At 45.5% G+C, this 243,793-nt stretch overlaps 1 protein-coding gene and 2 long non-coding RNA genes across 5 annotated transcripts; all 3 read right to left on the bottom strand.

The window, feature by feature from the left end:
* Positions 1-9,967: 9,967 nt before the first annotated feature.
* Positions 9,968-12,425, bottom strand: LOC144328670 (uncharacterized). The gene is made up of 2 exons (XR_013393857.1): positions 11,404-12,425; positions 9,968-11,102 (listed from the first exon to the last, which is right to left on the bottom strand). It is a non-coding gene; the product is annotated as an uncharacterized LOC144328670 (long non-coding RNA).
* Positions 12,426-12,451: 26 nt separating this feature from the next.
* On the bottom strand, positions 12,452-17,448 carry LOC144328671 (uncharacterized). The gene is made up of 3 exons (XR_013393858.1): positions 16,540-17,448; positions 15,523-15,663; positions 12,452-12,941 (listed from the first exon to the last, which is right to left on the bottom strand). It is a non-coding gene; the product is annotated as an uncharacterized LOC144328671 (long non-coding RNA).
* Positions 17,449-17,709: 261 nt separating this feature from the next.
* SAMD12 (sterile alpha motif domain containing 12) lies at positions 17,710-227,343 on the bottom strand. 3 transcript variants are annotated; one of them, XM_028736244.2, is made up of 6 exons: positions 227,206-227,343; positions 209,905-210,083; positions 175,636-175,765; positions 145,314-145,454; positions 63,944-64,006; positions 21,939-22,820 (listed from the first exon to the last, which is right to left on the bottom strand). In XM_028736244.2, exons 1-5 carry the CDS (start codon positions 227,216-227,218, stop codon positions 63,987-63,989), a joined length of 483 nt encoding a protein of 160 aa, XP_028592077.1. In that variant the 5' UTR covers positions 227,219-227,343; the 3' UTR covers positions 21,939-22,820; positions 63,944-63,986. The 3 variants fall into 3 exon arrangements, with proteins under 3 accessions (XP_028592076.1, XP_028592077.1, XP_028592078.1); XM_028736243.2 differs by lacking the exon at positions 63,944-64,006 and having other exon boundaries at positions 17,710-22,820; XM_028736245.2 differs by lacking the exon at positions 63,944-64,006 and having other exon boundaries at positions 175,666-175,765.
* Between the last annotated feature and the right edge of the window lie 16,450 nt (positions 227,344-243,793).

Raw genomic sequence — 243,793 nt, 5'->3', positions numbered from 1 at the left:
GACTTTTAGAAGACATCTGAAGGCAGCCCTCTTTAGGGAAGCTTTTATTGTTTAACAGACCACTGTATTTTAATACTTTTGGAAGCCACCCAGAGTGGCTGGGGAAACCCAGCCAGATGGGCGGGGTATAAATAAATTATTATTATTATTATCTTATAGGAACTCAGACTTATGCAGAGTTGGACCATTGGTCCATCTAGTTCAGTACTGTCCACACTGAGTGGCAGCAGTTCTCCTGGGTTTTAGGCAGGAGTCCTTCCCAGCCTCTAACTTTAGCAGGTTTTTCCTTGATGGAATAGGGTGTCTAATTTTCAGCTGATGACAGCACACCAAACTTCATTTAAAGGCAAAAGAACAGGCCAAGCTGTCATGTCGTCCCGTCCCCTGCCCCGTATCACATGGCAACCTTACTCCCTCTAATTATCAGACTCTCAAGCTTTAAGCAGGACTGCACATCCCCATTCATAAGCCTGATTTCCCGTTTCACAGAGCAAGCCGGTCCACGGCGAAGGCTGTTAAGAGGTGTCAGCAGCTTGCGGGATGGTACTCCATTCGTCAGCTGAGCCAGAGGGCTTGGGTAGTGCTGTTGAGAGATGTTAAATAATTTTCTGAAGTCCTTTAGAGAGGGGGAAGAAAGAAAGGGAGAGAGGATCACAGCGCTCTCTGTAGAAGCTAGTGAATCGGAAGTGAAGGACTCATGTAAATTCCACTTCTGTGTTCTGGCATTCCTTGGGGAAGTACTCAGAGCTCCTCGTTGGGGCTCTTCTCTTGGTTTAATTTGAATATCCTTGCACATTAAAGATTGGTGTGTTTAGCCTCCGTATTGCCAACAAAGGTCCGTATAGTTAAAGCCATGGTTTTCCCAGTAGTGATGTATGGAAGTGAGAGCTGGACCATAAAGAAGGCTGATCACCGAAGAATTGATGCTTTTGAATTATGGTGCTGGAGAAGACTCTTGAGAGTCCCATGGACTGCAAGAAGATCAAACGCATCCATTCTTAAGGAAATCAGCCCTGAGTGCTCACTGGAAGGACAGATCGTGAAGCTGAGGCTCCAGTACTTTGGCCACCTCATGAGAAGAGAAGACTCCCTGGAGAAGACACTGATGCTGGGAAAGATGGAGGGCACAAGGAGAAGGGGGCGACAGAGGACGAGATGGTTGGATAGTGTTTTTGAGGTTACCAGCATGAGTTTGACCAAACTGCGGGAGGTAGTGGAGGACAGAGGTGCCTGGCGTGCTCTGGTCCATGGGGTCACGAAGAGTCGGACATGACTAAACGACTAAACAACAACAAAGAGTAGGCACTCAGTTTGCACAGGAGATGAAATGAATCTTTGGGTACGGATGGCCGGGGGCGGCGGCGGCGGCGAGGGAGCGGAGGGTGACACCAATTCAACCAGTCATATTTAAGGTCTTTGGGGTTTCTCGGATCTATAATCAAGGCTGGCTCCACTTTTAGGAATGCAAGAAGCTGCCTTAGACTGCAACAGGCCATTGATCTATGTAGCTCAGTAATCCAGGGTGAGCCTAGTTAAGGCTGTGCAAGTGTGTCAGAGATGATTTCCAAATGACTTGCAAGGCTCAGCATAGGATAGGAAAGAAATTTGACGGCTGGTTTCTTTTGGAACAAGTTGAAACGGTTTATTTTTCTTTATGAAGCATGCTCTTTGAAATGGACATTATCCTCATCTAAGATGTGGTGAAAGCGCTGTAAATGTCGCCGCTTCCTCTGTCAGCATGCGACAGGGGCCACACTCCAGGAATGGCAAATGAAACTAGGCTAGGTGAGTGTAGCTGATGGGTCTCAAACCCTCGGTGAGTTAAGGATTTCTTCTCTGTGTGAAGACATGCTCTGGTGTATTGAGAAGACAAGTACAATAGTGGGACTGACAGCCAATAATTGGTTTCTGCACGTGCTGTAGAGAAGAAGAAGAGTTTGGGTTTGATATCCCGCTTTATCACTACCCGAAGGAGTCTCAAAGCGGCTAACATTCTCCTTTCCCTTCCTCCCCCACAACAAACACTCTGTGAGGTGAGTGAGGCTGAGAGACTTCAGAGAAGTGTGACTAGCCCAAGGTCACCCAGCAGCTGCATGTGGAGGAGCGGGGAAGCGAACCCAGTTCACCAGATTACGAGTCCACCACTCTTAACCACTACACCACACTGGCTCTTCCCACACTAGAGGGAAGCGAAGGGCAGATGGGGCTCGTCCACCTGGGAAGTTAGTCCATTTAGGAGAAGGAAGACATTGACCCTAAACCTCTGGTGCCTTGAAGGTGACCTTGGGGAGAAGAGAAGACTCAGGAATAAACTCTACACAAATCTGGAATGGAGTCCCTAAGGCAGTTGGATGGCAGCTTGCATGCCTTCTTCTAGCAACTCCTGCATCCGAGCTGGTACCAAACATCTTGCTCTGCTTTCCTTTGGACCACATCAACGAGGCTGAGATGCGGGTCTTGTCATCTGGACCGCCCAGGACCTCCATGTACACTGCCCAGACTTGCGCCCTGGGAAGGTCACTTCAGTGCAGTTTGATTTCATCCCTGGAGACGCACTCCAGTGTCTCTGGAGACAGATGGATGCCAACCTATTATTCTCTCTCCTGTTTAGTTTTGAGCTGTTAAACTAGATTGGTTCAGTTGAATTGTTTGGTATTGTTATTTATTGATGGCCAATATATTTTCTAATAATTTCTAATATATCCTATTTGGATTGTTATCCTTAACTGTATCCCTCTGAAGACCAGTTGCAGGTGGGGACTGCATTGCTGAGTCCGTATAATGTTTGCAAGCTCCCCATCATAATCTGGTTTGGCCACTGAGAAGAGGATACTGGACTCGATGGGCCTTTGGCCAGACTCTTCTTAGCTCCTTAACAAAAACCAGCCAGAAAAGCAGTGTCTTCTGGTCCTTGCCAGCTGATGATACAGTCCAGGTTCCAGCCTCTTTCATCCATAGGGAAAGGGCAGAGAGCCTTGCAGATGGAAGCTGGGGCTTCCAGATGGCAAATGACACTGTCCCACAGAAGCAGCTGTTTCCAGCAACTCTGCCTTGAATCGAGCATGGAGCAAAACTGCAGCTTCCTGTCTGCAGTGATGATGTTCCTGCAAGTGAGCAAGCCAGCCAGCAGTGGGACCCCAGCACTTCCATGGAGGAGACCTTCATCTCAGTTGGTAGCTCTATTGGATTAGAATTGATTGTATGTATGTACTGTTGCTTTAAGCACGGGAGAAAGGGAGCAAGAGAATTTTTCAAACTACATAGGAAGCTGCAAATAGCTAAGGGCAGAAATGTAATTGTTGGGCATTGCCTTTATCGCCTCTCAGAGAGCAAAGGACAGGCCTTTTTGAACATCAGATATCTTGGCCCGACCGTTGACCCCTCACTGTGTCAATACTCACACCAGGCTGACAGTATCAAAGTCTTTTGCAATATTAGAAATGGTTCAAATAGAAACCCTGACCTTTGCCTCTGCCAGGACAAAATCACCAAGCAATTAGAGAAGGGCTATTCAGATACACCCTTCCCTGAAACCTTGGAGATTGCTGGAGGGGGGGGAATGCCTTCCGAAAAAGCAATGAAATAAAATAAGATTCCTTCATACGGCACAATAGCCACCTCTGCTATGTGCTTTTGCCACATTATTGCATTCATGCAGCACCGTGCAGAATTAACGAGTGTGCTATAATCATCTCTTTTTCTAACTGCGGCCCTCAGACACATTAGCCAGAATATAGGGGCCTCAGTGGGTCTTGCATAAAGCTGGCTGCAGTCGCTGCCTCCAGCAATCAAGACTTTCCTTACGTTAAATAAGCCAAATTAATACTAAAATCCATCATGGTTTGGGTTAAAACTTCTAACATAAAAATACTTTGCAACCTGAATTGGATCAGTTTTATATTCCAGTTTCACTGTGTGGCTACTCCCAGCTCCCACCTGCCATAACTCATCACCGTATGTCTGCAACATGCATTTAATTATATGTGCTCTCTCTAGCAAGTGTGCACACATGTGCATGCCTATCTGGCAGTATACAGTTTTTCACAAAGTGCACAGGAGGTTGCCAGGGTGGCTGGGTGTCCTGCTCTACAGAGAACAGTCCTCTGTTTGGCATTCCGAGTCTGGTTGAAATATGAAGAAGAAGAAGAAGAAGAAGAAGAAGAAGAAGAAGAAGAAGAAGAAGAAGAAGAGTAGTAGTAGTAGTAGTAGTAGTAGTTTGGATTTGATATCCCACTTTATCACTACAGTGGTGCCTTGCAAGACGAAATTAATCCGTTCCGCGAGTCTCTTCATCTTGCGGTTTTTTCGTCTTGCGAAGCACGGCTATTAGCGGCTTAGCGGCTATTAGCGGCTTAGCGGCTATTAACGGCTTAGCGGCTTTAAGAAAAAGGAAACAAACTCGCAAGAACTCGCAAGACATTTCGTCTTGCGAAGCAAGCCCATAGGGAAATTCGTCTTGCGGAACGACTCAAAAAACGGAAAACCCTTTCGGCTAGCGAGTTTTTCGTCTTGCGAGGCATTCGTCTTGCGGGGCACCACTGTACCCTAAGGAGTCTCAAAGCAGCTAACAATCTCCTTTCCTTTCCTCCCCCACAACAAACACTCTGTGAGGTGAGTGGGGCTGAGAGACTTCAGAGAAGTGTGACTAGCCCAAGGTCACCCAGCAGCTGCATGTGGAGGAGCGGAGACACGAACCCAGTTCACCAGATTACAAGTCCACCGCTCTTAACCACTACACCACACTGGCTCTTAAGAACCGCAAGAAGGGAGAGCAAATGGGGCCTTGAAGTTGCCCATCCATAGTTAGAAGTTCCCGGATAGCACACGGATGGTCACCAACTTGGATGGCTTTAAATGATGAATGGACACATTCATGTTGGCTTTCAATGGCGACCAACCATGTTGTCTGGAGACGGTAATGCTTCTGAAAACTTGGGATTAGTTGGCTCTGCCTATTGGTAGCTCCTCTGCCCTGCCAGTCCCCATGGGCAGCAGCTGTCCCCATGGGCAGCAGCCACCAAGACAGTCCCATGCTGGATGGAAGCTATGTTTCACAGGAGAGAGGATCTACCAGGGCCACAGCAACATAGCAAGAGGGGAATGGCCTGTACCTATATAGTGGTACCAAACTTAATGCGTTCCAGAAGTCCGTTCCAAAACCAAAGCGTTCCAAAACCAAAGCACGCTTTCCCATAGAAAGTAATGCAAAACAGATTAATTTGTTCCAGACTTTTAAAAACAACCCCTAAAACAGCAATTCAACATGGATTTTACTATCTATCAAGACCATTGATCCACAAAATGAAAGCAAATGAAAGCAGCCACACAATGAATCAATCGGTAGCTGAACTGGGTTCCACACAGTCACAAAAACAAAACAAAAAAGCTGCAAAAACAAAAACGCGAAATAAACAGCAAAAACAGACAGACCTCAGCGTAACACTCAAAACGGAAGTGTGGCACTCAAAACAGAAGCGCAACACTCAAAACGGAGCATGTTTGCCTTCCGTAAAAAGTTCGCAAACCAGATTACTTCTGGGTTTGCAGTGTTTGGGTTCCAAGTTGTTTGAGTACCAGGGAGTTGAGAACCAAGGTATACGGGCTTGGTGTTAAGGGATGCAGTTAATGGGCTACTTCTCCATGAGTCAGCAGAGATGACTCATCCCCCACCCCCCAATGTACCTACAAGCATCTTGTGACTCTCTTTATCTGTGTTCCTGGGCAGATTTGGCATGTAACTTGCATATCAAAGGGGCTCAGGTTGTGGTAGGAGGTAGCCTTCAACAATTCCTGCCATCTTTTGGAGCTGTGGATTCAACTGAAGGGTTTTTGAAGAAGAGATCCTTTGAGTTGGGGAAGTTCCAGACTTCAGAACTCAGAACTGCACCCGTTGTTGCAGGACTTTGCAAACAACTGGATTTGGCTTGGAACCTTAACACAGCAAGGACTTTGCAGCAGAGAACCCTTTCTGGGTTCTCAGAGAGAGAAGACTACTTGTAACATCTGTAAATACTGTGTGTGATGTATGTGTTGGCCCAGTAAAGCCAACTCTGCTCAACGGCTGTCTTCTGTGGTGAGCTTAACTGCTTGACTGAGCTTCCGCAGTGCACACCCCCAACAACCTCAGCACTTGGCAGCTGCTGAGGAAGCATGTCGAGAAGCGAGTGTACTTAATTCCGTTCAATCCCAACGCAGCCCCCAGCAGTGCTGAGTCACATTCAATCGTTGCAAGTAACTAGACCACAATAAAATGTATTCCAGTTGCTAAGCAATGCCTTTCAGTCTATCATTGCGTTGTTGCAGGAATTTATGTATGGGGGGGGGGTGCCCCTCCAGTAGATATCATGTGTGATAGGGATTTTATGGTCTTAGATATTGCACATGCAACCCATTACCAAAATCAGCACAACCACTTTTGTGACTTGCCCCCACAAAACACTTCATCACATTTTCTTCCTATCTATTCAAAGGGCCTCTGCTGCACAATACCAAATGTAACAAGTCACTGATAAATTTATCTATGTACTGGCTCACTGGGAAAACTTCAGAAATTCATATAGACACGTGAGCTCAGCTACTCAGCAGCCCCTCTGCCTGAGGGATCATTCCTGGCATCCTGATACCTGAGTGCCAGACAGGTAGCCATTCCAGAAATAACAAACCCAGATGAAGGCAAAAGGGTGTGATTAACTTGGCTGGGAAACAGGGAAATGTAAATATCCCTTCTGTTACATTTGATGGGTGTTTGGTGGAGGGCAAGGGGAACAATGGGGCAGGTTCTAGGATGCTCAGATTACTGCCACCAGACCTCCCCTTTCATGGTGTAACCATGATGTATTAGTGATGTAGTTGGGGGGGGTGTAACATGGGGATTAGCAGCTAATAAAAGTTTGGGTTCCCTTTTGTTCGGGGCTTCCATCTTGTTTCACCTTGTGGCAGGTGGGAATCCTGTCACGACAGTCTTCAATAAAGACCAAGCCTACTGGCTGCTGTTTTGCTCTGGTATTCCTGGCTGGTGTCCTTGTTTTTTGTCCAAGGGAGCCCTCAGTGTGCAATGAATACTCAGTGAATTTATGAGGAGGGGCTATTCGGGGAAGAACGTGAATCTTTAAAAAATCCTCTTTCCTTTTTTCACAAGCAACAAGTCTAGTGGAAGTGGAAATTCCAGCTCGTGACCAAAACAACAACAACAAAACAACCCCCCAAAAGGAAAGTCACCGAAAGAATGACATATCAAAGGGCATATCAAAAGAGAATAGGGAAACTATAACTTTATTCCCCTTCACTGGAGGAACATGTTACGATCCACCATAAAATCTCTGCCTGTGAGACCCAGCGTAGTCAGTGGACAGCATATATTTATATTCCTGCTCAGCTGCATGCTCTCCATTTCCCCACTGCCTCACTTTCCCATCTGTAAAATGGAGCAGTAGTGACGATACCCTGCTTCACAGGGTTGTTGGGGAAACGAAGGAGATCAATGGCCCAAGACAGCAATTTAACATCTAATCAACAAGCGTATACTCTTTCACATAAAAACACTTGCACGTGTGTACAGAAAGCTCGTCCCTGTGTTCAGTGCAACTTGTGAACAAACCTAGTATCACGCCACAACTGGGTTATGGCACTACAGACCCCAGAGTATGGGTTTCTCAGTGGGCAGTTAAGAGTTTTATTCCATCTTTTGAGTTGGATTAAGTGTGTGTGTTCTCTCCCCAGCCCCAAGCTTATGCAATCTTATAAAAAATATTTGATAGACATTTTTCCTGCTGTGTGGCGCTCATTATTCTATTTTATTATGTTTTTTTTCACTTGTTTGATCTTGCCAGTTGCTTTGAAGACTCATAGGTGGAAACGTGGCCTAGATATATTAATATAAAGACAAACAAACATTTAAGTAAAGCTTCCCCGTTGCATATTCATCACGGAAAGTAAAGGCGCAGTCTTTGGGTTAATCCTGGGTGACTTTCTCCCCTCGTACTGGGATGGGTGAGGCTAGGAATGGAAGGACAACATAATGAAACTGGGAATAAATGGGGGGCAGATCCACACGGTACATTTTAAGCATATTCAATGCCCATTTAGAGCCCGTGACAATCCCCAATGAATCTTGGGAACTGTAGTTTCCCCCTTATAGAGCAACAATTTCCAGCACCCATAACGAACTACAGTCCCCAGGACCCTTCGGGAAAGTCATGTGATTTAAATGTGCCATGGATATGTTTTGACATGTGGATCTGTCCACTTGAGTCCTTGTAGCCGGCATGCAAACTAACCCAAGCTGGTTTTGGTGCAGCAAGTGCGAAGCAGAAGCTCTGTAGCTAAATGAACATGTTTAAGATGGCTTAATTTTTTTCCTGGTGGTGCATGGAAGAGAAGGAGGAGGAGGGTAGGCGGAATACAACTCTTTGAGCGAACACAGAATATATATGTATTCATTCCACCGAGGCAGGTTTTTTTTTACAAAAAAAAAAAGAATGAGCAGCTGCTATCGCCAGGTGGAATTATAAATTTGGAGTCACAATTGCTTGAGTTTCTGACAAAAGCTTGAGTTGCCCCCGAATTGCCAGAACAACAGACAAGCTATACAAGACTCATTTTACATGAGGAGGACAAGGAGCAGCGCCCGAACCGAGAAGGCAGAAATAACCCTTTGTTCTCCTCACGGCATCGGAATGCAGGCCTGTCGGCGCTTGCCAAAGCATATGCAGAAAAGGGTATTTTCGCTCCGAAACCACCGATTGCTGTACTATGCGCACTGGAACATGCTCCATTTGAGAAGGGAAAACGAAACCACAGAGATAAATGCAAGCTGCACATTCCCTCTTATGGTGTTATAACTCACTAATTTCCAGCTAATGTAGCTGCATCCTTTGGAAAACAGAAGGTGTAAAACCTATGGATCAGGGATGGGCAAGCTTTTTTGTTCCTTACGGACAACTGTCCAGAGGGCGCTGCACTCCAGCTGTGGGCGGAGCCAGAGGAGGGGAGTGGGCGGAGCAACAGAAGTAGAGCAATGGGGTAGGGAAAAGAGGCAGTTATGGATCCGACATGGTTTGGACCCTGCTGGTCCTTCTCCAGGGAAATTTAATTTAATCGGTCTGGAAGGGTTTGCTTGGAAGGCAGGCAAAGAGATATGTAATGTGCATAGAAACGTCTGAGTTTTGTATGGCTGGAATGTAACCTATTGTACTGACCCTCCAAAATTTCTCCAATGAAAATAGGGCACAGAGCCTATGGCTTGCCGATCAGAAGGTCGGCGGTTCGAATCCCTGCGACGGGGTGAGCTCCCGTTGCTGGGTCCCTGCTCCTGCCAACCTAGCAGTTCGAAAGCACATCAAAGTGCAAGAAGATAAATAGGTACCGCTCCGGCGGGAAGGTAAAGGGCGTTTCCGTGCGCTGCTCTGGTTCGCCAGAAGCGGCTTAGTCATGCTGGCCACATGACCCGGAAGCTGTACGGCGGCTCCCTTGGCCAATAAAGCAAGATGAGTGCCGCAACCCCAGAGTCGGTCACGACTGGACCTAATGGTCAGGGGTCCCTTTACTTTTACCTTTAAGGAAAAACAGGACATTCCAGAAACCTTCTGCAAAGCAAAAGTGATGAGCAGGTATTTACAGAATCCTGTGGGTCTTCCTGCAATTTAAGCCAAACCTGGATTCAAGTCGACTTATCTCAGCACTACTTTTCATTCATATGTATGGCACACCATTAACCTTGCTACTTCCCCCCACCTTTGAAGCTATTAAATCTACTCCCATGCCTGGGTTTGTTTGTTTTTCAAAGCATCAACAAAGGCAAAACTTATAAGTTTTCTTTTTTTAAAAAATAGATAAATAAATTCCATATTTCAAGAACATTGCCATGCAGAAATGAGGTCAAACAATGCAGAGTGCAAAACTGCCTAAGATACAAAACAAGAAAGCGGATTTCCAAATCTCCCAAAAATCACGCTGAAAGGGACTCGTGTGATAATAAAATTGTTTTCATTAAAAGATGCTTCCTCTCCCTCTCCTCCCTGGCTTCCTGTAATTATGAGAACCTTTGAAAACAGAAGAAATTAACAAACATAATTAACAAATGTACACAGAATTAACACTGATATCCGTATAATGCACTGAACATCACAGTATCCTGTCTGCAGGGGAGAAAAATACCGCTCTACAAATTAACCTCCATAATGCTGGAAAAGGGGTATAGAATTAGACACTGGGGTGGTGCTTTTTAAGATCCCAGTAGGAATAGCCTGAGGGCTTATCCAAACGTTACGTTATTTGAGACATTTCCCATTGCAGTTGCCATCTTTTCATGAATTATGCTTTAATTATCCTGCCGCTAGCAACCCAGTAGATTCTTACTTTTCTCCAGTGCTGAGATGGAGAAGAGAAGAATCAGGATTCAGATCTGGATCTCTAGATCTAGATCCCTGAATTGCAACTCAGTGAATCTTGGTTTAAAGCTGTAAGTCCTACAGCAGCGGTTCTCAACCTGTGGGTCCCCAGATATTGTTGGACTACAACTCCCATCACCCCTGACCACTGCTCAAGCTGGCTAGGATTGATGGGAGTTGCAGTCCAACAACATATGGGGACCCACAGGTTGAGAAACACTGCCCTACAGCAAGGATGGGGAACCTGTGGTCCTGCAGATGTGACTGGACTCCAGCTCCCATCATCCCTGACCAAAGGCTAAGTTGACTAGGGCTGATGGGAGTTGGAGTCCATCTGGAAGGTACCACATGGCATATCCTTGCCCTATAGGGTGATGTTTCCCATTCCAATGCTCTGAAGAGACTGGGAAGTGTATATTGTCTCATCTATGTCCACACCATACATTTAAAGAACACAACTGCCCCTGAAGAATCCAGAGAACTGTAATTCAAGGTTGTTGGGAATTCTAGCTCTGTGAGGCGTAAAGCTACAGTTCCTAGGATTCTTTGGAGGAAGCCTTGTGCTTCAAATGTTTGGTGTGTATGCAACTTCTTTTAGTTCCTCTTACTTGCTGGTCATATGCTGGGTCCAATCCACTCCTGGCCCTTCTCTGGTTGACTACCAGGACATTTGCAAACCAAAATGTTTGTTTACAAAGCTATTGTACTATCAACCTAGAATCATAGAATCATAGAGTTGGAAGACACCACAAGGGCCATCGAGTCCAACCCCCTGCCAAGCAGGAAACACCATCAGAGCACTCCTGACATATGGTTGTCAAGCCTCTGCTTAAAGACCTCCAAAGAAGGAGACTCCACCACACTCCTTGGCAGTAAATTCCACTGTCGAACAGCTCTTACTGTCAGGAAGTTCTTCCTAATGTTTAGGTGGAATCTTCTTTCTTGTAGTTTGAATCCATTGCTCCATGTCCGCTTCTCTGGAGCAGCAGAAAACAACCTTTCTCCCTCCTCTAACCTTACTATATGCTTGCGAAACATGGACAACTTATAAACGCCATCTCCAACTCTTTGAAAGATTCCATCAACAGTGTCTCTGAAAAAATTTATACATCACCTGGGAAGACTGGTGAACTAATGCCAGTGTATTGGAAGAAGCAAAGATCACCAGTATTGAGCAATGATTCTTCAACATCAAGTTTGTTGGAATGGTCATGTTGTGCGGATGCCTGATCGTCATCTTCCAAAGCCACTACTCTATTCCAAACTTTAAAACGGTAATCTCCCATTGCTCCGTCCCTGCTCCTGCCAACCTGGCAGTTCGAAAGCACATCAAAGTGCAAGTAGATAAATAGGTACCACTCTGGGGGGAAGGTAAACGGCATTTCCGTGTGCTGCTCTGGTTCGCCAGAAGTGGCTTAGTCATGCTAGCCACATGACCCAGAAGCTGTCTGCGGACAAACGCCGGCTCCCTCGGCCAGTAAAGCGAGATGAGCTCCACAACCCCAAAGTCGTCCATGATTGGTCTTAACGGTCGGGGTCCCTTTACCTTTACCTAATGCTGGTGGTCAACAAGAGAGGTTCAAAGACTCTCTTCAAGGTAAATCTAAAAAAAATGTAGTACAGTGGTACCTTGGATTAAGAACTTAATTCATTCTGGAGGTCCATTCTTAACCTGAAACTGTTCTTAACCTGAAGCACCACTTTAGCTAATGGGGCCTACCGCTGCCGTGCAATTTCTGTTCTTATCCTGAAGCAAAGTTCTTAACCCGAGGTACTATTTCTAGGTTACCGGAGTCTGTAACCTGAAGCGTCTATAACCTGAAGCATCTGCAACCCGAGGTACCACTGTATAAACACCGACAACTGGGAAACACTGGCCTGTGAGCGCTCCAATTGGAGAACAGCTTTTACCAAAGGTGTCATGGACTTTGAAGACACTCAAACTCAGGATGAAAGGGAGAAACATGCTAAGAGGAAGGCATGCTTGGCCAACCCCCACCATGATCATAGGTCCGTAAACCTATGTCCCCACTGTGGAAGGGCCTCCACAGTCACTTACAGACTCACTTTTAAAACCATGTTTATGGAAGACTCAGTTATGAGTGATCGTCAAAAAACTCCTCCTGGGTAAAAGTGAAGCTATTGGCGACCACACAAAAACTTCTTCTGCCAACTCTGAACCCCTTGCTGGACCCCAACGCTGCCTCAGTTCCTGTTGGTCTGGAGTTAAAGGGTCTGGGGGTGAAGGTGAGGGTACAGGTATGGTATGTGCCTTTATTCATTGAGGCACAGAGAAGGCTGCAGAAGTCATAGCGATGGGCCCGACTGGAAGACATTCGCTGCCTTTCTAACCATCCGACAGTCCTTGGTCTGCCTCACATATTTTACGCTTATATTGGTTTAATTCCAGGAGCCACTCAAGTTACGCTGGTCTTCATCAGCTGATTTTACATCGTTTCTGGAAAGGTCTTCGCTTACCATTTCCCAGACAGCCCTCAAGTCATGCAAAAAGTGAAAGATGCAATTATTTCGGAAATGTACCTTGGAGTCACCCTGGAGATGCAGAGTAAATCGTTATTTCTATCTGGGTTTGGACTTTTGTAATATCCCAACCTTATTTCAGATACTTTGCACATTTCATTCATGTCAGCTCCTCAGAATATCACACAGCTTAACCTAGGGATGGAGAATTCGGCCCATTTCCCTTTCCCTGTTTCTCACCCCCCCCCCCCCCAATTTCAAGTTAAGTTGCCCCATTTCTGTATCAGCTTGCAATATTTTTTTTTTAAAAAGTCTGCGGAAATAAATTGTATGCCATCTTTGCATGCATATTTCCTAATATAGATATTTTTTTTGCAAACAAATTATCCTAATATGAATATTTTTACAAGCAACCTCCCCTGGATTTTTGGGGGGACATAATTTCCTCCAATATACACACTTTTCTGTACAGTTTCCTGGTATATGCATCTCTCCTTTTTTGGTTGGAGAATTGCATCACAAAATCCACAGAAGTGCAGATTTTGAAGGATACTTGTGTCTTACTTTGCATATTGGAAAGGGTGAATTTGGTAGGCTGGCATTAAAATGTGAACGGAACTATCTTCTCCCTCATCCTAGGCTTAAACTAATATGCTTTCTACTCTGGCCAAGGAACCCTGGGGATTTTAACTCAGGGAAAAGGACTGAGGGATTTCCTGACAGAAAAAACACTGAATGGCATTAACAGAAATGTGGGGCTGCTTCTGCGGAACTCCCTCCCAAGTGAGACCAGACAGGCACCCTCCCTGTTGGAAGTTTTGATTCCTTGCCCCTTAAATTGGGAGGCTTGGGGTGCCCCTAAAACAGATTTGGAGGTGCAAAGGGAGAGAAGAAGGGAGAGTGTCCTGTTGTGCCAGCAGACCTTGTTCTGCTCATGCATACCCGGCTGAATGAAACACTGAATTCCAGCCTGTGTGTTTACTTGTGGTTGGCTTGTTTTAAACACCGTATTATTTGATTGATGATCACCCTTAATTGATTGTTCTGTAAACGGCTTTGTTACCATCTGTGCTGCAAAAACAGGCAAACAAGCAAACAACAAATAAACAGAATGCAGCTAGCTTCTACTCCCTAATTTATGGGACTGTCTGTTAACACAGATATCCTCCAACAAGGAGTCATTGTAACAACCTGAGTTCAACCTGTCTGATTGCCTGGGAAGATAAGGGTCAGTTGTAATGTTTATCCGAAAATAAAACACATCCATATTTAGCACAAGGAAACATAGGATTATGAAATGAATATGACAAGAGAAACCTGGGAACTCAACAAATCCTTACTCTTTCCACAGTAAATAGAATCCCAACATTAGAAACTGGTTATGGTTATCTCCGCATGGCATGCTAGCTTGGGCTTTTACAGTGGTACCTCTGGTTACATACTTAATTCGTTACAGAGGTCCGTTCTTAACCTGAAACTGTTCTTAACCTGAAGCACTACTTTAGCTAATGGGGCCTCCTGCTGCCGCCACACCGCCACCACGTGATTTTTGTTTTCATCCTGAAGCAAAGTTCTTAACCCGAGGTACTATTTCTGGGTTAGCGGAGTCTGCAACCTGAAGCGTATGTAACTTGAAGCGTATGTAACCCGAGGTACCACTGTATTGAGCAGAAGACACGTGGCATCCTTCTTTTCCAAATTCTCTATCGGACCCGTGGCACTGAAGTTCACAAACATAAATCGCAGACCAGCAAATTAGATGTGAACAATGAAAGCTGGAGTCTAACAGGCAATAAGAACACTAAGCTCATGTGAAGGAGCTCTGCAGGAATGGTGGATTCCTCAGGATTGCTGGGGGCACCAGGGTTTGCTGGGGCAGTTCCTCAGGATTATGGTTTGGCCACAATTGAATCGTGATGATACTGGCACATGGGCCAACCAGGGGCCCAACTAATGACTGAACACTTTTGCGCCACATTTACAGTGACTCCTCCTTTCATGGATAGTTAGATGTGGCTACATGACATTCTAGCTATACAGTACCTCCAGGATCAGAGAAGCTTGCCTCCAAATGCCCGTTGCTAGGGAACAACAGTTGGATGCAAGGATGTCAAATGCATCTGGTTGGCTACTATAGGACAGAGGATGCTGGACCAAACAGGTCACCGGGGGGGGGGGGGATTCCTCTTAGGTTCCCCAAATCACCAACCCTCCCCTTTTGATGCTGATTAATATTTTCTGATTTATAGTGTCCAGCTACATTATGGAGAAAACCCTCTACACAATTGAACAGCATCAACACAGCTTCTTACTTTTTCCCAGTGTCCCTGCCTCCCAAAATTTGCAACCATCTTACTTTCAGGAGCTCCTGACAAACACAATGTCTCTCTCTCTCTTTTTAAGGGTATGATAGTGCCGGCTAGAGAGCGCTCATAATAACCTCTCTCGAAATGTATTTCCACTATCTCATAAAGCTCAAAACACTTTCTGACTTCACAGGCTATCATGGGATACCCTCTTATCTGGGTCAGTGGAGCTCAAAGACCTGCTGGGCAGATTAGGGTAGGAGGGGGATGTGATAAATGTCCTCCTCTTGCAGATGGATTTTTTTTCTTTTTTTAAAAAAGCATTGGTTGGAAGCTCATCTACTTACGGAACAGGATTGATCTGGAACAGAGGCAACTCATAACTCAAGAGCCATCTCATTCCAAAGGGAAGAAACAGAAAATTGTGGCTTTTGGGAAAAATGAGGGCTTGAGAATCAGCGGTGCAAATAGTCCAGACATCTGTTTTGCTAAAGCAAACAAACAAAGGATCAGACGGAGGACTAGCAAAGGGGAAGCAAGTTACACAAAAAAGCGCCGACTCCAAACAAACAAGGCAGAATGGCACACATAAGCCCCTTCAGCATTTCACTGGGTAGGATCAATAGGATTCGCTCCACCCTGCTCATCTTTTTACTGCTCACACGCAGGTTTTTTTGGTGACAGTATTGATCTCTTTCATGTCTATAAATAAACATTTTTCTTTTTAAAAAAGGGGGCAGTCATTAATTTGGGGACTGATGATGCCAAACAGCTGACTTCGCTTCAAGGTGCTTAAAACGATTGAAAAGGAAGCTTTCGTAGCAATGAGACGGTTTTGTCATAATAGGTACTTAGAGAGATGTTTGGAACATACTCTTAACCACGAAAGGAACAGAAAAGAGATTTCCCTCTTCAAGTTCATCCCGGATGACGCCTAATAATATTTCAGTTTGGTATTGCTGAAGGAATTGAGCATTGCAAAGCTGGCAACAGCATCAGCCTCCTTCTTTGTCCAGAATGGGGTCTGAAAAGGAGAGTCAAGACTCCACCCAACACCAAAAGCAACAGGGGAATACCATAATTAATTCCTGAACTAGCAGGAATATAAACTGATTGCCTCCCCCACTTTCTCTCTCCCTCTCTGCTGCCTTCTCAGCTAGCTTCTCTGCAGAGATTAAATCTAGTCCCAACTCATTTCCTAAGGATTTAAAGTTGGATTTCAATAGCAGCTGAGAAAAAGACACTCCTCAGGTGTTTTGTTTTGGGTTTTTTTCGCCTATGATTTCCTGTACTAATCAGTCCAGCTCTTTGTGGGAATCTACTTGTGTTGCCTTTTCCTCTGAGTAAAATTTACCGTCTCTTACATATTGCTGGCATCCGTCTGTCTCTGGAGACGATTGAGGAATGCGCCTTTGGGGGGTGAAGTCAAACTGTTGGGAAGTTGCAGCACCTACTGTGGCTGTAGAGACCGACGCAGGAGAGACATGTTTTGTTGCAGCTGGTTTGCGAGTCGAAGCAGGTTGTGAGTCTGGTGGAACGTGGATGATCTATGAGGCGAGACCTCTTGTTCTGAAATTTTCTGTGCAAAAACAAAAGTAACCTCCCCATAATGTCATATCATAAGTAATACTGCTCTTACCCACACCCTTCCTTTAGCAAAATATTTGTTTTTCATTCTCTTATGAATAATAAAAAAAATTCTAATGGTTAACCTTGGTCTGTTTCCCATGGAATTCCATGGGGCAACAGACAAAGGGCTCAGTCAGTAGAGCACGAGGCGCTTAATCTCAGTGCCATGGGTTCAAGGCCCCACGTTGGGCAAAAGATTCCTGCATTGCATGGGGTTGGACTAGATGGCCCTCGTGGTCCCTTCCAACTCCACAACTCTGTGATTCTGTGAACGACGCCAAAGTGAAATTTTCTGGCAGAACCATGACAACAACACAGAGTTGGTTCCACAGCTATCTTCAGATACCTTGCTGTCAGGGCTAGGGCAATGTTGGAGACCGCCTCCCCATCCTGACCCTTCCATGGAGGAGGAAGAGGAAGGCAGTATAGATTTACAACAGGGGTTTTGAGGAAGGTCACAGCTCAGAGGCAGATGAGGGGGAGAGTTGGGAAATAATGGGAGAGGAGGAGGAGGAGGGGGCAGAAGCAGAGGGGCAGGTGGGTGACATGGTGTTATGAGAAACTATCCCAGATCCTCCATCTCCCAGAACTCAGCAAGCCTTAAAAGTAGGAGAGCAAAGAGCTCAGAGACAGAGGGCAGGTAGCAGAAGTGATGAATGAGGAAGTGGGAGAGATGGGTGTGTGTGGAGATTCACTCGGGATAACACCATTCGCCAAGAGGCTGGGTTCTATAGCCTCCCTCTGTAAATACTGAAATAAAAGAGGACAATAAGAAACCTTTGTCTTTATACTTTCCTGGGCAAGCAGCCGGGAGCTGATGAAAGCACCCTGAAACTTCCTTACCTCCCCACCCCCAAGTAAAAGCACCACAAAATAATGACAATTATGCCAGGGATAAGCATGTATACATTGTAGTTGATCAGACCTTTATTTGGATCTCATGGTCATTTTGCAAACGAGGGCTTTTCTGCCCAGACCAAATCTCAGAATGAATTCCACCTTGCCCAAGACCTCGGAGGAAACATGAGCAACAGAAACATACTTTCCAATTGTCATTTTAGAGGACTGGAATGAGAACAGTTGATTGAAACCCGAAGGGCCCAGCTGAGGAGAAGAGTTTGAAGGTCCTTTTGGCTGGTCTGTGCCCCAAGGTGTCACTACGGACCGTCAGGCCAACAATGGTGACTGTGGAATGGAAGCAAGTATGGCAAAGACTTGTGGGTATACCCCTCAAACACAAACAAAATGGCAGCCGTTATATTGGTTACCCAGTGCTTACCCTCATCTTTGGGTAATGGTAATACCTGAGAACACATTTAGTTTCTAGGCCTATATAACAATACATAACAGCTCACGTATTTTTTTCGTTACTGGAAATCATCCTGGAATATATATATTTTTAAAAATCACCACAAAACAGAAGAGGAAGGTTATGAGAAAGATGTAACTTCAAACTGTGCTTTAAAATTCCCCTGGTGTTCCTCAGGAGGTTAATGAGTTGGGTCAACAATGGCAGGCACAATTTCCTGAAAAACAGCTTAGCTGACACCGCCACTCAGTTATTGGGTGTGCTTCCTCAAATCACAAGGGCCCATGATGAGACCCAACAGGCCCAGCCCCACATGGACTGAGAACATGCACTATCGTTGCAACACACAAGAATTTAATGGTAGGTGTCTTCAGCATGCAAGTCAACACGTAAAGAGTTCCTCAAGATAGGAAAATCGCTGCAGGGTGATGACAGCTAGAGAACTATGGGTGGTATTCGATTAAATTTGGTCCATTAATTTAAATAGGACTACTCTGTGCAAAACTTAGCTAAATATCACCCGAAGTTCAGCGAGGGGCATGGCAGATGTTGACCTGTTGGAAAGGGTCCAGAGAGGAGCTTCACTAAGGGGAAATCTTGCAAAGGATGTTCTCTGCACGTTGAGCCTGCAAATGCCTTTTCTCTCCTGTTTGTATTTAACATAATTCTTTCATTCAGAAACCAACCCATCTAACCCTGAGGGAAAAGGACGACAGATCAGGGTGGTCGATTAATTAAATTCCTGATGCTGGAGACAAACAATGAAGGAGGCCTTCACACCCTGAGCTTCTAGAGGTGACTGGCTGGTCAGAGTTAGAAACCAAATGCTGGACCAAAGATGGGTCTTTGGGTCTGATCTATCAGGACTACTCTTCTTTTTTTTTACAGTAACACTTCATTGAGGGTCTTCACATGGATTACTAAGGGAGTCCGATAATGCTAGAAGGCTGTACACGCAACGGACAGCTGCTGGTGGAAGAGGAAAGTGCTGAGAGAGTGCGCAAGGAAACCAGTTAGTTCCCCTCGGCACACACAGAAGTAGGTTCATCACTAGTCAATAATAATCTGAGGCACTGGTTGTAGACATGGTCCCATAGAGGAGTTAGTATCAGAGACTGTATTGTGTAACACAAAGGGCAATTGATTATTTTTATGGAAGAGTCAAGTTCAACCACATTGTCCCAGGGTGGTAGTCAACTGCCTTTTACTCAGACTAGACTCACTGAACTTAATGGACCCAACGTTCATTCGTTTCAGTGGGTTGACCCTGAGTAAAACTTAGTTGAAGACCACCTGTGGCCTTCAACTACTTCCGCAAAACGCACCTGTCCCCTTCCTAGGGAACGTTCATGTCATGTTTTTACACCTCTAAACCAGCAGCTGCTGTCAAGCTCAGCAGACACGAACAATGCCACAGCACCAGAAAAGCCATCGGAATTGGCTTGCAATGCTAGCATGTGAACTTTTTGCATGGACATCACAAAGCATTGCAAACCACTCGCCCTCCACAACAATGCAGATGCTTGGGACATGATTTTTATTCAGAAAGACTCTTTCCTCCAGGTAGCAGAACACACTAAATCATCTGTGTGGGAAATCACAAACGAAGAAGCCTAATAACAGAAATATGGTCAAGCTTCAAGGGCCAGATTGAGAAAATGTTGGCAATTTGATACAAGTGCTTGACCAGGACAAAGTGAGGTGCTTACTAAATCCATATGGGTTTTGATTTCTTCCTCAAAGCAGGTCAGCCATAGCAACTGCTGTAAGGCTATGCTGAGATGGGCCAGTCTTGATTTAGCAAATGCGTAGACGCTGAGTTTCTTGGGTTCTTCTGTGAAGGCTGCCCAGTCCACAAGTCACTGCTGCATCTGGGCTGCCAATGGCAAGTGATTACAAGTGTAAATCGCAAGTGATCACAAGAAGGAAAAGAGGTGAGGGGTTCAAGATCCATGTGTGCTCATAGAACAGCTGGTTTCTTAAGGTGCAACTTGTAGGACTGACAAAGTTCAATGCATGAATTACATGGAAGTTCATATATATTCAAAGTCACTCAGCAAGTGTAACAGTCTATCTGGTGGGAGAAAGAGAGATCAATTGCAGAGTTCCTATCTCTTGATTTAGGGTCTAGCAGGAACTAGACCTTTGGGTTTCCTATGGATGCTACCATTATCTTTCACTACTGAAAGTTTTGTTTCCAATAGGAAACTGGATGGAAAGCACTTTTATGGATGGAAATTAAGCCGCTCTGCTTTGGCAACCTAGAAAACGAATGGTGCTGAGCTAAGTTCAGTGCAGGGACGCGGGTGGCGCTGTGGGTTAAAGCCTCAGCGCCTAGGACTTGCCGATCGCATGGTCGGCGGTTCGAATCCCCGCGGCGGGGTGCGCTCCTGTCGTTCGGTCCCAGCGCCTGCCAACCTAGCAGTTCGAAAGCACCTTCTGGTGCAAGTAGATAAATAGGGACCGCTTACCAGCGGGAAGGTAAACAGCGTTCCGTGTGCTGCGCTGGCTCACCAGATGCAGCTTGTCACGCTGGCCACGTGACCCGGAAGTGTCTGCAGACAGCGCTGGCTCCCGGCCTATAGAGTGAGATGAGCGCACAACCCTAGAGTCTGGCAAGACTGGCCCGTACGGGCAGGGGTACTGTACCTTTAAGTTCAGTGCAGATGCAACAGTCTCGAGCCAGCTACAGTTATGTTGAAAGTAAACAGTTTTGCTAGTAAGACAGCATTTTATGACAGCAAGAGGCTTAAGCTGAAAAAGGGACAGCTCTGATTCAAAACAGAACATAGTTCAATAGATGGCTCCTTGACACTCTATTGAAGAATTCCAAAATATCTGTGGCCTTTGGGATTTTTGGCTTACTCTACCACCAGTGAGTTATCAGGCTAACCCAAGAGAGATCTGAGGACAATATGGCACATATGATGGAAGGAAGATGTGAAGCCCAGGGACTGAGCTGGTCAAAGGAAGAAAATGTCACTGGACTGACCTGCTCAGGAACACATTTGCGAAAGCTCTGCTTTACTGAAAGCTTCAGTCCTCCAAAGAGACATGGAAGTGATTGGTGGTTAATTTTACCGTCCTATAAATAACTGCAGTCTTCATTCCTAAACTTGCAACATCATAATCTGCAAAATTTCTCCATGTACCTAAAAACAAAAAGGGTAAGGTAGTCATCTCCCCGCCCCAAGTATTCTTATTCTTGACCATCGGCACAAATTGCTTCTAATGGTGAAGACAGACATAACGTTTAAACAGTGGTCGCAAGAACTTCCTCGCCTACAAGTCAAACCCTGGATCAAGCAATTAGTCCTGTTTATAAAGAGTGTGGGGTTTTTTTTTTTTGGGGGGGGGATATATTTTATTTAAAATAGCATATGTAAGTGTATTCATCTCTAGGTTCACCTTTTCCCATTTTTCTCCTGTTAAAAACTGGCGAGCATCCAGTTTCCAGGGAGAAAAAGCGGGTGGTCAGGTGGTGTTCATGGCGTTACATGCGCTAGCCAATCAGTACTCTGCACAGCTGTCTTTTGCTACAGATGAGTGCATGTTTTTCAGAGGTCACCCTGCAAAACAATGCATATATTTTTAAATAAAAACCCCATAAGGATAAAGAGAAAGGAAAAGATGGTTTCACCCAGTGTGATGAGGATGCTTCGGGAATCGCCTCACTGTTTTTACAATGATACAGCTGTCTTCATCATCAAAAACCAAGGGGTTCTTGCAATGAGAGAGCAATCTTTTTTATCTGAGATTATTTTCTTTCCCTCTATTATTGAACATGCATCAAAACAACAGAGTCTTACTCGTCATTTTTTGGGGTGGGGTGGTGGCGGGAGGAATTAGTGCAGCAAAGAAATGTACGTGCTCTCATTCTATTACTTCTATAAGTAAAGTGTCAAAATAGCCTAACAACATCCAGACAAGTTACCAGACCAAAACTTGCAGGAATCGGTGAAGGATGCAAATCATGAGCTAGACTTAAGGTACAATCCTAGTGAAAGGGAGGTCCATGAAACTCATTTTTAACAGATGCGTCCTCAGAAAGTTTCCCACAGCACAACCAAATCCGTGAGAACATCTGTGTGGAGATCACGTATGGAATGCCGATACCATAGGGTGGAATTTACCATTCAGCTGCATCACTAACACATACAGGATATGCCGACATTCCTATCAGGGAGCAAGGATAATCGTGAACATTTCCAGTGAGTTCGCAGAGATGGAACTTCCCGCCCAACCCATCCCATAAACATCATGCCGTCTGCATACATAATATAATCCAGTATTGTCATGCTAAAGAACCGCCCCTCCCCCCCAAAAAACCTAAAACAGAATCCCCAGAACTTTTAGTGAAGGTCAGAGAGATCCCTGATGGGAACACGGAGTTTATGCACAGTGATGAGTATCAGAAGCAGGTTTTCCAGCATAAAGCGTCCACCAATGACAAGCCGGAGAAAGTCAGCACCATTATTTCAATCCCCCGAGCAAACGAAGATTCTTCATGTTTTATCCCGTCAACGAGACGGGTTGGGCTTTGGCTACTCCTCCAGTTCTCGAGAGCGGTCTTCTTTTGGCAGTGCCATCGCTTCATGCCGTATTTCTGTTTGATTTCTCGTGGAGAAAAAAGTTCATCTCGGAATCATCTGGCAGGGCGGCAGCTTCAGAGGCTGGCAACGGTTTACGAAGAGCTCTCTGCCGAGGCTGTTGAAAACAACAACAACAGACAGGCCGTAAGTAGATGCTTAGCTCAAAGAGAGGCAATTGCAACACATCGCGGCTGAAACAAAAGGTCAAGGCTACGTTACACAAATCACACAACTGCTAAAGCAAAGCGTGCCCAGGCATATATTTGCTTTATTTTGTTTTCCCGCATTTGCATTCCACCTGCCTGGAATCCAAGGCAGTACACACGAGGCAGGCAGGAGGTCTCCCATCCACTCACTCACTGACCAGACCCAGACCTGCTGAGCATCAGCAAATTGGTGCCCTCTCATGCACCTTCAGATAATCACCTGGGACCATTTCCCCCCTGCATCCAGCCCTTCCTTCCGAGCACAATTCAAAGTGTTGGTGCTGACCTTTAAAGCCCTAATTGGCCTCGGTCCAGTATACCTGAAGGAGCATCTCCATCCCCCATCATTCTGCCCGGACACTGAGGTCCAGCGCCTAGGGCCTTTTTGCAGTTCCGTCACTGCAAGAAGCCAAGTTACAGGGAACCAGGCAGAGGGCCTTCTCGGTAGTGGCACCCGCCCTGCGGAACGCCCTCCCACCAGATTTCAAAGAGAAGAACAACTACCAGACTTTTAGAAGACATCTGAAGGCAGCCCTGTTTAGGGAAGCTTTTAATGTTTAACAGACTACTGTATTTTAATACTTTGTTGAAAGCCAGATGGGCGGGGTATAAATTTATTATTATTATTATTATTATTATTATTATTATTATTATTATTATTGCTGCACTGTACCCCAAAGTTGGTTGGTGGCCACATTTGGCTGGGGAGGAGCCACAACTCAGTCGTGGAGAATCTGCCTTGCATGCAGAAAGTCAATCGCAGGCATCCCCAGGTGAGGCATTTAGCCAGTTCAATGGAAACCATACGACTTAAAAGTCAAAAAGTGCACCCAAATTTGATCAAGTCAAAAGTCAAAGTGCACTTAAGAGTCAAAAAAGTGCACCAGGCAAAAGCAAGAACTTGAAAAACAACAACAACCATCTTTGGGAACCCTCACCTGAAGCAATTATTAAAGCCATTATCAGTTGGTGACTCATATACGGTAAGTTTTAATCTGCTAATTAGTGGATCAAATATGCACACTTAGCATTCCAGATCCTGGACTCCAACTCCCACCAGCCCCAGCCAGCCTAGCTGATGGCCAGCAATGATGGGGGTTGTAGTACAGCGACATTTTGGAGGTCCACAGTTTCCCTATTCCTGGGCCTTGCAGTGCACATGCATAACTTAACCACCTCCCTCAGGAATGTCCCACCACCCAAGCAACTGCTTTAGTCATATGCTAAGTATGCATATTTGGTCTACTAATTAGCAGATTAAAAATTACATGAGTCATCAACTGATAATTGCTTCAACAGGGTGCTAGCCCAATCTACTTTTGTTTTGTTTTAGTTTTTATGAACTCTGCAGCCGGGATGCTTCTTCTCCAAAGAAGATCTGCTCCAGGCCTGTCGCCAGCACAACCTCTGCTTTCAAAGGGATTTGCTGTCCCTGCTGGGTTGGATAAGGATCTGCCTTTCTCCAGCCAGAAGGGAAATCCAGGATTGTTTGTGTGAGAGAATGAGTGTGAGAGAGAAGGTCAGCAGTAAAAGTTCTGCTCTGCGTACAGAAGTTCCCAAGTCTCCCATCTCCACGTACAGATGGAGAAGATACCTTGCCAGAAACCCTGGAGAGCTGCTGCCAGTTAGTGTGGACAATATTGAGCTAGATGGATTGTTGCTGTAAGGCCCTATGAGAATGTGGGCATACAAAAGTGTGAAGGTGTCCAGCCACATCGACTGGAGGTGGCCCTTCAGGGGCAAAATGGTTGCCCACCCCTGACTTATGGCGTAGGAATGAAGGCTGAGGTAAGGACAAAATGTTCAAAAGGTAAAATAAACACCACAAACACATACTAATAAAACACTCCTAGTCCTAATTTAATTTAATGAGGGTGAAAGAGGAGAGCACAAAATATTGTCTGAAGCTCAACATCAAAAAAACGAAGATCATGGCCACTGGTCCCATCACCTCCTGGCAAATAGAAGGGGAAGAAATGGAGGCAGTGAGAGATTTTACTTTCTTGGGCTCCATGATCACTGCAGATGGTGACAGCAGCCACGAAATTAAAAGACGCCTGCTTCTTGGGAGAAAAGCAATGATAAAACCTAGACAGCATCTTAAAAAGTAGAGACATCACCTTGCCAACAAAGGTCCGTATAGTAAAAGCTATGGTTTTCCCAGTAGTGATGTATGGAAGTGAAAGCTGGACTATAAGGAAGGCTGATCGCCAAAGAATTGATGCTTTTGAATTATGGTGCTGGAGGAGACTCTTGAGAGTCCCATGGACTGCAAGAAGATAAAACCTATCCATTCTGAAGGAAATCAGCCCTGAGTGCTCACTGGAAGGACAGATCCTAAAGCTGAGGCTCCAATACTTTGGCCACCTCATGAGAAGAGAAGACTCCCTGGAAAAGACCCTGATGTTGGGAAAGATGGAGGGCACATGGAGAAGAGGATGACAGAGGACGAGATGGTTGGACAGTGTTCTCGAAGCTACCAGCATGAGTTTGACCAAACTGTGGGAGGCATTGGAAGACAGGAGTGCCTGGCATGCTCTAGTCCATGGGGTCATGAAGAGTCGGACATGACTAAACAACTAAACAACAACAACATCCCTAGCTCCCTTTTGAGCATTTTATTGGTAACTCTGTTTTCTCTGTGGTTCCTTTTTGTGTGAAAAACAGTCCAACTTTCTCCCCTTGTGTTTATATGGAAGCTTAAAAAGCTCAACTCAGGAGTTGTGTACACTTGGATAAGAAGTGAAACTGCGAATTCACAGGATGAATTCTTGCAGGGTTGATCTTTAATGAAGGGCTAACTCTACCACAGCAAAATCTGGTGATAAATCCCTGATCAGGACAGAATGGAGCATGGAGTATCCCAGCTCTTAATGAGACACTGCTCAGGAAAAACTGATTTGGCCAAAGAATATCCAGCACCCCCTTCAATATCCAGACTTTTCATGTCTTCTGGAAGGAGCTCTGTCTTAGAATAATCTGCAAAATGTGTGCACAATTTTCAACAACATATAAGGATCCCAACTGATGAGGAACAAGCAAGTTTAATGCTCCTCCAGAGTGTTGCTGGGATGCCAATATTCTGAGTGTTTTGCTTGTTACGTCTTGACGCTTATTCTTATTTTTACAAAGCTCAGCGAAGAGGCATGCTATCAATGAAGAGGCATGCTATGAATTGACAGGCATTTTAGATGATGGCCGAAGAGAGGGAAGCTGCCAATTCGTAGCAGCACCTTAAACGGGGACCCTCCACTTTAATTCTGCAAACGTTCCCATGTCCTGCCAAAAATAGAGAAAAGCCCCCAACGACTTGTAATTAGACACCTTGCGTATAGGTGTTCTACATGTACTCGACTCCTGATAAAAGATCGCTTATAAATAAAATATACACCCGAAGAGCTATGGCTCGCAGCCAGCAAACAGATGCTCCGCAAGAGAATTACTGTTGCAAGCTAGCATATTTTTGCCAAGAAGCTACGGATGAGACAGGGCAAAGGCAAGGATGGCTCCGGGTTCCAGTAATTTCCCGTGGGTCACATTAAGGTTAAGGCTGCATTTGATTCTGATTTTCACTGAACAGTGGAATGTCAGGGGGAGTTTACTGCTCTAAGCTTCCTGTATTGAGGTCACATTGCCGGCAAATAGAATTTCCAAGCCTGGCCCCCTGTGTACAAATCCGGACATTGCTGCATGTATTTTTTTTATTTATTGCACAACGTTCTAACAAAGCAATCCACTGATAAGTGGCATCGACGGTACACCAGTTCAAAGGTGGTTTTGAACAGCTCAGCTACTTGATGGGAAAAGCAGTATGAAAACGAAACAACAAGAGCCTCTGGTTCATTCTGTCCTCCAGGCCAGATCAAGGATGGAGGGGTTTCGGGGGCAGCCGTAATCAGGAACTGCGTAGGCAACGCTTTAAAATTCACACTCATGCACGCGTCAAAGTCTCCGCCAAACTAACTGGGAGTTCTATTTTAAAAATCCAAATTCCGCGTATAAATCATGCAAATGGATGAACTTTGCATATGCCTGCTTATTTTCTGTAATTTGATCTGCTCCCATTCGCCATAGAACTGGGCAAAGAGCAATGCCAGGCCTTGCCCCCTGACCTGCGGAGATCTTATCCAGCCTCCCTTCCGGATTCCGAAATTTCTTCAAGCCCTGGCCAAGCACTTTCAAGCATATCTCCACAATAATAAGGGGCCATAAAGCTGCTCTACGTTGCTTTAAAAAGAAAGTCGAGGTCCTTAGGAACCTGAAATCGATGGCTAATGTCGCATTTGAAGGGCTTTTCTGCACTTCCAAAGAACTGCAGCAACATTTTCACAGCCAGGCCTAAAGTCAGGAAGTTTTGTATGGGAAGTGACACGGCTCAGTGTTGGAGCATCTCCTTTGCATGCAGAAGGTCCCGGGTTCGATCCTTGCCATCTCTAGGAAGGACTGGGAATGTCCCCTGCCTGAAACCCTGTACAAAAGATCCGATCACCAGAAATTATGCCTAACCTGTGGTTTTGTCCAGATTTGAAAAGGTCGCCTATTTTCAAACCAAAGCGAGGACACTTTAAAAATAAAAACAAATTTTTATTAAATATTTTCTTGGTTTATAAAAGTACATGCCTTGTTTCTTTTTTCCAGGTTGTACAGTTTCTTACAAATCAGTTGCATTTGTAGTGAAACATTAGTGCTGAGGTACAGTGGTACCTCGGGTTAAGAACTTAAATCGTTCTGGAGGTCTGTTCTTAACCTGAAACTGTTCTTAACCTGAAGCACCACTTTAGCTAATGGGGCCTCCCACTGCTGCCGTGCCGCCCCGCCCGATTTCTGTTCTCATCCTGAAGCAAAGTTCTTAACCCCAGGTACTGGAGAAGAGGAGGTTAAGGGGTGATATGATAGCCATGTTCAAATATATAAAAGGATGTCATATAGAGGAGGGAGAAAGGTTGTTTTCTGCTGCTCCAGAGAAGCAGACACGGAGCAATGGATCCAAACTACAAGAAAGAAGATTCCACCTAAACATTAGGAAGAACTTCCTGACAGTAAGAGCTGTTCGACAGTGGAATTTTCTGCCAAGGAGTGTGGTGGAGTCTCCTTCTTTGGAAGTCTTTAAGCAGAGGCTTGACAACCATATGTCAGGAGTGCTCTGATGGTGTTTCCTGCTTGGCAGGGGGTTGGACTCGATGGCCCTTGTGGTCTATTCCAGCTCTATGATTCTATGATTCTACTATTTCTGGGTTAGCGGAGTCTGTAACCTGAAGCATCTGTAACCTGAAGCATCTGTAACCTGAAGCATCTGTAACTCGAGGTACCACTGTACAGTATAAGGTTGGGGAAGAAGTGGGGGGGGGGGAGAGGAGGGGGGTAGGGTGAGGCATGGGGACTAGCCAGGCAGCGCTGTTGGTGCTGGCAGTCCTTAGGGGCTCATCAGTTTGCCTCACCGGAAGTCCAGGACACTTTTTTTTTGAATGAGTACGATATCAAATCTTCTTCTTCTTCTTCTTCTTCTTCTTCTTCTTCTTCTTCTTCTTCTTCTTCTTCTTCTTTAAAAAAGAGATATCAATATGGATTTTTGTTTGTTTGTTTGTTTGTGAGGCCAGATGATCAAAACATACAGCATGCAATTCTGAGATGAAGCATTTTGGGGAGAATGGAAGTCCTGGCAGATGCTCTCAGCAGGTAGCCTTTGGTAAAGCCAATTAGTCAGAGGCTATTGCAGCTGCTCTATGAGACTCAACTGGATTGCAGAAAAAACAACAATAAATGTATTAATCCAAAATATATTCTAGTAAATGGCACGCACGCGTCCTCAGGTAATTAGAGCAACACCAGACTCAAAATTCTCACCATCCTTGCTTTTAAAACAACAACAACAACAACATACAAACAAACAAAGCCCACAACCTCGTTCTGAGAGGTGTGTGTGTGTGTGTGTGTGTGTGTGTGTGTGTGTGGTGTGTTTTACAGAGGGACAAACCTTTGGCAGTTTTACACAGATTAGGCAGAAAAGAGTGACAGAAGGAGAGAGAAGGAGAGCGAGCCTTAATCTGTTGTGGAGCTCTGTGTTTCTTTGTGTGTTTGATTACCGTATTTTTCGCTCTATAACACGCACCCAACCATAACACGCACGTAGTTTTTAGAGGAGGAAAATCCGTAGGCATGCCATCCGTAGGCATTTCCTCCATAATACGCACAGACATTTCCCCTTACTTTCGAGGAGGAAAAAAGTGAGTGTTATGGTGCAAAAAATATGGTATGTTTTTATATATGTTGGAATCTGCCCAGAGTGGCTGGGGCAACACAGTTAGGTGGGCAGGGTATACTACTACTACTACTACTACTACTACTACTACTACTACTACTACTGCTACTATTAGATGTCCCTGTTTTCATCGAAGAAATATTGGAGGGTATGGTATCAGGTAGTGTGAGAGCAGCGCTGCGTATTCCTGGCCCTACACAGTTCCCATTAAAAGAGAGTCTTCCCCCTTTCCTCCAGGAGGAGGAATTCTTCGCACACATCCCCACTGCAAGGAATAGGGAAGCCTAGCTTGCTGGGAGGTCTGCAGAGGCATCAAAGCAACTCTGGAGATCAAAGAACGCAACTTTCAAGTAAACTGTACATTTGAATATGCACTAACATGGTGGTTCATGAACTTTGCTGAAGTCAAGGTTTGCTGCAGAGATGACTAGGTTCCTGCCTTCAGATTCTGGGAGTGGAAAAGATCTCAGGGGTACCTGTCAAAAGGCTCAGCGGCAAACCTCTGAAGTTGCAAGGCACACAACCCCTGTGCCGAAACATTTGTCAGCATTTTTAAAAAGGTGACACGGAGTGACAGTGTCTCTTTGAGAGGCTGAACATTAAATCCAGCTCTCTCAGTTCATTTGCCTTTTGGTGCTTATGAACCACCAGCAAAGCGGGAGACAGCCTTGCCTTGGTGGTTTATTATATTGATGGAGAAGGCCGGGTCTTCTGGGCGAGGTGTTTTAATTCCTCTGCAGCCTTTGGAAAAATTGCTGACTTTTGCCTCCACGTGCATTAAAAGTCCTTTTCTGCTCAGCAAATGCATTTCAGCAAATAGCATTTTCTGGCACGGAGAACGGGTCGTGCAATCTTTAAGGCAGAACATTACTTTATTACACATGTTAAGGCTTTTACTCCGTTTTAACTTTTATGAGCACGACAAAGAACGGAGAACCGGCGTTTAAATGAAGGCTCCTTTTATCCCCAGTCAACTTCACACAATTCGCAAAATGTCACTGAGATATTTACTTCCAATGTGCCCAATCCCTTTAAGCTGTTCTGGGACTATTACATTTGGGGGGGGGGGGATTGTGGAGGGAGGACCCCTGTGGTATCCCAATACTACTGACATTTCTTAACATATTAGTGGCTTGCTTGGGGCATGAGAGCTTTCTGAAGCCAAATGAGACATGATGGAAGAAGCCCCTTTTATTTAAGGCTGGGTTTACCCATTCACACAAATCTTAGAATTGTAGAGTTGGAAGGGACCCAATCCCCTGCAATGCAGGAATCTTTCTGCCAGTGTTCTGTATGTGGCCCTTCTCTTGCAGTCAACCTGGAAGCTGCAGTTAGTGCAGAATGCTGCAGCACGATTGCTGACAGGCGTGAGGCCTTGTCACCATATAACACCTGCGTGCAGAGATTTGAATGGGCTGCTGATTTGCTACTGGGCTGGCTTCGAGGTGTTGCTATTAGTACAGTGGAACCTCTACTCACGGCCACAATCCATTCCGGAGGCCCGTTCGGAAGTCGAAATGGGTCGCTGGGAGAGGCACCGTTGTGCGCAGGTGCGGGCGGCGATCGCCCGCTTCTGCGCATGTGCGAACGGTGATTGCCCGCTTCTGCGCATGTGTGAACGGCGGCAAACCCGCCGGTTACTTCCGGGTTTGCCATGGATGTTGGGCAAAATGGACATGAGCGGAGGCGGATGTAAGAAGAGGTTTGTAAGAAGACTGTACAGTGGTACCTTGGAAGTCGAACAGAACCCGTTCCGGAAGTCTGTTCAACTTCCAAAATGTTCAGAAACCAAAGCGCGGCTTCTGATTGGTGTTCAAGATCCAAGGTACAACTGTACAGTGGTACTTCAGGTTAAGAACTTAATTCGTTCTGGAGGTCCGTTCTTAACCTGAAACTGTTCTTAACCTGAGGTACCACTTTAGCTAATGGGGCTTCCCGCTGCCACCGCCGGGCGATTTCTGTTCTCACCCTGAAGCAAAGTTCTTAACCTGAGGTACTATTTCTGGGTTAGTGGAGTCTGTAACCTGAAGCGTCTGTAACCCGAGGTACCACTGTATTGTTATGAGTTTGGGGCAGGCCAGGCTGCATGCTCGAGCCCCCTTCTAATTGTTGGAATAGCCAGGCTAGTTTCCTGGTGAGCTAATGGCCCTCTAAGTATGGTCCATTAAAGTAACAAAGGAAGTGGCTCTGTGCCAGATGAAAAATACAGACAGCAAAAAGACACCATAGCCTCCACTGTCCTTCATTCCAAAGGAAGCATGAACCCTGCATAAGCTGGCACAGCTCAGAGATTGGGGTGGCGTGCAACAGTATATAAAACCCTGAACAACGTGGGACCAGTTTACCTATGAGATTGCCATACCCCACATGTGCTCACTTGACCGCTTCAGTTGGTGGATTTGGCATTGCTACATGTGCCACATATTACAGACCCTCCGAGTGTCCCTATTTCCCAGGGACAGTCCTTGATTTAGAAAAGCCGTCTCTGATTTGATCCTGGAATGTCCCGCTTTTCCTTAGGATGTCCCTGTTTTCATTGGAGAAATGCTGGAGGGTATGGAGTTGTGCGACTTGCGAGCAAAGGAGAAAAGTAACAATACAACCTTCAGAAGACATCTGAAGGCAGCCCTGTATAAAGGTAAAGGGGCCCCTGACCATTAGGTCCAGTCGTGGCCGACTCTGGGGTTGCGGCGCTCATCTCACTTTATTGGCCGAGAGAGCCGGCGTACAGCTTCCGGGTCATGTGGCCAGCATGACTAAGCCACTTCTGGCGAACCAGAGCAGCGCATGGAAACGCCGTTTACCTTCCCGCCAGAGTGGTACCTATTTATCTACTTGCACTTTGACGTGCTTTTGAACTGCTAGGTTGGCAGGAGCAGGGACCGAGAAACGGGAGCTCACCCCGTTGCGGGGATTCGAACCGCCGACCTCCTGATCGGCAAGTCCTAGGCTCTGTGGTTTAACCCACAGTGCAACCCGCGTCCCTAGCCCTGTATAGGGAATTGTGGTTTTTTTAATAAAAAAAACAGTTTAATTATGTTTTTATATATGTTAGAAGCTGCCCAGCATGGCTGGGGCAACCCAGTAAGATGTGTGGGGTATAAATAGTAAAATTATCATTGTGGAATGGGACGTCCCTATTTTTCATCAGAGAAATGTTGGGAGGGTATGATATTACTCATTCCACCTTTGTAAGAATTTGATCATTTAGTGTGGTAGGACTTTGGGAACTCCCTGCCTATTGAGATTCAGCAAATGCCTTCCCTGCACTCTTTTGGGCGCCTGCTAAAAACGTTCTTGTATAGGCAACCCTACCAAGATGCTTAAAACATTGGGCTGTTTTTAAATCTGTTTTCTTTGATTTAACTTTTGTAAGTTTTAAAGTAGGGTTGTACATTTTCCCTTGATTTTATGGCTTTATCCTTTTGTAAACAGCTTTGAGGTTTGTTTGGTTTTTTAAAAAAGTCAGTGTGGTTTGGGATACCCCCAGAAGGCAAGGAGAGTCAAATCCTCATTTGCCCAATGTTAGAACAGCCCACACCCGTTGCTACAGCCCCACAGCCATCACCCCCTGGGTGATTTCCATCTTGCTGCGCTCGTTTCCAGTATCAGAGCTCGGCTACGATTAAATAATTTCAATAAACACACAAGACGTAACGGGCTGTACGTTTGAAAAAATAATATATACTATTCATTGTATTGAATTGTAGAATTCAACAGAAGTAGCTCATAAAGTTCAACAAAAAAAGTAGAAGACCCAGTGGATCAGTTCATTCTCTAATCAGTTTATGCATAAGGTCCATATATGTATAAGTGTCTATTCCATCTCTGTGTTCATAGAGTCCAACAATCCACATGAAAGGTTGTTACAGTTCCACGGAATCCTTTCACAGACTCTAAGACAAGGATTTCCTGAATATTAGCCTTGTCTCGCCATCCTGGGCTTCATCAGTAGTACAAACTCTAGGCATAGCTGTCAACTTTTCCCTTTTCTTGCGAGGAACCCTATTCTGGATAAGGGAATTTCCCTTAAAAAAAGGGGAAAGTTGACAGCTATGTCTCTAGGTAATACAAATGAATACAATATCGTGATCTCATGCATTTTTACAGCAAAAATAATATAAAAACCGTCAACAACCTTACATACCATATATGATATCACAGGACAGTGGATCTTATAGCGTAGTAGTAGCTGCTGTAAGCAACAACTTTGACAGAGTAGGGTTATATTGGACAAGCACAATATTGATTCGAGTGACAGGTGTTGACAATCAACAGATACAAAATTCCTTTCTTAAAGTGACCCATATGGCACAACAGAAGTAAAACTGAGATTCCTCTGTTGGGGATCCCTAGCCTCACTTTCAGAAGTGTAAGGCATTAGGTAGCTGCTGGGAGTGGGGCAAGTCTGAGAAGCCGCCCACCGTGTTAAATTTTCCACACTCCCCACAAGCAGGGCTTTTTAAAAGGAGGAACTCACAGGAACTCAGTTCTGGCACCTCTCAGGTGGCCGTCATTGCCATTCTAAGAGAACAAGGTCCATGATGAGTTCCAGCATCACTTCTTCTAGAAAAACAGAACTACCCCCAAGTGATGCTGAATTGAGGCATATGGGGAAATTGGACATTAGGGGAAATTGGGTGGCTAGCAGAAACCTGCTGCTAATTGTTGCAGGCTGTTGCCCCACTGCTGGGCCAACCAGGCTATAACCCTGCTGTCGTCCCGTCCCGTCCCCCCGTCATTCCCTGGGAAGTGGAAACAGAGAGATTGTTAAATCAGTGCCTATTACAGAAATCCCCTCAGACTCTCGCCTTTGCATCGGTTGCGACTGTAAGACTTTGGGTAGGAACTAAGAGCTTCCCAGGTGACTTAGAGAAAACTCATGCAACTGTGTAAACTCAGTTTTTACGGCCCTTCTTATCAGACCAGTAGATTCCTGGGCCAATTTGTTGACCTGGCCTTAAGCGGTTGCTTATATGCACATGATACCCACATCCGCATGCTCTGCTTTCTTAATCACAGGCTACGTGGATTTCCTTTCAAGCAAAGCATCTATATAAGCAGATGTGCTTCCTGAACTACATGCGTACCATAATAGGCGGATGATACTCTTTAACTATCAATTTGCCATACCACAGAGAGGAGTGGCCCAGAGGTGTCTGTGGCCCAGCCAGCAATGGCCTCTTGTTGGTTGTTGCCCAACTACGGCAGGCTTCTTCCCAATCATTTTGCACTGTATTCTGGGACATCTGTCTGTCTGTCACATTTTGTGCTGTGTTTCTGAGGTGCAAAAAACCGACAACAGCCTGCACAGGCTTTGGCATGCAAACTGCTGCAATGAGATTTGTTCCAACGAAATGTTATCTCGCTCTTTTCCGAGAAGCTTTTTATCTTGCAAAACTTGCTTCACTGTTAGTAGAACTTTTTCACAGGAACTTACTATTACCGTATTTTTTGCTCCATAGGGCGCACCGGACCATAGGGCGCACCTAGTTTTTAGGGGGGGGGGGTCAAGAAAAAAAAAATCTTATTCCCCCCCCCAGCCCCAAAGAGCAGCGTACAGGCTGCGAGCAACCTCTCCCTTCTGGAGGGGTTGCACGCGGCTATGGCACAAGCCAAGACTTGGCTTCCTCTTTAGCTGTGAGCAACCTCTCCAGATCCATCCCGCTCGCTGTTTTGGCTTCCTCTTTAGCCCCGCGCAACCTCTCCCTGCCAGAAGAGACTGCGCGAGGCTAAAGAAGCCATAGCCACGTGCAGCCTCTCCCTGCCGGGGGGAGGGAGGGGGCTGCGCGCGACTATCCCTGTAGCCTGGAGAGTAAGAGGGGTCGGCTGCAGGGAAAGCAACGCGAAGGAAACCAGGCTGCAGGGAAAGCAACGCGAAGCCTTTGGAGCGTGGAGGGAGCCTGCATTCGCTCCATAGGACACACACACATTTCCCCTCAATTTTTGGAGGGGGAAAAGTGCATCCTATAGAGCGAAAAATACAGTATACAAAACATGCTCCTCCAATAAATGCAGATTTCTGTTATTTAGCTGTTTCACTTTCTTTGCTTCTGCAAAAAAACCCCACAACCGAATAGCCCCCACCAATTATCAATTTTCCTCATTCATAAACCCAAAGACCCTAGCCTTGTAGCTGACCCAATGAGGTACACTAAAAATACATGTAGTACTCATACATAAAGCATCTGCCTCTGAGGTGTACAATTGTACAAAAAATGAGTCACCCAAAGGCAAACTAAAAGTAGGAAACGCAGGGGTGGATATTTTTACAGCCAGACTACCTCAAAATTCATCTCTCATGATTTTATCTCATCTTATTTATTTAAAATATTTGTAACCTATTTTTCATCACAATGCACTCCAGGGGCAGCATACAATAATATGAATGAAAAGCTACCCAGCACAACCATAAACATTAAAACCGCAAGCAGAGAGCAGCAGTAACAGGCATAATCAAAACCTGGCCAGGCAATCAACCTGCCGTAAAGGTCTGATGGGAGAGATGGATTTTCCACGGGTGCCGAAAACTAATCAGCATCAATGCCAATCATATTTCAAGGCGGAGGGCATTTGGGCATTGCTGCAGGATAAGGCCTTTCCCTGGAGGCTGGATGCAGAACAACCCAGAGGGCATCAGCTGCAGAGCTCAGCAGGTTGACAGGGTGGTATGGGAGCAGAAGTTCCATCAAAGGTACCAAGCTGGGAGAACTACCTGAAAATGATTCACAGGTGGTATTTAACTCCAAGTAGGCTTGCTAAGAAGGGACGTGGGTGGCGCTGTGGGTTAAACCACAGAGCCTAGGACTTGCCGATCAGAAGGTCGACAGTTCGAATCCTCGCGACGGGGTGAGCTCCCGTTGCTCGGTCCCTGCTCCTGCCAACCTAGCAGTTCGAAAGCACATCAATGTGCAAGTAGATAAATAGGTACCACTCCGGCGGGAAGGTAAACGGCATTTCCGTACGCTGCTCTGGTTCGCCAGAAGTGGCTTAGTCATGCTGGCAACATGACCCGGAAGCTGCATGCCGGCTCCCTTGGCCAATAAAGCGAGATGAGCGCTGCAACCCCAGAGTCGGCCACGACTGGACCTAATGGTCAGGGGTCCCTTTACCTTTACCTTTACCTTTTAGGCTTGCTAAGATGTGTAAGACTGAATCAGGTAAGTGTTGGGAGATGCAAAGAGGTGGAGGGAATGTTCTTTCATATGTGGTGGACTTGTAAAAGGGTATTGGGAAATGATCTATAACGAATTGAAAAAAATGTTTAAAAGTACTTCCCACCACCCCATTTCTGTTGGGGATAATTCAGACTGAAATTCCCTGGTGTCTAAAAAGGTTATTTATTTATTTATATTTATTTTATTAAAGATTTTGTTGATTTACAAAAGTGCGCAATGTCTCTCTCTCTCGTGTCCCCCCCCCCATGTAACATTTTTACAAATCATTTTCATTTGTCGAGACATTAGGAAGAAAAGGGGGAAAGAGGTGGAGGGGGGAGAGATGGGTGAGGGTGGGGTCGGGTGGCGATGTTTCTATTTCACTTACTATATGTAAAAAGGTTATTTATGTATGTTACAACTGCAGCCTGTGTTTTGTTAGCCCCAAATTGGAAAACAAGTGAGGTTCCAACCAAAGAAGAATGGCAACTTAAGCTGATGGAATATGCAGGACTTGCAGACTTAACACACAGAATAAGAGAACAAGAAGAACATACGTTTAAAGAAGACTGGAAAATGTTCATTGAATATATGGGGGGAAATTGTGTACAGCTGAAAACGATGGCAGCATTAAGATAAATTCAACAGCATAAACCAGTTTTGATGGATGCAATAATGGAAGAATGAATGGTATAGTTTTTGTAAAATATGCAGGGATTTATGATATGTAAAATGAACCATGGAAAGAGAAGAAGAGATGTCACTGATATCTTAAGGATGTAAACTGAGTATTTTAAATTGTAAAACAGAAAACTTAATAGAATTATATACAAAGGTCCCTAGTTGTTTAGGGCTTGGTATATGAGCTCCAGATGATGACTCTAGCTGGCCCTGTGCGTTGCTTACAGTCCTGCAACAGCTTTTTGCCAAGCGCTGCCCTCAATATGTTTTGGACCACAACTCCCATCAGCCCCGGCTATAGTGTTGTTGTTTTTTCAAAGCCACTGGCTGTTAATTTATAATTGTTACTATAATTAATTTACAAAATAAAAATACAGGCATCTGTGTTAAGTTATTGTACATTGCAGCCCGAGGGGGGGGGTGTATAGTTTTTTGGAGGGTGGGGGGCTTTACTCTTGCCTCCATTTGGTATAAGATCACTATAGGTCGATAAAATGGAGAAGCCAATATACACACACTTGGAGGGGTAGAGCCATGGGCCCACCTAGTCAACAGGGGGTCTCTTAAATTAATCCATTTCCTTAAAAAAAAAAGTTTTTAACCCTTTCCAGTCCAAGGCTACAAAGAGCATCTATCTTTGCAATGCACCTGGAGTCAGCAGAAGGCAGCTGAGTAGCTTCCCATCATCTTAGCTCTTGTATATACTTTGGCTGCCACAGGACACTCCCTCCCCCCATGTTCTGCAATCCCACCCAGTGCGATTCTCTACATACCCAGCATGGCCTTGGAATTTTTAATGGAACAGCAGCAGAATCAGGACCTTAGGTCAAGCCTATGCACACCAGAGAGTCCGTGAACAAGGAGGCCCAGCCAACGTTGTAGTTGTAGTCCAAAGCATCTTGAGGGCACCATGTTGGTGAATGCTGTTCTGCAGCAACACAGGAAAGACTAGACTCTTGTCCCTTCACTCCGTTGCTGATGTGTGATCCTGTATAGAAAGCTCATGCCTCAAGGCTCTTTTATGCAGCGTGCCAGAATCATAAGCTATTTCATCTTTTCACATTTTGATTAATGTCAATAGGGATTCTTTGCTAGTTTTCTGGGTGAGAGTGAAGTTGACAAATACTGATGCTTACCCAAGGAACTTGAATCCTGACAGGTCTATATATATTTAAAGCTAACACCAGAAATTCAATCAATAAAGAGAGGAAAGTAGATTTAGGTGTTAGATCTAGTTGCTTGTACTCTTGTAGATTTGTGGGATTATTAGTTCTCGGTTTCTCGGTCTTAAAACACGCATATGTTTAACAACATGTGTCTTTTGGCACATGCAGAGTTAATGCTGCAAACGAGCAGAACAGCAGCTTAATTTTCAGATGATCTGAACATCTGAAGGACCCCCAGGCCTTTCAGGTTCAATACCTGCAAATGAGCGACAAAACATCACATCTTCAATTGCACAGCCTTGCAATATCATGCTCCTCTCCATCTTATGGGATAGCTCAGCAGCAGAACACCTGCCTCAAATACAGAAGTTTCCAGATTCAATCCCCAGCAACAGGGCTGGGCGAGACCCCTCTGAAACCGAGCAAGATACAGCGATTCAGTATGTTCCTTGGTTATGGCAGCCCCTCTGCAGGCGAGGGGTGACATAACTGGGCTCCTGAGCCCCACAGGCGTGCCGCAGAAAGAATGTAGTCAGGTCAAGGGAGCCGTGGACTCAGAAAAGGTTGAAAACCTCTGTCCTGTGATAGGACTGTGCTGAAAATGTCTCCCTCTCATTTGGCTTAGAAGGTGAGTTTACATAGCTTCCAACTGGGAGGCGGTTCCTTCTCACAGGAGTGGGAAGCTGGTAAATTGGGGAGTGTGTTAATCTGGTTGGGGTCCATGGAAATGGGGAACCGCTTTTAATTCTGATTGCTCCTCCACAGTGGTGTGTCTGTGTGTGTGTGTGTGTGTGTGTGTGAGAGAGAGAGAGAGAGAGAGAGAGAGAGAGAGAGAGAGAGAGAGAGAAATTCCCACCATCTGATCCACATATTACCCCATTTATGGATTTCATGTACCACCAATGCCATTTACATTTACATTTACATCTGTTCTTGTGATATACAGTATAAGGTGTTTGAAAATACCCCATTTTAATCCTAAACATGGGGGGATTTAAATTTACATTTTAAATCGGAGTTCCTATTTTGGCTAATCAACTTTCTGAGCAAAATAATAATAAAAAATCATTCTTATTTATTTATTCCTTCAGATTGAAGGCCACCCACCCCGCCCCCTTTAAACCAAGAATTTAGACATATCATTTGGAAGCAACATTAATGGGCGATGATGAGTGAGGAAGCATTTCCGAAACACTACTGAATAATTCTTTTCCAGGAAAGAAAGACAGAAAAAACACAGTTGTGGGTGGCTCATACAGTAGAACCTGGCTAATTTATACTAATGACTGGAATGCTCGTTATTAATTATTGAACTCTGAATGAGTAACAGCAAACAAAGCAAGGGGAATGCATCACAAAAGACACTTTGTTCATGTATTTTGACAGCTGCAGTCTGAATTACAATGCAGGATCCACTAATAAGTGTCCTGTAGTCTCCTTTGCAGCAGCGGCAATTGAGCGAGATCAAAGCCACGCTACAATTGATATTCGCTCTTTGCTCAAAGGCAGGTAGGCGAGAATCACTGCTGTGGGAACAAGATGGTCTTATCCAATTTGGATCCTTGATCCACTGCTAAAGAGTTCCACTGGTACCACATCCTTTGAGCCTTGAAATATGGCGCCTCAGTGGGACTTCAAATAGGCTAGGAACTCACACCAGATCTACAGGGTTAGGTATCTTTCTTATATTTAATCCATTTCCCTCTGGGAAAGAAGTCAGCATATTTAAAAGAGGGGTTCAGTCACTATTGCTATAGGAAATTAGAAATTACTAAAACGGTAGGATTTGGGTTATTTGGGATGGGAAGGGGAAATATAAGCTGCAGAGGAATTCCTGGGCTAGCCTATCCAAAGGACCTGGCCAAGCTAGGGCCATTAAGAAACAATACAGGACCACTGAAGGCCATTGGTAAGGCAAGAGAACTGTCCTCGCACCTTGCCCTGACTGAGCTGTGCAGAGAGACGGGAGATTTGGAAGGTTGTCAGGGTAACTGGACTATGATGTCACAGGAAGAGTATGAGGCATGTGACAAGAGGCTTGGAATAACTGAATAAAGGGCAGAATGAAGGATTTTGGCTGGCTGGTTGAAGGCAAGCTGGGAGAGGTGTCTTGGACTCCAGAGCTGCACTGATGATGGTGGGAACAAGCCCCTCTTGAGACAAGCATGCTGTAAGATCTGGACTCACTCCATCTAAATTCAGGTGTAAATATGCGAATAAACCATATTTCTTAAAGCCACAACAGCTGCAGCTGTGTCTTCAATTCTCCAAAGGAGCACCAATCCTGGTTGAGGGACAAGACCCCTGGAATCCCATGCGTGGCTTGGCAGGGGTCAGAGCAGCCTGTAACATTATCTTCCAGTGATGGGCCGAACGAGGGGTTATGGGCAGAGTGGTGATCCTGTTGTCCTTCATTATGTTGTTGGACTCCAACTCCAGTGATCCCCAACCGATGGCCAATGGACAGAGATAATGGAAGCTGTAGTCTAACAACACCTAAAGCAGAGCTTTCCAAACCTTGCATGACATGCTTTTTAGAGAAGCATCGTTTCATCATACGGTAATTCAGTTTTACTAGCAAACCAAAGGTTAAACTAACTCCAGCCCCAGGAGGAATGCAGGGAGAGTTTGAGCGACACACCTGCAACTGACACACTATTGTGTTGCGACACACAGTTTGGAAAGCTCTGATCTAGAGGGCCACAGGCTCCCCATCCGTGAGGACTGGATTATGGTAGTCATGCAACCATCTTGACAGCGGAGGACTGACAAACTGACCCATGTCCTTGTCCACTGCAAGTTATGATACTGATGCAAGAAGAATGTAACTTGTGTTGCTATAGAGCAGGCATGTCCAACTCCCAAGAGACTGCGATCAACTCACAGTATAAAAAGACCGGCTATGATCTACCCATTGTCATTGCCAGGAATTTGTTTTTTAGAGGAGGGTTGGCCAAAGGCGATCACTAAACTTCATACTGAGATCTACCTGGGACACCCCCACCCCCCGGCCGATCTACGAGTAGCTCACGATCTACCTGTTGGACATGCCTGGTATAGACTGCATGGGTAGGCAAACTAAGGCCCGGGGGCCAGATCCTGCCCAATCGCCTTCTAAATCCAGCCCGCAGACAGTCCGGGAATCAGCGTGTTTTTATATGAGTAGAATGTGTCCCTTTATTTAAAATGTATCTCTGGGCTATTTGTGGGGCATAGGAATTCGTTCATTTCCCTCCCAAAAATATATTCCGGCCCCCTACAAGGTCTGAGGGACAGTGGACCAGCCCCCTGCTGGAAAAGTTAGCAGACCCCTAGTATAGAGAGCAGAGGAAAACATCGAGACCCAGAGACTTGCCATTAATTCTGGCCGCATCATTTCCCCACCTCCCTGCCTTGTTCTCATTTTATAGTCAACAGCAGCTGGAGTATTTGGTGGCATGTTTATTTCAGTTTGCTTGTGCCTGATGATAATTTTGTTACTAAGCTTGTGATCTTCTCTTTCAATTATTCTCTCTCCTCCCCCTCCTCCATATCCTTTCTGATGGTGAGCCCTGCAGGCGCAGCCTTGTTAATTTCATGTTCGCAGAGTGCCTAGGCATCCGAGGTGCTTTATAAAAACCCTAATGCGAAGCTGGTGCCGTGCCAGTCGGCCTGAAGGGTGCCTGAAGCTCTGCAATCAACGTAGGACAGCTGAGCTGCGTGATCAGCAGAATCGTGGGGTGAAGTTCTTGCTGGACTGGACCTTCCCTAAATCAGTGCCCCCCCTCTCCTTTCATGAAAGAAACCGCCTTCCCTGGAGCATCATGCATGCACCAGACTTTTAGCAGGCTTTAAAGGTAAAGGTAAAGGGACCCCTGACCATTAGGTCCAGTCATGGCTGACTCTGGGGTTGCGGCACTCATCTCGCTTTATTGGCCGAGGGAGCCGGCATACAGCTTCCGGGTCATGTGGCCAGCATGACTAAGCCGCTTCTGGCAAACCAGAGCAGCGCACGGAAACACCGTTTACCTTCCCGCCAGAGCGGTACCTATTTATCTACTTGCACTTTGATGTGCTTTCGAACTGCTAGGTTGGCAGGAGCAGGGACCGAGCAACAGGAGCTCACCCTGCCATAGGGATTCAAACCGCCGACCTTCTGATCAGCAAGACCTAGGCTCTGTGTTTTAGCCCACAGCGCCACCCCAAAGTTTGCAGATACGCTTTTTAATTTTTTTTTACAAAGAACACTCATGGGACGCCTGCCTCCTCCGCTGCAAAAAAAACCCCCAGTCCATTGAAGACAAAACATGCTCAGTGGTCACAGAATGCTAGCTGGCTGATGGGTGGGAGGGAGACAATCATTGGGGAGGAATGTTTTCCTGAAAGAAGGAGCACTCCACTCTGCAACGTTTTGTTGCAGTCCCATTGTTGCAGTCCCATTGAAGTCAAATCTAAAACTACTTGGCTTTGCTTAATGGTGGCTACTGAGTCTTTTATATGTTTTAAGTGTTTAATGTGTCTGGATTACCAATGTTTTATGGATTTCCCCCCTCTTATTATTTTTATTGTCTAAATTATGCCAATAAAGGCCAAATGAGTATATTACAACATTTCTTCGCATACTCTGTCCATTTTTAAAAATGCTTTTCATTTATCTGGAAAGCAATATTATTTGTCATTCTTTCTAGATTATCTGCATCAGGTAATCTTTTCACCTAATGTTAAATTCCCATATTTACAAATGCTAAAAAACTTCCTCAAACTGTTTGGGGTGTTTTTGGGATTTCTAAATATGAAATAGTTAAGATTTTTTTTTCCATTTCCCAAAAAGATAGAGACTCAAAAGCAGTAAAAACACTTCTCTCCGAAGAAGGGAAGCGAGATTTAACATAGGTGACCAGTTATCCTCTTTTAGAAACCGGTTTGGACCATGCGTTCTTTATTTAACCCCTCCACTCCCAACTCCGGGCACAAGTACTAACAGAAGTTAGGCCAGTTCATAGCTCTAATCCTCTAATTGCTCTGCCTGGGTAAACCTCAGAGACACAGAAGCCTTTCCCTTTTCTGAGAAGCTCCTCTCTTTTCCTTGGTGCCTCTGCCAAAGCTAAGAAGAAAGGCACGCCTTGCCTCCAAGCCATGTGGAACCTAACCCTTCCTTCCCATCCCAGAATCCGTCTCCGAAAAGCCAAAACGAACAAAGCTCAAAGTGCCATGAGGGGGAGAAAAAGGAAAGGGGGTGGGAAAACAAAGCAAAATTTGGATTAAGTAATTCCTGGAACAGAACCACTTTTAGAATATTAAACACACACACACACACAAATATATATATACAGGGTGTTGGCTCATTTTACAGCACATACGACCGACACCGGATTGAACATTATGTACCCGAAAGCTTAAATAGTTGGCCAATGTTAAGCATTGCAGACTTGCCAGCGCATGCGGTTGCGACCTATTACACTGTTTTGTGAAACTACAACCTGGAAAAGGAAGGAACGTTTTGGGAAATGCGCTTAGGAACATAGGAAGCTGTGTTATAGGTCAATCAGACCATTGGTCCATCTAGATCAATGTTGTCTACACTGACCAGCAGCAACTGTCCAGGATATCAGAGAAGGGGCATTCCCTGCCAGATACTGCACCTGGGACCTCCTACATGGCCCTGCCACTGAACTACGGCCCTCTCCCATCGACTAATACTCTCCCCATACTCCTTAGAAACACTAGCATTCTTCCAAAGGGGTACCGGATGTCAGCAGCGTTTGTGCAGAGCGAAAGGGTGCGATTTGTGCGATGCATGTAAATTTCGATTTCTCTGCAGCTCAGGAGAAGGCGGTGAGATCACAGCCAGCCCTGGTGGCACCCAGAATGCCTTCCCAGAAGTTCTGAAAATACAATCGCACACAGGTCTGGCCCAAGATAGCTTGTTTGTCGAGGTGGGAGCCACAAATGATGCCCTCTCACCAAATCAAGTTCATAGTTCCAAATAGGGTGAAATTATTTTGGCGCGTGAGGCAGAAAAATCCCCCAAGTGACTCCCTTTCCCCCTCCTCAGCAGTAAAAATGAGACAACAAAGAAATGAAATAACCAGAAATTTGTTGCCCTTTTAAGACACCCGACATCAGCTCACTTGTCTCATTCTCTCTAACGGTGCTGGTAAATGCAAAAAGGGGTTTTTCATGGCAGCCCAGAGATCTCTGGCATACCATTCCCTGGTGGAAACTGCAATTAATTCAGAATGCGGTAGCTAGACTGGTGACTGGGAGTGGGCACTGGGAACATATAACACTGGTCCTGAGAGATCTGCATTGGCTCCCAGCACGTTTCCGAGCACAATTCAAAGTGTTGGTGCTGACCTTGAAAGCCCTAAACAGCCTCGGTCCTGTATACCTGAAGGAGCGTCTCCACCCCCATCATTCAGGTCCAGCTCCAAGGGCCTTCTGGCGGTTCCCTCACTGTGAGAAGTGAGGTTACAGGGAACCAGGCAGAGGGCCTTCTCGGTAGTGGTGCCCACCCTGTGGAAAGCCCTCCCATCAGATGTCAAGGATATAAACAACTATCCTACTTTTAAAAGACATCTTGGCTTCTTGCAGTGATGGAATTGCCAGAAGGCCCTTGAGGTGGGACCTCAGTGTTCGGGTTGAACGATGGGGGTGGAGACGCTCCTTCAGGTATACTGGGCCGAGGCCGTTTAGGGCTTTCAAGGTGGCCGCTCCCAGTCACCAGTCTAGCTGCCGCATTCTGGATTAGTTGTAGTTTCCGGGTCATCTTCAAAGGTAGTCCCATGTAGAGCGCATTGCAGTAGTCCAAGCGGGAGATAACTAGAGCATGCATCACTCTGGCGAGACAGTCCGAGGGCAGCTAGGGTCTTAGCCTGTGTATCAGATGGAGCTGGTAGACAGCAGCCCTGGACACAGAACTGACCTGTGCCTCCATGGACAGCTGTGAGTCCAAAAGGCCTATCTTGTTCAGCATCTTGTTCTCACAGTGGCCAACCAGATACCCATGGGAAGCCCACAGCAGAGTTCTCCCCACTTGTGGCTCCCGGGATACTTCCTCTGACAGTGGAAGTAGAACTTTTTATGGGAGCTAGGAGATGAGCATGTGCAGTCCCAAAGTGCAGAGTTTGTCTGTGTTCTGGCAATTACAGAAAACAAGAACATACGAAGGTCCTGCTGCCCAGGAAAAAGGTACACACAGTCCAATATCCTAGTTCACACAGTGACTAACCAGATGCCTATTGGTTTATTAAATGCTTCATCTCCTTTAAAAATAATAATAATCCAATACAATTTCAGTAATGGATGAACTTCTGCCCCCACCTCCAATTTTATTATGCTATGGATCCTGCAAGTCCATCCTGGTTAGAGTATGGATTGCACCCTACGGGGTGCTCACAAGCAGCACACAGAGTATTCTTCGTTCTCAGCCCACTCTTTTTTCCTATCCTTGTAGGAGAACCTGGAATTGTGTGGTGCTCGGACAAGATGGCTATTAACAGTGCCAAGGAGCTGGGAAGCAAGTGACTGGCTGAATTTGGGAACAAGGATGCTCTCAGCCCCAGTCCCAATCTCACATTCCTTCAGTCAAGAGTGAATTCAATCTCCCACCTGCAGGGCAGCATAAATGGTAAACTGCTAAGCTTAGGGGAAGAAAAAGTTCCCTGTTTGAAACATGGTTTTCAAACTGTGGGTCATCTAAAATGTGTGATTTGTTCCAGGGGGAGAGAAAACGTTTGCACTGTTTCTGAGAATTAGCTTCTGTGTAGATTTCTGTGTAGATCTCTAACTGGCATAAACTTCGCCCAACTTTGTTCCTGACTGCATGCTCCAAAAAGTCGGAATATGTAAATACGTGAACTGGGATACGTAAACCCCAAGAACTCCCATACAGTCATACCTAGGGATAAATGTGCTTCAGGCTGAGCGTTTTCAGGTTACACTCCGCGGCGATTCGGAAGTAACGGAGCATGTTACTTCCGGGTTTCATCGCTCGCGCATGCGCAGACACTCAAAATGATGTCACGTGCATGTGTGGAAGCGGCGAATCGCGACCTGTGCACGCGCAGACGTGGGTTGCGTTCGCTTCAGGATGCAAACAGGGCTCCAGAACACATCCCGTTCGCATCCAGAGGTACCACTGTACTGCCATTTCACCCTCTTTCCCCAACTTCGTCCCACTAGTGGAGTCAGAAGTATTTAAACAGAAAGCCTAATTGAACCTTATGTGTTCGGCAACCCTCTGGCTGGGCAAGAGCAATGGGAACATCCTGCTAGTCATTTCCATGCTGTGTACCTTGGGGTGCTGGTGTGCCATGAAAGAACTGAGGATGTGGTGTGAAAAATGAAGGAAACCAATTTAAAGACTCTTGGATTCTCAAGCCACCCATCCACAAAGGAGGCTGCCTGTTGAATCTCTTTGGCTACAAAGGGCTGGCTCTGTTTATTTATTGATTGCCTTAATATCCCACCTTCTCCTCCAAGGCATATATCTCCTCCTGTCATGGGCTGGATGCAGCAGAGGACTGGTGCAAGGCACCTGCTGGAGAACCCCCACAGGAAGAAGGCTTAGAGCCTGAGGACTGGTGGTGGAATGACATTAAGTGGTTAGAGAGAGAAGAGGGAGCAGACTGGAAGGAGGAGGAGGTCTCGGAAGCTGAAGAGGCAACAGGGTTTAGTGAGAAGGGAGAGGCTGTGGCAGAGAGCAGTCCACACTCAAGAGGCAGGAGTGGAAGGGGGCCAGAATACAAAGATAAGGCAGGATCAATGAGAGACAGGATGACAGAGCCTTAGGCTACTGGGAAAAGAACCAGGGAGGAGCCTTAAAGAACGGAAGTAAGGTGGAGAGCTTCAATCCTCACAACTGCTTCATTGAGGAAAGACCTACTGGGAAGGCTTGCTGTGCCCCCTAAGACTGAGCTGTTTTTGCTTCTTGAATAAAGAGCTGACTTCACTGACACTGGGTGCTTCATTGTTTTATTGAAGACCTACGCTTGACCAGTTCCTGACGCCTGCTCCCCATTTTATCCTCACACCAACCGCATGAGGTAGGTTAGGCTGAGAATAAGTGATTGTCTCAAGACCACCCACTGAGCTTTGTGGCTGAGTGGGGATTTGAGCCCTCGTCTCCCAGCACTCTAACCACTACACCACGCTGTTTGCACCATGGTCTTGCCACCTGCTAACAGCAGCATCCCAAAAGAAGCTCTTCTACAGTGAGGAACATGTGGCACTCCAGCTGATTTTGGCCTACAACTCCCATCAGCACCAGTCAGCATAGCCAGTGGTCAGGAATTCTGGGAGTTGGAGTCCAACAACACCTGTACTGTCGCAAGTGTCCCACCAGCCCTGCTGTTCAGACGCGAAGTTCACTGAGCAACCCTGGGCCAATTGCTCTTTATCTTTTTCTAACCTGGTTCACCAGTTTGTGAGAATAAAAGGAGAGGGATTATTTATGCCTCCACAAGCTCCTTGCAATTAAAATGTTCTGAAGGGCTGCTGACTGCACAGCCCAGCCAGGCTAACAAGAAAAGAAAAGAAAATCTCCAGAGCAACAGGATTTTAGGCAGTGAAATAAAAGCGTAAGATGCACTGTACTCCAGCACTTTGTGTCATCAGACTTGGCATGCAGACCCAAATATGTTAGCAGGCTAGGCGATTAAGTCAGCTTTATAGACATGATGTCAAGTTGAATTTGGCTGCATTTAGAAGTATAGCCTCACACCTGGCACACTCCTTTAACCAGCCAGATTTGAAAGTGGCTGTAAATCCCCAGTATGGCTATGATTTAAGACTAATGTCTAGTTAGCCTAAATGTTGATGTGACTCTTCCCTTTCGTTCCTTATATGCTTTCAACTCAGATCATGGTGAATTCTTGCAGAGGGTGGGTGGCTGTGACAGATGGAACATTCTCCGGAAAAGCTATCCCAATTCTAAAATGTTAGGAGCGTTTCTAAAGAGATTTGCTATAACCCTGAAGTTGTGATCAACTTCCCAGCATAGGTAAGCAGTGGTGGCCCCTCTATATGTTGTTGGACTACAACACCCATCAACCCTCTGGGATGTGAAACACATAGCAATCAAGTACAACATTCCTAGAGTGGACATGCTAGGGAATGCTTTGTACCAGCCAGGAGAAAACTTCCTGTTTCCTCCTGAGCTGGGACAAACTTCCTCTGCATGTGACTAGAGGTGAGCGTGACCTAACCTGGACAGGGGAGCACACCTCCTTATTTTGTTCCTTTTCTCCATTTTGCTTTTCTACGTGTGAAAACACGTGCCTGTCCGCAGTCACTTAGGACTAACTCCCTTATCGGATAGTTCCACATGTATATATACTTTTGTAACCTAAGTCTGCCTTCAGGGATCTAACTGTGAACTGAATGAATGTGAGTAAACTACTTTTATATTGACTTTAATAAGATTGTCGTGTCTATTCTTTTTAAGAGGGACAAGAAGTGATCTTACCAGGAATCTTATATAGAGAGGTTCAGACGAGCCTGCAACAAGCAAACCACTGTGTGTTTAAGAGGGAATATTTAAACTCTGCTAAGACATAATGCAAGTTAGGAAGAATATCATTAAGCAATATATCCTCTCCTGCCTCTCTGAACATTCCCACAAACCTTTGTTGGCGTGGGCAGCGGTGGGGGATGATGGGAACTGCAGTCCAGCAACATCTGGTTCTCCATCCCTACTATATAGCAGAGGTTTCTCTGAGCTGCCCCCCTGCCCCAAAGAGAGGTTCTTCCTTACAATGCCCCACAGGGGCCTGGGAAGCACACCCTCCCCAGCCAGCCCCAGAGGCACCATTGGCCTAGGGAGCTTATAGCCAGGGCTGCTGCAACTAACAGCTGTGCAAGCCTTTGGGAGGTAGAGATGCAAGAGGGCATTAGAGGAGGGAGGGAAGAAAGAGAGACAGAGACCAGTGTTGCCCATGGCACCCCTGACCATCATTCAAGGCAACCCAGGGTGTCACAGCACACTGGATGAAAACCACTGCTATATAGTATGCATTTTGGATGGTTCCGTCTTCACCTGGGTCAGACATAGGGCTCATTTGCCCCCCAGGTGATGGCTGTCTGCTGGAACTCCCATCCTCCTCCAGGCGTTGCACGTGCATAAAAATTGGAGATTTTTCTGCTCCCTAGATAATCACGAGTTTCCCTTCTTAAAACGCTGTAAAAAAAAAGTGAAATCCTCCAATGATGCAATGCTCTAGTTAAAATTACAAAGCACTAACTCTAAAATTAACTTGCTCTGGGATATCTTAAAATAGTAGATTGCTAGTTCTGAGCTTACGGGTGTTCTCAGTTAGCTGCCGCTGATGAAATATAAAAGTGGTTTATTACACATATAATTATATATAAAATCCCTGCCCAGTACTTTTCCTTCCTAGTTCTACGGTAATAGTCTAAATGCATCCTGGCTGGCATAGACTACTATCAAAGGGCTATTGCATCATAAAACCTGCACTAAGCAGCAGTATCCCAAAGCCACACAACTCCATTTCCCTCTTCTTGACTCTCTCCTTCTAGACCTGACTCTACTTTGCCCTTTTAAAGCAGTTTGCTTCCTGCAAGTACCTGCACATTCTTTGCATGCAAAAGGTCCCCCCCCCCCCTTCAATCACTGATGTCTCCATGTAGGGCTTGGGAAGACTTTGGCCAGAAATCCAGGGCAGCTGCTGCCAGTCAGTGTTGACAATAATAATAATAATTTATTATTTATACCCAGCCCATCTGGCTGGGCTTCCCCAGCCACTCTGGGCGGCTTCCAACAAAATATTAAAATACAGTAATGCATCAAACATTAAAAGTTTCCCTATACAGGGCTGCTTTCAGATGTCTTCTAAAAGTCTGGTAGTTGTTGTTCTCTTTGACATCTGGTGGGAGGGCGTTCCACAGGGAGGGTGCCACTACCGAGAAGGCCCTCTGCCTGGTTCCCTGTAACTTCACTTCTCGCAGTGAGGGAACCGCCAGAAGGCCCTGGGCGCTGGAGCTCAAGTGTCCAGGCTGATCGATGGGGGTGGATACACTCCTTCAGATATACTGGACCGAGGCCGTTTAGGGCTTTAAAGGTCAGCACCAACACTTTGAATTGTGCAAGCAAGACTGACAAATGGTCAAATTGGATATAAGGCATGGGAACCTATGTATGTTTCCAGTCTATATGTACTTATTTAGGGGTCATCCCCATTGAACTCAACCATTTTACTTGGGCTTTTTACCTTCACTCAACAGAAGGGGAAATAACCATGCCAATCCCAGGGCTGGCATAATCTCTCCCCCCCCCCATCCTATTCCAGAGAAGTGTCTGGGGGACAAGAGGGTTTGGAACCAGCAAACCCTATCTGCCCCAGACATGCCCCCCAGAACAGTTGCTGCACTGGAAAAGCCCTCTGACTTCTCAGCCTAGATAGCTCAGTTGGTTAGAGTGTGGTGCTGATGATGCCAAGATTGCAGGATCTATCCCTGTATGGGATAGCTGCATATTTCTCCATGGGGGGGGGGGCGCTACTAGACGATCCACAGGGTCTTTTCCAACCCTATGATTGTCCCTTTCTTTGAAAGAGGAGAGGAAAACCAGCAGTGTCCAACAGACTGCCTGCCTGCCCTTCCTGGAAGCTTAGGACCACTCCCTTAACCATCCTTTTGCAAGCTTTTTTAACTGACAGAAAGCATTTTTTTATTTATTTACTGGGCAATTATTTTTTTAATAGGTTAATTGTTTTTTTAAAAAAATATAAGTACTTAGCAACAACCGCAGGAGGAATCTTAAAAGGGGCATTTCCTCCTCTTCCCTATTCTCACAACGGAGAGAATGGCTGTTCTAATTCGGCACCAGCTATGACACGCAACGCACCAGAGGGCGAGGCCTTTGAGTCATGGGGGAGGGGGGAAAGTTCAAATGTTGCAAAATCAGTAATTTTTAAAGCATTAACTTGCAATTAAAAATACTTCAACAATCAACATGCCTGCAGCATCAGCATGGGAAAGATGTTTCCAGCTACCCAACACTTTCTTTGCAAGGTTTGCAAGTTGCTGCAGGAGATATTCTATGAGCAATAGCATGGGAGGGGTGTTTCTGGGACCAAGGTGAAACTGTCAAAAGCCCTTGCTATTTTCGCTATTGCCAGGAGATGTGATGCTGTTAATGTGAATGTTGTTGTATTTATAGCACTGAAATGTTCTTTGCATGTTGTTAAAGGTAAAGGTAAAGGGACCCCTGACCATTAGGTCCAGTCGTGACCGACTCTGGGGTTGCGGCGCTCATCTCGCTTTATTGGTCGAGGGAGCCGGCGTACAGCTTCCGGGTCATGTGGCCAGCATGACTAAGCTGCTTCTGGCGAACCAGAGAAGCACACGGACACACCATTTACCTTCCCGCCAGAGTGGTACCTATTTATCTACTTGCACTTTGGCGTGCTTTCGAACTGCTAGGTTGGCAGGAGCTGGGACCGAGCAACGGGAGCTCACCCATCACGGGGATTCGAACCGCCAACCTTCTGATCGGCAAGTCCTAGGCTCTGTGGTTTAACCCACAGCGCCACCTGCATTCCTTGCATGTTGTTACGTTTGCTATAATGTTATTGGGTGTTTTTTTTTTTTAAATCTTATCTTGAAATTGTTCTTGTGGTGGATGATTCTGAGATGTATTTCAGTTTTCTTTGTTGTAAGTTGCTTTGAGCGTGATTATTTTTGTGCAAAAGCAACATACAAATCAAAGTATGAATTATTATATGAATTTTTGCTAATTGCAAAAAAACAACAACAACACACAGATAAGGTAGCTTTCGGAGACAACATAAACTTTTTAATCCCCTCCCATAAATTATTGTAACTTTTAAGAATGTTAGGTAAGGTTTCTATAAATATGAATGATTCACTGAGCAATTCTTCTCCTTGGCTTTTATCCTAGAACACCAGGGCCAGCCTACATGTTATTTAAAAAAAGGAAATTAAAACAGAAATAAAGCAAAGGAACAGCAACTAATTTAAAAAAGCAGTAGTTTTAAAAGGCACTTCTGCTAAGGAACAGCAGGCTAATCAGCATCATGACTTTATGGAACGTTTGATAGGATTTGACAGCCATCAAATACATGGCCAATTGATTGGTCAGTTGACAAATATTTGCCCAATAAATTGAAAGATGTGCCAACCATAACACACCATCTAAAATCAAACTTTGCATGTTTCTTTTAGTCGTATGCAAGTTTATGCTGCTTTAAGTAATTAAGGCTGCAGTTCTAGACCAGTGTTTCCCAACTGGTGTTCCGCGGCACACTAGTGTGCCGCGAGACGTTGCCTGGTGTGCCGTGAGATGTTGCCTGGAGGGAGGCGGGCGAGTCGGGCGGCGAGAGGCGGGGCGGCGAGGAGAGGCCGCTCAGCGCGGGGCTCTCGCCGTCTGCCTGCCTGGCTGCCTGCGTGGCGCTGACGTCACGGGGCTGTAACGTGCCCCACATAGGCACACGCGGGGCGGCGAGCGAGCTCCCTCCCACATCCCATCGCCGCTCGCTTCGGCCGGCCTACTGGGCTGTCGCAGGCGGAAGGCCTGCGCATGCGCGAGGTTTTCGCGCCTTCGGGATTCCCTTCACGCCTTCCTCCTCCCGGGTCCTTGAGAGCGCGGGAAGCGGCAGCGCAAGACCGGCGTTGAGCCTGGTAGGTATTGCGCTTGCCAAGGCAGTCATTTGGGAAATGAAAACTTGCAAAGCAAGCAACCAGTTCAATCTGAAGTACGTGTATGCTTAATATCCTGTATCTGAAACCTGTTCTGCCCCCTCCCCCACACTTGGTGCCATTTTCATCTACACATGCAGCAGAGTAAGTTGACCCAGAATAGTACCAATTCAGACGGCAGATGGGAGAATGACAGTGCTGAATGCTTTCCCATGTAGAACAGTCCCTGCAAATAAAAACCTAGCATATTTGGAAGAGGGATGCTAGCCTAACCATTACCTTCTATGCTGTTACTATTTATTTATTTATTTATTTATTTTTACATAAGTAAAAAGTGACCTTTCCCCATCTGGCATGGTGGTGTGCCTCGAGATTTTTTTCATGAAACAAGTGTGCCTTTGCCCAAAAAAGGTTGGGAAACACTGTTCTAGACCCACTTACCTGTAAGCAAGCCTCATTAGACTCAATGAGACCTACTTCGGTGTTTACATCTTAGACATGTATAGGACTGAGACGGCTCTTTCCTGGGCGTCAGCCCTACGGAGCTCTGAGTAACTTATTCTTAAGTGACTTATTCCTAAAAAGGAATAGGATTGCATTGCAAAACTCATTTGATCCATCACTAAGATTTCTTTAACTGGATGACCAGAGTCCTAGTCTGGAACTTGTGGATAATGAGTGATGACCAAAAGAAGGCTGATCACCAAAGAATTGATGCTTTTGAATTATGGTGCTTGAGGAGACTCTTGAGAGTCCCATGGACTGCAAAAAGATCCAACCTATCCATTCTGAAGGAAATCAGCCCTGAGTGCTCACTGGAAGGACAGATCGCGAAGCTGAGGCTCCAATACTTTGGCCACCTCATAAGAAGAGAAGACTCCCTGGAAAAGACCCTGATGTTGGGAAAGATGGAGGGTAAAAGGAGAAGGGGATGACAGAGGACAAGATGGTTGGACAGTGTTCTCGAAGCTACCAGCATGAGTTTGACCAAACTGCGGGAGGCAGTGGAAGACAGGAGTGCCTGGCGTGCTCTGGTCCATGGGGTCACGAAGAGTCAGACACGACTAAACAACAACAACAGCCTATGCTTGCATCCTAGTGCATGGTGTTGTAGAGAGAAGGCAGTTTGAGAGCAATTCCTATATGCAGATGTTGTGGGCAGGGACTGCTGCCTTGCTCAGATGCCTCTGTCTCCCTTGGCTTTGAGTTGGGGCTGAGACCAGGGACCTTGGCTTCTTAGCATGCGTTCTTGAACTCTGTAACCCATATAAGCGCACTAAGTGGAAATGCTGTTCCAAATGACGAACGGCTGCACATGAATGATTCACTGCATGGAAGCTGAGAGTTCCCAGGAACTCGTGCAGTGAGTCATGGCCACCAAGTGTCAAGTTCCTTGCCTCGGGGTCCCAGCGTCTGCCTGGTGACTCACCAGTCACCCTTCCTGGTCTGAGGATGTGGCTCTCCCAATGCTCCCAGACTCTAAGGATGGCTCCCTTACAGCTTCTCCTCTCCGCAGCCATGCAGGAAAATGTGACTAGGGATCGGAAAATCTGTCCATTTCAGTTCTTAAGAGTTTCCCATTGTCCTAGTCTTAAATTCAGTTCTCCACATTCCCCCAACAATTCACATTAAGATAAGGCAATAAGAAGGCAGTGAAGGCAACAACATTTTGGGGCCCAACTCGGGTGCCAAAATGCTTTGGGCTGACCCTGTACAATGGTACCTCCGGTTGTGGATGGGGTCCGTTCTGGAGCTCCGGTCGGATCCCAAGGTTTCCATAACTGGAGATCCCTGTTCTGCGCATGCGCGCAGCATGATAAAGCGCTTCTGCGCATGCGCGCGGGGGTGAAACCCAGAAAAACACTTCCAGGTTTGCCACATGCGTGTCCCGAAGGATACGTAACCAGAGGTGAACGCAAGAAGAGGTACCACTGTACTACATTTTTCTTACACTACTTTTTCTATTCCGTTGCATACTCCTTCCCAGCAGATGCCCCACACTCCCTCTTCATTTCTTATACTTTAACTGTAAGCTCAATTCCTGCTTGCTCTCAATCTCCCCTCAAGGTGTTCATCTCCTCCACAAAGCCTGCTTTCCCACAGACCAAGGTTTATCTCCTAACCCAGGGGCAGCTGGTCTCTGAGACTTGGGCGTCCGGATGAGTTAAGACCTCAAGTGGTCAAGAGGGGTGGTTTCTGTTCAGCTGCACGTGCGAGGGCACAAACTGTGCAGGGGCTGTGAACGGCATCCCTGCACTTATTTCATTTCATTTGTCGCCTCGTGTGAAAGCCTCTAGGTGACGATGTACAATAAACCATAAAACAATTAAAATACCCAATTACGTTCAAAATGCAGTACATAACAGGGCCTTAAAAACAAAACAGAAACCCTTAACTAAAACGATTTCAGCATCTTTGCAAACCTCTAAGAACAGGGACCACCGTGCAAGTAATACCAATCACCGTGAGAATTCCAGAGGGACTAAAATAACATGTCTAAAATATTAGAAAAATGGTAAGAAGACAGAGGGAATAAAGTCTTTGCCTGGGGCTAAAAAGACTTCAGAGTAGGTGAAAGGTGAGAGAGGTGTGTGTGTGTGTGTTTTAAGAGGATGGTTATCTCCTATCAGCTTCAGCCAGTATGGTCAATGGCGAAAGATGATGGGAGTTATGGTCCAAAGGATTCAGAAGGCATCAGGTTGAGGAAGACCGATTTACAGGACTGATTTTCAACTGATGGGAGATGCAGCTGACCGCAGACTGCAATGAAGCTGCCATATACAATGGTACCTCGGGTTGCATACGCTTCAAGTTACATACACTTCAGGTTAGAGACTCCGCTAACCCAGAAATAGTACCTTGGGTTAAGAACTTTGCTTCAGGATGAGAACAGAAATCGTGCAGGCCCCATTAGCTAAAGTGGTGCTTCAGGTTAAGAACAGTTTCAGGTTATGAACGGACCTCCGGAACGAATTAAGTACATAACCAGAGGTACCACTGTAAATATAGGTTGGAAAACTGAGAAGTGAAACCCTAGCTGGACTAAAGGTGGGTCGGTCCCACCTTTGAAACTGTTAAATACTATTGGTTTAAAGCAAGGATATGGCCTTGTCCGTCCTAGTCAACGGGATCAATGGTAAGGGATGATGACAGCTATAGCCCAGAGTTTAAAGCCCTGCATTAAGGAAAGCATCCAGCAAACAGGACACCCCACACAGAACAGGCTCTCTCTCTCTTGGTGCTGCCTCCTGTACTTTGGAGTGAGGGGCACTTCGGAGCAGGCCTTCTGAGGTTTATATGTCTTATATGTGCCCCTGAACTGTTATAACAAAAGCTCTTGTTTACCTGGAGGGCGAGAGGTGTGAGCCTGGCCACAACTGCCATTACTGGAACCCAGCAGGTTGGTTGTGAGGGAAGGTAGTTCTCAGCTTCCAAAAGGTCCCCCCTCCCTCCTGCTCCAGGGTGAGAACTCACTTTATACTGCAATGCGCTCTATGTGGGGCTACCTTTGAAGGTGACCCGGAAACTGCAACTACAACTAATCCAGAATGCGGCAGCTAGACTGGTGACTGGGAGCGGCCTCCGAGACCGCATAACACCAGTCTTGAAAGATCTACATTGGCTCCCAGTACGTTTCCGAGCACAATTCAAAGTGTTGGTGCTGACCTTTAAAGCCCTAATCGGCCTCTGTCCAGTATACCTGAAGGAGTGTCTCCACCTCCATTGTTCTGGCCAGACACTGAGGGTCTTCCGGTGGTTCCCTCACTGCGAGAAGCCAAGTTACAGGGAACCAGGCAGAGGGCCTTCTCGGTAGTGGCGCCCGCCCTGTGGAACACCCTCTCACCAGATGTGAAGGAAATAAACAACTATCTGACGTTTAGAAGACATCTGAAGGCAGCCCTGTTTAGGGAAGCTTTTAATGTTTAACAGACCACTGTATTTTAATATTTTGTTGGAAGTCGCCCAGAGTGGCTGGGGAAACCAGAAAAAAATGTGCACCCCAGTTTTCCTCTGCGACATGTTGGAAGGCACACAATCCCTTTTCACATGGACGTCAGAAATTGTAGCTCTGTAAGGTGAATAACCTTTAGCACCCTTAACAGAATTTAGTTTTCAGAATTATTTGTTTTCATATCACAGCATATCACAGGGTTTAAATGGAAGGTGGGAATGTGGGCCCAATTGACCATCACCATGCCAACTCTCAAAGTGGCACATTATGGATGCAAGAGCCTGTTGGGTATGCGTGTACATGAGGAACTTGCCGACCAGCTCTTCCTGAGGATCGGGCTTTAATTTCAAACTTCAAAGACTCCACCTCGCAATGAAAAAGAGGCCACTGTATAGAAAACACATCTTAGTATTCTGTACAGCTTCTCTCCACTTTTCAAGGGTGGAAGAAACTTTCCCAACAAGTCCTTACCATTATTAGTTATTAGCTGTTTCAATGTCAACTGTTCTTTTCTGCAACACCAATTAATTTGAGGTCCCTTCTCTTACACTTATTCTCAACGGCCTCTACATTTTTTCCAGTGTAATCCTTTATCGCTAAACTAGAAACATACTTAACGCTGTATAATTCAACTCTTTAAAGTGTCACATTGTACGTCCACGGTTGACACGTTTCCTCCTGGCTCCTGTATTCTGTCTCTCGGTGTCACAAGTCCACAGTGAACCGGTATCCAATTTAGCACTCAATTGAGGCCTGATAGTTATTTAATATTGTTCTTAAAAGAGATTTCAGCCGCTGAATCGTTACACATATATACTGAAGAGCTCTGAGCGCTTTCAAACCCTTCTGATAAGTGATCACAAATTCTATGGGCATGCTTATGCAAGGCTGTGTTTAGCTTGCAATTCCACAGCAGCACAGGAAAACACAAATCATCATACAGTCATACCTTGGAATTCGAACGGAATCTGTTCTGGAAGTCCATTCGACTTCCAAAATGTTCAGAAACCAAAGCGCGGCTTCTGATTGGTTGCAGGAAGCTCCTTCAGCCAATCGGAAGCCGCAGAAGCCCCGTCGGATGTTCAGCTTCCAAAAATAGTTCGCAAACCGGAAGACTCACTTCTGGGTTTGCAGCGTTCAGGAGCCAAAACATTCAAGAACTAAGCTTTTTGAAAACCAAGGTACAACTGTTTTGAGTTTAGGATTTAGCTGCCTGAAAATCTAAGCTTTCATTTCAGAATTTTTAGAAAGCATTCCCCACCCACCCACAAGACACACTTGAATGTTTGTGGGCCACATCTGCTAAAATTCCGGAAGCAGCAGAGGTGGCTCAAGAGAATTTTCAATGACAGTAGTTGGGATTCAGTGGCATTCCAACAACTAGAATAAAATTGTGTGAACTGATCTTTAAAACCCTGTAGCATGAATTATGCAAATGCTCTCTACTGGCATAACATGTACAGGTCACTGAATCCAGGCTTTCTAGATATATATTTTTTTAATCAACTACGGCGAATATGCAAGGCCCTAGATATATAGAATTGTCCATGCTTTGATTGATTTGATTATGCTACTTTCCACCACATCTTAAAAATCCCTAAAGCAGGGATGAGGAGCCTGATATTATTGGACTCCATCTCCCAAAAGACCCAGCCAGCATGGCCAATGGTTAGGGATCATATGAGTTGGAGTCCAACAAACATTTTTTGGGGGGGTATAGGTTGCCCATATCTGGGCTAAAGTATTTGAGGCATCTTAAATTTGGTTTTCCCAGTAGTGATGTATGGAAGTGAGAGCTGGACCATAAAGAAGGCTGATCGCCGAAGAATTGATGCTTTTGAATTATCTCCAGGTCTGGAAGAAGTGCTGCTGTATATCAGTAACAAAGCAAGACCTTTGTGGTCTTCTCAGAAGTATCTTGTTGGCCACAGGGGAAAACAGGGTGCTGGACTAGACAGATCAGGGAAGGGAACCTGTGCTTCTCCAGGTATTGCAGGACTCCGACTTTCATCAACCTGAACCAAGCACGGCCAATGGTCAGAGATGATGGGAACCGCAGTCCACTATATTCGAACCACAGAGACCTTTGTTGTGATGTGTTGTGCTTACCGCCTATGTGTCCCACACCTAACAACAGGAGCATTTCCCCATGTGCATAGCTGGGGGCATTTAGTCCTCCAAATAATGGCAATCAATCAATGCCTGCAGTAGGCCAGGCAAGGGCGTGTCTGCCTTGTTCTTCTGTGGCAACACCATTATACCCAGCAGGCAGATCTCGTTCATGCCAGCTCCCTCTGGCTCCCCTCTCTTGTTTGCTGTGGCAACTGCTGTGGCAAATGCTCCCCTGCAGTGATTGATGATTCTCTGCATCTTAGCGGGTAAGATTGCATCAGCAGCACTTGGAAAGTAAATGGCACTGTCAGACTCCATTCCAGGGAAGCAGGAGTACTTGGGCCAAGCGCATTAATGAAAGCAGGCAGAAACAGACAAGTACAGAGTACCAGCACAATACCTCACTCACAGCCGTCACTAAGCGCAGTGTGCCCGTACAACGCAGTAAGAGTCATTTCACTGTTAGTGATCGGCTTCCAGCTCTGGCTGTCAACAAGCCAGACCATGGGAACTAACTGGAACAAGACATGACTATGGGAATCACAGAAACAGACTTTTAAGGGTTGAAAGTTACCCACAAGGGTCATCTAGTCCAATGCAGGAATCACAACGAAAGCATCCATGACAGATGGCCATCCAACCTCTGCTTAAAAACCTCCAGGAGAGCCAGTGTGGTGTAGTGGTTAAGAGCTGTGGACTCGTAATCTGGTGAACCGGGTTCGCATCCCTGCTCCTCCACATGCAGCTGCTGGGTGACCTAGTCAAACTTCTCTGAAGTCTCTCAGCCCCACTCACCTCACAGAGTGTTTGTTGTGGGGGAGGAAGCAAAAGGAGAATGTTAGCCGCTTTGAGACTCCTTAGGGTAGTGATAAAGCGGGATATCAAATCCAAACTCTCCTCCTCCTCCTCCTCTTCTTCTTCTTCTTCTTCTTCTTCTTCTTCTTCTTCTTCTTCTTCTTCTTCTTCTTCTTCTTCTTCTTCCAAGGAAGAAGAGTCCACAACCTCCTGAGGTAGTCTGTTCCACTTTCAAATAACTCTTATTGTCAGAAAGATCCTCCTGATGTTTAGTTAGAATCTCTTTGCTTGTAACTTGAAGCCATTGGCTTGAGACCTGAATTCCAATAATGAACCTGGAAGAGGAAGCTGAGAGGAGATACGTCAGCCATCTTCAAATATCTCAAGGGCTGTCAAATGGAAGATGGAGGAAGCTTGTTTTCTCCTGCTCTGAAGGGTGGGACCTGAACCAATGGCTTCAAGTTACAAGTAAGGGGATTCTGACAGAACACCAGGAAGGACTTTCTGACAGTAAGAGGTGTTCGACAGTGGAAAGGTCTTCCTCAGGAGGTTGTGGACTCTCCTTCCTTGGAGGTTTTCAAGCAGAGGTTCTGTCATGGATGCTTCCCTAAGATTCTTGCATTGCAGAGGGTTGGACGAGATAACCCTTGAGAATCCAAATTTAAGATTCTATGAAACCTCCAATAAGGTTCTGTTAAGGAGTGTTTGCTTCTTTGTAAAGGTAAGAAGGCCATTTCCACCATATTCTAGCTCAACAGAACACAGATCAATGTGTGGTGATCCCAGTTATTAAAAGGCTAGTCCAAATGTTACAGAATACCAACTAGCAAATCACTGCCTAGTACAGACCTGTTCTTATCTAAAGCTTCCCCTGTCACCTAATAAAAATGGTAATAGAATTGTTTCATAAAAAGTATTAGATTGTTGCTTTAAAAATGAAAATCTTCAATGTGACTGAAATCTGGCACAGGCAGGCAGTGCACCCCAAACAGGGGAAATTCGTCTCCAAACCCTGAGGCTATCCAGAATGGAGTTATTATAAGAACATAATAAGAAGCTTGCTGGATCAGGCCAAAGGCCCACCTAGTCCAGCATCTTGTTCTCACAGTAGACAACCAGGACCTGAGCGCAAGAGGGTCCAAAAATGCTGAGGTATCATCCAAAAGCAGAAGGATCTAGGGAACAGCAACAGACAGGTTGGATATGTGTTCAGCCTGTTCTGGAGAAGGCTGCAGTTCCCATAAAGGATCCTCTGGAGTCAGATTCAAAGTTTTGGGGCAATCCATCTTTGTCGCCTGAGATATAAGTGGCCTCTGTGGCTTAGATTGCCTTTTACCAGCTAAGGTTGGTGTGCCAGCTTCAGCCTTCCCCCCAAAAAGCACACTTTGGCACCTGCTTTAATATCTTTCCGATGCTAGGCAAAAACCTTTTTATCTGGCCAGACCTTTACAATTTCACACAGTGCTGTGATTTATAGTGTGTTTGTTGGGCTTTTTCCCCCAACGCCCTGTTCCAAGGATAGGGAACCTTCAGCCCACTGGATGTTGCAGGGCAAGTCTCATCCGTCCTTGTCTTTGGCCATGCTGATGGAGCCATGCAAGGACCAAGAGAATAATAAAATCATCAAATTGTAGACCTGGAAGGGACCCCAAGGAGCATATAGTCCAACCCACTGCAATACAGGAATATGCTGTTGTCCTGTATGGGGATCGATTCTATGACCTTGACATTGTCAGCACTACTGACAAGGAGAGCCAGTGTGGTGTAGTGGTTAAGAGCGGTAGACTCATAATCTGGTGAACCGGGTTCGCGTCTTCGCTCCTCCACATGCAGCTGCTGGGTGACCTTGGGCTAGTCACACTTCTCTGAAGTCTCTCAGTCCCACTCACCTCACAGAGTGTTTGTTGTGGGGGAGGAAGGGAAAGGAGATTGTTACCCGCTTTGAGACTCCTTTGGGTAGTGATAAAGCGGGATATCAAATCCAAACTCTTCTTCTTCTCTTCTACTACACTCTAACCAACTAAACTATCCCTGGTCACAGGTTCTCCATCCCTGCTCTGCTCTAATGCATCACAGCTTCATTTTTTTTTAAAAAAAATATATTGATCACTTGATCAAGTGATCTGCTTTCAAGTTCTAACTGCCTTATCTGATGCTTCTTAATTTGTAACAGTACGGTATTTGCGATTTATTTTTATTTTGCACACTGCCCAGAGAACTCTTGTTACTGGAAGGCCGAGACACGGAATAAATAAGCAAAGGATGGGAAATCTCTTTAAGCACAGGAGGAAACAGGAAACACCTACTGGAATAGATATTAGCTGGAATTTACACCTCGTGCTGTAAAGACGGAAATATTCAAGTTGGTAACTGGACAGTCAGATGACCAGTTACAGCAACAGAGTAGCAAATTAAAAATAAATGAAAAAAGCCAGACTTTTTCATACATTAAAAAAAACCCCCTATTGGTCATTTAGCATGAATAATAGCTTGCATATGGTTGCTAAAAGTAATGGGACAATTGCCAAGCCAAGTGGAACAGGAGGAGAGAAAAGGTAGTAATTGAATAAGAAGAGTCAAGTGAGAAGTAATCTGCATCCTGGTTCGTTCTAAAATATAGTGTCTTCAGCCTACAGAAGAGAAACTCTACACATCATAAATAACAAATGGAAAAGTTTCCTTGGGCTAGCTAAATATCCAGCAGAGTGAATTTTCATTAAAGAGACACAAAAAATAAATGAAACCATCAGTTGTGACACGATCCCCTGGGGGAGAATGTACTTCAATCATAATCATCCATGTTTTATATCTCATTCTCTACTTACATCTTCTCAATAAAGCCAAGGATTCCAAGCTACGCTGGTGCAAACTGTAGCTACAAGTGATGGAAATTGACCCACCGTCTGCAGAAATGACTGCATGGATCATTTCCCTAACCTGCATCGTGAAATGAGGCTTATTTACAAGTTTAGCTAACCTTTTGGAATGTACTGCAATCCATTGGATAAAACCAAAAAAGGTGATTCAATGGCTAGTACAGTGGTACCGCGGGTTACATACGCTTCAGGTTACATACGCTTCAGGTTACAGACTCTGCTAACCCAGAAATAGTACCTCGGGTTAAGAACTTTGCTTCAGGATGAGAACAGAAATCGTGCTCCGGCAGCGCGGCAGCAGCAGGAGGCCCCATTAGCTAAAGTGGTGCTTCAGGTTAAGAACAGTTTCAGGTTAAGAACAGACCTCTGGAACGAATTAAGTACTTAACCCGAGGTACAACTGTAGCTGTGCCTCAGCTGTTGTTCTGCTTCAGGTGATGGTGTCTAGTAGGCAGGTGAGGCATTTGGGGTGGGCAAGTCTACGTGGGACTCAGACTGGCGTAGGTTTAGGATGTTGCTTAAGCAACAATTAACTCCAGGCTGAGTCTGGGTGGTCAGCTCCATCCTCCAAGCAGAATCAGAAGTGTAGAGTTGGAAGGGACCGCAAGGGGCATATAGTTCAACCCCCTGCAATTCAGGACTCTTTTGCCCAGCATGGGGCTCGAACCTGCAACACTGAGGTTAACAGTCTCATGCTGTACCGAATGAACTCGTATTTTTAAAGGGGCCTTGCTTGTTTCAACAGCTGCAGGCTCCTACTGCTTGGGGGAGATGATGGTTGCAACGGTCGTCTGTGCAAGCAGGAAGGCCAGACACACAGATTTTTCAGTAGGATCACCTTGCCAACAAAGGTCCGTATAGTTAAAGCTATGGTTTTCCCAGTAGTGATGTATGGAAGTGAGAGCTGGACCATCAAGAAGGCTGATCGCCGAAGAATTGATGCTTTTGAATTATGGTGCTGGAGGAGAATCTTGAGAGTCCCATGGACTGCAAGAAGATCAAACCTATCCATTCTGAAGGAAATCAGCCCTGAGTGCTCACTGGAAGGACAGGTCGTGAAGCTGAGGCTCCAATACTTTGGATACCTCATGAGAAGAGAAGACTCCCTGGAAAAGACCCTGATGTTGGGAAAGATCACAAGGAGAAGGGGACGGCAGAGGACGAGATGGTTGGACAGTGTTCTCGAAGCTACCAGCATGTGTTTGACCAAACTGTGGGAGGCAGTGGAAAACAGGAGTGCCTGGCATGCTCTGATCCATGGGGTCACGAAGAGTTGGACACGACTAAATGACTAAACAACAACAACAACACAATATTATTCTCTTAATTTGTTAGGTCAATCCATTAACAAATTGTTTAACTGACTAAAAATATACCTGTGATAGAAGAGAATGTCTTTTTCTAAGTCGATGCCTGCTGTTAACACATGGATGCAAGATCTAAAAACAAAGAAAACAACACTCATTGCTTCAGAACATTTAGTTTTACTCAGATGCAAATGCAACTGATGGACGAATGGACGAAAAACATATACGTTAAGCCGATTTGTGATTGCTTTTAACCGGGTGGCTGCCAGTGCTAATTTTCAGTTGTGCATCTAGAATCTGAAGATGTAGTGTTTTGGACTGGTGGGTACCTCTGCCTGTGTTTGACAAAGCAACCAGTTCCCCCCCATGCTTCCATTCCTTTCTGCACTTCTTTGAATTTTGTAAAGCAGTTCTACAACCCAACATGCATTTATTAGAGGGACATCTGCAGTCAGATGAATATATTCATAACAATAACATACAAAAAGGGATACAGTGGTACCTCGGGTTACATACGCTTCAGGTTACAGATGTTTCAGGTTACAGACTCTGCTAACCCAGAAATAGTACCTCGGGTTAAGAACTTTGCTTCAGGATGAAAACAGAAATCGTGGTCCGGCGGCCCGGCAGCAGCAGGAGGCCCCATTAGCTAAAGTGGTGCTTCAGGTTAAGAACAGTTTCAGGTTAAGAATGGACCTCCGGAACGAATTAAGTACTTAACCCGAGGTACCACTGTATTAGGGGGAACTGCTTGCAAAATTGTGCATATTAATCAAAATGGCATACAAAAATGTGTCTATTAGGAGAAGTTTGTACTAAATTCTGACGAGTTTTTGTAAGGAATCTATTGTTGTTGTTGTTGTTGTTGTAAACGAATGTAGGGGGACTGAATTCCAGAATCAGGAACATGAGAAACTAAAAGAAACAAAATTGGCAGATCTGCCTAGCCCTAATAATTCTTTTTAACCTCACCATCACTGTTATACAGTGGTGCCCCGCAAGACGAATGCCTCGCAAGACGGAAAACCCGCTAGACGAAAGGGTTTTCCGTTTCTGAGTTGCTTCGCAAGACGTCTTGCTAGTCTTGTGTTTTTTTTCTCGCTTTCCCCCCCTTTTTCTAAGCTGCTAAGCCGCTAATAGCCTTTTTGCAGCTTAGCCGCTAATCCTTTAATAGCCGCTAAGCCGCTAAACCACTAATAGCGCTAATCCGCTTAGCCGCTAATAGGGTTGCTTCGCAAGACGAAAAAACCGCTAGATGAAGAGAATCGCGGAACGGATTCTTTTCGTCTTGCGAGGCACCACTGTAATCTCAAAATACTAAACGGATCTTTGGCCCCTGATTTCAGTACAGCACTTCAACTGTTTCCTCATAGGTACTCCAACATCATTCTGTAGCATTTCATTTCTGTGATGGTGGCTGCAAGTCATGTCTTCTACCCCTCAGACCCTCCCATGAGTTCACTTCCCAAGCATGGAAGGGTTGGCTTTGGTTACTCACTGTCACGGGCAAGACAAGGTGCAAATGCTCAATGGCACCTTCCACTGTGCTCTCACACCATGGGTTGGCAACCTAAGGCCCATGGATCCCTGCCGCCCGCTCAGTTGGCTCCTGTGCGCCATGCTAAACTGGCGCAGAGCAGAGCGGGGACTGCCTTCTGTGATGCTGGGCGGCTTCCCATTGGTTGCAGGAAGCTCCTGCAGCCAATGGGACGCTGCGCACGCCTCCTTCACACCGGAAGGAGTGCCAGAATTAGTGTTTGCGTTTGTTTGCGTGTGTGCGCACACACACACTCCGGCCCACCGTGGCGTCTGCAGGACCGTGAACCGGCCCAAGCCACAAAAACTTTGCCGACCCCTGGTCTAGGGCCAAGTCCTAGAGCTAAGTGACTGGACACTGGATTATAGCTCCCACAAGTCAGAAGTGTGATGCATTTCACTTTAATTTTTCAAGTAGGTGTTTAAGTAGGAAAGGTTTGTTAAGGAGACATATGTTTGTAAGAGAAGGCAGGATGATGGATTGGACATAATTTTGTTTTACATTTTAAAGTCTGGAATAATTTATATGCTGTATGGATGGGTTTTTATTAACCTTTCCTACCTGTGCTAAAAGCTTTAGATGAGACTATTTTAAATATCAAATGTTCCATGCTTTCCATTTTTGTGATTCTATTATGCAAATTCTACTCATCTCTTTACTTTGAAACATCACATAAGCTTCAGCCAGATTTTCCCCCTCCCCCTTTAAAAGTCTTAAGTAATAATAGAAAATGCAAGCATCTAAGCTTGTGGGAATGAGTTCTGTCCCACTGGATCGCAAGAAGTAAATAAGAGCAAGTAACTCGGTATTTATTTATTTGGGTTTATTTTTAATGTGCATTTATATGATGCACATCTGTCCCCAGAGCTTTGCAGACCACCTTGAATCCTACTTGATTCCTCCCCCACCCCCAGCTGTTTCAATTATCCCAGCACTACCTGAAGCACAAAACACCAACTGCAGCATTCAAAAGCAATTAATAAGAACATTCTGGCTCTGTTCATGCGTTATTTTCTTGGAGGGAATACTCCGCTTAGTAGGACACATGCACTTAAGCCGATCCTTTGTATTGCATGGGGTGGGGGGAAAGGAATGAAAAAAGCGAACACCCCAAATCTCAGGCCCGGTTTATATGGGATGCAAGCAGTGGAGAAAGTGTTTACCTGCATAAGTGCTCAGTGCACCACTGTCACATTCAAACACTTAAGAATGTAAGACAAGTCTATTGGATCTGGTCATTGGCCTATCTGGTCTCATAACCTGCTCTGGTTGGGGTGATCAGATGCCTATGGGAAGCCTGCAAACTAGACATAAGCGCAACAGCACTCTGCCCGTGTCAGGAATGAGCCAGCTCCAAGCAAAGGTTTGCAGCCAACTGCAGAAAGAAGCCAGAAACAGAGAGGCTTAGATGTTAGGCAGGCAGGGGAGAGCAGACAGCTGAAGGCTTCGGCTCTTCCTGACCTTGATGGGTAGGCTGATAAAGCAGTAGCTGAGAGCAGGCTAGAATACAGCCAAAATTCACAGGAGGTACAATTAGGCACAAACAAATTCAGAGACAGCCTCTCAGAATAGGAAGAGGTTGGAGCTGATCCACTAAGTCTGAAGAGACGGCGAATGGGAGGGCTGCTAGATAAGAAGCAAAACAAGAGACGTAAGGGTCATAAGTTCAGTATCTTCTGTCAACACCGGAAGGAGTCTTCAGAAGGGTCATCTTGAGTAATGATGCCGGAGGCTTTGTTAGAGCCGTCCGGAGCTATCTGTTTTTGCAATAAATCCTCCTTTTTAATTACCTACGCTTACTGTGTTATCAAGCAGGGAACTTGGACTCCTGATAGCACACCAGCAGTTCCCAGAGACTGGTATTCAGAGGCATAATGCCTCTGACAGTAGAAGTAGAATATGGCCATCATGACTGGTAGTCACTAATAGCCTTGACCACATTGAATTCGTTGAATGCTTTTTAAAAGCCATCTGAGTTGGTGGCTATCTTCGCCACCATCACGTTCCATGTGCACCATCCCATATATGTGTAGCATTAGTACACCAATAATTAGCTGCCCAGGTGGAGATGCTATTGGCATGTACAGGGAACAGAGCACATGGTGAAATGCATTCAAACTAGACCCCGGTGGGCTGGAGGGGTAGTGATGGAACTCTTCTTACATGAGTAAGTTTTCTCTGCAGTCCAGGTCCCTTACACACTGGGCCTTAGGAAGGCATTTGGTTCAGAAAAGAACCCATCAACACCCTAGATATCTGTTTTAGGGGCCATTCAGTAGCTGATTGTGTGTTGTCCCAATGGCAGTAAGCTATGTATTCCAATAAAGAAACAGCGTGGAGTTCTGGAGTTTAGAATACAGTGGTACCTCGAGTTGAGAACTTAATTTGTTCTGGAGGTCCATTCTTAACCTGAGGTACCATTTTAGCTAATGGGGCCTCCTGCTGCTGCCGCGCCGCCGCCGCACGATTTCTGTTCTCATCCTGAAGCAAAGTTCATAACCCGAGGTACTATTTCTGGGTTAGTGGAGTCTGTAACCTGAAGCGTCTGTAACCCGAGGTACCACTGTAACTACATCTGTCTTTCTGGACAGGAATAGTTGGGCAATATACTCTTTTTTTTTTTAAAAAAAAAGCTGTTTTAAAGAAATGAAAGTATGCACACACTACACTGTATTACGATTAAGTTTTTGATGTATCTTGTTCTGCAAACCACCCCACCTTTCAGGAACACATTCTAAGGTATAGTTTAGTGTTTGCCAGCAGAATGGAACAGATATCCATTCTCTGACCCCGAAATGTACTCTGGAGGTTTGGAGTTGATTTGTGATGAAACAAGGAGATGCAGGAGAAGAGAGGAAAAGGAAGTTCCATCATGCAACTTGGGTGACAGTGGACAACACCCATTGCTTTTAAAGGGGTTTTAAATCTTTGGTTGACTTCTACCACAACATTGTCCAGTGCAGTGAACAGAGTCTTGCTCTTTACCTTTACACACTCTCATTCGCCTTGATTTGGCAAAAAAAAAAAAAAAAGCACAAATTCTAAGCAACTTATTTCCCTCTCATCTCATCCTAAAACTTATTATGTTATTTAATGAGACCCAGTGTCATCGTTGTATTATGCAAGGGGTTTCTTTGTGGATTTGCATCAACTAGTAGCGAATTTGCAAACAACCAGTTTAATGATGGAATCCAACTGATCCAAGAATTTCAAAGGGAATTGCTGGCAATTATCAGCTGTGTTCAAAGCATACTTATTTGATCTGCTCATTTTGATTATCAATTAAGAAGATAGTGCCAAGTAGGCAGTCCATGAGTTTTAATTACTTTGAAATCTGCACAGACTTTTGGCAAATGACTTTTATTCAAGCTTGCACAATATACCTTTTAGCTCTATGATTCATTTAGGTTTGAAACAAAACAAAGCAAGTAAAACCCAATTAAAGCATTTAACTTCCAGTGCTTGCTTCGGCAAGGAACATTGACATTTGGTGTCCTATGATCACGGATCTAGGCATACATCCGCTGTGATTTGGGAGCTGCTTATTAAGACTGCCTTCCTTCCTTTTTTTTTTTTTCCAGGAAGGTGTTTTCATCTCTCAGAGTTTATAACTTTCCAAGAGACAACATGATTGCGAGGCAGGAAAATGGCTCCAAGCAACTTCCACAGGATAGACAGCATGGCGCAACAGTGCGCGGCTTAGCACGGGAAGGATTAAAATGAAGAGAGAGGATTTAGCTTTAATTATTTTAACTCAAAAATAAGATGATTAATTAGGATCAGAAAACAAACGAAATACCATACTGCCAGGACGATAATTGTTAATGGAATGGTGAAGGCATTGCCAATTTGGTCTAGTATCTTCATTCTCTCTTCCCCTCACCCTGTTAAAAAAATGTTGAAAGAATAATCCTTATCGCCTTGCATTGCTTTTTTATGTAAGCAATGCAAGGCAATTATTTATTTATTTATTTATTCCCCGGCTATCTGGCTGGGTCCCCCCAACCACTCTGGGCAGCTTCCGACAAAACAGTAAAATACAATAACCTATTAATCATTAAAAGCTTCCCTAAACAGGGCTGCCTTTAGATGTCTTCTAAAAGTTTGGTAGTTATTTTTCTCTTTGACATCTGGTGGGAGGGCATTCCACAGGGCAGGTGCCACTACTGAGAAGGCCCTCTGCCTGGTTCCCTGTAACTTGGCTTCTCGCAGCAAGGGAACCTCCAGAAGGCCCTTAGTGCTGGACCTCAGTGTCTGGGCAGAACGATGGAGTTGGAGACGCTCCATCGGATAACAAAGGTTATCCTTCTTTTGCAACCCCAATGCAAATAACCCAGTAGAATGGCACTGGAAGGAACAGTCTGAAAGGTGTCACCCTACTGCTTATCCAAGGGCTTGGAGATAGCTTCCCATGTTCATATTGAGATATGAAGCTGCCTTAGAGCATTGGTCCATTTAGCATAGTACAAGGCACTTTTGACTGGCAGCTGCTTCCCAGGGTCCCTAGAGGAGGACCATCCATAACCCGCTATTTGGCCATCGAACGGGAAATGCCTGGAATCTGGGGCTTCTTGCCTGCAAAGATGACCTATGGTCCTTTTTCCTGCTGTGGCACGCAGCTAGGAAAGTGTCCGGGGAAGACAGCCATGCAAAATCCAGAGCTTGCAATGCTCCTAGCCTGGTCCCTTTCAGATATGTGGTCCAAAGGAGACGAGACTAGGAAAACCAAGATAGGCTGCAGGGTTCATAGCGTGGAGAGGACCAGAAGTTCATCTGTTACTGAAATTATTTGTTTTCTTCAAGAAAGGAAAGAACACATCTGAAACAAGCTGACTGGACCCATGGATCTGCCTTCCTCAACCTGTTGCCCTCTAGATATTGCTTCAACTCCCATCACCTTCAGCCAGCATGGCCAATGGTCAGGGATGATGAGAGCGGTAGTCCAAAAAACCTGGAGGGCATCAGGTTGGAGAAGTTAGACTCAGGGTAGTATCCAGGAATTTTCATTTTCAGAAATTCTGCTGGGGTGCTATAATTCATGTGCACAGCATGCACCACCATAAACACATTGCAATTGACTGCAATAAAAAGTGTGTGTGTGTGTCTACATTTTCTTTTGGTATTTGTGTGTGAATGCTTTGTTGCTTAGAGGCACAACCAACACAGTGTGGCAGAAAATCCTCAGACCAAGGCATTTGACAGCACAAATACAGGAGAGTGTTTTATTCCAGCTTCACACTTGCTGTTTATCAACATGAAGTTCAGTCTATGCAACCCGCTGTTTGGGTGATATAGTGCCTATCTGCTCGGTAGCCAGTCAAGGCCAGTCAAGTTATTTTGGCACCTGACCTGAGCCAGGAAAACCAACGAACACCTCTCTCCCCGGCCATAAAAAAAGACAACAATAAATCAAATAACTCACCATTAGCCTTATGCTACAAATCAGAGGCATTCACTTCACTCTGTCATATGGGCCCATGCAGGCAAATTGCATCATATGCCCTTCAGCTATTCTTCCTCATTGCAGGCCAACCCACAACAACCCCAGCATCGGAGTGGTCAGAGAAAATAATTATAAAGAGGGGCATCCTGAGAAATGCTATGAAGATGGGGGCTGCTGTTCTCCTTAGGGCTGCAATTCTAGATGCACTAATTTTGAAGCAAGCTTGCTGCCACAGGTGCAACTAATGGTCACCAACTTGGATGCTTTCAAAAGAGGATTAGATGAATAGGAAGAGGCTTTCTGTGGCCACTAGCCATGATGGCAATGCTCTGTCTCCAAGGCTGTGGGAGGGATATTTTTTGTTTGCTTGCTTTTTAATATAGTTTTATTGACTTCCAATATATAACAATTACAAAGAGAGAGAGAGAAAGGGATGCAAAAACAAAACCCCAGCTCGCCCCCTCCCTGCTACAGGACAGATCAATCTAGCGAAATTTGCCGAAGTCCAATCTGTGATTTTGGCAGCTGCCAATATTCAGGATCATCAGTAAAGTGTTTTATACAAGGATGCCATATTTCAACAAAATCGTCTACTTCACTTGTATTATTTAATGCCTGTCTCTCTTTGTTAATTTTTCTGATATGGCAATAGACCGTATAGTCTGTTTACAACGAGAGATACACAGATGTTCCAATCCTTTCCAGTTCTGTTCCACTCACTAGTAGGCATGTTGTTGCTAAAAGAAAAGTAATTTAAAACAAAGTAATTTAAAACAAAGGTCAGATTGCCCTTCTTTAAAAACAGTTAACAATCCCAAACTTGGTGTACATTCCACATGTTGACTTGTGATATAGTTTATTTCTGTAAAAACCCTCTATCAGAAGGGTTTTATATGTTCACACGTCCATGCACTACAGTGGTACCTCGGGTTAAGTACTTAATTCGTTCCGGAGATCCGTTCTTAACCTGAAACTGTTCTTAACCTGAGCTACCACTTTAGCTAATGGGGCCTCTTGCTGCTGCCGTGCCACCGGAGCATGATTTCTGTTCTCATCCTGAAGCAAAATTCTTAACCCGAGGTACTATTTCTGGGTTAGCTGAGTCTGTAACCTGAAGCGTATGTAACCTGAAGCATATGTAACCCGAGGTACCACTGTACATGTGAAATGTTGTACCTATACTATTGTAGCCGCTGCTGGATGGATGTGTTGACTAGATTCAGATCCCACGTTGCTCTGGTACCTGACGAATTGTACTTCAGAAAGTGTATGAGTCGAGGGGAACCCTGTTCCTGACTTGTGGCTTTGAAGTGCTACCTGACCATCAAAAGAAGCTACTGGTGACATCCCTTTTTTATTTTTGCAAGGAGTAGCATTCAGAAACGGAAGCCTCCACCTGCATCTCAAAGTGGCAAAGCCCCAACACAGATTTGCCACCTCTGTGAGAAGCAGGTCATATAGCAGACTACAGAGCCAAGATATTCCCACGTTAAAGCCACTTCACACTCGGAGAAGGAAGATGCTACCATCTCTAACTTGACAAAAAGGCTTTATTGTCTGCCTGAACCACTTACAAGAATATTGCCTTTTTATCTTGACACTGGGTCCTTGACATTTTATGAAGACTGACAATCCACTCCTTTTGCCTCACCATGCAAATGATGTATCGCCAAGGACAGGTAACAGACAGGATGGGTATCGGAAACAAACATGAAATCTAAACCCTGGAGCTCAGTGTCAAGGAAGAGGACAAAAAGGTGTTCTATCTGCATCAAATACAGGAGACAACCTGTGCTGACTGAACTGCACCAAATGCAAGCATTCAACAGCAGTATTTTAGTATGTTCAGTTCTGTTTAGGTAGTGGAATGCTCTTTCTTCAATCACAGCATAGCTCCTTTGATCCCACAGACAGGTTTATGCATTTCATGGGCATTACTGACAATGACAGATAAACACCGCATTAAAACTGCAGCTACAGCACCGAAGGAGGAGGAAAATGTGTTTGAGGCCTACGTAGGTTATTCAATCTTCAGGCTCTGAAGGACCTCATATTCCTCAGTGTTACTTAAAAGTTCAGCCCTTGGAGGAATTTAAGATGGAAGACTTTAAGGTTGAGCAGCACATCATGACCAACACAGGGATGCCATTGAAATAGACCCGCTCCCCAAATAATACATAACTTCCCAAATGCTCTGATGTCAACAAACGGCGACAACCCTCCTTTAAAACACACAGAAGACAAAATATTTCATCACTGATGACGGGACAACCTCCTTCTCTGTACCTGAGGGAAGCAGGTTCGTGAGGGGACTTGTGAGAACAGTGGTTTATATGCCTATGGTTTCACCACATTTTGCCTAATGGTAGGCATGGGTTCAGAAGTGAAGAAATATACACGTTGACGGTCTGGATGCAGGGGGAGAGTTGCAAAACAGAGGATACCAGTTTTGGCAGCAGTCCCAGAGTTGTTTTTCTTCTATCAAGTAGTTCTTGACGAATGGTCCTGTTTCCTTTTGTGTCTCTTGCTTTTAAGGTAATCAGAAACAACACTGCAGAACGTAGTCCAGGGTTTCTGGCAGGGACCAGTGTCTGGTTCAGAACATGAACCCAGCCCTCAGGCCTCAAGTCAAAAGCCACCATTAGCAGCGGCAGAGAAATATGCCCGTGCACATTGGTGGAGCATTATCTGCCAACAACGTGAACTGTGTGTCTGTTTGGGGTCCTAGAGCTGGTCCACAGAGGTATGGAATGAGAAATATAAAACGACACCAAAATAAAGGTTGAGACATGGGCCAAAGAATAGATTGAATTAATGGAAGTTGTTCAGGACAAAGGCTTGAGCCAATATGAGCAAATCTTCCATAAGGCAACACGGAATTGAAGTGCTAAGAAAAACTGAGATTACTATTTCTAACCATTCTCCCCTGGTTAAGTCAGCTGTCGCATGCCTGAAAAAGAGGTACATGAATGGATTTCGGAAACTATTACTGGTAGGTCCTCAGTTTCACTAAGCCGGACAGTTTCACTAAGCAGGCATGGATTTCTGTATTCATTAGCCCTGAGCCATGGAAAAATAGTAATAAAAAGGAATACTTAACACGAACATATGAACATCTCAGAAGAGTAATAGAAAGCCTGGAAAAGGCATTTCTGGAGCATTTTCCCGGCATCCCAACTTTCTCTACAAACTGATTGTCTGAGTAAGGTAGTTAAGCATAGGCTGAGATTCTTCAAAGAGAATGCAGTCACTATTTTTACAACATGCACTGCACGTCAGTCAGAGGAGTCTTGGCTTCAGTTGCTGCCAGGTAGAGAATTAGTCTAAACTTGGGAGTAAGGTAAAGGTAAGGTAAAGGGACCTCTGACCATTAGGTCCAGTCATGACCGACTCTGGGGTTGCGGCGCTCATCTCGCTTTATTGGCTGAGGGGGCTGGCATACAGCTTCCGGGTCATGTGGCCAGCATGACTAAGCCGCTTCTGGCGAACCAGAGCAGCGCACGGAAACGCCGTTTACCTTTCCGCTGGAGCGGTACCTATTTATCTACTTGCACTTTGACGTGCTTTCGAACTGCTAGGTTGGCAGGAGCAGGGACTGAGCAACGGGAGCTCACTCCGTCGTGGGGATTCAAACCGCCGACCTTCTGATCGGCAAGTCCTAGGCTCTGTGGTTTAACCTACAGCGCCACCCGCATCTTGGGAGTAACAGGAGCAGTTATTTAGTGTTTGATTCCCATCCAGATCCTATCAATTCTGAACATTCTGAACCACGTCGGCGTCTTATTGCCAGTTCACATGACCAAACCGTGGTCTTGAACATGCAGGTTGTGTGAATACACGCAAAGTTCACCATATACACATTACATTTACTGCTCAACCCCGGCAGATGTGCAGCAATGCAGGCTGAGTTGCAAGTCCTGGAGCTGGAGCAACAGGCACATGCAAGATCAGCACATGCAATTCCCTGTATCAATCAATTCAGCCCACATTCTTGTTACAGAGGATGGCCTGCAGCTCAGTGGCAGAAGATCTGCTTGGCATGCAGAAGGTGCCAAGTTCGATTCCCAGCTTCTTCAAATAAGGCTGATAGAGACTCCTAGTCTGAAACTCTAGAGGGCCGCTGCCAGAGCCTCCTATTTGGTTATAAGAATGGGCCTAAATAGGAGAGTAACTCCCAAGGGAAAATCGCGTCTGAAATTGTCAGCCATGATTAAAACTCCCTTCCATGCCAAGCAAGAATGGCCAAGCAGGTTGTTTCATTCTTCTTTGTTCATGCTATATGCATGGACTGCTTAGGGGGTGGGAGGCAAGAATAGGGGAGAGGCTGGTATTTGTTAAGTGGCTGATGCTTCTCCTCTCCAGAGGGGCAGTGTCTGCTATTCTATAACCTGCAAAGGTCATCAGTCAGAGGTGGACTCAAACTGCAGGCCTTCTGGGAATTGGACCAGAGCGTTGCTCTAGTTGCCATGACTGCTGATTGGAAAAGCAATAAATGATTTTTTATCACAAGCTGCTTGTGAGGGACTCTGCCTTGCTCTATCCAGTTCCAACGTGGTTAGTTCCTGGCTGTTCCTGTCCCCTACAAAAATCCTTCCAGTGAGCTGACTTTTTGTCTGTGGTACCTCAGGTTACATACGCTTCAGGTTACATACGTTTCAGGTTACATACGCTTCAGGTTACACACTCCGCTAACCTAGAAATAGTGCTTCAGGTTAAGAATTTTGCTTCAGGATGAGAACAGAAATCGTGCTCCGGCGGCACGGCGGCAGCGGAGGCCCCATTACCTAAAGTGGTGCTTCAGGTTAAGAACAGTTTCAGGTTAAGAACGGACCTCCGGAACGAATTAAGTACTTAACCCGAGGTACCACTTTAGTAGCTTTGCTTACAGTGCATTCACCCTTATTTCTGTCCCCTGTATAGTCATGTAACCATTTCTGTCCCTGCAGAAGACTTTTGCCATGCTGGCACCAGGCTTTAAGGGGCCTGTGTCAAGATGATGATGATGATGATAATAAAATTAATAATTTATTATTTATACCCTGCTAATAATAATAATAATAATAATAATAATAATAATAATAATAATTATTATTATTATTATTATTATTATTAATACCCTGCCCATCTGGCTGGGTTTCCCCAGCCACTCTAGGCAGCTTCCAAAACAATATTAAAATACAGTAATGCATCAGAAATTAAAAACTTCCCTAAACAGGGTTGCCTTCAGATGGTAGTCTGGTAGTTGTTGTTCTCTTTGACATCTGGTGGGAGGGCATTCCACAGGGGGGGGGGGGTTGCTACTACTGAGAAGGCCTGGTTCCCTGTAACTTGGCTTCTCGCAGTGAGGGAACCGCCAGAAGGCCCTCGGCGCTGGACCTCAGTGTCCGGGTAGAACAATGGGGTGTGTGTGTGTGGAGATGCTCCTTCAGATATACTGGACTGAGATATCCTCCGTGGGTCCCTCTGCCTTCTATCTGGCACCAACACACTCCCTCTGGGCTCAGTCCCTACTGCTGCCTTGAGACACAAGTGGGTGAGGAGGTGGCAGCAGTTGTTGCTCCTTCTTCTGGTTCCTGCTATCCACTTGCCCTCTCCTATTTTGCCAGAGGGAGAGACAGCAGGCAGCCAATGGCAAGAAGAGTGCCAACAGGCCAGGGGGCTCTGGGAGACAGCTGCAACTCCCCTACTAAGACATGAACCTCAGCAGGTCCCCGGCAATGCCTACCACTGATGCCAGCCACTCTCTCTCGATTTCCTGGGCAACCCTTCTCCACACCCACCTCCACCTATCTAAGATGCCTCCTGGTAATCTACCTTGGCCTCAATTCTCTGCCTGACAATTTCCTGTTGACCTTCACTCATGTGTCTGACCCTAGAAGCTGGAGATGACACCTTCTATCCTCCATGACGTGGCTCTGCAAAAGCAGCGCGCAAGGATCTCACTGGGTTTAGAGACGCTCATTGTTTGTAGCTGAAATAACCCATCATAAAGAATGCTCACACAAAAGCTGTAACTATTTCTGCAAGTTATGCAGAGAGTTATGCAAGTTATCCAGCCAGTTATTTAAGCCTGAGACCCGAACCCTAAATTAGATTCAGAGATAGTAAATCTGGAGATGCATGTGATGGCTACATAATTTGCTGAGAGACAAACAAGGGCTCGAGCTGTGACTTTCTGTGTCCTCTCGTGTCACCATCCCCAGAACAGACATTCGACTGTGCAAACATAATTCTTCTGGTGTTAGCTGCCAGGTGAGGGAAAGGAAGCAAGTTCCCAGTCCTCTAATACAAGACACAAATTAATACAAGACCTCTCCAGAGGGTTCAATCTGTGCTAGCAATGAAGACAAAGTTCTTCCTACCATACCACCTGCAGAAAATACACACAACTATTTCACAATTAACTTTCTGGCTCCCAAAGAAGCCAGCTGCAGAAAACAGTCTCACGTGTTCTTAAATGGGATTACAAAATCTGTAATAGGGGCAGACATTGTGGTGACCTCCATTTGTTATTGGAGCACAACTCCTTTCAACTCCAGCTAGCATGGCCAATGGTCTGGGATGATGGGAGTTGTAGTCCATCAACATCTGGAGGACACCATGTTGGCTTCCCCTGCTCTATAACAAAAACTAATATCCTGTAATGACAGCTTATATTCAACAGCTGTGATGTTCAAACTGTGTTCCAGGGAAACCCCTTGAAAGTTATCAAAGTCCCTAAGTCAGAAGATCAGGAGTGGTGAATGAGTTTCACTCAAGGACAGCTTATCCATTAATGACTCGTCTTTCCCCACAACACACAGACACAAGAAAGTGTTGGGTATGTCCTATGGCACAACTCTCACCTCAAATGGGACAGTGGTGAGGCCAGACAAACCTAAAATTAACAAGGTGTGTGGTATAACATGTCCCAGAATCCTTTGCAGCATTTCCTCTCTAGACAGAATTCCTTAAGTGGTGAGAGACACCACTCTGTAGGAAGCATTCCACAACATCCATAGCTCAGTTATGAGTGAGCCTGCTGTCTCCTTGAGATCACAGCATACTTGGATATAAAGAACTAGCTTATACAGAGTTAGACAATTGGTCCATCTTGCCTAACACCCATAACTCTAATGGTCATTGGGTCTCCAAGGCCTCTGGTGCAGATCCCTTTTTTAAGAAAAGAATGCCCTTTAACACTGAATGTTGATTTGTTAAAGGTAAAGGTAAAGGGACCCCTGACCATTAGGTCCAGTTGTGACCGACTCTGGGGTTGCGGCGCTCACCTCGCTTTATTGGCCGAGGGAGCCGGCGTATAGCTTCCAGGTCATGTGGCCAGCATGACTAAACCGCTTCTGGCAAACCAGAGCAGCACACAGAAACGTTGTTTACCTTCCTGCCAGAGCGGTACCTATTTATCTACTTGCACTTTGACGTGCTTTCGAACTGCTAGGTTGGCAGGAGCAGGGACCGAGCTACAGGAGCTCACCCTGTCGCGGGGATTCGAACCACCGACCTTCTGATCAGCAAGTCCTAGGCTCTGTGGTTTAACCCACAGTGCCACCTGCGTCCCTTAAGGACCCTCAAGTGTTATGTTGCTTGCACACGTACTATTGAAGCAAGAGACCTGCACATAGCAAAGGGGTCTGTGCGTTACAGACTGGCATCATAATGGGCAAAGTGAATGGGTAGCTGAGGAAACTCAAGTTACTTTTGCTAAAAAAAACACCACAGGCTTTGCCGACAAAAACATACACCCATTTTCAGCCAGAAAGCTATAAACTCTTGAATTTACATTCCAATTGTCTCCGAGGACCAATTCAAATGTTCAGCGTGGTAGGAAATTGGAGCGAATGACTGGAAAACGAGTGCACCTTGACATGTTCCCCTAACATCTCTCATCACACCAGGAGTGTTCAAACACCATAATCCACACAGGAAATTGATGTCATAAAAATCACTTTGTGAGGATTATGCTATATCTCACAATATTCAGTGTGTCAAGGTGAACTCAAGTTTTCACTAGTTCCTTCCTGATGTGTTAAGCTATCCTGGTTAAGCAAGGATGCCATTCCATTCAAGAAGCAGGTGGAAAGCATGAGATCTGTACTTAGAGCATGCGGACATCAATTGCCAGCACACAATGGACTTGTAGGAAGGAAAGGTACTTCCCAGTAGTCAAGAAAAATCATGGCCAGGCTTGATAGCCAACAATTGCTTCTACCAGGTAGTTGGAATGTAGTCAAAATGTGCCTTAGCAGATATATAATATGCCTGTCCCTTTCCAATGGGCAAGCACAACCTGCTCTGCCCATGCTTCACCTGCAAATTGCATTAAGAAGTCTCTCTGTCCCATATGGTCTGAGTCTCTGCACCTCTCTCTTTAGAAATTAAAACATGTCATCCATTTCTAGCTAACGTTTCATATGTTGGGGGCAGGGGGTTAGATCTCAAGCACTCTGTGCTCTTACTAGTGTCAGGAGTTTAGCCTACACTTGAGTAGGACCCTGGCAGAGACACATGCCCGACTGGCATGTTCTCTCCCTCCTGGTCGATCGTTCGGGAGCTTCAAAAGCTTTCTTCAGCCAGAACATCACAGCGACCGATGCCAACAGACATCGGCACACTTAGGGATCTGCAGAGTTTGCGCATCATGTGTGTGACAGACCCCAGCAACTCAGCATTTTGGCTAATCTACTTTATTTACATATAAACACACACGGAGCACTGCAACATGGCTCTCTCCCTCTCTAGCATCAGACAGCAAAGAGAAAAAGAACAAAGGACAATAGTCCCACTTCACGGAACACAGTGACACAAACATCCTGTCTTCGTCACTTCCCACTCTGTGGAGTAAAAACATACACCATCATGTGATAGACAAAAATCCCATGACTGCAATCATGGAGCAGGAATTCTAACAACTAGAACTGGGATATATGCTAAGCAAAGCAGGGTCCAAATTTTACCATTAAAAAAAGGGGGGAATACAAGTGAGGAACACAGATATAAGCTCAAGGCCAGGGAGGAGTATGGGGTGTAGTATGGGGATGAAAGTTCACAACCTTGCCCTTCTGCTTTCTACTAGGGATAGTCAGAGCTGCCCATTTGGGTTTCTTGTTTTTCCAATTTTGGTTCAGCTCTCTACATTTCCTCATCAGTTTATTTTTAAAAAAAAGAGTGCGAGTGTACTCTTCTCCTAGTGTACACATTTTCCTATGCAATTTCCCCTAATATCGTGCATTTTCACAGAATTGTAGAGATGGAAGGGACCGCAAGGATCATCTAGCCCAATCTCCTGCAATACAGGAATCTTTTTGCCCACCATTGGACTCGAACCCACAACCCTGAGATTAAGAGTCTCGTGCTCTAACAACCAAGCTACTTTTTTTATTCTTTTTTCCCCACTAACATGTGCCTTCTAATGTGTGCTGTCCTCTAGTATATGAATTTGTGTAGAACTACACTGCAAAATTTGGAAAAGTGAAAATTTCGAACAACGGCTGCGTGTCAGGAAATGAGAATTAGGAAATTCGCCTCTAAATGTGAACTGAATAGAATCCTGCCCCCCATTCTTACGTCTTACAATTATCACACTTTCGTGAATGCCTGAAGGAGGCTTATGCCTGTATGTATATATAGATCTTTGCTTGCCTCTTTCCAGACATGATTTCAAGATGTCCTCCGTCAGCTAGCTGATTAAGATTTGGCTAGGAAGCTCCAGGTGGTTAATTGATAAAATATATATATCTCAAAAGACAATTCCTTTAATTACATGCATCTGACATCTCTATATATATGTTTTATGAGATAATAAATACATTTTCACTAGGTAGCCACCGGAGCCATATGGCAGCACACAAGAGAGCTGAACAAATGAGGTATAATGAGGCTCATTAAAATAAGCAAGATCTACTATTAAAAGGACTTTGGGAACTTGAAAGATAAAGGTTCAGAAGTCTGTGTCATGCAAGATATGCCCCACGTCTCTTTTTCATTCTACTAATGCTCTGCCAAAGCTGTTGGTGACCTTGAGCAGCGAGAAAAACAACTCTTAAAACAAACTGGCATCTACAAAAAGCCTTGTATGAATGAACAACTCTAGTCTAGACACTCAACAGAAGGCAGGGCAGGAAAGGAAATGCTAACAGGAAAATAGTAGGATGCAGGTCTACATTCTGTCAATTAGTTGTCTTTAATTCCCTCCAATATGTCAATGGACTAATAGGCCATAGGAAGACATATACGTCTAATTTTAGGGAGCTGCCGACTTCTGAAGATAGACCAGTGATTGATCTAACTGCAAGGAACTGCTGCGTACACTTTCAGAAATCAACGGCTTATGCACATCTTCAGCCAACAACACTGCAAGATGAAGCATCTCCTTTGATCGCAAAGGAGAAGGAGCCAAGATTGTGCCTTCCAGATTCCAACTCCCATCACCACCAGTCAACATGGCCAATGGTGAGGGAGGATGGGGGTTATGGTCCACAGCCTGTGGTGTCCTGCACATTGGCTACCCCTGCAGTAAAGGGATTGCCTCCACCCAGCCAGGCAGGCCATTGGCTCTCCTCAACAGGAAGCATTAGAAAAGCCTACTGTTCAGGCTAGGACTTTTGCTTTGTCAATAATAACCTTTACAGGGTCTTTTGGGCTGCTTAGCTCTGGCTTGACGGCTGCCTATGGAACAGCTTTGACACTAACACAAAAACTGTCAACTTTAGTTGCTCTCAGGCCAACAGCTTGCCCAGTTTCATTGCCTGAAGTTTTGTAATGTCAATGACTGATATATCCCAGCCAGACGCTTTACAACTGGGCAGTGGACCTTCCTCCTTTTGAAGCACATGGCAAACTCAAATTCACTCTGAAGCTGAAAAAACCTCTAAATTATTTTGCTTTAGTAAAGCCAAGAAGGTTAGCCACATTAAATCTGTTACAGCAGAGCCGCAAACTGTTAGTTTCTGTTTGCCACTGTGCAGCTGCTTAGAGTCACAAGACTCTGTTTACATTCCAGACACCTTCCAGGCTGTTGGAAGTCTCACGGGAGATGGGAGACGGATGTGACGTTACTGGTTTCCTGTTCCTTTGTCTCAGTTGCTCTCTGCTCTCACAGAGAGAGGATGTATTTTTCTTTGCTGTCTGCGTAGTAAGAAATAAAGCATAGCGATGTAGCCATAAATCTCATCACTTCCGCGTGCTGTTTTGGATTCTCTGCTGAATGGGATGTGCCTGGAGCCTCATCAAAGGCTCAGGTCATCAATCACATCAGGGGTGATTCTGAAGGACTCGGCCGGAGGAAGATGAGCTTTATCAGCTCGGTCAAACGCAGATCCCGACACAAACAAGGGGCAAACATGTACCATGGAGTAAGCCTCTGTGGTTTAGCAAAGGGCCACAGCATCTGTTCTGAATGCAGACGGTCTCAGGTTCAATCCCAGGAGAGAAACCTTGGAGTGACTCTTTCGTTCAGTGCGGACAAATACTGATCTAGATGAACCAATGGTCTGACTTGGTATAAACGCAGCTTCCTGTGATTCTAGGGCCTGTTTCCTCAGATGTGAGCAAGCTCTACTCCAGAAACGTTTATGCTGCAATGAATCTGCTGGTCTTTAACAAAGCAAACAGAGTCTTGTGGTACCTTCAAAGTCAAATGGATGGGCGATTAAAAAACAACAACCCACACTGGATTCTGTGGAGGCAGGCAATGAGGAAGCTTGAAGTGATTTGGTGGCATGACCAAGGTCATACAGCGCCATTATCCAAACTCATGTTTGCCAGGGGACAGTTAGCTGGGAGTCTCCTCTTCCTCTAGCCTTCTGTGCTTGCTCTGGTGGCTTCCTACTTAAGAAGATTCGACAGAAAATGCTCCCACGGTGCCTATTCTTTGAAAAGACTTCTCCCTCTCTCTCTTTTTTTGCAAAATAAATAAATAAACTGAAACCCAATGGATGCCTCAGAGCTGCAAACAAATGAGGCATAGAGGATTTTGCTAGATTTAAATGTTTGCGGTTCTGAAAGTCTTCCCAGTGCCCTTCTGCTTCTCTCGTGTTACCTGAAGGCTCCTTGAACAGCTATTCTCCTAAGATTTTACAGCTATATCCACTGAAGACCAATCCCTGGGGAAGCAGTGATGGGGAGTATAAATTGGTTGGTCTCGAAGCAGCAGCGCATTAAATGTATGGAACAAAGCGGCATTTATTTTGACACACTCCTTTTCCAAAACTTTGCTCCTCTGGTCTTTCCCAAAACCTAAAAGATTTAGCCTTGCCCACACTGCTCGCTGTCACGTTCCACATCCGAAACTTAGCTTCTCCTCTTCACCTGAGGCGCTCTCCACATCTGTATTCTTGACAGTCCAACCCCACTTGCACTCACATCCACATTCTCTGGGCTGGCCCACACATTTGACAACTCCCACAGGGATTACTGGCAAGCTGACAGCCCAGCTGTTATGAAATGTTGCCTCTCCTCTGGGGCCACAGCATTCAGTTTCTGCTGCCTCCAAAGCTCAAAATGAGATTCCACTATGATGCCAACTGCAGTAGCCAAACACACAACCCTTGAGTAGATCCAGAAGTTCGTATAGTATTTCTTAGCCTGCAACTGCATGCACATTTAGAACTAAGCCACATGGGACAAAACAGAGCTTAATTGTGAGCAGACATCCTTCGGGTTGAACTGTTAAGTGCTCTTTATAGGATCGGTATCCAGAATGAAGACAAAGGTCACCCTGTCAGTAATTCCACATCTGTATGGACCCACTGGAGATGGGGAACCTGTGGCCCTCCAGATGTTGTCAATTTCCACCAGCACTGCCAATGGTCAGGGCTGATGAGAGTTGGATCCCAACTTCTAGAGGACCACAGGTTTGCCGTGTCTTCTTGGTTCTCCCATCTTCGCAATCTCTGCTAGGAGGTGACCGTGAACTTCCTGCCTCCTGTTCCGTGATCTGCTACTGAACTCTCAAGTGCTAACGAACCTTGAAAAGTGGAAGCAGAGGCTTCAGAAAGCAACTACCGGGGAAAGAAGACAATATATAAGAGGACTGCGATAATTTAGTTCTGGTCTGCTTCTTTTTCAAATAGACCCTTGCCAACACTTGGCTTCTTCAGAAACTGCAACCTCCGTCCTCCTGAAGGCTAGAAGTGAATATAACTTTGGTCAGGTGCAACTTGACTTTTCCAGCTATTGTACCTAGCCATTCAACTGAACAGCCGTGCAATTTTGAACAGGATCTTCCATGCTAGGAAAGAAATAGCAAGAGAAGCAGAAGACCCGCTAAGAACAAAGCATTAGGACCAGGAGTTTGATGCTGGAAAGATTACACCGTCCTAGCTTGCACCGTCCTAGCCTCTTGAGTACAGGTTGTGTGTGTGTGTGTGTGTGTGTGTGTGTTTTAGGAAGACATTTCTTAACTTTAGAGAGTAGGTGGAATTTTATTTTATTTGTATACCGCCCTATACCCATAGATCTCAGGGTTCACATATGGTTGGTTTAGATAGCTGGTCCAGATAGCAGGTCAATGGGTCCAGACCTGAGACCCAACCTTCAACATGGGACCCACTTCTGCTTTTGATGGGTACTTAATAGTGCTAATAACACACACTGCAAATCCTAAAATGGCAACAAAGCAGAATATACATAATGTTCCTTTGGGCACCACTGCTACCAATGGTGTTTTGTCCCTTCCTAGTGTCACCGTGCCTGAAATAAATCAGCTCCCCAATTAGGAACATTCTGATCAGAATTTTGAAAAGTTGTGAACGGACATATTTAGCTACTTGCCTATCATATTTAATGCTTGGTGCACAGTTCAGAGGACAAACAGTTACCCTGTAATAATTCCACCTAGCATTTTCAAAGGTTTAAAAGCAGATGTGTGCATCTTTTTCTTATCAAGTGCAACAGGTCTGTATGAGCCCCTGCCGGTCAGACTCCTGGGCAGACCCATGGCTTCTCAAGAGCCTTCCCCCCAACCCCCCCTCCAAATGTGAGACTGATACTTAATAGTTGTTATAGAATGATGAAGTGATGGTTTCTTCAGTAGTGGGTCTCTCACTGCAGTCTCATTGGGACAGGGAAGGAGTGATACTGCTGCTATCTGCATGGTGCTTTAGATCAGGAATGGTGAAACCCATTCCAGACTGAAGGCCACATTCCCACATGACCAGCCTTCAAGGGGCCATGGCATGGCCCAGTGCAAAAATAGGCAGAGCAATGGAAGTGCATAGTAAGTAGGTCACATTCCAGTTGTGAAAACACCAAAGGTTTCGCCATCCCTACAACACGCATTTCTTCACCCAGGGAAGCCAAAGGCATGATCACAATTCAAGCACACAGGACAGCACTCAAGGAGAGGGTGGGAGGAGGTGTGGTCAAGCAACCTTCAAATATCTCAAGGGCTGTCGCATGGAAGACGGAGCAAGTCAAGGACTTCGAGTTACAAGAAATGAGATTCCGACTAAACATCAGGAAGAGCTTTCTGATGGTAAGAGCTGTTCCAACAGTGGGACGTACTCCCTCAGAAGGTGGTGGACTCTCTTTCCTTGTAGGTTTTTAAGCAGAGGTTGGATGGTCATCTGTCATGGATGCCCATCTGAGATTCCTGCATTGCAGGGTGATGGACTAGATGAACCCTAGTGTCCCTTCCAACTCTGTGATTCTATGATTCCTGGGGGGCAAAGAGAGAAGGCTGGGGGGCTGTGTTTGCCCCCTGGGCTGAGATTTCCTACCCCTGCCTTAGATGGATGAGCTGGTTGTAAATTATGTGCTATGCTATTATGGATCCTTTGCAGATGGGACATTTGCTTCATGAGAAAAAGTTGTCTAGGGATTAACTGTGTTACTGCTCTGGTTGGTGGAAGATAAAGGTAAAGGGACCCCTGACCATTAGGTCCACTCGCGAACAACTCTGGGGTTGCAGCGCTCATCTCTCTTTACTGGCCGAGGGAGCCAGCGTACAGCTTCTGGGTCATGTGGCCAGCATGACTAAGCTGCTTATGGCAAACCAGAGCAGTGCACAGAAACACCATTTACCTTCCCACCGGAGTGGTACCTATTTATCTACTTGCACTTTGACGTGACGCGACCTGTTGACGTGACCTATTTATCTACTTGCACTTTGACTGCTAGGTTGGCAGGAGCAGGGAGCTCATCCCGTTGCGTGGATTCGAACCGCAGACCTTCTAATCGGCACACCCTAGGCTCTGTGGTTTAACCCACAGCACCACCCTTGTCCTGGTGGAAAATGGCTGAGGCTAAATTGATTACATGGGAAAATGCAAAGGTTGGTTCTTTTTTTGTGAGACATTGAGGCACAGCTTCTGATTCAGTGATTTTGTAAACCTGCTAGTGATATTTCAACTGACGTGTAGAGTTTTTATTGCATTTTTTGGATGTGATGAAAGAGATTCAGGGTATTTTGCTTCGCTGCTAATTTACGGTGCTTTATAAGGGAATCTCAACTGCATTTTTTTGGTATCTGCTTTCCATTTTGAATGCTCTATTCTAAAATAGGGTTCTCCTTTCCAAGAACCCTGTCCACATCCTCAGGTTGCAGAAACTAAACATCATCCACAAAAGTCTGACTAGACAGAGCCCTTCTGACCACCAGAATGGATTCAGTTACAGCTATGGCATCTAGGTTGGAGCAGATGCAAGCAATTTGTTTTCCTGAAAAAGTACTATGACAGACAATGCCTGTCTTTACAGCAACATAACCTCCACCCCAATGAAAAATGATATCCTCAGAGTCCTTCTCCCTCTAGCTTTCTACAAAATCTCATTCTTCCATCTCCTTTATCAGCTGCATTTGAAATGTCTGACTGTTTCCCCAGCCAGACAGCCATGATGTGTCATAGCTAGTAGCCACCAGCCATAAAAAGTCATTTTTTAATAATAAAAAAGAGAGGTCTCCTAGCCATTAATGGGCATTGAGGAAACATTTCCAGCTATTAGGTAATCCAAAGACTAGACAAAAGGTCATCCCCTTAATTGATAGCCATTAAACATTATTCGGAGTCCAGGCTAAAAGGATCATTAGTCTGACACAGTATTTGGCATCTTCTTATAACCTTAACTGCATGAGCCGTTGAGTTTAATATAGTGCAGCTATAACAAAGATGATCTAATGGCCAGGAAACTAAAATGACAAGGCTAATACTACTTTAGGCAATACTGAGCAGTTTCCTGAATTGATTGAACTTGTCAGGAATCTGGCAACTGAACCTTACAAGCCTGGAGCCAGGTCAGGTTCATGGAAACGGCAGTAAAAAAAATTAAATGGCAGTAAAACTTTGTTTAAAGAAAGGCCAAGGCAATTTGTATTTACACCTTTCCAGAATGCCCACAGCACCTCCCACCAAATGGCAGAAAGTCAATTACCACAATTATCACGTCTTTGGAAAATCCACTCCCTTATGAAAGCAGAAATGCTTGTCTGAGTTGCAAAGCTGGAGAGGCCCCAGCTGATTGTCAGGGTCAGGCCGTGCAAATCAGCTGTTAGCTCTTCACGGCATGACTCACACTCCAAAGTGTGCACTAAGGCATCTTCTGGCCTGTGCACCATCTGTGCCTGGCTGGTGGTTTGAGTCCACCCAGGGACGGCAGTGGTCAGGATTCGGCACTGCAGAGAGTTGGACTAGATGACCCTTGGAGTCCCTCCCAACTCTACAGTTCTGTGATTCTATGACTCTAGTCTAGAAACTCTCCAGAGGCAGCTTGAGTACATGTCCCATAGCTTTGTTGTAAGTATATCTGAAGGAGCATCTCCACCCCCATCGTTCTACCCGGACACTTAGGTCCAGCGCCGAGGGCCTTCTGGCAGTTCCCTCACTGTGAGAAGCCAAGTTACAGGGAACCAGGCAGGGGGCCTTCTCGGTAGTGGCGCCTGCCCTGTGGAACGCCCTCCCACCAGATGTCAAAGAGAACAACAGCTACCAGACATTTAGATGACATCTGAAGGCAGTCCTGTTTAGGGAAGCTTTTAATGTTTGAGGCATTATTGTATTTTAATATTGTGTTGGAAGCCGCCCAGAGTGGCTGGGGAAACCCAGCCAGATGGGAGGGGTATAAATATTATTATTATTATTATTATTATTATTATTATTATTATGGTTTATTGCTTGTAACTGATGTTGGTCGGCCAAAGCTCAGACTTAAATGTTTTATGGTTTTATGACAGGAGACACAATCATCTTAGTTTAAGTTAAGGAACAGGGGAGCAAGAGGTCGGAATGCAAGCCTGGTCTCCATCACTTGTCAGGACGATGAGGGCATCACAAAGGCAGAAGACAAGAGACACCTTTTATTCCCAATGCAATAGGTTTAGTTGCACTAGATTCAATTGAGGGAAATTATTTATGTGAGTTTCAGCTATGAGGCCAGTTTCTCTTCCTACCGCTGCTCTGTCTCTCTTTCTGTGCCCTGTGCAGCTGCAAACTTCAGGTCACCTATTCCTCCCACCTGCAAGGTGTCCTGATGGCAGGAAGAGGGCCCATGGATCCTCCTGCCAGAGAACTTAGTGTGAGACCTCCTTGACCTCCTCTATGCATCTCTCTCTGGGAACCCGAGACATTCCCCACTGCGTGGCTGGGAATGCAGGATCGACTCTGTTTTTTTACCAGAACCAAATGGGACCAGATGCAAAGTAGCAGCTGCAAGGGTGCAGACAGACACAAGAGAGTTTAAGAACAGCGCATGCTCAGCCTGGGCATTTTTCAGTGTCAAAACTGATAATGCAGTCTTAGCACCCGGAAAGCCGCTCAGTTTCACAGCCTTGTTGACACGGCAAACCTTATCCCAACTTAGCAGGGAGTAAGCCCTGCTGAACACAGTGGGGGTTCCTTCTGAGTAGACATGCATAGGATTGGAGACCTTTAGCTGCTGCTATTGTTAAAAAGCAATGTGATCCCAGTCTACATGCCGCCAGGCTGTTTGCTTTCATTGGCTTGGTTTGGACAGAAGGATAAGCCAAACCATAGCTTAGTGCAAATGTGTGTGTTTCTCAATAGGAGCCTGCAGCTGCTGCAATCCTTGCCCGGTTCTGCTGCTGCCCTGCTGTCTAGGACTATGCTGAGGTTTCTATTAGTGTGTCATTCAAACTCAAGGTTGTGGTTTGTCTCACCAGAGATAAACCAAGTAGGGTAACCAACTTTGGTTTGTAGCTGTTGGTTTGCCTAGACTCTAGGCTCTAGAGCAGTGTTCCCCAACCTTGGGCCTCCAGCTGTTTTTGGACTACAACTCCCATCATCCCTCGCTAGCAAGACCAGTGGTCAAGGATGATGGGAATTGTAGTCCAAAAACAGCTGGAGGCCCAAGGTTGGGGAACACTGCTCTAGAGCAGTGTTTCCCAACCTTGTGCCTCCAGATGTTTTTGGCCTACAACTCCCATCATCCCTGACTAGCAAGACCAGTGGCAAGGGATGATGGGAATTGTAGGCCAAAAACAGCTGGAGGCACAAGGTTGGGAAACACTGCTCTAGAGGATGCAAACCAAGAGCCTGGCTTCAGGCGACAGTTTGGAATGCTCATGCATTCACGGAGTTACATAACAACTCTACCACTGTCAGTTTCTCAGCCTTTCTTCTCAAACGGGCTTCTCAGCCCAGCTCCTAGCCTGCACCTGACTCAGAATGACTTGAGCTCCCAATATGGTTCCCCGCCACCCCTATCTCCATGAGATTCCAGGAGTTCAGGCAATTGTGTTTCCTTTAGGAGAATGAGGCACAGAGGGACTGTTCTGTCTTTGATATATGGTTTATTTACAGATATATATACAACCTGAAGGGATTACACAGAATTCACATCCCCAAGCGGCCTACTCTTCCTCCTCTTTGGATTCAAAGAACAGCAAAAAGCCATCCTCCATGCCTCTCTCTTGGGACGCGGGTGGCGCTGTGGGTTAAACCACAGAGCCTAGGGCTTGCCGATCAGAAGGTCGGCGGTTTGAATCCCCGCGACGGGGTGAGCTACCATTGCTCGGTCCCAGCTCCTGCCAACCTAGCAGTTCCAAAGCACGTCAAAGTGCAAGTAGATCAATAGGTGCCACTCCAGCGGGAAGGTAAACGGCGTTTCTGGTTCGCCAGAAGCGGCTTAGTCATGCTGGCCACATGACCCGGAAGCTGTACGCCGGCTCCCTCGGCCAATAAAGCGAGATGAGCACTGCAACCCCAGAGTTGTCCAAGACTGGACCTAACGATCAGGGGTCCCTTTACCTTTACCTCTCTCTTACAGCCAGCCCACATCTTGTTCTGAGCACCCGCCCCTTCTCCCCTGCCAAGCTGCTTGCAAAAACTCCCCTGTGTGCTTATGCCATCCACTCTGAAATCCGAAAGGCCCCTTTGTCTCTGGCCCTTCAACACACAGCTGGATGAAGGGCTCCTCCCCTCCTTGTCTGGCAGTCTCTTTTGACAGCTTCCTTGATGGGCCATCACTGGTCTTTGTTTCTTAATGGCTTACACTCAGCTAGCCCTGCCAGTCTGGCGTGGTTCATTAACATAAGCTAAATCCAGGCATTTCCATGTTTGGCATAGTTTAATTAAAACCAGAGGGACGCGGGTGGTGCTGTGGGTAAAAGCCTCAGCGCCTAGGGCTTGCCGATCGAAAGGTCGGCGGTTCGAATCCCCGCGGCAGGGTGCGCTCCCGTTGTTCGGTCCCAGCGCCTGCCAACCTAGAAATTCGAAAGCACTCCTGGGTGTAAGTAGATAAATAGGGACCGCTTACTAGCGGGAAGGTAAACGGCGTTTCCGTGTGCGGCTCTGGCTCGCCAGAGCAGCAATGTCACGCTGGCCATGTGACCCGGAAGTGTCTCCGGGCAGCGCTGGCCCCCGGCCTCTTGAGTGAGATGGGCGCACAACCCTAGAGTCTGTCAAGACTGGCCTGTACGGGCAGGGGTACCTTTAGCTTTACCTTAATTAAAACCAGAGGCGTAGCTGGGGGGGGGGGCACTGGGTGCCACACCAAGAGGAGCAGGACTGACACGGTGGCTCGGATGCCTGCAGGCTCCGGGATGACCAAAAGGGCAATGGGCAGCTTGCGACTGCACTCTGCCTCACCTGGCTTGCCCCACCCAATGGGTGACTCACTGATTAAACCTTGACTAATTCTAAAAAATATGGGTGACTCGCACCCACAACCTATAACAATACATTTGTTGTTGTTGTTGTTGTTGTCTGGTCCCCATGGACCAGAGCACGCCAGGCACTCCTGTCTTCTACTGCCTCCCACAGTTTGGTCAAACTCATGCTGGTAGCTTCGAGAACACTGTCCAACCATCTTGTCCTCTGTCATCCCCTTCTCCTTGTGCCCTCCATCTTTCCCAACATCAAGGTCTTTTCCAAGGAGTATTCTCTTCTCATGAGGTGGCCAAAGTATTGGAGCCTCAGCTTCACAATCTGTCCTTCCAGTGAGCACTCAGGGCTGATTTCCTTCAGAATGGAGAGGTTAGATCTTCTTGCAGTCCATGGGACTCTCAAGAGTCTCCTCCAGCACCATAATTCAAAAGCATCAATTCTTCGGCGATCAGCCTTCTTGATGGTCCAGCTCTCACTTCCATACATCACTACTGGGAAAACCATAGCTTTAACTATACAGACCTTTGTCGGCAAGGTGATGTCTCTGCTTTTTAAGATGCTTTTTTTAAGATGCTTGTCATTACTTTTCTCCCAAGAAGCAGGAGTCTTTTAATTTCGTGACTGCTGTCACCATCTGCAGTGATCATGGAGCCCAAGAAAGTAAAATCTCTCACTGCCTCCATTTCTTCCCCTTCTATTTGCATTTCTAGTCAATGCTTAAGTTTCCTTCCAAGTCTGGCTTCTCATACCCCATGCACATTCTAATGGTGCCAAATTGGTGAAGCGCTAATCCGTGAACGAAAAAGCTGGGTGAAATATACTCAGAGTCGCAAAGTGATTTCATGCTCTTTATTCAGATCATAGTGGTGAGGAGGAATGAATGAATGCCCCCTCAAAGTATCTGCTTTATATACGTTATTTACACAATGGGCTGCACATGATTGGCTAATTCCGGAATTCTACTGTAAGCCAATCAGGTTGTAGATTCACTTATATCTGGAGCATGATTGGGTGGTTCCTGCCAACCAATCATACTGCTGCATTGTTCTAGGACCAATCAGACTGCTGCATTCTGAATCCTATTGTTCTAGGACCGATCAGACTGCTGCATTTTGGATCCTATTGTTCTAGGACCAATCAGACTGCTGCAGTTTGGATCCTATTCAACTCAGTACATAACAGTGGGTGGGAGGGAAACCCCTTCAGCTCCTATGCATAGGAACATCCACAGACTGGAGTACCTCTGCCTTGATGCAGATACCTTCTCTGGAAGAGACAAAACTCCCATACTAAACGAATGAAGATATGTTAAAACAAATAGATGGGCAGAGAACGACACCTGCACTTTCAGACGGTTATTCCTAAGCGTTGCAAGGACCTCTGGCAAATAAAAACCCCATTGCCCTTGCCAAGTCAAGCTTTTACATGTTGGGTAGCATAATTATGTGTTGGGTTTGTCTCCAGCTTTGCATAGTGTTAGTCAGCACACTGGGACACAGTTTATTGGTATTAATTGCAAGTTACAATCTCGCTGTCAAGAGCTCCGATTGACATTAATAGGAAACAATTGCATGGGACACAAAATAAAGAGCCAAGCCCGATCTTTCGGATCCTGACAGCATGTTCAGCTGTTTATGCTTTTAATCTGTGTTCTTTCCCTACAGCACACAAAGGCCTGAGCAGTCAAGAACAGAGCACATTAGATTTGCCCCAAGAGAGGATGTCATTGTTGTTGGCTTTTTTCTACAAAGGAGAAACCCCACCCCACTGCCTTTGCCCTCTTTTGCTGGGAAACTAATTCAGTTATTTATCTTCTAAACACATCTCCCTTAGATCAGATTAAAATAGCACTGAAAAGAATGTCCAAAGTGAACTTCAACTAACCACTTTTAAACGCTGGGACACAAAGCACGTTTATTGCACAAATTCTAAAGCTCATATCTTCTGAAGCCTCAAGAATCTAATGTACCAAGAATCTAATGTACCATCTAACGCACCAATTCCAGATCTACAGAGGCAGAGCAAACTATACCACCTGCAGCCAGGAAATACAATTTTAAATACTGCCGTTGCCGCCTCCATAAGAAACTCCCTGCAAAGCCAGAATCTGTATCCCTAGTCGGCAAAGTTTCCAACATGCAGCTGGAGAGGAGCACCTTGTCCTGGTGTGCTAACTTTCTACTTGCAGGGAGATTTTTATATTTTAAAAAGTGGCATCTCTCCAGACGACAGGCTGAAGAAGGAGGAGGAAAGAAAGTAAGAAGAGAGGTTGGATGCAGAAGAAAGAAAGGGCCATGTTGTCAGGAACCTAGGACAACGGCTGTGGCAGGGCACTGAAATTGATGCACAGGACTCTTAAGAAATTATCATGGCCAGTACACAAGAGTCATTTTCATACGGTGTATGTAACAGCTACAGCAATTAAAACAAGCACACCAGGTGTTGCATCCACTGGGTGCACTTTGCACAAGCTTGTGGCTTTTAATTCTGTGGGAGACATCTACAAAGGAGAGTGATTCTCTTCATTTCTGCACCTCCCAGAGCACCCTAAAAAAATCTGTCCAGGATTTGGTCAAGAATTTGAGCAAGATCTCAGAAATAGCCATGGGGCTCTGACCAGCAATTACAAACTCATTAACGTGTTTTCGCAGGGGGTTGGACTCGATGGCCCTTGTGGTCTCTTCCAACTCTATGATTCTATGATTCTATGATTCTTTCTGAAATATGGGGCCAAGAGCGCAAAAAAAGTACAGTCATACCTCAGGTTACAGACACTTCAGGTTGCGCGTTTTCAGGATACAGACGCGCCGAGACCCGGAAGTACTGGAACGGGTTACTTCCGGGTTTCGGTACTTGTGCATAAACACTAAATAGTTCTTTGCGAATGCGCAGAAGTGCTGAATTACAACCTGTGCACGCACAGACACGGCACTGCGGGTTGCGAACGTGCCTCCCGCACGGATCACATCTGCAACCTGAGCGTCCACTGTACATCAAAAGTGTGTCTGTTTCCGATGGCAAGGGCTCTCCCTCTCTTCCACCTGAGTTGCTCCTGCTCTTTAATATAGGTGAGCATAGAGAAAGCCATTGAAGTGTTTCTTATTTTCAGTGCTCAGATACCTTCCAACAACAACATTCATTCGTTTTTATTTGTATGCTGCTTTCCCACACAAAAAAGTAACATGCTCCAAGTGGCTCACAACAAACTCGATAGCTCAGCTGGTAGAGCACGAGACTCTTAATCTCAGGGTTGTGGGTTTGAGCCCCACCTTGGGCAAAAAAGATTCCTGCATTGCAGGGGGTTGAATTAGATGAACCTTGTGGTCCCGTATAACTCCACGAGTCTGTGAACTTCTATGAAGTCATAGAAGTGAACTTCCATGAAACAGGGTTGCGTTTCAAACAAACACCGCAAAAGCAATTTCACAGCAACATAGCAAAACAACAGCAAATACAGCAACAGACAGAAAACCCACATTTCAATACTATAAATATAACAAATTACTTAAGCAACATGCATCATCCACTGGCGAAAATAGCAAGGGAGCTTCACAGTTTCAAAGCGGCATAGTTTTAACATGAAGAAAATAAAAAGTGGGAAGGAAGAAGGGAAATATGGCAGGGGGGGGAATGGTAGTTTGATAGTAGGGAGGTTCTGTGTATATACCTTGCACACAGGAATTTTGCAAGGCATCGAACACCCCTTAGAGATGTGGACCCTGACTAACGTTTAAAAACCTGAGACCCCCAATCTCCTACTACGTTGACCAATAAAAAGAAACCAAGGTACAACACCGGATAAAAGAAAAAAAGCAAGAGCAGAAGAACTTCTGGCTAGCCTGTGCGAGAATCAGGCCCTGTTAACCATGAACCCCCAATTTTGGGATCCCCTCCAAACCTTTTGGGTGTTAACTATGAACCCCATGTTTGATGTGTTAATTACTCAGTTTGTGGGGTGCTGCAAAACAAATGCAAAACTTTGGCACAGGTTTGGAGGGGATCCCAAATTTTGGGGTTCATAGTTAATTATCCTTGAGCGAAAGCACGTCAAAGTGCAAGTAGATAAATAGGTACCGCTCCGGCAGGAAGGTAAACGGCGTTTCCGTGTGCTGCTCTGGTTTTCGCCAGAAGTGGCTTAGTCATGCTGGCCACATGACCCAGAAGCTGTACGCCGGCTCCCTTGGCCAATAAAACGAGATGAGTGCCACAACCCCAGAGTCGTCCACGACTGGACCTAATGGTCAGGGGTCCCTTTACCTTTACCTTATCAGGTAGATGCTGGTCACTTCTTAATATAATTTAACGTTCTCTTCTTGCAGAGAACCATAACAGAAGCAGTTTGCTTTGACCTGGCATTGCTTCTATCATGCAAAATCTTTTGGTTAGAGAACAAACACCATTGTGGATTTTTTTATTTACCTTTGACAGATATATATATATTTTTACCCTTGGCAGATACACACACACACACATATACCCAAAACAAATTGAACTGTTTCATTAGCCAGAAATATCTCAGATAGAGACAGCCATAAAAATAGATTGGTTTTATAGCAACCAGCACAGACAGAGAAAATTACGCTACATAGCGAGGGTTCGCAAGGGCTCTGTGGCAAATCACCTACTTTTTCATCACAGGAAAGGTGAGATTACTCCAAGGCAAATGCTAGGTGGGCTGCCGCAAGCAGCAGGAATGACTCACATTATTGCTACCTTGGCTGTGTGCACTGAGTGCTGCTGCACAGCCAATCCCCAACCCTTCATAAGGCAGCCGGCGTATCGCACAGAGGGGGTAAAGGAAACAGGAAATAGAAAACAAGGCAGAAGTAAATCCACAGACTAATTGTTTCCCAGCAGAGAAATATCTCTCGAGCGCCGAGGAAAGAATTACCCCAGAGATCTCAGAATATATTTACCTTTATTTATACGGAAGGAAAGATCTACAAGGGTTCCAATCAGATGGGGATGAATCACAACACTCCCCGCCAGCCTTTCTTGTGACTGGGCATTACCGGAGATGAGAAAGACTTAGGAATGTGCCCTTTCCATGCTGTTGCTGATTCCGTACACATTGCAGTCAACCCATAACTGGAAGGGGGAGCGGGGCAGGCCCCTACGGGCTTAAGCCGACCACCTAGAGGTGCTTCTCTGAAGGGGGCACCCTTCCACTGCAGCAAAAGAAGCTCTCCTCACTCCCAATGCTGCCTTGGGTTCATTTCCTGTATGAAGTGTTGACTTAGTGAAGTCACCACAAGGGGATCCTGCCACATACCTTAATCACTCCCTTTCGCAGTGATCTCCATACCCTCCAACATTCCTTGGATGAAAATAAGGACATTTCTCGCTCCCCTCCAACTGACCCTCTTCGGACTCCCCACCCCATTTTTGGGTCCCACGCTCACAGAAGAAGGGCAAGTTCCGCCAACATCGGGACACAGCACACACGGCCTCCAGTGTCCCGAGAAAACCCCTTAATCCTGATTTTATTTTATTCTTTGGCTGTCAGGCTTTGGGGAACTGGCTTCAGTTCTGGGCACCACAGTTCAAGAAGGACACTGACAAACTGGAACGTGTCCAGAGGAGGGCAACCAAAATGGTCAAAGGCCTGGAAACGATGCCTTATGAGGAACGGCTAAGGGAGCTGGGCATGTTTAGCCTGGAGAAGAGGAGGTTAAGGGGTGATATGATAGCCATGTTCAAATATATAAAAGGATGTCATATAGAGGAGGGAGAAAGGTTGTTTTCTGCTGCTCCAGAGAAGCGGACACGGAGCAATGGATCCAAACTACAAGAAAGATGATTCCACCTAAACATTAGAAAGAACTTCCTGACAGTAAGAGCTGTTCGACAGTGGAATTTGCTGTCAAGGAGTGTGGTGGAGTCTCCTTCTTTGGAGGTCTTTAAGCAGAGGCTTGACAACCATATGCCAGGAGTGCTCTGATGGTGTTTCCTGCTTGGCAGGGGGTTGGACTCGATGGCCCTTGTGGTCTCTTCCAACTCTATGATTCCTCCCCTGTGGCAGTAAATAATAAGATCAAACAAAAGGAACGTTAGATTCTTTAATAATCACAAAAGATTGTGTCTTGTTAGAAATGGCGGTGCTTCCAATTAAGGCTCACCCCCCTCTGTCCCTATTAATCTACGCTACTCCTACGTCTGAGTTTAATTACTGTAGCTGAGTTCGTACCCTCTGTGCTTTTGTTCTGAGACTTTCTGAGCTCTTCTCGACCTTGGGGAGGGCGGTGGAGGAATGCTGTCCAAGGACTGTGAATCTGTTAACCCTCTCTCTCCCAATGTTTCTTCTTCTAGCTGTCCCCCATCCAGTATTTCCCAGCTTCTGCCTTCTGAACTATGCCCCTCTGCAAACCACTGTTCCAAATCTATGCTGTCCTCCTGTTCCTGTGAAGACTCAGGATCAGGGGAAGGGGCTGGCTCCCACCATTCCTCCTCAGTGCAGCCCTCCTCACACGGTCCTTGACACTGGTAGATTTACAAAACAATAAAAACACACACCAATAAATAAATTTTACAAAGGGACAAAATTAGATGTGGATGCACGAAGCATTTTTTAAATATACAGTGGTACCTCTGGATGCAAACGGGATCCATTCCAGAGGCCTGTTCGCAACATGAATAGAACGCAACCCGCAGCGGCGTGTCTGTGCACGCGCGGGTCGTGATTCGCCGCTTTTGCGCATGACATCATTTTGCACGTCTGTGCATGTGGCGAAACCCGGAAGCAACCTTTTCCGGTACTTCCCGGTCGCCGCAGGACACAACCTGAAAAAACGTATCATGAAGCAAACGTAACATGAGGTATGACTGTATAAAAAAAGCAAGACTCCTTGTGCTCCACTCCACTGTGCAACTCCTTTCTTCCCGCCCAGCTCTCCACCTGCCCCTCAGCATCATGCGGAGCTGGGCCTCCATAGCAGCAGCCTCTCCTCCTCTTCCCCCCCCTCAATAATATTTATTGAGTTTTATACATATACAACACATACTGTAAAACAACTGAAACAAAAAGAAAAAGAAAACAAAGAAAACAAAGAAATAATAAAAACAGAAGATATAACAGCAAACACATAAACAATACAAATTAATTAATTAATCAAACTTCCAACCTCATAGACATATTGCTTGACTTCTTCTAGTCCCTCCCATCTGAATTTCCTTGTAACTGAATGTAGCAGTTTTCCAATATCATTATTCCAAAACAATATTCCAATTATAGTCAAATTTCTTCACTTTTCTTAACATTCTAAATCTGATTTATTTAATTAACTCCTAATTTAATCCTAGGTATATTTGGTACTTTCAGGTAACTTCTAATTTTTTAATGTTACAATATTTATTCAAATAGTCTTTAAACTTCTTCCAAACTTCTTGATGTTCCTCTTCTTTCTGGTCGCGGATTCTTCCAGTGAGGTCAGCTAGCTCCATAAAGTCCATCATCTTCACCTGCCCAGCCTCTCCTCCTCTTTGCCTGCTCTCCAGCAGCCCCTGCAAGCTGCCCAGCAGATACCATGGGGAAGCAATGGGGTGCTCCCTTGCCACCGTCACTCAGGACAAGCACCGGCTCACCCTCTTCCCTGATCTCAACAGCAGCAGCACTGGCAGGGGAAAGGGGAACATTCCAGGATCAAATCAGAAACCATTCTGAAAAATGGGAACACTTGGAGGGTATGCAACTCCGGTGGTGAGTACTGATGGCATTGTAGCACAGCAGCCTCCCAGAGGCACCATTGGCAAGGGGCCACGTTAATATATTTATATTTTAGGAATTGTTGTTGGGTGAGGAGGAAGAGCAAGAAAACCCAGTTTTGTGTATGATTCTGTATGTCTGGTTCCGGGTTTGATTCTATGAGAGGATTTTGTAGTAATGTACATGAGCTACCTTAGATGAGTTTAGTTCTTCAGGGCTCGATAAATTGCATCCTAGGGTACACTAAAGAGATTTGCTAAAGCACTCTCAGAACCACAATCTTATCGTCTCTGAGAAATCCTGGAGAACTGGTAAGGTCCCACAGGACAGGAGGCAGACAAATGTTGTCCCAATCTTCAAAGGGGAGGGAGAGGAAGATCTGGAAAACTGCAAATTGATTAGTCTGATACCAAGGAAGATACTAGAACGTATCCGCCAGGAATTAATTTGTAAGTATCTCGAAAACAATGCAGTGATTAGCAGGAGCAAGCATTGGTTTGTTAAGAATAAAGCCTGCCAGACTAACCTTATCTTTCTCTCTCTCTCTCTTATCAAGTTACTGGTTTAGTGGATTGCAGGAATGATTTATCTTGAGTTGAGCAAAACGTTTGATAAAATTCTCCATCGCATTTTGTTTGGGAAATGGTTAACTGTATCTTAGATTATAATGTGTTCAAGAGCGTTCAAAGCTGGTTGGAAACCCGAGCTCAAAACACTTCTCATTAAACCAGGGTGTGGAATTCTGAACGGAGTGCTCAGGTCTCACCACCAGAACTCTGTTTCGCTGCAAAGTGCTGCAAAAGTGTTGACAAACTTTGCCACCGCTTTGGAATGAATCAGACCATGTTGGGTTTTGGGGTGATATCTATGGCCCTTGGTTTGAGTATCAATTACTCAGTTTGGGGGAGTGCCGCAAAACACAGAGTTTTCGCTGCACAAAGACTTAATGAAGCTGATCCCCAGGTAGGTAAAGGTAAAGGTACCCCTGCCCGTACGGGCCAGTCTTGCCAGACTCTAGGGTTGTGCGCTCATCTCACTCTATAGGCCGGGAGCCAGCGCTGTCCGGAGACACTTCTGGGTCACGTGGCCAGTGTGACAAGCTGCATCTGGCGAGCCAGCGCAGCACACGGAACGCCGTTTACCTTCCCGCTGGTAAGTGGTCCCTATTTACCTACTTGCACCTGGGGGTGCTTTCGAACTGCTAGGTTGGCAGGCGCTGGGACCGAACGACAGGAGCGCACCCCGCCGCAGGGATTCGAACCGCCGACCATGCGATCGGCAAGTCCTAGGCGCTGAGGTTTTACCCACAGCGCCACCCGCGTCCCTAGAGATCCCCAGGTAGGTTACAACAATTTAAAATTAAATATTAAAAAACAGTTAAATTACAGCAACAGGTTCTGAGAACAAATATCTCAGGCATCAAAGGCCATGGAAAAAACCTAGATCTTCAGCATGTGGTGGAAACTGTATCATCAACTTGCCAGATGCACCTCTGAGGGGAAGGAATTCCGCAACCTAGAAACTGCGATAGAGAATGACCTCTCTTCAAGGCAACCACCACCCCAAGCTTCTGAGGGTGAAAATACCTCCAAGAGGTTTCCTTCTGCTGATCTTAATACCCAAGAAGTTCTCCAGGGAAGGAGGCAGTCTCTCAAACATTTGGGGCCTGTAAAACCAGCTGGCAACCATTAGGGGAGCTTCTTGATAGTGACAGCAGTTCAACAGTAGAAAAAATAATAATCAGGTAGGTGGCAGGCTCTCCATTGAAGGACTTTGAGCAGAGGCTGGAAAGCTATCAGTTTGAGGAGGCTCAACTTACAGCTGTATTGAGCAGCGGGTATCATACTCTACAGCTCATGGGGTGACCTTGAGCCAGTCACCGCCCCTTAGCCCTAACCTGCCTCACAGGGTTGTCGTGGGAATAAAATGGGGAGGAGGAGGACCATGTACACCATCTTGAGATCCTTGGAAGATAAAGGTGGTATAGGAATGTAACAAATAATAAAATATTAGCTGGAGAAAACCAGGATGAGTGTGTCATCTGGTGCTCCTATGTAAGACAGGTGGCTCTTGTGAGAATGTAGCATTGAAAAACACGGCTGACTCACACAAGATTGCGGCACCACTGCAAGCCCCAGTGGTGGCTGCAAGCTCAACCTCCTCTCCAAGCTCAGTGGTGGCAGTGATGGAGAAACAGGACATTCCAGGATCCAATCAGAAGCCAGTACGGCTTCTGTAATTCCAGGGTGTCCCGGGAAAATCGGGACAATTGCAGGGTATGGGATATGGGCAAAGTGACTCAACAGGTCCCCCCCAACTCCCATTATTCTGGGAGAGCACAGCTATAATGTGCTCATACTGAAGAACTGGCAATATCAACCAAGTGTGACATTTCATAGCATCACTGATGACATTTAAGGAATGATACATGAAATCAACAGAGGTGACAGGGAATGAGAGAGATACCAAAGTTCTTAGAGCTACATTTTGCAGTTATGTTTGTAATGGATTGTGCAATCAGAATATTACAGAAGAAAAATGTATTTATTTGTGTGTTGTTTTTAAAAAACTGTTCATCATGGAGTTATTTTTTGAGTCAGTGAGAAATCAGCTCTGGCTCTTTCGCCCCAAAGCTGACAAGTCTGAGGTATTATCAGAAGGATTACAGCGAAACGTTAGGAAGAGAAGCCATTCCCTCGAGGCTGGCTGTCCCTTTTTGTGAATTCCTCCAAATTCTACCCGAAGCTGCACATTACCACATTGGCTTGATTTCTCCCCTGCCTCGGTCGCATTCACTGCACTAAAATAATAATAATATTTTTTTTTAAAAAAAGAAACTGCTGTAAACCAATTTTCAACTAAACATTACAAAAACAAAGCCTGTGCCAGTATCGGTAAACGAATCATAAAAATTAATTGTCTTGCAATGAGAGGAAAGGACTCTGTTAAGGAACCGAGTGGGGCTCCAAGCCGTGAGGACTCTGCATGCCCTAAAGCACCACGGAAAACATTATTACTCCAGAAGCTGTGAAGGCTGGCTTGTGAGGGGAAACGTTCACATTATCACATTCATAATTCATTAAGAGACTATTACAAACGCTCCCCCAAATAAACCCCCGAAGAAGAACTAAACAGCAACATCAAACCACTGCCTGCCAAATGATGCTTGCCTTACGAATGCAACAAACTGTGCCAAGTGCTAAATTTGTCCACCCTGATCCCGCTCAAGCAGAGACAGGGAAGCTTCGTCCCTCCAGATGTTACTGGACCACAGCTCCCAGGAAGCCCCAGCAAGCATGGGCAATGGCCAGGGATGCTCGGGGTTGTAGTTCAGAAACATCTGGAGGACCAAAGGTTTCCCACCCGGAACTAAGTAGACACATAATGCAGCTTTGGGTGCCATTTGTCTGCAGTGCATTGAGAGCCAGCGTGGTGTAGTGGTTAAGAGCCGTGAACTCGTAATATGGGGAACCGGGTTTGCTTCCCCGCTCCTCCACATGCAGCTGCTGGGTGACCTTGGGCCAGTCACACTTCTCTGAAGTCTCTCAGTCTCACTCACCTCACAGAGTGTTTGTTATGGGGGAGGAGGGGAAAGGAGAATGTTAGCCGCTTTGAGACTCCTTGGGGTAGTGATAAAGCGGGATATAAAATCCAAATCCAAACTCTTATTCAATGAAATGCGCATGTGAACGTGTGTCTGCATCCTGGTGCAACAAGCTGTGTACTTGTTGTGTGTAAACATCCCTGAGGGATAGCTCAAGTTGGTAGAGTATGAGACACTTAATCTCAGGGTTGTGGGTTCTAGCCCCACGTTGAGCAAAAGATTCCTACACTGTACGGGGTTGGACTAGATGATCCTCATGCTCCCTTCAAACTCTACTATTTTATGATATTTTAACAGGAGGACTGGAGTTGGATCAAGGTGATCAGATTCAAAGAAAAAAATCCATGGGTGGGAGGGAAGGAAGGAAGGAAGGAAGGAAGGAAGGAAGGAAGGAAGGAAGGAAGGGATGCACAAATGGATTTTAGGAATTTGGCTAGACAGGTAAGTTTCATTCCAATCCCAAGCCCAAATGTGCCCATACAGTACGCCTAAGGCAGGCAAACATTAGCTTGCTACATTCGTGCTTACATTTTTTGACACTTAACAAGAGTAATGGGTTGGATTCAGCGATAGAGGAAGAGAACTCTGCTTGCCCAACAACTCTTTCCTGCTTCCCTCACAGCCTTCCAAAATTCACTCCCAAGGGCCAAGGGAGTTAATGGTGGCCCAAAAAAGAGAGGCCATCTCATAAAAGAAGTCAAAATTTCTGAGCACTTGAGGATCTTGATAAAGCAGGATCCTTGATCACATAAGATGCAATCAACTGCGTGTAAAAGCTCCCTGCAATTATTCCCTGCTTGAGCCATGGAAGGTCAGTGACACAGCAGACAAGCGGGCAAGAATTGCACAAAGACCCCTGTGTCCAGCCCGCAGATACAACAGTTGCATGTTCAGGCAAGCCCAAGGTAGATTTGTAATCATGTTGAAATTGACTCTTAATGGCTAACTAGCGAAGAAGTGATCCAAAACAAATTCCCCGGCAGTTGAGCCATGCACAGAACTTCCTTCACGTCAGAGGGGATATGGGTGAGATGGCACATGCCCTGCTCGTCACACATATTGCAGATCCCTCCTAGTCAAAGGGAAGGCCAAACAGCCTCATTCAGCTCACTGGAAGGTCCCAAACACTGAGCTCTGCCCTGTGCATTTATCCTACAAAGAAAATCGTCTCTCTCTCTCTCTCTCTCTCTCTCTCTCTCTCTCTCTCTCTCTCTCTCTCTCTCTCTGTGTGTGTGTGTGTGTGTGTGTAGCTCTTGTCCTGTGGACTTAAATGGGAGAGAATGTCATTCTGGTCAACAATGTGCATCCTGAAATTTTATGTATTTCCTTTACTGGCCAAAGGAAGATATAAGACTTCCTGCTTAAAGAAAGGACAATAAACAAGACGTGGTTCTTGGAATGGGTGTTCTAGAATGGCACATGTGCCTATTACAGCCACAGAACATTCTTCCAAACTTGGAACAATAAACACCCGTTTGCATGATCCTGGCTCAGCTCTTAAGCTGTCAGCTGGATGTGACCACACACCAGGAAGCAAATCTTTTTGTTTCTTCTTCTTCTCCCTGCCTAGTCTTTATGCCTTTTTAAAAACAAAACAGCAACATACCGCCACTGCATTTCCTGTGCTTTGTAGGTAAACATGGACAACTGTCTAACTGATTTGTAACAAAGCTTGTGGCACAGACTGGGTGAGACGAGGCTGCTAAAATTAGTGCCTTGGAGTGGTCAGAGTCACAGGAAATGGGACGCAAAACCTAAGTAGGCCAAACCAATGTTTCTTCCACTACGCTATGCTCTCTTATGAAAAGAATTAGGAAGACATCTGGTTTGAGTTCCAAGGGAAGATGCTGTTCTCTGGAGATATGTCTGTCTGTCTGTCTGTCTGTCTGAGACTGGCTGGAAAATGTCAGGTCCTAAGGCTCTGACCTGGGTGTATAGTATACTTTGGATATCTGCATTATGAGGGTGAAATGGCGAGGGCATGCAGCTGGTTTCCAGTACAGGTCAAATCATATTAAAAAAGGAGAAAAAGGATTTTAAATGCTGAGCCAAAGTGGTTTTCCTTTCTCCCTGCCCCAATGCAATTTTCCAGGTCATGAAAGGGGGGAGGCTAAGGCTCTATAGCAGTGTTCCCCAACCTTGGACCTCCAGCTGTTTTTGGACTACAACTCCCATCATCCCTCGCTAGCAAGACCAGTGGTCAAGGATGATGGGAATTGTAGTCCAAAACAGCTGGAGGTCCAAGGTTGGGGAACACTGCTCTATAGAACGATTCCATGCCATGATGTAGAGTGCTCTGGAGAAACCAAAATGGCAGGCATGAGCCAGGAGAAGGAATGGTGATATTTTCTTCCCACGTCCAAAATTCACCCCTACCTTCAAAAAGCAGGTAAACCACTTTCATCCCACCTCCTTTCCTATGAAACAGCTGCTATTTCTAAATTTAAAAAATTAAGAACTTTCAGACTAACCCTAATTTTAATACCTCCTGTCCCAAATGATCAGGGTTTACGTGATTTAAATTTTATCCCTTTCAAAATCTTGGGAGACAGCTCAAACCCATTGGGTGAGTTTCACAGCTGGGTTGAAATGGATAGTCTTATTACAATGAGTTACAAGGAATGAAACAGTGGGATGGTTGTGATATAGCTGTGATTTGCCAGGAACTTTTAAGGAATTAAAAATGAGTTAAGCATTCTGACTGGTTTGGGATGAACCATTATCATCATCATCAACAACAACAAAAAGACCAGAGGAAATCAAAAGAGGTTAGGAGAGCAAAACAAAACTTAAGTGTTCTGCTTGTTTTGACCAATCACGTCTGTGCTCGGAGTGAGGTTTGTAAAGTTATTATTTCAATGGACCATTCATAATTTAATTTCAAATACTGGCTGAGCTGCATGCTTGGGTTGAGGGAGAGAGATCAGGTGTGGTCGAAGGATGCAGATTAGCATGTCAAGGACAAACACCACCATCTAGTGGTATGTTTGGTACCACAAGGGGCAACGTCAACCTAAACCTTCCATTCACAGTTACCTTCTACATACTAGAAAGGCCACCGAGATCAATAGTAGGTTTAGGGGACCCTTTAAATATTCCTTAGTCATGGGCTCCAGCTGCAGAAGTATCTAAAATAAAGCCCATGTTGTGTCAAACATATTGTACAAGGTGAAGCACAGTTAAATGTATTTCACCATTACACCATGCTGCTACAATGATCTCAACTAGTGACCTTGATTGACTCTACTGTTGGTTCCAGTTACCTGCTGCATCTTCAGAGTAGCTTCCTTTGATGCCTTGTGTGGTGAATCTGTGGCTTTCCAATGTTGCTGGACTACAACTCCCATGATTCCTGACCATTGCCCCTGCTGGCTGGGGCTAATGGAAGTTGGAGTCCAAAAACATCTGGACAGCTACAGGTTAGCTACTTCTGCCTTCTGTCTTCACCCATGGAACATTTAGATATCATCGTCTGTTCTTCTAGCCTAGGGATTGATTTTTCCAACGTTATTCCGTAAAGGGCCATGTAAACTGAGTAATAATAGCAACAGCAAGTCTATGAATGGATAATGGTTAAACAGGTAATAAACATTATGTGTTCTGGGTCCAAGAGAATGCTAACCTTCTGCAAGAATACTCACAACATTTATCCAGAGGGTAGTTCAGTTTGTAATTACGTATTCTGGATTGAACAGCAAAAGCAAATGTTTCGAGAGCCATTCACAAATAAACCAAATGGCAAACCTGCTACCTGGAAGGAATTTATTGGTGACTGGCATTTTGGAGCTCCTTCTAAGAACTAACTGTGTTGTTTGGACACTCATAAATTTCACCCAAAAGCTATGGTTATTAAGACCCGTCAAGAACAATGGGACTTTAGTAAATCAAGACTAACTTAAGGCCAACTGATTTCAAAGGGAATTGCAGGTGATGAGCCGGCTCTGGAACAGGGCTATACTTACATACTCCAAGAAGCATCTGGTTCAGTCAGTGGCGTAGCACAGGGGCAATTGCCCCAGGCGCAAAATTGTTAGGGGGACAAAATATCAACACCCGGTGTTGAAATACAGCTGTGCAATTCTGTCGGTGGGTTCCACTGAAAACGGATTCCCCATGTGAACCACGAAGTGACCTCTTCAGACAATGGAATAACTCTTCTTATATCTGTGGCTGTGATCTCCTGAGGGACGTGGACATTGTCAAGCAGTTGAATGTGCATGCGTACTTCGCCCATTTTGCTTCCATCCATCCAGGACTATGGATGGCCCCGGGCACTGGCAACCCATGCTACACAAATAGGTTCAGGTGTGGGGAAGGTTTGGCCCTAAATGTAGTCCCCCAAGCCTCTCCAGAGTCCACATTCCATTCCCAGCCACACCCTCTCCAGGCTCTGCTTAACACCTCCCATATGTGTTTTGCCTGACTGGAATGTGCCCTTGAACTCTGATCATGGTTCTTGCTTCCCTGGGTGGAGGCTAGAGTAAGTGTAGAAATGAGTCCACTGTATAAAGGTAGAAGATACACCTGCTGCCCTGCCCATTCTTGCCTCTGGCACCACCCAGCATTGACACGTGGTCCTGGAAGGTTGCCGAGAATGGAATGTGGTACCCTAGATCCTGAGTCAGGATACTTTTTGTGTAAAACGCCCCTATCTCTTTTTCTTGAAACTTTCCAGGGCATAAGATTCTACATCTGTGCAGTCTGTGCATTTAGTATGTAAGCCTGGAAGCCCATATTAAGACATCGCTCTGGATACAAAATAAATCCATTTTGTTGCAAACTTAAGAGAAAACCATTGATTGCTGAAACCTGACTCTCCCGCTCCTCCCGCCACCCCATGTGTCTGAATAATCAAATGGCACAATGCATTTTTGCAGATTTTGCCCTGGAAGGATGACAAATGTTTAAAAAATGGCTCAAAGGACTCTCACACATAGACGGGCTATGCCAATGAAACGTCAAGAGTGAAATCTGACCACAGCGTTCTTCAAAGGAACAATTTTCCACGTATGCAGCCGCGAGACTATAAACATTACTGGATTGTCCATAAAATTTATTTGGAAGAATTGAAGTTCTAGGAAGCTGGCAATAGCTCCATCCTGCCAGACACCTAGGGTATCTTTCTTCCTTCCTTCCTTCCTTCCTTCCTTCCTTCCTTCCTTCCTTCCTTCCTTCCTTCCTTCCTTTAATGTTTATTGGTTTTTCATGCATCCTCCATTAAGTCCACCAGTATATTTCCCATTTGCGTCGATTGTTTTAGCCAACCCTCCTCTGTTCTTTATCAGAAAATCAAGGATTGCACCCTGACCATCTTTTGCGCCCTTTTCAGGAAACATTGACTGCCCTCCCCCCTTTTCTTCTGCCGGTGTTTCTAATGGAGCTTGAAATTAACATGGCTTTCTGTTTAGCTTCTAATTTGTGCACCAACAGCATTGATGTTGTCAGCGGAGAGCTGCAAAGAACGCTTGTTTACTACCAGCAGCAGGAGGACAGAAAAGCATATGGTGTTAGATGTTCTTCACATGCATGCCAGTTATTAGATACGTCATCACTCAAACCAGCCTGCACTCCATGGCTCACACTCCAATGTGTGAACAGCCTTCATTGATACATACTGTGCTTGAGAGAAGAAGAGGAGAAGAAGAGTTTGGATTTGATATCCCGCTTTATCACTACCCGAAGGAGTCTCAGAGCGGCTAACATTCTCCTTTCCCTTCCTCCCCCACAACAAACACTCTGTGAGGTGAGTGGGGCTGAGAGACTTCAGAGAAGTGTGACTAGCCCAAGGTCACCCAGCAGCTGCATGTGGAGGAGCGGGGAAGCGAACTCGGTTCACCAGATTACAAGTCGACTGCTCTTAACCACACTGTCAAGGGATAAGAAACTTGCATGGCTTGGCTCCTTTCTGTGAATGATCTCAGATCCCATAAGCACCTAGAATCACAGAATCATAAAGATGTAGAGTTGGAAGGGACCCTGAGGGTCATCCAGTCCAACCCCCTGCAATGCAGGAATCTCAACTAAAGCATCCATGACAGATGGCCACCCAACCTCCGCTGAAAAAACCTTCCACGTCCACAACCTCCCAAAGTCCATAACCTCCCAAGGGGGACCATTCCACTGTCAAACAGCTTTTAGGTTCTTTCTTATGCTGAGTCAGAATCTCCTGTCTTGATTGCACCACTGTGCGAATGGTGGTATTGGCTGAATAGATTTGCAAACTGTGTAAGCAGCTGGGGGGTACAAATAGTCATTTTTTCCCATTGGAGGGAGAATAACAATAACAATAATAATTTATTATTTGTACCCCGCCCAACTGGCTGGGTTTCCCCAGCCACTCTGGGCGCCTTCCAACAAACATTAAAAATACATCAAAATGTCACACATTAAAAACCTCCCTGAACAGAGCTGCCTTCAGATGTTTTCTAAATGTTTATCTCTTTGACATCTGATGGGAGGGCGTTCCACAGGGTGGCCGCCACTACCGAGAAGGCCCTCTGCCTGGTTCCCTGTAGCTTTGCTTCTTGCAGTGAGGGAACCACCAGAAGGCCCTCGGAACTGGACCTCAGCGTCCAGGCAGAATGATGGGGATGGAGACGCTCCTTCAGGTATACTGGGCCTAGGCCGTTTAGGACCCCTTGGTCCATTCTAATGAGGATTCTGTGAATGGTAAACTCGAATTTCCATTTTAACTGAAGGTTCAGGAAATGCAGTATAGCTGACAACATGCAGTACGATCCCACACTCTGCTAGCCTCTACCTGAGGCACTGTGTTGAAAAGGATAGTTGATCAACCATTAATTGTTCTGATGAGAACTTCCTGGGTAACAAACAACGATGCATTGCCACTGTGGTGCAGCTATTTGACCGGAGGATGCTCACTAATGTGTTTATCAGGCGTCATTGATCAACCTGCTGAGCTGGCTGTGCTATGCCTACAAGTATAATTGACCTCTGGCATTCCCCTGCAGCCTCCCTTTCTCAGTAAACCTAGGAACTTAGCCAGTCTTTGAGGAATTACGGTGCCCCAAGAGGCCTCCTATAAGGATTATCTAACTGCATCTAGAATTATGTACACTTTCTACTAACCTCCCCCTCCCATCAAATTCAGCACCCAATCCCAGTTCTGCATCAATAAAACTTCGATTTGCATGCTGCATAACTTAGGCAAATTTGCAGAATATCTGAATTTGCACCATGTATCTGGCCATATTTGTTTATTTGCTCATCAATCATGGCAAGGGGTGAAGAGCTACCCAGGACAATGAAGCCCCATATGCCCAAGCCTGGAAATCATTTTGAGACACCGTCCGGCTTTAGAAATTTCAGCAGACATTGCCCCCACACTTCCAAGCATGTTTTCAGCTGTAAGGGTGAGAGACTTACCTTTTCAAAAGCAAAACTTGGGCGGAATCCAAAGAACTGTTAGTGGAAGAAAACTAGCCATAAGCACTGTTCCACAAATGAGCTTGGAAAGAAATTCACACAATGCTAAAACGTAGACGTTCTTTTGCCCTGCTCACGTAAAGGGGTGTGTGCAACTAGATGGAGATTTTTTTGGCTTTCTGTACTGCCTGACAAGAAAGACGGACGCGGGTGGCGCTGTGGGTTAAACCACAGAGCCTAGGACTTGCCGATCAGAAGGTCGGTGGTTCGAATCCCCATGGCGGGGTGAGCTCCCGTTGCTCAGTCCCTGCTCCTGCCAACCTAGCAGTTCAAAAGCACGTCAATGTGCAAGTAGATAAATAGGTACTGCTCCGGTGGGAAGGTAAACGGTGTTTCCGTGCGCTGCTCTGGTTTGCCAGAAGTGGCTTAGTCATGCTGGCCACATGACCCGGAAGCTGTACGTCGGCTCCCTCGGCCAGTAAAGCGAGATGAGCGCCGCAACCTCAGAGTCGGCTACGACTGGACCTAATGTTCAGGGGTCCCTTTACCTTTACTGCAAGGTGCAAAACAGCTCTTCCGAAAGCCGGAGGCACTTTCTGCACATAGAAAGGCCCCTTTGGACCCACCCCAATCACAGGAAGCTCAACCCTTCGCCCACTGCCATATCTGGTGCCTTTCCTGCACTTCCATGGAATAGCAGGACACATAAACCTCACATTCAAATAATTCGATGGCTATAGCAGGCACTTGGCTATAGCCTTGCATTTGATTGACAAAGGGACTGTGAGGTGTTGAGATGCAGCTGGCAGTGAGAAGGGTGTGTGGGTTGTCCTCTGCTTGCCACTCCTCAGTTTGCTGCCTGAGGCAACCCAGGATCCTGCAGGCCCATTAAAGCAGAGCTTTCTAAACAGTGTGTTGCGACACATTAGTGTGTCGGCTGCAGTGTGTAGGTGTATCCCGCAAACACTCCCCGCGGCTCCTCCTGGGGATGGAAAGTGGTTCGTTTAACAGCCGGTTGGCTATCAAATACTGTGTCATGAAATAATGCACGTCTAAAAAGTGTGTCAACAACATGAGGAGTTTGCAAAGCCCTGCCTTAAAGGGTCAGGACACTGGCAAACAATTCCCCCAGCAAAGCGGCTTGACCACGAAACCCTGTTGCTGACCAGGGAACTAGATGCTTCAGCCATCTTGGCAGTCTAGTACATGTTTAGAGACCTCCCAACTATGTTTTTGTAAGGCTGACACATAGAATACAGAATTATAGGGACCCCAAGGGTCAACTTGTCCAACCCCCTGCAATGCAGGAATCTCAACTAAAGCATCCATGACAGATGGCCAGCCAACCTCTGCTTTAAAAACCTCCAAGGAAGGAGAGTCCACAACCTCCTGAGGGAGACACTTCCACTTTCAAACAGCTCTTACTGTCAGAAAGTTCTTCCTAAAGCTTAGTCAGAATCTCCTTTCTTGTAACTTGAAGCCATTGGTTCGGGTCCTATCCGGAGAAGGAGAAAACAAGCTTGCTCTGTCTTCCGTGTAACAGCCCTTAAGATATTTGAAGGTGGCTATCCTAGCTCTTCTCAGTCTCCTCTTTTCCAGACTGCACTCAACTCCCTCAACCGTTCCTCACAAGGCTTGGTTTTTAGACCCCTGATCCTCTTGGTTGCCCTCCTCTGCACACTTTCCAGCTTGTCAACATCCTTCTTAAATTGTGGCGCCAGAACTGGACATAGTATTCCAGGTGCTATCTGACGAAGACAGAATAGAATGGGGGTATGAAGTCCCTTGATCGGGACACGGTACTTCTGTTGATGCCTCCCACAATAGCACGGGGGACTGGTGCATGTCTTTCTCCACACAAATCCCACACCTGTGGCTTACTGTCCCCTTTGCTCATGCTGGCAGTGCGCACATTGCGCTAATTACGTGTAGCGACACTGTGGAAACCAGACGGCAGCCTTTCCCTTTCATGATGTTTTCCCACTTTAGACAAGCTGCCCACCCACCGGTGGTGCAATAAGCAAGCAAGTATTTACCAGGGCAGAGTTCAGGCCGCGAGAGCCTCGCAAGAGAGAAAGCGGCGGCGGCGCCATACTCTGAGCTATTCTGATCGCAGCAATTGTCTTTTCTGACTCACGCATTTGTCTGTTTTCATTTCAATTTCTGTCAAAGACTAAGGTCCTGAAATTTTAATGCTGCATAATTATATATTCTGCAAATTAAAGCAGCATGGCATGTCGACTGGGAACAGCATGTTTCACACTTCATTATGTCTGCTGCAACTCAGCTAGTGTTAAGGGCTGATTCCTCACCACCCCTCATCTATATTTTTCATTTACAGTGGGCTGTGAGCACCTCAACTGGCTCTCAGTGTTGGAGGAGTCTGTGGGGCAGGGCAACTGTGCACCCTGCCACCCTCCCCAGGAGAAGATCAGGCGAAAGGCACTCCACTACGAAGCCAACGCTCATCTGGGAGTCATTTAAGGCACCCTGCTAAGTGGCAGCTTTGGGAAGTCTCACTTCAGCAGGGGGCACAGGTAGCAGCTGTCCCAAATGGTGGTCGGGGCTGCTCTAGTTGCTTCCATTTGCTTACCACCTGGTGGAACTCGTTTTCTATTGCACAACAGCTTGTTTTCTTTCTGTCTGTCTGCTCCGATATAAAGAGTTCCAATAGAAATCTGTTGCACTGTGAAGACACGCCTCCTGCCTGGCAAGAAATACCCCTAACTAAAGCTCCACTGACAATTGCTGGTTGAGCTTATTCTATAACCAAGGAAGTGAAGTGGCGGATCAGCAGGTGTCCTAACCTAAACCTTGGCTTGAAGCAAGTTTGGGGTTAATTTCTGGGGATGTCACTATACAGTGATAATAATATTTGAATTTACATATTTTGGTGTTTCTAACTTGAAATATTTATAGATTTGTTTTAAACATGCCAAGCATGCCTTTCCAACTGTCTAGTCTAGTCTTCAAGGAAGATCGCAACATCAAAACCAACAATAGCACTGGCGTTGCAGAAGAACCCTATTGGCTCAAGGACTTCCTCTTCTTTTCCTCCCATCTGCTCTAAGAGTTCTCCATGTCCTCCAGAACAGATCTGGAGAACTGAGGGTGTGGGGAGAAGAGAGAGTGAGGTGGGCCTGTTGCACAGGTGGAAGTGTTTGCACAAATGGGATGACTTCTTTGGATATAAGCCTTGGGCCAAAACTGGAATTATCTCTAAATATGGTCAAACAACTCAGCTGGGATTGCCAAGGCAAATAAGAACAGCTTAGTTCCTAAAGGATGTTGTTGTTGTTTAGTCGTTTAGTCGTGTCCGACTCTTTGTGACCCCATGGACCAGAGCACGCCAGGCACTCCTGTCTTCCACTGCCTCCCGCAGTTTGGTCAAACTCATGCTGGTAGCTTCGAGAACACTGTCCAACCATCTCGTCCTCTGTCGTTCCCTTCTCCTTGTGCCCCCCATCTTTCCCAACATCAGGGTCTTTTCCAGGGAGTCTTCTCTTCTCATGGGGTGGCCAGAGTATTGGAGCCTCAGCTTCACGATCTGTCCTTCCAGTGAGCACTCAGGGCTGATTTCCTTAAGAATGGATAGGTTTGATCTTCTTGCAGTCCACAGGACTCTCAAGAGTCTCCTCCAGCACCATAATTCAAAAGCATCAATTCTTCGGCGATCAGCCTTCTTTATGGTCCAGCTCTCTCTTCCATACATCACTACTGGGAAAACCATAGCTTTAACTGTACAGACCTTTGTTGGCAAGGTGATGTCTCTGCTTTTTAAGATGCTGTCCTAAAGGATAGCTATGGTTAAAAGATCTCGACAGTCAGTTTGCAGTCTTGACACCCAGGACCGAAGAGCCGCCCTACTTCCCAGACACTATGTCAACCGTTGTTTGGTCATAGTTATGCTTAGGGAAGCTCAAATCTCCAAATCATTTGTTTCGCAGTTTGGGGAAGGCTCACTGTAGCGTTCCATCTCATTGCATTTAATCCCTCTCTAATAGCTAGCATCTATTGCTGTCCAATAGATGCTCCGCACAGCAGCATGCTAGGCAGAGACCCAGGAGAACAACTCCAGCCACAGCATGGATGCTGCAGAGGTTTCCCCAAGACCCATGTAATGCATACACCTTTAAACACCATCTCCAGATAATAAGGTCAATAAAATCCAATCTAATACAGATGCAATGTTTAAAACATTAGTACAAGCAGCTCTGCACTGCTCTAATAGCTTTTAGCTCGGCGTGTCTCACAACATTAGGGAACCTGAACCCTCCCAGCAGCCTTGTGACAGTAGGGATCATCTATCATTGCAGCAAGCGGGTTGGGGGGAGAGCTTAAGCTATTTCCCAGATTCATAGCTATCCAAGCAATCTGCCAGAATCATTGATACAAGGTTAACTATACAATAATTCTTCTGTATAGGTACTTGACTTGAAAACACACTTTTTCCTCTCTCGGAAACTTTGCTGTCACCCTCCTTTGATGCTGACAAGATGCATTATGGTGTCATACTTGGCTCCTGTTGGGTGCAAGGCAAGAATGGAGGAGGAGACAGGGAGAGGCAGTCCACTGTCAACCAGAACAGAGCCTCCAAGTTTCTCAGACCAAGTAATAAAACCTGAACTGGAAGAGGCAACAGTATCAATATGGCTGGTCTATCTCAATTCCTTCTTTTGACTAGTCGGGCTGTTACTGCATTTAGCTCTGACATCCCTGAAGGAACCGTTGGCTCTTGAGATGTTGTCAGACTCCAACTCCCAGAAGTTCTGGCCCAAGGCCAGGGGTGATGGGACCTGAAGTCCAACAGCATCTAGAGGACACCAGCTTTAGATCTCAAGTCCTGAGAGATGACGAACTTCGAAAGGACTGTAAGTCTGCCCATTTAAAGTATTAATTTTGAGAAACAAGTTTCTTCACCAGATACTCTCAAAGTTATCAATACTTCTTACATTGCACACCACTGTCCTTATTTGGTAACTCCATCCAGTCAACCAAAAGCTACACTGCTATGTAAAACGGTGACAGAGAAGGAGAGCTCTGAGTGGAAGCAGCTGCCTGTTTACTTAGCAAAAGCTCAGTAAAAAGCATGTGCTAATTTGATATTCATTGCTGGGGAAAAAATCCCAGAGAACATCGTTCCAGTTACGTAGGGTGCAGACATTAAGAAAATGTGCATTTCATGCAAGTCAAATTACATGCTTGCTACAAGATTCCATTTATGATGGAACTGTGGAGCTTAATTTGTCTCATGCAGGGAAAGAAAGGTCAAAGTGGTTTTATTTGTCCTGCTCTCCCCAACCGAGAAGGAAACTTTCCCATTAATTTAATAACATGTGCTTCTTGCCTTCTCGAGAATCTCACCTTGGGAGCAAGTTTGCTTTAAGATGGGGGGTAGACAAATTACAATAAACTAAGAATACTCAGGGCAGATTTGAGAACGGAGAATTGAACAGCACCCACTTCCACCAGCAAAGAATCTCTTCAGCTTCCTATTTCCACCTTATTTTCAGTGGATTTACTGGTCTAAATCTTTGTGGACTCACTGGTCCAAATCTGCAGGCTTGAGCAAGTAACACTCTATGAGTCTAGCTCAGCTTCAAATACTTCCAAGTACTCCACCCTAAGCACATGTGAGGGAGGACCTGCTGGAAACAATGTGTGCCCCCCCAGGTGGTAAATCGCTGAACTGCAGGTAGCAGCCTTCTCCGTGAAGAACCTTCTGGATGACTCCGCCCAACTGGCTGACCATGGGAGTCCTTCTAGGCAGGAAGGACTTGGTGTGCACGGCTGCATTCCTGCTTTCTTTGGGCGGGGCTTCTAGCTTGCTCCTCCACTCTCCTGGTTTCCTCCTACGATCATTTAAACATTTGAGGATTCTTATTTCAGAGGAAAAAAATCAGTAAGAGGAGACATAAAATATTAATAGAAATGGAGGCTCAAGAAGATCAATGAAGAGAGGTGTGGGAACAGGATATAACAGGGCAAATAGTCAGTCACAGCTGGGGGAAATTATGGGAGAAATCTCCATTGAAAATGCTGTCTATAGGAATAAAAGAAAATTATTATAAATTGGTTTGGAGATGGTATTTAACACCAGTCAGATTAAATCGTATAAACTAGGAATATTTGGTGTTATGTTGGAGGGGATGCCAGGAAAAAGGGAATTATGTTCACATGTGGTGGTGGTGTAAATATGTACATTTTTATATATAAGTTTTGGCAAAGGGTGTTTAAGGAGATAACAGAAATCACTGGGTTAAAGCTGACTGAAAGTCCAGAGGTAGCACTATTATTAATTTACAATGGGGTGGAAGGTTCGCAGGCTAGGAAGGACTTGCTCACAAATTTACTGACAGCTGCACGCATTATTATAGCTAGGAAGTGGAAGCAGCAAGCTGAATATAAAATGGTATAAAGTGGTGTGGGATATATCTGTTAATGATAAATTAACATGTGTCACTAAGGTAAGACGGGGAATATGCAGGAGAAGTGGTTTTGAGAAGATATGGAGGATGTTTGTAGAATTTGTACTGTTAAAATGGAAAAGGGTCAAACCATTACAAGAGGTGTTGAAATTTTGGGAGGTTGGGTAGTTACAACGGAATGGTCTCAGTGGTGGGGTGCACATTTTTATTCTTATTTATTTATGATTATTACTTTGTCAAAATATTTATGATTATTATTTTGTTAAAGAAAAAAAGATGACAGCAAAAAAGAAAAAAAAAGAAAAAAAGAGCTATTATTGGGTGAATTATGGCAGCAGCATAAAACCATGGCTTATTCATCAAAAAAGAAAAAGAAGAAGAGGGGACATGATGGAGCAGTGTGTGGAGAAGGTGGACAAAGACATTTCCCCCTCCCTTTCTCAAAATACTAGTGCTCGGAGCAATCTAATGAGTAACAAAACAATCACCCCCACCCCCAAATCCTCATATACTTATTTATTTACTCAATATATATCCCTACCCTTACTTCCAAAGGAGCCCAGGGTGGCAAACAACAAGAGATAAAATAATAGAACACCTTAAGATCAATTACAATATAGGTGCAGACTGGGAAAGAGCTAAACTTAAAAGGCTTCTCGGAAGAGGAAGGCCTTCAGTAGGTGCCAAAACGACAAGAGAGGCAGCGCCTATTTAATCTTCAAGGGGTGGGAATTCCAAAGGATAGGTGCTACGGCGCTAAAGGCCCAATTCCTACACTGTGCGGCATGGACCACCTAATAGGACGGCATCTGCAGGAGACCCTCACCTGCAGAACACAGTGATCAACTAGCTATTGTAAGAGGGAAGACCATCTTTCAGGTATCCTGGTCCCAAGTTGTTGCGCTTTAGTAACAGGCTGATCGCCAAATAATTGATGCTTTTGAATTATGGTGCTGGAGGAGACTCTTGAGAGTCCCATGGACTGCAAGAAGATCAAACCTATCCATTCTGAAGGAAATCAGCCCTGAGTGCTCACTGGAAGGACAGATCCCGAAGCTGAGGCTCCAAGACTTTGGCCACTTCATGAGAAGAGAAGACTCCCTGGAAAAGACCCTGATGTTGGGAAAGAGGGAGGGCACAAGGAGAAGGGGACGACAGAGGACGAGATGGTTGGACAGTGTTCTTGAAGCTCCCAGCATGAGTTTGACCAAACTGTGGGAGGCAGTGGAAGACAGGAGTGCCTGGCATGCTCTGGTCCAGGGGGTCAGGAAGAGTCGGACAGGACTAAACGACTAAACAACAACTCCATCAAGCCTAGGGGGACTTAGTGGTTAGATTTGCTCAAGAGTGGTTAGGGTGAAAATTGAAGGAGGGCTATTCTGCATTACTTAATTCAGAACATTTTTGGCTCTGTCTGCTGTCAACATTTGGCCTCTTACAGGTGACCCCTGAGAGAATGCTGGTCCTCAGCAGAAAGAAAGATTGCCCTCCCTCAAAAGGATTATCATTTGGCCAATCCAGAGTCTTAATCCTTTCTCCCAACTGCATACCAGTTTCACAGATTGGCAGACAGCACAGGAACGTAGAAAGCTGACATAAGCCAGGGCTGGCTATTGGTCCCTCTGGCCCAGAAATGCCTAGTCTGATTGCTAGTGTTCCTTAGGGTATCAGCCAGAAGGTTCCTGCCCCCCAATCGCTTGCTACCTGATCCTTGTCAACTGGAGATGTCATGGACTTCCTCTAGAGCAGCCTTTCTCAACCTGTGGGTCCCCAGATGTTGTTGAACTACAACTCCCATCACCCCTAGCTAGCAAGGCCAGAGCTCAGGGATGATGGGAGTTGTAGTCCAACAACACCTGGGGACCCACAGGTTGAGAACCGCTGCTCTAGGACATGCAAAGCAAATGATGTTCTCTGCCACTCAGCTAGGCAAATGAAGGGTTTGGAGTTCTATAAATCCTGGGCCTACCTATGAGACAATTATGCCAACAGAGCAGTACCTGTTTTGCTACACTTCAGGCTTCAGCTTTACTGACCTCAAGATTGAGGGACCCCAAACTGGAGGGCACACCCTCCCCTCCAGGCCCTTGGCTCTGGTCCAGCCAGACACAGCCTCGAGGCTGCCCCCGATGCCCACCCCTGACGATGACAATAAAGCAGCCCGTCTCTTAACTCCAGCAAAAAAAGGGAAAAGCGCAGGAAGGTTTGCAGGCCTGGCCCATCAAAACAAATAACTGTGTTCATGGACAGCTTCGATCGACCGTCAGCTGATGGAACGTGCTGTACAATGAGACGTCTGCTATTAATGCGGCGTGGCTCTCTGGCTGTAGGGAAGCACGAGGATACAGCTGCTGAAGACTGATGTGAAATTAAAGAGGGAATGAAATGTGTGATCTTATTTAATCACACCTGGTGCTTCAATTTTTCAATAACAGCACCCTGCTAGACTGTGTCAAATCACTTTTGCAAAGGGGGGAGGGTGCGGGAATTGATGGCAAAATGAATTAACTGTTTCGCCGTCCTCAACGTTGATGGCGAACAAATGCAAAGCAACAGCTTGGTGCAGAAAGGACTGCTTCTGACTTCAGGCTTGCGCTAGGCTAGCCATGCCTTGCAACATTTCAAAGATCTGACTGCTGTGAAGGGCTTGTTCCCATAACGGAGAGCCGCAGGCTATTGCCCACAGGGAGGGCATCACTGCCGAGAAGGCCCTCTGCCGGGTTCCCTGTAACTACTATTATTAGTTCTGCGTTACTTATGGTTCTAGGTAATTGGGAGAAAAGGCTTGCTTAAAAAGAAGATCTGATTACAACCCATGCTTAGGAAGTTGTCACAAAGACTGGCTCGTTTCCTCCAATACCCATTGGGTGTGCAAAAATGCAGAGATGAGAGAAGAAAAACATGTCACAATACTGATGATGATAATAAGTTGTGTTCAGCCAAGTCCTACTCACTGTCGATCCACTGAAATTCACTGGCTTCATTTAGTAATGTCCATTAGCTTCAATAGGTCACTTTGAGTAGCACTCATCTTGAATATAGGGAAGACCTACTGAATTTGATGGACACAAGTTACACCATGTCCATTAATTTCAATGAGTCTACTCTGAGTAGATTATTCAATACAGCCCCCTGTGTTGTGACTTGGTGGTTTGTTTTGTTTTGTTTTTACAGACATTGTGTTTTTACTTCTTAGGTGTTTGGGTTTATATTAAATGCCAAATATAATTTGTTTCTGGAGGCCTCGTGCTGTGCAATTACCCATGTCTCATTGGTTAGGCAGACACTGTATCACAAACTGTCTGCCCCACATACTAATAAATCACTTTATGTAATAGACAGCAAGGTGCTTTCTCTAACGGAGGGTAATGGTAATTGTGGTCAAATGATTCATATATGTTTTTTTCTCCAGAGAAAGAGGAGGGGGGAAATGTATGGTTTTCAGCTCTTATGTGTGGTACTGTTTAAGAAGCTGTAAGGTAATTAAATTAACGTTAACTCATCTTTGTATAAAAGAAACAGAAAGGAAAGCCGAAGACTGAGGGGAGGGAGAAACCTGATAGGGTCTGTACCTTTCCCCCTCACCATCACAATGGCATTAGAACACAAAACCAGCAGAAACAATTTTTCTTCCCTTAGAGACTCTGGAACTTGAACAGAAAACCTCACAGACTGTTGCTGGGACCAAAGGAGCCAAAGGGAGTACTTGTGCTCCGTTATAATATCCTTCTTCAAATACGAAAGGGAATAGAGATTTGCAAGGACCAGGAGACACAAAGCCTCTGAATTTGCAAGGAAACTAGCAACCTTTGCTTTGAGCTTTTGAATTAGGGCTCCACTGCCTTACCCTCTGAACTTCTTATTCTGGCCTGATCATTGCTGCTCTGCAATGCCTCCCTCCTGAATATTAACAGCACCTCAGCTCAGCTAGATCAGGTAATCTGGAGAGCTAGTAGAGTCCAGGATGACCACAGATACTTGTCTTGGAGGTGCTTCTTCCATCCAAGCAATGTGTCAAGGGAAACTGCTGCTCTGGAGATGTCCTGTTGCCCCTCCAGTGTGGTGTAGTGGTTAAGAGCGGTAGACTCGTAATCTGGTGAACCGGGTTCGATTCCCCGCTCCTCCGCATGCAGCTGCTGGGTGACCTTGGGCTAGTCACACTTCTCTGAAGTCTCTCAACCCCACTCACCTCACAGAATGTTTGTTGTGAGGGAGGAAGGGAAAGGAGATTGTTAGCCACTTTGAGACTCCTTAAAAAGGGAGTGAAAGGCGGGATATCAAGTCCAAACTCTTCTTCTTCTTCTCCTCAGCTATGCTCCTGTCTCCTACGCTTGTCATCAGCATGCCATTGGCTTGGGATCTTACTGTGCTTTTTTTGGGGGGGGGGGGATCTCACCGCTGTTGGGCTGTTTGAATGATGTTTTATAGTGCACTTCTGAATTTTTCTATTACAGTATTTTATTTTTACTGTAAAGAACCTCAGTAATTTGCCTGAGAAGCAGCTTAAGAATGACTAAACCAAACAAAAACGTGACGCTCCATACATATGAGCAATTTCCACACTTAACAGCTGGTCACTGCTACGCAGGCAAGCCAATTAGATAATAAGGCTTCACCACACAAGGCATACGAAGGGGAAAGGGGAAGGAATTGGGTATGTTTAATCAAAAGGAAAGAAACAGAAGAGAAAGAACTGCATTCAGAAACCGGAAAGGTCACCATACGGAAGACGATGTGATTTGAAGGTCACATTTGCATGCTGCATTTTACATCAGTCCAATAACTGCAGCTAATCCCAGGGGCTGCCCAGCGCAACTGTGGAGCTGCATCAAAATTTGAAAAAAAATTCTTGCAACTTTCGTGTCTTGCCTACGTTGCAAGCAGAATTGCCGCCTGGCCAACTTTTTCTAGTCCAACCTGTAAAACCATGTTTAGTCAGGGCCAAACAAGATACCGTATTTTTCGCTCCATAAGACACACTTTTCCCCTCCTAAAAGTAAGGGGAAATGTGTGTGCGTCTTATGGAGTGAATGCAGGCGGAGGCAGGCGGAAAAAGCCCCCAAGAACATTTACTATTCTATGTAAATGGTTTAGAGGTTATGGATGAAGTGGTGTATAACACCTGTCAAACAAACAAACAAGCAACGATACTGGATCAATTTCTCAGAAATCTATGCAGACAACCCACCTGTGGATGCTCAGAAGACTCTGCAGCTAGCCACGGAACATCATCAGAAAAGAGATATTTTACCCCTTTCGCAAACCTACCATTTCACGGCTTTGTAATTTTAAACAGTTTCCAACACTTCACGGCCACTAGCCTTTTATTGGTTGCAGCATGTAAAGATCTTGTTTTGACTCCAGTTGCTGTGCTACTTACTACCTGGAGTCCACTTGCACTGAATCTTGGCTTTTCTGCCTGTCGGAGGCGTACGATGGGTCAAAAACATGTAATTATGCATTTTAGGGGGGTTGTTTTCCAAAACGAAATTGGCCTACTCTAAACTGCGGTATCATTTCTTCTTCGGACGTCCTTTGTATTTTTTGGGGAGGATAGGGCCAGAGTTTCTCCACAAGGAAACCCGGACACTAATGAAATATAACGATGCTATAAAAAGAGCCTTGAGATGGGCACAGGCCATACAGCTCAGTGGAACAGCACAGGTTTTTCAGACAGAAGGCCAAAGGTTTGATCCCTGGCAACTCTTCGTAAACCGCTTTGAGGTATTTTCAAACAATCTAGCGGTGTTAAAAAAATAAATAAATAACACCCAGTATTGGAAGTGAGCCAGGCGGCTGGGGGAAGGCAGTGACTGCTCAAAAGCAGCAGAATACCCTTAGGCAAAGCTCAGATTTGCTTCCCTCCACACTTGCTTTACTTGAAAACAAGGAAGTAATAATAATAATGTTGCAAAAGCCAAATGAAGTACAACCGCAGCTCAGTGAGCAAAGCAAATTATTATGATGGTGGTGAAGATGATGTCTGAGTCCAGGAAAGCTTGGGTAAACATATAGGTTCTTAAGAGGTGTTCAAAAGTAAATTTTGTATAATAATAATAATAATAATAATAATAATAATAATAATCAGACCCCGCCCATCTGACTGGGTTTCCCCAGCGACCCTGGCGGCTCCCAACAGAATACAGTGGTACCTCGCAAGACGAATGCCTCGCAAGACGGAAAACTGGCAAGACGAAAGGGTTTTTGGTTTTTTTAGTTGCTTCGCAAGACGATTTTCCCTATGGGCTTGCTTCGCAAGATGGAAACGTCTTGCAAGTTTCTTTCCTTTTTCTTAAAACCGTTAATACAGTTGTGACTTGACTTCGAGGAGCAACTCATAGCACGCGGTGTGGTAGCCTTTTTTGAGGTTTTTGAAGACTTTGGTGATTTCTGAAGCTTTCCCAAAACTTCTCCGAAACTGTGCTTCGCAAGACGAAAAAAATCGCAAGACGAAAAAACTCACGGAACGAATTAATTTCGTCTTGCGAGGCACCACTGTATTAAAAACAGAATAAAACATCAGATATTAAAAACTTCCCTAAACAAGGCTGCCTTCAGATGTCTTCTAAAAGTCAGATAGTTGTTTACTTATTTGACATCTGATGGGAGGGCATTCCACAGGTTGGGCGCCACTACCGAGAAGGCCCTCTGCCTGGTTCCCTGTAACCTCACTTCTCGCAGGAGGGAACCGCCAGAAGGCCCTTGGAGCTGGACCTCAGTGTCCGGGCTGAACGATGGGGGTGGAGAGTTGTAGTTTCTGGGTCACCTTCAAAGGCAGCCCCACATAGAGTGTTATACACGTGGCTGCTCTGACACATTTCAAGTTAGCTCAAAAGTGATATTCTTGGATGCAGATTGCCCTTCTCTGTCCTAGGATCGGGAAAATAAATATCTCCCATGCTGTACCCGCTCATGCAAAGCCACTACTCATATGAGCAGTTTTCTTTTTGCATGCAGGAGAGCAGGTGCAAGAACATCTGCACCAGTTCTTAAGAATAAGACACCCACTTTTTTGGCGGCGGTGGCGGGGGGGGGGGGGAAATAACATGATGTTGCTTGCTGCTTGGAAAAGCACTTTCTATATATTATATATATATATATATATATATATATATATATATATATATATGCAGGTTTTGGTGTCCTCGGGTATCTTCCCGTGTAAAAGTTGGGGTGTCTAGGCGACGTTTCGACGAGGTCTCACTCGTCATCTTCAGGCTGGTGCTTTCGGCTTCTTGTTACTGGAACAGAGCAGGATCTCAGTGTTTGAGTTCCTATAAATACTGTTGAGGAGGTGTGGCCTCCTATGTTCTGGGCAGAGAGGAAGTTCCCAGGCTAGTGTGCCTTTTCTTCTTTTGTTCCTTAATTGCTTGAGGGATATCTTGAGTGATTTCTTGAGTGATATCCTGAGTACCACTTAGGTGGGTCATTAGGTGTGGATTAGTTGCTAAAGCCTTTGTGTCTTGACCTCTTGAACTTTGTGAAGAGTTTTTCTGAGAAGATGGGTGTACTACATTTAGTTGTGCTCTGGCTTGGCTTCGTGTATAGGGGCGAGCTGTGGTTTTGTGGCCTGTGCCAGCCAGATCTGTGTAGGGATTGCAGGGGGGTGCAGCATCCGGAGGTGCCACCATGGTTTGGCTACTGGATGGTGTCTGTAATTTATCTGTGGAGAGGGTCTGGGTTTGGGTCTGGTGTGGTTGATTGGTGATGGCGTTCTGTGTGCCTCTGGATCTGGTGTCAGTTTTTGTGGGGAGGGCTAATTTCCAGATGTCTGGCAAGCGGGATGTGTCGTCACGCTTGTTCATGTTGTGAGGGTGTTTCTCTATCTCGATGGCTTCCATGATTATTCTCTTGTGGTGATGTTCCATGTTAGAGAGCAATTTGGAATCTGCAAAATTAATTTCGTGTCCTGTTTCTTTCATGTGTTGGAAGAGAGAGGAAGTTTTTTCTTCTTTTTTGACGGCATTCTTGTGTTCTGCGATACGTGCATTTATTCGTCTGTTTGTTTGTCCAATGTACGTGGCTGGGCAGACTTTGCAGGGTATTTCATAGACCCCTTGGTTTTCCAACTGGATTTTATCCTTGGGGTTTACACGGGAAGATACCCGAGGACACCAAAACCTGCATTCCTGTACCCGTGAAAATCTACGAAAGCAAATATATATATATATATATACACACACACACACACACACACACACAGACACACACTATATATATATATATATATATATTTGCTTTCGTAGATTTTCACGGGTACAGGAATGCAGGGTTTGGTGTCCTCGGGTATCTTCCCGTGTAAAAGTTGGGGTGTCTAGGCGACGTTTCGACGAGGTCTCACTCGTCATCTTCAGGCTGGTGCTTTCGGCTTCTTGTTACTGGAACAGAGTGAGACCTCGTCGAAACGTCGCCTAGACACCCCAACTTTTACACGGGAAGATACCCGAGGACACCAAACCCTGCATATATATATATATATATATATATATGTGTGTGTGTGTGTGTGTGTGTGTAAAAAAAAAGTCCAATCGGTTTTTGCAAGAGCAATGCCCTCCAGATTGGTCACTGTTTATTCTCTAGGGAGCTCAGACTTACCCTAACTCCCACTTGACTGTGAGTGTGCATACACAAAAAGCTGGATAAAAGCGTAAACAGTAAATTAAAGATATGATTAAAAACTTAAATGGTTCCTGCAGAAAGCATCAATGGCAAGTGCTTATTAACTTATATATTACAGTGTGCTGGCATGGGAACCTCAAACCGGCTGCTGAACAGGCTTTCTAAAGAGATAATATCTGGGTTTCAGTAGTCAGACCCTCAGGTTTAATTACTGTTTGGGTTTAAAACTTTGAGTTTTTCCTGAAGCTTTATGCCGAATACCTGACTTTCGATGCAGTAATTGATGGTATGATTCCCGAGCACACATTGGTATTCAAAGAGGGTTCTAATCTGGCTGATCTATTTGTTGATGTCAAGAATTCGCTTTCACTTTCCGGAATAGTTGCGTCCATATTCGTTTTAGTAACTTTTGGCCAATAGGCTGGGGGAGGCTGACATTAGCATTCAAAAATGTGACCGCCCAACCTGTAGCCTATTCTAGCACCTTGATTTGCTTCATGTTTGCACCAAGCTTATCCACAGTCTGAACTGGGCTATGCAGCCTCAGATGACCTCTCTGCATGAAACCAAGCAGTCAGCGTAGTCTTAATTGAGTGCTATTTTTCTAGAAAAAGAGGTGCCGGAACTCACCACAAATGCCTTCCTTGTTCTCTTATAATGGCAATGGCACCCACCTGAGAGGTGCTCGAACTCAATTCTGATGAGTTCCCGCGGGGGGCGGGGAAGCCCTGGTCTTATTCATAAAGGATACAGTGGTACCTCGGGTTAAGTACTTAATTCATTCCGGAGGTCCGTTCTTAACCTGAAACTGTTCTTAACCTGAAGCACCACTTTAGCTAATGGGGCGTCCTGCTGCCGCCGCACCGCCGGAGCACGGTTTTTTTTTCCCCCTCATCCTGAAGCAAAGTTCTTAACCTGAGGTACTATTTCTGGGTTAGCGGAGTCTGTAACCTGAAGCGTATGTAACCCGAGGTACCACTGTATTTACAATTTTAATAATTTTAGGCTAGCCCTTATTTTTTATAAAAGGATGGGGGGAATCCGTACACTATCAGAAAAACAAAAACAAAGGATTGCTGAAAATTTGGCCCCATTTGGCAATCCAGTCTGAGGCCAACATGGTAGAAAGTACAATGAACATACCTGCCCACGTACAGATCAGTCTTAGCCACTACAGTAGTACCTTGGGTTACATACGCTTCAGGTTACATACGCTTCAGGTTACATACTCCGCTAACCCAGAAATAGTACCTCAGGTTAAGAACTTTGCTTCAGGATGAGAACAGAAATCGTGCTCTGGTGGCGCGGCGGAATTGGGAGGCGCCATTAGCTAAAGTGGTGCTTCAGGTTAAGAACAGTTTCAGGTTAAGAACGGACCTCTGGAATGAATTAAGTACTTAACCCGAGGTACCACTGTAGAGTGACAATTCAATAGAAAGGAGGAATACCAGCAGACAGTGAAGAATACTCAAGGAATACTAAACGCAAGTGGTAGCAAAAAAATTACAATAGCAAGTAAGGAGAATGGAAAGGAAAAAGGAAATCAATGTGGAAGAGACCTACTGTGAAGGAATGAATATTTCAGCAGCAGCATGAGCTCGTTATCTTAATTGGGTGGGGGAACAGGGCTGCAATCCTAAATCTCTTTTCTAAAGAGTCCCTGGGATTTGGCTTCTGACTAAACAGGTAGAGCAGGCTTGGGGAACCTGTGACCCACAGGACGTGACTTGACTCAAACTCCCATCAACCCCAGCCAGCATGGGCAATGGTCAGGGATGGTGGGAACTCTAGTTCAAGCAACAGCAGGAAGATCACAAGGTACAGAATAATAATAGTAATATAATAATAATTTATTATTTATACCCCGCCCATCTGGCTGAGTTTCCCCAGCCACTCTGGGCGGCTTCCAATCGAGTGTTAAAACAATACATCATTAAATATTAAAAACTTCCCTGAACAGGGCTGCCTTCAGATGTCTTTTAAAGATAAGATAGCTGCTTATTTCCTTCATATCTGAAGGGAGGGTGTTCCACAGGGTGGGAGCCACTACCGAGAAGGCCCTCTGTCTGGTTCCCTGTAACCTCACTTCTCGCAATGAGGAAACCGCCAGAAGGCCCTTGGAGCTGGACCTCAGTGTCCGGGCTGAACGATGAGGGTGGAGACGCTCCTTCAGGTATATAGGACTGAGGCCGTTTAGGGCTTTAAAGGTCAGCACCAACACTTTGAATGGTGCTTGGAAATGTACTGGGAGCCAATGCAGATCTCTTAGGACCGGTGTTATTTGGTCCTGGTGGCCACTCCCAGTCACCAGTCTAGCTGCCGCATTCTGGATTAATTGCAGTTTCTGAGTCACCTTCAAAGGTAGCCCCACGTAGAGAGCATTGCAGTCGTCCAAGCGGGAGATAACTAGAGCATGCACCACTCTGGCGAGACAGTCTGTGGGCAGGTAGGGTCTTAGCCTGCATACCAGGTGGAGCTGGAAGACAGCCGCCCTGGACACATAATTGACCTGTACTTCCATGGACAGCTGTGGGTCCAAAATGACTCCCAGGATGCGCACCTGGTCCTTCAGGAGCACAGTTACCCCATTCAGGACCAGGGAATCCCCCACACCTGCCCGCCCCCTGATCCCCAAAAACAGTACTTCTGTCTTGTCAGGATTCAACCTCAATCTGTTAGCTGCCATCCATCCTCCAACCGCCTCCAAGCACTCACATAGGACCTTCACCGCCTTCACTGCTTCTGATTTAAAGGAGAGGTAGAGCTTCATCCCTGATCACACACAGTTCCTTCCTCACAATGCACAGGTGGGTTAACCGATGCCCCTGCCCGTTCTAAAAGTGATGACGGCAACATTTATGCTCAGAATCCCTACGCCACAGATTGATTTAATTGAGGCATAGCAGGAGTAAGGAAAAAGCTACATTAAGGCAAGTCCACAGAATAAAAACGGCATTGCCACAGAGCTTGGTTCTATGTATTAAGTTCAGGTTGATGCCTAGGGCAAAGAAGCAAGTGCAAGTAATTGCACACAAGCTTTCAATATAAGTAAGGATCTAAATCACTAAATTTCTACTGTTGCTCGTTAAGGCGAGATGCAAAGGAAATAAAAGTGTTGTTGTTGCTCTCATTGTTTACTTAGAAAGGTTTTCCGGTGCAGGATATGTGCGATTTGTTAGCTGAAAGCAAAACCCAGGCATATACTGAAGACCACAGCCGTGGGTCTTGCTGCAGAGACGGGTGCAGTTTTCTTCCACTTTTTACATGCAAAAGTAGCTGCTAAAATCTAGCCACTATCCAACCGCAAACAGTCTAGTCTACGAATCCACATGGCCATTTCCCCCCCCATCTCCTGGTCTGTGGATGTTTGATTCCCCTGTGAAGAGCTAGTGGAGGGGGCACAGCCAAGACTGCCCCCCACTGATCATGTATCTGGTGGGGGGAGCGAGGGAGGCATCTCCACCCCCAATGTGCATAGCAACCAGTGTCGTATTTACGTATAAGCTAAACAAGCTATAGCTTAGGGCCCCACTCTTTTGGGGCCCCCAAAAAAATTAAAGGGGGAAAATCTGGATGTACATTTACAAAATATAAGATAAAAAAACAAATAAAATAAAACCTACATACAGTAAGTGTTTTGTGATGTGAAGGCTCCTATGATGTTAAGTAATGGGCCCTGCCTGCTCCCTAAAATATCACTTAATAATTATTTCACTATTAATATATTTCTTCTTAATTGTATTTCACTATTAATATTTGTTGTTGTTTAGTCATTTAATCGTGTCCGACTCTTCGTGACCCCATGGACCAGAGCACGTCAGGCACTCCTGTCTTCCACTGCCTCCCGCAGTTTGGTCAAACTCATGTTGGTAGCTTTGAGAACACTGTCCAACCATCTCGTCTTCTGTCGTTCCCTTCTCCTTGTGCCCCCAATCTTTCCCAACATCAGGGTCTTTTCCAGGGAGTCTTCTCTTCTCATGAGGTGACCAAAGTATTGGAGCCTCAGCTTCAGGATCTGTCTTTCCAGTGAGCACTCAGGGCTGATTTCCTTCAGAATGGATAGGTTTGATCTTCTTGCAGTCCATGGGACTCTCAAGAGCCTATTAATATACTTCTTCTTAATTGTATTTCACTATTAATATACTTCTTAATTGTATTTCAGTTCAACAATTGCTTTGATAAAATACATATTTTGTTATGTGCAAATGGCTTTAGATACCTATTAGGTCCGTAAATTACCATATAGCATATATTCAACACAGAAAACAGTGACAATTTGTTGTTGACAAAGGACAGCTGGAGATATAAAGGGCCCCATTACCTTCAGTAGCTTAGGGCCTCATCAAACCTAAATCCAGCCATGGTAGCAACCATGGCCTGCAGTGACTGTGCTTTTGACTGACGTGTGAAGGAGCTTGACACATGTCTTGGTGTACGCATGTGGAACTCGAGTGGCTGGGCAGTGTTCATGGGGGGGGGGCGGGGCCGTGGCTGGCCAGAACAGCCCCCTTCGAGCATTCTTCCACGCATGTGCGCAGTCTGAGACCTATATCTGACCATCTAGAGTAGCTCATCGGTACCTCACACCAAGTTTGCAGCCCTTCTTTTAACCGTGCTTAGCAGTAACATCAGTGAAAAGGTAACGCTTCATTGTGGGTAATATAACAGGAGGGAGGGGGGACAATTTGAATGCAGGAGGGGAAAGTTTTCTATGTTTTTAGTGGTTTTTATTTTTATCCAGTGCTTTTTTCCTGGGGGGGGGGGGGACACAGGGGTACCCATACCCCTAAACATTTTGTGAATCTAATGGGAGAAGAAACTAAAAAAATTAAAATTGTTAGCTTCTTCTCTAGCACTATGAATCATCAATTCTGTTGAATAGCACAATGAATCGTCAGCTCCATTGCTACACCCAAAGGCAGCCTCATTTCCTTTTCCGGTGTTTCCTGAGTCTCAGATGGAAGCAAGTGTTTAATGTGTGAAGTAGGGAGTTGGAATCTAGCTCAGAGATTGGTCTGTTTCGATGTTAACACCTCCAATGGCGGCTTCATTTCTTTTTCCGATGTTTCCCGAGTCTCAGACGGAAGTGAGCGTTTAATGTGTGAAGCAGTGTGGAATGTGGATGTGTGGCGTTTTGCTGATGAAAGTCGGGAAGATGTTAATGCACACCACCTCATGCCCATGTGGAAGTTACTGTAAGTGTCAGCTGTGTAATATGAGGTAATGCATGTTCTTTGTACTTTTGTCCGTTTACTGTACAGTAACTCGAGCAACTCGAACGCGCTCAACATGAAGCATATTCAACCCGAGGTATGACTGTATGTATTTTCCCCGATTTGGTGATTTTCTTCGAGCCAAAATTAGAGTACTCCTAAACATTTTTTTTAAAGAAAAAAAGCACTGTCTTTATCTGTAAGCCTCCTTGAGGCCAGGGGGAAAAGCGGGATATAAATAAATAAATACACAACAACAACAACAATTTATGTAGGCATTAATTGCAAGCAACTTTGGGAGACAATCTTGGCTGTAAATCTGTGGGGAGATATCTATATATCAATATATCTATCATCTATCTATCTATCTATCATCTATCTATCATCTACATCTATCATCTATCTATCTATCTATCTATCATCTATCATCTATCTATCTCTATATATATATCTATATGTTGACAAATAAATAACCAATCAGCCAACACACATATACCTATTTTGCCAGGTTTGCAGACGCTGGGAGCTCTTTCCAGGGAGTTTCTCCTGTGAGAGAACATTAAAATGTGTAACGTGGCCCCAGTTTTGAAGATGGGAGTGCCTGCCAGATTTCTCTCCAACCCCATTAAAAAGAAAACCCCAAACGCAACGCCAACCAAGCCTCAGCATTACAGGTTTTATCCCACGGCCATATAAACTGGATTTCTGCCAAGTACACAGATGAATCCAATTTAAGCATCTAGCACTGTATGTACAATCCCATATGGTGGGGAGACAGCACATAAAGAGCTGTCATTTAATCTCTCTCGTGCTACAAGAGCCAAGCGACACAAAAAGAAAATCAACAACTCATAAGCTCTTAGGGGAGGGGGACAAAAGGAAAGGAAAGGGATGTGTTCCTCCCCCCAACCTTTTAAAAAAAACCCAAAACCCTGTACTGAAGGGTATACTTGACCAGACCTTACAAAGGACAGGATTATAACTGGCTTCAGAAAGGTATTAAGCAAAATCAGGGAGGCATTGCTTTCTTGTATATTACATGCTGGCTCTGGGGCAAAAATAAAAGTTCACGAGCCTTATTTCCCAATTAATCTTCCCTTCACGTCTAAGAGCTAGTCACAAAAGCTGAGGTGGCAGACTCTGGTGGGAGGTTTTCCAGCTGTACCAGTTCAAATGGCAAGTAGCAACAGCGTAGTTTTGAAATGTTTCCCCTGATTTAAACACACACACACACACACACACAAATTGCATAGGGGGAACATAAGAAGTGCCCTCCCCCTTATACATCTACCTTATACGTGGCTCATGTACCTCAGTGTTGCTTCCTCTGACTGGAAGGGGCTCTTTCAGGTATCAGGCAGGCAGTGACATAGCGTGGGTTGCCAGTGCCCGGGGCCACAGGGCAGGTTGGGAGAGAAGGGAAACGAACAGAGTACGCATGCACATTCAACTGCCCAGTGGTGTCTGCGTCATCCAGGAGATGGCAGCCACAGAGATAAGAGAAGAAGAGTCGCTCCGTTGTCTGGAGAGGTCACTTCCTGGTTCATTTTCAACAGAGCCCAGCAACGGAAACGCGAAGCTGTATTGTGGCAGCAACGGGTGCTGGAATTTTGCACCGCTAACCATTTTGCGCCCTGGGCAACCACCCCTTGGCCCCCATGCTACACCACTGCAGGCAGGCATCTCTCCCAGACATACCTGGAGATGTCGGAGATTGAACCTGTGACCATTTACCCATGAAGCACAAACTTCACAGCACTTCCCTTGTCCTGGATATTGCTGAAGAGCACTAGCGAAGTAGGAAAGAACAAAAGCTGCCCTGTGCAGACCCACTGACCCATCTAGCTCAGCGCTATCTACTGCGGATGGCAGTGGCTCTCCAAGATTTCAAAAAAGGGTCTTTGCCAGCCCAACCTGGATGTGGCTGGCGATTAAATTTGGAGCCCTTCTACATGCCAAGATTGTGCTCTAGCACTTGGGAAGCAGCCCTTCTTGGGGGGCTGCAGCACCCACTGGGTTTGACAAATCCCTCTCCTTCATGTGCTAGTTTACTTGCAAGGAGTACAGTGGTACCTCGGGTTAAGAACTTAATTTGTTCTGGAGGTCCGTTCTTAACCAGAAACTGTTCTTAACCTGAAGCCCCACTTTAGCTAATGGGGCCTCCCGCTGCCGCCGCGCTGCTGCTGCACGATTTCTGTTCTCATCCTGAAGCAAAGTTCTTAACCCGAGGCACTATTTCTGGGTTAGCAGAGTCTGTAACCTGAAGCGTCTGTAACCTGAAGCATCTGTAACCCGAGGTACCACTGTACTTTACAGAAGTGAGCGTTCGATAATGCCGCACGCACACACCCACCCTGCAGTATTTATTGATGCAGTTCAGAATCCCACCACCTCGTTCTGCTTAATGGATTCCTGCGGAGCCTCGCACTCCCAGGACTGAGGCGGCAATCCGATCTCATAACCATCCGCAGCTTTGTAAAGTGCCACCGGAGGTTCGGCAACAATTTGCACCAAGCAGGTTCATAAAAAACTAATTACCTGCCTCCTATGGTTCTCTCAACGGAGGAGAAAGCAGCCGTGTTAAACCTTGCCAATACCTAGTCCTTCAGAAATGTAGGTACAAGAGATTAAAGGAGTTTCAAACCTTCTTTTAAAAAAATTGAAAAAAAATTGTGCCATTTACACCTGTTTCACAATGAGTTTTATTCCCCAAATGTGGGCAACAGAGAACAGAATATTGGTATTTTAATGGACGATGAGCTATTCAGCAGAAAGTTCACGAACGTTTGCCCGGCCCTTTTCAGTGATAGCACTGCTGTTAATGAAGGATTTCAGCGACGACATCTGCAACTTTCTCTCTCTTTTAAATGTATTATCTCTATATGGCAGTTCTGGGCAATGCTCCATATGAGAAACGTCTCGAGTTTTGTTGTTGTTGTTTAAACACACACTCGGACTGACTTTGCATATGTGAGCCCAGAGAAGAGAAGGAAGCGAGAGAATATGTTCCTAAGCTTGGGAAGTTGGTCCCAATATGAAAGTGGTTCTCAAGGGAGGGATTTTGGAGGTAGAAGGAAAGAGAAACACTTCCAGGGTTATTTTTAAATCCCTCCTTATAGAGCACAGACATACACCCCCCATTCATTTTGCTATTTTCTTGAATTTCTCAAGCCCTCTGTGTAAAACTAAGGAACTGTTAGTTACTGAAACTGTGGAGAATGTGTGTTTGTGTGTGTGTGTGTGTGTGTGTGTGTGTGTGTGTGTGTAGGGGGAATATTTTAAGAGTTAAACAGTTATGCAAAAGCGTTTTCTCCCACTTCTTCTTTTTTGCCACTGTTTTATTTCAGGAAGATAATTGGCTGCAAGTTAAAGTTGCCAGCTCCCCTGAAATTTCCTCAGAGAGGAAGAAAGAAAGATAATGCAGGAAAATATAGACAGCAGGTTAATGAAAGGATGCGCGCGCGCACACACACACACACACACACCGGCTCTCCTGAACATTCCCCAAGTCACCCCAGGGTACCATGGCCACACTGGTTGAAAACCAAGGCATTATCCAGATAACATGGAATGTGGAGAAGGGATATAGCGTATTTTTCGCTCTATAAGACGCACCTAGTTTTTAGAGGAGGAAAACAAGAAAAAAAATATTCTGAATCTTTTATTTCTGTAGAGCCTCTTTTCAAAAGCTTGATTTTGCAAGTGAAGAGGAGAAGCATTTTAACAGGCATTAGTGCTTGGATTTGATTCTCTCACAGAAAGCCCCGGGGGGGGGGGAGGGATCATCTGGCAGTTTGGAGAGACAGACCCACAGGGTTTGGGCAGTGATGGAATCCAAGACTGACTGAAGAGGGAAAACAAGAATAATGTTCTCCTGTCTGTTTGTCAAGTTGCTCAGGCGGCTAAACAAGGGCTATCACAGAACAACCTCACAACAACCCAGTGAGGTTAAGGTGGCCCTCTCTGCGCAGTGCCATTCGCTCCATAAGACACACACACATTTCCCCTTACATTTTAGGAGGGAAAAAGTGCGTCTTATGGAGCGAAAAATACGGTAGCTCTGTTTGTGCTTTGTATGCAGGTTCAATTCCTGGCACCTCCGAGTAGGACTGGGAGCAATTCCTGTCTGAAACCCTGAAGAGCTACTGGCAGAAAGTTTATAGACGATGCAGAGCAAGATCAACTAAGAGTCCGATTCAGTATAAGGCACCTTCCTATGATTCTACAAACCTAACATATATCACGGAGCAAGAAAAAACCTGCCTCAATTACGGGCTGGCTACTTTTGCCTCAGTGTGGGAGCTGTTGCCCAGGGACTACCAGCAAGGGAAGACTTGTCTGCTTCATGGGCTGAGAGTCTCAGGCTCTGCGGCATAGAAGTCGAAGGCTGATGGTCGACACCACAGAAGGCCAAGGCTGAAGGCAGGAAATTCGACCAGTGTGGTTCAGGACAACTTGTTGCTTCCTGATACCGCACCTGAATATTATTTTTCGCGTAATGAGGCCACTTTTGAGAGCCTATCAGACCATAAAGCGGGATATTATTATCCTAAAAGAATGAGCAAGCATGCTAATTTGGGTACAAATAAGTGACTGGAACTCTGAAGACAGGCCCTGGAGCCCAAACTCCAAAACTGCACCCACACAGCTGAATGCACAACCCCCCACGATTGCCCTCCCCACATACAATTCAAAAGGATTTCGCACCATTCCTTGCATATTCCTCACATATCCTAGTTTAACATTCTCCCATGGCAGAGCTCCTCTTTCCTCTCTGACCAACTTCACAGTCTCTCCTTCTCCATGGCCAACACGGCCCTCCTAGCCTTTCTATCTGGCCCTTGGGGCTCTCCCTAGGCCAGAGCCTAGGACTAGAGAAAGAGACAGAAGCAGGGAGGGAAGTACACTAAAGGGAAGGAGAAAACCTCAGCTCTTTAAGACCACAGGGATTCCTATTGTCTGGCGTCAAAACAACTCACCTGCCAATCACAGCACTGACTACGCTCATTGGATAAAAGCATGGAAAGGTGGGAGAAGCCAGTGTGATTCATCTCATAGAAATCACATACAGGGTGCCTGCACATTTTGTTTCATAACTTTATTTCTAGGAAAGCTAGAAACGTACTTTAAGAAAGAAATCTGAGTCTGGGGCCACTACTGGCTGTGCGCCAAGTATATCAGTACTTCCTGTACCCACCTCTTGTCAGCCTTGCTCCCAATTTTTCGTCATCAACAGAATACCTTACCTGATAACCAAAGTGCTATTGGCACCAACCACATCACTCAGCCCCTAATCACATCCTCTGCCACTCTTAAAAATCAAGCCAGCCCAAGCTATGTGTTGCTATGTCCATGTGGAGCTGCCACAAACATGCTCCAAAAAGGTTTGTTTGTATTTTCCGTGTTTTCCTTCTCTACTCTCATTCTCCAGAAGTCTCAGGTTATGTCCTTTTAAAAATTAATGTTGCTCCATTCAAATAAAAGTGAATTGCTAATGGCTTTTATGCTTCATCTGACAGAACACCCTTCATTTGTTCATTTACACGCCGGCAGTCAACAGTGTTATGAAACACCTTTTATTGCCGAGATGTGTGAAGATGTACAGCATCTCGTGGAAGGAAATGATTTGTTGTTCTTTTTTTTTTTAATTTGACATGATCATAAAGCACAGAACCCAGACTGGCCTTTTTATTATGGATCCAGCAATAATTAATAATTTCAACAATATCGGCTTCTCCTTCAGATCAATAGTGAGGAATTTTTCCCGTCAGACTTTGCATTGATGTAACTGAAATTGATTTACTATGAATACATATATTGACAGGTTTTTAACTGTGACCTTCAGGGTAATGTATTACTGTGGGCTCTGAAGTTAAAAAGTGCCTTCATTTATACAGAAAAGAGTTCCCACAGAGAGAGAGAGAGAGAGAGAGAGAGAGAGAGAGAGAGAAAGAAAGAAAGAAAGAAAGAAAGAAAGAAAGAAAGAAAGAAACCCACTTCTCTGAAGTTTACTCTTTAATAAAACAGCTGTAAAATATTTACACGCATACCTAAGAACAGAAATGGATCTGAAAATTTGCCCTTTTGTTTAAAACCTTCTCAATGAAATTTCATTCAAAACACTTATTATTTCTGCATTTGGTGCTTTGCCAGTATATATGAGTATATATGAGCTTTGCCAATATATATGAGTATTTTGATGTAGACAGAGAGGTGTTAGTCCAGGTAAAACCAGCAAGGTCATGTTGTTGTTGTTGTTTAGTCGTTTAGTCGTGTCCGACTCTTCGTGACCCCATGGACCAGAGCACGCCAGGCACCTCTGTCCCCCACTACTTCCCGCAGTTTGGTCAGACTCATGCTGGTAACCTCGAAAACACTATCCAACAAGGTCATAGCATGGTGTTAAGCCACATGCTGTTGTATCCAGAACATAGCTGTCAACTTTTCCCTTTTCTTGCGAGGGATCCTATTTGGAATAAGGGAATTTCCCTTTTAAAAAGGGAAACATTGACAGCTATGATCCAGAAGGCTCCCTGGTTCAGTCCTGAGCACCTGCAGTTAAAAGAACGTCATGGGCTGCAAAGGGTCTCTGCTTGATCATTACCAATTGGAGCAGAAAGTACCAGGTTATTTCATTGATTTTTTTTTTTCATTTAGCTGCCCTTCAGTAGAACTCTCTCAGTGCATTAAAATAATACAATGAATGCAGAAAAATCACTTAAACCAAGAAAGCTGATGAACCTGGTACCTGGTGAGGTTTCCTGGGGAAAGTGGGTTGCAGCAACTGAGACGAAGACCCTCTTCTGCATCAGTTGTGCAGTGTTTGAGGGACTAATGATCTGAATAAGCAACAGCCGATTCCTATGTGCTAGTTCTTCAGAGCATTTTGATATTTCATCTCTTCATTCCACCACCCCCCCTCCACTGGGTCTGAGCCAGAGACTTGCATTTCACAAAGCTCCTGGCCTGTCTCCAGACTTCAGAAGTGTCAAGGCTAACACACTTGCAGCATATACAGTCATGAATGCATGAAGCATGAAAGAGGGGATAAGGAACTCCCAATGGGCAGGGACATGAGGAAGGCAAACACCAAGCAGCTGCAAGGGGCAACAGCTCCCAGCACATGATGCTGTGGAAGGCAGACCAAGACTCATAACAAAAGCAAAATCCTCCTGTGTCAGCCAGCACCCATGCATGAATCACGTGCACACACATGGACAACCGTGTTCTGGCTTTCCCCCCGAATGAGGAATGTTGTTGTTGTTTAGTCGTTTAGTCGTGTCCAACTCTTCATGACCCCATGGACCAGAGCACGCCAGGCACTTCCACAGCCTCCCACAGTTTGGTCAGACTCATGTTTGTAGCTTCGAGAACACTGTCCATACATCTCGTCCTCTGTCATCCCCTTCTCCTTGTGCCCTCAATCTTTCCCAACATGAGGGTCTTTTCCAGGGAGTCTTCTCTTCTCATGAGGTGGCCAAAGTATTGGAGCCTCAGCCTCAGGATCTGTCCTTCCAGTGAGCACTCTGGGCTGATTTCCTTCAGAATGGATAGGTCTGATCTTCTTGCAGTCCATGGGACTCTCAAGAGTCTCCTCCAGCACCATAATTCAAAAGCATCAATTCTTCGACGATCAGCCTTCTTTATGGTCCAGCTCTCACTTAGGAACATCCAACTCTCCGCCCTCTGAACTTTGCATTGGTAAGTCAGCGACAAATCACACCTTTAGCTTGATGGGACCTTTCCAAATATTGAGGAGGAGCGGGTTGTGGTCTATGCGGTGAAATCACTGGGAAAGCAGACCCTAGGACAGCAGTTCTCAACCTGTGGGTCCCCAGATGTTGTTGGACTACAACTCCCATCATCCCTGAGCTCTGGCTTTGCTAGCTAGGGGTGATGGGAGTTGTAGTTCAACAACATCTGGGGACCCACAGGTTTAGAAAGAATGCTCTAGGAGGGCTGAAAATGGTGTGGCTGAGACTACAGAGGCCCCAAGGTGGGAAGAGGAGACCTAGGGAAGAGGAAGGGCAGGTGAGAAGAACCAGCTACATCTCTCATGTTCGTCTCTCACCATAGCAATGATGGGGATCAGTTGTGGGGTGGGCAGCAAGTGCAGCGGGTTTGGATCAGGTGTCCTCTTTCCAAATGTAGCAGCAGAGGCAGCAGCATCGGTGGTGGAGGGAACATCATAGAGGGGAGAGACAGCAGGCATGGCATGGCAGAAAAGCACACACAGCAGTGCAGGAGCTGCCCACTAAGGGTGGAATGCCACTGGCAGAGCAGCATGCAGCAGAATCCAATTCTCCTGTTCCCTACAGTATGGTGGCGGTCTAAACCACTGAGCCTCTTGGGCTTGCCGATCGGAAGGTTGGCGGTTCGAATCCCCGCAACGGAGTGAGCTCCTGTTGCTCTGTCCCAGCTCCTGCCAACCTAGCAGTTCGAAAGCACACCAGTGCAAGTAGATAAATAGGTACCGCTCCGGCGGGAAGGTAAACAGCGTTTCTGTGCGCTCTGGTTTCCGTCACGGTGTCTTGTTGCGCCAGAAGAGGTTTAGTCATGCTGGCCACATGACCCGGAAAGCTATCTGTGGACAAACGCTGGCTCCCTCAGCCTGAAAGTGAGATGAGTGCCGCAACCCCATAGTCTCCTTTGACAGGACTTAACCGTCCAGGGGTCCTTTACCTTTACCGGTGGTGGTGATGGGAGAGACACAGCGTTACCTTCTTTCCTCCCAACCGTATAAGGTCTTGGAGAAAGAGAGATTGTGGCAATGGAGAGTAGGATAGTCCCGACCTAACAACCAGAGGCCTTGGAAAAAGTGAGATAGCGGTCCAACCTCAAGTTATGGACGTGATACTAGGGTCTTGATGATTTCACATGATGGTAGATTCTTAAATAACTGGATATAGAAAGCACATCCGTCACGATGACAAGAAATGTATCAGCTAATGTCTGAATGTAAGATTATGGAGGGTAGTAACGACAAAAGGTCTTGGTGGCTCATCTAAAAGGAATATTGGGCCTGGGCAGACAGAGGTTGCCATGGTGATGTGGTGTGTGAGGTGACAGGACAGAAAGAGCCTTTTTTTAAAAGCAAGGTATGATGGGAAGAAGAAGGGAGGAAAAAAAAAACGACAAAGGGATGCCTTTGACTTGAGTGCTGCACTGCTGTGGGGAACAAGTCCCTCTTGAGACAACCAGGCTGTAAGATCTGGACTCCCTCCATCTTAATTCAGATGGAAGTATGCGAATAAATCATAGTTCTTAAAGCTATGGCAGTCTCCATAGCATCTTGATTCTCCAAAGCAGCACAAACCTAGGGTAAGCACCCTGGAATCTTGCTACCATTCAGCAGAGAGTGTGGGTGGCAACCAATTTTTGTAACAATACATATAATGAATTAAGCTAGCTTGACATATAGCGGCTACAAGAGCATGGATGACAAAATAGAGAGGAAATCTAAAGCTGTTCATTGATGTCTTTAGCCAACTATTAAACCATTCATCACTTGCATATTAATTATTATTATTTTCATAATTATTATCGCTGTTTTGCCCTGCCTTTCTAATAAACAGACATTACTTACAATGAAGCTGCAGGCAGGATCTAGCAATGCTTTAAAGCTCTTTAAACTGCTTAGCTTCTGATGGAACTTACCAAATGTTCTGTTAATGCAGCCTAATGGCGCCTGCCTTTCGTTTCGTCTTGGCAATTGCATTATCAAGCGAATAAACTCAACCCAGCAAGCGCCACTCAAAGCCGCCTTAAGAGGATACAAGGAAGGAATGCATGAAAAATACGCAACCCAAATATTCCCCGGCTCTGAGCAACAGCAGCAGACCCCACAACAAGGCGAGCTCTGTTTCGGCAACGCACACCAGCCCACACATGAAGCTGATGTGCCTGAGCTAAGGGACACACCAGCCAATCTAGCCCAGAGCTCCGCTAGCAATGAATATCCAAAAATAGTTTCATGTGATCGTCGGGGCGATGCACAAAACAGGCTTCTTCCTCCTATGAATCAGGATTAGGGAAGTATGATAATGATTCCTCCATCACCACCCGCTGCTCCCCTCCTCCAACAGCTCTTCCAGAGAGACAAATCTGCAGATCTTTTTCTCGAAATAGTTCAACAAACTCTCAGAATTTCTTGCAGACAAGCTCAGAGAGCTGAGGCAGTCAGGTCAGGCCTGCGCCCTTCCAAGTGTGGCGAGGAGGAAAGGAGCTGGAGGTTGGGAACTAGAATTAATTCATCCTGAAGAAATCTGGCCTAGTAAGGGAATATAATAATAATAATAATAGAAATAATAATAATTTATTTATACCCCGCCCATCTGGCTGGGCTTCCCCAGCTACTTTGGGTGGCTTCCAACAAAATATTAAAATACAGTAATGTATCAAACATTAAAAGCTTCACTAAACAGGGCTGCCTTCAGATGTCTTCTAAAAGTCTGGTAGTTGTTGTTTTCTTTGACATCTGGTGGGAGGGCGTTCCACAGGGCCAGTGCCACTACCGAAAAGGCCCTCTGCCTGGTTCCCTGTAACTTCACTTCTCGCAGTGAGGGAACCGCCAGAAGGCCCTTGGTGCTGGACCCTAGTGTCTGGGTAGAATGATGCGGGTGGAGATGCTCCTTCAGGTATACTGGACTGAGGCCATTTAGGGCTTTAAAGGTCAGCACCAACACTTTGAATTGTGCTCAGAAACGTACTGGGAGCCAATGTAGGTCTTTCAAGACTGGTGTTATGTGGTCTCGGCAGCCGCTCCCAATCACCAGTCTAGCTGCCGCGTTCTGGATTAGTTGCAGTTTCCGGGTCACCTTCAAAGGTAGCCCCACATAGAACCTTTGCTTACAGGAATTAATTCACGCAAAACTAACAGAACAAAATCCCAATGTGGCTTAGGGCTTTTTGTGGGCAGAAAGAAAAAGACCCCACGGCAGCAATCAGTAAGGCCAGAATGAGATTTAGCAAATGAAGGGATGTGGGTTACCTCCAGGAGTGCTGTTAGGTACATCCTGATGTGGACCCCCCCTCCCAAAACTGGGACTTACAACTTCCACCATCCCTCACCATTGGCCATACTTGTTGGGGCAAATGGGAGCTGTGGTTCAAAACATCTAGGGGTCACCAGGAAGATTTTGTCTGACGAAAGGGTGGGAATATTTTAATAATAATAATAATAATAATAATAATAATAATAATAATAATAAATAACAAATAACAAATAATAACAAATAATAATAATAATAATAATAATAATAATAATAATAATAATAATAAACTAATAAAACTAATAAAACTAATAAAACTAATAAAAATTTATTATTTATACCCCGCCCATCTGGCTGAGTTTCCTCCTGGGCGGCTTCCAATGAAATGTTAAAAACAATACAGCATTAAATATTTAAAACTTCCCAAAACAGGGCTGCCTTCAGATGTCTTTTAAAGATAAGATAGCTACTTATTTCCTTCACATCTGAAGGGAGGGCGTTCCACAGGGCGGGCACCACTACCGAGATGGCCCTCTTTCTGGATCCCTGGTCAGCACCGACACTTTGAATTGTGCTCAGAAACGTACTGGGAGCCAATGCAGATCTCTCAGGACCGGTGTTATGTGGTCCCGACGGCCAATCCCAGTCACCAGTCTAGCTGTGGCATTCTGGATTAATTACAGTTTGCAATGGCAGCCTCCTGTCTGTGCGAGCTGCTCTTGATATTGCTTCAACAGGCTGCCAAATATAGTCATCCAATCTACAAATGGGATACTATGTTCTGCAAAATATTTGTGTGTGCGCAGTAAAACATAGTTTTAAAATAATAATAATAATAATAATAATAATAATAATAATAATACAGAATATGGTTGCTTCCTCCCCCACCACACACACAAAGGTTTCCTGTATACCATCCAGAGAATGGAATGCAACAAGCTCGAGTGTTTAAGAGCGACACCTCAAATCCCTTTGGAATGACACATGAATGTCTTTCAGCGACCAACTTCAGAGGAGCGACACCACAAATTAAATTGACTTGGACAGTTAAGAGTAAGAGCACTGGAGGGGCCTCCCCCTGACAGGCCTACCATACCTCTTAGTCAAGCAATCCTCTGGGGCGCTCACCCCCAGGGTTATATCCAGAACTATTGGCAGCACTACCGTGAACTACTGACCCCAATCTAAGTCTTGTGAGCGATTCATAGCCTTGGCTGGCATAGCATTAACTTCTCTGAGCGGGCTTACATTAAGAATTGGATCCCCGAGGGCCAGCTACCTGAAAGGGATTCTCATAATTTGTCAGAGTGAGTTTCCATCAATGAATCCACCAACCATTTAAGGTCCGTTTTTCTTCTTTTCTCCATTAAAATGCTCCCTCCTTCCGCCCACAACCTGCCACTTCATCCTTGGTTGTTGATAGGAAAAAGAGAGGGTGTACTGCCTGGCAAAATATACTTAAGATTGGCCTTGCAGGCAATGACAACAACAACAACAACAACAACAGAAGGAGAAGACGATCTCATGTATGCTATGTTATAGGGTAGCTTTACCCTAGAGTCTGGAAAGCTATGAATGAATATGAAACTGTTACTTGTTACATATGTTTTGCTTAACCTGGTATGGCATATATGGACTGAAATTTGGAATGTGTCATTTTAACTAAGATACAGTGGTCCCTCTGGTTACGCACTTAACTCGTTCTGGTGGTCTGGTCTTAACCTGAAACTGTTCTTAACCTGAAGCACCACTTTAGCTAATGGGGCCTCCCGCTGCCGTTACGCCACTGCCACGCAATTTCTGTTCTCATCCTGAAGCAAAGTTCTTAACCCAAGGTACTATTTCTGGGTTAGTGGAGTATGTAACCTGAAGCGTCTGTAACCTGAAGCATATGTAACCCGAGGTACCACTGTATTGGTTTTCATGCACACTTCCCCCTAACGTATGCATATGGTGAGAGAACTGCATGGTGAAATTTGGAGAAGTGTGAATTTCAAAGGATGGCTGTGTTTCGGGTTCGAAAAGTGCAAATCTGAGATTTGCCTTTAAATGCAGCCTGAATCTATTTTGCATCCTGCATGAGAGTTCCAAACAAAACCCAGGAGTTTTGAGGCATTGCAATGTGGATTCTGCCATCTTCCAGGCAGAAAGGGGAACACTCTCGAGAATGGGCAAAGTCAGCAGTCGAGACAACATGGGTAATACAAAGCCAATATGTTCCAGCAAGTAGGAGGAGGTGTAAAGTCTTAGTCCAGTTGAGACGCAGGAGGAGAGAGACTGGAAGACATATGGCTGCGTTTGTGCCTCCTATAGCAGCTGTCGTCGCTTCCCCATTTGAAAAACTGCAAGTTGAAAATAATGGACTACAAACGGCATGTGTTCCACAGACATTTCTTTTTTAAACCTGCTGGTAATGATATGTAATAGCCATTCAAAAATGGGAGCACCTGATTACATCTCTAGCCGGTACATAGTATGCTTTAGGTCCCAGTTGCCTGAATAATTCTCACTGAAAAAGGGAACCAGAAATGTCAGGGAACATGTTCAGTGTCCAAAGTGCATGCTTCTCTCTTTACCAGCTGCTGTGGAATTGAGATGCTAGGTAAAGGGACCCTTGACCATTAGGTCCAGTCGTGGCCGACTCTGGGGTTGCTGCGCTCATCTCGCTTTATTGGCCGAGGGAGCCGGCATACAGCTTCCGGGTTATGTGGCCAGCATGGCTAAGCTGCTTCTGGCGAACCAGAGCAGCGCACGGAAATGCCGTTTACCTTCCCGCCAGAGCGGTACCTATTTATCTACTTGTACTTTGACGTGCTTTCGAATTGCTAGGTTGGCAGGAGCAGGGACCGAGCAATGGCAGCTCACCCTGTCATGGGGACTCGAACCGCCACCCTTCTGATCGGCAAGTCCTAGGCTCTGTGGTTTAACCCACAGCGTCACCCACGTCCCTATATTGAGATGCTACATGGGCACAAACTTCCCAGTTCCTTCAGCCCTGTGACTGAAGATAATTTACTAGTCAGACTCCTCCTCGCCATACAGCTAGGAGCATTTTCTATGTGACATGTTTGGCGAGCCTCAGTTAGTGTAGAATAATTTACGGTGGGATCAGATGATGATGGTGATGATGTATTATTTATGCCCTGCCCATCTGGCTGGGTTTCCCCAGCCACTCTGGGCGGCTCCCAACAGAATACAGTGGTACCTCTAGTTACGAACTTAATTCATTCCGGAGGTCCGTTCTTAACCCGAAACTGTTCTTAACTAGAGACGTGCTTTCGCTAATGGGGCATCTTGCTGCCCCTGCAATGCGGGCACACGATTTCCGTTCTCATCCTGGGGCAAAGTTCTCAACTCAAGGTAACTCTTCCAGGTTAGCGGAGTTTGTAACCTGAAGCGTTTGAAACCTGAGGCGTTTGTAACTCTGGGTATCACTGTATTAAAAGCACGATATTAAAAACTTCCGTACCAGGGCTGCCTTCAGATGTCTTCTAAAAGTCAGATAGTTATTTATTTCCTTGACATCTGATGGGAGGGCATTCCACAGGGAGGGCTCCACTACCGAGATAGCCCTCTGCCTGGTTCCCTGTAACCTCATTCTCGCAGTGAGGGAACCGCCAGAAGAGCCTTGGAGCTGGACCTCAGTGTCTGGGCTGAACAATGGGGGTGGAGACACTCCTTCAGGTATACTGGGCCGAGGCCGTTTAGGGCTTTAAAGGTCAGCACCAACACTTTGAATTGTGCTCGGAAATGTACTGGGAGCCAATGTAGGTCTTTCAGGACCGGTGTTATATGGTCCTGATGGCCGCTCCCAGTCACCAGTCTAGCTGTCGCATTCTGCATTAGTTGTAGTTTCCGGGTCACCTTCAAAGGTAGCACCACATAGAGCGCATTGCAGTAGTCCAAGCTGCTATACTTCACTCCAAACAGCCATTAGAAACAGCAGACCCCGAGTTCTCCTTCCTCTCTTACTCACGCAAAGACCCAGAATAGTTAGACATATCACGGGAGAAGAGGGCAGAACTCAGTATCGCACTTAACACAGCACTGTTGCTGAAACCATCATCGCATGGTACTATCCTGGGTTTTGCCAGTGGCAGCCAACACTACAGAAATCAGGTGGGGAAAACAAGTGATATTGATGAACACAAGCAGGTGTACCCTCCCAGTAAGGCCAATGCGCTTTCAGACAGTGGTGGCAGGATTAGCAACACAGCTACTAGCACGCTGATGGACAATGTGTGTGGGTCGTGCTTTGAAAACGGGAAGAAAGGAATTGCTCTTATCCTAACGGACAGGCAACTCCTAATATGCATGTTGATCTATTCTTGTTTACCTTTCGGTGGTCGCTCTGGCCCCATGACGCCTCTCCGCGCAACAGTTCGTGCAGGAGAACATCAAAGCAATCTCAAGTATGCTCTCATGCAACCGCTTCCCTCCTGCGGTCCTTTGCGTTTCCTACCTTGCGTGAGCAGCTGGAGGTTTCGGACTTCCTCGCGCACCTTGAGCTGGAGGACCTGCTGCAGGATGTGCTGCCGCAAGCTCTCCTGAGCAATCCCCATCCGCTCCAGCTTTTTGTCTGTCAGCCTGAGCAGCGCACGGCCTGTATCCAAAAAAAGAAGAGAGAGAGAGATTACCCGAGGATTTCCATTTAATGAATAAAATTTCTACATGCTGTAAATGTCCTTATTCTAGCAGATAAAACCCGCCTGCCTTGCTAATATCCCTCCCCTGTGAAACAATCTGATTCACAACAGGGCAGGCGCTGGGGTGGGGAGAAAAGGTGCGTGTTGGCTCAGCAAGTTAATTAGCTTCCACTCCAGAGATCCGGGTTCAGAGCCGAACTAGTACAGTCACCAGAAATGGGGGGGGGGGGGGGGAGAGAGAGAGCTTGCCTTAGATCCAATGCATACACTGGTAGAAAACTAGGTAGGTAGGTAGCCTATGGAGGTAAAAGGGGAGTCACAGGGAAAAGACCGCAGTTTAAGGGTGGAGGAGTACATGCTTTGAATGCAGAAGGTCTCAGGTTCCATCCCCGGCCTCTCCAGCTAAAGGAGGGGCGAGGAACCTGTGATCCGAAGCCCAATTTCTTGCAGTAGGAGGGAGTCCAGAGTGGGAGAGTGAGGGGGTAAAAGTGGGGTCAGGGAGGCTAAAATGGATCGAGTGAGGGAGAGGCAGGAGGGAACGCCTGTGCAAGGGTCATATTTCAGGCCAGACCTATACCCCGTCCCCAGAGAAGGGGGCACCAGAAAGAGAGGTGGAGGGAGAAGGGGTGGCAGAGGGAGAGGGAGAGACGCAGAGAGAAAAGGCAGGCCAGAGACAATTGGGGATGGCCCCCATCACATTTGGATCTGGCCCCCACCCACCTCACCTATGGCACTGAGTGTAGGATGGGTAGGTATGGCTTCTCCAAAATGGCCTGGTGGGCCAAGCAGAGAGGCCCAGTAGCCCATCGCATGGGCTAAAAGCCCCCCAGCCCTGCCCAACAAACAGGTTTTCTACAGGGGCCCAAGAGCATGACCTGGTAGAAAGGCAGCTTTATTTATGTACTTCCTTTGTTGCCTTTCCTTTCGACCAAGGTTTACCCCCTCAAGGTGGTTTGCAACTCAAAGCAACAGAAAAGCCACGGAAGGACAATGGAACAAGTAGTTTACATTTCTGACTACAGTCTGAGACTCCTTAGGGTAGTGATAAAGAGGGATATCAAATCCAAACTCTTCTTCTTCTTCTCCAGCTTGCTAATATCCTTCTTAAATTGTGCTGCCCACAACTGGAAACAGTATTTCAGGTGTGGTTTCACCAAAGCAGAACAGAGAAGTACTATTAGTGGTACTTCTCTTGACCTGGAGATTATACCGTATTTTTCGCTCTATAAGACGCACACACATTTCCCCTTACTTTTTAGGAGGGAAAAAGTGAGTCTTATAGAGCAAAAAATACGGTACTTCTGTTGATGCAGCCTGGAATAGCATATGCTTTTTTTTGCTGCTGCATCGCACTGTTGACTCACGTTAAGCTTGTGACCCACAAGCTTAAGCAATTTACTGTCCTGATGGAAAATGTATTAGTCCTTTACAAGCCTTGGGTATAAATGACTGCCAAGTTTGTGGTTGTTGGACTTCAGTTCGTATAAACCCCAGCCAGTACAGCGACGGTGAGTGCTGTCGTCTTAACAACATCCTCATTCCGGCATTAGATAGTTACATCCTTGGAGCTGTGGCTCCACCATAATGATGAATGCAATGCTAAACCCTACCCAAGCATGTAATGGGCTAACCATTCATTTTAAACCCATTATTCTTTTGCGGGGGGTGGGCAAGGTTGCAGGGAAGCCATCTGACACTGTCAAGAAAATTCTGGGTGGAGAAGGGGAAGAGTTAACATGAAATTGTACATCATGATTACTGGAAGCGGTTCAGTAAGTAATTTACTGTTCTGATGGGAAATGTATCGATCCTTTACAAGTCTTGGGTATAAAAGACTGTTAAGACAGTCCTGTTTTTCAGATGAACCTATTCAGGAGGACCTGAGGATTTTAATACGAGGAAATAGTCAGAACTTGAATTCCCAACTGAAGTATAAATTCAGGCACAAATCATATTAGGCTGTTTTGCAAATGCACTGCCGAACGGGAGACAACCGTTTTTAGTGCTCTCAGGAAGGACGGAGCAGACCCGCAAAGCAAATTAAGCACAAATCTAAAACTTTAGCAAGCAGACCCATAAATCTGCATTACTTGCAGATTCACAAACGTTATTTCCCGGATGCTCTGTAACTCTTCCCTAAATACATCCACACACATATGCTATTTGTGTCTCAACAAGCCTTCGAAAAGCTTTATCCCAGTCCTGGATCCGAATTGATTTTATGCATGTGTTGCTGTTTAAAACTGTTTTTATATTCATAGTTTTTTAAAATGGTTTTTTCTTAATAGGGCGCCATTGTTTTTAACTGTTTTTATACAGGCAACAACCGATTTGAGCGGGGGTTACGCTCCTGACACCCCCCCCCCCGGCATGTCAACAAAGCACACATAAGCCCACTCTGCCCTGATCCATCCCCTTTTCCGGCCACTTCCAGGTTGCTGCGATGCGCACATGCGCAGTCAAGCATCCATTGGACACACATAAATCGGTCACTGCCTGTACATGAAACTCAGGTAATTGTTTTATATGTGTTATTACGTAAATATCTTCGAGATGCCTCGCGGGAAAGCAATTCGTAAATGAAATAAACAATGCAATATAACATAATCTGGTATGTAATGTGTTAAGGATCATTCTCAAGTGCTTTTCTATACTCTTCCCACAGCCTTCCCCTTTCCTGGCCGATCCTTCTTTCAAGTTTCACACACAGCTTGATTGAACAGTGCTAGTGCATTTATGGGATGCTCGTCAAATAAAGAGCCTGCAAAATCTCTTCTGTTTGAAATGGCTGGAGTGGAGCTGTCAGCATATTAGATTGTATCTGGCAGCAGCTGGATATACTGTCCATGTTAATGTGATGTTACGCAGAAAGCTAGACAGCAATGCAACAGATAACCCCATTTATCTCATGGAATCATAGAATTGTAGAGTTGGAAGGGACTACGACCCTCGTACCTACGGGACCCCCTCTCCTGGTATGCCCCACGGAGGACCTTAAGGTCCATAAATAGCAACACCCTAGAAGTCCTGGGCCCTAAGGAAATTAGATTAGCCTCAACCAGAGCCAGGGCCTTTTCAACACTGGCTCCAGCCTGGTGGAACGCTCTGTCTCATGAGACCAGGGCCCTGCAGGATCTGATTTCTTTCCACAGGGCCTGTAAGGCAGAGTTGTTCCGCCTGGCCTTTGGCTTGGAATCAATTTGATTCCCTCCCCCTCTTCTTTTTTCCTTTCTCTTCCTGTGATGGAACTCCTATTTGGGGACTTCCTTGGCTTTTTTCTGGCCCATGTAGGACCAGTCTGGATAGCTGGCCTTGGTGAAGACTTGACCCAAAAAAGTTTTAATTTGAGTTTCCATTGAAATGAGGCTAAATTTAAATGTTGCATTTTAATCTTGTTTTTAAGTTGTATTTCAATTGATTTGTTTTTATATCGGGTGTCAGACACCCTGAGCCCGGTCTTGGCTGGGTATAAATTATTATTATTATTATTATTATTATTATTATTATTAGTCCAACCCCCTGCAATGAAAAAAATCTCAACTAAAGCATCCACAACAGGTGGCCACCCAACCTCTGCTTAAAAACCTCCAGTGAAGGGGAAGTAGAGGAAGCATCTAGGACAGTGGTTCTTAACCTTGTGTCCGCAGATGTTTTTGGCCTACAACTCCCATGATCCCTAGCTCACAGGACCAGTGGTCAGGGATGGTGGGAGTTGTAGGCCAAAAACATCTGGGGACCCAAGGTTGAGAAAGGCTGATCTAGGAACTTGCATGCCTCCCAGTATTGTTGGGTCTCAACTCAACCTGAGACGTCCTGGTATAGGGCAGTATATAAATTCAATGAATGAATGAATGAATGAATGAATGAATGAATAAACTCTCCATCCAATGCCAGCCAGCATGGTCAAGGATGAGGAATGACAGGGAGTTCTAGTCTAGCACATCTAGAAGGCTACAGGTTTGGTCAGTCCTGTTTTCGTTAAAAAATCTATGGTCCAAACTCATATTACAGAAGCAAGGCTTCTGTAATTTTCAACTACTGTGAACTGACTATCTATCTGACGTTTAGAAGACATCTGAAGGCAGCCCTGTTTAGGGAAGTTTTTAATGTCTGATGTTTTAATGTATTTTTCATCTTTTGTTGGAAGCTGCCCAGAGTGGCTGGGAAAACCCAGCCTGATGGGTGGGGTATAAATATATCATCATCATCACAGAAATATCTATAACCTGGAGGAATGGGCAATCAGTACCCCCTGCTCCTCTGTGACCTATGAAGTTGTACAAGGCAGAAGCAACAGACTGCTGAGCAGCTCCAAATGAGGTGTGCCACTCCCCCCCCCCCCAGGAGAAAAGCATCTGATGTTATCTGATCCCGATTGCTAGGTATCTCTGGTGTATATGGGAAGGGGCTGTTTTAACACAGCCCTCGAATGAAGCGGCAGTTATAGCACCCAAGGCCTGGGGCAGTATTTGCCAACTCTAGAGATTTCGGACTTCAAATACTCCAGAGATTTTGGACCCCAACTTCCATCAGACCCAGCCTATCAATTTTCAATGTACCTTGGGAAAGGATTTTTTTTTCAAGTCACATTGGCCAACAAGTCCACTTTTGCTCATTGATTTTCACTGCCATTTGTTCTGAAGTTGGTTGGTTCTGTTTTGCCTGTCTGCCATATCAACTTTGTCTCACTTGCTCGAGTCTTCTGCTCTGCCCATTAGCCATGCTGGCACCCTCTTGGCCCTGGTGGTACATTTCTAACTGAGCTTTGATTATTAGCCAAGCCTTCTAGAGACACCTGACCATCTTCATTTCCCCTATCAAGTTCCTTTTAACCAGTCTCCTCAAATGTTACTGTGTTGTACTTTCCTGGCAGCCCTGTTTAGGGAAGTTTTTAATGTCTGACGTTTTAATGTATTTTTCATCTTTTGTTGGAAGCTGCCCAGAGTGGCTGGGAAAACCCAGCCTGATGGGTGGGGTATAAATATATCATCATCATCACAGAAATATCTGTCCTTCCTGTAGAATTTGCACCCAGAGATAACAGTGCCCCCGCTGGTTCTCTCCATTCCACGAGGTTCCTAATTTTCTAATTTCTAATTTTCCATTAGATTTATACTCTCTTCAAAGGCCAAGTACTCCAGCTTGCCCATCTTGACTTGGAGACCTCCAGCACTGGCATACAGATGCCTAAATAAGATCTCTCTAAATGTCTCTGGCATGTGTGTTTTACGGTACAACACTCTGCAGATTTCTTAAAATTATTACTTCGGTACAACACTTTGGCCTCTTTGCATTGCTATTTTCTGCTCCATCCCATTTTAGCTATCATCGCTTAGGGATGCTTTTATCCCGAACCAGATGCTCCTCAGTTTCCCCCTGAAATTAGCTTTCATGTGACTCTGGCACCATTTTTAAAAATATAAATCTCAATAGTCTGGTTCCATCCTGGTTCAAGTGAAGCCAATGCCTTTTTGTACAGAGCGAACCTGTCCCAAAATGTGCCTCTGTGTTTATCACGAATCCTGCCTGTCTTGCAAAGTGCTGTGAATGAAATGGGCAGCTTTTCAGAGAATGGTACCTTGAAGCTCCTGGCTTTCAACATCCTACTTAGCAACCTACATTTTGCTTCCAAGACCGCACGACGTTATTTCCTCGTGTCACTGGTGCTAAAATGCGCCACTCCTCAGCACCATCTACCAGTCTAGCTAGATGACGCACGACTATCTTTGCACCAGGCAGTCAAGTCACCTGGTGGTCTGCACCCTCATTACAAAGCCAGGTATCTATGTCCCTAATGATCAAATTATCCACTACAAGGAAGCTTCTGTCCTACAGAGGAGTATCCCCAACCCAAAAGGGCATTTGTTTGTTCCCTGAGGAACGGGTTTCTTCTAATGGATGCTTTCCATCTTCCTCAGAGTGACGACCTCCTTCCTCAAGACTCTCAGTAACATTGACAGTGGAAAAGCTGTTAGGCTGAGAGTGGGACACAATTATTGCATCCCCAAATGTGTCCCGACTCTCTCAGGTTCTCCTGCAACAGCTAACTTAGCCTCAAGGGAACAAACTTGTTCCTTGTGCGCCAGGAGCTCGTTCCACCAAGAACACAAAGGTGTCAGCAAGCACACAGTTGTGTATGTGACATTCTGGATAGTCCCCACACACTGCTGCTGCCTTACCACTCATGCACGAGTTATTGTTGCTTATTGCGGCAATTTACTTTGGAGTTTGGGGTTGTTTGCATCAGAAGAAGGCAGCGTAGTCTGACATGGCCCCTTTCCCCCCACTGCTGAATTCACATACCTGCCTAACCTCACTTGCTACCATGACGCTTTGTTACTGGGATTGAAGCGCTTCCATCAGCTGGAATTCTCACACTTGTTAGCAGAATTTAATGTTCAAGAAGCGGTGTGGCCAGCAGGACAAATGCCCAGGGTCCCACATGGCAGAATGACCACGAAGGCTCCCAAACAGGGCTGGAGGACTACATTTTGAAATCTGTATAGAAATGCCCACTGTCATCTAAAGAATATGATTCTACACTTCTGTTTTACAGATAGGTAAAAAGGTAAAGGTAAAGGTAATGGAACGTGGGTAGCGCTGTGGGTAAAAGCCTCAGCGCCTAGGGCTTGCCGATCGAAAGGTTGGCGGTTCGAATCCCCGCGGCGGGGTGAGCTCCTGTTGCTCAGTCCCAGCACCTGCCAACCTAGCAGTTCGAAAGCACCCCCGGGTGCAAGTAGATAAATAGGGACCGCTTACTGGCGGGAAGGTAAACGGTGTTTCCGTGTGCTGTGCTGGCTCGCCAGATGCAGCTTTGTCACGCTGGCCACATGACCCGGAAGTGTCTCCGGACAGCGCTGGCCCCCGGCCTCTTAAGTGAGATGGGCGCACAACCCTCTGTCAAGACTGGCCCGTATGGGCAGGGGTACCTTTACCTTTTTTAAAGGACCCCTGGACAGTGAAGTCCAGTCAAAGGCGACTATGGGGTCGCGGCGCTTATCTCACTTTCAGGCCGAGGAAGCCGGTGTTTGTCCACAGACAGCTTTCCGGGTCATGTGGCCAGCATGACTAGACTGCTTCTGGTATGACGGAAACCAAAACACATGGAAATGCTGTTTATCTTTCTGACACAGCGGTACCTATTTATCTACTTGAACTGGTGTGCTTTCGAACTGCTAGGTTGGCAGGAGCTGGGACAGAGCAACAGGAGCTCACCCTGTCGTGGGGATTTGAACTGCCGACCTTCTGATCGGCAAGCGCAAGAGGCTCAGTGATTTAGACCACAGCGTCACCCGCGTCCCATTATACAGATAAGACACCGGAGGAGCAATGGGTCAGCGTGTTTGGCTGTTAACCAGAAGGTTGGTGGTCTGAGCCCACCCGGGGACGGCAGTGGGCAGGATTCCTGCATCGTAGGGGGTTGGATTAGATTGACACTTGGGGTCCCTTCCAACTCTACAGTTCTAGGTGTGAGAGAGTGGACCATTGCATCCAGAATCTAAAATAACCTGGCTGCACCACTGTCAGGCAGCAGAACCTCTGAAAGCAATTTCTCCACAGGTCCTGCGTTTTCTTTTTTAATTTACTAAACAGAATTAAAAATACTAAATTGAGGTTGCCTGTTAATATTCATGAGGTTAAATAATTGATACTAATAGAAATGGAAAATTAAAAGCAGCATTACTATAGGTTAAGAAGAAATGAAATCCGCTCCGCAGAGGAACAGCCCCCACCGCATGTGATCCCATCAAATTTATTCCCTTCACCTTCTCAAGTGCAGGTGACTTGGAAAGCCACACTGCCATTATCTTAACAGTGGGGTTCTTTGATGGCCCCTCAGACAGGACGTCATCCCCATTTAGCACTATCAACCACACTGAGGGCCTATCGTGAGTCAACAAAAAAAACAAGAAAAACTTCCACATGCTAGTTAAATGTAAGTAAGCTAACTCATCTGTTCATACTTCATTTGCATAAATATGGAAGATGCCAGGCCGCAGCTGGTAAATAGGACTTCAATCAGCCTGTGAATTTTATTAAAAAATATAAACGGCTTATTAAGTTTTCACAATTGTAATTACGAAGCCTTCTGCAAAGTTTCGACTCTGCATCAACAAAACAGCTTCCTGTCCCAATCTCTGTTCACAAACACACATTAATCTACCCTAAGGCAGTTAGGTATTCTTGGGGGTGTTCAGAGATATTCTTAATTGCACATTGCTAATCCCGTATTATGTATAAACAATTTAAGGCAGCCTGTCAATGGTAATGAAATTAGAAAAATAATTAAATGGGCTTTTTTGTGTGTATGGTGAACTTGCCAAATGGTTTGTGAAATTTGAAAGGAAGAAAAAAAGAGAGGCAAGCCACAAATATGCAAAAACCCAATAATAATATGATGCAGAAGGTAGTTCATCCCAATGTGTTCCGAGCCAGAAATACTCTATTTTGGTACATACAATAAAACTGAAACACCAAAAGTGACATCTTTTTCATAAAAACCAATTATTTATGATACCTTAATCTGCTAAAATTTGTCATTAACGGAATGCAATAAGGGTACATTTTAACACTCTGCAGGATCAAACAAATCTAAAACCACTGTGATTTAAACACGTCATGGTCTCTCTGAGGAAGCACCAGAGCATCTGAGCTCCCCGACCCGACTCAAGGCTTTTGCTTCAGGTTCAAAATGCTGTGATCCCTACATTGCAGGGGGTTGGACTTAGATGACCCTTGGGGTCCCATCCAACTGTACAGTTCTATGATTTGGTGAGTCTATGACACACGCCACGGGGTTAAATTCGGTTACCTCCCTGAGGCACAAGCCTTGGATCGAGGATCTGGGATGCCTAGACACCCTGCTCTTGGCTTCACTGATGTGGTCCAAAGGAAAGCAGAGCAATATGTTTGGCACCAGCTTGGCTGAAGGAGTTGCCAGAAGGAGCTGTACAAGGCGCCATCCAACCGTCCTTAAGGACTCCATTTGTGTAGGATTTTCTCCTGAGCCTTTTCTTCTTCTGAAGATATCCCACAAGGCAGCAGAGGTTTAGAATCAGTGTTTTCCTTCTCCTAGATGGGCTACCTTCCCAAGCCGATGAGCCCCATCTGCCCAAGAGCTTGGGGAATACAGTGGTACCTTGGGTTAAGAACCTGACCATAAGACGCACCTAGTTTTTAGAGAGCACATGCAAGGGGAAAAAATTATTTAAAGGGAGCGCTGAGCAAAGCCTGTATGCATCCCAGGCTCTGCTCAGCGCTCCCTTTCACGAGCCGCGTGGAGTGTGTGTGTGGCTCTTGGGGGCTTTTCCCCGAGGAGGGAGAAGGGCAGCCCATCTCCCTCCTCGGGGAAAGGCCCCCAAGTGCCGCACGCACGCTCCGCACGGCTCTTTAAAGGGAGCGCGGCTCTTGGGGGCTTTTCCAGAAGGTGGGGGAAGGGACTGAAGGGCTAAGCCACAAGCTAGAACAGCAAGAGGGACCGCTGCGTAGCAATCCCTCTTGCTGTTCTAGCTTCTGGCTTAGCAGCGCAGCCTGGATTCGCTCTATAAGATGCACACACATTTCCCCTTACTTTTTAGGATGGAAAAAGTGTGTCTTTTTAGGAGGGAAAAAGTGCTAATGGCGCCTCCCACTGCCGCCACACCGCAGCCGCACGACTTCTGTTCTCATCCTGAAGCAAAGTTCTTAACCCGAGGTACTATTTCTGGGTTAGCAGAGTCTGTAACCTGAAGCATCTGTAACCCGAGGTACCACTGTTAAATCAAAACTAACCGAATGTCCCTGTGGTCTACAATTGTTGTTGTTTAGTCATTTAGTCGTGTCCGACTCTTTGTGACCCCTTGGACCTGAGCACGCCAGGCACTCCTGTCTTCCACTGCCTCCTGCAGTTTGGTCAAACTCATGCTGGTAGCTTCGAGAACACTGTCCAACCATCTCGTCCTCTGGTGGTCTACAATAGGAGTCTACAATTGGCAGCTGGGGACCAAATCCATCCCTCTCCGAGAACCACCTGCTCATTACCAACCGAGGAGAATGTGATCATTTGGAGAGGAGGGCATATCAGACTGAGCAGAGTTCACCTGGGAGATGGAACTTTGGCTCACTGCCCTTCATCTCTTCTCCTACCTCCTCCTCAGTATGGTCCTTAAGCACAACCAGTCGCTGGTCAGGAGGTTTACAAAATATGTGTCTTTTCTAAGGACACATATTCAAAATCACTTAGCACTGACTAATTGCTCATTAGCCCCATTTTATCCAGCCTTTGGGGACATACAGTTCATGAATTATCAGCTTCCTCCACACTCTTTTTCATTCAAGTCTGTGTGTGAAGTTAAGTGAGGATCCTGCTCTGTGCTAATGACTGTAAGCACTGGAATTAGGGTGGGGCAGTTATTTTACTCCAGACTAGAAAAGGCTGCTTAGAAACAACTAACTAGAGCATGGGTAGGCAAACTAAGGCCCAGGGGCTGGATCCGGCCCAATCGCCTTCTAAATCCGGCTCGCGGACAGTCAGGGAATCAGCATGTGTTTACATGAGTAGAATGTGTGCTTTTATTTAAAATGCATCTCTGGGTTATTTGTGGGGCATAGGGATTCGTTCACCCCTCCCCCCCCAAAAAAAATATAGTCCGGCCCCCCACAAGGTCTGAGGGGTTTCTGGGGGGTTTTCCTGTTGTTATTCTGTCTCTCACAGCTACAATAAACCTACCATTAAAATTATGGACTGGTCAATTCTTCGTCAGAGGGCAAACGGGCAAATTTAGCAGGGGATCAAATACTTCCCCCCCCCTCACTGTGTATAAAAGTCAGATTGAGAGGGCTAAAACTGGGAGTTGCTCTTTTCTTCTAATTGGGCTTTTTCTTCCCAACCCCAGTGCTGCTGCTGCTGTTGTTTTAAACAAAGTTTATTTGCATGAATATAGCTGAGGCCCAACACTTGAGTTCCAGTACAAAGCACAAATGGATCTTTTGTTCATTTTACCATGTAATGAAAACAGCCAATAAGGATTTCAAAGAAAAGATGGCGGCCCCATTGATTTTCAGAATCCTCCTTCAGGGTCAGATAGAAAACCTGCCTTAAAGGGGGATCTTGAAAACAGGGGTCTCTTTTTATGCTGTCTCAAGCCAGCCATATGCCTCCCAAAGAAGTCAGTGGATGTTTTTCAAAAAAAAAAACAAACAAAAAAAAAAAAACAGCAGCTCCAAATATATGATCACTGTTGATGTGTCACAACAACTGGCGTCGAGTAGAAAGGCAGAAGAATGTGCCTATTGGTCAAATCACCATCTGAGGTGAAATCTTGGAATTCTCAAACATTGCAGTCTTGGTGCGTAAACACCTGCTTAAGAACATTTACGATTTTAATTAAGTTATTTTAAGGAGTGTTTGTACACTTTGTACCAGACACAGGTCGACAGTCATCGCACCTCTCTTCTTAATGCACATTAATCAGTCTCATCCTTCTAATATCAACTCATGATCTCTCACTTTCTTGTTGAGTTTTTTCCTCTTTTTTCCTTTCTTTAATGAAAATTCAAGAATCCAGCGATTCTTAAATGGGAACATCCAAAAGAGAGAGCTCTATTAATCAGGGAGTAAATAGGGAAGTACTGGGGTTAAGGCAGCCTCATTTCTCCTCTTGAAATAATTTATGACAACCAGTGGAGGAAAATTGTTGCATACTGGTTATCCCATGTATAAAATATCCCACAGGCATTAAAAATTAGGATACAGCAAAGAGGAAGGGAACTGCTGGATGAGGCCAGTGGTCCACCTAGTCTGACGTTCCCCTGGACAAATTTCTGAAGAATGCAATATGTGGCAACTTTTTTTCTTAGCGGGAAATTGGTTTGAAGAGAAATGCATTTGCCTAGCTCCTAAAGGTGTATAATGAAGGCCTCAGGTGAGCCACCCTGGGGAGAGCATTCCAAAAACAGGGGGCCACCGCAGAAAAGGCCCGTTGTCGTGTTGCCACCCTCCAGACCTCTCGTGAAGGAGGCACATGAAAAAAGGTCTCAGATGATGATTGCAGAGGTCGGGTCAGTTCATACGGAGATAGCAACTAAGATCAGGGAGAATCAAACTCTCATATAAGTGCCAATCAAGCTGAACCGAAAAAATCTACACACTTTCTGTTTTACGGACAGGCACCGATGAGCTTCCAGAAACCGCCAACTCATAAGAACCCTTCGCACGTTACTTGCATGACGAGGGCAAAGGTGGTGGCAGACTCTGTGGCGTCATGCGTTTATAATAATATAATATAATAATAATTTATTATTTATACCCCGCCCATCTGGCTGGGTTTCCCCAGCCACTCTGGGCGGTTTCCAACAAAGTATTAAAATACAGTAGTCTGTTAAACTTTAAAAGCTTCCCTAAAGAGGGCTGCCTTCAGATACCTTCTAAAAGTCTGGTAGTTGTTTTTCTCTTTGACATCTGGTGGGAGGGCGTTCCACAGGGCGGGTGCCACTACCGACAAGGCCCTCTGCCTGGTTCCCTGTAACTTGGCTTCTCGCAGTGAGGGAACAGCCAGAAGGCCCTCGGCGCTGGACCTCAGTGTCTGGGCAGAATAACGTGGGTGGTTTAGCTCTGCCCCGATGCCACATCCACTGTTTGCACTGGTGCCATGATCATCTTCACTTCTACACTTCATACAGATGTTTTGTGCCCAATGCAGAACTTGGGGACAGGGTTAAATGTGCAGCTCCACATCCCCTAACACCACACCGATGAGCAATGCATGAAGAGGGCTATATTTCACACAGGAACTGGGAATCATAAATGCATCCACTTCTGGAGCGCAATTTTTACGTCCTATTTTGTGCCCTTTGGGAAACGCATTCATTTACAGTGTTCTTTTATTTATTTAAACTACAGTGGTACCTCGGGTTACATACGCTTCAGGTTACATACGCTTCAGGTTACAGACTCCGCTAACCCAGAAATAGTGCTTCAGGTTAAGAACTTTGCTTCAGGATGAGAACAGAAATTGTGCTCCGGCGGCACGGCGGCAGCAGGAGGCCCCATTAGCTAAAGTGGTGCTTCAGGTTAAGAACAGTTTCAGGTTAAGTACGGACCTCCGGAATGAATTAAGTACTTAACCCGAGGTACCACTGTATTTCTGAGCCCATGTTGCTAGGGAGTAGCCACTGAAGGCAGTTTGAACACTAAAAGTTTAAGGGTAAAGGTAAAGGGACCCCTGACCATTAGGTCCAGTCGTGGCTGACTCTGGGGCTGCGGCGCGTATCTCGCTTTATTGGCGGAGGGAGCCGGCGTACAGCTTCCGGGTCATGTGGCCAGCATGACTAAGCACCTACTGGCAAAGCAGAGCAGCACATGGAAACGCCATTTACCTTCTCACTGGAGTGGTGCCTATTTATCTACTTGCACTTTGACGTGCTTTCGAACTGCTAGGTTGGCAGGAGCAGGGACCGAGCAACGGGAGCTCACCCCGTCATGGGGATTCGAACTGCCGACCTTCTGATCGGCAAGTTCTGGGCCCACATTGCTAGGTAGTAGCCACTGAAGGCAGTTTGAACACTAAAAGTTTACTGAATATCAATTTAAGGCGTTAAATGTTAAAATCATCTCAGGAATAGACCAGGAGCCAGTGCTAGTGGTACAGTTGTGGTGTTATGGAAGCTGATTCTCTCACCCCTATCAAAACTCCAGCGGCCAAATTCTAGACCAAGTCCAAGCTACTTTTAAAGGCAGCCCCAAGTAGAGAACATTGCAGTAGTCAAGCCACGACATGACCAGGGCAGAGCTGGTTGCAAACTTGGCAAACTGTAGTGAATTAAAAGGTTGAGCCATACAGTACATTAACTCAAACTCCTTAGCATCCTTTAATATAACTTTCAACTGCTAAGACTTGGTTCTACTGGAAGAATGAAAATGCGATGAACAGAAAGGGATGGATTATTAACCTCAGCTTTATTGCTTAGTCAATTCTTCAACCCGTATAGCAACATGGGGTAGTTTTCGACCACTACAAACATCTTCCCAGAGAGGAAAATTGCATTGGCAGAATTTAATTTACCTCCAGCGAAACTTCAGATACCCGACCTTTGGGAATTTGATCCAATCTAAGATCAACAGCTATAGATGCTTTGCGTACTCAAACTCATAGAGAAACACTGCTGGGTCTCAATAAATACAAAATAAAACACCGCTTTAGCAACTAACTATTTCATGGCAGAAAATACAGAGGTAAGGCTGCTGTCACTTTGCTATTGGGGTTTAGGGCTGTTTGATCAGTAAACTCAGCCTTCAGCTAGGAATTGCTCCCTTTGAGCACTGCCCTGCCTTTGTAAGCAGACTGATTTGAGCCCTCTTCAGCTTCTGAGTTTGCTCTGTGGGTCCTGTTCCCAGCAGCTGCCATAAAAGCGAGGAGGAAGAGACTAGGAGCATTTCGGACTAGGATCTTGGAGACCAGGGTTCATAGAATCATAGAGTTGGAAGGGACCTGCAATCCAGGAGTCTTTCACCCAACATTGGGAGTTGGAGCCCACAACCCTGAGATCAAGAGTCTCATGCTCTACCAACTGAGCTACAGGGTTGTTGTCAAGATAACAAAAGGAAGGTAGAAATCGCATATGCCACTTTGAGTAAACATGGAATACAAATGGAACGAATGAATGAGCATTCCATGCCTTGCTCTGCTTCTACCATCTCTGAACCTGCATTCCTTCTGTATCCCACCTAGTCTATTGGCCATTCCCTACCCAGTGCTTGAACCATGGGGCTGGAGGCAGGGGGGAAGAGGGCCCCTAAATTAAAGGGTTGTCACCCCTTAATGAAAGCTCCCATCCTATCAAATCATAACCTCTATGGCAGGGGTCGGCAAACTTACAGCGCCTTGGTCCAGTGTCTCCAGCGCTGATTGCGTGGTGGGCCAGAGGGCGGGGAAATAGCTTGTGCGCATGCACAAGTGTTATTTGTGCATGTGCAAACGTTATTTCTGGTGCACATCCGGGTCGGAGGAGGCCTGTGCACATGCACTCAAGCTATTTCCGGTGCTCCTCTGACCCGGAAGTGGGCAGCCGAGCAGTGCAGTGCCGGTAAGAGTGGGCGGTGGCAGCAGAGGTCATCGAGATAAATGACTCCCTCGGGCCTTAACCGGCCCACGTGCCTTAGTTTGGGGACCCCTGCTCTATGATGTTCTAAACACAGTAGCTGAGATGGCTGGGCTCTCCCAGTAATCTGAGCATCACTTGCCCATAGAGTGGTCCGCTTACCCTGTTCCCACCCTGGCTTGCCCCTACAGAACCTGCCTGCAGGTGGAATGACTGTGGGATGGTGCCCTTCTACATTTCTCCCCCCTCTTTTATTCTGCATGATATTTTGTTGTCCAGTTTCCCCTGGCCTTGGCCCAAGTCCCTGATTCCTGATGTCCATTTGACTTTAGAGACGGCTGCTGCTCTCTCACCAGTGTCTCAGCCTGACTGAGCTGGTGCGCCACTAAACAACAACCATGCTGGGATCTGCCCACGCCGACATTGCTGGATCAGCTTTCCTGTTGCCCTGAGCCCTGGAGCAGATCCAAGACATCGCTGTGTGAATCCAGCCCTGGCAGCGCTGCCACCCACACCCTGGTACCTCCAGCAACTCTTGGGGAATTAATTGCATTTTACTGTCTTGAGGAAAGTCCTTCAGTGCCTGTTTAAAGCACGATGCTATCAGCATCACCTCATTCCTCTCCCATGCAAGAGGCCTTAACTACAGGTTTGAACAGATAAGCCAGATCAGATTGGAAAGTTCTGCATAGCCGTTCTGAGAAATTTCCAAGGTATAAAATGCTATTTGTGCACTAGAGAGCTTTTCTTTCTTTCTTTCTGTTAAAAAAGAAAAGGAAAAAAAGGGCAATTTAACTGTAGTTTACTGCATTTTGCTTTTTGCTAGATGGGTGATTGTACCGTTCCAGCACACTGCCTAACAATTTCTGCAAGTCAGCAGTAGAAAAGCGAGCAGTAATAAGTAATAGAAGTTGCTTAGCAGAGACATTACATAATGCATACGCAAATATTTTTCTCCAGAGAGAGGCAGTTTTGTTCTAGATGGGATATGTGGAGCTTATGTAGGTGCTATAAGGAGCACATAGAACCACAGATTTGTAGAGTCAGAAGGGACCCTGAGGGTCATCTAGACCAACCCGCTGAAATTCAGGAATCTCAGCTAAAGCATCCATGACAGATGGCCATCCAACCTCTGCTTGAAAGCCACTAACGAATGAGAGCCCACAAACTCCTGAGGAAGTCTGTTACTGCTTGGGAAACACCAAAGTGTGGGGGAAACTAAAGCACACACACTTCTTTGTGCTTTAAATGCTGCATTACACAGACCTTTTCATTGGAATACTTGTAAAAAATTATAGGCAATACATCCCTTGCATTGCTTAAATTTAACAAGGGCGGGGAATCATGAAAAGTGCTGACACACTAATACATTCTAGTGCCCCAAAGAACTTGGCATGATGTGCTGACTCACTGCTTCTTGCGAAATCTAATTTCATAGTTTAACCAGGTACTGTGTGACAAAGCACTTCAGATTTTCCTATACAGTGGTACCTTGGGTTACATACGCTTCAGGTTACAGACTCCGCTAACCCAGAAATAGTACCTCGGGTTAAGAACTTTGCTTCAGAATGTGAAAAGAAATCGTGCTCCAGCGGCACGGCAGTAGCAGCAGCAGCAGAAGGTCCCATTAGCTAAAGTGGTGCTTCAGGTTAAGAGCAGTTTCAGGTTAAAAACGGACCTCTGGAACGAATTAAGTACTTAACTCGAGGTACCACTGTACAGTAGACGCTCAGATTGCAAACGTGATCCGTGTGGGATGCACGTTCGCAACCCACAGCGTTCAGGTGATGGCCAAACCCCGCCCACCAACACACGACACATATTCCAATGCCTAACCGCCAACACCAGAAAGTTGTGACAATTTGCTACGAGGTAGGCGAAAAACCAAGAGGCTGGTGCCAATCTGCCAAATGGATAAAAACTCCTACCAGTCCCCCTGGCCAACCAGGCAACCAACCAAAGTCCGTAGCAAGGTCAAAGCACAATTATGACCTAAAGGGAGGGCGGGCTGGTGATCCGACGACTCCAGGGAAGCAGAATGAAGTGTGGGGCCCCCACAGTCACTTGAATGTGGCTAGGCCCCGCCCCCAAGCCAACCCTATTGGCTGGCCTGGTGGGCGGGGCGCGGCAGCCGGGAGAATGACGCAGGGGCCGAGTACGCCCCCCTGCAGACGCGGGAACAGCTCCTGCTCACAACACCTCCCCTCTGGGGGGAGGAGAGGCTTTGTAAGGATGAATGGGGGGGGGCAGAGGCAGGAGAAGCATGCACAGCACTTTCAGCTCCTTGGAGGATAATAAAATAAACAAAATAAGCTAAGCAGAACCAGACGAAGGCAAGGTTCAGCCTCCTTGACCACGGCTATCTGCCATGGATGCTTTAGCCGAGATTTCTGCATTGCAGAGGGTGGGACTAGATGATTCTGCACTCTCCCTTCCTCCTTACATCCTTCCACTTGCACGACGTTTCAGCCCCTGTCCTGCACAGAACTCGCCAAAAGGAAAGACATGTTTCACTGGGGGGGGGGTGTGTGGTTACTGTTGGAAAATATAGTTTCTACCTGTACAGAAGGGAGGGGGAAAAACCTGTGGCTTTCAAAGCTACGGGACTCTACTTATTGTCAGGGAACTGACATCGGAGCGAGAGGCGAAGGGGAGGCTCCCAGACGATGCTGGCGAAGGACCCAGCACCAGGGGGAGAAGCAGCTCAGTAGAGGGGGAAGGAAATCAGTGCAACACCAGGGATAAAGGGGGGCAGATGGGGGAAGCGGAGAGAGGGCTCCAGGACTCTTCACTGGACATCAGTGAGGAGAGCACAGGTCCTCCGCTACCCACGCCCTCCCTGCGCAGAAGACTCCCGCGCAGTGAGAGGAGGAGGAGACTGGGAGTCAAACAGCTTTTATGCTGGAAGAGGTTTAAGAAATGCCCACTGACAGATTCTGCTAGCGACTGAGGCAGCCACGCTGAGATGGGCTGTGCAGTCAGAACGGTTGAACAAGGCAATTTAGCCTAGAGAGGCGGCAGTTTATGCACGAGTTTATGCCCATTACACTTATCATTATTATTTTTTAAATTTGTATACCGCCCTTTGTATACCGCACCTTCTCAGGTTGGTCCACAACATAAAATTGCAATATAAAAACCACAAAATACATAGCGGAAATAAGAACGACAACAAACCAGCAATTTCCCCTCCACAAACCGATAACCCCCTCTCCCATCAGTGTAGGTCTTTGGGGCAGATGGGGCTCATCAACTTCTCTACTGCAGGTCATGGACCGCAATAAATATACTACTACAAACCCTTACATTACCTCTAGAAAGCATTTTTTTCCTGCCCATCCTTCCCGGCAAAGACCTGATTCTCTTTGCCAATGAAAATATGTATTCTTATACAGCTTCGCTTCTCCGGGAGTATTTCAGGACTTGCTTTTTGTTTTGCTGGATTTCTCTTATCAGATATAGATTGGTAGTTGTCAGGGGCACATCAGTTATAGTGCCTGAGCATTTGCTGGTTGCAGATTTTCAGATGTCAGGAGAGGTAAAGTGTGAGCAAGACAGACGGAAACTGAATCCTGTCTCTTCCTTGAAGATTTCATGAGGGGGAAAATAAAACTTTTCCACACCCCACACCCCTGATCTCCCCTAAAGCTGAGCTTTTGTGTGTGTTGGTTTTCGCATCTAAAGATGCCCTTTCCGGAAGGTAGAACTTTAAGTCAAAAAAGGTAGGCAGTTGATGCCAAAAAAAAAAAAAAAAAAAAAGGTGAAGTTGTTTGGGCTGTTCTTGCTTATTTTATTATTTTTAGTTTTTTTAAAATTATAGAGTGCTTAACATCCTAAAAATTACTAAGTGATATACAAAAGATAGTTGATTGTTGGTTCCTGTTTTGAAACGTGTGTGTTTTCTCGCCTTGATGAGGTAACTTTTTAGGGAAATCTCTAAACCTGAGTGCCCAAATGGGGAACCGGTGAGCCTTCACATGCGGCTGGACTCCAGGTCATTCTGGATTCTTAAACTGAAACTGTTCTTAACCTGAGGTACCACTTTAGCTAATGGGGCCTCCCGCTGCTGCCGCACGATTTCTGTTCTCATCCTGAAGCAAAGTTCTTAACCCGAGGTCCTATTTCTGGGTTAGCGGAGTCTGTAACCTGAAGTGTCTGTAACCTGAAGTGTCTGTAACCCGAGGTACCACTGTAGTTGTTTATTTCCTTCACATCTGAAGGGAGGGCGTTCCACAGGGCGGGCGCCATTACCGAGAAGGCCCTTTGCCTGGTTCCCCGTAACCTCACTTCTCACACTGAGGGAACCACCAGAAGACCCTCGGAGCTGGACCTCCAATATAGGGACATAGGAAGCTGGCTTCTACTGGGTTACAAAGCAACTGGAGGAAGAGGAGAGGACAGAGGGTGAAGGAAGAGCTGTGAGTGGAGGGTCCCCCTCTTCCCATCCTCTGGACCCCCTGGGAAACTCAACAAACCTGTTGCACCCAAAATTGCAAGTGAATGGGACACAAATATGGGCAGCCAGAGGAAGGACCATCTGCCTTCGGCCTGACCATAAAAGTCAAGTCTGGAGTAAAAGACTAGGGAAAGGGTCCCCAAACTTGGGTCTCCAGTTGTTTTTAGACTACAGTTCCCATCATCCCTGACCACTGGGCCTGCTAGCTAGGGATGATGGGAGTTGGAGTCCAACAAGAACTGGAGACCCAAGTTTGGGGAACCCTGGACTAGGGTGATGTTTGCCTTTTCCAGGAACTCTTCTCCTTGTGAGACTTTTGTGGGTGTGCTGAGAGTTTGTTTGGACCCTGGGGGAGAGCCCAGAGGCTGAGAGGAAGGAAAATGAATTGCTATTGATTTGTATAAATTAGTAACTTTGTATGAATGTAGGGTTTTTATATGCAATTGTGTGTTTTGCAATATTTCATTTGTTTGTTGCTGCTTCCTGGGTTTTTTGGAGCACTGCTTAGATATATTTTTTATATATTACGTGGCATAGAAATTAAATAATCAAAAATCAATGCTGAAGCACCACTGGGCTATCTGCTTGCCCCAGCAGAACTTAAAAACTGGGAATTGTGCTCATCCTATGTTCTTGTTAAAACTCCGAGAAATCACACCTTTCGTCAAGCAGCTTTTAGCCCTCCTGATGGCAGGAAAGCTTGAAAAGAGTTATGGCAAAATATTCCAGTGTGTTGCGCTCAGTGCTGAATATATTGCCCTTGATGTGCTCTTTTCTTTTCCAAATGAGCGGCTGCATTTGCAGAGGCTGCCTTTCAGCTAGCAAGGCAAAGGATTCATTTAACGGCATGGTGGGGTTTCTGCTTTTGCAAGATCATAGCGAATTCCCCATCTGCAATACTTCCTCTCTTGTTACATTTTCAACGAGCTGTTTATAAGCTACAACTTTCCCACAACAAAGAGGGGATAATTGATGATTAACCGAGAAAACAGCCTGCCTTCTCCAACTGGAATCTATTTTCCTTTTTCCTTTTTTTTTTTTTTTTTTGCGCACAATAAAAATGGCCAATTTTTAAATCAGCCAGAGAATTGTGTGAATGCATGTTTTAAATATGCATATATATTTATTAGGGGTGGGGTAGGGAAAGGGAGGGGTAGCCTGAGTAGCAGGGAGGGCAAGTTTAACTTTTTCACTCCCTGCCAGAAACTTTTAGACCCAGAGCAGTGTTTTCTAGCCAAATAAATTACAAGTTAAGAATAAATTTGGGGGGTTGGGGGAGGGGTAGAGGCAGGAACTGGAAGTGACCCAAAATCTGAGCACGCACGCTTAACTACAATGGCAAATGTAATAAAACGTGTCTCTTGGTTGGAACACAAAACGTTGTTTTTATAGTTGTGCTGTTAAAAAAAGCATCTGCTGTATCAAATTATAGCTCTCCTGAATAATTTCAATCCATTCTCACAGGCAGGATCCCATTACAGTCACACAAAAATTGAAAACGGCGTAGTAATTTGTGCGCAAGCTCCCCCTTGAGGAACGGAAAGTTACTGCAGGTCTTCAAAAGCATCGTTCTGGGAAGCCCATTGCGACCGAGGCGCAGGGGAAACAAACCTTTAATCAACAGGTAGGCAAAATAAGGCCCGGGGGTTTCTCTGGGTTATTGTTGAGGCATAGGAATTTGTTCATTATTATTTTTTCAAAATATAGTCCGGCCCCCCACAAGGTCTGAGGGACAGTGGACCGGCCCCCTGCTGAAAAAGTCTACCGACCCCTGCTTTTATTCCTTCTCTCCTACTTAGTCCATATATAAAATTGGTGCTCCGACTTCACTGAGAAAGCGGCCATTGAGAAGTTTTGAGGCAAATGTGGAAGAAGTGGCTTGGGTTCCAAGATGTGTATTCATTTTAAGACAAATCTTCATCGTTTGCCCTTCCCGGAATGTTGCTATTGAGTTCTCTGCAGCGTAGACATTTCGAACATTCATTTAAATAAGCATTTCCAGAGGGTTTCTCTTAATGCGCAGATTACCATGGAATTCGTAGAAGACCCTAATGAAGGAGTGGAGAAACATGTGGCCCTCTAGGTGTTGCCAGACTCTAACTTCCATCAGCAGCAGCTGGCAGGGTAGTTGGTCAGGGAAGATGTCAGCTTTGTAGTTCAGCGACATCAGGGGAGTGACAAGTATCCCACTCCTGATTTAGGGTCTTCTACGAATTGGGACACAGACACCAAATAATAAATAATAATAATAATTTTTTATTTATACCCCGCCCTTCCCGGTTCAAAAACCGGGCTCAGGGCACCTAACAACAAATTGAAAACACTTAATTATAAAAAGCAGCATAAAATACAGTATAAAAACATGAATAACAATAAAATTCAAAAATCAATTTAGGGGAAATAAGCATTAGATAATCCCCAGGGCTAGCTTGCTGAATTGGTCCTACTTGGGCCAGCGAAGAGGCCAGGGGAGAATTAGCTGTGGGGTCTCAGAGCGGGTGATCTTCATAAAAGGGGAGGGGGAGGGAAGAGAAGGGAAATAAAAGATCAGGCTGAATTCAAATAAAAGGCCAGGCGGAATAGCTCTGTCTTACAGGCCCTTTGGAAGGATGTTAAATCCTGAAGGGCCCTAGTCTCATGGGACAGAGCATTCCACCAGGTTGGAGCCATCACTGAAAAGGCCCTGGCCCTGGTGAAGGATAGTCTGACTTCCTTAGGGCCCGGGACCTCTAAACTATGGTTGTTCATGGACCTTAAGGTCGATCATCTTCCACATGAGCCTGTCCTATTGGTAAGATCATCACTCACATTCCTAAGACATGAGACCATAAGGAGATCCTGCTGGATCAGCTCAATGGCCCATCTGGTGCAGCATCCTTTTCTCACAGTGGCTGACCAGATGCCCATGGGAAACTAGCAAGAAGGATCCAAACACAAGAGCACTCTACCCTCCTGCGGTTTCCAGGAACTGGTATTCAGAAGCATTGATGCGTCCAACCGTGCAGTAGCCTGATCTCTGATGGTGGAGGTACCTGGAGATTGTGGAAAGGGCTTTTCAGCAGTGCTGTGTCCCCCGGAAAGCAGCGCCAGGTGATGAATTTAATAACTTTTAGGCACCAGACCAAGGCCTGCTTATTTATTGGTAAAGGTAAAGGGACCCCTGACCGTTAGGTCCAGTTGCGAACAACTCTGGGGTTGCGGTGCTCATCTGGCTTTATTGGCCGAGGGAGCCGGCGTACAGCTTCCGGGTCATGTGGCCAGCATAGAATCATAGAATCATAGAGTTGGAAGAGACCACAAGGGCCATCGAGTCCAACCCCCTGCCAAGCAGGAAACACCATCAGAGCACTCCTGACATATGGTTGTCAAGCCTCTGCTTAAAGACCTCCAAAGACGGAGACTCCACCACACTCCTTGGCAGCAAATTCCACTGTCGAACAGCTCTTACTGTCAGGAAGTTCTTCCTAATGTTTAGGTGGAATCTTCTTTCTTGTAGTTTGGATCCATTGCTCTGTGTCCGCTTCTCTGGAGCAGCAGAAAACAACCTTTCTCCCTCCTCTATGTGACATCCTTTTATATATTTGAACATGGCTATCATATCACCGCTTAACCTCCTCTTCTCCAGGCTAAACATGCCCAGCTCCCTTAGCCGTTCCTCATAAAGCATCGTTTCCAGGCCTTTGACCATTTTGGTTGCCCTCTTCTGGACACGTTCCAGTTTGTCAGTGTCCTTCTTGAACTGTGGTGCCCAGAACTGGACACAGTACTCCAGGTGAGGTCTGACCAGAGCAGAATACAGTGGCACTATTACTTCCCTTGATCTAGATGCTATACTCCTATTGATGCAGCCCAGAATTGCATTGGCTTTTTTAGCTGCCGCGTCACACTGTTGGCTCATGTCAAGTTTGTGGTCAACCAAGACTCCTAGATCCTTTTCACATGTACTGCTCTCAAGCCAGGTGTCCCCCATCTTGTATTTGTGCCTCTCATTTTTTTTGCCCAAGTGCAATACTTTACATTTCTTCCTGTTAAAGTTCATCTTGTTTGTTTTGGCCCAGTTCTCTAATCTGTCAAGGTCGTTTTGAAGTGTGATCCTGTCCTCTGGGGTGTTAGCCACCCCTCCCAGTTTGGTGTCATCTGCAAATTTGATCAGGATGCCCTTGAGTCCATCATCCAAGTCGTTGATAAAGATGTTGAATAAGACCGGGCCCAAGACAGAACCCTGTGGCACCCCACTAGTCACTCTTCTCCAGGATGAAGAGGAACCATTGATGAGCACCCTTTGGGTTCGGTCAGTCAGCCAGTTACAAATCCACTGAGTGGTAGCATAGTCAAGACCGCATTTTACCAGCTTCTTTACAAGAATATCATGGGGCACCTTGTCAAATGCCTTGCTGAAATCAAGGTAGGCTACATCCACTGCGTTCCCTTCATCTACCAGGCTTGTAATTCTGTCAAAAAACGAGATCAGGTTAGTCTGACATGACTTATTTTTCAGAAATCCATGCTGACTATTGGTGATCACAGCATTCCTTTCTAGGTGCTCACAGACTGTTTGCTTAATGATCTGCTCCAGAATCTTCCCTGGTATTGATGTCAGACTGACTGGGCGATAATTATTTGGGTCCTCTCTTTTCCCCTTTTTGAAAATAGGGACAACATTTGCCCTCCTCCAGTCTGCCGGGACTTTGCCTGTTCTCCAGGAATTCTCAAAGATGACTGCCAGTGGTTCTGAAATCACATCTGCCAGTTCTTTTAATACTCTTGGATGCAGTTCATCTGGCCCTGGAGACTTGAATACATCTAGACTAGCCAAGTATTCTTGTACTATCTCCTTAGTTATTCTGGGCTGTGTTTCCTCTGCTGAATCATTTGCTCCAAATTCTTCAGGTCGGGCATTGTTTTCTTTATCGGAGAAGACTGAGGCAAAGAAGGCATGACTAAGGTGCTTCTGGCGAACCAGAGCAGTGCACGGAAATGCTGTTTACCTTCCCACCGGACTGGTACCTATTTATCTACTTGCACTTTGGCGTGCTTTCGAACTGCTAGGTTGGCAGGAGCAGGGACCGAGCAACGGGAGCTCACCCCGTCGCAGGGATTCAAACTGCTGACCTTCTGATCGGCAAGTCCAAGGCTCTGTGGTTTAACCCACAGCGCCACCTGCGTCCCACTTATTTATTGAGGCCTTTTTAAATGGCTAAGTGGCATCTGCTGCTATCTTGCTACTGTTAGCGATTCATTATTATTATTATTTTATCTGTTGCGCTGGTTTTTAATTCACCTGTTAAAAATGCTTTAAAAAATATCACGCAAGGGTTTTTTCTTTTGCAAATTAACACTGTTGCACGGCTTTAAAATTACCAATCTAAAAATTTCTAAGCTGGTTTTGCTACCTCCCTCTACAGCAGATGAACCGTAAGAACTCATGAAATGGAATCTGCAGATTGGGGAAGGGGGGCGGGGCGGGATAAGCCCTGTCTGGCATATTATTCAAAAGGACATGTTAATCCTACACAGATTTTCCAGTTAGGTTTTGCTCCTGATTTGTAACAATAGAGTGGCAGCCGATTTAACACCAGCTTCCCCATGAGTTTATAAAATTATTCGCTTTGGAGATTTTAGGTTTTTTTTAAAAAAATATCCTACAAATTTTGGAGAAGACATGCCTAAAATAACAGGGCTCCTGCTCTCAGGTAGATGGTGAAAGAGTTAGAATTACTTGCCCAGAGAGCAGCCCACATGCGTCCTGCTTGAGTTGTTAAGAACACAGAAAACTGCTGTATTCTGTTGTTGTTTAGTCGTGTCCGACTCTTTGTGACCCCCTGGACCAGAGCACGCCAGGCACTCCTGTCTTCCACTGCCTCCCGCAGTTTGGTCAAACTCATGCTGGTAGCTTCGAGAACACTGTCCAACCATCTCATCCTCTGTCGTCCCCTTCTCCTTGTGCCCTCCATCTTTCCCAAAATCAGGGTCTTTTCCAGGGAGTCTTCTCTTCTCATGAGGTGGCCAAAGTCTTGGAGCCTCAGCTTCAGGATCTGTCCTTCCAGTGAGCACTCAGGGCTGATTTCCTTCAGAATGGAGAGGTTTGATCTTCTTGCAGTCCATGGGACTCTCAAGAGTCTCCTCCAGCATCATAATTCAAAAGCATCAATTCTTCAGCGATCAGCCTTCTTTATGGTCCAGCTCTCACTTTCCATACATCACCGCTGGGGAAACCATCATCTAAGGCAGTGTTGTCTACTCTGATTGGCAGAGTCTCAGGCAGAGGTAATTCATTCTTTGGCTACTTGGCCCTGTTAACTGGAAATGGGGGACTGAGCCTGGGGCCTTTTGCATTCAAGCAGGGCTCTACCACTAAACTGCATCCCCTCCTACTGTTCTGGGGGTGTCCTGTTTGGAAGAAGGCAGTGCAAGGAATCATCCAGAGATGCAGCAGACAGAATACCCAAAGGCACTACAACTCTGCATGATTAAATGATCCAGTCCTGATGCAAGAGAAATTGATGAACTACGCAGAACTGGCTAAACTGACATACAAACTGCGAGATAAGGACAACTGTAACTTCAAAGAAGAGTGGGAACTTTTTACAAATTACAGTGGTACCTCGGGTTACATACGCTTCAGGTTACATACGCTTCAGGTTACAGACTCTGCTAACCCAGAAATAGTCCCTCGGGTTAAGAACTTTGCTTCATGATGAGAACAGAAATCTTGCTCCAGCGGCACGGCAGCAGCAGGAGGCCCCATTAGCTAAAGTGGTGCTTCAGGTTAAGAACAGTTTCAGGTTAAGAACGGACCTCAGGAACGAAATAAGTACTTAACCTGAGGTACCACTGTAACTAAAAAGACAACAAAATGAACTGGACTCCTTGGCAGGTTTTGAATAAACATACCGTATTTTTCGCTCTATAACACACAGTTTTTTCCTCCTGGAAAGTAAGGGGAAATGTCTGTGCGTGTTATGGAGCGAATGCCTACAGATGGCAGGGGAATCCGCTGCAGTTGTGAGCAGTCCGTGGCTCTCTTTGAAACTGCAAAGCGGGTGTAAGCGGCTCCTGTCAGCGAGCCGAGCCGGGCAGGAGGGAGAGAAGCAGAGCGGGGTTGGTTGCTTTAAAACAACCCCGTGCTCTATGTCCCTCTCTCTTCTCCACTGAGCTGCTAAGTAGCAGCAAAGCTTTTCAGCCAGCCTAGCTGGGAGGAGGGAGAGAAGCAGATTGGGGCTGGTTGCTTTAAAACAGCCCCGTGCTCTATGTCCCTGCCTGCAGTTTTTTTGCTGTCCGATTTTGGATCAGCCACTGTAGGGGCTGTGTGTGTGTGTGTGTGTGTGTGTGCTTGAGCTATCGTTCTCCTCCTCCTCCTTCCTGTTCACTCTCACAGCGCCCCAGCGCTCTCCTGCGACTTTAGGAGTGATACTCTGTGTGTCTCTCTGTGTGTGAGGCATCGTTCTCCTTCTCTTGCTTCCCCTTCACTCTCCCAGCGCCCCTGCTACTTCCAGCGCCCCTGCGACTTTAGGATTGATACTGTGTGTGTGAGAGAGAGAGAGAGGGGGGGGGATCGTTCTCCTTCTCTTGCTTCCCACTCCCAGCGCCCCTGCCTCTCCTGCGACTTTAGGATTGATACTGTGTGTGTGTGTGTCTGTGTGTGTGTGAGGCATCGTTCTCCTCTTGCTTCCCCTTCACTCTCCCAGCGCCCCTGCTCTCTCCTGCGACTTTAGGATTGATACTGTGTGTGTGAGAGAGAGGGGGGGGATCGTTCTCCTTCTCTTGCTTCCCACTCCCTCTCCTGCGACTTTAGGATTGATACTGTGTGTGTGTGTGAGGCATCGTTCTCCTCTTGCTTCCCCTTCACTCTCCCAGCGCCCCTGCGCTCTCCTGCGACTTTAGGATTGATACTGTGTGTGTGTGTGTGAGAGAGAGGGGGGGGGATCGTTCTCCTTCTCTTGCTTCCCACTCCCAGCGCCCCTGCCTCTCCTGCGACTTTAGGATTGATACTGTGTGTGTGTGTGTGTGTGTCTGTGTGTGTGTGAGGCATCGTTCTCCTCTTGCTTCCCCTTCACTCTCCCAGCGCCCCTGCGCTCACCTGCGACTTTAGGATTGATACTGTGTGTGTGTGAGAGAGAGAGAGGGGGGGGGATCGTTCTCCTTCTCTTGCTTCCCACTCCCAGCGCCCCTGCCTCTCCTGCGACTTTAGGATTGATACTCTGTGTGTGTGTGTGTGTCTGTGTGTGTGTGAGGCATCGTTCTCCTCTTGCTTCCCCTTCACTCCCCCAGCGCCCCTGCGACTTTAGGGCGACTTTAGCATGGATCCACATGGATCCTCAGGATTTTTGCATTGGGCTACCCCAAACTCACCGTCAGATCACATGTCTGTGGCCACAGCATGAACCACAAAAATCATACATCCACTGTTTTGTTTAGAATATTTTTTTCTTGTTTTCCTCCTCTAAAAACTACGTGCGTGTTATGGTCTGGTGCGTGTTATAGAGCGAAAAATACGGTACACAAATCTATTGATGGTTAATATGGTAGATAGATAATATAAGGATTTATACAATTTTACAGTATGCAGAGAACAGTATGTGTTGAGAAATCAGAGAGAGGAGCTGAGGGAAGTCTTGGGGGGAGGGTTTGTTGGGGAGGTGGGGGGAATGGGGGATATAATGAAGATTATATGTTTTGATATTTTGTTATGGGTTGAAATTGTTAATAATTTTTTTTTAAAATAAAAAATAAATAGCAAGGCCACTTTTACCCCTCCCCCCCCCCAAAAAAAATTATCCAGTCCTATCCAAGGAGCAGAAGCAGTTAAGATTTCCCAGTGAAAGCTGGAGAACCATGCAAAAATGCATTGCGGGGGGCACAGCAGGAGTTTATCCTCATTTTATATCTCATGGTACATCATCTGCTTCGTTGCGATACACCATTTAGGAATGTACTCGCCTAGCAATCGCCTCTTCCGTGCCAGCCACCACCGAGAAGTGAGCTGGTGGAGGATGAATGCTACCCTGCCCCAGAGATCCTAAAAGGGGAAGAAGCTACATAGAGCTGTAGGTTGGGAAGGGGCCACGAGGGTCATCAAATCCAGTCCCTTGCAAATGCAGGAATCTGGGCTGAACAGTGGGGTGGAGAGGCTCCTTCAGGCAGGCTTTCACTTGACAAGATTATTAAATTCTTTTTACTTCCTGCATAAATATTGCCGCACAATACTTTTGCACAACTTGAAATAACGCAAGAGGGCAAAACAAAATAAAATTAGCAAGGAGAGGTTAAGCACAAGTTTCAGTTTGGTGTTGTTTTTATATTGGTTTCCCCCTTGAGTACCTGCAAAGTCTGATAGCAGGGGTCAGCAAACTTTTTCAGCAGGGGGCAAGTCCACTGTCCCTCAGACCTTGTGGGGGGCCGGACTATATGGGGGAGGGGGAATGAACAAATTCCTATGCTCCATAAATAACCCAGAGAAGCATTTTAAATAAAAGCACATATTCTACTCATGTAAAAACACCAGACAGGCCCCACAAATTACCCAGAGATGCATTTTAAATAAAAGGACACATTCTACCCATGTAAAAACAAGCTGATTCCTGGACCATCCGCGGGCCAGATTTAGAAGGCAATTGGGCCGGATCCAGCCCTGCGGCCTTAGTTTGCCTACCCATGGTCTGATAGCAACACCAGGACCACAGGCAGAACTAACTAATCCAAGTGTGGCTTAAACTCAGAGCAGCTAACTTACAGTTCAGAACCGTGATCTGGATTCCCAATCAATACTTTTTCTGCCATTGACCCCCCACCAATTTGTGCCATGGTGGCAAACAGCAAAGAAAACTTGCTGTATTTCTGGGGTGGTCAAAGACCAGTACCCAGCTGGGGATGCATATGGAGTCCTCCCTGGTTATTAGATCGATCGTTTGATGAGCAGAGAGGGGGAGATAAGCTGAACTGATCAGCTGGCATGGGGGGCTGTGTGTCCCCCCTTGATATGTCCTGTGTACACTGCATGCAACACACTTCTGGCACGCCCTCAGGCCTGGTGCTGGAGAGGATGGGTGGCTGGGATAGAAGCAAGCCAGAACCTTCCCCTCTGGCTCTGATTTTAATCTGAGCTGAATTTAGATTCTCCATGTCTGCCTCTTCTTTGAAGAGAGAGCAATGAGCTCTCAAAGCTCATATCCTGACCTCCAGACAAGTCAGGCTTGGTTGGCAGCATCTATATAGAAAGGATGTGTTCTTCCACTGGGCTCCTCATATGAAGCTATGCTTCTTGTATTCTAAAGTCTTATTGGAGCAGAATCAGTTTGTTTCATTTATGCCCTTTCAGCCTTAAGGCAGGCCCCCAAGGTGGGCATGTGTCAAAAAAGATATAGATTAAAAACCACCATCCTTTATCACGGCAAGGCTCGCTCACTGTATATTTTCTGCAGATTGCTCCTTCGGATAACATAGCTGGGAACGCTGCCGATTCCCTCCTGGCCTCCCCACCGCTCAGCACCGGGCGAAAAAACGAAGCACAAGTTTTATCGGATGTCGCCCCCTCGCAAAACAAGAGCAATCGAAACAAGCAATAGACACTCAAGTGAAATAGGTCTTTATATTTCATACTTTACCAGTTATGTCATGCTGTTTGAATGACTCACTGTAGATTTGATACTGATTAGGGCAGTGTTTCTTCAGCCACTTGCACACATCCTGCTGGGTCCACAGCGCCACCGGCTTGGTCAGTTTCACAATATTAGACTGGAAAGGCAGAACAAGGAAAAAGGCCATTTAGAGCAGACGTCTTGTCCCGCTTGGGACATTTATTCTGTGCCTCGCCTTGTACCAAAACACCAGCGATCCAGAGCAGTCAACCTGGTGCCTTCCAATATATTTTGGACTAAGACTTCCCTCTGCCCCAGCCATCATTCCAGAACATCTGGAGGGCACCAGGTTGGCTATGGCTGCTCCAGACTCAGTGCAGTCACAGGCATTCCTCTTTGAATGGAGCAGTCAACAAAAGAAGGGATCTCACCCTGGCACTTTTCCATATGGCTGGCAATTAATAAATCAGTGCTTACAAGTGCAATGGACGCTCGGGTTGCGAACGTGATCCATGCGGGATGCACATTCACAACCCGCAGCGTTCGCAACCTGCAGCTGCGCAGCTGCGCACACGTGGGTTGCGATTTGGTGCTTCTGCGCATGTGCGACTGCCGAAACCTGGAAGTAACCCGTTCTGGTACTTCTGGGTTTCGGCGGCCCATAACCCAAAAAAACGCAACCTGAAGCATCTGTAACCCAAGGTATGACTGTACAGGTATCAGAGACATCTGAAGAGTTTAATGCCAGGTGGGAAAATATTACCAGACGTAATTTAGGTAACAATCGGGATAATCACTGAACATGCCACCCCATCTCAATTAATCTTCTTTAAGATGAAAAGCAATTGTGATCCGTTGGTCCTCTAACGGATCTTGAAAATGCAGCCTACACACACACACACACACACACACACACACACACACACAAACATAGCATCATAGAATCGTAGAGATGGAAGGGACCCCAACCGTTGAGTCCAACGCCCTGCAATGCAGGAATCTCAACCATGACAGCTTAAAAATCTCCAAGAAAGGAGAGTCTACCACCTCCTGAGGGAGACTGTTCCACAGTAGAACAGCTCTTGTCACTCTGATACCAAGAGGTCACTGAGAAAGGTCTGAGAAAGATGCCTTGATATTAGGACAGCCATTAGGGCTTTGACTTTCCAAATGAGGAAAAAAATAACAACGGATCTGCATTGTTCAATTCAAAGTGTTGGGAAAACCTCAGGCACACCGGGGCAATTGCACTCCCCAGGCCTCTCTGCTTAGTCCTTGGGACTCTACCGACCCAGTACATTTCCAAGCACAATTCAAAGTGTTGGTGCTGACCTTTAAAGCCCTAAACGGCCTCGGCCCAGTATACCTGAAGGAGCGTCTCAACCCCCATCGTTCAGCCCGGACACTGAGGTCTAGCGCCGAGGGCCTTCTGGCGGTTCCCTCACTGCAAGAAGTGAAGCTACAGGGAACCAGGCATTTTCGGTAGTGGCGCCTTCCCTGTGGAACGCCTTCCCATAAAATGTCAAAGAGATAAACAACTACCTGACATTTAGAAGACATCTGAAGGCAGCCCTGTTCAGGGAAGTTTTTACTGTGTGACATTTTAATGTATTTTTAATCTTTGTTGGAAGCTGCCCAGAATGGCTGAGGAAACCCAGGCAGATGGGCAGGGTACAAATAATAAATGATGATGATGATGATGATGTTAGGGCTGTCATATGATTAAATAAATCCTAGTTGATCAACGGATTCAGTTGATTTAGAACAAAAATAGAATCGTAAAATTGTTGGCAGGGACCCTGGGAGTCATCTGGTCCAACTCCCTGTAATGTAGAAATCTCAACTAAAGCAAGCCATGACAGATGGCCATAGTCTAACCTCTGCCTAAAAACTTCCAAGGAGGGAGAGTCCCCAGGGAAACCGTTCTAGTGTCGGAACAGCTCTTACTATCAGAATGTTCTTCCTGATGTTTGGTCAGAATCTCCTTTCTTGTAACTTGAAGTCATTGGTTCGAGTCTGTCCTGCCCACTGGAGCAAGAGGAAACAAGCTTGCTCATCTTCCATATGCCCTTGAGAAATCTGAAGATGCCTATCATATCTCCCCTCCTCTTCTCCAGGCTAAACAACCGTTACTCATCAGGCTAGGTTTCCTGGCCCTTTATCTTGATCACCCTCCTCTGCACACATTCCAGCTTATCAATAGCCTTCTTAATAATTCACATACGCAACGGAAGTTTTGAAGCGGGGGAAAGCACTCTTTCCTTCTAATCTGGGACACAGAACCTGTGAAGCGGGACAGCAGAATGCAGAATTCAGAACCAGGACAGCATTCTCCAACCTGACACCATCCAGATGTTGTTGGACTAGAATTCCCTTCATCACTGACTAGTGGCCATGCTGGTTGGGGCTGATGGGAGTTTTGGTGTAACTTCTGGAGGGCACAAGTTTGGTAAAGAATGAACTCCTAAATGGCTTGTTTCCCCCTCAACTGTTTTATTTTGTTCCTCAGAGTACATTACAAAAACAAGAAAAATGAAATTTGCATACACGTAAGATATACAGTGGTACCTCGGGTTAGAAATGCTTCAGGTTACATACTCCGCTAACCCAGAAATAGTACCTTGGGTTAAGAACTTTGCTTCAGGATGAGAACAGAAATCGCGCGGCAGCGGCAGGCCCCATTAGCAAAAGTGGTATCTCAAGTTAAGAACAGTTTCAGGTTAAGAACAGAACTCCGGAATGAATTAAGTTCTTAACCCGAGGTACCACTGTACAGGGAAGAAGAAGAGAAAGCATAATTATGAAAAAAACCCAACATAATTTTCTCAATTTATGAAAAGTACTTTAGCTGCAACTGATTTTCACTCATTTCCTTTCTCGTTTTGCAGGAAAATTGTCTGGGAGATACGAGTTTGTGTTTACACTTTATAACTTCAACTGAGTGTTGTCAAATCATCATCTTACAATCAGTCTCTTTTGTATATCTTACTTTGTTTTTCAATATATATTCCATCCTTCAGTATTTCATCTCCTAGTGCGGCTAACCAAACAGCATTAAACAAAAATGACAAAACCGATCAAAACCGATCAAATTAAAACATGTTGAAAACAGGCAGCACAAAAGCAATTCACAAGATATTTTGGAAGGCCTGGGAAAGAAGATATTTGCCTGGCATTGAAGAGACGTGAGGTTATGCATCTGGCAAGCTTCCTTGGGGAAAGGTTTCCAAGAAACGAGGCGAAAAAATCAAGAAGATGCCATCTGCCTAACCTCGGAAGACAAGGACTCCCAGAAGGACCTCAAAAGATTATCTCGGTTTCGTTTGTGTGGGAGACGGCATCCCCAGATCTTCTTCTACTTCTTCACATCCCCAGATCTTCTTCTACTACTTCTAACACTACAACTAAAGGGCTACAGGCAACTTCTGTTTATGGAATTCTATTTGTGCAGAACCGCACATGTGTGCGGTGCCGGGTACCCAGAAGTGGTACCCAGGAATGGGAGCACCTGGTTAACTGAGCCCCATCACCCTTGCGGGAGCTGGAGGGGTGTCGGAGCAGGCCCAGCTGATGTGCATGGGTGAAGTGAAGGACGTGAGGCAGGAGTTGATAATGCAGGTGAGCTGCACACAGGTGAGCTGCAAGCAAGCTGCCGGCCAGCTCTGTGCAGGCTCCTTTTATTGACACAATATGCAAACCCAGGCAGATACATTTTGGGCTGTGACCTTTGCACACCTTCCAATCCCGAGATCGTGGGGTGGTACAAAGCTATTTTGGCACCTGTTTCCACCACGTCATTTTCCCCTTGCACAATGTATGACGAAGGAGACAAAGGTGTCAGAGACAAAGGTCACAGACAGTACACGGCAGACTACTGAGACCACTAAAGGTTAGACAGAGGGCAAGATGTTCAGACAGCTGTGGCCTTATCTGTGAGAGGGAGTGTGCCCCGTACCCCAAGGTCACACGTGCAGGCAGCTGAGGCTGCCTGCGGGCGGGGAGTGTGCTCCGCAGCCAGTGATCATTCCTACACATGGGGAATTTTACACAATTTCACATATGCACACAGAAGCCTGGAATGGAACCCCCACATAAATGGGAGTAGTCATCTGCACTAACCCTGATTCTACTTCCCATGTCGGACGCAGTATGCTTCTGAAAAACAGTCTCTGGAAAATGCAGGAAGGAGAATGCTGGTCCACTCAGGTCTTGATTTCTGGCTTCCCATAGTAGGCAATTGGGCGGGACACTGTGAGAGAAAGATATTGGACTAGATCCAGTGGTCTGATCTAGAAGTGCCATCCTTATGTTCTTAGGTCACCAGGTCATATATGGCTTTGGAGGTAATCCTTAGCACTTTGGAAAATTAAGCAGCAGCCAGTGCAGTTGTTTTAAACCTTATTATTATTATTATTATTATTATTATTATTATTTAATGAAAAGTGATCTAAAACAGAAGAGTGGCCAGACAAACAATAAGGGAGCCCTGGCAAAGTACTAACAATTTATTCACGAGCACACTTGCTTGGCAGGCCTAGATTATTGTATTCTGTAGATTAAATGCCAATGAGCGCTCCTGCTGCAAGAATGTAATTATCACTGTTGAGGACAGCATGGGCTCCTCCCATTTGCTGGACCTCCAAAAACCTACAGCAGGGCGATGCATCCAGCAGCTCAAGGAACAATCTTCTCATTTTTAAACTGAGCACAGGAACACGGGCAGGGCACAAACTGGGGGCTCAGCACGCTATTTCAGAAACCGTCTTTTCGCAGAATGGAACCGCATCTTCATGTGGATCGGCGACAAATAATATATGCTTACTGTCATGTCAAACAGTGGGAAGTGGGCAGTAACAATACATCCCTGAGGTTTGTGAAAAGCAGAGGAATTCAATCAGACAGAAAGCCAAATTTTGGAATTCTATAATCAGTGTCAATCTGATTATTATTATTTTGCAGCGTGTACAATAGCAGCAAGGCATGAAGATGCTTGCTGGAACAAACCAACAGTGCTAGTGCTGTATCCTGCTTCCCACAGGAGTCAAGATGAGAGCATAAGGGAATTCCTGTTGGACATACAGTACAGTACTGCGTTCCCACACTGGGCTATGGGAAACCCACAAAGAGGACAGGAGCGCAACAGCAATTTTCCAATGGGAACTACCGTATTTTTTGCTCTATAAGACTCACTTTTTCCCTCCTAAAAAGTAAGGGGAAATGTGTGTGTGTCTTACGGAGTGAATGCAGGCTTTCGCTGCACAGCGATCCCTCTTGTTGTTCTGGCTTCTGAGATTCAGATTATTTTTTTTCTTGTTTTCCTCTTCCAAAAACTAGGTGCGTCTTATGGTCTGGTGCGTCTTATAGAGCAAAAAATATGGTAATTTATAACCATTGTAACCAGCAGCCACTGTGAGAGCCTTATTCTCCATGACTTTGTCTAATCCGCTTTCTTGTGGAAGCAATTTTATTTAACAATGTGTTTGTGTGAAAAATACACCATTTTCTCTGCCTATCCCACGACTCAGGTGAATCTGGGTTCTAGTCTTATGCTGTGGGACTGAAACTCCCCGTCATTCTTGACTATTTGCCACACTTCTTCTGAGGGCCACCCCCACTTTTCACAGAGCATTTGCTAGCATAAAGAACATGCACCTGTACCTGCACAGGACTCAACCTGGGTCCCCTTGCCTTGCTGAAATTAGGCTCAGATTAAAAGCTCAATTGTAGCCAACATTATTTATGCATTTGTTTCTTCGAAAAACACTTGTTAAGTGCTTAAATTTTTCTAATAATCTCTACACGGTATGCAATAAAAGGTAAAAGGTAAAGGACCCCTGGACAGTTAAGTCCCATCAAAGGCGACTATGGGGTGCGGCACTCATCTCGCTTTTCAGGCTGAGGGACCCGGCGTTTGTCCGCAGTCAGTTTTCCAGGTCATGTGGCCAGCATGACTAAACCGCTTCTGGTGAAACAGAACACCGTGACAGAATCCAGAGCGCATAGAAACACCAATTACCTTCCTGTCACAGTGGTACCTATTTATCTACTTTCACTGGTGTGCTTTCGAACTGCTAGGTTGGCAGGAGCTGGGACAGAGCAACAGGAGCTCACTCTGTCGCAGGGATTCGAACCACCAACCTTCTGATCGGCAAGCCCAAGAGGCTCAATGGTTTAGACCACAGTGCCACCTGCATCCCTGCATGCACTATGTACAGTATTAAAACAATATCCATCAAAACAACAAGCTGTGGCATGTGCTTAGTTGTGGTTAGAGATGGGAAGGCCTAGAAAAAAATCAGAAAAATTGGGGGAAAAACAGGGTTCCCCCCTTTTTTTTCAAATGAAAAAAACGGCTTTTGATAGAAAAACCAGAAAAAACCCTCTCTCCCCGTCCCCAATTTTCCCATCCCTCCCCAGGCCTTCCCATCTCTAGTTGTGGTGCACATCTGTGGTGTCCATGACAGTTTTTCCATTTTGCAAATGTGCCCAAGGCCTCTCAAACTCCTGGCGTTGGCACTGCTGTTAGTTTGTGTGGACTGGCAGCACAAAGGGGTGTTCTCATCTCGCAAAGCTTGTGATTGACCGGTGCTCCGATATAATCACCACCCTAAGAGGGAAATCACCCTTGCTGTAAGTCCAGGAGTCGAGTAGCATTCGTAAACTGACCTCCCCACCCTGCCATATTAAGACATCAAACGCAAGAGAATCAAGCTCAGGGGCTATTAATGTTTTAAAACACAAGCCATTAGCAACCTCTTACAAGAAGAGAGGGCTGAGACGCCGTATCTTAAGCGTAAATATGTTTCTAGTGCTAAATTACTGCCAAAGTGTCAAGACTATGTCTAAGCAGCCACTTATGGGACTGAAGGACTCTTTAAACCCCTGTCTAGGGAAAGGTTTATGCTGCTCAGCGCTCCTCCTCCTCAAGGACTCGTGGCTTCTTCTTCTTTCTCTCTTTTTTTAAAAGAAACATCGATTCACTCCCTCTTAGGGGAATCTTGTCTGCTTAAGTTAAAAATAGCTGCCATTTTAAAAGCACCTGCATGTCTGTTTTTTAAGTAGGCAGGAAACAGAGAAAATGGCCTGTTTAAGATCCCAGGCCTAAAGTGCATTTTACGTTAGATGAAGACAAGGGATTGGCAGCAGGTGCATAACCCCCATTCCCCCCCCAACTTAAAAGGGGCACCAGCTCTTGTACAGCCAAACAGGCCAGGCAGTAAATAGAGAGCCAAGGTATCAACAGACCCAAGAAAAAACCCAACCAGCAGCTGCCTCTGGAGATCCCTTGGTTGTCGCTGTTTCAACTCTGCACTAGGAAAGGTGTCAGTCATGGCGATACTTGTTTATTGATACAGCTCAACAGAGCAAAAATCTCTAAGCGGTTTAAATAAAATCACTATGAATGCGAACAACACTGAATAAAATGTTGCAAAAGCCAAACGAAGTGCAACTGCAGCTCACGAATAAAATAAAACTGCAGCTCACGGTTGCAGCGCTCATCTCACTTTATTGGCCGAGGGAGCCGGCATATAGTCATGTGGCCAGCATGACTAAGCCGCTTCTGGGTAACCAGAGCAGCGCACAGAAACACTGTTTACCTTCCTGTGGGAGTGGTACCTATTTATCTACTTGCACTTTGACGTTCTTTCAAACTGCTAGGTTGGCAGGAGCTGGGACCGAGCAATGGGAGCTCACCCCGTCGCGGGGATTTGAACCGCCAACCTTCTGATCGTCAAGTCCTAGGCTCTGTGGTTTAACCCACAGTGCCACCCATGTCCCTATCAAGGTTGCAGGATAGAAGTCACAAAATACCACGTTTATTTGGGGGCTAGCCTACGAAGCTACACACCACATTGAATGCAGAATTACTATTTACGAAAAGCCAATGTAAGCACCAGTCCTTTCGCATCAGAATTAATATTATTATTTTTAAAGACGGAATCGAAACAACTTCCCAAATCAATTTCTTTTGGTATTCAGTTTGTTTTCAGAACTGCAACAGCAAGGACCTCCTGTGGACTCTGCTAACGATAAAACTGACCACTGCGAAGGCAAAACAAGAAAAGGGGTGGTTGGGTGGGAGTTAAACCAGCAGATTTAATATGTGACATTTAATTTCATGCTCTGTTTGTTCCATTGTGCAAAGCAAAGAGTAGTTCTATCATGGGCTTGAAAATAATAATAATAATAATCAAAATGATAGGCCGTGCATTATTCGACTGCATACTTCAGGGATGGCGACATTAGCACTCAAGTCCCGCAGAAGCCCTTAATAACCAGGGAAAGTTTAAACAGTGACTTTACAAGGTATCTCGGCTGCTTTACAAGTGCTGCCTACAAAGCTTGCATTTCCAAGGTCAATGTATTCACCGGCACTTCCACATCTTTATTTACTGTCATTTTCCCTCTTTACCCAAGATGTCTGTACTTCAGAATGGCAAAGATTTCTTGAAGCAGAATGCGGGGACGGCAAACACTGGTGTGTTTTACATTCTGCAAGTCTGTTTTCTCAAAGAGGTTTGTCAACAGACAAATCTGAGCAACCAACAAGGCAAATCTGGAGCCTGGGCATGTGCACAGATTGCAAATCGACAAGAGCGCCAGGCAGCCCATTCTAAAAAGGGAGTTCAGGCAGCCTTAGAGAGAGAAAGTAAAGCGCAGCCTGGCTTTTTCCAGCTTGCAGGTAAGGGGTTAGAAACCCCTCGCGATAAACAAACAAGCGAGCAAAAGGCATCCCTTCGCACTTGCATCTTGCCCTTCATCGAATGCATTGTGACTTGCAGTTTATTTTTACAGATCATAGTTTAGCAATTATTTATTGCAATTGTTCAGAGTGAATTTCTGTTTCATTATTATTTGATGACGTTTCGAAAGTTAATTTTAATGTGCGCTATTATATTCTGCTAGATTGCTGGACGTTATTTGATATAAGCGGTTCCATTTTAAAGTTATGTTTTATTATGTTTTCCGTATCGGATCAGATTATTACAAGGTGTGTGTTCTTTGCTGTATATTTTGTTGCTGCAAACCGCCTTGTGCATAGTAATACAGAAAGGTGGTATACAAATGAAAAGCGAAATGAATGAGATTCCCAGTGTTGTCCTCACAACAATTTTGCAAGGTAGGTTAGCCTGAGATGTACTGACTGGCGCGATATCACCACATGGCTCAGCAGGGACTTGCAGGGAATGTAGTCAATAGTTGGGTGCCACAAATGTGTTTCGCTGAACACAACATTTCAGTCCCAGAATGCTGGAAGTTATTTAGACTTGAAGGAGCGTCTCCACCCCCATCGTTCAGCCTGGACGCTGAGGTCCAGCTCTGAGGGCCTTCTGGCGGTTCCCTCACTGCGAGAAGCAAAGCTACAGGGAACCAGGCAGAGGGCCTTCTCGGTGGTGGCGCCCGTCCTGTGGAACGCCCTCCCACCAGATGTCAAAGAGATAAACAATTACCTGACATTTAGAAGACATCTGAAGGCAGCCATGTTCACGGAAGTTTTTAATGTGTGACATTTTGATGTATTTTTAATCTTTGTTGGAAGCCACCCAGAGTGGCTGGGGAAACCCAGCCAGATGGGCGGGGTACAAATAATAAATTATTATTGATATTGGAAAATTGCTAAAACAAAATTTAATGAAAATCAGTCAGGAAGGAAGTCACCTAAAATGGAATGAATTTGGATTTTTAACTGTAAGAAATATTGAATGTTTGTTTTTTATATATGTTTGTTATTTGTTTGTTATTTTGTGTTGTGTTGAAAATGGAAAATTAATAAAACCATTTGAAAAAAATAAAGTATTAGTAGTAGTAGTAGTAGTAGTAGTGACAACAAAGAGAGAGAGAGAGAAAAAAAAGCTCCCTATACTTTCAGCATCAAAGTACATGCTTGGCATATAACCTTCTCCTCTTAGGTACAAATTCAGGAAACATATGGCACCTATTCACAGAAAGAAAAGAAGCGCTGTTGGTATCAAACAGGGAAGGGACATAAAGCTCAGGTGACTACATAGATCTGTGTGCATGGTACCACACACCTGGATTCATTCTTACCCATCTTAAGATGCAATCTGTTGCTGCAGACCAGGTGCTAGGAGTCTTTCCCCTTAGAGTTTAATTAAACGCTTCTAATGATTGCTAGGCCAGCTTTGCCTTGACAATTTATAAAATCCTACGGGAAAGGGGCGAAAGTCTGGGGATTCAGTAAATACTGGGAGGCATCAGGACACCAGGTACAAACTTTTGCCAGAGTTCCTGATGCAATCCAAGTGACTTGGAAGTTAAGTGTCAAGGAAAGTATTTTATTATTGATATTTATTTATTTATGCTTTGTGTTGTTTATTCATTTATTTATTTTTTTAAAAACTGTATATCGCTTTTCCACGGCGACAGAAAATGCATGCCGGGACAACAGTTTAAAGCAATCAACCTAAAACACAAGAACATAACACAAGGAGCAGAGGAAAAAGAAGCAACTATCTAACTTTCAGAAGACATGTGAAGGCAGCCCTGTTTAGAGGAGTTTTTAATGTCTGATGTTCTATTGTGCTTTTAATATTCTGTTGGGAGCCTCCCAGAGTGGCTGGGGAAACCCAGCCAGATAGGCGGGGTATAAATAATATTTTTTAAAAATATTATTATTATTATTATTATTATTATTATTATTATTATTATTACCAGAAACCTCAGAGAACCAGGCCAAAGACTTTCTCAAATATCTATCTCCAGTTATCGTTGGATTGCATCAGTCCCAGTATCGACAATGGTCATGAATGATGAAATGTGCAGCCCATTAACATTTGAAGGGCCACAGGTTTCCTGTTACTGCCTTTAAGTTGGCAATCGGCACTTTGAACTAAGCCAAGATGAAGTTTGCAGATGAGAGGATTCGAATGCTCTCAGGACCCTGCCCATGTATATCAACCCAAATACTACCTCATAACATGACCACAGCAAACCCCGATGGAAATTCATAAGGTTTAAGTCGATCTCCCATCTCCTGGGAACCTATCAAAAGCCTATGTTGTCCAAGAGGGGACAAGTCTCAGATCCCAGAAGTGTAGGATGAACTCGGAATAAGTGCCCCTTATTTCCTCTATGGCAAAACAACAGTCCAACGGCAGTAGCTATGATTTCTCCCAAATGAATGTGAGAATGAATGGAAAGTGCAGGAAAGCTGTTATAAATAACTCTGTGCTTTGAAAAGAAAAAGGAAGTGGGGGGGGGGGAATTCACCAGGGTAAATCAAACCGAGCTGAATTCTTTTACGTGTGTAAATTATGCAAATGTGCGTGTTTGCTTATTTTGCATAATATATTCTGCCAGAGGCAAGGAACTAGGCATGGCACTGAAGCCCCACACGGGACCATCGAAAAGCCTAAAGTTCTCATCTGGATTTAGAGATTCCACCAGGCACTGTTTTAAAATGTTCTTTGCAACAATAAATCGGGGTGGGGGGAAAATTTGGGCTGAGAACTTCATGACATCAGTGGAAGGTGGTTGGAACAGCATTTCAGTGGCGGATGAGACCAGAACCACACACAAAACCACACATCGTTAACACAGAGACACACACAATGACTATCTTTCACTCACTCACACAAACACACACACACCTATTTACCATGGAAACAGAGGCACGCATTAAATTCTAAGCAACCCCTCTCATTTCTCCTACTATATACTCTATAGACTTGTTTTTTACACAAAATGTGTAAAGTTGTTATTTTTTTAAATTCCCCAATGCCCTCTATCAGTCCTGACACTGTGAAAGATTAAAAAAAAATGTCACGGCAGAAGAGAGCAAATAACATTGATATGCAATTTGCTGGCACACTCTGGCTTCTGCCTCTATGAAAGCTCAAACTTCAAAATGCAGTTGCATCCCGAAAACTGCATGAAAGGCCTTTTGCATATTTGCAAGGAACACAAGTATGCCTCTCTGCTAAGCCACTGCCCTCCTCTGCTTTTATCTTCTTGCAGAGGAAGGAGATGCCATCACACATTTTGCACAATATCAAAGCCCTTGTCCCTCTCAGCTGGGGTGCGTGGAAAGCAGCTAGGCCTTTCCCAGCACACACAAGAGGGCCCCGTATGTCAATACAGTCTATTTTTCCACAGTGAGAGTGCCAGCCTTGGCTAGAGTGTCAGACTTGGCAGGAACCCAGATTCAAATCCCAACTCTGCCATGAAGTTCACTGGGTGGCACTGGGCCAGCTACCATCTCTCTGCCTAGCCTTCCTCACATAGCTGTTGTAGGGACTGAATGAGAGCAGAGAGAGAGTGGAAGCACAAACCCTACATGCTGCTGTGAGCTCCCTAAAGAGTGGGATCAACAGGTAACAAACCATCAAACACGCTCTCTCAAAATATGCTCCAATCTGTGACCAAGATCTTGGAAGATGCGCGCAGTGTAACATACAGGACATCTTCAGGCAAAATGTACATTTCAGAACCTGTAGAGCAGCCTTTCTCGACCTGTGGGTCCCCGGATGTTGTTGGACTACAACTCCCATCACCCCTAGCTAGCAAGGCCAGAGCTCAGGGATAATGGGAGTTGTAGTCCAACAACGTCTGGGGACCCCCAGGTTGAGAACCGCTGCTGTAGAGCAAGCACTGCTGGACATATGGTAATCAGGACCATGGACAGTTCATTTAGCAGCAAAGTACTCATTCCATCAATGTTTCAGGGCTACCTAGATATTCACTCAATAATGGGCTTGCAAACCTGGGGCTCTCCAGATGTTTACTGGGGCCCTCATCCAGCACGACCAATGATTAAGGATGATGGGAGTTGGAGTCCAACTACAGCTGCAGAGTCGCAAGTTTGTCATATCTGGGTTAACATATAAAAGGTAAAGGTACCCCTGCCCGTACGGGCCAGTCTTGACAGACTCTAGGGTTGTGCGCCCATCTCACTCAAGAGGCCGAGGGCCAGCGCTATCCGAAGACACTTCCGGGTCACGTGGCCAGCGTGACAAGCTGCATCTGGCGAGCCAGCGCAGCACACGGAACGCCGTTTACCTTCCCGCTGGTAAGCGGTCCCTATTTATCTACTTGCACCCGAAGGTGCTTTCGAACTGCTAGGTTGGCAGGCGCTGGGACCGAACAATGGGAGCGCACCCCGCCGCAGGGATTCGAACCGCCGACCTTTTGATCGGCAAGTCCTAGGCGCTGAGGCTTTAACCCACAGCGCCACCTATCTCGTTTCCCTTAAATCATTACAGATGTGGAGAAGCCCAATTTTTATTGGGAGTGCAGCACGTGGGGAGGGGAGGCTTATTTATTCACCCCCCCACCACCATGATAGAAACAGAGATATCACACACAGAGAGAGACCAGGCTCTTTCCGCAGGGCCTGCAAGACAGAGTTGTTCCACCAGGCCTTTGGTCAGGGCGCAGCCTGACTCCCTCCTCTGGCAACCTGCACAGAATTTTGCTTAACGGTTGCCATTAATTTGATTTTAATTAATTTTTATAATGAAATGTTTTTAGAATGTTGGATTATTTGATTGTTTGATTATTTGATTGTTGTTAGCCGCCCTGAGCCCAGCTTCGGCTGGGGAGGGCGGGATATAAATAAAATTTATTATTATTATTATTATTACATGGGGTGTTTGAGAGCAATCAGGGTGGTGAATACATATGTTCCCCAGTAAGAATCAGACTCCCCCATACCTGTAATAATTTAAGGGAAAACAAGGCATGTCGCTGCAAGCTTACACATCTAAGTGAATGTCTAGTTTGGCCTGTAGCTCTAAGGTCCAAACTACATGTTGTTAATACAGCGGTACCTCAGGTTACAGATGCTTCAGGTTACAGACGCTTAGGATTACAGACTCCACTAACCCAGAAATATTACGTTAAGAACTTTGCTTCAGGATGAGAACAGAAATCGTGCGGTGGCAGCGCAGCAGCAGCAGCAGGAGGCCCCATTAGCTAAAGTGGTGCTTCAGGTTAAGAACAGTTTCAGGTTAAGAACAGACCTCCAGAACAAATTAAGTTCTTAACCCGAGGTACCACTGTAATAATATTTTTATTATTTATACCCCACCCATCTGGCTGGGTTTGGCCAGCCACCCCACAGGGACAGTTTTACACGGCAACTGCAACTGCAGCAGCTGGAGATCTGGATCAGAACTTCCCTTCCAAAGCTAGCTGCAGCCATTGTGTGTGTGTGTGTGTGTGTGTGTGTGAGAGAGAGAGAGAGAGAGAGAGAGAGAGAGGGAATTCGGTTGAGACAATGACAAGAGAGGGAAGGGTTTCTCACTCCCACAATCTGGATTCCATCCCCCACCACACTGTTTGTTGATTTAAACCCTACTTACGTTAGCCCTAGCTCAGGGAAAGTCAATGTGGGATCTTCCAGACTACAACTGCCATCAGTTCCAGCCAACGTGGCCAAGGACCAGGGATGATGGGCTTCGTTGCAACACCATCTGGAAAGCATCAGGTTGGCTACCCCTGCCCTGACTGTCAAGTTCAAACTCTTTCAGGGATTGAGTCCATTGCTGGTGCTTACGTACTTCAACTGTCTGGCTCCTCCTTGTCCACAGTGTAGTTTGGCTTGAAGATCAAGGCCTGGGTCATGACTTCTATACAGAAGCTGGTTTTTTAAAGGATACTGGATTCAGTATCCTGTGCTAGGCTACTTGCTTTTTCACTGCTTGCACAGAATATGCACAAAGCCCCTTTTGGAGAAAATTGCTATGGTTGCTTTCTTGAATCAGAGGTGCTGCTGCTGCTGCTGCTGCTGCTGCTGCTGCTGCTGCTGTACTGTTAAAAGGAAACTGGAGAGAGAATGGGCATGCTGGATTCTGAAGGACACAAAATTTGATTTTCTACATCAGTATATTGACAATAAGAGCAAAAAGGAAATTAATCAACCACTTTTGCACTTGCTTTCGTTGATCACCGGGAGTCCTCAGACTCTCTTTTGAGATAAGCAAATCTAGATGGCAAAGCTTGTCGTGTAATTCTTTCCTCGCTTAATTGGATTACTTCAGATTCAATTCTGCAAATCAATGGCCAGGATGCAAGCGCTGCAGACAGAACGACAACAACCTGCTATTCCACTTGGAGCTCAATTTGGCGGCTGCTTTCTCCACACGCTTCAAAAATGCACATGCTCCAAAAAATGCCTGAAATAAGTTAGGCACTGCAGAAACTGGGGCGTAGATTAATAGCCAAATATCAGAAAAAGGGCTTTGAAGATGCATTTGTTAAAAGAGCACTGCACATACAGATGTTTAAGTCTTACAGAGGCTCATCAATTAAGACCAAAATTAATCTCATTACTGCTTCTCTCACACACTCACACACAGTCCTTTACTGAGATTTGGCTAGCAAAACACATGCAATTTTGCTAGCCAACTGCAAAAACTGGAGAATCAAGGATTACTGCTTCAAACAAGGGGTTCTTTTTCATGGAAAATTCACTACACACACAATTTTGTTAGTACGAAATGAAGCAAGTACAGACAAAGAACAAACCAAATAATGAATAACTTATTTATCAAGCTACAGCGGAAGTAAAAAAAAAAAAAAGCCTTTCTCTTAGAAATCTGACCCCCATAATGTTAGGGAACGTCAGCAGCTTTAAAGGGGATTAGACAAATTCATGAAAGGTAGATTCATCAGCAGGTCTGAAGTTCCAGGTTGAGAGGACACATCCCACTGCATTCCAGTTGCTGGGTACAACAACAGGAGAGGACTCCAGACCGTGCCTATGCCTGTGACCTTCTGATAAGTATCTGATTGGCAGCTGGGGGAAACAGGATCCTAGTCTAGTTGGGCACCTGATCTGATTCAGCAGAGCTCTTGTAATGCTTCCAAGATTAAATGTTGGCAATCAAAGGTATCTACAGTCTTCTGAGGGACAGTAGACTTGAGTTTTCATTGCTTTCTAATTATTTAGCAATCAACTTCCATGATAGACAATCCTGAATATACTCGATAGAACATCTTCACGGGATCCAGATGTTGCTTCTTTTAATCAGGCATTTGTTCCTGAAATACTTACTGGGGGGAAAACATTTTGCATCCTTCTTTAACTAGGCCCTTCAAATGTCTTATCGACCTTGCTGCCCACGTGACAGCTGAATCCGCATTCAAGGCCTTTTAAGAACTGTTGGACTAGCGCTCTCTCTGCGATTAACTTTCTATAAACTTCCTACTGTTAACGAGCATCTTTTAAGCCCCATGAGTCTGTGGTGTCTGGTAAGGGAACTGTGTGTCCTGGTGAAATGCTTGCTCCACTTCTAAGCCTCAGTATAACTCAAGGCTACTTACGCATGGGAATGGTTTGTACCTTTCGTGGGCACCTGGGTAAGCAGAAATGGAAAAGGTGCCTGCTATTACGTCAGGTGGAGCCTGTGTGCTCAGAGCACCTGCCCTTTGGAGGGATGCAATTAACATGCTGCAAGGCTCTGCAGCGTTACCCAGTGTGCGCCACAACCAGTGTTTTACTTCCCCCCAGAGAGTAAATGGCAGCTATTAATATATAGCATAGCAAAAGGTACATATGAGCACACCAAAAGTTATGTGGGTGGGAGCTGAGCAGAGGCCTTTCTTATCAGTGCTGCCCTAGTTATTATAATGGCTCCCCAAGCAGGTTTGGTTGGCACCAATCTATCGTTTTTCATTTAGCCAGGATTTTAAACGGGCGATTGCTGGCTGATGTGTTTCTTGTCAGCTGTGCCTGCCTTTATTACAATTTTTTAAAAGGTGGTTTTCTCTTGCTCCATCCTTCTAATTTTCCCATCATGTTTTATTGAATATTTTTGTGAACTGCTTTGGATATAAAGAAATCTCTTAAACAAACCAACTGAACGATAACCAACATCATGCAAGCAAACATTTGATCCTACAATGAGACTTCCCCTCTTCTTTTTCCCGCTGCAGCCCCCTGTCCCCAAATCTGCTTCAAAGCATCCCCCCCAACCTTCCAGGACAGATTTTGGGGGCACATGGGGCAACAGAAAAAGGGAAAGACTTTTTATATAAGCAGCTGGTGGGAAAACACAATTGGACCCCACTGCCATGAATGTAGACCAAGCTTCAGTGGGGGCTGCTGACCAGTGAACAAGGCAGTGGTACCAGTTTTCAATTAAAAACATGAATACATCTGGTCAACCATACAAAACATTCACACATGCTCTGCAGAGATGCTCTTAACTAGAAGACCAGGCTTGTAATCCAGTGTTTGGAGCAGGGCAATGATGGACTGTTCCTTGGGATGTTGCAGGAGTTTTCACCCAAAACAATCTTACACCCAAAACTCTTACAACTTTCCTGCCTCTAGTTGTTCAGTCCTCCAGACCTCTTTCTCCATTTACTCTGCCAGAAGTTGCATGACAGGCAAGCTGATATCATGATTACAGGGCCCTTCAGACCCAACTAGGCAGCCTCGGTCCATTCATGCCTTGTTAATTCATAACATCCAAGGAACGTAGTTCACTTCTTGGTTTCTCAAAGGCAATGTCCTGTTTATGGGAGATAACTCTGCTCCCACTGCTGAAAGCTATTGATCGCTACTGATGGCGATCATCCATTCAAACATTCAGTCGTTCATTCAGCTTATGATTGATCACATTAAAAATGGTAATTTGTAATATACTTGAGTATATTCACAGCATCTTCAGAGGCCAATTCTGCAAAATAATATCTAATTATGATGCCATCAGCCACCTACTCTCTCTCTTCTACTGGAAGTCCCCAGAAACTGAGACTCAAGCCATAGCTCTGCCCTGGATTCTTCTTTTGGGCCACATGGGGATGGGATGGGATGTTGGGAGCAGGAAAAGACAGACAGGCAGATGTTCTAGCAAGGCCCCCTACAGCCAAGTTACCCAAAGAATCCAGGGCTTCCCAGTTCTTTTCATTCTAGAGATAACAATAGCTTCAACCAAGCAGTGGCAGCAACGTGGCTTGTTGAAATGAATTCAATGAAGAGATTGCATAAATTTCAATAGCCAAGTATTTACACACAAAAATCAGACAATTGGAAAGTAAAATGCAAATATGTATTCTAGTCTGGGGCTTTAAATTATGACTGACAGTGAGTGGCACTCTTTATTTAGAAAGGGCACAAGTCCAAACAGGAGTAAAATTATCCTAGATCCTGTAGAAACTACAGCTAATCCAGAATGCGGCAGCTAGACTGGTGACTGGGGGCGGCCGCCGAGACCACATAACACCGGTCTTGAAAGACCTACATTGGCTCCCAGTAAGTTTCCAAGCACAATTCAAAGTGCTGGTGTTGACCTTTAAAGCCCTAAACGGCCTCGGCCCAGTATACCTGAAGGAGCGTCTCCACCCCCATCGTTCTGCCTGGACGCTGAGGTCCAGCTCTGAGGGCCTTCTGGCGGTTCCCTCATTGCGAGAAGCAAAGCTACAGGGAACCAGGCAGAGGGCCTTTTTGGTAGTGGCGCCCGCCCTGTGGAATGCCCTCCCATCAGATGTCAAAGAGATAAACAACTACCTGACATTTAGAAGACATCTGAAGGCAGCCCTGTTCAGGGGAGTTTTTAATGTATGATATTTTAGTGTTTTTTGGTTTCTATGGAAGCTGCCCAGAGTGGCTAGGGAAACCCAGCCAGATGGGCGGGGTACAAATAATAAATTATTATTATTATTATTATTATTATTATTAGAATAGCAGTCTAAAGGCCATCAATTGGAAAAACAGAACCATGGTTAATTCCATAGTAGAAGTATCCAACCTATCCAGATCTCCTATTTCTAAAGACAAAATTCTCAGAATGAAAAATGTAAGAATGTTAGAACAGCCTGCTGGACCACACCAAAGGCCCATCTGGTCCAGCATCTTCACAGCGGCTAACTGGATGCCTGTTGGTAGGTCATAAGCAGGATATGAGTGCAACAGCACTCTTCCTTCCTACAGTTTCCAGCCAATGGTACTCAGAAGCAAACCGCCTCCAACAGTAGAGGTAGAAAGTATCATTCATGTGCCAACATTCTCATAGGTGTGGCAGGGAACTCTCATCAGGCCCTGTCAGCATGGCCAATAGTTAGTGATGGAGATGTAGTTCAACAACATCAGAATGCCATCCCTGAAATAATATTTATGGTTGAGCTCAGTTCCCTCCAAAAATCTGCAAAGGCACCAAACTATGCTGTTCATTGACTTTAGATAAAAGATGCACCTCAAATAAAATCTGCTGCAATGCCTTATACCTGGTGAAAGGATTGTTCCCTCATCATTTTTAGCATTAGCATTAATAAGTCAATCAATTCAGCAGTAGCTTAGCACAGAAATCAAGACACATGAAAAGACAATGGGATGCTCAGGAATCTGAAAAGAAGAGGATCAGAATTAAGGTGACAGCTCTGCAATTCAGGGATAATAGATACATTTCGAGGCGGGGAGAAATAAATACAAGGCATTTCATACCATCAGCTTAAATGCACTTTGCGCTCATTAGTACAAATTCCTGTTGCAAGAATAGAACATCACTATTTTCAAGCTTCGGAGATTGAATATTAAGCGACAAGTCCACTTGCCTCTTAAAAGTAGTTCACATTTTTAGTTCGCATACTCAAATGCTGTCAATCACTCAACTCATGTGAATAATGAATACAGACATCTAAACATTGTTTTAGTATTTTTCAGTATTCAAACCCAGTTGAAAAAGCATTAGACACCCAACTGTCAAATACCATGATTTCCACAAAGCTTAGCCTTGCTTTTTTTTTCTTGGTTTGACTAAGATGGTTCTTGAATTATTTTTTATTTGCATGCTTTTTTCTAAGAGCTGCTTCGCCCCTTAAGTTTCTTTGAAGGACACCCAAGATGTTTTGCCTGAAAACGTGACATGTGAACATGCCAAATATGCATTTGTAAACAAATGGATCATTTAAGCAGACTTCTTCTGGAGCCTTATCTGGCTCAGGTCCTAGTCCAACACTCTAACCATTACGCCACACTGGTTGGTTCAGAACATAGTTGCAAAGCTTTTAAAGGTAAAGGGACCCCTGACTGTTAAGTCCAGTCGCGGACGACTCTGGGGTTGCGGTGCTCATCTCGCTTTACTGGCCAAGGGAGCTGGTGTTTTGTCTGCAGACAGCTTCCGGGTCATGTGGCCAGCATGACTGAGCCGCTTCTGGTGAACCAGAGCAGCGCACGGAAACGCCATTTACCTTCCCGCTGGAGCGGTACCTATTTATCTACTTGGGGATTCAAAATGTGAAGCTTGACCAAACCTATCCATTCTTAAGGAAATCAGCCCTGAGTGCTCACTGGAAGGACAGATCCTGAAGCTGAGGCTCCAATACTTTGGCCACCTCATGAGAAGAGAAGGCTCCCTGGAAAAGACCCTGATGTTGGGAAAGATGGAGGGCACAAGAAGGGGACGACAGAGGACGAGATGGTTGGACAGTGTTCTCGAAGCTACGAACATGAGTCTGACCAAACTGCAGGAGGCAGTGGAAGACAGGAGTGCCTGGCGTGCTCTGGTCCATGGGGTCACGAAGAGTCGGACACGACTAAACAACAACAACAACAACCAAAGTAAAACGTTATGTTGCAGGGATGGGGAACCTAGTGCCTTTTAAACTGTTGCTGGACTACAACTCCCATCATCCTTGACCACTGGCTATGCTGTTTAGGGCTGGTGGGAGATGGGGTCCAGCAACAGCTGGTAGGCCTCAGATTCCCCACTTATGACTAAAGACCAATTACACCCCTGCCTTACAGGAAGAAAGAATCTATGCTCAGTGGCCTCTAGTTAAATAGGAGGTGCTTCTGGTCTGCCCTCTGGGGTCTCCTGGGCTCTGCACCCACCCAGCATGATTCACAGAGGCCTACCCACCCCAACAGCCCAACAGCCATTGATTCCTACTTCAACCGTTGGGTAAGGATGCTTTTATCCCCCCCCCCCCCTCCGAAGAAGAAGAAGAGGAAGAAGAAGAAAAAGAAGAAGTTGTTTTATTATTTATACCCCGCCTATCTGGCTGGGTTTCCCCAGCCACTCTGGGCAGCTTACAGAATATATAAAACATCATAAAGCATCGAACATTAAAAATTTCCTGATACAGAGCTGCCTTCAGATGTCTTCTATTTATCTCCTTGACATCTGAAGGAAGGGTGTTCCACAGGGTGGGCACCACTGCCTAGAAGGCCCTCTGCCTGGTTCCCTGTAACCTCACTTCTCGCAATGAGGGAACGGCCAGAAGGCCCTCGGAACTGGACCTCAGTGTCCGGGCAGAACGATGGGGGAGGAGACGCTCCTTCAGGTATACAGGGCTGAGGACGTTTAGGGTGTTAAAGGTCAGCACCCACACTTTGAATTGTGCTTAGAAACGCACTGGGAGCCAATGAAGATCCTTGAGGACCGGTGTTATATGGTCCTGGCAGCCACTCCAGGTCACCAGTGTAGCTGTCGCATTCTGGATTAATTGTAGTTTCCAAGTCACATTCAAAGGTAGCCCTGCGAAGAGCGCATTGCAGTAGTCCAAGCGGGCGATAACCAGAGCGTGCACCACTCTGACAAGACAGTCTGCGGACAAGCAGGGTCTCAGCCGGCAAACCAGGTGGCGCTGTCCCCCCTTATTCCTGATGTTCCTTCACTCACCCCTTCTTCCCTTCTTCCCATTTTGTGGTTCTCCTCAGGTGCCAAAACGTCTTGGGGCAGCTCTGATCATGGGACAGGAATTTTCACAGATTGGGTGTTGCCAGAGAGAAAACCCTTTTTCAAGTTCCCCGTTAGAAAGGGTTGCAATATATCATTTGCAAATTAAACAGCCCTGGAAAGCATGAGATGAGGGCTAAACAAATCGTTCCCATTTGCAAAGCGATGAGGAGTGTCTCCCTCCTTCTCACCCACCCTGCCTCTTCCCTCCATTTTCTTTTTTATTTCTAGTTTTTGAAATCCTGGCGTGAGCTGTCTTGTGAGCCACTAATCTATTTTGCATTAGACATTTCCTGAGAAATAACTGGAAAGATTAATGAAGTTATTGTTGTAAACACAGCTTGGAAATCTTCGTGAATGTATCTGCAGCACAAGTAGCGAGGCGTTGAACACCTTGCCAGCTTTAACCACTAGATTGCTTCTCTGATACATTTTGATTTTTTTAATATATATTTCAGTTTCTTTTCATCAGGAACTAGGGTGCTTCCCCCCCTTCCCCCCCCCAAAAAAAACCACATTTTTACCATTTTACTATCAGAGCAATTGTGCCATTAAATACCTGGGGGCTGGTCTGCAAACCCATTGCAAAGCTGCACATAGCTTTTTGCAAAAAGGAAGAAAGAAGAAAGAAGAAATACTTGAGTTGCTCCACAAATCACAATGGTGCAATAAAACATCAAAAGAATAATGTGCAAGTAGCAGTTTTTAGATGTACTCCTTCCACTTGCATAAAGCATTACGTGTTTCATTTCCATTTCTTTCGAATACAAGGAAGGAAGAAGTCATCAGATTAGAACGTCACCTATGAACGGGACTAATCAAAATGTCACTTAAGCAAGCAGATAAACAAAGCCTAATTATATACAAACAAATTACACATATCCTACGGTCCCAATAATTAACGAAAGCATTAAAACAAAAACCACCCAGAATTGCATGTTACAATATAAACAATCCTGGAAAAAATTGATAAAATGCCAAACAATTTGCAAAAAAAATCATCACATTTATATCTTTCCCCCCGTAATTGTTATAAAGCTGGGTAGTTTTGCTATGCTTGGCCCACATTTGGTCTAACTGCACTTTTACAGGACAGTCCCATACATGTCTAAGCATAAATTAAGTCCTATTGAATTCAATAGGTGTCAAGAGCGGGAGTCCTGAGCAGGTCAGCAATAATTCACACAACTTCAGTGAAGTTAACTCTTTATTCAAGGAAACACAGTCGACTCAGAAGTCCAGGCCTAGTGTGCACAGCAATTCATCCCAGTAGATCTTGCCCCTCTGAGGCAGTTATGTGGACTACCCCACAGTTCCTTGTCTCCTCCTCCCCCAGTCCTTCTCAAGCAATCTGAGACAACGTCGCCATGACTGCCTTTGCTCTGCCCTCTACATACCTTTTCTGGTTCTGTGAGACTAGGGGGGAGGGAGCTGTTCACAGAAGGAGGCTTCTTCAGCAGCCTGCCTCCTCTCTGCCTCTCGGCCCTCCTCCTATCCAGCCTCCTCTTCTGCGTCTGATTCTGAACCGCTCTCTGCCACAGCCTCTTCCTGCTCACTAAACCCTGTTACCTCTTCAGCTTCTGAAACATCCTCCTTCTAATCTATTCCCTCTTTTCCCCCTCTGCACACTCATCGTTGTCCTACCACCACTCCCCGGGCTCTGAGCCTTCTTCCCTTGGCGGTTCCCGAACTGGTGCCTGCCACTTTTGTGCCCAGGATGTGAGCGTGAAAAACGGGTGCGGGAGGAGGGAGAGACAGGTCAGGCTGGTGGAGTGTCAAGGGCTTCCACAACTCCTCCTACTGGCCCCACCTCTCCTGCTCCACTGTCTCCCAGGACCAGAAGAGGAGTGAAGTGGGAGGAGCAGAAGGTAACACAGAGACACACTCCTCAAATGCTTGCGTGCAGCTCGAGTGGGGAAGATACATAAGCTGAGATCGGGGGCCGGGCCTCTCTGCCTCACCTAGGAGTAGATGAGAGAAGTAGAACTAAAGGACATACCTTTCCCTAACTTTTAAGGTTTGTTGTTGTTGTTGTTTAGTCGTTTAGTCATGTCCGACTCTGCGTGACCCCATGGACCAGAGCACGCCAGGCACTCCTGTCTTCCACTGCCTCCCGCAGTTTGGTCAGACTCATGTTTGTAGCTTCGAGAACACTATCCAACCATCTCATCCTCTGTCGTCCCCTTCTCTTTGTGCCCTCCATCTTTCTCAACATCGAGGTCTTTTCCAGGGAGTCTTCTCTTCTCATGAGGTGGCCAAAGTATTGGAGCCTCAGCTTCAGGATCTGTCCTTCCAGCGAGCACTCAGGGCTGATTTCCTTCAGAATGGAGAAGTTTGATCTTCTTGCAGTCCATGGGACTCTCAAGAGTCTCCTCCAGCACCTTAATTCAAAAGCATCAATTCTTTGGCGATCAGCCTTCTTTATGGTCCAGCTCTCACTTCCATACATCACTACTAGGAAAACCATAGCTTTAACTGTACTGACCTTTGTTGGCAAGGTGATGTCTCTGCTTTTTAAGATGCTGTCTAGGTTTGTCATTGCTTTTCTCCCAAGAAGCAGGCGTCTTTTAATTTCGTGGCTGCTGTCACCATCTGCAGTGATCATGGAGCCCAAGAAGGTAAAATCTCTCACTGCCTCCATTTCTTCCCCTGTGGCAGGCGCCAGTACTTTTAAGGGTACTTTTGACAATAAAGAGTTGGTTCCTCCCTCTCCATCAGCTCCTGCCTTGTGCAATACCCCACAAATTTGTTTATTTACTGCATTTATATCCCAACTCCAAGGAACTCAAGGTGCTGTGCATGGTCCCCCCCCCCCCTTATCCCCTCAACAGCACTGTGAGGTAGGTTAGGCTGAGAAACAGCAACTGGTCCAGTGAGCTTCATGGCTGCATGGGGATTTGAACCCTGGTCTCACAGATCCTAGGCTGGCACTCTAACCCAGGCTTCCTCAAACTCGGCCCGCCAGATGTTTTGAGACTACAATTCCCATCAACCCTGACCAATGGTCCTGCTAGCTAGCTAGCTAGGGATCATGGGAGTTGTAGGCCAAAAACATCTGGAGGGCCGAGTGTGAGGAAGCTTGCTCTAACCGCTAGACCACGCTGGCTCTCATAATCTGCCTGATTATGAGTACTCGCTGCCGCGCCAGCTTTCAAGATCCCTGCTCCTAGGGTGTGCGCATATAATAATAATAATAATAATAATAATAATAATAATAATAATAATAATAATAATATATTTTTATTTATACCCCGCCCTTCCTGGTTCAAAAACCGGACTCAGTGTGTGCTCCCTTCTCCCTACTCAATGGCAGAGACGACGGTGGCATTAAGCTGCCCTAAAAACATGACTGATGCGTCACAACAGGAGATAATGCAGTAGCAGCCCGCCATCTGTGCCTTGCCACCCAACGCAATCATACAAATAATGCTAATTATCTGGGCAGAACAGTCCAAGCTAGAAGCCAGAGGGCAGCAGCTAAAACCTTCACCGCGACTTTTTCTGCGAGTAGCACCATTGCCGCCCCTGATCCAAATCGCCCTCCGTCTGAAGCCCGCTCCTATCAAACAGTCACAACGCTGCAATTTAGACAAATTGAAAGCACGGCGACAAACTGCTATTAGGAGCTGCCGATTACACGCTGAGCGTCAAAAGGGAAAAGTGGAGTGTTCCAAATGGGGACGCTAAATACAAAGAGCTAATTGCTGTTGCTTCAAAAAAGGAGAGAGAAATAAATAAAACAAAGCCACCAGAAAATGGGTCACAAGGGAGGCGCGCTGCCTTGAAACTGACTGATGTTTGTGGCAGCATCAGAATTCCACACCACATCAAGCTCAAAAGTTGCTGGAACCTTTGGAGGCCTTTGAAGTGGCAGCTGTACACAGAGAGTCAGTACCTATTATTTGGATTCCCTACTGAATACTTTGAGTAAGAGGAGCTGCTGAAAGACTTTAACCGGAGTGGCGTGAAGGCGGCCTGTTTGCAGATCGATCCGCTAAGGCAATCTCCAGCACCTTGAGCGGCTCAGACCTCATTTTAACAAGAACAAGTTTCCAGCTCTCATGAGGCTAGATTTTTGTTGTTGTGGTTTTTTTTAAAAAAGCTAGTTTTGATTAGAAAACGCAACACAAACACACACACACACGACATGGAGAGCCACCATCCCACAGCGCTTATCACATGCCCCTATTGTTCTTTCACCATACGCTCAATGGGGAAAAATATTGTGAAAAGAAAGACGAGGAACGAAAAGGAGATAATAATGGCTGGACAAAATTGTCCAATACCATCCTGATCTTATGGCTTAACTCTGCTACTGATAGGATGGCATATTCTCATACAGTGGTACCTCGGGCTAAGAACTTAATTCGTTCTGGAGGTCCGTTCTTAATCTGAAACTGTTCTTAACCTGAGGCACCACTTTAGCTAATGGGGCCTCCTGCTGCCGCCACACCGCCATCATGTGATTTCTGTTCTCATCCTGAAGCAAAGTTCTTAACCCGAGGTACAATTTCTGGGTTAGAAGAGTCTGTAACCTGAAGCATCTGTAACCTGAAGCATCTGTAACCCGAGGTACCACTGCATTCACTGTCCTTGGGTAGATTTCCCGTTGGGTTTAGGAATGCAGTCTTAATACTGCTTGTGTCTGTGTATGAGAGAGAAAGATGTATCCATAGCAGTGAACAGAGGAGAAATGACCGCCGGGAGGAGTGCAGAGAGAATAAATGCTATGGTACACCTGCAGCAGCACAACCGGACACCTTCATCTGCTCCAGCTGCAACAAAACAAGTCTCTTCTGCATCGGTCTCCATAGCCACAGTAGTCGCTGCAACCTTCCAACCCAAAGTCTCACACCCAAAGTCACTCTCTTCCTTTGTTTCCTGAAACAGATGGGTTCCAACCACCATATATATATGCCACAAACACATTAGAAGACGTGGCTGAGGGGACTTATGATGGAAGCTTATAATTCTGTTACAGGACACTCAAAAGAAGCGGAACGACAAGTGCTCACGCTCTTCACTGAGAAGACAGGAAGATCTAGCTCAGATCCAACTTGAATAGAGCACACCACTAGACATGTGGATCAGTTAATGTCCTCCTGGGCAGGCCATACATCTTTTTCTCCATCAAAAGATGCACCCAGCAAGTTAAGTAAAGCCCAGAAAAACATTTCATTCCTTCATATACCACAAATATGTCAGAATGAATTCTAAGAGTCTTACAACTATACAGTAAGGATACTGATCAAGATACGGATCTGCATACACACCAATGGTGAATCTGTTTTGGCGTGTGGGATGTTTCCTTCCCAGACCAAGGCGAAATCATCAGTTCAGCTTCCTAAGCCCTTAAGGCTGTGAATATAGGCATGAAACCAGCCCGGCGATGTTGGGGACGGGGATTTCAGAATCAGAGAGGAAGAGGAAGATCTCCAGTAGTCAGCAGGGAAGGTTTAGGGGCCAACTTTAGCTACCTGCCCTTCCCCATGAATAGCAGAAACAGGATCTACACAGGTTGCAAAATTTGGAGAGACAAAAATTGGTGCAGAAGATTCATTGCCCTGCTTTCAGTTTTTTTTAATCAAGAAAATACATTGAACCAGATCCTGCCCTTAGCAATACTGCCAGGTCAAAAAGCCAAATTAGCTGGTGCCACCAGGACAGTGCAAACAGAGAGAGAAAGTGGGCTAAATCTGGTCCATATGTGTGAGGAATCCCAATCTGAGCTACAAGCTTTTATTCATTTGTTCAATGGCTCTTGCCTTTTAGAAAAACCTTTCTTGCAAAGTACCTCACAACAACATGTAAACAAGATATAAAAGAGCATAATTAAAAAGCAAACTCCCTGAAAAACACATAATCTACTGACAACAGCAACCAGCAATTTATCACTGAAGCTGTGGTCAGTCTAGGAAAACCATAAAAAGCACAAAACAGAGCAGCAGCAGCAGCAGCATAACAGCAACCCGATTAAAACCCTTAAAAATTACGGGAAGCTTATCGAATCCTCATGCAAATATGTGGGTGTTTCATTGCCTTGGACTTGCTGTTCTACCTGAGAAATGAACCAGGGTATTCAGTCAGCTAGCTCAGTGATTAATTTGGCCCCACCATAATGGACATACAATTCCCTGCCTATGTGTTAGCTCCATCAGTCATTTCCTTAATGTTATTCGATGTCTTCTTTTTTGGTAACTAATTATATGGCAGGGGAGACATTAAAAGGGCCTCAAAACACGTAACAAACAATGTTACAGACAGTTTTCTTTCTTCTCTTAAATGCGCAGGATGCACATTTAAGCAGCTTGTCAACAAAGAGAACATCAGATCTCAACTACTATTTTTAAAAAAAGTTTTTTCCTACTTTTTTGTTGAGTACTGGAAGTTTGTCCCTGGCTCAGATATTATAATAGTAATGCACTTGCTTTTTAAAGGGGAAATGTAATTTTATCTCTCATGGTCAACATGAAAGAAACTCAATAATGCCACAATTCACTCTACAATAATGAGGGGGGGGTACTCTTTGGGATTAAGATGAAGAATCTAACTTCCATGCAGAATTTTTAGTACTGAAATGACCATAAGCATGTCATCAAACATCAGGAACAACTGTACATTTAGAGGTACTTGGGACTGACTCTCTATTGGGGGTATACTGTACTGTTTTTATCATAAGACTTTAAATAAAGAGAGACCCCCAGTTAAAGAAACCAGGTTTCAGTGATGGAAAATCTGAAGGAGAAAGGGGAAATGCAATCTATTCTCTGTAGCGGATCATGTGAAAACCTACTGGTCTGGAAGATGCACCCTAATTGTGAAAAACCCATTTGAATTAGCCTATTGATTGCTCATTTGTTAGCCGGCCAGCATCAAATATGTTTTGAGACTGGCTGTGTCCCAGCAGGACTGATCTCACTCTGGATCATTCCGATAGAAAGAGGGAAAGGTTCCGTTGCAGTTGCTTTGCTTTCTATGGACATTAATTCTCTGCACCTCCAAAAGCAAACTTAAACCAAAGAAAGGAAAAGAAATACAGTACAGCTTTCAGCACCTTCAGGAACATAGTAAGCTGCTATTTGCACCAGGTGAGATTGTCCATCTAGCCGGCCATTGACTGGCATTCTCCGAAGTCTTAGATGTTTTTTGCACCACCTGCCAGCTGATCTTTTTAGCTGGAGATGACGAGGTTTGAACCTGGGACCATCTGCACACAAAGCCAATGTTCTGCCACTGAGCAGTGGTTCATCTCTAAGCACCTTTTCCTGGACAGCTTGGCTATCCAAGATCCTTTTTGTTAGTAAAAGATTCCATCAACGTTGTCTCCGAAAAACTTTACACATTGTTTGGAAAGACAGGTGAATTAATGCCAGTGTACTGGAAGAAGCAAAGATCACCAGTGTCAAAGCAATGATTCTTCAACATCAACTTTGTTGGACTGGTCATGTTGTGCGGATGCCTGATGATCGTCTTCCAAAGCAACTACTCTATTCCAAACTTAAAAATGGAAAGCATAATGCTGGTGGTCAGAAGAAGAGGTTTAAAGGCAAATTTTTAAAAATGTAGTATAAACACCTACAACTGGGAAACACTGGCCTGTGAGTGCTCCAATTGGAGAACAGCCTTTTACCAAAGGTGTCATGGGCTTTGAGGACACTCGAACTCAGGACGCAAGGGAGAAACGTGCTGAGAGGAAGGCACGCTTGGCAAATCTACACCGTGATCAACTCCTGCCAGGAAACCTATGTCCTGACTGTGGAAGGACTGTTGGGATACTGGATAAGTCTGCAGGCTTCAACAGGATGATGCAATACTCTGCTGGGTCAGAGTGACTCAGCAGGAGTGTGATTAGTGTGATTGGCTATCACCTGTTTTAAAAGGAAAGCCTGTTTAACAGTAGGGTGTGGTGGTTGTGCTGTAGTGTGGTGGTGCTGTGGTGGAGAGTATTCATTTGTAAGTACTCTGTATGGACTGTTTCTTTTGTATATAGCCTGTGTATAGCTCACATTAAAAAGGACTGCACTGAAAAACCTGGAACTCTTAATGCTTTGCTGAAAACGCCGCGTGGAATACGCGACAGGGTTATGGGCCCAGCACGCTTCCGCTGCGCAAGAGTACAGGTGGCAGTTATCTAGTCGTGGGTGTTGGAGGTGAGCTGCAGGGATGGAGCAGTCCAGAACTGGCGTGTTGCTGGAGAAGCTGACGGCCACGAACTACAGCACCTGGTCAGTCCGCATGCAACACTTCCTCAAGCGTGAGGGCCTGTGGAAAGTGGTGGAAGATCCACCGCAGCCCTCTGAGGAGGATGAAAGGGATGAGAAAGCTTTGGCTACGATCATCCTTGGAGTGGACGACAGCCAGCTAGTCTACGTAGCTGATAAGGTGACGGCAAGTGAGGCATGGAATGCGCTCAAGGCTGTCCATGTGCGAGAGACAGCTGGCTCACTGATAACACTGACCAGGAGACTGTACCGGTGTCGGAAGAAACCGGGGGACTCTCTGGTAAACCACCTAAAATTCCTAACAGGCTGTTTCCAGGAGCTAGCCTTAAGAGGGAGGCCTATGGGGGAAGAGGACAAAGTCTTTATAGTCCTGAGTTCCCTTGATGACAGCTATGATATGCTGGTCAACTCCCTCGAGTCGGTAGAGACTGATAAGCTGACTCTGGAATACGTTACCGGACGGTTGTATGCAGAGGAGGACAGGCGTGCAGAGCGAAAGATGACCTCAGCCCAGCTGTTGGAACATCCCAGAAGGAACAACAGCCGGGAAGAGCAGAGGTGTCGGGAGCCGGAGAAACAGCCAGGAGGAGCTGCTGCAGACCAGTCGGTGGTCAACAAAGTAAAAGGGTGTTTTTGCTGCAAGTCCAGTGGACATCTGCTGCGGGACTGCCCAAGAAAACAACAAAAACAGCAGAAACACAAGAGGCAGCAGAGGGAGTCTACCGCTTGGGTGTCTGCAGATGGTCAAGAAAATGAAGAGCTGTGGGTTCTGGACAGTGGAGCTTCTCAAACCTTTTGTAAAAGAAAAGGACTGCTAACTGATGCTAGGGCTTCAAACAAAAAACATGTAAGTCTTGCTACGGGCCAGAAAGCTAATGTGGTTTGTGAGGGGGAGGTTGTGTTCCCACAGCTGGGACACACATTCAGGAATGTGTTGTGTGTGCCTAGTTTGCAAAACAATCTCCTGAGCATTCCTGACTTGGCAAAAGCAGGCTTTGAAGTAAACTTTGTGGGAGATCAGTGCCAGATAAAGCAAAATGGGGCAGTGTTGGCAAATGCTAACCTTAGAGCTAATATGTATGTACTGCAGTGTGAGTCTAAGGTTGCGAATGTGCAAAATGTCCCAACCCATGATATGTGTATTCATCTCCTGCACAGGCGTCTGGCTCATGCTAGCTATAAAGTGCTAAACAAAACATTGGAGTTGTGTGGGGGGATGAAAAACATAAAAAGTTGTGATAATTACTTAGACTGCAATATCTGCAAGGAGGTTAAAAGCAGGGCTTGCCCAGTAGCAAGAGCAAGCCAGAGAGAAACCAAAAAACCACTGGAGTTGATTCATGCTGATGTAACTGGTCCTTTTCCACCAAGTGTCTCCCACAACAAGTACTGTTTGATCCTAGTGGATGACTATTCTAGATTTGGCTGGGTCTATCCATTAAAGCAAAAGTCTGACGTTGCCCAAACTTTGAAGTTCTGGGTAAGAAGGGTAGAAAGGCAACTTGGCGAAAAGGTGTGCTCTATTCAGACAGACAGGGGAGGAGAGTTTATGGCAAGCTCCTTAAGAAACTGGTTGCGTTCCCAAGGGATTAAACATAGGCTTACCAATGTGGCGACACCTCAGGAGAACGGGGTAGCAGAGCGTAGGGGAGGTGTCTTGCAGACACAAATGAAAGCATTGTTAGCAGATGCAAATCTTCCAATTAAGTACTGGGCTGAGAGTATTAAGACCGCAAATTATATTGGGAATCGCTTGTGGTCAAGGGTACTAGATGACATACCCTATAAAATTCTCTATAACAAAAGTCCCAGTTTGCAACATTTGAGAATCTTTGGGACAAAGGCATGGGTTGACATACCTGTAAAGAACCGAAGAAAAGGTGGGAAAAGGGCACAGCAGTTGCTATTTCTTGGGTATGAAAGTGGTACGAAAGCCTATAGGTTTGAAGATGATAAAAATTGTTTGAGTTATAGTCGATCAGCCAGCTTTAATGAGCAAAGAAATTGGCCCAAGATACATGCAAACCTGCTGCCAGAAAAAGTTTTACTGCCGAGCATACCTGATAAGGCAGTTGAAACAAAGCTGAGAATTGGCAGCTCTCCCAAAGAAACTGAAAGGGAGGAGGTAAAGGTTGAGCATTTTTCCCCAGCTGCTAGCATGGAGCAGGGGAGAGAAGAAAGTGCAACAGGGACAGGAGGAGGTAAATCTCCAGGGTCAATCCACCCCAAAAGCAGTCCTGAAGGTAGCCCAGGGGGTGAGATTAATGAACCAAGGAGGTCTGCAAGAAGTAATAAAGGTCAACCTCCAGACCGTTATGGGTTCCCAGCCACCATAAACCAGGTTTGTGTAACTGAGCCAGAAAACTTTGAAAAAGTGCAAGAGTTACCTACTCTAGAGAAAGAGGCGTGGTTAAAGGCAATGCAGGCAGAGTATAACTCTCTGCTAAACAACAATGTGTTTGTACCTACAGAATTGCCTGAAGGTAAAAAACCCATAAGCTGTAAGTGGGTTTTTAAAGTGAAAAAACTGGCTGATGGTAGTTGTCAGAGGAAAGCCAGGTTGGTTGCAAGGGGCTTTACACAAAGGAAAATGATACATTATGATGAAGTGTTTGCCCCAACAGCAAAGGCTGAAACAGTAAAATCAGTTTTAGCAATGGCAAGTCTGAGAGGGTTAAAAGTTAATCATTTTGATGTTGCCTCAGCATATTTAAATGCTCCTATTGACGCCGAGGTGTATTTACAGCAAATACCAGGTTATGAGCTGGAAAAAGACAGCATGGTGTTAAAACTGCAAAGGGCACTATACGGTTTACACCAAAGTGCACGTCTATGGCATGAATGCATAGACACAACTTTGAAAAAGATGGGATTCAAACAAAGCCTGGCTGATTCCTGTTTATATTCAGCAATGGTGCAAGGAAGTGTTTGTTATTTACTTTTGTATGTTGACGATATCTGTCTAATAACAACTGCACAAAAGCAAGTGTCTTGGTTTATAAACAGCCTAGGTAACAAATACAAACTGAAGTATTTGGGAGAGATTCAGAATTACTTAGGAGTAGAGGTTCAGAGAAATGAAGAGGGCATCTACTCTCTGAGTCAGAAGGAAAAAATCGAAAAGTTACTGAAGACATATGGAATGGAGAGGGCAAATGAGGTTGACACTCCCATAACTCCCCAGTACAAAAATGAACCAGAAGGGCAAAAATGTGAGAATGCAACAGCGTTTCATTCTCTGTTGGGTTCTCTGTTATATTTAAGTTGTTGGACAAGACCCGACATAACATTGGCAGTGCACATGTTATGCCAAAGAAGTACAGACCCGGCTCAGAGAGATTGGGTAGCACTTAAAAGAATCCTAAGGTATCTGAAAGGCACAAAAGATTACAAACTAGTGCTGGATACAGGATATGATCAGCAAGTGTATGCATACGCTGATGCCAGCTGGGGGGACAGAGAAAATGGAAAGTCTACCACTGGCTATGCCATATATATTGGAAATGCCCTGGTTCAGTGGAAATCCCAGAAACAAACATTTGTTGCCACAAGTACTTGTGAAGCAGAGTACTCAGCCATAAGCGAATGTGTGTCACAAATAGAATGGTTTGCTTGCCTAACAAAAGAGCTTGGAATACCTTCTGAAATGCCAATCACTGTGCTAAGTGACAACATGGCTGCACAACAGCTTGCCAACCAACAGAACTTTAAAAGCAAGAGTAAACATATTGCTATAAGATACGGAAATGTGAAAAATGCTTTAGAAAGAAATGTGTTAAAGGTACAGCACTGTAACACAAAATGTAATGTGGCAGATTTGTATACAAAATGTTTGGATGCTCCTAAATTTCGAGACTTAAGAGAATTATTAGGTCTCAAGCCTTTGACTTAAGGAGGAGTGTTGGGATACTGGATAAGTCTGCAGGCTTCAACAGGATGATGCAATACTCTGCTGGGTCAGAGTGACTCAGCAGGAGTGTGATTAGTGTGATTGGCTATCACCTGTTTTAAAAGGAAAGCCTGTTTAACAGTAGGGTGTGGTGGTTGTGCTGTAGTGTGGTGGTGCTGTGGTGGAGAGTATTCATTTGTAAGTACTCTGTATGGACTGTTTCTTTTGTATATAGCCTGTGTATAGCTCACATTAAAAAGGACTGCACTGAAAAACCTGGAACTCTTAATGCTTTGCTGAAAACGCCGCGTGGAATACGCGACAAGGACGTGTGTGTCCAGAATTGGCCTCCACAGTCACTTACGGACTCATTGTTAAAACTCGTGTTTATGGAAGACAATCTTACTCGGCTACGAGTGATCGCCAAAGAAAGAAAGAAGGAGATTGAGCTTAAAACATTCTCCATGGAGGTACATCCACTTACCACTTAGTACAGACCCTCCTCCTGAATATAAATGTGTGGTTTTGCCATGCCTACCTTAGATGATTCTGGCTCCCCATGCTGTCTCTTGGGCGTTCCTTTGGACTCAAGCAACTTAGAAGAGCTCTCCTTCTTATGGGAGGATGAGTCCACTCTCTCGCCTTCAAGTTGCAGGTTAATTCCTTCCGTGTGGACGGCGAGATCGATACCATTTGGATTTAGACTGCAATGGATAGCTGGAAGAAGGAATTGCAATGAGTCTGGAGCGTAGGAAAGGACAACATGAAAGGTTTTCAACATTCTGTCGCACTCTAGCATCACATGAGGAAACGAAAGCCAGGGCATGCATCTTTTAAACGTATACACTACTCAACTGTAGAAGAACCCTCAAAGAGGTTCACAAAAAGATAAAATAATACAATCATCAAAATAAAAGTTTGCAGCAATAATTTGAAACATACAGAAAGTTAAAACAACAACAGACTACAACAGATCAAGACTCATCATAGCTTTCTAAGCATGTGGGTAGGCTTGTCTTAAACAAGAAATGCTTTATAGCAGGCACCCAGAAAATACAGTGAAGGCAACTGCTTGATATCAATAGGCAGGGAGTCCCAGAGTTTAGGAGCTGACACACAAAACAACTGAGTTCTTTCAAATGTGGAGTAGGTATCATATGTGGCCAATTCCACCGATCGAAGCAGACAAGTGGGCACATAAGGGGTGAACTGATCTCAAGTTGTTAAGGGCTTTGTATACTAATAGCGGGACACGGGTGGCACTGTAGGTTAAACTACAGAGCCTAGGACTTGCCGATCGGAAGGTCAGTGGTTCGAATCCCTGAGATGGGGTGAGCTCCCGTTGCTCAGTCCCTGCTCCTGCCAACCTAGCAGTTCGAAAGCACGTCAAAGGGCAAGTAGATAAATAGGTCCCGCTCCGGCGGGAAGGTAAACGGCATTTCCGTGCGCTACTCTGGTACGCCAGAAGCGGCTTAGTCATGCTGGCCACATGACCCGGAAACTGTACGGCGGCTCCCTCGGCCAATAAAGCGAGATGAGCGCCGCAACCCCAGAGTCGGTCACGACTGGACCTAATGGTCAGGGGTCCCTTTACCTTTACCTTATACTAACAGCAATAGTGGTACCTTGGTTCTCAAACACCTTGGTACTCAAACAACTTGGAACCCAAACACTGTAAACCCGAAAGTAAGTGTTCTGGTTTGCGAACTTTTTTGGGAAGCCGAACATGCTCCGCTTTGAGTGCCGCACTTCCGTTTTGAGCGTTACGCTGAGGTCTGTCTGTTTTTGCTATTTATTTTGCATTTTTGTTTTTGCGGCTTCTTTGTTTTGTTTTTGTGACTGTATGGAACCCAGTTTAGCTACCGATTGATTGATTGATTGATTGACTGATTGACTGACTGTGTGACAGCAGTACATAGTTTATTCTTTCATTTTATGGATCAATGGTCTCGTTAGATAGTAAAAGTCATGTTAAATTGCTGTTTTAGGGGTTGTTTTTAAAAGTCTGGAATGGATTAATCCATTTTGCATTACTTTCTATGGGAAAACACACCTTGGTTTTGGAACACTTTGGTTTTGGAACAGGCTTCCGGGACGGATTAAGTTTGAGAACCAAGGTGCCACTGTATCTTGAACTTGGCCCAAGAGCAGATCGGCAACCAGTGCAGATCTCCGAGCACAGGAGATCTATGCAACTTGTTGTAAGGGGGAACAAGACGGTTCACACTTTACACTGAACACAAGCTGACTCTACACAAGTACTTGCATTTGTGTGAAAGACTGGACTCCTACTGAGTACAGTGGTACCTCGGATTAAGAACTTAATTCATTCTGGAGGTCCATTCTTAACCTGAAACTGTTTTTAACCTGAGGTACCACTTTAGCTAATGGGGCCTCCCGCTGCTGCTGTGCTGCCGTTGTGCGATTTCTGTTCTCAACCTGAAGCAAAGTTCTTAATCTGAGGTACTATTTCTGGGTTAGTGGAGTCTGTAACCTGAAGTGTCTGTAACCTGAAGCATCTGTAACCTGAGGTACCACTGTGGACCATGCAGTCTAATGTTACACACGAATGGCTGTACAGGTGTCCTGTTCAACTAGTTGTATTGCACATATTGTACACTTGTTGAATATAACATGTGAGACCCCTGAAGCATTTGCTGTTGCTCTGCCTTAACCCTGTTTCTTCATCCTTTAGACATTTACAGGATTTACAGCATGTATTGCAAACACATGTATTTCTTGACATAAGCCAATTAGATGTGGTGTCATTAGACGACGACGGATCCAGCAGGAGGATTTCTTCTGTACAATCTAAGTAATGTTATTCATAGTCTACAAATTGAAAAGTTATGATACATCTAACTTCTTTATTCAGGGTAACAAGGGGGAAGAAAAGCTTACATAGCAATGGCACTCTATAGCAGAATGGATTAACCAGGAAAGAGCTCTTTTAAAGCCTGCACAGAGTCAAATGAGCTGCACTCTCAGTCTGCACTTTCGTAGGATTATTCTATTAACCAAATTTATTTATCCAGTTCCGTACACTAAGCCTTTTTCAAATGGCAGTTCTCGGTTTCTTAAACAATTACATGGTGGGGGGCGGGGCGGAGAACAGGTTCTGCACCGAGTTAAAATTGATTGGAATTCAAATCAGTCCACATTATCCAATGTGAGATGTATTCTAAAGACTCCTATAAATGACTAAAGGTTGAAAATCCTTGAGTGAAATCTTTGAAAAATATTTGTAAAAAGACCTCACCCACATTCCAGCCTGGCAAAAGAATTTGAGGAGGGGGTGGAGCAGGGTGGAGGAAGGGGGGTCGAGGTGGGCCACCCCAGGTGTCACCACTGAGGGGGGTGACAAAATGGCGGGCGGCACTCACCGTGGGGCCTGCAAGGCGCCCGAGCCACACGTCTCTCCCGGGAGTGACGCGGTGGCTTGGGCGCCGGCAGGTTCCAGGCTGCCCCAAACGGTCCACCCTCTGCCTCCCCCTCAGCTGTAGGGCAGCTGAGGGGGAGGAGGCAGACAGACTCCTCAGAGGCCCCACGGGGCATCCTGCCCCAGCTCGCAGGGCACACATGCTACCCTAGGCTACCCTAGGCGCCAGATCAGCTTGCTCCACCGCTGAGGTGGAGAAGAGTCGGTGAAGGATCTGACCTTGGAAGAGAGAGGATGTATTATTATTAATAATAAAAATAATAAAAATAATTTATTATTTATACCCCGCCCATCTGGCTGGGTTTCCCCAGCCACTCTGGGCGGCTTCCAACAGAACACTAAAATACAATAACGTATCAAACATTAAAAGCTTCTCTAAACAGTTGTCTTTTAAAAGTAAAATACAGTGGTACCTCGGGTTAAGAACTTAATTCGTTCTGGAGGTCTGTTCTTAACCTGAAACTGTTCTTAAGCTGAGTTACCACTTTAGCTAATGGGGCCTCCTGCTGACACCACACGATTTCTGTTCTGATCCTGAAGCAAAGTTCTTAACCTGAGGTACTATTTCTGGGTTAGCGGAGTCTGTAACCTGAAGTGTATGTAACCCTAGGTACCACTGTAGTTGTTTATTTCCTTGACATCTGCTGGGAGGGCGTTCCACAGGGCAGGCAAAACTACCGAGAAGGCCCTCTACCTGGTTCCCTGTAACCTCACTTCTCGCAGCAGGGGAACCGCCAAATGGCCCTCGGAGCTGGACCTCAGCGTCCGGGCAGAACGATGGGGGTGGAAACGCTCCTTCAGATATACTGGACCGAGGCCATTTAGGGATTTAAAGGTCAGCACCAACACTTTGAATTGTGCTCAGAAACGTACTGGGCTGGTAGAGAGTCCCAAGGACTAAACAGAGAGCCCTGGGGAGTGCAATTGCCCCGTGGGCCTGAGGTTTTCCCACCCGCTATGTGCACACCCACCAAAAAAAGAGTAGAAGGATATCCCCTCAAGGAGTCCCTACATTGCAAAACAGAAGCAATGTTTTAGCACAGACAGGCAGCAGAACGCAGGGGCAGCCTCCCTAGATTGTAGGGGGAATTTTGGAACATGCCCACTGCTGCTTCCTTCCTATCATTCCAAGCGCATACAGTGGTACCTCAGGTTACATACGCTTCAGGTTACAGACGCTTCAGGTTACAGACTCTGCTAACCCAGAAATAGTACCTCAGGTTAAGAACTTTGCTTCAGGATGAGAACAGAAATTGTGCTCCGGCAGCGCGGCGGCAGCAGGAGGCCCCATTAGCTAAAGTGGTGCCTCAGGTTAAGAACAGTTTCAGGTTAAGAACGGACCTTCGGAACGAATTAAGTACTCAACCCGAGGTACCACTGTATACTTGAATGTGCCTGGCTGTCGTTACCCTCCTCCAAACGAAGCCTCCCAATATGTGGAATTGGATTAATATTCTTTTATAGCAGATAGCCAGCCTTAAGCCACATGCGGACGCCCCTAGAGGAATCCCTGCCTGAGAGAAAAGCCTACGAAGGCATTCTCTGCAGGCCTCCGGGGTGCGCGCTGTGACCTCGGAGGACAACCAAAAATAGAGATTTCCAAACCAAGCTAATTGGTCAGTCAAGCAGGGGGCAGATGGATCTGCAACAGCCGCAGGTGACATTAAACTCCTGCATTTCCAAAAGTCACTAGCCAAGCAATTCGCAATTTCCCCAGAGGGACGAAGGTTATACAGTAATTTAAATCGAGCCGGGGTGTTTGTCACATCCCTAATAAAAGAAGAATTGATACAAATGATCCTTCCAGTTATATCCTAGATATATAATTGAAAGTCTGGGAGGGTTTGGGGGACTATTCAGTGGAAAACTACTCAGGTTTTAAATCAATGTTAGCCAGATTTGGGGCTGCCTGATCCAAAGTGGAGCTGAAATACTTGCATTTAAGCGGATTAGTCCTATTGAAATCAATAGGGCTAAATCAACCCTAATCCAAATAATTCAATTTAAAACTATTGTAGAGCAAACTGTATGTGTGTCCAATATTTTTGAAGAATTCTTCCCCCGCTTTCTTGTGCTGGCACTGGAAAAATGAAGATGCAACAGACTCCATCTTCCCCCATAATCTCCCTGCCTACAAGCGTGAGAAGAATTCTGTGTCCCCTTTTCTTGCTTGTCCACCACAGCCAAATAGCATGGAACCCCCTAGATCAGAAGATCAGTGACTGGAAGCCTAAGAGCCGAATCTGCTCTTACCCCACTTGCCAACTCAGAGGCAAGATGGCACATGAGGAAAGAGTGGTCACTGTTGTCAGCATCGCCCTTGAGCCAGTGCACCAACTGGACTCATGTACCTCAACCCCGACTGGGCTAGGCGAGCTGGGTAGCACTGCCAGAGACCTCCTTTCTCACAGGAACAGGTCACAGTGCTGTGGACTCACAGCTTAGAGCTGAGAGCACCGGATTCACTGTCTCAATAATACAGTCGTTGCGCAGCAGAGTTTTGCAGTCTTGCAGAGTATAAACCACTCGGAGAGCAGCTCTGTAGAGTATCTTCCTTTTATTCTGTAACTACAACTATGATACAAAACTATATACAGAGCTGAATATTCTAAGCATAAATCAATGCTACACTGAGAGTCTGCAGCTGCTCTTAGCAGCAACCTTATCTCTAGGATCTCTAACACTCTCTCTCTCTCCGATACACTGACTGACTGACTCTCTCACACACACAGACTGATGTGGTGCTGGGCAGAATAAGTAGATAGCAGGACACGCCTCCTCCTCTCTGGAGAGTCAGCAGAGACCATCAGGAGATCATCAGGAGATTCTTGGGTATGGGAGGGGTGAAATCTCCTCAACTGTAGCCATCCCATTTTCTGCCCAGTATACTTTGGGCCAAGGGAGACTCTACATCCTGACCCACTTCTTATTATTTTATTATGTATTGTGGCTTAGGGCCCTCGTATTTACGGGACCGCCTCTCCTGGTATGCCCCGCAGAGGGCCTTAAGTTCCATGAATAATCATAGTTTAGAGGTCCCGGGCCCTAAGGAAGTCAGACTATCCTCCACCAGGGCCAGGGCCTTTTCAGTGATGGCTCCGACCTGGTGGAATGTTCTGTCCCATGAGACCAGGGCCCTTCAGGATTTAACCTCCTTCCACCGGGCTTGTAAGACAGAGCTATTCCGCCTGGCCTTTTATTTGAATTCAGCCTGATCTTTTATTTTCCTTCCCTTCCCTCCCCTTTTATGAAGATTACCCGCTCTGAGACCCCACAGCTAATTCTCCCCTGGCCTCCTCGCTGGCCCAAGTAGGACCAATTCAGCCAGCTAGCCCTGGGGATTATCTAATACTTATTAGATGGATTTCCCCTAAATTGATTTCTGAACTTTGAATTTTATTGTTATTCATGTTTTTATACTGTATTTTATGCTGCTTTTACAAGTGTTTTAAATTTGTTGCTAGCTGTCCTGAGCCCTGTTTTTGAACCGGGAAGGGTGGGGTATAAATTAAAAAATATTTATTTATTTATTTATGATTGTTTGTAAGCCAGTTTGGGTGGCACAGAAACACAAGCAATCGATGTCAAAGGACACCAGACATTCGCAGTCATAGAGTTGGTTTGGCCACCCCTCATTCTACATCCTGCGGGATATAGGAGAGCTTGGACTTAATCTGAATTATTGGAGGTAACGGCAAGAGGAGGTAGCTGGGTTTTAACATAAGAAGAGCTCTGTTGGATCAAGTCCATGCAGTCGAGCACCATGGTCTCACAGTGGCCAAACTACAGAAAGCCAGCAAGCAGATCCTGAATGTCGCAGCACCTTCTCCAGCTGTGATTCCCAGCAAATGGTATTCAAGGACATACTGCCTCCAATAGGCAGGGAGAACAATGTCTGATTTCCGTGCGTCTACTCTGAGTAAAACTTGGCTGGATACAACCCAATGCACTGAGTTAAATGACAGAATGTGGGAAGCTACTGAACCAGGCAACCATGATTGATTTGCCTGTGTCCTTGCACTGGTACTGTGCCCCACTTTTTTTGGTAGGGACGCAGGTAGCACTGTGTTCTAAACCACTGAACCTCTTGGTCTCTTGAGCCTCGGAAGGTCAGCGGTTCGAATCCCCGCGACAGAGTGAGCTCCCGTTGCTCTGTCCCAGCTCCTGCCAACCTAGCAGTTCGAAAGCACACCAGTGCAAGTAGATAAATAGGTACTGCTGCAGCGGGAACATAAATGGCGTTTCCGTGCACTCTGGCTTCCGTCATGGTGACCCGTTGCGCCAGAAGCGGTTTAGTCGTGCTGGCCACACGACCTGGAAAGCTGTCTGTGGACAAACGCCGACTCCCTCAGCCTGAAAGCGAGATGAGCGCCACAACCCCATAGTCACCTTTGACTGGACTTAACCGTCCAGGGGTCCTTTACCTTTCCCTTACTCATAAAATCCCAAAATGGTGTACACAAGGTCCCATCCATACCCTGACCTGACACCGACAAGCTTAGTTTCAGCTAAGGACTAGGGAACCTAGGGCCCTCTCCACAGGTTGCTGGATTTCCAACTCCCACCAGCCCCAGCCAGCATGGCCAATGGTCAAGAATGATAGGAACCGTTGTTCAACAACATCAATAGGGCCACAGGTTCCCCAACTTTGAGCCAGGTGGTGGCCTCAGGTGCCTTCAGACCATGTACTGGTGTCCTATCTATCTGCCCCCCAATCACTTTGTCTTGCCTGTGCTGTGCTATGCCTCTCGCCCTGACCTAGCCACTGTGATCCAAGCGATGGTCACCTCCAGGCTTGATTATTGTAACTCACTCTACATGGGGCTGCCCTTGAGACTGACCCAGAAACTCAGAATCCCGTGGCGATACTCCTTATGGGGTCCTCGCCGTGGGATCACAGTGCTATACTATCTGCACTGGCTCCTGGTGGAGTACAGGATCAGGTTTAAGGAGCTGGTTTTAACCTTTAATGCCCTATACAGCCTAGGACCATAGCTGTCAATGTTTTCCCTTTTTTAAGGGAAATTCCCTTATTCCGAATAGGATTCCTCGCAAGAAAAGGGAAAAGTTGACAGCTATGCCTAGGACCCTCGTACCTATGGGACTGCCTCTCCTGGTATGTCCCACAGAGGACCTTACGGTCTTTAAATAAAAACATCTTGGAGATCCCAAGCCACAGGGAGGTTAGACTGGCCTCGACCAGAGCTAGGGCTTTTTCAGCCATGGCCCCGATCTGGTGGAACGCTCTGTCACAAGAGACTAGGGCCCTGCGGGACTTGACATCTTTCTGCAGGGCCTGCAAGACGGAGCTGTTCTGCCAGGCCTTTGGCCAAGGCACAGTCTAACCCCCTTTCTCCTTCTGTAATCTTCATAGAACTCTAACCTGATGGTTGCCATTAATTTGATTCTGAATTGATTCTAGAATGTATTTTAATTAATTGACTGTGTGATTTAATGTACCCTGTGCTATTTTTACCTGTTGTTAGCTGCTCTGAGCCTGGCTTTGGCCGGGGAGGGAAGGATACAAAACAACAACAACAACAACAACAACAATAATAATAATAATTAGCAGTTTTATCTCCTGCAAGCTCTGCCATTGTAGTTGAGCTTCATTCCACTGAGACTGGTATCTCCAAGACCCTGAACTTCCTGCCTGCAATAATTCAGAACTGACAAGATGATAACAAGACTCCATGGAGTTACTTTCACTAAATACCCTACAGATCATTTGATTATTTATTATTATTCCAAACTGCCCTATATCTAGTTTAGATCCACAGACAGGTATACAAATACTGTTTCACAGTTTCCTTGAGAACGTGCTTATCCAAATTTGTTTATCACCGCAAACCTTCCGCTATGCAGCAGAGAAAATATAATTGCAAACATTTTAACAAAGATTTTTTTTAAAAAAAAAAAGCTTTCTGCTATTGGTTCTGACCTATTTCTTTCACTTTGACTGGAAGGAAGGAAGCAGTTAAAGGAACACTGTTGAAACTCCAAGCTCTATAAATAGAGTTTCCTTGGCAGCTGTCTCAAAGACGACCTGTATACTTCTTCTTAACCGCCTCCCAAATTATCCTTGTTAGAATGTAAAATAAGAAACGCAAACACCTTACACCACACTAAGTCAAGACAATGTTGCTCCTATAACCATGAGAGATGACAGCCTTGACCTCTTACTGTGCTGGCAGCAATCAGTATATATCATCCCCATACTGTTCAAGTACAGGACATATTGTCCAATCCAGAGTTTCCCAACCTGTTAACACTTTGGGTACCACATTTTCCCGCTTCCTTAAAGCTAGAGGCACAATTCACCTGACAAACACACTGTAAGTAGCCTCCTGCAAGATAGCCCAGCTAAAACTACTCTTAGCATCCCGCTTGACCCTTCATCCACGAATGGTGATGCTCCTGGAAGGTCTCTCCTCCTCCCAGAGGGGAGGGGTTGTGAGCGGGAGCAGCTTCCCGCAGCTCCTGATTGCTCCTGCTGCCGCGGCCAAGCCTTCCCGCCGACCAATAGGGCCAGCTGGTGGGCGGGGCTAACTGCATTTAAACAGCCACGGCAGCGCTCAGTTCACAGTCGGGTTCCTGCTTGCATTGGATCTCCCACCCTCCCTCCCTTTTAGGTCAGCTTCCTTTGCGTATTGACCTTGCTAGGACTTCAGTTGGTTGCCTTGGTTGCCCAAGGGGCCTGGTAGGACTTTTTTATCCGTTTGGCAAATTGGCACCAGCCTCTTGGTTATTCCGCCTACCTCGTAGCAATTCGTCACAACTTTCTGGTATTGGTAGTTAGGCATTGGAATATGTGTGCTGTGTCGGAGGATTGGGTATGGGCCATCATCTACCCCTCCTCTTTTGGGTATTCCGTTAAAGGAATCCGGCGGTCGTGGGGTGGAGACATGTATTCGTGTTTCGTCCAGTGCCTAAGCCAATACTACTCACATGCTGTAACCAATAATAGTTGCGGCCTAATTTTGCGCATTAACCTAAAATAATGTGTCTTGGTATCTTATTTATAATCCTATGCAGGTGGCGGGTCCTCGACTCACAAGTCCTCCTTCTCCCAGTGCATATGAACTCTCCTATGAGCAGCACTGAAGAATCCTGGTGCATTGGTGAACCTGTGGCCCTACAGGTGCAGGGGGACTACAATTCCCATCAGCCATGGCCAACAAGGTTAGGCATTACGGGACCCGGAATCCAAAAATTCCTCTATTAAGGCCACAGGTTCCCCAGCCCCTGGTCTTCTGGGATTAATGCAGGGAAGTGGTAGCAGAGGTGGATTTAGCCCAGAGCCTTACACCTCCTTCCCAAAGCCTTGCACCTCCCTTACCCAGCTTTGGGAAGGCACAGTGAGGGCTGGAGGTAGTGTCAAATGTTGGCTTTGCACAGAGTGCCATATTACCAAGGTCCACCCAGTGGTGGCAAGGGAAAATAGAAGTTTGGCTAGGAATACTTGGGGACCCCTGTGCATGTGACGATCTCGCTCCCAAAGGCATAGAACATTCAATGGTCCCAGCTTGGTGGCTTGATCTTAAGAGACACGCTTCCACACTTCTCAGTTTGAGAAGTACTACATGCCTAGAAGGTACATTTTATCATATGTGGTGGGATTGCAAAAAGGCAAAAGCTTATTGGGAAATGATATATAACGAGTTGAAGAAAATGTTGAAAATAACTTTTGTAAAAAAACCCAGAAGCCTTTCTACTAGGTATCTTAGGCCAAGACATACCGAAAGAAAAGAGGACTCTATTTATGTATGCCACTACAGCTGTGAGAATGTTGATTGCACAAAACTGGAAGACTGGAGAAACACCAACTAAAGAACAATGGCAAGAGAAGTTGATGAACTATGCAGAACTGGCAAAAATGACAGACAGACAATGAGAAAAAGACAACAGTGACTTTGAAAAAGAATGGGAACCATTTCTATTATACTTGCAGAAACAAAGAAAGTCTATAGACTTGATGGCAGGATTTAAATAAACATTCACATCGTTAGTATTAGAAAATGTGTAGAAGATAGAGAAATAATATGGTGTACTTATTTTTATCTTTATGTTTTTAGGTTAGATGTTATTGTATAAATATGTTATTAGTACTTTTTCTTTTAGGAGGTAGCAAGGTGGGTGAAAGGAGAAACAAACCAGAAGCAAAAGTTGGGGGAAGCCTAGGAGGGGAGGGAGGAAGGAATGAATACTGTAGATTCCGGCGTATTAGGCAACTGGGCGTATTAGACAGGGGTTGTCTTATAAGCCCAGTCTTATACGCTGGGCAGCAGCAGTGGGCGGGCTCCATGCTGGGAGAAAGCCATACCTGGCATATAAGACGACCCCCAACCTTTTAACCTCTTTTCCAGGGTTAAAAAGTCGTCTTATACGCCGGAATCTACAGTATAAATGTTATGGATATGAGATGTATGTAATGAATGAAAAAGAAAACTGAATAAAAATTTTAAAAGAGAGCGAGAGAAGTACTATATGCCTCAAACGTTCTGCTTCCCAACTGCAAGGCCCTCTTTCAGTCTTCCCCACCCTAGTGCCCTCCAGACGTGTTAAGCTACAACTCCTTGGTTATTGGCTATGCTTCCTAGGGCTGATGGGATCTGGAGTCAAAAACAGCTGGAGGGCACCAGGCTTTGGAAGTTTGCCCAACCTGAATGCCAAGGGTGGTTCTTTTTCACGCAGCTTGAAATATTTCCTGTTGCTATTTGGAGCAGTTTAAGAAACCAGAATGCACAGTTCAAGAATACACACAACAAGGTGCAGCCCCTGGATTAAACTCCTCTTCCTTGAGCAGAAAGAATGGGGAAGTAGCCAAAGAAAACAGAGAACAGAGAAGCTAAAATGCAAATATTTCCATGCCCACAATCACAAATTCGCTGTCTTGTCCACAAAGGTGTGTTTGTGCCTGAATGGACTGCAGATTAATTGGTTGTTTAAATGTGTGAATCCAACCCCACTAGACAACAATTTCTTATCAGCTCAACCAACAATAATTTCCTAAAGAATTCAACAACAAAGCATCAAGTATTGGCCCAATTAGGACAATCAATAAACCAGCCAAGATATTTACAAGCATTTGGGCATGCACACAGCCTGTTAGTCCTCCTGTCACACAAGCTGAAAACAAACCAATATGTCTTTCATTAGCTATTGTTTCCCACTCTATCCAAAAAAGAAAAAATGCTGCCACTGACACCAACCTCAGAGCAAGTCATGATATTAAGCCAGCTTCAAGCCATGGGTCACCATACATCCAAATTTTCCCACTGCAGTCGGCAGCAGTGTCCAGGCGGAAATCGGGAAAATGTCCAGGAAAATCTGGATGTATGGCAGCCTATATTGGCAGTGCCATTTTTTGGCCGTTTCCCCATAAAAATAGCTCAACATTTTCACTGTTTGAAATATGCTAAGCCTAGACTAAAGCTTCATTTTGGCTCATGGGAAGAGAGGTGCCAAACTGCTAAGAGCATGGACAAACCAAGGCACATTCATCTCTACTTATAAAGAATACACATTTGTCCCATTGAACTAAATGGGGCTTAGTTCTGAACAGGCATGCAGGGAATACACATACACGTGGATTAGCCCCAGACTTCAATTAAAAATGTAATTTACTGCCATGTACAAGTTAAGATCTTTCTTTTCACAAGGCCTTTTGGTTTATTTCTCTTGTTTTAGTTTAATCCTTTTTAAAGCTGTGTGATTTGCTGGTTGTTTTCTTTTTTAAAAAAAAGTACTGTTCTTAACTGGGAATTGAGTTCTATCTCGGCGGTCTCATGTGTAACTGAGAGGTAAGATAAAAAATTTAAACAAATAAATCCCAGTCTACAGAAATTAGAGCAGGCATAGGCAAACTCGCCCTCCAGATGTTTTGGGACTACAATTCCCATCATCCCTGACCACTGGTCCTGTTAGCTAGGGATCATGGGAGTTGTTGTCCCAAAACATCTGGAGGGCCGAGTTTGCCTGTGCCTGAATTGGAGTATTTATTGTCTCACTGGAATGAGTCCAGGACAGTGTAATCCTATTTATGTAATCCCATTTATGTTTACTCAGAGTAAATCCCATTGCATTCAGTAAGGCTTACTCCCAGGTAAGTTTTTTGAAATAAAAACTGCACTTTCGTTTTTCCCCCTATGACAATTCCCACAGCAGAAGAGATAAGCCACTCATTTCATGTTAAAAACACCCAGTCTCTTCAGCAGTGGAAACATGCCTATCCCATTCAGTTATGTCCCTTCTTTGGATCCAAACTAATGGGACCACCTTTCCTGTTGTAGCGTGTTGCAGTGCTAAAGTGGTGGAACAAGCTGACTGGAGGTGTATCCAACTGGGTTTTACAGAGAGAGAAAAGACATAAAGCCTACCATTTTAGACTGGCTTTTAAAAAGCATTTATTTTCCAGAAACAACTTAGAACTAGTTCACTTTTTTTTTACACATTCATATGTTTTTATACTATCTTTTGCAGAATATTGCTATTTTTTCTTTTTTTTTTGCCCACCTTCCATTTTAATTCTATTGCTTATGTTCACAGGCTGGGATTCTACAGTTCAGCATGTCCAAAGGGCCTTGGGGCTTGTATTTTTCAAACAGTGCCCCTTGTTGCTTTTGAAACCGAGGAGACTTTGAAAATAAGATTGCAAAGATATGGCATAAGATTTACAAAACCTAATGGGTATGGGTAAACCATTAGGGATACCTAAAGTATTTGTTTGAGTCTCAGTGACAACATTTTTTAAATGTTTTAAAATGATTGTATCATTTTGCACTTTTATATTGTTTGTATAAGAGGTGTAGAACTAAATAAATTTTTTAAAAAATAAAATGTGATAAAAAAATTAAAGAGTTTGCCACTGTTGGCATGAGAAAGATAGGCTCCCTCATTTTCTGTTCCTTCAAGAGAAGAGAGCTATGCTAAAAGTTGAGTCTCCAAAATTTCATTTAATATTTCAGGATTAGCGGCAGAGGGAGAGACAAAGAGAACTGACAGAAACAGAGAGAGACAAGAACGAAGGTGATTTCTACATAAAATGATGAAGGTGGCAGAAAACGGGAAGAATTAAAATAACCTGATAACTATTCTAAAATTAATATTAATGATTATCATTGTTGTGTGTCCATATATTACCAGCGTATTGGTTGTTCGTTCATTTCTGGGCCAATTCAGAAAGGAATTGTGTTTAAAGCCCTAAACGGCTTAGGCCCAAAATTATCTGGGAGACCTTCTCGAGGGCTAAAATTCAGCAAATGGGACCCTCTTAGTCATTCCTTCACCCTCAGAAGCTCAGGGATGATGGTGGCGGCCCAACAGAGGGCATTATCTGGGGCAGCCCCTAAGCTATGGGATCCCTCTCCACAAAGGCACGTCTGGCACCTTCGGTTTACAGCATGTAGGCAAACTAAGGCCCGGGGGCCGGATCCAGCCCAATCGCCTTCTAAATCTAGCCCATGGACGGTCCGGGAATCAGCGTGTTTTTACATGAGTAGAATGTGTCCTTTTATTTAAAATGCATCTCTGGGTTATTTGTGGTGCCTGCCTGGTATTTTTACACCTCTGGGTTATTTGTGGGGCATAGGAATTCATTCTCCGCCCCCCCCCCCAAAAAAAAATATAGTCCGGCCCCCCACAAGGTCTGAGGGACTGTGGACCGCCCCCCTGCTGAGAAAGTTTGCTGAAAGTTTACAGCTTTGGTTATACGCTGAAGATACAACTCTTCACCCTTGCATTTGACGCTTGAGATATACCGTGAGATACAATCAATCATTTTATTTGTATGTTGCCTTTCCAAAGTTAAAACTATGCTCAAGGTGGCTTACAATGTATATAAAAAACCATAACTACAAACATAAAAGCAGTTGTAAATAATAAACAAAACTTCAAAAATTACACAACCAAACTGAACAACTTCCACACGAATCCAAAACAAAGATACAAAAAATGTGTATCAACAGCAACTGTACCCCCTCCAACAAAACCCCCCCAACAACACCCCAACCCAAGGTAAATAAATAAGCTGATAGCATGCATGTTTGCATGCATATTTGAAAGCACCTCAAAATGTGCATTACATGCAAACAACATGGTGCTGAACAGGTAAAGGTAAAGGTAAAGGTACCCCTGCCCGTACGGGCCAGTCTTGACAGACTCTGGGGTTGTGCGCCCATCTCACTCAAGAGGCCGGGGGCCAGCGCTGTCCGCAGACACTTCCGGGTCACGTGGCCAGCGTGACATCGCTGCTCTGGCGAGCCAGAGCCGCACACGGAAACGCCGTTTACCTTCCCGCTAGTAAGCGGTCCCTATTTATCTACTTGCACCCGGGAGTGCTTTCGAACTGCTAGGTTGGCAGGCGCTGGGACCGAGCAACAGGAGCACACCCCGCCGCGGGGATTCGAACCGCCGACCTTTCGATCGGCAAGCCCTAGGCGCTGAGGCTTTAACCCACAGCGTCACCCGCGTCCCAACGGGGTCCTTAATCAGAGGTGCATTTACGTCCATAGTTTGCCATCCTAAGTAATGCATGCATACAAGATGCAAATCTCCTACACAGGATCACAGCAACTGAATGCAGATGTTGCTGAACATCCCAGAACTCCCACCAGCCCCAGCGAGGATGGCCAGCGGACAGGCATAATGGGGACAACATCTGGCAGAGTCAGTGTTTCCCCACGACGGAGAACTGCTTTGAGCAACTTTTCAGAAAATATCATAAGCTGATGGTGGTATACTTAAGATACCTTGTGTGAACTGTTCCTGATGCTGTATTTTACATTGTTGTGACCTGCAACCTCATGGTGAAGGCAGGTATTAGATATATTATTATTATTATTTATTTATTATTATTATTATATCGTAGGCCCCAATTCACAAAGGGCACCTACAAGGCCCACAGGCAGTAATGCAGAATTCGCCCAACACCCCAGAATAATATTTCTGTGAAGTATAAGTAATGGCGGGCAAGTTGTCTTCCTGTTTGCTTGCTCACCATCATAGGGTTTTTTCAGAGAACAGGGGTGCCAACATGAATAAAATGGGGGGGGGGGGCAGGTAAACCTCGTCCCACATAATCAATCACAATGTGTGGCACATGCACACAACATTTGAATGGCAAAGCCCATCAACTTTTTGGCGGGCGGCCCCCTCAAATGTTTTACTGGGGGAGCCAAAGGCACCTTGGCCCCTAGGAGTTGGTTCCCATGTCACCAAACAACCACCAATAATTTTTTGAGGCCCCCCCTGGGCCCTCGTTTGAAAAACCATGGCTCGAACCTACTTCACAGGTTTCAAACCCTCTCCTGAAAGCAGCTCACGGGCACTGAAAGCTCCCTTCTGTGTTGGACATTACAGAAAGGAGTTGTCTAACTTCCAAGGCCCCATGAACAAATTGCTGCTCAGGTGCAGCTCATCTGATGCAGCTGTGCGGAAATCCTGGAGACCGGGCCTTTTCGGATCCCTAAAACCAAACAGGCCCTCTGCTATTGGCGCTATTTAATTGCCGCATATCCCCAAATCAGCCGCAAAACCTGAACCTTAGTGTCTTTTTAAGGCTCAAGAGCTTACACAGAGACCAACTTTGTGAAGCTAGGTAATGGGAATAAGATTTGTAAGAAGAGTACTTGAAGATATTGAAAAGCACCACGCTTGTCATATATTTTTTTCGTTGAAGTGGTATCTAAGGACATAAGAAAACCATTGCTTTGGGGGCAGAGGGGCAGCTACAGAGATACAGGGCTTCAACTAATCCAATTAATTATTATTATTATTAATATTAGTATTAGTATTATTTTGGTGGGGAAGCATGCAGCAGGATAGAGTGGGTTTTCTATCAGAAACTACCTTTTTTACAGCAAGGCTGCTGTTTCTGACAGAAACCCCCCTCTATCCTGTGCTGCATGCTCCCCCAAAATAATAATAATAATAATAATAATAATAATAATAATAATAATAATAATAATAATAATAATGGCTTTCAGAGGGGTCGGGCAAGGATGGGGGAAGGGAAGCAGCGGTGCGTCTCCGACCAGGTGAGATGCTTCCATTGGCAACCCTTCCTGGCATGCATGAGGAGGGACAGCGGCGGCGTTGACCCTTTTTTCGGGCACATGACGACCCACCCCCTTCCGCTTGCAAGAGCGCCCATTCCTGTGCCCAGCCCATCGCGAGCATTTTGCAAAGGTGGGCTCCTTCCCTCGCCCCTCTCCACCTGAAGGATGCCTTCCCACCCCCACCCCACCCCCCGCTTCCTAGTCCAGCTGGGGCTTCGCCTCCTCCAGGTGAGCGCCAAGGAAAAGAAATGGAGGTGGGTGCAAGGAAGGCGGTGTATCAGGAAGCAGGAGCGGCCGCCCCTGGCTTTGCAAAAGGGAAAGGCAGGAGGACTGCAGCCCTTACCTTCCACAGCCATTCTCTCAGAGCTTGCTTAGGGCATGCATAGTTCGCCTGCCAAGGGATGCTGCTTCTGCTTCTCCTCCTCCTCCCCTCTTCCCCACCCCTTCTTCCTCCCTTTCTCTTTTCTTCCCCCTCCACTGTTTTCTCTTTTTTCCTCGTCTGCAACCAAAAGAACAACCTGCAGCAAGAAAGGGTTAGCCCCGTTCCCGGTGCAGGCTGGGAAATGTAGTCTTTTGCCGGCAGCTCGGGCGAGGCCACAAGACCCCCCCCCCCCATCCGCTCGCTGCAAAGGCGGCTTTGCTGCGCATGCAATGCCCAGGGCGCGCGAAGCGAAGAGGGAGCGCCGGGTTTGGAAGGGCCCCGCGACTGCAGCCTATGCCTCCGGGGCTCTGAAAGCTTTTGGGGGGCAGAAAACTACAAATCCCGGCACGCCGCGCTGCGAGGTTTTTCAGGGCGACCTGGCGTGGGGCTGTTTGATTGAGGACTTCCTCGTCAAATTGGAGGAGGAGACAGGTAGAGAGGAGGCAAAGCGTGTCGGGCGCAGGAGGGGAGAGGCGGCTAACTAGGGCAAGAAATCTCGCCAGGCTGGAAGAGCATCTGTCGCTTCTGTGTGGCTTCACTGCAGCTGCTAGAATGCAAAACGATTCCAAAAAAACCCAACCCACAAAACCCCAACACAGACGCAGGACTCTGTTTCAGCAAATATCATTGGGAGAGGGAATTGTTCTTGTTAACAACAATGTCTCCTGATGTATGGAGACAGACAGACAGACAGGTCGTTTATCCACAGCCGGAGGAGGAAGGAGCGCAGAGAGCAGAAACGCTATGGTGCACCTGTACCTGCAAAACCGGACACCTTCACCTGCCCCACCTGCAATAAAACATGTCTCCCATATCTACAGCCCCAGAGGGCACTGTAACTCTCTAACAGCCTGACGTCACCTTCCATTGTCTCCCAAGACAGATGGATGCTAATAAGAATAAGAATAGTACAGTGGTACCTCGGGTTACATACGCTTCAGGTTACGGACGCTTCAGGTTACAGACTCCGCTAAGCCAGAAATAGTACCTTGGGTTAAGAACTTTGCTTCAGGATGAGAACAGAAATCGTGCTCCAGCGGCGCGGCAGCAGTGGGAGGCCCCATTAGCTAAAGTGGTGCTTCAGATTAAGAACAGTTTCAGGTTAAGAACGGACCTACAGAACAAATTAAGTACTTAACCCGAGGTACCACTGTGCAGACTCCGCTAACCCAGAAATAGTACCTCGGGTTAAGAACTTTGCTTCAGGATGAGAACAGAAATTGTGCAGTGGCAGCATGGCGGCAGCAGGAGGCCCGATTAGCTAAAGTGGTGCTTCAGGTTAAGGACAGTTTCAGGTTAAGAATGGACCTCCAGAACGAATTAAGTTCTTAACCCGAGGTACCACTGTAATAATAGTAATAATAATAATTTGTATACCACCCTATACCCACAAGTCTCAGGGCAGTTCACAACATAAAACCGCAGTATAAAAACACAAAATATATTTTTTAAATGAAACAATATTAAACATATATTATGTGTTGTTTTATTCTAGCCTTCCGCTAAATTAAATGAATCACCTTTGTTGCCTCTCAAATATCAAGCTATGTAGAATGTTGTGTTCTTTGCAAGAGAGGCTTTTAATTTATTGTGCAGCACTAAATGAGTGAATGGATAACATGTTGAGTCAAAACAGCCTTCCCCTTTCACACGCACCCACCCACCTCTCAAAGTAGCCCTGCAGAATTCTAACCAGGAAAATGTAGAAACCTTCTAGTGTGTATTTTATAAGACCGTCAGAATTATTTGTTTTTATTTATTTGCTTTTTACTTTGCTTTTCGCTAGACGTCTCAAAGTGGCTTGCAGAGGGTGGGAAAAGAAAAAACATCAACACTTGTGTGGCTGCTTTTCTCCATCTGCAAGCCAAATGTTCCAGTTTTAATAATACATGCTTAATTTCTGGCTACCGCTCTTTAAATATAAAAATCTGCCATTGACTTGCAGACCTGCCAAAGCCGTGTCTGGAGGTGGAAGCGGCTCAGAACAAGAGAGAGCAAGGCTTAGCAGTGCAGAGTCTGGCCCACAAACATAACGGTGGCTGATGCTGACAGACTGGGAGGGCAGAAAGCAGGGAGGCCAGCAGTAGATGGCGCCAGAGGCAAAGAGAGGCAGAGCCAACTACTTCAGGCTTTGTTCCCATCCTCCGCCTCCCTGCTGGGTTCTACAAGGGCAGCTCTGAGACCAGAGCCGGCCCAGTCATTAGGCAGTGTGAGACCACTGCCTCAGACGGCAGCCCCCCCCCCCCAAATAATGGCATTCGCAAGAGTATGCTGCCTCTGCCAGTGGCTCTGACTTTGGGCAAGATCACATCCATTTGGGATGAGATGTCACCCCAAATCAGCATAGTCTTGCCAGAATTCAGTGTTGATGGAGAAGGAGGAAATTGACAGGCACTGCCCCACCCTGGACTGGTTTCAAGTAGGAAGGCAGGCAGGTGGGGCTGACTGAGGGCAGACTGGGGTTGGGGAATGAGCTCCTCATTCTTTTTTATAATAATATTTTATTAAATTTTAACAATAAAGAAATTCCAAAAACAACAAACAGAGAACAATAAAAGCACAAGAAAAATATAAAACACAACAATACAAAATTACACAATACAAAAATACAAACATTTAACCTAACAGGGGAAAAAGAAAAAGAATACAGAAAAAACAAATAAGCGAACAAAAAAGAAAAACACAAAATGAGCTCCTCATTCACCCTGACCGACCCTCCTCCACTGCCGCAGGCCTTTCTGTTGTCCAGTTGTGCCACAAACTCCCATTGTCTGTGCCACTAAAGGCTAAGATTAGCCAGCCATGTTTAAAAGCAATCTTCATCCTCCATCTGTTTGGGCTACAACTCCCACAATCCCTGACCACCAGCCACGCTGGGGTTCTTGTCTTAGGGTGCAGGTTTTGTCTCTCTGGGGTCTGATGTGGGGTAAATACTGCCTGGCAGTAGTGTCTTTTACTGGCCTCTAAAGTAAAAACGACACGGGTGGCGCTGTGGGTTAAACCACAGAGCCTAGGACTTGCCAATCAGAAGGTTGGCAGTTCGAATCCCCACGACGGGGTGAGCTCCCATTGCTCTGTCCCTGCTTCTGCCAACCTAGCAGTTCGAAAGCACCTCAAAGTTCAAGTAGATAAATAGGTACCGCTCCGGCGGGAAGGTAAACGGCGTTTCCATGCGCTGCTCTGGTTCGCCAGAAGCGCCTTAGTCATGCTGGCCACATGACCTGGAAGATGTACGCCGGCTCCCTCAGCCAATAAAGCGAGATGAGCGCCAGAACCCCAGAGTCAGCCACGACTGGACCTAACCTGGATGGTTAAGTCCAGTCGAATTCGACTATGAGGTGCAGCGCTCATCTCTGTTTTCAGGCCAAGGCAACCAGCGGTTGTCCACAAACAACTTTCCGGGTTATGTGGCTAACATGACCAAACCTGCTTTTGGTGCACAGAGGACTGTGATGAGTGCCAGAGTGCACGGAAGCACACAGTATCTGTTTATCTACTTGTGCTGAAATGCTTTCGAACTGTTAGGCTGGCCTCTACAAATGCTCTGCTCCTATACTTGTAAATAGAGCAAATATTCCAGTCCCCAGATCTCCAGTGCCCTCTCACCCAAAGGAAACTAAATCCTGGCCTCACTGTTCTTGGAACCTCTTGTCCCTCAGGGAAATGGGGAACGCACAACAATACCATCGTGCCAAAGTGCTTCTGAGAAACAATGCAGAAATCTGATATAAAAACCATGCCTTTGTTTGCATATATCCTGGAAAGGACAGAGAAAAGGTGCAATCCACCTTTTATTTCCAGCGGCTTCCTACTGGCTTCATTTCTGCAATTATGATCTCATCACCCGCTGCTTGGAAGTAAACAGGGTTGTTGAACTTGCTTACTGCCCTTTGTAATGCAGATGCTTCTGATAGATTGCAAATCCCCTAGGGCAGGAAACAAGTTTTTTCCATGTGCTCTTTAAACCACTAGGTGCACCTGTAATCTATTAGCAATATTAATTGCAGTGGGCCGGAGATGTTCCCATTCTACAATCTCATCAAAACATTGAAATAATAAAAACCTTGTTCAAGCACAGCTCCTGTACATTCCATTGCAAACAAACGGGCAGAAATCTTGGGGATGATTTCTTCTATGCTGATTTCTTTACCCACATACAAACTGAGTTTAGCAGAAGGGAAACGTCGCTAAGTATTGCTGCTGTCATAACACCTAAAGGGAATTGGTTTAATGGCACTGGTCACCATGTTGAAATCGTGCCCCGAAAGAAGCCAAAGGCATCGTGCAATTCAGCTGACCTCACTTCATTGCATCACTTCTGAGCTGAAGAAGAAGAAGAGTTTGGATTTGATATCCCGCTTTATCACTACCCTAAGGAGTCTCAATGCCAACAAAGGTCCATATAGTAAAAGCTATGGTTTTCCCAGTAGTGATGTGTGGAAGTGAAAGCTGGACTATAAGGAAGGCTGATCGCCAAAGAATTGATGCTTTTGAATTCTGGTGCTGGAGGAGACTCTTGAGAGTCCCATGGGCTGCAAGAAGATCAGACCTCTCCATTCTGAAGGAAATCAGCCCTGAGTGCTCACTGGAAGGACAGATCCTGAAGCTGAGGCTCCAATACTTTGGCCACCTCATGAGAAGAGAAGACTCCTTGGAAAAGACCTTGATGTTGGGAAAGATGGAGGGCACAAGGAGAAGGGGACGACAGAGGACGAGATGGTTGGATAGTGTTCGTGAAGCTACCAGCATGAGTTTGACCAAACTACGTGAGGCAGTGGAAGACAGAAGTGCCTGGCGTGCTCTGGTCCATGGGGTCATGAAGAGTCGGACATGACTAAATGACTAAACAACAACAACGAGGAGTCTCAAAGTGGCTAACATTCTCCTTTCCCTTCCTCCCCCACAACAAACACTCTGTGAGGTGATTGAGGCTAAGAGACTTCAGAGTACTGTGACTAGCCCAAGGTCACCCAGCAGCTGCATGTGGAGGAGCGGAGAAGCAAACCCGGTTCACCAGATTACGAGTCTACCGCTCTTAACCACTACACCACTCCGGCTCTGGCAAGAGCACACAGCCCTTTCCAACTCCCCACCATGCACCAGCAGTGAGGTTTCTTTCCATGGCATCACAGCAGCTTAACTAAGGAGACATCAATTCCTGCCTTACAGCATATTTCCACCAGTTACTTGTTGCTACAGCATCTTTCTTATTCACCTTGCTTTCCAAAGGGACATCTGCTTCCTTTGCAGGCAAGATTGGAGTTAACACGAAATATACCTAAAACTCCTTCCCCCAATTGTGTCAGTCGTTTTACTTGCTTTCATTTGGAAGTCTTCTTTGAAAGTTATGCTCTGTTTATACCCTGTAATTCTGTTTTTATTCATGTGTGGCTGTTTAAAAACCAGCTAAATAAAGTGAATTAATTCTGCTTAACATTTGCATTCCGGTGGCTTTCTAGAGCATCTGTTACCCTACTGTCTCGAAAATTCCTGGGATCCCCAAAGCTATTATACATTTTCCCCATCAGGGCTCAACCACTGTATTTAAGATTTGGTAATTAGTCTCCAGCGTCATATGTGTTCAAAACTTCGCAGTTCATTTCCCAGCGTGTGCAACGCAGAGAGAAGATTGGACATTCCCTGATACAATTGAAATTTTGCATCTAATTTACGCTTCCTCCAACAGGCAGAGCGATACATATGCTGTCCCACATTTAGCTTAGTTTTCCGGGCATGCAGATCTAAAAATTGCATTGGGAATACGCAGTTGCAACTCTCATAATGAGAACTGAACTTTCGGAGTAGAAATAATTTTAATTATATTTGCCCTTTCCTCTAGAGGATCATATTGTCCTGTTTTGTTGTTTTTCTTTTTCTTTTTCTAAAAAACAAATCCCATTTATTTTATACCATGCAGTTGGAAAAAAAGTTTGCTAGCTTACTAAACCCCGCAATATTTTTCTTTAAACACCCAATAACCTACATACAACCACCCCATTTCTGCAGAAGAACGTGACAACCCACAGCTATCTTTTGTGATGTTTGGTTTAGTGTTGTGCCTTCTGCATTTATTTTCATTAATTCTTCATCCATTAATGGGGGCCGGAAGCTTGTATTCCAAAATTCAAGCCAGTAGGGTGTATTAGTTAGGGGGCTGGACTAAGACCTGGGAGAACAGTGGGGTCAGATCCCTACACAGCCATAAAGGTCACTGGGAAAGAAGAACGGCTGACCATTTTGCGAAACCAAGAAGCATGGGTAGGCAAACTAAGGCCTGGGGACTGGATCCGGCCCAATCGCCTTCTAAATCCGGCCCGGGAATCAGCTTGTTTTGACATGAGTAGAATGTGTCCTTTTATTTAAACTGAATCTCTGGGATATTTGTGCGGCCTGCCTGGTGTTTTTAGATGAGTAGAATGTGTGCTTTTATTTAAAATGCATCTCTGGGTTATTTGGGGGCATAGGAATTCATTCATTCCCCCCAAAAAAATATAGTCTAGCCCCCCCCCCCAAGGTCTGAGGGACAGTGGACCAGCCCCCTGCTGAAAAAGTTTGCTGACCCCTGCCAAGGAGTATGTAAAAGAAAGCATCATGACCCCAACTATAGGTGATTGTGAGGTACTCTAGCAGCGTAAAAGAGTGCATATGTTCATGCTTTAATAAAATCAGAACAACCATATTAAAGTTCACCCAGAAGTCGCTATTTCAGGTACGGAGCTCATCATCGTTGATCCTCCTAATGTGGGTTCTGTGCTCTTCCTTGCCCAGAGCCCTTAATTAATCAGGCTCTTGAAGCACCTGAGGACAAATTACATTCTGACCGAACAGAAGATCTGTTCAAGGACATAAAAGGCCCATTCACTGAAGCAATTTCCCCCTATAACAGTTAATGGGGAGGTGGAAAGGAAAGGATCTTGAAATATAAATGGATTGTCATTTTACCTTAATTAAGAAAAAATGAAAAATAATTGTGTATTCTATTTCTACTCAGGTCACCTTGTCGGGAGTTTAATGTACAATTAAAGGGAGGTCAGTCGATTTTAAGAATACTGATTTCATGGTCCCAAAGTTAAGCCATCTGCAATTGTGAGGCCCTGATATAATTTCAGCAAGCCTTTTTAATTCTCTCTTTGTTCATTTGTCTATGACTTTCCCTCTCCGGTTTGCATCTTTAAACTGCCGCTCTTTCCCCCCTCTCCTGTGCCATTTTTTTAGTTATTTATCCTTTCCCCTTTTTTTAATCTACTTTTCCTCCTACACCAGGACAGCTTGTTCCTATAATATTTCATTACCTGGATAGTGTTCAGAAAATGAGCGCAGCACATCGTTGGACAAAAAAAGCACTCAAATACCTCAAAGTTAGGAGCTCTTCCTAACTTGGGGTTGTGTGTGTTGACGATAGAACACACAGTTTGCATGCAAATAGTCCCAGATTCAGTCTGCAGCAGGTCTGGAAAAGACCTTGGCAGAAACCCTGATTAACTGTGGCTAGTCTGTAGTCAGGATGTGCAGAGCAGCCAATGGTCATGCCTATCACCTGATTCTACAGCAAGGATGAGCAATCTGTGGCCTTGAACTTAATTTTTTTTGTACGTTGGCCTCATTTCCAAAACTCTCTGCAAGTAGTCAGTTCAAACCGCTACTCAAAGCCACCTGTCCTTCTCCCAGCAGCCTCCTGGGTGGGGTGGGAAAAAAAAGGGGGGGGGGGAGAGAGAGACAGACAGAAGGAGCCACAGAAAGAGAGAGAAGGGGCAGCTCTGCACACTATCTACTGTAGCTTCAGCTCCAGTAGGTTGTGTTGGTTGGCTTCTCTGTCTCCGGAGACAATGGAAAGGTGAGTCTTTGGGGATGAAGGCGCAGCTAGACTGGTGACTGGGAGCGGCCGCCGAGACCATATAACCAGTCCTGAAAGACCTACATTGGTTCCCAGTACGTTTCCAAGCACAATTCAAAGTGTTGGTGATGACCTTTAAAGCCCTAAATGGCCTCGGCCCAGTACAGTCATACCTCGGGTTACAGACGCTTCAGGTTGCGTTTTTTCAGGTTACGGACCACCAAAACCCGGCATAGCCTGGCATAGCCGAATCTGATTGCCTATGTAGCTGTATGACTATGTACAAAGTGATTTCGTTCCCTGCAGGATCCCCATTGGGTGGGGCCACCCATGTAACGAATCCAGGAAGGAATAAGAAGCAGCAGGCAGGGAAATAAATAGTGTTGAATATGGGTTATTTCCAAAAATAAAAATTAAAAAATGAAACCTGAATATTCACACAATATTAATGGATTTCAAGGTGGGAGAATCTACCTGGCTTTGGTTTGTATCCCAAAATCCAAAGGGAGGAATATTTACTGGAGCTCTCGTTTTCTGCTTTGAAAAAGACAGCTTTAAGTATCCCGTACAGCTCTCAGTATACTGGGAAATACTTGCTTCCTGAAGGAAAAGGCAAAAGAAAAGAAGAGAAAAGAAAGTTAATGTACTGCCCTTGTCAGAACTGGACCCATGTGCACAGTGATAGAATTTCCATCTGCCAGACCCCACAGGCTACAAGAGACAAGATGTTGCTTCCAGAGGAGGCGGTAGCTCCTGCGAAAGAACATTATGGAAATAGTTGGCAGGCTGTGCGTAAGCCAGAGAGAATGACATTCCTAATGGAATTGGGGGGAAATTAGCACACAGCGCCAGTCTGGATTTGGTTGGTTGCGCTACGCAAGGCAAAGAGGCTCTGCAAAGGACTCAGTGCTCATTTTGATTTCTGTTTAACCAGTTCTCAGAGGGCGATTGCAAAGTTCAGGGTATACTTTCCGGACCAGTGGTTCTCAAACCTTTCCCCCGGCTTGAAAATGGTTGGGGGTCTTTGAGGACCACTTACTTTCAACCCCCACCCCTTGTGAGCCATTAGCATCGTGATCAAAACCAACATCATATTATGGAAATCGCAAGCCCTAGGCCAGATCTTTAGAACGGCCACTTTAACTAATAAATGCTCATGGTGAAATTAGTGCGCCGCACCGGTGGAATACAGGCGACTCTCAACTTAGGCAAGGGTTATGATCCAGGCATGAGGCCAAAATTGAATTTAGTCAAAACACATTGGGTTCAATGGTGTGTGAGATTTCCTGGATGCTAACAACTTTTCAACCCCCTTTATATTTATTATTATTATTATTATTATTATTATTATTATTATTATTGCCAAGTGTGTAAAGCTGGGTGCAAGTTAAATGTGAGCAAGATCCTTAGGCTACAGCTTGTTGGCCTGTTTGATAAATCCGGTCCAATCCTGCCTCTGATCTCCAGTATCCAAAAGTGGGGTAGAGGTAGGCTACTCTTCAACAGAGAAAGATGGAAAAGCCCAATGCGCTTTTCAAGGCTAGAGAATAAATTATCAAATTTCTATTCAGAATAGGGTGGGGAAGAAATCAAGCTGCCCAAAAAGTCTTATACTATTCAGGCAAGTGTCTTGTGACATTGGGTTTCAGTGGTGTAATCAGTTTCTGCAGCACCAGTAGTTGGTGCATAAACTTGGATTACTGTGATGTTAAAAGGTCTGCCTTGGATTCGTATCGAATGATAGAATGATCTCGATACGAATCCAAGGCAGAACTCCCAGAAGTTCAAGCTGGATTTCGAAGGAGTAGAGGAACCAGAGACCAAATTGCAAACATGCGCTGGATTATGGAGAAAGCTGGAGAGTTCCAGAAAATCATCTACTTCTGCTTCATTGACTATGCAAAAGCCTTTGGCTGTGTCGACCACAGCAAACTATGGCAAGTTCTTAAAGAAATGGGAGTGCCTGATCACCTCATCTGTCTCCTGAGAAATCTCTATGTGGGACAAGAAGCTACAGTTAGAACTGGATATGGAACAACTGATTGGTTCAGAATTGGGAAAGGAGTACGACAAGGCTGTATATTGTCTCCCTGTTTATTTAACTTATATGCAGAATTCATCATGCAGAAGGTTGGGCTGGATGAATCCCAAGCCGGAATTAAGATTGCCGGAAGAAATATCAACAACCTCAGATATGCAGATGACACAACCTTGATGGCAGAAAGTGAGGAGGAATTAAAGAACCTTTTAATGAGGGTGAAAGAGGAGAGCGCAAAATATGGTCTGAAGCTCAACATAAAAAAAAACGAAGATCATGGCCACTGGTCCCATCACCTCCTGGCAAATAGAAGGGGAAGAAATGAAGGCAGTGAGAGATTTTACTTTCTTGGGCTCCATGATCACTGCAGATGGTGACAGCAGCCACGAAATTAAAAGACGCCTGCTTCTTGGGAGAAAAACAATGACAAACGTAGACAGCATCTTAAAAAGCAGAGGCATCACCTTACCGACAAAGGTCCATATAGTTAAAGCTATGATTTCCCCAGTAGTGATGTATGGAAGTGAGAGCTGGACCATAAAGAAGGCTGGTCACCAAAGAATTGATGCTTTTGAATTATGGTGCTGGAGGAGACTCTTGAGAGTCCCATGGACTGCAAGAAGATCAAACCTCTCCATTCTGAAGGAAATCAGCCATGAGTGCTCACTGGAAGGACAGATCCTGTAGCTGAGGCTCCAATACTTTGGCCACCTCATGAGAAGAGAAGACTCCCTGGAAACGACCCTGATGTTGGGGAAGATTGAGGGCACAAGGAGAAGGGGACCACAGAGGACGAGATGGTTAGACAGTGTTCTTGAAACTATGATCATGAGTTTGACCAAGCTGTGGGAGGCAGTGGAAGACAGGAGTGCCTGGCGTGTTCTGGTCCATGGGGTCACAGAGAGTTGGACACGACAAAACGACTAAACAACAACAACGAATAAATGGGTACCAAACAGCAAAATGCTTCCCTGATTTTTATTTACCTCCTATAGTCTGAGTCTTGTTGGCCAGGATTGGTCAATGAGAGCAATGTTCCAAAATTTCTCTTACCAATGGTCGGTGGCTAATCTGTTCACCTCCTTCCATGTAATTAAAAGTCTCACAGGAATTTATCAACTCTTCAAAAAGGCAGAGCTCCGTTCTCGTCCATAAAAATGGAAAATAAAGTTCAGGTGCCTTTTTTGCAGTAACATTTTGTAAATGTTAAACTAGGTTTACTCAATATAGAGACCCAAAAGACTTCTACCACTGGGTAGAGGTACCGCAATGTGTCTCAGGAGTCATATCCCCACCAACATCGTTGAGAACCCTGTCCTATAATCCTAAAGAGGCATACTTGAATTCCTAAATTGAGGGCTTATTTTCTTAGTTCTATATTTTGCACTGGTTCCTTTGGGTTGTCTCCAGGGCTAGTCCTACTCAGAGTAAGCCTACTGAAATGAATGAGGACAACTAACTTGGGTCTATTGATTTCACTGGGTCTGTTATTAACTGGAGACAAACTTATGCATTTATACTGGCAAGCAATATTTATAGCTGATATAACTACTCTTCCAGGATGACAATAGCATTTATACTTGATGTCATTTTTAATTGCCTTTCCTACAGTTCATCTTACTTGCCAGGGGAATGATTCTATTGTCGACTTTACAGATAGCTTTTGAAAGACTCAGCCAGCCCAGCTTTTAGGTGCTCGAGCCATTTCCGTAACAAATATTCCACCATTGCTGATGAAAAGCTTGCTGCCGGTTTTCTCTTGCTTAGGTCTTTGAATCATAAAAATTAGTGACCTTGATATTAGCTTACAGCTTTGCAAAGGTAACGGCGATGCTTACCAGCGCACTAACAGCAATAAAGCAATAATAATGCTGGCAAGCTGCAGTAATCCTGTAGATTTAAAGGTATCCATTATGCTCTCAACAGCAATTCAATAGTGCCTATCACAACCCTAGTCTTTTAATGGTGGATAGTTTGCATGCCAATACTGAGACACAATGGGACTGTGAAATATTTAACTGATGAGAGTGTATTTGTGCTACATTCTCAAAGGGTAGTTTTTGTGCCAGCAGTGACACACTTCTCTTCTGTGTTTTCAGGATCCAACTTATTCCTGTGAAGGTAACTGTTTTTAATACTGAATTTTAAATTGTTGAATGTAACATATCCGAGCACAATTCAAAGTGTTGGTGCTGACATTTAAAGCCCTAAACGGCTTCGGTCCAGTATACCTGAAGGAGCGTCTCCACCCCCATCGTTCAGCCCAGACACAGAGGTCCAGCACCGAGGGCCTTCTGGCGGTTCCCTCATTGCAAGAAGTGAGGTTACAGGGAACCAGGCAGAGGGCCTTCTCGGTAGTGGCGCCCGCCCTGTGGAACGCCCTCCCTTCAGATGTCAAGGAAATAAGCAGCTATCCTATTTTTAAAAGACACCTGAAGGCAGCCCTGTTTAGGGAAGCTTTTCATATTTAATGCTGTATTGTTTTTAACTCTTGATTGGAAGCCACCCAGAGTGGCTGGGGAAACTCAGCCAGATGGGCGGGGTATAAATAATAAATTATTATTATTATTATTATTATTATTATTATTATTATTATTATTATTATTATTATTATTACCCACTCTGGGACCTGCTGGTGAAGATCAGGTAATAAATTTATAACACAACAACAACAAAATGATGACACTGCCCACACGCTGACCATGTACTCAGGAGTAGTCAAATCCTGCTCAGATTGGTTCATCCACAGCTGTAGAGCCACTTATCTGCTATGACATTTGCATTCAAGCAGCAGCTGAAAGCCTTACTTGTTTCCACAAAACAGAATTGGCTTTACCAGCAGAACTCATTGCAGGAGGCACTATTATTCACTTATTAAATTTATTCATTACATTTTACAGGGGGGAGAGGGAGGGAAGTTATAATAATAATAATAATAATAATAATAATAATAATAATAATAATAATAATAAATTTTATTTATATCCCGCCCTCCCCAACCGAAGCTGGGCTCAGGGCGGCTAACAACAATCGAAATAGTCCAACATTCTAAAAACATTCATTATAAAATTAATTAAATCAAATTAAAATCAAATTAATGGCAACCATCAAGCAAAATTCTGTGCAGATTGCCAGAGGAGGGGGTCAGGCTGCGCCCTGACCAAAGGCCTGGTGGAACAGCTCTGTCTTGCAGGCCCTGCGGAAAGATGTCAAGTCCCGCAGGGCCCTAGTCTCTTGTGACAGAGCGTTCCACCAGATTGGAGCCGCGGCCGAGAAAGCCCTGGCTCTAGTTGAGGCCAGCCTAACCTCTCTGTGGCCTGGGATCTTTAGGATGTTTTTATTTGCAGACCGTAAATTTCTCTGTGGGACATACCAGGAGAGGCGGTCCCGTAGGTACGAGGGTCCCAGGCCGTATAGGGCTTTAAAGGTTAAAACCAGCACCTTAAACCTGATCCTGTACTCCACCGGGAGCCAGTGCAGCTGGTATAATACTGGATGGATATGATCTCGCAGCGAAGACCCCATAAGGAGTCTCGCCGCGGCATTCTGCACCCGCTGGAGTTTCTGGGTCAGTCTCAAGGGCCGCCCCACGTAGAGCGAGTTACAATAATCCAGTCTGGAGGTGACGGTCACGTGGATCACAGTGGCTAGGTCAGGGCGAGAGAGATAAGGGGCCAACTGCTTAGCTTGGCGGAGATGAAAAAATGCCGCCTTTGTTATAGCTGTAATCTGCGCCTCCATAGAGAGGGAGGTATCGAAGATTACACCCAAACTCTTAACGGACGATGCTGGCACTAATTGCACCCCCGCAAGAGATGGGAGTTGTGAAACTTGTAACAAGTCTAAAATACAAAAATACCCAAACCGAGGCATCTTTGACCTTTTTCAGACCCAGGGACCACTTTTAACTTAAATATGCATTTGGAGACCCATTTCTTAATCTTTCGCCATATATTTGCAGGGCGGCAATGCTTCTGTTGCATCCCACTTTGTATCACACTGAGACCCAAAAGTGAGCCCCGACCCACCAGTTGAAAACCAGTGCCATAAACTAACGACAAATCGATCGTAATTCTTAAAGCGTTTATCAATAGAGAACAAGGGAAACACCGCCGTGTGTTGCACTTTGCAGTTTCTGGTTTTGTTTTGAATGTGGGGTGTTTATGATCATCCTTGGACTCTTGTGAGAGGGAAAGATGGGTGAAAGAATGAACAAATAAACAATACTGCAATACTCTACAACTGAAGTTAGGTAGTTCCTTTCAAAGTGTGGTGTAGTGGTTAAGTGGTTACGAGTAGACTCGTAATCTGGTGAACTGGGTTCGCGTCTCTGCTCTTCCATATGCAGCTGCTGGGTAACCTTGGGTTAGTCACACTTTGTTGAAGTCTCTCAGCCTCACTCACCTCACAGAGTGTTTGTTGTGGGGGAGGAAGCGAAAGGAGAATGTTAGCCGCTTTGAGACTCCTTCGGGTAGTGATAAAGCGGGATATCAAATCCAAACTACTCTCTTCTTCTTCTTCTTCTTCTTCTTCTTCTTCTTCTTCTTCTTCCAAACACAGCTTGTGCTGCAGGTAGTCAAGTTTGGGGCAGCCCGGTGGCGTGCATGTATATTACAAATAGTCTTTTAGTTCTTGCAGACCCCTGAAAGCCCATCAGAAGAAGGCAGTTTGCAGATGACATGGCTGGAGTCCGTTTTTCCAGGACTAAAGTAAGCGGGTGACTTTGTAGCAAGGATTTGAAACAAACAAACAAACAAACAAACAAGCAAACACTACAGTCGGACAAGGGTACTGACAGAGCCTGAAGACGTTCATTCTTCGAGTGATCTATGTCTGAACATTTCCAGGCGATTCACTCAAGCCTGCCCATTTCGAGAGCATCAGACAAAGCCGGTGTGCATTCTCCTGTCAAGCACACTCTCCGGGCTGATGTGTAATAGCCACTTGTTCCACCAAGGTTACTTCCAAGGTGTCTGCTTTGATTTCAAATTGAGCTCATCTCCCTTCAAGCTAGAGACGGGGAAATCAATAGGCTTCTCGCGCTGAATATCGCAGGGCAAGTGAGTGGCGTAAACACTCCGTTTGCTCTGGCAGCCTGCTCTTGTATGGTTAGGCTCTCGTGCCGCCAGACAGATGACACCTGTCTTTATCCTAGAGCCTGGCACACCCAGGGACATCTGCTGCCCTTAAGAGCTGTCCAACAGCTACTCAGCCCTGCTCTATGTATGAGGGGTGCTTATGAAATACCCCTACAACTGAATTTCCCTCCATATTCCAGGGTTCCGAATTTGCTGTTGGTCTTGTTTGCAGCAGTGTCCTGCCCTCCAATTTCCTGTAAGTTTTCTACCCCTGTGGAATAAACTTCCATTTTCCGTGCCTTGGAATTTCTTGATCCTTTAGGTAGGTAGCTTCCTTTATTGTTGTGAAGTAGTTATGGTTGGTCCCATTCCCCCACAATACAGTGGTACCTTGGGTTACATATGCTTCAGGTTACATACGCTTCAGGTTGCAGACTCCGCTAATCCAGAAATAGTGCTTCAGGTTAAGAACTTTGCTTCAGGATGAGAACAGGAATTGTGCTCCAGCGGTGCGGCAGAAGCAGGAGGCCCCATTAGCTAAAGTGGTGCTTCAGGTTAAGAACAGTTTCAGGTTAAGAACAGACCTCTGGGATGAATTAAGTACTTAACCTGAGGTACCACTGTAAACATTTCTTCAGAACGCTGCAGGTGGCTGAATCTCCAAGTTGGGGGGGGGGGGAAGGCCCATGGAAGGAGTTACTTAGGAGTCCAGCTGCTGTGCCCCTGAGATTGGTGCGCTCACTGGTTTTGTTTTTAAGAGATGTCCTTCCTTCAACATTTCTGCGCTGACCTCTCGCCCAGTAAAATGGCTCCACAATGAGTAGCGGTCAGGTGGACTGTAGGCAGCTTCCCCATCTTCCAGTGCCAAGCCAAGGACATTACGGGGTATTCTGGGAGCCACACACTTTGGAAGGTTGCAGAGTACAGACTGCTAGAAAGACGATTTGTAGCATGAATAAGAAAGGACTCACAAAACACCACATTAAAAGTAAAGTATGCAATTCGTTCATATGTAGCATGTCGACGCAATATAAGAATGGATAAATATGAAGAAATCTGGAACAAATATTTAAGCGATAAGGCGGATAGTGGTGGAAGTAGGGGAGGAGAGAGAGGTGGGAAATATTGTTTAAAAAATGTGTAGTCACAGCTATATCAGTGTATTCAAATCTGAATTGTTAAATTGTGTTATTATTGCTAATATGGTTTTTGTTGTATGTGTCTTTTGCGGTTGATGTTTGTATAAAAAAAATGATTAAATAATTTTTTTTTAAAAAAAAAAGTAAGGTAAGCATGACAAAAAGCCCCACTGCTCACCCCTGAGAATTTCACTCAAATGTTCTCTCTACCCACAATAATTTTTTGAAATTTCTTTTCTCATCAACTGATGCAGAATAGTCAAGGGGATGGAGGAAACACGAGATACAGTTTGGGCACTGTACTACTTTTCAGAGATATCCCAGCCCTTTAGGAAAGAAATATGCTTTTCTTCCATTTTGATTTCTCAGCTTTTTTTTTTTAAAAAAGAATGCCGAAAAACCACATCTGGTTTTCTCTGCT

This window comes from Podarcis muralis, chromosome 8, assembly GCF_964188315.1.
Source record: "Podarcis muralis chromosome 8, rPodMur119.hap1.1, whole genome shotgun sequence".
Taxonomy (NCBI): Eukaryota; Metazoa; Chordata; class Lepidosauria; order Squamata; family Lacertidae; genus Podarcis; species Podarcis muralis.
The sequence above is the reverse complement of the archived record's forward strand: the minus strand, read 5'-3'. Positions and strand labels throughout refer to the sequence as shown.

Coding starts and splice junctions, on each gene's coding strand:
- SAMD12 (XM_028736243.2), bottom strand. Junction 175,766..209,904: donor GGGAGCCAGAATCATCTAAG/GTAGGCATGGCA, acceptor CTGCCTTTCCAG/TCTAATATTGTGAAACTGAC. Junction 145,455..175,635: donor CAAACAGCATGACATAACTG/GTAAAGTATGAA, acceptor TTTTGGATACAG/GCCGTGCGCTGCTCAGGCTG.